Raw genomic sequence first — 288,358 nt, forward strand, 5'->3', positions numbered from 1 at the left:
GAATGTGGTATAAAGTGAAATGGTCTGGGAAGAGTCCTACGTTTGAACAGTTCAAAATAGACGTAAAGGGGTATTTACGGACTCTTTCGAAATGTAAGAACAAGCTGTGCGGACCTTATCTTTATTTACGTCGTGTAAACGTTTTTCATAAAGTGTAATTGTATTATAGCATGTGCCACTGACGATTTTCTTGATACGTTATATGTGCTCTTGTTTGTATTGTATGTAGTTTTGTTGTTCAAATAAAACGTAAAAGACACAACTTTCCGGATGCGGCTGCTGTAAAAATAAAATGACATCAAGGGCGCTGTACGCAGACGTGTGAAGCCTGTTTCATAGAAGAACTATATCCAGAGGTCGAGATCTCACTACGAGAATGGCAGCATCTCAAAAAAAGCAGGTGCAGTTCGTTACACAGTCGTAATGCTACTAAGTCGGACCAGAAGAGCGAAAGCCATCTGGCTTTCTCTGAGCAAGTAATGCGACAAAGAGACACAGTACAGTGGTAACTGTGGTTGAACAGTGGAAAGTGCTGGATTAAGGCTCCAGCCCCTTCAGGGGCTTGGGTTTGAATCTCACCTTGTTAGGTGCTTCTGTTGAGACCCCTTCCAACTGACTTCAAACGAAAGGGAGGGAGCTGCTTTTTGGCAGTCTCTCGAGAAACTAAGCAAAGTGTTTAAAGATACTTTGTCAGCTTGACATCAAGGCAGAAAACAAAAACTTTCTTGCGTCCACTCAAACCAAATGCGGTTTGCCACCTTTTGCGTTATGCAGGGAATGACGTCTGCCGATCACTTTTGAGTCAATGCAAATCGTAGTGTGCCCTCCATTTTAATGTTGGTTGTGCTAGCATGCTGCTTCTGTCTGTGAAACTTTATGCAATCAAGGCATTTAATGTTTTTTTTAATAATTGGAAAAAAAAATGTGCTATTTTTTTTCTTAAATATTGATGGTTTAAAAACTTATTTAATGTGAAACAGGCATTGTGATTGTAAAACGGTCAAAATGTTAGTGAAGAAATCAGTAATGTGAGGAAAGGTGAATTGTGGGAGCCTCTTGACTCCCTGTGTTGTGTTTCTCTCTCATTCTACTTGGAGTGGTGCCGTCGCTTCTGGATAGTCTGTCTTGGGTCATTCCAGACAAGTCACGTATGACTGTGCTTCACCACAAGAAGAGACACCTCACTTGCAAGGATCCCAACAGTATATTTCCCCTTTCAGAGCCCATGGGAGTGAATTTCATACACAATTAAAAAAGTGACCTGAAACGCCTTAGCTTTCAGGTTTGCTAGAACCTGTAATAATAAAGTGGTCTCAAACTTTCATTGTCTGATGTAGCTGTCTCTAAAGTTGGACATGATGTTTTGGAGATGCTGAGATATTGAGAAGAACTCAACTACATGGTGAGAATTCTAGGTTCAGCACCAGCAGATGGTGAAAAACTCTTAGCTGACCCCAACCTAATTTGAACACACAACTTTCTGAGCTAGAATCAACTACACTACCACTGTGCCACATCCTTTAGTCTTCTTTAGCTCCCCAAAGGAGAAAAATCAGTGTCCCAAAAAAAGTGCTTCCCGAAATGTCTTTAACAGTGTAGCGGCGAGGCTTAATAATAAGGCAGAATTAAGTGTTCTGAGCCTTCCCAAATGAGGCCCCATTTCTCTGTTCATCTCTGTGGTGCAGCCACAGAGAAACCATTCATGCAAGATGTTTTCTTTTGATAAGGACAGCTCCCAAAGAGGGATGCACTTAGCTAAGCCTGGCTATCATGATCAATGGTCATCCATTGGCGCCTATCTGTCTAGGGAGTGCCAGTTGGACGTCTGGACTGCATTACTAAGTGTCAGGACTAAGTGACTCATATCTCACCTTGATCAACCAATCAGGGACTGGTAGGGCCGAGTAACCCACGTGGGACTCTGATGCCCATGGAACTTTCAGCCAATCAATGAGCTGAAGTTCCTCCAGGTAAAAACAGGCAGCACAGAGAGCCTGAGAGATTCAGATTCAGATTCAGATTCAACAATTCTAAAGGGAATTCAAAGGAGAATTCCAGGGCAGGACGGCCCAGGAGCAGAAGGGTCCCAAGGGCAGGACATTCTCGCAGCGCACCTCCTGACCATCCTGAGACTCAGCCCGGACAACCACGGAACGGCCAGTGTGTCCGGGTGCCAGAACTTTCCTTTGTTCTAAGAGTCTAGAGTGGAGGTTGCCAGAGAGTAACCAGCAGCAGGCCTCGTGAACAGGTCGGAACTGTGGACAGCTGAATCACTATTCAGAACTAGCTCTTCATCAGGAACGAACCGGTCCTCTTCCTGACTTGCTGGGACCCACAGTCATCTTTTCTCCTGCGCACAAACTTTGCTAGTTAAAGCCAACAGTGAGCATCAGCAGCGCACCGTCGCAAGCCACACAGCACAGCCTGGCACGGAGCCAGAGAGCGCGGATTGGACAGCAACAGCCTGCAACTGTTTCTTTGTGCCCGCAGGAGATCTGAATCCCCAAAGATTGGATGAGTATTCAACTTCAATGCATTACAGCTCGAGAATTCAATTGTTATCCCAACCAGTTGATATCAATTTAATTCCTAAGAGTTATGTACTTGTTTGAGTATCTAATGTAGAAGTTGTAACCAAGTTCACTTTACGAAACGGTCTTAATGAATGATATACTGAACGTATGTCCTCTTGATATATGTAACTCTTTGTAACTGACCGAATATACCTTTTGTATTCTGATAACCCTCTTGATAAGATCTGTTAGGTTTATATGCATATTCTATGTATTAATAAATGTATCCTCGTGTATTAGTACCTGTGTGTGCGCGTTGTTTGAGTTATGTCGCATGGTTGGATTCTAAAGCCATCAAAAGAATCAACTTTGTGATTTACTGCTACAATTAATAATTGTCTCAGTAAATGCCCAAACCCTACAGAACTGGTGCCTTCAGAGAGCCACTATGATTACATATTTGGCGTCCCTGAACCAGTTTTCCCTACATTATTTGGCGTCCCTGGCACGGGCGTGGCAAGACTGAAATGAGTCAACCAAGCGGAATAATTCAATATAAAACGCCGCGGGTTTCATACACGACAATACAGTGTGCTGAAAGCCGAAAGAAAAAGTTCCCCTTGCTCTTTAAGCAGTGCTTGATTGTCTTGTGATCTTTTGCAATCTACCGGGTTGATTGCATACTTGATCTTGTGGTTTTCTGTGGTAAAACTGTGATTTCGTACTTAAAAGTAATACTCTTTAAGTTAACGATGGTTGCTAAAAGGTCTGAATTCGAGTCGCTATTAAGCACTCTCTCTAGCAGCGACAGGTCTGACCACGATCTCTTCCATATCTCCGTCAGTGGAGAAGCTAGTAGAATAAATCTCCATTCTCTGAGAGAGCTAGCGAAGATTTGACCCCGCAGTGTCAGAGAATAATATCGAGAGTTATATTCAAGACCTCAGGTATACCCTGCAGTACCTGCCAAACGCCACAGAACAGGAGAAAGTGTTTCTGGTCAGGAAAACTACCAGCAGAGCTGTACATGAGTGGATGGCTAGGCAGATGAAAGAAGTCTGTAATGATTTTGAGCAGCTTTGTCAAGCACTTATCGAAGAATACAGTGCGTTTATTGACCCGACTGCTGCGATAGACGCCGCTCATAACATTAAGCACGAGAGAGCAGAGTCCCCTCGCGAATATTACGAGAGACTTAGACGAACTTATTTTGCAGTGCGAAATGATGAGGGTTGCGAAGAGAACACACATTTCAAGGGTTTATTCATTGCGAATCTCCACCCATCAGTCAGAAAGATGATCTTAATGCATACAGATGCACAGACCATGAAAATGACTGATATTAAGAGATTCGTGCAGAAAGCCTGGGAGTATGATGACCAAAAGCGCTCTGAGCAAAAAGCTGTTAAAGCGTCTGTGTTCGCCGTCAGAGCCAGGAGGGTTAACTCCCCCCTGCTCGAAGGAGCACAGGCTCCTGAGCTGGCTAAGCCCCGTTCCAAAGCACTCACACAGGACCGCACCCAGCGTCCTAAGTGCCATGAGAACACCGGGGGAGGGAAAGGGCTAGAAAAGGCTGAACAAAAGGATTCAGTAGCCTCCCGCCTGGCCAGGCTTGAACAAGCTTTATTAGGACAGGGACAACCGCTCCCCAAGGCTGCCGGAAGCATGAATGAGCTGATACTCTTCACTGGAGGAGGCGGAGACCCGCCCCCTCTCCCTCCCTCAGTCTATCTGATTGAGCGGAAGGGTTTCTGCCTGGATTAATTCAGCCACTCCCAAGTGAGTGCTGACTCCACCCCTGAAGTCACAGAGCAGGCAGTAAAACACAGAGGAAAAGCAGGAAGCTTTTACCTCGAGGCTGCCATGGGAGATGTCTTACCCAGTGAGACACTGATTGACACTGAGGTTAAAAGGTGTTTGATGTCACACGGCAAGCTCAAACGGGTAGAAAAAGAAAAGGGCATGCGACTCAGAGAGGAACCTTTGGTGGATCACCAGAAAGGCAAGGTGTGGAAACAGGTCAAGGCTCCTAAGCCTTCTGTACAGAAGGAAAGGGGGGCCAAGAGGCAGACTGTGCTCACACAGTGCCCACCGAACACAAAAGCCCATGCGGAGATTCCTTCTGTTCCCTCTGGACAAGAAATAAAAATATTTTCTTGTTCCCCGAATATACAGGGAAGTCGTGCCCCGGCCAAGGTCCCAACAGCCTCCATGCCACAGGAGCGGTGCTCCGAGCAGCCGCCTGATCAACCAGATAAAGCACACACCTTTTACATCCCTAAAGAGGAGCAGATCTCCCCACCTGGCGATGAAAAGGAGCTTTCCCTGTGCACCCTGGCACCCAAGAGGGGTCAGGACCACCACCCTGTAGTGGTGGAAGGAATCCAGATGGCAGGAGAGCAGGTTGGTGATGTAGCCCTCACCCTTAGCCCTGAGAGGTCCTCTATTAGTGAGGATCTGCTTGAGCAGCTGTCACAGGGCCACCGCCAGGTGCCTCTGGTGCAACATTCACAGGTTAGACAGGAGGTCCAGCTGGACGCTGAGACTACTGCACTGTGGACACACCTGATCCCAGATGCTGATTCCCTCTGCTGTGACCCAGGGAACCTTCAGTCAGGTAACATTATTTCTCACAACTACCAGGTACTGAGTGAGACTGACTTGATTGTTCCTGCCTCAACGGCAGGGTTGCCAACACACCCAGTCCCCCAGAAGGGACAGGGAATGAAAGCCGAGCCGGTTTTCTTACAGCCGCCAGCTTAGTCTGTCAGTCTGAGTCTGACCAACAGTGGTTCAGCCAGACTGGAGAGGGATGGTCAAGCCACCCGCCTGCCAGTGCAGGACATCGCAAAGAGGGGTGTCAGAACCCCAGCCTGCACTGACATGGGCCTGGTGAGTGATAGTAAGTTCAAAGACAGTGAACTAGCTATCCCAGTGCTGGGGCAGCTCCCTGAACCCCTAGCGAGGGAAGGGGGGAGCGAGCAGGTGTCCTACACCTACCCCCAGCGAACGATTGTAAACATGCCGATAGAGGGATTCCTCAATCAGGAAGTGTGCAGGGTGGACCTGAACAGTGAGAATGGGGTAACAATCCCAGATCACTCAGGTGCTCCAGATGACCACTCAGCCGAGGGTCAGGCATGCTCCACCGCTGCACCGCCCCCTGCAGGGTTCCTAGAGCACAGGCATGGACAAATCAAAAAAGCAGATGCCCTGGAAAAGGAGGAGCAGCATCAGCAGCTTTGTCAGATCTCCCCAGATTTCCAGGATGTTGGTGCCCAAGATGCCACAGGGCATACTGAGGAAGACACCATGTACATGCTGCGCCAGCTTAGAAAGGCAACAGTCACTCAGAAGGAGATGACTGGGATCAGCCACCCGAAAAGACTTTTGGGAGGACTGATTGCTGCCGCCACTGTTGCACGTTTGCTTTTTTTGGTAGGTTTGTGTGCTACTGGCACTCTCCCCCTGACTGCCCCAAGAAGGCAGGTGTCAGAGATGCCAGAGGGTAGTGACAGACTGTATCAACAGCAGCAAAAGTTGAAAGCTTAGGGAAAACCCTACAGGCAACTTCCTATGCAACAGGGTTAAACCTTATTCCCCAACCAGTGGACATGATTGCCAGTGTTATACAGTGGGTTTATGCTTGTGTGCAACAGGCCAGAATGTTGACACAAGACCTGTTAAGGGAGTTTAGTGCCTCTGTAACCAATCTAACCACGGCACAAATCCCAACCCATTTGATTCCACTCTTCTCAGTAGAGGAGTATGTGACATTAACCCCATCGCTCATAGCTCACCCAGAAGGCAATCCAAGATTGAATTCGGTTCCAAATCTTGAGATGGGTATGGCTACCAAAGCTATCCATTGGCTGTGTCTAAACGATTCACCAATAAAGGGTTTAAAGCTACTAACAAGCAGAGGGAGGTTAATGAACCCCATGAAGAGCAGGTGGGAAGTAAATGGCTGGTCAGCACACCACATTTAACAGACACTGTGACTTGTGACAGGTATGATACAGCTACCACAATGCAGCTACCTAACCAATAGTTTTCCTGTAAGTTCACGAGGAGGCCATAGTACAGCTTGGTGACTTAATACTGTACGGTCTGGAACCAGACAACATAAGACCAAACTTGAGGTCATAGATGCCTTCAGGTGCCACACTATTGAATTGGATAGAAATCCAAGAAACAGTAAGCCCTGAAGAGGTACAGGTAGTTAGTTTGCTTTAATGGAACAAACCTCCAAACCACCCTAGCAGACACCCAACACAGGTGTTGTGGTTTATCGGGGGCTGGGAACAGGAACTGTTGTTATTGTAACACTACTACCAGGTAGCTGGATCATGACTGACAGTGTACTCTGAATGATGTATTCTCACATCAAGATGTACTCCGGGTAGCACGAATGAGTCAAAGGTAGCATGTCAAAAGAAAGGAAGTGACTTCCCCCCAAATATCTACTACAGAGGTATCAGATATTGACAGTGAACTTCCTGATGTGTAATTCCTAGACTGAGATAATGTCTCCTACCATGTTTATACATACTCCAGATGTTATTCATCCTGTTTGTTCCCAATGCTGGTTCCGTTATGAATTCTCGAGGAGTAATGTAGACATTTAAGATTAATGTTCTAATGGCAAGGGACATCACTTAACTCTGTTTTGTTTTGAAGGCAACAATGCTTCGGGACCTCGTGACCTTCAAAAAGGGGGGATATGTAGCGGCGAGGCTTATTAATAAGAAAGAATTAAGTGTTCTGAGCCTTCCCAAATAAGGCCCCATTTCTCTGTTCATCTCTGTGGTGCAGCCACAGAGAAACTATTCATGCAGGCTGATTTAAGATGTTTTCTTTTGATAAGAAACAAGCTCCCAAAGGGGGATGCACTTAGCTAAGCCTGGCTATCATGATCAATGGTCATCTATTTGCGCCTATCTGTCTAGGGAGTGCCAGATGGACATCTGGACTGCATTCCTAAGTCTCAGGAGTAAGTGACTCATATCTCACCTTGATCAACCAATCAGGGACTGGTAGGGCCGAGTAACCCACGTGGGACTCTGATGCCCATGGAACTTTCAGCCAATCAATGAGCTGAAGTTCCTCCAGGTAAAAACAGGCAACACAGAGAGCCTGGGAGATTCAGGGAGATTCAGTAAGATTCAGATATTCTGTGGACTTTCCTAAAGGGAATTCAAAGGAGAATTCCAGGGCAGGACGGCCCAGGAGCAGAAAGCTCCCAAGGGCAGGACATTCTCGCAGCGCGCCTCCTGACCATCCTGAGACTCAGCCCGGACAACCACGGAACGGCCAGTGTGTCCGAGTGCCAGAACTTTCCTTTGTTCTAAGAGTCTAGAGTGGAGGTTGCCAGAGAGTAACCAGCAGCAGGCCTCGTGAACAGGTCAGAACTGTGGACAGCTGAATCACTATTCAGAACTAGCTCTTCATCAGGAACGAACCGGTCCTCTTCCTGACTTGCTGGGACCCACAGTCATCTTTTCTCCTGTGCACAAACTGTGCTAGTTAAAGCCAACACTAACTAGCCAGTCAGTGAGCATCAGCAGCGCACCGTCGCAAGCCGCACAGCACAGCCTGGCACCGAGCCAGAGAGCGCGGATTGGACAGCAACAAGCCTGCAACTGTTTCTTTGTGACCGTAGATCTGAATCCCCAGAAATTGGATGAGTATTCAATTTCAATGCATTAGAGCTCGAGAATTTAATTGTTATCCCAAACAGTTGATATCAATTTAATTCCTAAGAGTTATGTACTTGTTTTGAGTATCTAATGTAGAAGTTGTAACCAAGTTCATTTACGAAACGATCTTAATGAATGATATACTGAACGTATGTCCTCTTGATATATGTAACTCTTTGTAACTGACTGAATATAAACCTTTTGTATTCTGATAACCCTCTCGATAAGATCTGTTAGTTTTACATGCATATTCTATGTATTAATAAATGTATCCTCGTGTATTAGTACCTGTGTGTGTGCGTTGGTTGAGTTATGTCGCATGGTTGGACTCTAAAGCCATCAAAAGAATCAACTTTGTGATTTACTGCTACAATTAATAATTGTCTCAGTAAATGCCCAAACCCTACAGAACTGGTGCCTTCAGAGAGCCACTACATTACATTTTGGCGTCCCTGTGCCGGTTTTCTTACAATAGTATAATAAAGTCTGTGCATGCATTACCTGTAATACAGCTACTAATACAGATAACATTAAACTTCATTATTAAGATATTACACTTTTATTAATAAAATATGTATTGATAAAATTCCTTGTGAATAATTGTAGTGTCTGGAAAGCAATTGTTCATTACTTAATGACGATATTATTTCCACTACATTCAGGACAGTTCCAATGTAATCTATTGTTCTGCTTAGTCTCCTACTTTAGTAATGTCTAATGGGCAGCAGCTGTTATTTTAGGTTTGTTGCAATTGAGAACAGGTTTGCTACAGAGCTGCTGACAAATTTCAGCAGCCAGTTTTTTGCAACTGACCCGTTGTAGCTACCAATCAGCAGCAAGGAGAAACAAACATTAGTTTTGCCTTTTTTTTTAAAAAAAAAAGGAAAACAGAGTAGTAGTTTATGTGGTAATTTCAGGTACAATGTATGAACTAAAGTTAACTAGACCCACAGTAATGCGTGGGATCCTATCAACAGAAAAAAAAATAGTTGTAACCCGAAAAAACAACAAACACAAAACGAGAAGTCTCCCGGGAACCTAGGTAAATCCCTGTAGTAATCTAGCAACTATAAAAAAACAACCAAACGCAACAACTGTGGAGCCTTATTTGATTGTGACTCGAAGTAAACCTTTACTTCTTCATTTGATGTTAATTTATCTCCATCAGATACCTGATAGTATCTAAACTTGACAGTTGGTTTCAGTAGCTAAAGACACTGCTCCAGGTGAAGAACAAACTCACAGCCTCGGTATAACTCCGCTGTGCACTGTTGTATAAGTACCGCGTGCTGACCAATTGCACCACTGGAGCTGTGCAAGGTGTGCAGAAACATAGGGTGAAAACGGTTTCGGTTGTGGATCCATCTATACATGGGGAACACTAAAATAGCAAGGAAAATACAAGAAAAGAAACTGAAAGAATTGTGCTAACAGCAAAGGGGGACGGAGGGAGGTGGTCGGATAAGTAAATCAGCCTTGCAGATTATTTGTATCGACATTTTTTGAGTCAATCAGCAAACAGATTTCTCTTCATGTGCCTTAAACTGTGCAGTTTGTATCTTCGTTGTAGATAGGTTTCTTCAGAAGTCCAGTAAACTGACAATAATGGAGAACTAGCTGACGCACCCCGTCGTGAAGACCCTCTGTAAGGTGATTACACGTTTCATTTTCAAGTCGCCTCCTTTACACGCAATTGCAGCTCGGACACTGAGAGAAAGCATGAGAAATGGCTTCAATTTCAATGTGAAAGCGCAGTACAGGCTCGATGGCTTCACATCTCCCATCAATCAAATAAAATTGCAGTAAAGCGATCTATATATGACTCTGAAGTACTGGGAAAGATGATTATTTTGAGCGTGCCTCCCAGGGTCTGCTACGAGGCTGAAGTTACAGTAGCTTCTTATTCACCAGCTTCTTATGCGTGTTTTTCGTTCCACCTTAAATGCTGCTGCTGTGATGTTATGTCGCTTTTCGCCTGTAGATGGCTCTCTTCGATCAGTACTAATCCGGCTGGAATACTGTAGACATCTTCACTGAAAGGGAATATCCAAATAGCGACTGTCCAAATTATATTTTTGTATGGAATATATTTCAGAAAATCGCAAACCAATTTTAAAAACTCACCACAACATAACACGGACAACACTGGGAAAAGGTGATTGCACTTTCTGCTTATTGCTACAGCCTTCCCTCCGATTATGAAAATGTCTCACAGTTCTGACACCAACGTTTGAAAGACAATGTAACAGACTATCAAAATCCTGAAGTACAAGAAATTTTAATGCACCAGTTTTTTAAATATGACCCTCTGATCCTGGCATGTCAGAATACATTTCGAAAAAGTGTGGCACGAATTGCACGAATTGCAATGGCACAAATTGTTGAGAATATCACTGACCTTGCCGAAATTTGCAGGGGATACGAATGTTTTGCACATGTTGAACTACAACAAGTAAAAATTGAGCTCCTTAGTCAATATCACCGGGAATGTCCAATAATGACGAACATCAGTAGCTTCAAGGAAACTTAGACTCGCACATGGAGTTTTATCTTCGAATGGAGGGTGGGAGAATTCATTTATACTCTCGTTGCTCATTAGCTAAAATATTTTAAAAATATGACACAGATTTGTTCGAGAAACTTGTAATCGCCTTAAAGAGAGTCTTCTTGGAGATGTGCACCAGCTAGCTCTCCACTGTCAATTGACAGGAAGAACATGTTCTCATACAACCAACATACAAATTACACATCTTAAGGAACATGAAGAGAAATCCATGTACTAAATAACATAAAACTGTCGCTGCAACTTATCACCAAGCTATTTTATGTGTCTGACCACCTCTTTGCTACTTTGCAGCGAGCACAAATCTTTGTTTCTTCATCGCTATTTTACTGTCTCCTTCCCCTATGTGGAGATGGATCCACAGCCGAAACTTTAGGTCAGTTCCTGTTACTCTGTCCGATTGAAAGAGCTGTATTAAAGGCACTCCCATCTCTGCAGGAAAGTTATTGCTGCTCTCAACACAATATACTGCAGCCAAATATAGCGATACTGTCACTGCCTGTGGGCCACGTGTTCCTGCTGTCAGTCTATAATGTCATGTTCATCCACACCCAGAAACATTACTGCTGTAGCACAAGAGTTATATAGGCGCAGTCCATAGAGCAAAAATCTCTTAATCTCAGAACTGTGGGTTCAGTCCCCCACATTGATTAAAGCTTAAAACTACAGCAGCAGGAGTAACAATAATGGCAACAACATGTTTGGAGTTTGGCATTTCATTTATTCTGCGGAAACATCTTATCGGAATGAATGAATTGCCCGAGATAAAAGAGTAATTTTGGCTTCAGATCATTTTTACAGAGCATTGCGTTGTTCTGTTCATGCTGACTACACGCTTTAAATTTGTCGTTTACTGCAAGCGTTGCTTTTCCAGGTTTTTCTGAAATTCCTCGCATTTGAGCCAGCACTAAAATATTTCATTCCCGTCGCTGAATACATCGTGGAAACGGTATTTGCAACAGAATGCTGTCACACATGAAACCTTTTCGTTATTCGGTTCTGAAGTTTGAAAATGAAAATAAAACGGGGGTCACTTCATAGGCTTGAAAGAAGTCCAAGCAGCATAAAAATTCTCACAAAGGCTGCACCTTTCTTCTGCTGCTGTTATAAATCAGCCTTAAACATTTGAATGCATACCTTACTGCTGCTAATCACATTCACGTGTTTACGAAGCTTTTTTTCTGTCCGTTATGTTTTTGCTAAGCAGTTTCTCCGTTTTCCTCGTACTGTGATTGTCAGCGAGCACAACAAGACTGAAACAGTGTAAAGGCAGGTAAAAAAGACAGGGTAAAACGCCTGATTGTCGGGAGTGGGATTTGAACCCGTGCCTCTATTTGGAGAGTGAAACACAAAGCTTAAAAGACACGAAGTTGTGAATTTGCTGTTTTAAACCGCTCGACTATCCTGAAGAAATAGGTGCTGACTGCACCTGAAAAAATGTGTGCCGATGTGTGCCGATTGCACCAGTCGCATCCGATTTTCCGTAATTTTAGGACGATTTATACGACTGGACTAACACAATTTGTGGCGTTTAGTATGACATGGAAAACGGTACCGGAGAATTCGGGTCCGGACTACTATTAAACTCCCAGCCTCTCTCGCTCACTCCTAACAGGTTATGTGCAAAAACATGCAAAAACATGCATCAAAAGAATGAAATAAAGGGATAGAAATGATGGGGAGTGAGCTTTTGACATGTATGGTAGAGGTAGATTTTCAATGTGTGTTTGGGTTTTTGGTAAGAAAGAAGGCACTGTGAGGTTCAGATCACAGGTGAGAGGTGAGGAGAGAGTGAGAGAGGCTGGGAGTTTAATAGTTTGATAGTGCGGGGGTAAAAACTGTTTCTGAGTCTGGTAGTCCGGACCCGAATTCTCCGGTACCGTTTTCCATGTCATGCTAAACGCCACAAATTGTGTTCGTCCAGTTGTTTCAATCGTCCTAAAGTTACGGAAAATCGGATGCGACTGGTGCAATCGGCACACATTTTTTCAGGATAGTCGAGCGGTTTTAAACAGCAAATTCACAGCTTCGTGTCTTTTAAGCTTTGTGTTTCGCTCTCCAAATAGAGGCACGGGTTCAAATCCCACTCCCGACAATCAGGCGTTTTACCCTGTCTTTTTTTACCTGCCTTTACACTGTTTCAGTCTTGTTGTGCTCGCTGACAATCACAGTACGAGGAAAACGGAGAAACTGCTTAGCAAAAACATAACAGACAGAAAAAAGCTTCGTAAATACGTGAATGTGATTAGCAGCAGTAAGGTATGCATTCAGGTGTTTAAGGCTGATTTATAACAGCAGCAGAAGAAAGGTGCAGCACAATGCAATTTCTGTGAATTCGCGGGTTTTTATGCTGCTTGGACTTCTTTCAAGCCTATGAAGTGAACCCCGTTTTATTTTCATTTTCAAACTTCAGAACCGAATAACAAAAAGGTTTCATGTGTGACAGCATTCCGTTGCAAATACCGTTTCCACGATGTATTCAGCGACGGGAATGAAATATTTTAGAGCTGGCTCAAAAACGAGGAATTTCAGAAAAACCTGGAAAAGCAACGCTTGCAGTAAATGACATATCTAAAGCGTGTAGTCAGCATGAACAGAACAACGCAATGCTCTGTAAAAACGATCTGAAGCCGCAATTACTCTTTTATTTCGGGCAGTTCATTCCGATACGATGTTTCCGCAGAATAAATGAAATGCCGAACTCCAAACATGTTGTTGTCATTATTGTTACTCCTGCTGCTGTAGTTTTAAGCTTTAATCAGTGGGTATGTAATGTTGTAAAGGGGCTGGACTACTATGTTCAGTCCAAATTCCATTATGTGAATTTATGCTTTTTTAATATAAGCATTAACAATACAATGCGTGCTCAAAAACCGTTACTTATAAGCTTAAGAAGCGGCAGTGTTTTGACAAAGTGTGGTATTCGAACAGAAAATGCTGAAGTGTTTAATACTTGCTTGTGAGCAGATCTCCCTCGATTTAGACAAACTCTTGTTCGGCCGATGATTTCAGATCTAAATCTGAATCAAGTGGAAAGAAAGCTGAATTACGCTGGGTATCACTGTTACGCCATCAGGTCATGCTAGGAGGATTGGGGGGATGAAATTGACACAGAGGGACCCAATGTGGGGGCTGAACCCACAGTTCTGAGATTAAGAGATTCTTGGTCTATGGACTGCGCCTATATAACTCTTGTGCTACAGCAGTAATGTTTCTGGGTGTGGATGAACATGACATAATAGGCTGACAGCAGGAACACGTGGCCCACAGGCAGTGACAGTATCGCTATCACATTTGGCTGCAGTATATTGTGTTGAGAGCAGCAATAACTTTCCTGCAGAGATGGGAGTGCCTTTAATACAGCTCTTTCAATCGGACAGAGTAACAGGAACTGACCTAAAGTTTCAGGTGTGGATCCATCTCCACATGGGGGAAAGAGACAGTAAAATAGCGATGAAGAAACAGAAAGCTTTGTGCTCGCTGCAAAGTAGGAAAGAGGTGGTCAGACACATAAAACAGCTTGGTGATAATTTGCAGCGACAGTTTTATGTTATTTAGTACACGGATTTGTTCCTTAAGATGTGTAATTTGTATGTTGGTTGTATGAGAACAGTTTCTTCTAAAGTCCTGTCAATTGACAGTGGAGAGCTAGCTGGTGCACATCTTCAAGAAGACTGTCTTTTTAAGGCGATTACAAGTTTCTCGAACAAATCTGTGTTATATTTTTAAAATAGTTTAGCTAATGAGCAACGAGAGTACAAATAAATTCTCCCACCCTCCATTTGAAGATAAAACTCCATGTGCGAGTCTAAGGTTCCTTGAAGCTACTGATGTTCGTCATTATTGGACATTCCCAGTGATATTGACTAAGAAGCTAAATTTTTAAATGTTGTAGTTCAACATGTGCAAAACATTCGTATCCCCTGCAAATATCGGCAAGGTCAGTGATATTCTCAACAATTTGTGCCATTGCAATTCGTGCAATTGGTGCCATACTTTTTTTAAATGTATTCTGACATGCCAGGATCAGAGGGTCATATTTAAAAAACTGGTGCATTAAAATTTCTTGTACTTCAGGATTTTGATAGTCTGTTACATTGTCTTTCACACGGCGGTGTCAGAACTGTGAGACATTTTCATAATCGGGGGGAAGGCCGTAGCAATAAGCAGAAAGTGCAGTCACCTTTTCCCAGTGTAAGTCTGTGTTGTGGTGAGTTTTTAAAATTGGTTTGCGATTTTCTGAAATATTTCCATACAAAAATATAATTTGGACAGTCGCTATTTGGATATTCCCTTTCAGTGAAGACGTCTACAGTATTCCAGCCGGATTAGTACTGATTGAAGAGAGCCATCTACAGGCGAAAGGTGACATAACATCACAGCAGCACCATTTAAGGTGGAACGAAAAACACGCATAAGAAGCTGGTGAATAAGAAGCTACTGTAACTTCAGCCTCGTAGCAGACCCTGGGAGGCACGCTCAAAATAATCATCTTTCCCAGTACTTCAGAGTCATATTTAGATCGCTTTACTGCAATTTTATTTGATTGATGGGAGATGTGAAGCCATCGAGCCTGTACTGTGCTTTCACGTTGAAATTGAAGCCATTTCTCCTGCTTTCTCTCAGTGTCCGGGCTGCAATTGCGTGTAAAGGAGGCGACTTGAAAATGAAACGTGTAATCACCTTACAGAGGGTCTTCACGACGGGGTGCGTCAGCTAGTTCTCCATTATTGTCAGTTTACTGGACTTCTGAAGAAACCTATCTACAACGAAGATACAAACTGCACAGTTTAAGGCACATGAAGAGAAATCTGTTTGCTGATTGACTCAAAAAATGACGATACAAATAATCTGCCAGGCTGATTTACTTGTCCGACCACCTCCCTCCGTCCCCCTTTGCTGTTAGCACAATTCTTTCAGTTTCTTTTCTTGTATTTTCCTTGCTATTTTAGTGTTCCCCATGTATAGATGGATCCACAACCGAAACCGGTTTCACCCTGTGTTTCTGCATACCTTGCACAGCTCCAGTGGCGCAATCGGTCTGTGTTTGGTACTTATACAGTAGTGTACAGCGGAGTCATGCCGAGGTTGTGAGTTCAAGCCTCACCTAGAGTTTTAGCTACTGAAAGCAACTGTTAAGTTTAGATACTATCAGGTATCTGATGAAGATAAATTAACATCAAACGAAGAAGTAAAGGTTTACTTCGAGTCACAATCAAATAAGGCTCCACAGCTGAAACATTGTGTTTCCTTCTCTTTTCAGCATGGAATAAACCTTGACTTTTTCCTTTGAAGCCCATGCATGCTGACGCAGCTCCCTACTTAAATTACCATCAGCTGTGTATCTCCAGCTGACCTGTACACAAATATATGAGAAAGGTCTACTGAGACGAGAGGAGCACTGAAGACTTGAAAAAGCTCTCGCATTAGACTCTGTGTTTTTGTTGTTCCCCAGATTTGTTTTTAATGTTCTTTTTCTTTTGAAGTTGTTGCGTTTGGTTTTTTTTTTCGTAGTTGTTAGACAACTACATACCATTCAAAGTGTTCTGCTGCTATTCCTGATGGTCCAGTTGCTTTGCCCACTTTCATCTCTTTGATAGCTTCTGTCACTTCCTTTACTGAAATTTCTTGGATTGGTCCACACACTACGTCTGCCTCCACTAGGTTCTCCCTCTCATTTTCTACATTTAACAGATTTTTGAAGTACTCCAGCCATCTTTGCTTGATCTGTTCTTGTTTAATCAAGACTCTGCCTTCTCCATCCTTGAGTACCGCCACCCGGATAATATCTTTTTTCTGTCTCGCTCTATGTTTAGCAATCTTGTAGATTTGGTCCTCTCCTTCCTTTGTTTCAAGTTTCTCATACCATTCTTTCCAGGCTCTTTCCTTTGCTCTTGCTACACTTCTTTTTGCTACCTTCTTTAGTCTCTTATATTCTTGTAATTCTCCAGTGCCATCTTTCAGTGCCTTGTATGCTTTTTTCTTTTCCTTCAGTGTTTCCTGAACTTCCATATCCCACCACCACTCTTCATTTTCCCTCGGTCTGCCTCCTCTTGTCTTTCCACAAACCCTGGTAGCAGCCTCTTCTAGGATGTGGCTCATCTCAGTCCACTCTTCTTCAACTGAAGGCTCCTCTGTTTCCTCTGTGTTGTTTTTCATTTCTTTCACCAGCCTGTTGAAATCTACTTTGTTTTCTCTCAGTTTCCACACTTTTGTTCGTGCTGGGTGTTTCCTCTGCCTTATTCTTCGCTCCTTCAATATTGTGATGTCCATCACCAGTAGCCTGTGTTGTCTGGTAACAGCCTCATAGGGCAGGACTTTAGCATCTTGGACTTTCGCTCTATCAATTCTTCTCACTAATATGTAATCTATTTGGGTATCATGGCCTCCACTCCTGTATGTCACCTTTTGCTCATAATTCTTCGTGAACCCTGTGTTCACTGCAAACAATTCAAGAGCTTGGAGTGTTTCTAGTAGCCTTCCTCCTTCTTCATTTCTCTCTCCTAGCCCTCTCTGACCATGTTCATCTGGATAATCTGGGCATTTCTCTCCTAAATGTGCATTGAAGTCTCCTCCAATTACCACCATTTCATTTCCTGGGATTCTGCTAACCACTTCTTCGAGATCTTCCAAAAAGCTATCCTTTTCCTCCTGTGGTCTTCCTACCTGTGGTGCATATACAGAGATGATATTCCATAACCCACTCTCAAAAGCCACCTGTACATTGATAATCCTGTCTGAGTGTCTAACCACCCTCACTATCTTGTCTGCTAGGTCTTTGCACACTATCACACCCACTCCATTCATTTTGGTACTCTTTCCAGCATATAGAATCTTGTATCCCTCTCCTAGGTGTCTTGAGCTGTTTCCTTTCCACTTGGTTTCTTGCACACACAAGATCTCCACTTTTCTCCTTGCCATAGTTTCAACCAATTCTCTCCCTCTCCCTGTCATGGTGCCAACATTCCAACTCCCCACTCTCATTGACTTAACATTCCTTCCAGGCCCCTTCACCTTGTTTCTTTTCTGTAGACCCCACTCTACAGTTTTCCCCACAGTAGCATAATTTCCATTAGTACCCTGTTGGGACACAGCACTAATGGCGGACGTTGTTAACCCGGGCCCCGGCCGATCCGGTATGTGCTTTGTGTTCTTTGCAACCATGGTTTTGGCAAGATGGTTTTACGTCGGATGCCCTTCCTGACACAACCCTTTTAGTCGCCTCTTACGACAGGCAGGGATACTCAGTAAAGGAAGTGACAGAAGCTATCAAAGAGATGAAAGTGGGCAAAGCAACTGGACCATCAGGAATAGCAGCAGAACACTTTAAGAACCTCGATGAAGAGGGGATTCAGTGGCTGACGAGATTGCTAAACAATATTGCAAAGGAAGAGAGAATTCCAGAAGAATGGACAAAAAGCAGTATGGTTACCATCTACAAGGAGAAAGGAGACCCAATGGAGTGTAAAAACTATAGAGGAATAAAACTTCTGGAACATGGATTGAAAATCCTGGAAAAAATTCTGGACAAGAGACTCAGGAAGATAATCAGGATCCACAACTCACAATTTGGATTCTCAGCGGGGAAAAGCACAACAGATGCCATTTTTGTGATGAGACAGTTACAGGAGAAGACACTAGAGAAAGGGAAAAAGCTGTATGTGGCCTTTCTGGACTTGGAGAAGGCATATGACCGTGTGCCCAGAGAGGTGGTGTATTGGTGCTTGAGGAAGAAAGGAGTACCAGAAAGCATGGTGAAGTTAGTCCAAGCAACCTATAGAGATACAACTACAAAGATGATAACACAACAGGGAGAGACAAAAGAGTTTGAAATCACAGTTGGAGTACACCAAGGATCAGCACTAAGTCCTTTCCTTTTCATAAACATTATTGACACACTGACAGAGGAGGTAAGAACAGAAGTGCCTTGGGAACTCATCTTTGCTGATGATGTGGCACTGATGGCAGACTCAGAAGTAGAACTACAGGAGAAAGTGTTCAAATGGCAGAGGAGTCTGGAAAAGGGTGGACTGAAAATGAATGCAGAAAAATCTGAAATAATGGTAATGGAGAGAAGAGGAGATACTATGACCAATGTTGAGGAGACAAATGGAGGAAAACTGAAACAAGTTGATGACTTTAAATACCTTGGATCAAAACTGGTAAAGGGAGGAGAAACACTGGAGGCAGTAAAACAAAGAGTGAAAGCTGGATGGAACAAGTGGAGAGAAATAACTGGAATAATCTGTGACAGGAAAATTCCCAGAAAGTTAAAGTGCAAAATGTACAAGACTGTGATTAGACCTGTATTACTATATGGAGCTGAATGCTTGGCAGTTGGAAAGAGGGAAGAGAACTTGATGAGAAGAACTGAAATGAGGATGTTGAGATGGATTCTGCAGATTTCAATGAAGGATAAGATCAGAAATGAAGAAATCCGTAGACGATGTAGGGTGGTGGATGTGGTTGAGAAGATGCGAGAAGCGAGGTTACGGTGGTATGGACATATCATGAGGAGGGACGTTGAGGAAGTAACAAAGAGGGTAATGGAATTTGAGGTGGAAGGTAACAGAGGAAGAGGCAGGCCTAGAAAGAGATGGATAGATTGTGTGAGAAAAGATATGGAGGTATGTGAAGTGAGTGAGGAAGATGTGCTCGACAGAGACAAATGGAGAAGAGCAACCAAAGCAGCTGACCCCAGGACAGTCTGGGACTAAGGCTGTGAAAAAGAAGAAGAAGAAGAAGAAGAAGTTGTTAGACAACTACCGGGATTTACCTAGGTTCCTGGAAGACTTCTTGTTTTGTGTTTGTTGTATTTTCGGGTTACAACAATTGTTTTTTTCTATTGATAGGACCCCACGCATTACTATGGGAGTAGTTAACATTAGTTCTTACATTGTACAGTACCTGAAATTACCACATAAACTACTGTTTTTTTCTATTGATAGGACCCCACGCATTACTATGGGAGTAGTTAACATTAGTTCTTACATTGTACAGTACCTGAAATTACCACATAAACTACTACTCTGTTTCCTTTTTTTTGACAGGCACAAGTGAAGTTTGTTTTTCCTTGCTGCTGATTGGTAGCTACAATGGGTCAATTGCAATAAACTTATATTCAATAAACTCCGTTGAAATTTGTCAGCAACTCTGTACTAAACCTGTTCTCAATTGCAACAAACCTAAAATAACAGCTGCTGCCCGTTAGATGTTACTGCATTAGGAGTCTAGCTTAAACCACCTCTTCATAGGTTTTAAGCAACTCAGTAGCGGACTAAGCAGAACAATTGATCACATTAGAACTGTCTTGAATGTAATGGAAATAATGTACTCATTAAGTAACAAGGTTATGCACCACTTGCTTGAAAATTATTATTATATTTAACTAAAATTGCTTTCCAGACACCACAAATATTCACAATGAATGTTATCATTACACGTATTTATTAATAAAAGTGTTATTTATTAATAATTAAGTTCCATGTATATCTTTATTAGTCGCTGTATTACAAGTAATGCATATACAGTCTTTATTATAGTTAGTTTTCAGTTATCCTGGGGAGGGAAGAGAATGCAAATCAAGGAAATAAAAATTTAAAGGGCTTTTAAGTCTTCAATGTGTTCTGTCATAGCTGTGTGTTGTCATATCTGGGTGTTAATTTAGTATATTTGTTGTATTATTTATTGTGATTTGACACTACACTTGTGTTTCTCAGGAGAAAGCAGTAATATTTTTTTTAGTTTTTTGAGGGTACAGAAAATTGTATTGTACGGCCAAATGTAAGGTTACATTAAGAAACCCTTATTGTTACCTTTTGCAACGTTATTTATTTAAGACGGTTCTTCAGAATAGTGTCCCTTACGTATCTGTGACTGTGGTCCAACAATAACGGTGCTGAAATAGCCGGAATGTGTGGGAAGAAGATGGAGATGGAACAGGAGGCTTATTCAGTTGATAGAAAGGTTGTGTAGGACTGAACACACTACGGTTATGGTACTGGGTTTAAGAGCATTACGATCCTACAGTCTCCTGATCCGTAATCAGATGCATTATCCAATGCACCACTGGCCCTTGTACCGCATTCCTCAAGTGCACCACTGTGAGCTTGCGCCGCTACAATAATAAATCGCCCCAGTCCAAATTTTCTCAATTAGGTGCACGCTTTCTATGTGTATTTAGTTAAACAGTCTTTCATTTTGTCTGTTTTAAAAATTGCATCTCTTTAAAACAGACAAACGAGTTTATGTGTCGCGCTGAAATTCACACATGAGGGAATTCAAACGAAAGAAATCACAGAAAAGATATCGCGCTTAAAAAGAAATCCAGAGTGGAGATGCTGGTGATAGAAAACGATGCATGAGATGCTTTACCTCTGAACTAAACTCGGCTCTTTAATTGTGTTAGGAAGAGTGAATAGCCAACAGTGTACATTTTAAAAATCAAAGCAAGACAATGAGACACGAAGAGAATTCAGAACACGAGCCTCTCCTTCATTGTTTAATGAGCTTTTAATGAACGCCTAAGTGAAAGACAAATTCACTATTTTCACTTTGTGATTAAAAAACACTTTTATCACATGTTAAGCACTCCTGATGGTGTCGAATAGTTCTCTTTTCTACCCTCATCATTTGAGGATCCCCAGCTAAAATATATTTTTAAACTACAACAAAATTGCAATATTTTGAATACTATTTAAGTTTACATAGTCACATTCCCGTTATATTGACTTAGGCGCTCAACTATTAACTTCTTGTAGTTTGACTAGTGCCAAAAGTTTGAAATCACTGCAACAATCAGGATGCTTAAGGATATACAAAGAAACCACATCACATTTAGGGGAGACGGTGTTGAGGTTGGATTAATTTGGAACATGTGGCCCACAAACAGTGACAATATCAGAGGTGTCTGCAGTGTGTTGGTTTGTGAGCAATGATAAAATAACTTGACATGGATGCAGGTGTGCCTGCATTAATACAGCTCCATTGAGAGGAAAAGGTAACACAAGAACCAACTCAAATTCAACAGCACGTTTCTGCAGCTGAAAACGGAACCTACTCCACGTGATGATTGAGCTCACAACCTTGGTATGACTCCACTACAAAAGCACCACAACCTGACCAATTGCGCTACTGGAGCAGCACAGCACAGTAGCACATTTTCCTCAGTGCACTCGAACAGTGCTTCTTCCCTAGCCTACCAGCTTCAAGACTTTTTTAAATCGATCAAAGATTCATTGGAAAAGGTTTGTCGATGGGTCAGGTGGGAATCACACCCGGATTTGAACACGACAAGAGAAAGGGCACACTACACATCCGTGAAACATCACGTCCGACTTTAGAGACAGTTACATCACAGAATGGAAGTTTCAGGCCCCTTTTTCATTACAGGTTCAAACTAACCTGAAAGTTACAGAGTTTTAGGTCACTTTTGTATTAAAAAGTGTCTGAAGCCTGTAAATATAATTTGCCCTTTTTTAAATTGTGGATGAAATCCAATCCCATGTACCAAGACCTTACAGTATATTCATGTTAATTAAAATGACTAACGCTATTGGACATTAGCTGGTGCTTTTTGTAACGATTTGCTATTTCATGCTGGAAAGAAGGAAACCCGACCAACGTTTGCTTTCAGGTGCGGTTCATTCACATAATGGACATCTATTTCTGAGTAGCCTGATTAAAAAACACACGAACCCGGTAGAAGTCGAACCTACAATCTCATGATGCAAAATCAGACGCGTTATCCATTAAACCACTGGCCAATCATGTAACTGAATTGCACCATGGTAAGTTCAGCGCTGCAACTAGTAATACACCATCCCATCTAAAATTTCTAAGTGAGAAACGTGTTTTCTACATTTTTATCAGTTTTAAAATATCATCTCTTTAATACAGACAAAGGGTTTGTGTGTCACTTTGAAATTCTGATTGATTTAGAATTCAAAGAAAAAGATGTTTTCTTGAACAACGCAGTGAAATTATGACATCTTTCACTCTACTTCTCTCTTGTAGTAAAGCAGACCTTGCAGTGTGAGCATTTACTCCAGTAAATTAGGTCATGTATCATGTTAAATCACTTTTTCATGTTAAACAAAACATTTCCTGGTGCACGTTTTCTCCATGAAAAAAAATACATTTTTCCCTTACATGATTTCTCGTTTTTTTTTTCCATCAGAGTACAGAAAGAAGAAAAAAGGGAAAAGCAGTGTCGCAAAAAAACTCCATCGCCCTCGGGAGATGTCAAGCTCATCGGATATGAAAAGTGCCCAATAAAAGCAATTTCTCTTCATTTATCTTAGCTTCAGGGCTGCTATTGTGTGTAGAGGAGGCAACTTGCTCAGCCAGCAGACTCAGCGCTTACTGAATACAGGTATGTTTTGAGTGTCATGCTGATCGTCTTATAAATGCAAAAGAAACTTTTAAAGCTGATAAAGTAATTTGCATGTGGCTACAACATCCCTGGAAGAGAGATTTTATCAGTTGCACATAATCGATATTTTTTACTTTTTGTTCAGCACTGGAAATCAATTTTTTTAAGTTTTCTTAAGAAGATCTCATGAAGTATTGCCAGGACCTACCTTTAGCACTCAATAGCGATATTAATGGAGTAGAAATGTAAGATAAATTGATGATCTGAACGAAAATAGTCCTTACGCGCCTCCTGTAACAGTGTTCGTATTCATAGCAAGTAATATTCTTTTTCAACCCCAAACGTTGCTATTGCATTAAGCTTTGTGCGACCATTGGAGGTTTCGGTAGCTTCTGGAGAGCGCACTTTTCCAAACTGAAACCTATAAGAACATTATTCAAGGTACACCATGTCCCAGAATCGTTCATCGGGACTAGGATTGATATCAATGGAAAGTACTTCAAGATTTAACTGAAATATTAAAAGAGTAGGAAAGCATTTAAAATAGAAAAAATCAGTTCAGATGATATTTAATTTTTGAGAAATGGGCACATACTGTACATCAGCTCAGTGAGCAGTGCGAGGTGCTCTCCTGGAGATGATGTTAAATTAGTTAAAATCATGTGATAGTTGAAAAAGCTTAATACTTAGTGAAACAGCCAGCACAGATGGTTGCGTTTGTGATTATGTCACTTCTCTACTACAGCAGCATCGGTAAAAGACCCTCTGAAAGCAGTAAAGCTCTGCACAACTGAATTCATTGCTATTTGGAGAAATCCACAAATTCGTGTTTTTTATGTGCTTTAAAAGACAGCCATACTCACCGACAAAATAAAGACACTGCTGCTGATTTTTTCCGAAGCACAGTTGACCTTTCTGAGCCAATTGATGAAGCTCACCCAATGAATACTATAGCAGAAGGTGGAGGAAAGTGCAACTTTGTAACTATCGCAACCACAGGAACAACTGCAAGAAGCAGAATCAATTTCCCATCGAATGGTGGTGTTGTCTGAGGTACGAGATGTGAACGTGTGCAGAGAATCCCACAATCTCTTCAAAACTTGGACAAAGTATTTCTGATGGAGCGCTGTGCGCAAAGATTGAATAAGCTTTGCTTAACATGCCTTGATGTTAATGAGGCTTTTTTATGCCTTGATGTCCTGCCAATGATTCTGCGTGAAAAAGCACAGCATTCAAGTTTCACAGACAAATGCACCATGCCTAAAGAACCAATTTTAAAAACAATTGCGGCACACTACGATTCACACTGACTCAAAAGTGATCACGGAAGATGTTGTTCCCTGCATAATGCTGAAGGGACCAAAGAGCATTGCTGTTGGGAACACAAAATGAGGCTTTTTTATGCCTTGATGTTAAGCTGACAAAGACTATCTTGAAACACCTAGTTCAGTCTCTCGACAGACTGTCAAGCAAAGCTTTTACCCATTGAAGTTGCAATAGAAGGAAGGTCTTAACCCACCAACACTTAGCAGCGGCAAGATTCAAACCTAACCCAGCAAAGAAAATGGAGCACAAACCCAGCACTTAGACCACCCAGCCACACTCCCAACACCTTACTCTTTTGGAGAACGTCGGGTGGGTTCAGCTATTGTTGTGCGACGCGTGGAAATTACTGTATCTTCGTTTTCCGAGATGTTTCCTATCACATCTTTGTCAGCTCTGAATATAGTGCTTCTTTGGAGCAGGCTTCAGACCTTTTATTTTATTTATAAAGGAGGGCGCATTCAGAAACATGTAATTCCTGTTTTAGAAATGCTTTGGGCGGAGTGTTTTATATAATGCACAAACAGTATTCTGATTGTATACTGTAGACCGGTGTAGCAATCATACTGGACGTGACTGGGATTCTGAAATGTTTCTTGAAAAGGTATTAAGGGCTGCTTGAATCTATAATAAAAAAGTGACCCGAAACTTCCAACCTTCCAATCACTGATGTCGCTCTCCCTAAACCTGTACGTGATGTTTTGCTGATGTGCAATGTGCCTTTACTCCTGTATTAAAAACGACCTCTGTTGTTGGGCGGAGTTGAAGGAGAACTAACTGCACAGAAAAAGTACGTAACGATAAAATATTTCTGTGCGTGAAACACATCAATCGTTCAGCATTTCTAAAATGTTTAATTGATTTGACAAAGAAATCCTCTCCTTAAACTTCGAAAAGGATTATCTGTTGAGCCAGCAGGCGTAACACTGCAGTTGCCCGTTTCTCACAGGTGTTTGAAGTTGTGGATAACATATAGCAGGTTTGGCACCGTGGCTTAGCTGGTTAAGACGCCTCACTAAAAACCAGGAGACCCTGGGTGTGAATCCCAGTGGTATCTATTCGTAGACAACAGGCCACTCATTTTCAATATTTATGGAGCTTAATTTAAAGACAACGGGAGAAGCATGAGTTACAGCTTTCTGTAGCTGATTTATATAACTACTGTACGTATCGGTTGGCTCTGTGGCGCAATGGAGAGCGCATTGGACTTCTAGGCTTTGATAGAATTAAGTCATTCAAAGGTTGTGGGTTGGAGTCCCACCAGAGTCATGTATCATTTTGATTCAACCTTTCAAAATCCTCTAGGGATTAGTGTTGATCAAGTCAAATAAAGGACTTCTTAAGAGTATACAGTTGAAAATGAACCAGCAGCCACAAGAAGGAAATTAGCACTGGATTGTGATCACATTACTCCTGTCTTGGACTCCTTGCACTGGCTTCCTGTCATCTTCAAAATCCTCATGCTCACCTATAAGGCTCTCCATGGCTTGGCACCTCAGTACCTGTCTGGGTTATCGCCCTACTCCCCACCTCACAACCTTGGCTCTTCTAATTCTGGTCTCCTATCTGTCCCCCAGTCCATCTACACTCTATGGGTGACAGGGCCTTCTCCTATTTTGCCCCAAAGCTCTGGATCTTTATTCCCAAGGATATCAGAGAGTCACCTTCTCTAAACTCCTTCAAATCCAGACTCAAAACCCTCTTCTTTAGAAGAGCCTTTAATGAACTATTCTTTACCCCTCTGTTCCTACTGTATTTAATACCACCATCTATTGTCTCCTCTAACTGTGTATTCTCATCCTGCTTATCTTGTGTATTTTTTTAACTTTATTGGTTTCATTCTGTAAAGCACTTTGAAAAGCCACCTTTAAAGGCACTATATAATGTAAAGATTATTATTATTATTAATAATAATAATGAACAGTGCATTTAACACTGAGCACATGCGGTCCTTCTTTGCAAAGGATTGCAAAGGTTGGGAATTAGCCTTTCACTTGTGTTGTTGAAGACCGTATCCTGGCTTTGTTGCAGGAAATGCCTGGATGCCATCACCGGATCAAGGAGAGGATCAGGGTTTTGGGAAGTCTTTTTGATGTCTGACACTATGTGTTTCCTGGTTGTAACGGGTGTCATTCTGGACCTAAACAACAGAGAACACCGTTGAAATCGCTGAACTGCATAGCGGACAATTTGTCGCCTTCTTCTGACCTGTATTTAATGCGATTCTCTGAAAACTTGGCACGTTATATCTGTGCTACCTTAATGGAGGGCACACTCATAAGAATCATAGATTCGATCACAAGCATCTAAAAATGAGCATGAGAAAATGACATCACGCTTATAGCTTATTCAGCATTTGTGGGCTGAATGGCACAAATTCTCCTGTTACTTCTGCAGCGAATGTGTGTTTTTTGCTTCTTAACACTGAGCTAGTTGGAGATATTTGGCACCAGTGGGATTCCAACTCACACCCCCAAAGAGACTAGAGCTTTAATCCAGCTCTAAATTAAAAACTGGGTGACTTGTAAGGGCTGGTAGGAGAGGAAAGGTATAAATGCTTCTTTTTTGGACAAAGTCTTTATCTTTACTAAAAGAAGGAAAGAAATATTTGATTATTATTTTTTCACCAGTTGTTTTGATCAAATTATTGTAACGCAGTGCCATATTAAAGTATAATATGTACATGAACGTCATGTCTGAGTCGATGATGGCAGCTGAGTATCACTGGAGGACAGTTCATCATGAGTGGGTAAGCCTGCATAATGAGGGAGAAGAGATCAGCCTCTCTGACGCAGTGTCCAGTGACACTAACCTTCTGTCCTACTGTTCTCTGCTAATGTAGAGGGTGAATGTTTATTTAGGTGAATGTAAGGTTTCATTCTTGTAAAATATTTCCGAGCACTTTTTGTTGCTGAAAATTAATCCTGTGCATTTGAATGAATTCCGATATTGTCACCTACTTCCATACATTGTTTCATCAAACTAGAACATTTAGAGGAGCTCAGTTGCATTTATGAATTGCATAGTGATAGTATTTCTTTCCATTTAAATACTTCAGTCAAAAATGTGGAGAAGGTGCTCCTGTTTTCACCATTATAAGAACTGTGGTGCACCAGTAAAATTTACTCTCATAAATGTATTGTAATTGTATTGTTCTGTTCTGTAACAATCTTGAGTGACACAAACCTTCTGTTTTACTGCACTACACTTCTCCAGAGGCCAGTTCAGCACACAAGGATCCTCAGTCAAACAAACACTGCAATCGCTTGATAAACGCCATTTCTCATCCTTTCTCTTAGTGTCGGTGCTTCTATTGTATGCAAAGGAGGCGACTTGACAATTAAATCTTAAAGAGAGTCTTCATGAAGGTATGTGTCGGCAAGCTCTCCTCTGGCAATTGACTGGGCTTGTGAAGAAATCAATCTCATTCAACAACCATACAAATTGCTCAGCTTAAGGCACATGAAGCGAAATCTGTGAGCTGATTGACACAAAACAATGTCACTTCACATTATCTGCAAAGTTGTATTGCTTGTCTGACCACCTCTTCCTACATTACAGTGAGCACATATATTTCAGTTTCTTTCCCCCATGTGGAGATGTATCCACTGCCAAAACTGCTGTCTGATTATTTAAATTATCTGTAAAACTGTTACATGACTTCATCTAATTGTAAATTTATAAGACGGTCTGTGAGACATTTGTGAGAATAGCTGAATCCCAGGGCTGGTATGGAATCACACACAGACAGGTCTTCTGTGTGATCTGAGTCCCACTGCTCAGAGCTACAGACTGGTCAAATGGTCACTATTGTAGACACGACCATCGGGCCATCGGCTACAAATAATCAATATACTGATCATAGTGTCACTACTGGTGTTTATTACATAAATACTATATATAAATAATAAGATAATTCCACACTCATGTGTGTTATAAAACATTTATAAACATTTTGGGAGGCTGACATACAGTAAAGAAAGTAATACTGAAGGGCTGGAAGTCCTGAAAAGGGTTAACAGAACCTTCTTGCTTTCGACCTGGAACAGAGCCCACAGCTGCCAGATCAGTGACCCCTGAGCCCAGTTCACAGAGAGGAGAACCAGGAGCTCTTCTCTGTCTCTAAGTGGCTGTAGGATAAAAGGGGGGAATGTGACATGAGTATAGGCTGTTCTGTCTGATATTGTTCATGTAGCAGCACTGATTGTCTGAATATCTTCTGGTTCTGGATTGTGAGGATAGAGAGCAGTACGGAGTTGAGATCCTGTCTGAGTGTGAGTCTGAGCTGTGAATCTGACTGAGAAGAGAATAATGATTTTTTATTCTGCCTGAGAATTTTCCTGAGAATTTTTCTTCTTTTCCAAGTGGTGTTACATCCCCTTCAGATACTCTGCACAGACTGCCAGAGTGAGAGAAGAGGAGAGAGAGATGGACAGCTGCAAAAAAATGCCAGTGATTTTTTCTCCTTTTAACGAAAAGTGGAGAAAAACAACAGCAGTGCATCTCCGTCGGCTTGATTTAGCTTAATACAAGTATTCACTTCCTTTTCTGTAGATTACAGCCTGCGAAAGATGAAATGAAGTTCTTGGTTACTCTTGGTCAGTGCAGAAGAAGTACTGCCAGCTGGCAGGAAAATGACAGTATTTTATTTTCTTTAACTACAAACATGTGGGTTGTGAAAAGCAACAGGAATGTGTCCCTGTGCAGCTGTTAAACAAAGGGCTGCTGGGTCAAATGCACACATATGATACAGTTACTATCTCGTAATTAGGAGATCATTTGGTATTTCTTATTTACGATAACTGAGGATTTTTTTCCTTGGTGGCAACAATACGCTTTTGCAATACAGTAAATCATAGACTCTGCTTTCAAAATAGCTGCACCAGGCATTCGGATACAGATAAACACAGGGATTTAAAATTCAGGAATATGAATGGCCAATTGCTTACAGCTAGGGTTTTTACGTTTTCTTATTTAGCGATTTGTGTATCAATCTTTTAACAATTCATTAAAATGCTAACAATATGTAAAATCAAAACAACAGCACCGTTAAATGCTGGGGAGACAGGTAGTTGTTTTTTTCAATCAGATGCCAATCTCTAATGCTGTGTGTGAGAGCTTACGTACCTTTCCTTTTCTCACATTTTCTGACAACTATTCCAAAGGGGCACCCTGTCAGCTCCTAATACTTTTTAAAAATCTGCCTGCATGTTTGATTATTGTCATTTTATCTAGAAAAAGTTCAATATTGATCATAACTAAAGAAAATTAGGATCACGAATAAAAAAAGGCTGAAGATGCGAGTCGCGCTTCAGAGCTGGGCGACACGGGCTTCTGTTCTGATATGATTGTACGAGAAGCAGGAGGAATCTCTTCTCTCCTATGGAGCATGAGCTGAATCAGGAGTGAGACATTTCGTATGCTCGTGCATATGTTAACACATGACCTACATCGTAAAACTAAATTAAAAACTAACATTAAGTTGTCAAAGACATTCATTTATATACAAACAAGAGACAGACAGTAATGATTCTACATTAACTTGTCCCGCACTGATCAGACTAATTGAAATGTATGAAAGCCTGTTTCCGCCAGGGAGTTACAAAAAAACGCGCTATGGTATCGCAGAATTCCGACTAAGTAACTCAGAATTGCGACTTAGTAACTCACAACTCCGACTTTATATCTCACATTTGCAACTTCGAAATAACCCATATTTAATTGTCTGTCATTTCGTTATTGTGACGGATTCGGGTTCTAGGGCTTATACCCTCGCTGCTCCCACTCTAGTCCATGCCTCACTGCATTGGCTCGAACCCAGGTCTTGCCAGCTGAGCTAAAGAACACTTTCTTTAGTCCCGGCGGCCAGCATCCCTGTTATGCGCAGGGGAGGGTGGTGCCGTCATCACTGCAACCAGATCGTACAAATTGTATGTCGCAAAGGAACAAGTAATAGGTTTATTCCATGCTAAAAAAAGAAGAAAGAAAACACAACGTTTCAGCCGAAACGTGTTTTCTTTCTTCTTTTTTTCAGCATGGAATAAACCTATTACTTGTTCATTTGCAGCCTACGCATGCTGACGCAGCTTCCCACCTGAACTACAAATCGTATGTCGGCCGTTCCGTTACACTATATTGTTGAATCGTACAAGATCATAGGATCTATAGGCCTGAAAACTTGTCTTGTACAGTGCCCGGATAAAAATCAAATTAATTACACTAATTTTTATGGAATCCCATTTCCGCTAGTGAGGCTTCCATAGTACCCGGATGGAACTGTGCACGGTGGGCTTTAAATTTTTTTTTTAATTTAAACACCAGAAATACAGAAACGGAGACAGAATATGAAATAAGATACAGAAATAGACACTTCACATCCAGAAGAATTCACAATTATAAAAGCTGAAACTGATACTTTTTACAATTTTTCCATTGTATGTCCTTTTTTATTTAATAAATCCTTAGCTCAGCTGGCAAGACCTGGGCTTGAGCCAATGCAGTGAGGCACGAACTAGGGTGGGAGCGGCGAGGGGCACAAGCCCTGGAACCCGAATCCGTTACGATAACAAAAGGACAGACAATGAAATATGGGTTATTTCCAAGTTGCAAATGTGAGATATAAAGTCGCTATTAAGAGATATAAAGTCGGAATTCTGAGTTTTTAAGTTGCAATTCTCAGTTACTAAGTCGGAATTCTGAGATACCATAGCACGTTTTTATTTTTACTCCCTGTCGGAAACGGGCTTCCATAGAAATGGTCAGATTCAGAGCCATTGCAGTTCGTGTTAATTAGAACAACGCCAGTACTGAACCCCATCTAAAATTTCTAAGTGAGAAACGTGTTTTCTACATTTTTATCAGTTTTAAAATATCATCTCTTTAAAACAGACAAAGGGTTTGTGTGTCACTCTGAAATTCTGATTGATTTAGAATTCAAAGAAAAAAATGTTTTCGCAGTGAAATTATGACATCTTTCACTCTACTTCTCTCTTGTAGTAAAGCAGACCTTGCAGTGTGAGCATTCCAGTCCCTCTTGGAAGAGGGAATAATATCAGCATAAAGGTATTTTAGAGCTTTTTTTACTAATAATTGATGCCCTTGCAATTTCGTACCCTTACTTCCTTGAAGTGGAAGTGGTCTGAGTTTTTTCCCTGTGAAGTGATTGGGAAAAAAAAAGAAGAAATGGGCATGAAACTGGAGCTGTCAGGTCAGTGTGGTGACTTGTATGAAGCCAGTGTGTGTGTGTTTAAAACCAGTCTCTTTAACTTCCTCACTGGTGAGAATATAGTGGAGAGATGAAGAGTGAACTGGGAAAGACTTGGGTGATGTAGTAACGGGATTCTTTACTGGAATCTGAACTGTTGTTGTCTGGTTTTAGAGCTGAAAACATCTGTAATACAGTAACAGTAACAGGACTGAAATTACTGTATTGTTGTCACCATACCTTCTGACCTTTCCCTTTCACAGGATGAGTGATCCCTCCTCAGCAAAGGGCTCAGTTTTGTACCAGTTCCCAGGAAGCTGGACATCCCCCAGACCAATGTCGACCTTAACCGCTTTTACCGCAGGATCCGTCTCAGAGCACATTCTGCCGACGATTCCTCTTCACAGGCAGCTGATAACAACCCGGTTATTGATGTCATTAACAACATTAATCCCAAACAGAGCTGTTGGACTCCCCCTCTGGCCGTTTTCCACCAGTTGATTATTTCATCAACCAATGCACTAATCAAGCTCCCAAGGCACTCTCTATACCCAGTAAACTCAGGTCTAACCTCACCCAAGGAGAAAATCAGGCGCTCCAGTCTCTCCGCAACAGGGATGATATCGTCATCAAACCAGCGGACAAAGGAAGCGCTTGTCACGCCCTCTGCAGCCAGAGGGCGCTCCTTCTCTGTCCTGTCCCTAGTTTCCGGTCTGCTGTCCTTCCTGTCCCTCTCTTCCTTGGGCTATATATTTCTGGGTCTTGCACTCTGTCCTGGCTCAGCACTGACGTTCGGATGTCCTGAGACCCGCTTAGCACCAGGGCGCCCCACGTCCGCTCCCTGAGGGCATAGGTTTCTATACGGCATTCCTGAACTCTTTGCACTAATGAGCCCGGGCCTTTTTCCCGTCTCGCCGCTACGCATATGGGTCTTTTTCTGCTCTCCTGCTCCCCACGGTTAGTCCCTTTGGACGTCCGTGACAGCGCTGTTGTGGTGTGGCATAAGGATCTATATATCTTTGAAGCCTCTAGACAACTAACTGCCTACCTCCCTCTCCAACAGAACCCTACCACTGACTACCAAAAGGAAGTGGTATCCACCATTTCTCTTCTTATCAGCAGTAATGACCTCCCCCAGGAGGCGAACCGGCTCATCATGGAACATCCGCAGGTATCTAAATTTTACCTCCTCCCCAAAATCCACAAACCGGACACCCCTGGACGCCCCATCGTATCAGCATGTAACTGTCCAACTACTTACATCTCAGCCTTTCTCGACAGCCTCATGAGACCGCTGGTTGAAGATCTTCCCTCATACATCAAAGACACCAACCACGCGCTCCAACATCTCTGTACACCGTCATTTCCCATAATGACGGCCTTACAGCCCTTAAGCACACGCTGGACAAACGCACAGTGCTTGATCCACCCACCCACACCCTGGTACGCCTTGCAGAATTGGTCCTCACACTGAACGCATTCTCTTTCAATAATCTTTTTTACCAACAGGTCAGTGGAGTTGCCATGGGCACCAGAATGGGACCCAGCTATGCCAATATTTTTGTCGGCTGGGTAGAAGAACGCTTCTTCACTTCCTACACTGGCTATGTCCCTGACCTCTACAAACGATATATTGATGACTGCGTCGGTGCCGCCACATGCTCCAACGATCAGCTTGAGTTCTTCCTGCACCATTTCACCAACTTCCACCCATCCCTCAAATATACGGTTAACATATCTTCTACTACTCTTCCGTTTCTAGACATCAACGTCTCCATCAACTACCCCCGACTGTCCACTTCAGTTTATTATAAACCCACGGATTCACACAGCTACCTCCTGTACAGCTCATTTCACCCCAACCACACTAAAAACTCTCTTCCTTTTTCACAGTTCCTTAGGCTACGAGACTTGGAGAGCGCTTCAGGGAACACGTCAGGGCTATGAAGATTAAAGATCTCACCAAGCCCATTGTTTCTCATTTCACCTCTGATCGCCATGACAACTCTAATCTCTCCATCTGTCTTCTCAAAGATGGTTTTCCAAACTCATACATCAGAAAGACTACCGAAACCAAACTTCTCCTGCAGCCCATTGTTTCTCATTTCACCTCTGATGGCCATGACAACTCTAATCTCTCCATCTGTGTTCTCAAAGATGGTTTTCCAAACTCATACATCAGAAAGACTACCGAAACCAAACTTATCCTGCAGCTAGGATCGCACCTTCCCCCTTCTCTTAACGACAGACTACTATTCTTCTAAATTTTTTCTATTCATTGGAAGTTTCATATCACACATCTTGACACCTATTTTGACTTCACACCTCTTGATTGGCCTCTCTTTCTGTCCCCTGCTCCTGCCTCTAACCCCTCCTCCCTCCCAGCCTTTGTTCTCCCACTACATTACCTTTGCCTACTGCCTTGTCTCTCCCACACCTGAAGAAGGCTCCACGGCCGAAATGTTGTGTTTTCTCTCTTCTTTTTTTCAGCATGCAACAAACCTATTACTTGTTCCTTTGACGTCTATGTTAACCCCTTTAGAGCTATAAATGCCACGTGTTTCTTTTAATTGTAGATTAACACTCCCAAGTAACGATTTGCTTACTCTGCTGTAATATAATATAAAGTATGTAAACTTGGACAAAGTATTTCTGATGGAGCGCTGTGTGCAAAGTTTGAATAAGCTTTGCTCCTACTGACGATTCGGCATGAAAAAGCAGAGCATTAAATTTTATTAAACAGACAAATACAGCACGCCAAAAAAAACAATTTTAAAAACAACTACAGCACACTACGATTCGCACTGACTCAAAAGTGATCACGGCAGATGTTGTTCCCTGCATAACGTCTTTTGGGACGACAAAACGTGGCTATTTTCTGCCTTGATGTTAAGTCTTGAAACACCTAGCGCAGTCTCTTGACAAACAAATCTTTTGCCCATTTAGCTCACAACAGAAGGGAAGTCGCCCCCTCAGAAATGCTTGGCGGCGGGGAGATTCGAAAGTACACCACCGAAGAAACTAAAGCATAAATCCAGTGTCTAACACCGCTCGGCCACGATGCCATTGCCAGCATCTTCCTTCCTCACATTACTTATTGGAGAACGCCGGGTAGCTTCAGCTCCTCTTGTCCGACACGTGGAAACGACTGTACCTTCGTTTTCTGAGATGCTTCCTGTCACTTGGTGAAATCTCGACTTCTTTGGCAGCTCTGGATATAGTTCTTCTTTGGAGCAGGCTTCAGACCTTTTATTTAATTAATGTATTTATAAATAATATAAATATTAATTTATTTAATTTATAAAGGAGGGCGCATTCCGAAACATGTAATTTCTGTTTTAGAAATGCTCTGGGCAGTGTGTTTTATATAAAGCACAAACAGTATTCTAATTGTATATTAGAGATCAGTGCAGCAATCTTACTGGATTTGGCTGGGATTCTTAATTTTTTCTTGAAAAGGTATTCAGGGTTGCTTAAAACTAGAATAAAAAAGTGATCAGAAACTACCTACCTTCCAATCTCTGACGTTGCTGTAACTAAACTCGGATGTGATCTTCTGCAGATGTGCAGTGTGTCTTTACTCTTGTCGTATTAAAAACTACCTCTGTTGTCGGGCGGAGTTAAAGGGGAACAAACTGTATAGAAAATAACAGAATGATAAAATGTTTCTACGCTTCAAAATGTCCCTTTAAAACCCTCCTCATACATGTCGGTGTGGGGAGCGGGCAGGTAGAGAGGTTTTACAGGTGCTCATGATGTTCCACAGGGGCTGTTACCTGTTGTAGTATCTCTCTCTCAAGTGTGAGGTAACATTTTAAACAGCCTTACAAAACAATAAATGAAATAAATGAAAATTAACCGGGAAATTGAACAGTGCAGGAATCAGTGCAGTATACAGTAGGAAGCAATTAAACAAAATGATTAGCAAAAATTGTAGTTGAGTAGATTGGAGTAAGAAGTTAATTCTTCTTGTAAGCAAACAAGAGCCCGTGCTATGCATGAATCACACCAATCTTTCAGCATTTCTGAAACGTTTGATTGAATTGACAAAAAAATCCTCTCCCGATCTTCATCTTTAAAAGGATAACCTTTTGAGCCAGCAGGCGTAACACTGCTAAATTGCCTGTTTCTCACAGGTGTTTGAAGTTGTGGATAACATTACACAGGAAAGGTGCCATGGCTTAGCTGGTTAATGTGCCTCACTAAAAAACAAGTGATCCTGGGTGTGAATCCGATTGGTATCTATTCATAGACACCAGGCCATTCACTACCAATATTTATGAAGCTCAATTTAAGGATGAAAGGATAACCATGTGTTACAGATTTCTGCAGCTGTTTTATATTGGATCATATCTATTGGCTCTGTGGTGCAATGGAGAGCGTGTGGGATTTCTAGGTGTTGATAGAATGAAGTCATTTGAAGGTTGTGGGTTTGAGTCCCACTGGAATCATTTGTCATTTTGATTCAGCCTTTCGAAATTCTCTAGGGATTGGTGTTGATCAAGTCAAATAGAGGACTTCTTCTGAGTCTACAGTCGAAAATGAACTAGCGGCCATGAGGGAGAAATTAGCACTGGACCTGGTCAGTGATCACATTATTCCTATCCTGTAGTCCTTGCACTGGCTTCTGTCAAGATTCGTGTTGACTTCATAATCCTTATGCTCACCTATAAGGCTCTCCATGGCTTGGCACCTCAGTACCTGTCTTGCCCTACTCCACACCTCACAACCTTGGCTCTTCTAATTCTGGTCTCCTATCTGGCCCCCAAGCCCATCTACACTCTATGGGTGACAGGGCCTTCTCCGGTTATTCCCCCAAGCTCTGGATCTCTATCCCCAAAGATATCAGAGAGTCACCTTCTCTAAACTCCTTCAAATCCAGACTCAGAACCTCCTTCTTTAGAAGAGTCTTTACTGATCTGATCCCATTCTTCACCTCTCTGCTTTTCTTAGTACCACCATCCACAGTCTCCTCTAACTGTGTATTCTCATCCTGCTTATTTTGTGTATTTTTTATTTTATTGATGTCATTCTGCAAAGTGCTTTCTGTCAGGAACAGTTCTTTCCGGGCCCTATGCGGACAACACGATCCGGAAGGTGAAGAAACAATAGGGAAAAATATCATGCAGGAGTCAGTCAGGAGACAGGAGGGCGTGTCCGAAGTGAGCAGGTGTCCAGGGGAAGTGAGTCCGGGGCAAACCATCCAAGAATAAATCCAAAAGGGAAATCCAAAATGGGAGGCAGAGTCCAAGACCAGGGGATCCATCCAAAGTAATTAAAACCAGAACCAGGTTGGGACCGGCGGGACAGGGAATCAGGAACAGGAAACTAAAACCATAACGGAGCCAGACGCGGCAGGACCCCGGGCTCTCAAGAAACGGGATTCAATGAGAAGCCCCGGGCAAACGCCTGCGTCTGGCTTTAAAGGTGGAACTAAAGAGGGGTTGGAATAAGGAACAGGTGTGGGGAATGGGACAGAACGAGGAAGGGCTGGAGTGCCCTTAAGAGGAGGAGTAACGATCGTGACACTTTCAGAAGCCACCTTTAAAGGCGCTATATAAAGTAGAGTTTATCATTATTTTTTATTTATTATTATTATTATTATTTATTATTTTCATTATGCATTTAACACTGAGCACACACAGTCCTTCTTTGAGAAGGATTGCAGGGGTAGGGAACAAGCTTTTAACTTGTGTTGTTGACCGTATCATGGCTTTGTTGCAGGAAATGTCTGAATGCCATTATTGGAGCAAGGAGAGGATTAGGGTTTTTGGGAAGTCTTTTTGACACCTGAAACTGTGAGTTTCCTGGTTGTAACGGCTGGCACTCTACACCTAAACAACAGAGAACACCCTTGACATCACTGAACTGCCTAGCGGACATTTTGTCGCCTTCTTCTGACCTGTATTTAACGCGATTATATCTAATGTTAACATTATATCTGTGCTGCCTTTATGGAGGGTGAGCGCACTCATAAGGATCATAGATTTGATGACAAGCATCTAAAAATGAGCATGATAAAATGACATCACGCTATAAGGTTGAATGGCAAGAGTTCTCCTGTTCCCTCCGCAGAAAATGTGTGTTTTAAAGGAGGTGTCATGTTATTTTTTTGCCAGACAATGCCATGCTGTAAGAACAGCATGGTTGTTTAAATTAATTGGTCTGAAATTGGTTTAAACCGCAGGGAAATAACAACAAAAAAACAAGTGCTTCTTAACACAGAGATAGTTGGAGATATTTGGCAGCAGTGGGATTCTAACTCACACCCCCAAAGAGACTGGAGATTTAATCCAACTCTTTAGAGTGTTCAGCTGTGTTAGCCTCGACTGCCTCATACAGATGCAGCCACTCAAAATGGGTGGGGTATTTTGCGGTATACCCCCGTGTCGCAGTATCACTCAGTATCACGGGGTAAATCACGCCATTTGACGTCATGCAGGAAAGTATCCGGCATCACCTTGTAAAAACGCCAGGAGGAGCCAATAAAGCTTAACCTCTCATGTACAGCATTTGAGCTTTTAAATTTAAACTGTGTATTACAGTGTATTATCAGTCATTAAAAAGTTGGTATATTTTATGAAAGCAAGATTGCTCAGTTGGACAAAAGTACACAACCTACCTTTATCAGAAATATTTATGCATCAAAGCCTTTACCGAAGATATTACTAATAGTATTAATAATGAATGACTTTAGACAAGCTGTAAACTCAAAGTATAATTTCTTTAGCACATTTGTACAAGCACTTCGAATCTGTCCAAGCCATACTTTGTCAGGCATTTTCTTTTACTGCAACGGACATAAAAACTCCCTTGCTTTTAACAGAGCGTTTCATAATTTCTAACTAGGAAAATTATTTAAACTGCGACACTTATCATTCAACCAGAGCTCAAAATATCACAAGGATCCTCAAGAGCACAGCAAAGACTGTATTAAAAGATAATTGTATCAGATACATGAGAATCCAGGCTTTTTTTATCAACGCTTTCTTTTCCGTATACCAGATATTATGGAACCACTTCAGAAGGGTGTCAGCCAGTCAGATTCCAGGAATCGGTACTTTAAAGAAAAAATACACATGTAAAATACACATCTTTAACTAACGTGAAATAGCGTGTAAAAAAGTGGTAGTTATAAGCTTTTCTGCTAATATAATATGGAATCGCGTATCTAAAGAAAACATTTTTATTGATTTAAATCGCGTTTTGATTTAAATCACAAATGCGTGTTTAATTATATGTGTTTTTTTAATTGTAATCAGACAAATGCAACATAAATTGATACAGTATCTTTGTCTTCTAGGTATCTTAATAAACTTTCAGCATAGCTTTCTCCCCGTTTAGATTTATTTTTCTTGGGATTTTGGGATCAAACGTGGAAGGATTAGATTGTAATCGTTTTTATTTTTTAAATATGTTTTAGAAAAGTGTAATCTATGCTAAAAAGCTGTACACCACCTGCTATACAGATACATATTGTAATACTTTCGGGTTTGGATAGGACGGACACAAGAACTCAGACTTGCAGAGCTAAAGCAAGTTAAAGCCATTATTTGTCTTCTCCGTCACCACCTGCTAGCCTGGCTCTCCCGCGCCCCCGTCCGCCAACAGCGTGAGCCAACACACTGCCCGCGCACCTGAGAGAGAGAGAAAAGAGAGAGAGAGTAAGACCTCACACTGGCTCAGAGAAAACTGGGTGACTTGTAAAGGCTGGTAGGAGAGGAAAGGAATAAATGCTTCTTTTTTGGACAAAGTCTTTAACTACTTAAAGAAAGAGATAAATATTTGATTATTGTTTGTTCATCAGTTGTTTTGATCAAATAATTGTAATGCAGTGCCAGGTACAATTAAGGTATATGTACATGAATGTCATGTCTGAGTCAGTGATGGCAGGAAACTACCGCTGGAGGACAAATTCATCATGAGTGGGTAAGCCTGCATAATGAGGGAGAAGAGATCAGCCTCTGTGATGCAGTGTCCAGTGACACTAACTATCTGTCCTACTGTTCTCTGCTAACGTAGAGGGTGAATGTTTATGTAGGTGAATGTAAGGTTTCTTTCTTGTAAAATATTTTCAAGCGCATTTTTGTAGCTGAAAATTAATCTTGTGCATTTGAATGGATTCCGATATTGTCACCTAATTCTATACATTGTTTCATCAGACTAGAACATTTAGAGGACCTCAATTGCATTAATGAATTGCATAGTGATAGTATTTCTTGCCGTTTAAATACTTTAGTCAAAAATGTGGAGAAGGTGCTCCTGTTTTAACCATTATAAGAACTGTGATGTACCAGTAATATTTACTCTCATAAAAGTATTGTAATTGTATTGTTCTGTGCTGTTGCAGTCTTGAGTGACACAGACCTTCTCTTTTACTGCACTACACTTCTCCAGAGGCCAGTTCAGCACACAAGGATCCTCAGTCAAACAAACACTGCAATCAGTTGATAAAAGTCATTTCTCATCCTTTCTCTTAGTGTTGGTGCTACTATTGTATGCAAAGGAGGTGACTTGACTACGAAAGGTGTGATCATCTTAAAGAGAGTCTTCATGAAGGAGTGCGTCAGAAAGCTCTCCACTGGCAATTGACCGGGCTTGTGAAGAAACCAATCTCATTCAACAACCATACAAATTGCACAGCTTAAGGCACATGAAGATAAATGCATGTGCTGATTGACACAAAACAGTCGCTTCACACTATCCACAACTTTTGCTATTTTGCTTGTCTGACCACCTCTTCCTTCTTTGCTGTGAGCACATATATCTCAGTTTCTTCTCTTGTATTTTCCTTATTATTTTACTGTCCCTTTCCCCCATGTGGAGATGGATCCACAGCCAAAACCCCATGTTTCACCCTCGTTTGTGCTAGTTTTACAATCTGTGTAGGGGCTTACCTTACAGAGAGCCAGTGGTACAATTGGTCAGTGTGCAGTATTTACACAGCTGTGTACAGTAGAGTCATGATGAGGTTGTGATTTAAAGCCTCCTGTGGAGCCATTAAGCCTTTTGAACATTTTCCACCCATAAAAAGTTAATTCGCCATAGCAGTTTCATTGTGACTTTGCAGGTAAAATATTCATGTTTTCATATGTGATAAATAACCAAAAAAGAAAATATTGGAAAGAAATGGTTTGTTGCACTTATTGCAACAGGCACTCAAATGTCCTGTCACTAAAGAAAATCCGTGAAGAGGAAGAGTGACATTATTCCAAAGGCGATATTTTCTGATGGCTGTTTTGGTTAATAATGATTCACGTGGGAATTACTACTGTCATTACTACTGATAGTGATAAAAACAGAGGACTCACAGCTCACTGGATGTGGTCTGGACTCTAGAAAGTGTTACTATTCACAAGCTGCTCTGGACTTCAACACCTGTTGATGGGTCACTACTGTCAGATACACCAGTGGAGCCCAAGCTCACCTACACACACTTTCACACACACTGACAGATATACACTTACACACTCACACACATTTACACTCACAGACACTCAATCAGACTCTCACAGATACACACCCACACACTTACTCATACACATTCACAGACACACACATAGACACTATATACATACATAGACACCGCATAGACTCTTAGGTACAGATACACTATAACTAACACTAATGCAGATACTGCTAATATTACAACAGTAACACTATCACCAAACATACACTATCATTGTTACTAACACTGACACAAACTACTACTAGATTAATAAAACTTATGGTAACAGTAATACTGTCATGAAAACTAACATGATGATGAGTGTTAATACTCTGACACTAACAGTATAATTATCAGTAATATTAATATGAATACAAGCATTAATACTAAAACTATCAGTAACACTATCTTCATTAAATACTCACATAGACACATAGACACTACACACACTAACAGACATACCCACACATACACTTTCAAATATACAACTACACAATGACAGACACCATACACTCACAGACACACACATTTACAGGCATGCATTCACAGAAACAAGTAGACACTACACATACTCACAGACACAGATTTACAGACACCACACACTCAGAGACCCCACATGCTTACACACTAACAGACACAACAGGCTCACAGACACACATCCACACACTCACAGACACACACCCACAAAATGACAGATATCACACACTTACAGACACACACCCACACATGCACAGACACCACATACACATTTAACTACAGATACACGATAACTAACACTAACACAAATACTACTCATGTTACTTACAACAGTAACATCACTAACACTGACACAAACTATTAATAATAAAAGTAATGCTATCACTAAAACTAACACTACTACTACTGTTAATACTCTAACAGTAACAAGATAGTTATAATTAATATTAACATGAATATGAACATTAAAACTAAAACTATCAGTAGCGCTATTGCCATTAATACTCACATGAACAGTAGCATTAAAACTACCAGTTGTACTCTCACTAATATTAACATGAATACACTAGTAGTAGTCGCTACCCATGACGTCACATCGCTCTTTGTGACGAAGGCTAGACACCTAGACGCGCACAGTGACGTGCCACTATATATATACTTATGGTTTATAAACACTGGAAAAATGCAATTAACTGTTACTACATACATTTATCAACTTGGAATATAATTTTCTAGATCTCGGATACAGTTATCTAAATAATAATATGAATAATCATTGTTTACTTTCAGATTGAACATTATTAACATTAAACGCACTATAGTAATTGATCGATACAGTCTTTATTGACTGTTTCCTAGATATTTAAACAGGGTCAAGAAAAGAATCAGTACTCACCAATCAGTGAAGTTAATCGATTATTCTATGGTCCTTCAGTTGAATTAATTGGTTGTCGATACATAAGTGATCAATAATTCTCCCCCCGTTCCCTCCCGTGGTCTCGCTCTCTGATCCCGGCGCTCTGGCTGGTGTCTGTGATGTCACAGCGGTCTTTCTGACAGAGCAGAGCGCGTCTCCGCTGGAGGAGACTCCTGTCCGGATCCCGGGGGGCTTTTCTTACAGATATAACATCTCTAAAACACAACGGGCTGTGAAGAGAAGCGAATCATACAGTTGGAGAAGGAGAGCGACAAACCGAGAAATGAAATTCATTTAACCAAAAAAATAGTTTACTTCACAGACTAATGTGTTGTATAGTTTACTCCCGTAGAGCAGAAGAGAAAGGGCACAAGTCCCTGTAATAATCACTTTTAAGCGTTTTACACGAATCTCCACAGAATAGAAGCAAGGAGGATCAGACTCCTGATCCTGGAGGTTGATAAGCATCTCCTGGTTTTATTTCCACTCAAGCTGTCAGTTTGATTATTTATTTAACTGTTTAACTGTTATCAGACTCTCTTTAACTGTATATTTATACAGTTACTCCGTGAGAGACATGTGGGAGACGCTGAATCCCAGGGCTGGTGTGGAATCACACACAGACAGGTCTTCTGTGTGATCTGAGTCTCACTGCTCAGAGGTACAGACTGGTCAACTACTCACTATTGTAGACAAGACCATCAGTCTGCTGCTGCTGCTAATCATATTACATTTATAAGAGAAGCAATACTGCTGTTCATTAAATCAGTAAAAATAATAATAAGAGATAATCACATATTGCTCAATTTTCAGTAAAACACTTCTGACAGAGGGATGGAGGCTGACTTACAGTAAAGACAATGAATCAGGGCAGTAATACTGAAGGGCTGGAGGTCCTGGAAAGGGTTAATAGAAGCTTCTTGCTCCTGACCTGGAACAGAGCTCACAGCTGCCAGATCAGTGACCCCTGAGCCCAGTTCACAGAGAGGAGAACCAGGCGCTCTTCTCTGTCTCTAAGAGGCTGTGAGGAAGGAGTAAAGGGGGAGATGTGACCTGAGTCCAGGCTGTTCTGTCTGATATTGTTCATGTAGCAGCACTGATTGTCACAATGTCCTCTGGTTCTTGATTGTCAGGATAGAGAACAGTATGGAGATGAGCTTCTGTCTGCTCAGGAGGTAGGAGTTTGTGTAAAGTACTGAGGGTCCCAGAGCTCTGTGTGTGAGTCTGAGCTGTGAATCTGACTGAGAGGAGATAAAGCTTTTTTTATTATTCTGCCTCTGAGAAGTCTTTTTCTTTGCCAAGCAATGTAACATCCCCTTCAGATACTTTGCACAGACTGTCAGACTGAGAGAAGAGGAGAGAGAGATGGACAGATAAGAGCATGCACAGCGAGAGAGACAGGAAAGGGGAGAGAGAAGAGAAGGAGCAGGAAGACAGCGCAGGTGTTCAACCACACTGTGACCTCAGGAGACAGGAGGCTTTTCTCAGCTGCTGAGGAGCTCAGGGCTCATGGCCACTCAGGCTCAGAGGCTCTGGCAGGAGTCAGGTCTGAGAGCTTCTCCTCATACTGACACTGGGCTGTGAGAGTCAGCCTCCATTCTGGTACTACTGCTACCACAACTGCTGCTGCCACTGATACTACTGCTACTACTAATATTTTACTGCTGCTCCTACTGCTACTACTACCTATATAATAAGGAAGAGGATGTGAGCTGTGCCCTCACACTGTTCAGACTGGGGTGTATCAGGGTATCAGTATCAGTTCAGCTCCACTGTGCTGTTAGAGAGTCTCAGTCATGCAGTCGGCTCCACACAGAGAGACACTGGGGTCACAGCTGGAGGGGCTGGAACATCTGTGTGGACTGGAGCTGCGCAGGGACAGACTCAGGGTCTGAGGGACTCAACTGGAAGAGCTGCTGTCCAACAGGCTCAGTACATAGGGGACAATCACTGCTGAGCTTTCCTTTCTTTTTCATTTAAATTATTGATCACAGTCACAGGACAGCCAGTTCTTATTCAGTCCACCTTGACTCCGGATTCCTGTGCTGACCTGAATGATCTCACTGCCACCTTGAGCACAGGCTCTCCTCACACTGCCCTTGAAGAGGACCAGAAGACATGTACTGTCTGGAGACACAACAACTCTGTGAGTCACTGCAGGACACCAGTCATTGGACACTGCCTGACACAGACAGCAAGGCACACAGGACTATATTCAGGACACCAGTCACTGGACACTGCCTGACACAGACAGCAAAGCACAAAGGACCACATTCTGGACATCAGTCACTAGACACTTCCTGATACAGACAGCAGGAATTACAGGACCATATATGCATAATTAATTATCTTGATACTGATTTAAAAATATAATACTTGTCTACAATTTTTTCTTAGTTTAATATCTGATCTCTTCCTGCCCCTGCAGCACCTGCAGCCCTGCTGTCTGTATCTGTATCTGTGTTTCCTCCAGTGAGACACAGAGCTGCTCCTGTCTCTCCTCTCCTCCGCGCTGCTGGGAGTGTCTTCAGGGAGAGGAAACAGTGATGTGTCTCTGATATATATGGAGAAGACTGAAAGGGCCCTGTATGATTGGCCGTCCCGCCTGTGTGAGAGGTTCCTGCTGTCAGTCTGAAAAGGCAGTGCTGTGTGTGATTGGCGGGGTGGGGGGCTGTGTTGTTACTGGGGGTCTGGGGTGCGGAGGAGCAGCTCAGTTGCCCTGTGGGCTCAGGGGTGAAGACAGGGGTCTCAGCTGCACTCTGTCCTGATGACAACGGAGAGCTGCCTGTCCATCTTCTCTCTTGCTAGTAAGTGTTCCACTATTATTTGACCTCTGAGCTTGGTCAGAAGGAGGCACTGATTCTGTTTCAGACAGGCAGTCAGGATGATAAGCTCCAGAGGTTGTGTCAAAGGTGGTTGGTGTTCCATTTTTAAGGATACATTTGATGTATTACTGTCTGTGTGCTTTTGGGTAAAGCCTCTTAAATTATTGAAGTAAAATTAAATAGAGAATCAGGGTGAACGTCCACATTATTTGAAACAGTGACAGTAGATAAGACAGATACTTTGTTTATTTCCATTTTAATTTTCTGAGTGTGACTCTAAAAGTCATTTTAGAGACACAAAACAAATACAAAAAGAATCAGAAGAGCTCAAAATAATAGAAGAATATTGCTAGTTTTAGGAAACTCTGATGTTCTACTCGCTATTCTTTCAATTAAAGATACTACTACAGTTAATGTAGAATTTGATCTTTGTGTAGAGTTCTGGGTTTAAATTAAGGCAGACAATGATTTAATATATTCAAATGTGTACAGTTTCAGTAAATTGTCTGTGAAATGATTTGTGTGTTGCAGCTCTACAAGAACTCTATAAGAGGTGTTAAATTTCAACTGCACTACGTAAAGATAATACAGATTTAACTTAATAGCAAGATATCAAAATATTACACAACATGCAACTATACATTTTATATTGACAAATGTATTTCATTTGACTTTATGTGTTATATATAAAATAATAATTCAACATTGCTTTATTGTGTTCTAGCTCTTTGCTCTTTTCACAGTATTTTGTAGCTATTGCTGATAATACTAATTATATACAATTAGCAACTATATATATATGAACTAAATGTATATCAGTTATTATAACATTATTTATATTACTATTAGGAGCTATCCAGACAGTTTTTTTTTCCTTAAAACACAAGAGAACAGTTTACAATGAAGTCCTGGAAGGCAAAACAAAGTTTTCACACAAAGAATATTTCAACATTCTTTCTTATTATAGCCCAGTGCAAACACAGTTCAGACAACCACTCCTTGCTATAAAATACAAAAAAATTTATACCATTCAATTTACGCCATGTTTTTGCTTTTAATTATTGTTTCAGTTTAGCTACTCTTTTGATTATAAAACAAGCTGTGGTATGAAAAGGCAGACTGATACCTTTGTTCACATTTAAAAAAGTAAACCAGACCTTGTAGTAAAGATTTAAAGGTTAAAATCCACTGATAGACTTGTGTTGGATGTCAGTAGAAATGCGCTACATGTAAAACATGGTAAACTGCACAGTTAATTAATCGGCATTAAAGATAAGTAGGCATAGGAGAAAAGCAGTAAGAGGAAAACAGATCTTGTCAAATTTTGACATGTAATTCTTATTCATGGCATGGTGTCCACTCTTGTCATTTTTAAGAAACTGCCTCATCTTAGTTTTAAATGCGATACACACACCCTTGGGTTTATGTGTCATTGTTTGTTGTGAAGAAATTGTCTGAGTTGACTGCCTCTATGTTTTTGAGGTTCTAATATACTCATATACGATCTACTTGTTGTATTCTGTGTCCCAGACTAAAGTGATTCAGTGTCTTTAGGCTGCCAGTGAACAATATTCCTTAAGACAGAGATTCAGTTCCTTTAGCATGTCATTATACAGATGCAGCCATTCAAAACGAGTGGTACAATGCGGGGTATGGTGTGGTACAATGAGGTGGGTTTGTCACATCTAAATACGTTTCAGGTTATACCGCATCATACTGTATGCAAATTAGATTATGTTAATAGTATCTGGAATCACCTTGTAAAACTGCCAGGTGGAGCTAATAAAGCTTAACCTCTCATAAACAGCATTTGAGCTGTCACCAGAAAACACCCAGTTTTGAATCCCGATCACTGCTGAGGGATAATATTTATTCAATTAAGAATTTAAGTTGTATACTCTTTAGACTTTTAAATTTAAACTGTGTGTTACAGCATGTTAATCATTATACATGAAAAAAGTTGGTATATTTTATGAAAGCAAGATTGCTCAGTTGGACACAAGTACACAACCTACCTCCTTTATCATAAATATTTTAATTACGCAGAAATATTGTATGCATCAAAGTCTTTACCAAAGATATTACTAATAGTATTAATAATGAATGACCTTGGACAAGCTGTAAACTGAAAGTATTACCCTGGTCCACATTCTTTGCAACCGTCTTTGTAAACGAAAATACTTTATTTTTTCATTGACAAAAAGTAACACCACAGCATTTCACATTTGTTCCCAATCATGCAAAGTAATTCTTGAGAATCTCAGACTCACCATTCCTTTCACATACTCATAAAAGATATTAATTTAGGAACATAAACATATTATTGTATGTAAACTGTACTGTAGATGGCTGGTCTTGGTAGTTTAAAGAAAAAATAAACACCAGTATTTCATTTCTCCCTAAACATTTTAAGCATCAGAGTCTTATATGTGGTTATTTCGGAAATGGTTTTACGTGCTCCTTCTGACCATATTACTGTACGTTTATATACTTTGTGAAAAGTGATCATTTTAACCTTTTCTGCAAATATGCTCATTATCGGAGTAGACAAAAGCATACTTTTAGAATTTGATTAATAGGAAATATAATATGGAATTGCGTATCTAAATAAATTAATAATGATATAATTATATTCATGTACTGTTGCACAAAAAGTAGTATAAGACTTTCTATTGATATGTGTACTGCTGTGTCAGTGTGTAAAACATCACTACATCAGTGGCATGATGGTTTAAGTGACTGACTTATACCCCTGAGGTCAGGTGTTCAAATCCAGTTATTGCCATGAGTTTTCTTTTAACAAATAAACATTTCTTTGAAAAACGAAAATAGCAAATATTATGGACACTGTATTGACATTTTTTATATTTCTAAATATCACAACATGTTCGTACTGTATGTACATTGTGGTACCGCAGGGTGTAGGGCGCAAACCCACTTGATCCCAGAAGCGCTACATCATTAATACAGTAATATCTTCCATGTTGCATTAACAAGTTTAAGGAGGAGACACTTTACACTTTAACTCTTCAGTTCACAGAAAAATTTCACCAGAGCCTCACAACATTGTCCAATAATACTCTTCTTGTGTCTAATTTTTAGTTTCAAGCAGGATTTCATTTGAAAGGCAGTGACATCACCACACTGGCAAGTCCAAGTTTAACCCATTCAGAGCCTACATTACACTTTAGCTTTTCATTTTGAGCTGAAGACCCTCACACTATTGACCCTCGCACTTTGAATGGCTGCATCTGTAGACACAGAGAGACCTAACTGTCCAGGTCCAGAGAACACAGGCTTAGTGACCACAGTCTGTGCATATAAATGAAATAGACAGATCTGGCTATCCAGAAAGGAAAACCTCAGGGACCACTGTCTGGACATTGAAACTGGACACAGACAGACCTTTCCATCCAGAGAGGACAACCTCAATGACCACAGTATGGAAATTGAACCTGGACACAGGCAGACCTAACTGTCCAGAGAGGAGAAGATCAAATATCACAGCCTGGACATAGAAACTGGACACAGACTGAATGGCTGTTTAGACAGGACAAACTCAGTGACCACAGCCTGGATATAAAAACTGGACATAGACAGTCCTTTCCATCCAGAGAGGACAAGTTCACTGACCACAGTCAGGCTCAGTGACAACAGCCTACAAATAGACACAGACAGAACTGACTGTCCAGAAAGTTTAAGTTCCGTGATCAATGCCCGTGTTTAGAAACTGGAAACACAGACAGACATGGTTGTGCAGAGAGGACAAGATCAGTGGCCTCAGCCTGGACATAGAAACTGTTTACAGACAAACTTGACTGTCCAGAAAGGACAAGCTCAGTGACCACAGCCTGATTTTAGAAACTGGACACAGACCGGAGAAGTTAGGCAGCCCTGACTGTCCAGAGAGTTCAAACACAGTGACAACAGCCTGGATATAGAAACTGTCTAATAATGTGACTTAACAATACATAAGACAAAATATGCCATTAATTAAAATGTATATGTGATTTATTACAAAACCACTCATTTAAATACAGCTCATGCATATTTATAAGACTCGCAATATTAGGTGATAAACATTGCATTTATATTCGCCATTGTATTAACAGTTACAACAAATACAAACTTAAAAACAAATCTGAAATCTTTTAAAACCCTATGGAATACGTATTGTATCATATCGTATGATATGATATTGCATCATATCGTATAACGGTGTGCCCAGCAGGTGTTTTATTTTTTAGTATACTGATGCCACGCCCCGCACTCGCCCTTGCAAACGCCATTACATTCCCAAACCCACTGTTTCACACTCTCATTCCTAACTGAGCCCATCACATTCTCACAGGCACCAGATTCCACAGATTCTCACTCCTGAACCAATTATCCAACCACGTCCCTCCCTTTTCACTATTTAAAGTTCCCTCACACACTAGTTTTCTAGTGAGTGTTCTTTTCTTGTTGGATTTCCCTGTTTTTGGGCTTAACTTTTCCCTTTTGATCTTGTCTCTTGGATTTTGCCTTTTGGATTGTCTTCTCGGTTTGTCTCAGCTCTTTTTTGTTAAGTGATCTCTAGCTTCTCCTATCGACCTTGCTTCAGAATTACGATTTTGGATTGTTTGCCTCTGCATTCTGTAAAATTCATGGCACAGGATCCCTGGAGAACTACCTGCCGGATCCCTGACAACTGAGTGTAGAGTCAATCACACCAGCCACAATGGGCTTAAGAAATCGTGAATGTACAATGAATATTCAACATATTGTGATATATAAATTATTTAATTTTTCAATATAGTATGCATATGAAGTATTTTTTCTTATATATTTTTTTAAGATTTTAATTATAAAAAGAATATATTAGACATTTCAATTTGAAAATCAGATATTTGCTATAGTTTATATGTAACCTACTGTATAAGAGTATAGTAGACTTTTTAATGTATTTTCCAGCAGTCAGGGAAGATGCAAATACATTTTTAGCTTCATAATATCAATAATCTTAAATTTGTTGTTTATTACCTTTTTAATAACACTTGATTGCTTTCAAGTTTTGCGTTTATAATACAAATGTAAAGATTTGTAGAATGGAATTTTCAGGTACACTGTGGAGTGGGTGTTTATTTCATGTTTATTTCTTTAAGGATATTATAAAACCAGGCAGCTGTGCAGATATTCCCAGGGCCATTATTTACATTTAAGAAATGCTTTGACAGGAATTAAACACTGTGCTTTCCCCAGACACATAATATTTTACTTCAAAACAATTATAAACAGTGCAAGAACAAGGTATAAGACATTTTTCATACAATTTATACATTGCAACAGGCTATAAGCTAAGCAATTTTATTATTTTCTGAAGATAAAATAGTACTACAATCCATGTAGATAATACTGTAAATATTATATATACATATATGATATTATATATATATACAGTATACTATGAGTATTATATATAGTATACTATAAGGAATTTGTGACAACATTTTCAATTTTCCTAAGAACACTAAAGAAGATTCAAAGAAGGTGTAACTTCTCATAGCTGGAAGTTTTTATAGTCTGAGTACAGCTGGTCACCTCTGTTATTACAATGAGTGGGTGTTTGAAAGTGACCATTACATAGCATTGGAACTATACTAGATTCTTCCTCATATTACACAATGGCTATTTCTGATAATGTCATCCCCGCATTCCAGAGCACTACTCATTATTTCAGGATTTTAGCATTTTGTTTTATTTTTGCCTTTCATACTCGGAAATCAAAGATTCCTGAGTAACCCCTATGTAAAGTGAAACATGCAGGAAATAGAAAATAATACTGTTTGCATGATGCACTGTACGCCCACAAAATATTCTTTGACATGAAAAATTCATTACCAATAATAATTTATCACTGTATGTGCCTTGAAGATGTGAAAACTGAGTTAATGCAGCTATCTAATTACTGCACAAATAAACTCACCCTGCAAAAAGCCAGACATAGTTTTAGTTGTTTTACTTTTATCCAATCAGTCCTTTAGTACAGTATCTTAACAAAACTCGGTTCCTTCCATTGTTAAATGTCTTTACTAGGTCTCGTTTGCTTGCACTTTTATAACACTATAAACCTCCATTCTCAGGTTGCCTTCAAGTGTTTGTGACAGCAGGTGGACAGCAGCTCTGAGTGATAGCAGTGTCTGTTGGCTATCAGCATAATCTCCAGTAATGACAGAACACAAATGCACTTAATCTGTGTAAACCAAGAGAGAAGTAGGTTTCGATTCTGAGGTCACAATGTTAATGTTTTTCTCTCATTCTATGTTTTTGATATATTTGTTCCTCTATACATTTCCAGACTGGAAATCCAGAAGCATGGAGAAGAGTGTGTTTCTCATCCTACTGTTCTCAGGTCAGTGTCTTCTGCTACAAATCTTGATCTTTGTTACCAGTTTCTTCACTGTAGTTTGTAGCTTTTTACAAATTTGCTACTGTCCTCCCTTTCACAGTGTTTTTGCTAAATAATATGAATAATATTATACATAATACCATTAGGGTCACATGATTAGAACCAGCTAACTCTGTTAATGACCAATCATCTGCAGTTGGTAAGAATGATTTGGTAAAGGTGCACTCAAAGTTGTTTTTATAGACAAATGGGATAGCTGTGAGTAACAAATTGCACAAACTGATTGTCCAAAACATCGAATATCAAAATTCTTTTTCATGTGGAAGTTACTTTGACATCACACAGTATGAGACAAGTGGAAATGTTGATTCCCACCCTAAACTAACCTCATCGACTGATGTTACCCTAACTTATGTGTGGTTGCAGTGCTTGACTGAAACCTCTTGTGGGTTGTGTTGTGTATTTCCAGGACTCTGCAAACTCTCTTTGTGTCGCACACATCAGTATCACTTTGTGAGCACTCCGCTGAATTGGACCGATGCTCAGCGTTACTGCAGAGAAAAGTATATTGACCTGGCCTCCATCCACAGCAGGGAACAGCTAGACAGGCTTCTCAGCAATGCAGAGAAGACATTCTATGCCTGGATAGGACTTTATGTAGAATGGCAGTGGTCCCTGACAGGCAGTGATTTCTACAGGGAGGGTGAGACTCTTTTCCGCAATTGGCATAGTGGGGAGCCAAACAATAGTGGGAATATGAATGAAGACTGTGCAGCGATGGATAGTCAGGGTACTTGGCATGATATGCCCTGCAGTTTCACCAGATACTTCATCTGCTATCAAGGTAACCATCCCTGCCATTGTTAAGTTTATTATTAAGTACCCTTAAAAGGACTGACACCGCTATGCTCATGGTTGACTCTTCTATTTTGTCACACAATATTTCATTAGAAGCCACAATGAATGACATACATATTCAGTCCAGGTAACCTGTCTCAGAGAGCTGAAGTATTCCTGGCTATGTCTACATGTTCCCACTCCTCTGGGATAATTAATAGACCAGCTAGAAGGAGAAAGGCATCAGTCCGCACCTTGGCTCTAGGCTGGCAGGAGAATGAGGGCAAGGGCTCATTAGGAATGGATCTGCGTGACTAAGTCAAGGAGGCATTAGGAAGGTGTTTGTACCTGAAGGAGCTAAGCTTTGTATATCAGTGGGAGATCATACTTTCCCCTCATAGACGAGAGAGAAGTGTAGATGACACAGGTTGAATGTTCTTGACAATAGCACACAGTGAGGAGATCTCAGAGTGTGAGGGAGAAAACAATAAACTGGCTGTTTTTTTGTCCAGGACACAAGTTTTGATTCTAGAGTAGTATCCCAAACTAGATGAGCTTCATTAGATAAGGACTAGACATGTTACTAGCTGTTAATGATCTAGTGCTGGGTGAAGTGTAAGAGCAAAGAGCTGACTTGATTTAAGAAATTATTTTTTTAACCCACCTCCAACCCCCAACTTTGGATGACTTCTTTATTTTTATTTTGTTTCACTCTCTTGTTTTTGTTCTATTTAGACAATAACAAAAAAATCTTAAATTCACAAAACAATATTAATTCAAAAACTTCCTACTAATATTCTTAACATCCGGTGCCATTAAAGTACATCTCTAATGGGCCCCAGACATTCCTATACTCATTAAGTTTACCCTGTAAATTATATTAAATAATTTCTAATTTAACTTGTAATACAGCTTCTTTAATCTGTTCTTTGTACGAGGATCCTGTACTGTCCACCCATTTTTCCAATATTATTTTTTTAGCAATAATACAGAGTCAAAAAAGTATTTTTATATTGAATTACTTCTTTAACCTTTGATAAATCACCAAGGATACATGTAATGGGAGTAAGTGGAATTGAGATATTTATGTGCCTGAGAGCTTTCCCCTCTGTGGAGGTCCTGACAATACCATAATAAGTACAATAGTGATACTTTATGTGTGTTACATTTGGAACACATTCCTGTATTATGCCACTTCATTTTTAAAAAAATTTCTTGGGTATAAAAGAGTTATACTTATTGAAACATTTGTACTGAAGCGGTTTGTTATGTATAGCTCTAAATCGATAACTAATATTATGCCAAACAGTATCCCAGGTCCTCTTACCCTACACATACAGTAGATCAACTGTCTACTGAGATGCACAACTATCAAAAGACTTGCCTGATCTTGCATTGAGAAGGTTGTAAAATGTCTGAGCCTTCACCTGTATGTTAGTCTGCAATAGTTTATTGCTGTAATTATCCAGTTCTTGTTTTAATCCACTTAACGGAAAGGTTTAAGACAGTAAACTTTTAAGTTTTGAGTAATTTAAAAATTATTTTGCTGGAAGAGATGTTTGATGAGATAATTCAGAAAAGGACAACAATTTGTTATCTCTAATCATATGACCCAATTTACTAACACCTACTTGAATCCATACTGACCAATTAATTGGTCTTGACAGTATAGTTAGTCTTGGTGATAGAGGACACCCTTGTTTGGTGCCTTTATATAAACAAAAAGGTTTGGATATACAGCTGTTAGTCACTATAGATGCCTGTGGACTACTGTATAAGATTCCAACCCATTTAATAAAATATGGGCCATAACCAAACAATTTTAGCACATTAAATAAGTACTTCCATTCAACTCCGTCAAGGGCCTTCTCAGCATCCAGTGTGCATATAGCTGGTGTTGATTTACTATGTTAAGTGTGATAAATCACATTAAACAGCATTCTTGTATTATCTGAAGAATATCTATTTTTCATAAATCGGGATGTTTGATCGGGATGTAGGATTTTTGACAGCACCTTACCTAACTGATTAGCGAGTACTTTAGCTAGAATCTTATTGTCCAAGTTCATTCAGCTTATTGGGCAGTAACTACTGCAAAATGATGGTCTTTGCCTTTCTTATACTGTATACAGATGCAGCCATTCAAAACGACCTAGGTATGCTGCGGTAAAATGTGGTGGGTGTGTTGCATCATAACACATCATACTGCATTTTACCGCAGTCATGGTATTATTATCCGGAATCATTGCCAGATGGAGCTAATAAAGCTTAGCCTCTCATGTACAGCATTTGAGCTGTCGCCAGAAAACACCAGGTTTCAAATCCTGTTCACTGCTGAGGGAAAATCTTTATCCAATTAAGAATTTAAGTTGTATACTCTTTAGACTTTTAATTTTAAACTGTGTATTACAGCACGTTAATCATTATACATTAAAAAGTAGGTATATTTTATAAAAGCAAGATTGCTCAGTTGGACAAAAGTACACAACCTTCCACCTTCATCATAAATATTTTATGTATCAAAGTCTTTAACTTAGTAATTTACATGGGTTCTGGCTTTAACGTGCCTCTGTTCTATTCCTGGTATGTAGAACAGATCAGCAAGTCTTTTTTTCCCCAATTGCTTTTCCCCCCTCTATTTATCATATTGGCTAGCTAATGCCCTCTATTTGCTAGCAAATGTTACTTGTGGCTGTGTTTCTGCGTTGTGTTGCAACGAGGGACTATCGTGTTGGGCCTAACAACACCTTTTAACTGTGGCACAGGCCTCGAGTGCCTTATTGCTTAAATAATTAAATTCTGAAAAGTTTCTTTTACTGTGATAACGAGTGAAAGTATTCATGGAAAATGATAATCACTTAACTTTGAACATTTTGTGATATTTAGAAATACCAACAAATTCAATATAGTGACGATAATATTTATTATCAGTAATAACGACAGTAGTAGCAGCTTCAAATTATTTGTTGTTAATAATAAATGAGGTAGCTTCGAACAGTTGTGATATTTAGAAATATAAAAAATGTCAATATACAGTTGTGTCCATAACATTTGCTATTTTAGTTTTTCAAAGAAATGTTTATTTGTTAAGAAAAGTGATGGTGACAGTAGGACTTGTCCCGAGGACCTCAGGCTTACAATGCACACACTAAAGCCTTCACATCACAGACATAGTTACATGGTAAATAGTGAAACTGAAGCACACATAGAAAGTGTATTATACTACTAGTTGAGCTACTGTCTAAGAATATAATTATATTGTTATTAATTTCTTTAGATACACAATTCCATATTATATTCCCTATTAATCAAATTCTAAAAGTATGCTTTTGTTTACTCCGATAACGAGCGTATTCGCAGAAAAGGTTAAAACATTAGCACTTTTCACAAAGTATATAAACTTAATATGGTCAGAAGGAGCACGTAAAAAGGTTTCCAAAATAACCACATGTAAGACTTTGATGCTTAAAATGTTTAGGGAGAAAGTGGAATACCGGTGTGTATTTTTTCTTTAAAATACCAACACCAGCCATATACAGTTTACACAATATGTTTATGTTCCTAAATTAATATCGTTTATGATCATCAGATGCGTTATGCTCCTCTTCTTTTTATGCTCAGCTACTAAAATTTCCCTTTAGTTGTAAAATTCCATATAAATATTCAATACTAAACAGATTAAAAAAATGCATAGTAAAGAGTGTAAGTTATTAAATCTTTTCACTACCAACCAATGCACCACAAGTATCCCTGTCGGTCACTTTGGCCAGCCAATCACGTACCGCGGTATAACGTGAGTAGTTGTGTGCGTTACAGGTTTGTACCGTGCATTTTGAATGGCTGCATCTGTACAAGAGTTATTAAAGAGGTCTTGTCTGTTAACCACATATTATTAAATATTTGCAGTAAGATTGGACTAATTATGGACTGAAATGTCTGGTAGAACTCAGCTGTAAATCCATTGGGTCCAGGTGATTTATTGTGAGAAAAGGAAGCAATGGCTTCTTTAACTTCTGATAGAGTGAGAGATGACTCAAGAATATTTCTTTCTTCTGTACTAAATTTTGGGAGCTCTGTATCTGCAAGAAAGAACTGCATATCTTCCACTGTGCTAGAGGCTTCAGATGACTATACATTTTTCAAAGAAACTAACAAAGGTTTAATTTCTTTCTTTCTGATCTTGGGTAATTGACCCATCCTTTTTCTTGATGCTGCTAGTAGTATTGTGTACAGCTCTTTTTTAACCTGGCTGCAAGCATTTTCCCTGCTTTTTCCCCCTCTTCACAGAAGTTAAGTTGAGCTCTACTTAATGTAAAACTCTGTTTTTATCCTTAATAACGCATTATATTGTAGCTGTACTTGTATCAGATTACCTCAGTCTGAGCTGTTAGCCTTCATTATGATGAGTAGGCAACCTTCTTTTGACTCCCTTTGCTTTTTATGAAAAGTAGCAATTCTAATGAATTCTCCCCTTAAACAACACTTAAGTGATTCTCAAATAATATTAGGGTCAGAGACAGAATTTAGATTGGTTTCCATAAAATTTTGAATAAACTACTCTACTTGCCTTTAAAATCAGCCTCTTGTAGTAGGGAGTTATTAATTTTCCATCTTCCTAATGGTGTTATTACGTCAGGTAGTGAAAGTATTAACTGTATAGGACTATGATCAGTGATGGTTCTAGGATGAATAACTGCATCCCTGGTGTGTTGCATGATATTTTGAGAAATAAAGAAATAATCAATTACGGAAAAGGATTTGTGTCTATCAGAGAAGAAAGTATAGTCTCTTTCTGAGACTATTTCTTTCTTCTATCTTATCTTATTATATTATCTTTCTTCTATCTTTGTAATAAATATTGGGTCATCTAAATTAGGACCATGCACATGTCACTAACAAAAGTCACTAACCAGGAGTTCCATTTACCAATTAAACAAATAAATCTACCATTCTGATCCTCTATTTTACTTTTGAGTAAAAAGGGAGCAGGTTTATGAATAAGAATGGCAACCCCACTGTTTTTGATGAAACTCTAGATCCATTAGCCTGTCCAGCCGAATATCTACACGTGATGCACATCCTCAGTTTTCAATTGAATTTCTTTGTTTTTAACCTCATCAAACTATTTAATATCTTATTGTGTTTGGTTATACTATTTTAACCTTTAACATTCCATGTCACAAGGTTAAGACAATTATCCATTAAGCATAAAAAATACAGTGTAAGAGTAAGAGAGTAGATTAAAATGTTGTATATCCAGACCACCAAAGTGTTGCCTCCAAAATGCTGTCTCTAGCTCCCACCCCCCTCCCTCCATTCCCCTTCCTTCAACCTTCCCTTCCCCCCTCCCCCACCTTTCCCTTACTGATCATGAAGCTGAAAAAAAAAACCTTGCTTTTTACTCACCGAAGGTAATTATTATACCAGTATCTAAATCTAACCGTTATTAATATAGCTTCACAGCTTCAAAAAGTAATGTTCATAAAAAAGCACAAGAGTGATTTTGTAGACATTGTTACATTTCATATCTTGAAACATATTGTACTCTGAGGGCAAGGCTATCTTCCCAAATTTCAATCCCAATTGATTTTAGGACAAAATGAGACTAGCCAGAGACCCCAGAGCAGTTTAATGTAGTCTAGATTACAGGCAGTTTTATTTAAATTGATTAACTTAACCATGCCTATGTTTACAAGAGTCCATTTATCAAAAAAATAAAAGAAAAAACGTTGATTATGGTCTTTTACTACTTACAGCCATGTAGTAATTTTTGGATCTTTAAAAAGCTTGTCATCCATATAATTTATCTAGAATGAGACGTACTTTAACACCTCGTTGCCGGTTACTTTTCATAATGGGGTACAGTACAGCCTTTTCCTTCTGGCCACACTTTCTGGTGGGAATTGATGGTTAATCAATGATTATTTTTTAACTCTCTTCCTCTTTCCATTAATATCAACTTCATTTTGTAGCTCGAAAACCGGGCCACTACAGGCCAGGGTTTGGTTAATACAGGGCTTCTTCCCAGTTTCCTCCTACCGACACAATGCACCCATTCAAAGCTCACTCCTTCCACCTCTTCCTTTGTTAATTTCGGTTCTTCCCACATGAAAGTTTTCACAGAAATAGTTTTTTTAAAGATTATTTAACTGGTTTATTTAGCTGATTAGTGAACTGCTGATTAACCTTTGTTCAACACAGAATTAATTAGATTGAATACTCCATTGTCTGATGATTAATGGAGACAGAGATTGAAGAGCATGTTTGAAAATCAAGTGACCTGTGTGAGTAGAACCAAGTTAAGAAAAACCTAGGAAGAAAAGCTCCAATCCAAGAAAGGATCCAAAGACTAGGACAGACCACTTCAAACATTAAACACTGGTGTGACACTCTGGCAGTGTTGGAATTAAGGTGATATTTGTGTCATCAATTGTCACAGACTTTTGAGATGATCCCTCCTGGTGGCAGAGGACACAAATTTAGAAACCTGTAGCAAGAAGCTTTGACATATTACAATCTGACAATAACATGAAAGATGAAGAGTTAACCATGACAGTATTTCAATTTGTAAACATTAAAGACATGAATTTAAGGATCCTTGAAAACAAAATTATAGAATAATAAAAATTATGTATTGATTTTTCATATATTTTACAAAAATAGTTAACATATTCACACACTCTTTGTCTATTCAGATAAAACAGTCAATGGGCTGACATACGTTCTGATCTGGGAACAAAAAAGCTGGCCAGAAGCTCAGAGATTCTGTAGAGAGAGGCACACAGACCTGGTCAGTGTGAGGAACCAGAGGGAGAATGAGAAGATCAAAGAGACAGCGAAGGGGAATGAAGTGTGGATCGGTCTCTACAGGGGGGACTGGAAATGGTCAGACCAGGAGAGCTTGTCATTCCAGAACTGGGCTAGAGGTGAACCCAACAATGCTGGTGGAACTGAAGACTGTGCTACTGTGTTCTTAGACGACAGTAATAGGGGAAAATGGAATGATAATTTTTGCACTGTCCTTTCCCCTTTCATCTGCTATGATGGTGAGTTGAACACATCTCTGCTGAGAGATTCACTTCAAATTGATAACACAATGATAAAACTCAGCTAATAATATACCAACACACCTCACTTCTCACACACCAACACACCTCACCATACAAACCAGCACACTTCACCTCCGCAAACAGCAACTTTTGTCTTACTCACAGAACCAATATGTCTCAATTTATTTTTTTGTGACAGGTCAGCCATTCAGGTCACCATTTTCTTCAAATTATTTTACAACTTGGATTGTAGCACTGAACTGGATCTCAGGTGTTAAGCATATATAGTAAACTTTATTATACATTATACAGTATCAATGCACATGAGCCTTTGTATGTAAAATCCCTCCTTTACAAATCATCACTTTCTACAAGGTGATGGAAATAAAAAGTTTATAAATTATTAAACCAATGAATAATGAATGATACTAAATTTTTGCTGTCCCTTTTTGTGTTCATTGAATAAATTCAGTCAGTTTTCTTTCCGCTCAGTGATGCCACTGTTTCATAACTTCTCATATCAACACACACTATCAGATCTTACTTCATGACACACCAACACACCTCACTTCTCACACACCAACACACCTCACCATACAAGCCAGCACACTTCACCTCTGCATTAAACAACTTTTATCTTACTCACAGAACCAATGTCTCACAGCTTATTTTTTGTGACAGCTTTTTATCTCCATATTTACTTAATCTTATTTTAACTCCCTTCAGTTTTATAGTGTTCATGGCAGATCTGTTTCTACTTTTAAATATAGATCTTTACAGAGTGAGGCTGGTGAATGGCAGTCATCCCTGCTCTGGGCGTGTCGAGATCATGCCTGATCTGACCTGGGGCTCAGTGTGTGACACTGACCTTGACTGGAAGGATGCAGCAGTCATTTGTAGGCAAGAGCATTGTGGGATTCCTAAAGCCATATTTGGTGGAACTAACTTTGGAGAGGGGCAGGGTCCTGTCTGGCCCGAAGAGATCCAATGCCAGGGCAATGAAACCCATCTGACCTTCTGTCAAACCTCCACCACACAGCACCAGAACTGCACACACAAAAATGATGTGAGCATTGTTTGTTCAGGTGAGAGCATCAATTTGCCTTGAGTACTTTATAAGGCCATATCAAGACTACAAGATTTTGTGCTTGCCAGAAGTTTTTCTATTATAACCTATGATTTAGCTCCATAGCTTCTGATGGTTCTTGCTTGGAGATCGGTGGAGAAACACAAGAATTAGAGCACAGGGTTACTGCTGAGGCTCAGGCCTTGATAGGTAAAATCTGAAGCTGTTTTTGCAAAAGTAAAACATCTCTCACAACAAATTCACACTTTGGGACAGTAACAGCTAAGAAGATACCTGCTCACCCTTTTTTAACAGACATTTTAGGCTGACAATGCAGTTGACTATGTCAAGGCATGGCTAGTTTTCTCTGCTGTGTCTAACTGCAGTGTGGTTTGTTACTAGTTTGAAAACTTATTTTCTCTTATTGACTGTTGTCATACAGAGAATTAGTTTCAGGTTCTGTAAACTATACAGTGTTTTGTATGTAAAATAGGGGAAAGAGGCAAAATGGCAGCTTCCATTTCCAATTTTTGCTTCCACCATAATTTAATTATGTATTAATTCTGTATGCAACTTCACTTGTCCAGTCATGTCTTAGTTTTTGTATGTTTTCAATTGTACCCAGTTATAGTCTGGGGGCATGTGTTTTCTGTGTGGATACTGTAAGTGTGTGGTCAGCATAGGAGAGGGCAGGCAGTTTATCAGCTGCTGCCCTGTGTAGAGCTGAGCAATTCAACACTTCTCAGTAAGCTAAATCATATGATTCAGTACAATTCAGGGAATCAATTGACATCAGGACCCAACCTGTACCTCCCCACACCTCCAGACAGCCCTGGTCCACCTGGACAGTCCTGTTACTCAGCAGCTCACTTTAACCCCATTAAGCCTGGAAAACAAATTACCATATAGCTCATCTGTCCAGCACCTGTGATGTAGTTGAAGTTATATCTTCTCAAGCCCTACTGAGTCCACTAGCCTGTAAAACACCCAATCAGTTTCTAATGAAAACTACTCACTCTCCCTCCTTTCCAACTATAGCCCAAACACAGAAACCCTTTTCCTCCTGGCTGTTCATATAGACCGGTAACTGAGCCCAGAAGAGTGGCCAGTTCCACACACACACCTCTTTTCCCTCACAAGGAGTCTCACTTCTCCTCTTGTTGTTTCTCCTGTGCAGGATACACAGGGTTCAGGCTGATGAATGGCTCGGACTCCTGCTCTGGGCGAGTGGAGTTACAGTGGCTCTACAGGGAGTGGGGCACAGTGTGTGATCTCTACTGGGACCTGAGAGATGCCACTGTTCTCTGCCAGCAGCTGGGCTGTGGGGAGGCTGTAGCAGTGCCAGGGCAGGCCTGGTTTGGACAGGGCAGTGGACCAGTAAGGGCAGATGTGTTTGAGTGCCAGGGCAATGAGAGCCATCTCTCACACTGCGCTGTTTCCTCATGGGGGAGAGCAGTGTGCTCTCATGGACAGGACGCAGGAGTCATCTGCTCTGGTGAGAATTGGGTGTTTAAAACACAGTGACACCCTCTTTGCTTACACACAGCAGCACACTGTCTTCATGGTTTACTGAATACCTGCTCTGTTACATGCTGCCAGCAAAAATATATTCCTTAAAGCGTGTGAGTATAATTTAATCTTGTCATATATAACTCAAACATTACCTAAAGGGGTAATCATTTTCATAGTCATTTTCTTTCAGATGATTAGGTACAAAAATTTACTGTGGACAAAACTCTTTTTTATATTTATATTGAGATCACGGTCCTAAAAATGAAAGAAAGTCTTGGATCTCAGAATCCTGTAATTAACACCTGAACTGTTTAATTAGTTTAATTAATAGAGCCCTATTAAACAGGAGGCTGAAAAAGTGAGTCTCAGAAAGTCAATGATTACAGATGTTATGTACAGTTCAACCCCACACACAGCTGACACTGCACTGGTGAACCATCACTCCTGTGGACTGAAATGAGCTAATTTCTTCTTTTACAGAATCAAATATGACCAGAGATTCACCTGCAGCAGGTAAAGAGAGAATGAAGACTGTCTATCCGTTTCAATTGTAGTTTAATGAATGGTGTTAAATTGCTCCTCTCACACACAGCTCACAGTCTGATTTCTCTCTCTGTGTGTTTGAAAGGTTTCCCTTCTTCAGCTGTTCCTCTTTCAGAAACACCAGGTATGAATTAGCCCCTGTTCTGTATCTACAGGGCTCTCATGTGTTGACCTCTTTTGCTCAGTTCAATCCCTGATGAATCTGCGCATTTGTGTGTGTTTATAGTTTGCTCTGTGTCTCACACACACAGTCTGGGTCTTTGGGACCTACAGCAAACACATCTACCTGAATACAGCAGTTTGTCACCTGTAAAGCTATTGACTCTGTGCTCAACATTGGATCACAACAGTAACAAATCTGGTATAGTGCTGATGATCAACACGGAGTCTGTTACAAGTACTAGATATATTAAATTAATCAAAAGTCAAGAACCACTGTACTTGTACTGTATCTGCTTTGCCTAGTGGGCTGAGCTGATCTTTAACTTGTACTGTAACAGCAGGTCATGGTGATCTCTTAGTACTGCACTGATCTCTGACCCCTGACCTCTAATTCTCTGCTCCTAGACCAGCTGTCCCTCAGGCTGGTTGGGGCAGGAGGTGACTGTGCTGGGAGGCTGGAGGTTTATCACAGGGGCTCCTGGGGGACAGTCTGCGATGACTCCTGGGACCTGGCAGACTCTCAGGTGGTGTGCAGCCAGCTCCAGTGTGGGATGCCCCTCAGTGCCCCAGTGCTGGCCTCCTTCAGCCAGGGAACTGGACCCATCTGGCTGGATGAGGTAGGCTGTCTGGGGAACGAGTCATCTCTGTGGGAATGTCCCTCAGCAGGGTGGGGACAGCACGACTGTGGACACAAGGAGGACGTGATAATCCTGTGTTCAGGTAAGACAGCTATTTTATATGTTTGAAATCTGTGCAAAGGTGTAAAAGAATAAATTGAAAAAGAGGCTGGAATGGGAGGAAATGTCTATGAGTCAAAAAATATCCCTGTTCCTCAACATAGGGAGTTTGGATATAATTCAAAAACCCATCTCAAATCCCATAAGAGATTTACAAAAAAAACTGATTGAGCATACACAAAATGCAGCAAAAGGTGTGGAGGTTAGATGACACTAAATGTGGACATTTGATCTAAATACAAAGCACAGATCCAACATACCCCAGTAAACACTACCAACCAGTCAAGCATGGCAGTGTTGCGTCTCTTCAGCAGGGGCTAGGAAATCATTAAGACCTTAGGAAAAATGGACAGAGCCAAGTACAACAAATACTAGAGGAAAACATGTTTCCATCTGCTGAAGATTTAAAACTGGGGGAAAAATTCTAATTTCATTTAGACCTCAGAAAAACATACTGAAGCTTCTGGGGCTGAAGAGGTGGAGAGTAATGTGTGAAAGTGGACTCTTGGTCAATGTGGAGCCTACAGTGCTGACAGGAGTGAGTGGGGAGAGAAAGAATATCAGATAATGGAGGCAATCTTGGCACAGACGCACTCTGGAGATCATTTATATTTTGTGTCAGTGCTACGTGACATATATATTTATATGTTTTGTAATGGATATCAACATTTGATTGTGCAACTTCATGAAATAAATCACGAACATGTAGACTTTGAGAACTTAAAATATTATATTATTATATTTGCCATTATTTTCACAGGTGTGGAAATGTTGATCCATAAAAGTTTTGTGACTCTGAGGGCTCTATGTTGAAATAAATGCTTCAGATCAGACCTAAATATGAAATATATTGTAGAGCAATATTGTTTTTGAGAATTTTAACTGTTGTATTAAAATAAGGTTAAGCTGTTTATGTAAGAGTGATTTCTTTCTCTGTTTCTCACTTTCTTCCCAGAGCACAAGCAGCTGAGGCTGTCTGCAGGCTGTTCAGGACAGGTAGAGGTTTACTACAATGGCACCTGGGGCAGTGTGTGTCAGAACGCCATGACGGACATTACAGCTGCAGTGATCTGTAAACAGCTGGGCTGTGGAGACAAGGGCACCATCAGAGAGACAAACTCTAGGCTGAGCCCGGATCCCAAATGGCTGGACTTTGTCTCCTGTCGCAAACATGACTCCACCCTGTGGCAGTGTCCCTCCTCCCCCTGGGGTCAGAATGACTGCTCAGACCGGGAAGTGGCTAACATCACCTGCTCAGGTAAAAAGATCTCATGCTTTTCTCTGTCATAAAAGAAGTCCGTATTGATTCTTCCATGCTAGAACGTATATGAACTGTGTGGAATGAGAGACTAATGAAGGAGTGAAATAGAGGCTTTGCAATTCAAAGAACATGTTAAGAATTTAATAAACAGTTTTGCCTTCAGCTTTAACAATTCATCAAAGCAGACTTCAATAAATCATCTCTCCATCCATCCATTTTCTAATCACTTCTTCCAATTTATAGTCACACAGGAGCTGTAGCCTATCCAGGGTCAAGAAATCATGATGAACAAATTAACCACAAAGAAGAATTAACCACATAGAAGTCATATGCCATATTGCATAGTAATATGTTGTCTCCCTGTGGTCTTCATGTGATCTTATATGGTGTGTTTTGTACTGCTTATTGACAATCATTAACCCGTGACTTAATTACATAGGTATACCAAGTTAAAATTTGAAATTATTATTAATCAGGGGATCCTCCACATCTCAGCTAGAAATGTTAACTCTGCCAGATATCACAAAGTCTATCTAAAAAAGAGACACTTCCTAGTCACCTATAGCTGTAGCAAACCTTTCAGTCAGCAGCATTTTAACCCTCATTCATTCTTGTACATGTTGCTATTGTAATGTATTGTAATGTAATGTAGTACAGCAGTAATAACTGAAGTGTTATGTTATTGTTTTTCAGCCTCCAGCAACCACAGGTCCTGTTCTGAGGACCCCACTCAGCAGCACTGCACAGGTTAGTTTACAGCTGCTGTGACCCCAGAAGCGGAATCATTTCAGCATGGGATGATTCAATCAAATGTTGCAAAGCAAACACTCCCCATGATTATCCAACAGGCACCGCTCCTTTAAAGTCTGCATCCAATCAATCAGAGGTTCTTACATTGTTCTGGTTTTTCATCATCAGAGGCTCTGCGCCTGGCTGGAGGCACTAACTGCTCTGGCCGGGTGGAGCTGCGGTACGAGGGCTCCTGGGGGACAGTCTGTGACGACTCCTGGGACCTGCAGGATGCCCAGGTGGTCTGCAGACAGCTGGGCTGTGGGGACGCAGTGAGTGCAGCAATAGAGGCCTCATTCGGACCAGGGAGTGGTGCCATCTGGCTGGACGAAGTGAACTGCAGGGGCAGTGAGCTTCTCCTGTGGGACTGCTGTCACTCTGGACTGAATCAGAGTGACTGTCAGCACAAGGAGGATGCAGGGGTTACTTGTACGGGTAAGATTGGAGGGATGGAGGATTTTCAATACATTACAAACAGGGATTCTTATCTCTGCAGGAGTTTCATATTCTGCCATGTCATTTCCTTTATTTCATGATCATTCTAAGCAGGGGCAACATTCAGCTCTTGTTAAGCCAGTTAATTTAGTTGCAGGAAGTGATTCAAGCCCAGGCCTATCTAGGTTATCCTGCTCTGATCTCCATTTGTGAATTCTCTTGACTTCTCTGACAAATGTAAAGGGATTTAAATCTGGACAGACAGCAAGACCACATGCTTGATTTCTCTAAAACAAACTTTTCTTTTCTCTTCCCCAGGTTTGACAACTACAACAGTTACAACAGCTACTCCAGCAGCAGCAACAAGTAAATTACAAAGCTTTCCTGTTCCAAATAATCCTTATTCTCCATACTTATGCGTCTTCACATATGCAGTGCAGAAACCTTTTCTCTCTCTTCTTGGCATGACACTAACAGTTTTACTGGTCTGGTGGAGGGGGTTGGTTGACCTTCTGTTGGGTTCATCTGATTTAAGCTTCAAGGGTTTGTATTCAACCAACACTACATCTCCCCTTCTGAGTTCTTCTCCTTTCCTGGCTTTACCAGGGGTCACTAAATCACCCAGACAGCCAAAGCAGGAGGCAGGAGGCTGGACTGTCCCGGCTGTGGTCTTCTTCCCGTTGGGAGCTCTGGTCTTTGTGCTGATGGTCCTGCTAGTCGGGCAGCTGCTGCAGAACAGGAAACTGCGTAAAGGTAAGGAGTGAGTCCAACTGTGAAAACCTGAGATGGTGTTTGTGTTTATTACACATGTAAAAGTAACTGTATGTCACGATTATTGTCCCTCCCCCTTAAGGGTGCTCAAGCCCTTTCACTTCAGACTTAATTCTGTGCACCTGACCCCTTTTCCCAGCCCACCTTAAAAGCCAGGCGCTGCCGTTCAGCCTGGCTCTGCATCTGGTTTCCGCACCGTGCGAGTCCGGGACCTGGAAGCGCCTGGTCCCGTTAAAGTTTTAACCTCTGTTCCTGTTACTTGTCCGCCGGTTCCGACCCGGTTCGTGTTTTTAATTCCTTGTTTGGATGGATCACCTGGCTATGGACTTTCTTGCGTTTTTGGATTCCCTCTATGGATTACTTTTGGATTGTTTGCCTCGGCCACACCTTCCCCGTGCACCAGCGCACTTTGGACACGCCCCCCCCCCCCCCCTGTTTTCAGCCCCGTATTCCTGCATGACTTTTTCCTAGTGTTTCCCCACTTCTTCGGATTGTGTCGTCCGCATAGGGTCCGGAAAGAACTGTTCCTTACACTGTATATGCAAGTTTATGTTCAACTGTATATCTTAATAATCAAAGGATACTCAACCTCAATGAGAAAGAATCTATTCACATTTCATTTCAAACTAAATATCACCCTAACAAGTTGAGGGAATCTTCCCAGGTCATAGACTCCAAACTAGGTGTACACACCTGTGCAGCAGCAACAGGTTTACATTGATCTGTTCAGACTTTCACAAAAGACATTTAGTCAAGCTCTGGGATGTGTGCTGTCTTTCACAGAGCTTTTACTTGACAATAAATTATGATCCAGGGATTCTTGGTGGGATTTCAGTTTGGGGAGATCACAGGCCAAGGTTCCGGGACTTTGGGTTTTGTTTCAGTGTGGGGTTCTTCTACAGTTCACTTCATTCTGTTCTGCTCTACTGTGTTGCTCTTGGGTGTTCTTGTGTGTTCATTTGTTTACAGATGCAGCCATTCAAAATGGGTGAGGTATTTCGCGGCATACCCCGGTGGGCGTGTCACAGTATCACGCGGTATCACGCATTTCACGTGTGTCACGTGACTAACTATCCGGCGTCGCCTTGTAAAACCGCCAGGGGGAGCTTAACCTCTCATGTACAGCATTTGAGCCTTTAATTTTGAACTGTGTATTACAGCATGTTAATCATCAGTCATTAAAATGTTGGTATATATTATGAAAGCAAGATTGCTCAGTTGGACAGAAGTACACAACCTACCTTTATCAGAAATATTTATGCATCAAAGCCTTTACTGAAGATATTACTAATAGTATTAATAATGGATGACTTTGGACAAGCTGTATACTCAAAGTATAATTTCTTTAGCACATTTGTACAAGCACTTGGAATCTGTCCAAGCCATACTTTGTCAGGCATTTTGTTTTACTTCAACGGGGCATAAAAACTTCCTTGCTTTTAACAGGGCGTTTCATAATTTCTAGCTACGAAAATGATTTAAAATGCGACACCTATCATTCAACTAGAGCTTAAAATATCACAAGGAAAAATACACACCGGTATTCCATTTCTCCCTAAACATTGTAAGCTTCGAAGTCTTTAACTAACGTGATACCGGAGTCAACAAGCATACTTTTAGAATTTGATTAAAAGGGAATATAATATGGAATCGCGTATCTAAAGAATTTAATAATGGTATGATTATATCCGTGTACTGCGGCAGGACTGTGTAAGGCTGTTTCGCCTACCTGAACATGCGAGCTGTCTTGTAGCCTACTGGTCTAGGTGCGTGACTTCCAACTGGTAGGTTGTGTGTTCGAATCCAGCTGGTGCTGGACTTTTATTTTAACAAACATTTCTTCGAAAAAATAGGTAAGCGATATTATGGACAATCAATTGACTTTTATATTTCAAAATATCGCAACATGATCGATATTTGCGATATTTTGAATATATCTTCCCTTCTGACAGTGGTTCCTGCTTCTATTGTGTGTGTGTGTGCAACAGTAAATTTTTATAGAGAAATGGAGGCGGGACAGTATGCGTTACAATATAAACATTTATATTGATTTAAATCGTGTTCTGATTTAAATCGCAAACGCGTGTTTAATTATGTGTTTTTTAATCATGATCAGGCTAATGCATTTCTACATTTTCTGTATGAACCAGCTTAGAGGTTCATACAGAAAGACAGCTTGTGTTTAAATTGAGTGTAAGGTAATTTATGCTTCTAAAGTCATGGTCAGTATTGTTGTACTGTGCTGTACTGTGTCACATTATTTTATAGCGTTTTTATTGCGTTATTAAATCCGGTGGCGCTGTGTTAGTTTCCTGACTCACATTATTTAAACTGCGACACTGATCATTCATCTCTAAATAAACTTTATTTTATATAGCATTTTAAGCGAATAGGTAATTAGATTGCTCATAAACCTAATCACTTTTTCTACATAAACACAGCGTGATTGCTCTCTGAAAATGCTTTTCCTTTATTTTTAAAGTAGGCTCAGATTTCAACTATAGATCGTATTATTATAAACTTTCTTGGAAAAATGTATTTTATGTAAACCATGTTTGCTATTAATTCATTTAGGGCTAAAATACGTTCATTGTCTTCTAATCGAGTCGAGTTGACATTGGAAGCCTGCCACACCCGGACCGTTAACGCATTAGCACGTCAAAGCCCATTGAGCCAGTATTGGCTTTAGTATCCCCCCCTTCTCCCCTCAATTCAATTCAATTCAAGGTGTTTTATTTACATGACAGATGGGTACAAGCAGTGTTGGGTACTGTATGTATATTGTAACGCTTACGGCAGACAGGCACTGTGTAGGAGCCGACGCACCAGAGCAGCGCCTGCAATTTTTATATTTATAACTTAGTTTTTAAAATTAGTCAAGCAATACGAAGCATCTCCTTTTACTTAGTGCCTGAGCATACTGCAACGCGTGTGAAGCCCATAAACGATATTAATTTTGGAACTTAAACATACAGTATATGGCTGGTCTCGGTACTTTAAAGAAAACATACACACCAGTATTCCATTTCTCCCTAAACATTTTAAGCATCGAAGTCTTTAACTAACGCGATACCGGAGTCAACAAGCATACTTTTAGAATTTGATTAAAAGGGAATATAATATGGAATCGCGTATCTACAGAATTTAAAGACCAGACAATCGCAAACTCGTTTTCAATAAAATTATTTTATTCATTCAGCAGTTTGTGAGAGGGACATCCAGCAGGGAGAGACACACACACCGGTTTTCATTGACAACATTGTTTTTTTTTTCAATTCCTCTTGTCTAACAGGAATGTTTTGTTTGTGGACAGACTGTTAGACAAGAGGAAAAGACTGCCTCCTCCTACGAAGCATTTCGTTGATCCGATCACGAATTCTTTTCCAGTCGTACGCAGCAAGGGTTGAGAATCTCCGATTCACCATCGTACTAATGGTTTCCCGGAGATTGGGTTAAAAAAAAACAAAAAACATACTAACAACTGTGCCATCCTACTCCTTAGTTAATACATTTTATTATTCATAAACAGTTAACATTGTTAGCAAAATATTTTGAATTATATTTAACCCTATTTTTTCTTTAGTTTTGTATTTAACTTATTATATGATAGTCAGACTTAATGTATATTTGAACAATGAAAATATATTTTTACAAGATTTTACATTAAGCACTTAAAATTAATATGGTTAATAATAGTAAACTGTAACATGCTGTAACAAGATCGGTTACAAGAAGAAAATGCTTTCAGAGAAAATGTTTCAACCAAACTTGTTCCCACACACCCCGCCCCCACTACCATCAGAATATACACAAACATTTTAGCGTTTCATTCTGAGCAGAAGACCCTCACACCTGAAGAGTGCTGGCTGTGACGAATTAAACCGGTTTTACAGGTTTCAATCACAGACCATGTGACATGGGACTCAGTAAACTACAGTAACACCGTATTTGATAACGCTTTAAAAACGCTATAAAATAATGTGACTTGGCACAGAACAAGTTTACAACACAGTACAAAGATAAATGCTGACCATGACTTTAGAAGCATAAATTGCCTTACACTCAATTTAAACACAAGCTGTCTTTAGCCCTCTAAGCTGGTTCATACAGAAATGTAGAGATCTAGGATCAGAACACACAGCTTCATTAGCGAATACATATGCAGGACAACTAGAGAAGACGTTTTACAGAGGGTGGATTTTTAGAAACATCCCATCAGACATCCCATCATATTCACAACGTGAAATCTAGAAAATAATATTACGTAACCAAAATCCGCAATATGGAAACAGAACCTGTGTAATTGTTGATAGATGATGTACTCGTAACATTTTTTCAAGACGAACTACAACATTTAAAAAATGACTTGTATGTACTTGATATCTCTAATCAATCCACGGGTCCCAGCACAAAACGAAAGTAAAACGCATACCGTTTCTCGCTTCTTATTGCTCAAAAGTAATTTGACCGTATGAAATGCATAATATAAACCTAGAAACATATACGTGAGCAGTACTTAAGCACTGTAGTATCGGTGTTAAGACATACCTCTCAAATACTGTAAATCAAGTTAAAAATATCTCAAGACCGATTCTGGTCGTAATGAAACCATGCAAGGGAGTTTTTATGTCCGTTGCAGTTCTTTTGCAACATGAATATAATTATATCGTTATTAATTTCTTGAGATACGCGATTCCATATTATATTCCCTTTTAATCAAATTCTAAAAGTATGCTTGTTGACTCCGGTATCACGTTAGTTAAAGACTTCGAAGCTTACAATGTTTAGGGAGAAATGGAATACCGGTGTGTATTTTTTTCTTTAAAGTACCGAGACCAGCCATATACTGTATGTTTATGTTAAGATTTCCCTTCAGTGGTAAAATTAGATATGAATATTCAATACTTAAACGGGCACAGTTAAGACATTAAATATACATGTACATATTGTATACAGTACAGTTTGCATACGGTAATATGTTTATGTTACGCGATTAAAAAATAAATAAATAAAACTGGAAGGTCCAGCACCACCATTATGTTTATATGGTTGTTTTTGTTGGTTGGTTGTTATTATGGTTATTAATAATTCGATCTATAGTTGTAATCTGAGCCTAAATAAAAAGAAAAAGCAAGTGATTAGGTTTATGAGCAATCTAATTACTTATTCGTTTAAAACGCTATATAAAATAAAGTTTATTATTAATTTGCTGGACAGAGCGGTGAACATTATTATGCATAAGACAAAGATAACGATCCTGATCAGTTTAGAAATCTGTGTACGCTGTAAGGTTTTTACTTCTTAAACTTTTAAAATACACGTTTTGAATAGAAAGAAATCCTCTTCCTGGTAGTGTGTATAGCACGCCAGCACGTCTTTTTTCTCCAATCAGAGGGGTGTCAGATAGTGTCAGCCAATCACCATTCTGCGTTGGGTAGCAACGGGTGACTGTTCTCAGGCGGAAGATGTAAACAGCTTAATGTTCGTGTTAAATATTTTTTTTTTAATTCAATTAAACGGGCACAGTTAAGACATCAAATATACATATACATACTGTATACAGTACAGTTTGCATACGGTAATATGTTTATGTTACGCGATTAAAAAATAAATAAATAAAAATGAAAAGTCCAGCACCAGCTGGATTCGAACACACAGCCTACCAGCTGGTAGTCACGCACCTAGACCAGTAGGCTACAGGAGAGCTCGCATGATCAGGCAGGCGAAACAGCCCTACATAGCTCTGCCGCAGTACACGGATATAATCATACCGTTATTAAATTCTTTAGATACGCGATTCCATATTATATTCCCTTTTAATCAAATTCTAAAAGTATGCTTGTTGACTCCGGTATCACATTAGTTAAAGACTTCGAAGCTTACAATGTTTAGGGAGAAATGGAATACTGGTGTGTATTTTTTTCTTTAAAGTACCAAGACCAGCCATATACTGTATGTTTACGTTCCAAAATTAATATCGTTTATGGCCTTCACACGCGTTACAGTATGCTCCTATTCTTTTTATGCTCAGCTACTAAGATTTCCCTTCAGTGGTAAAATTCAATATCTACAACGGGCACAGTAAAGACGTTTACAGTACAGTAAGTCTTTCTACGACAGACCAACGGACCACGAGTGCCCCTGTCGGTCAACCAATCACGCACCGCGGTATCGCGTGTCATCATACCTGCGGTATCTGTACTGCGGTGTCTGTACCGCGCACTTTGAATGGCTGCATCTGTAAGTGTTATGTTAGGTCCCATTTATTGGTCAGAGCCTTCTATGTGTGCTCACTATGTACACATTGAAAAGTTCTTCACCTTACCAAATTAGGACAACTAATGGTGTCCTCTTTTCCCTTTGTTTCTGAAATGGCTACTTAATTGCTTGGCTATGGATTAGACTGCTTTCTTGTATTCACATCGTGATCCTTGAGAATATTCTCTTCTGCCCTATATACAATGTGTAAAGTGCATGATACATAAGTAAGAATTTATTGTATCTTAATTTCAATAAGATACAATAAGAAGGAACTTAACCTCACAAATATTGCCTGATGTTGCTGAAAGCTGTGTCTCACAGGAGTTCTGTATTTTCCAGAGGCTGAAGGAACTAAGGAAGGTGAACAGGAACTAGAGAAGACAGAAACAGGCAGGGAAAGCAGCCACTGCAACAGTGCTGGGCAGTTTAGCCTCAGGTCTTGGACCTCAGGTTTCGGGGTTCACTGCTAGCATGTCTCTAGTAGCAGCTCAGTTATCTCAATGACAGAGCACCTTTCCAGTGGATTTTATACAAAATGCCATGTTTGATCAATGGGAAGACTGAGTGGCTGATTGATAGGATGACAGACTTATTAACAAATGGCCAGAGTGTATTTGAATAGGAGCCTCAGAAGAAATGTGATCATTCATGGTAATGCTATGGTGTCCCGGGATAGCAGTAGTTTCTGAGCTGCTGTCGGTTTGGTTGCAACATTGTGCAGTTATGCAGTGACAAGTGGTTTTGTCTTCCCTCTGTTAAAAACACCCATAAGAAAATATAACAAAAAATTAAATATTTTTAAGATATCCATTAAGCTGTGTGTCCCCTTGTCTGTTCTTTCCAAAGCTTTAGCTGAAGCAGAATTCGAACCCATGAATGTCTACCAAGAAATTCCATTCAAACAGACTGTAGAGGGGGCCCACCGCACCGCCAGGAGAGGTGAGTGGACACACACACTGGCAATGACAGCACCCCCTCTTGTACAGGAGACAGGAGATCACACTGTTGACCACTCAATACTTAAGTCTCAACAAGTGAACAAACACACTGACACAGAATGTGTTCACAGGTTGTCATTACCGGCACTGGATGTGCTTTCTCAGTGAGCAATGGATGCACAGCAATCTTCTACACAAAACATTTCAATTTCACACCTCAGAGCAATAGTGAAGTTACTCTTAGGGACACTGTACCTGGGGAAAGATAAAGACTTATCATTGTTGTCACGCCCTCTGCAGCCAGAGGGCGTTCCTACCCTTTCCTGTCCCTAGTTTCCTGTGCTTTGCTTTCCTTCTGGTGTCTCTATCTCTGGGGCTATATATTTCCAGGTCTCTCATTCACCTTCACTCAGCATTGACATTCAGATGGCCTGAGACCTGCCTAGCACCAGGTCGCCCCAAGTCCGCTGCCTGAGGGCATTGGTTTCTATACGACTCCAGAAGTGCTGAGCCGGGCTAATCTCCCATTCCGCCGCTACGAATAAGATCTTTTCTGCTCTCCTGCCATTCCACAGTTTGTCCCTTCCGACATCCTTAACAGAATGCTGAGCCTCCTACGGACCCCGCGAGTGGCGCATTTTTGTTTTTCCCGCAGGTTTTTTTTTTCTCCCTGGGCTTTTTTTTCTCTCAGCTCTCCTATTCTAATAATGGGATGCTCTTTCCGACTGTGAGCGGGCTGCGGCCTGGCTTTCTTCGGGTTGTCATTCCGGCATCTGTGATTGAATGTTGAGCTGGCCCTCCTATCCTCATTGCTGGATATCACTCAGGTCATCCGTACCTGTGAGCGGGCCGTGTGCCTGGCTTTCCTCGGGTTGTCCACTCCGATATCAGCGATAGGGTGGTGAGACTTTTTATCTCTCCCATTCTCATTGCTGGATATCACCTTCCTGACATGCGTGCCGGTGAGCCGGTCTAGTGCCTGGCTTTCCTCGGGTTGTCTTCCGCCGATATCAGCGATAGATTGGTGAGCCTTTTTGCCGTTCTTCTATTCTTATTGCTGGATATCACTCCAGACATCCGTGCCTGTAAGAGGGCTGCGGCCTGGCTTTCCTCGGGTTGTCCACTCTGATATCAGTGATAGAATGTGAACGTGCCTATTGCGCAGTTGGCGGTATTTTTCCGGGGTTTTTGTGTTTTGATTTTTAGTTTTTGCTTGGTGTTTTGATTTTTTCACTTCCTGTTTTCCCCTTCTCTCTGGTGCCCCTTCCCCATGTGTCTCGGAACTTTTGGTTCCTATCTGTTTTTTGTGGTTTGTTTCCCTAGTCTCCCATGTTTATCTTTGTTGTGGTTTGTGCTTGTGTACTTTGTTTTAAGTTTCTGGAGCTCTACCTGACCCCCCCTTCCTGTACCCAATAAAGGTTTATACCCTGGAGGAGGGGGCAGCTCTCAGCCGTGGACTCCCGGAGGTTTCCTTTCAGTTAAATTAGGTTTTTCCTCCCCCCAGTGCTGTGCAGCTCATTTATTTGTATGGGCGTTAGGAGCCGCCAATAAAGGGAGGGGGGGTACTGTCATGCCCTCTGCAGCCAGAGGGCACTCCTACCCTTTCCTGTCCCTAGTTTCCTGTGCTTTGCTGTCCTTCTCTCTCTCTCTCTCTGGGGCTATATATTTCCGGGTCTCTCATTCACCTTCGCTCAGCCGCTATGCATAGGTTCTTTATCTCCTGCCATTCCACGGTTCGTCCCTTCCAACATCTGTGACACTTGGCCCATCCGACATCTGTGACAGTTGTTTAGCTAAATAGAAAGAATTCAATGCAGTATTCACCCGGTCTCTTCTTAGAAACACAAACTCTGTGTTACTGTTCACATCCTGGCTTCTCTCCTAGTGGGAACAGCCAGTAGAGGACAGGGAGGCTGCTGTCTGACTGCAGGTATTACTGGTCTGTCCTCCTGTTCACAGGGAGATTCCTCTCTGATGAGCTGACTTCTGAATATGACAATCTGGAGGATAGTAAGGAGCACCCTGTCCCAGGTAAACATTGCCCACTTACACATGTGTACTCTATCAAGATTTGGATAAACTCAATTTTGTTGTTTTGCAAACCTCAGTAAATCAATTTAGCCCGTGTTTGTAGGAAAAATGCAAGAAGCTCATTGACTTATTTTTAACATGCTTTTTGGTATTATGATGATGTTGGACATGTTAATGCCCACTCCGATCTTGAGTTAACTTTTTAAGTCTTAAATCATCAGACTGTTATCTTGTCTTACAGGGATATGTGTCCACATCAGTCCTGTGGCCAATATACACTGTCCTCCAAAATTTTCCTCTGTTCTTTATCTACAACAGTATTTTCTTGATTTGCTATTACAACTTATTACTTTGAAGTTGTTAGGAGTAATTAAAGAAATTAGAATAGAAAATCTAAACAAATTCACAAGTAATAAGAAGCAGCAGAAGAAAATAGCAGTGTGTTTGTAAAATTAATTTACTAGGTGAAACACATACTGTATTTAATTGATCTCTTGTTCCCAGGAAAACTCCTCTGTGATGAGCTGCAGTCTGAATACGATGATGTTGAGAACAATGAGAATGAGCCCATCTCAGGTGAGGGCTGTGGTAGTCAGGGGAGCTCACATTGGGGGTGGGAGGTTAAGCAGGTTACATAGAGTGGGTTTTACTCAATCCCTGGAGTGCCAGCTGGAATCCCTACTCAGAAACGTTACATGAAGTCCTGACTAAAAAACACATCTATTAGTCTATTAGTATATTCTATTAATATATTCTGTTTTCTACAGATTTTAAATTGGAAGAAAGTTTAGATCCCAATCCCATTTACTGTTCTCCTATATTTAAATTGAAAGCAAAAAGGATGTTGGGACAGGCTATACATTTACAGTAATGTATGTATGGTATGTGGCATTACTTGGGGGTGTGTTCAGTGTGGAGGCGGAGCCCTGGATAAAGGGTGGCGCGTTGCCCTAGCAACCACAGCTGTGTGACTGCTTAAGGACCACAGCATTTGAGACCACGTTTTTCCTCTGTTTTACTTTCTTTTTTCTTTTCGCCTGTCCCGCCGTGTATCTCCTACTGGGACAGGTTGAGTTCTTTTTTGTTTTGGCCTCGCTCTTCTTTTCTTCCATACTGGATCCCACTAAATAGGAATAGTCCAGTCTGGATGCCACTGTCCCAAGCGATCTTTCTTTTCCCCCAGGGTGGACCCCTGCTAAGAGTGATAGTCCAGCCTTTTTTTTGGTTTTCGCTATCCTCACACTGATGCCTCTGCCCCATCAGATGGGGCGTCGAACTTAAAGGTGGTCGCCGTGGTTCCTCCCACTCCCACATTGTTGCAAATAATATAAACAATATAACATTTTTAGAATTTTTAAGGAAGACACATTATCTAATTAATCTGTTTTTGATGTTTCTTGTTTCTATTTTATTGGGGATATGAATATCTGTTTACAAAGTACATATTTTGTAATTTTAAAGTTTTCTACTGTGTCTTTTTTGTGGAACTTTGTCAGATTTGTGGAACTTTTTATATAGAGCCATTGTTGAAGATGATACCCTGGCTTTTTTTCAAGAACTACCTGGTTAATATCCTGGATCAATTAGTTACTGGGAACCACTAGTTACTACTGATTTTCTTGAAAATAACCTTTGTATGGTTGTATATGCTATAAACAAAGGTGAAAACAGCTACCATTTTCTATATATCCTTTGATTAAACAATTAATAGGTATTATATTCTGACATTAACTTATTTCACTCACATTTCACATTTTCAAATTGTGGGAAGAATGCCAATTGTAAACTTCTCAGCATTGATCGCCACATGTATCTTGACAGATGCTTCGGTTAATTTATATCTTTTCTACAAGCTTGTTTCTTTGACTAACTTTTCAGCCATTGTAGGCCTAAGTGACTAAACACATATATGTGCTTTCAGCACTACACTTTTCATTACTAAAAACACTTTTCTTTAAATATATCACATATTAAACTCCAATATTCTCTAAACACCACCATTAAGTTTGTTTTCACAGTAGCAAAACTATTGTGTAATAAACAAAACAATAGTATAATGCTGACAACAGCACTTCAGACAGAAACTGCTATTTCTAAATAGCAAAATAAACTAATATTTCTAATAGGAAAAACAAGAACAGCAGCACAGACTACATGTCACAAGACACAAGGCAAGCCAAGCTTTTCAACAGTGTGTTTCATAACCAGGTACCAAATAATAAAGCAAATTAATCTTTTTATAGGTATATTTATGTTGTGTTTCAGTTAAGAGAAACTCCAAACTCCATCCATAATTCGCAATTCTCAAAAACAACATCACAAAAGCAAATATTTGCCAAAATATATATGAAATATGCCAAATATAGTAAACAAAAAAAAGAAATGGCTGCCGGAGAACCTATTATGTTTTCAAATAGACCGGGCTATGGAAAACATTGATTTAATAGTTAGAAATAGCTCCCATAGCTCCTAGCTGTTCATCACATTGCCTTGTGTTTTTTATCCATTTTTTTCTGTCAGTGAAGATCCCATTTCCTCTTGTCAGGCTGAATCTATTTGCTGGGGCCTGTCTTCCTCTTGTGCTGACTGTGTTTCTCTGGTAGGTGTCTCTCCTATTGCCCCTGGAGTGCGGAGTCTCCTGGCCAAAGAGCCCTCAGAAGACGAAACTTCCTCTGTTGACAGCACTGACTATGATGATGTCAGAGTCTAAGCAGCTGTGTGAGCCTGACTGTGTTAGATTATAGCTTGGGACTGAGTAAAACCAATATAATGCACCTTTTGTTCCTGCACTGCCACTGTTAAAATACTATTTTTTCTCTCCCTTAATGTTTTCAGTTCTATAGCTTATGAGGATTATGAAGATCCACAGAATTATAAGGTTAGGGCAGTGTACAGTAATTACAAAGTCACTGGCCTAGTGAGACCATGTTAATGTGTCTCCTGCTGTTTCTGCCAGGCTGTGAGACTGACCTACACATTTACTGTATACCTTTAAATTGAGAGACATTGCATTGCCACAGAAGGTCTAATGTCCAGCAATTCTGAGATCAGCACTGAACATTGTGATCGTGGTTACCTGTTAACTGCTGCTGACAGACAGATGTGTCTTATTTCCAGCACATGTAGATAAAAGAATGATCAATCAATCGGGCCTGATTTCATCTAGCAATTTCCAAAAACACTGCCTTCACAGAGCACTGAACAACAAAAACAATGTGTATACATCAGGGGAAATACAGAGATAGATACAAGCAAACAGAACAAGCAGCAGAATTGTTCAAATGATAAAAACATCTCACACGTAGACAAAAATGACTAAAATAATCCTTACTACATTAATCCCAGGCAACTGCAGCAAGGCTCAAACTCTAGACTCGTCAGTCAGAACTGATGAGTCATCTTTTCACATTAGGTTTTGGAAGACTGAATGTAACCCGAATGCTTTTAGAAGAATAATTATTTTTGTTTTGAAGTACTCCAGGATGGTTGGGTATGAACTTTGCAAAATAAACATGTTGTCTAATAAACATGTCTGGATGAGTGTTGCCGCAGACATCTGAACACACAGATTGGAAGTCACGTTCCTGCTCAGTGGCTTTTTTGGCTTTGATATAGTCTAGCTTTTTATACTTACATAAGTCATTTTTAATATGTTTGTAATATGCTTTATGTACTGTAAATTGAATGTATCACTTTGGGCTAAATTTTTAAATAAAGCTTTACTTTTCACAGACCTGGTGAAAGTCTTTTTCCTGGTTAATAATATAATATTGAAAGTGACAGTAGGGTTAAGAACTACAACCATATACAGTACATATGGTTCAGCCACAGAACCAGGAGATCATATCTCCTTCTTCTAATAATATTATTGTGGTTTTGTTTTTGTTACAGAGAGATCTTGGTACATAATATATATATAAAACAATTTTTTGTTGTAATTCAAGGTTCTGGATCGTAAAAAAAAATATTTTTCCTTGCTGAAAGTCTAACACACAAGAGAGAATGGTGATATACATAGAAAAATTGGTACCAGATGATAATTTATAGCGGCTTCCTGAATATTTGCCCTGTAAGAGGCACTTTTTTGTGGAAACTATCAGGTTTTGTTGTACTACCGTGTGAACTCTTGCTCTTAAGATGGTAAGAGATTGCATTTGGTATTGCATGTAATTAAATGGCAATTCTTTTATTTGCTCTGTTTCCTACAGTATATCAGGAAAATAAAATATATGCTCAGTAGAGGGGCAAAGGTTTTGAGTAGTGTTGTAGGAAGTTTCTCTAAACACTTAAATAAAAAAGCAGAAAGAGATTCTTCTTCAAATAGCGAATATGATGCCTTTTTGGGGCCGAATATTAGACAGAGTCATCGTGCAGAGTTTATTCCTCCTCTACCGCAGTCTCTGCCTTGGACCCACCCCTCTTGGTACATCAATTTTCTGTATAGAACACCGAATATCTTGAGGAAGTCTTGCAAGCGAGGACAGCTGGATTATTGAGGTACAAACATTGGTTCAAAATCAACATCCTCTGCTATTGCCGTTGCTTCTTTGATAGTTTCTTCAAATTCTTCATCTGACCTTCAATATCGATGGATATTTATCATAATACTATACAAATAAACAAGCCTTTTTTACAGATATTTTAGATGGTTGGCAAGGTGTAATCCTCAGCTAAAATATTTTAAAAGTACAACAAAATAACATAATATTGAACAGCACTTACAGTAGGTTAACATTTAGAATTCAAATTAAGGTAAATATACGAAAATATTAAAGTACAACTCCGGTCGACCTGTTGTTTTGGCTTGTCAAGTTCTTAAACAATTTTGCGTTGTATTTTAAATTACTTAAGTTGAACATGCTCACACAAGCTCACACCTGAAGAAGGCTTCACAGCCGAAACGTTGTTTTCTCTCTTCTCTGTTCAGCATTAAATAAACCTATTACTTGTTCCCCTGCAGACTACGCATACTGATGCAGCTACCCACCTGAACTACTTTTATTAATAAAGCCGTTTATTGATGAAATTCATTCTGAATAGTTGTGGTGTCTGGAAAGGAATTTTATTTAAAATAACAATAATCTTCAATCGAGTGGTAAATAAGTTCATTACTTAGTGTCTATATTATTTCCACTACATTGAGGGCAGTTCCAATTGAGGTCAGCTGCAACAATCATGGCTGCTGAAATTTGTCAGCAGCTCTGTACAAAACCTATTCTCAATTGCAACAAACGTAAAATAACAACTGCTGCCCATTAGATGTTACTGAAGTAGGAGACTAACAAACCACCTCTTCACAGGTTAAAGCAACTCAGTAGGGGACTAAGCAGAACATTACATTTGTCCTGAATGTAGTGGAAATAATATAGTCACTAAATAACGAGCTTATGCACCACTCTCTTGAAAATTATTATTATTATATTTAATTACAATTGTTTTCCAGACACCACAACTATTCACGATCAATCTTATGAATACACGTCTTTTATTAATAAAAGTGTTATTTATTAATAATTGTGTTATACGTGTATTTAGATACTATGTCGTTCAGTTTGTCTGTTTGAGCGTCGTCCTGAAATTCACACACGAGGGAAGTCACACGAAAGAAATCACAGAAAAGATATACAGTATCGTAGAAAGAAATCCAGAGTGGAGACACCGACAATTGAAAACGGCTTCAGACACGCGATGCATGTGGTCTACCACTGAACTTAACTCCACACTGCTCCTTTCGCTTGCGGTTCTTTAATTGTGTTAGGAAGAGTGGGAGTCGACTGAACATTTTAAAGGTCGAAGCAAGACACCGGGGTAAAGTTAGCTTGAAGTTCGAAAACGATTTTGGCACGCCTGTAGCGTTTACACGAAACCTCTTAGAGTTGCGAGAATACTTCCTTTGTGTATAAAATATATTGTGAATGCTTTCTCAGCATTTACTTTTAGTTTTTATGACATTTGTTTGACCAAGCACGAATATTCTTTTGTCGATATCTTCGCAATGGAAGCACAGAATGCCTTCAAACCAAATGCATTTTAAAGACCACGACTTGTGGATATCTCCACAGCCTTTACATCAAACTATCAGTGAGCTAATTATCTTTTTTAAAACCTCCGTTTTTTCATTGATGCTTAATTACGCACTATCTGGAACCCGGGGGACCGCTGTGTACAGACGTTCACAACGCGAGAAATACTGTTCAATACGGCTTTGTGTGAAAAACCCGTATATGACCATAGGAAGCAGAACAGCCCTGTCTCCAATTACCCAGACTGTAAGCACGGGAATAAAGCTTTGTTTGATTTCTGAAACCCTTTCTTTATGTCCTGTTTTCATTCAGGTAAGGGTCAACTATATTGACAATACTACTGACAGCAGGAAGATTAAAATATTCTTTACTCAGCAGCTTATTAAAACAGCTCCCATGACGTTCAAACCGACTTTTTTCACAGAACACTGACACAGCTTTGTGTTCTGAATCTCTTTTCTCGTGCTTTTATTTAATGTGGCACAATGCACTGAGATAGCGTGCCAAAACTGTTTTCGAACTTCAACGTAACTTTACCCCGGTGGAGGACGCTTGCTCAGCCAGCAGACTCAGCGCTTACAGAACGCAGATGGCTCAGAGCGGTGTGTCCAAGCGGCTGTAAAAGAGGAGAATTCTGCCGGCGCCGTAGCTTAGTTGCTTTAAGTACCTGTCTCGTTAACTGGAGATCCTGGCTCCACATCCCAGCTGAGCCTTTCTTCCTGTCTTTTTGTGCAGAAAGTACCATTTTGGACAACCGCGTAGGGCTTGATTTAGTTTAATGCATGAATGCATTTCCTTTCTGCAACAACTTGTTTTTCAAGACATTAATACAGCTTGTGAAAAATGAAATTTAATTCTTGCCTATCAGAGCAGAAGGAATATTGCCGACAGGCAAGAAAATGCAAGCAATGTTTATTTTTTGACCGGAAAAGTGCGAATGGAGTAGAGCCTCTCTCGTCAGTCTCTGTGGCGCAATCGGTGAGCGCTTTCAGTTGTTAACTGAAAGGTTGGTGGTTCAAGCCCACCCAGGGACGATCTTCTTATTATTGTCAATGTAAACACTGCCTCCGCTAAAGCCGAAACCTTAAACCTCTTTATATTTGCCGAAAATGCAAGTCTTTTGCCCGTGTCCAACAACAACACTTGAGACCGGGGAAGTCCAATAGTGATCAACACCGCAACTCCCCAGACAACCATATTCACCCATGGAAAAGTATCTTTGAAGGGCTGGCGGGAGATATCATTTACACTCCTGTTGCGTCCTCTGCTAAAATAGTTTAGAAATATTTTGATATATTTACCTTCATTTTAACATAAATATAAACATAAATGCTGTATAATCTACGCTGTACAGTCAAACACAGGTATATTTTGAGTCTCGTGCTGATCGTCCTGTGGATCCAAAAGAAAATGTTAAAGCTGATACATTTTCGATTGCATCTAGCTATAACGTCCCTGGAAAAGAGATTTTATTAGTTGCGTGCAATCGGTATCTTTTACTTTACGTATGGTAGTGGAAATAGTTTTAAAAATGTTTTCTAAAGAAGATTGTATTGCCAGGACCTGCCTTTAGCGCTCAGTAGCGATGACGCTGTTGATATAGATGGAGAAGAAATGTAAGATGAATTGATGATCTAAGCTAAAATATCCCTAACACGCCTCCTGTAACAGTGTTTGTATTCATAGCAAGTAATATTCTTTTTCAAACCCGAACGTTGCTTTTGCATTAAGTGCTATGTAACCATTAGCAGTTTGGTAGCTTCTGAAGAGCGCACTTTTCCAAACTGAAGCCTATAAGAACATTATTCAAGATGCACCATGGCCCAGAATCGTGCATCGGGACAAGGATCAACATCAATTGAAAGTACTCCCAAATAAAAGATTTGACCGAAAAATTGAAAGAGTAGGCAAGTATTAAAACAACACTATAACTTCTTGACTTCCAAACTCTTTCCTGGTTCAGGCCATGTAAAATGACATCATCAGTGGAGTCATGCCGAGGTTGTGAGTTTAAGCCTCACCTGGAGCAGCCTGGTTTTCTGTCTTGACAGGTAAACAGTGTTTTGTGTTATTTGCTAAATGGAGAGAGGATTCTGTGTTAATTGTGCTCCTCCTGGGAGAGGTCAAGATGAGAAGTTCACGAGGCTGGTGGTAAATATCCTGTCCAGGAATATCGGGGCTGTAGGGGGTCAGATCTATAGATGTAGTAAACACATTAGTGGAGACGGTGTGTCTGCTCTCCGTGAGAGAGCCGGGCGGAAAGAATAATCTGTGGTCTGGGAAGAAGAGACCCTCGTTGGAAGAGCGGAGCTCCTCACAGGAGAGAATGAAAAAAATATTTTTCAGGGACGCTGATTGTTCTCTTTGGGGGAATTAAAAGCACATGTGGCGAGTGACCTCGTGGTGCAACGGTAGCGCGTCTGACTCCTGATCAGAAGGTTGTGTGTTCAAATCATGTCGAGGTCAGCTGATGTGTTTGCAGGTGCTGCTGGTACCAAACCTGGAAATTACACCATGCAGTTGGGTTTTATCTGTCCACCACATAAATAATCTGAATGAAATAACAGTGCAGTACAGAACACCCAGTCAGGAGCGTATGCAGCAAATCATCTTGAACACGACAAGAGAAAAGGCACACTGCACATGTGCGAAACATCACGTCCGACTTTAGAGACAGTAACATCAGAGAATGGAAGTTTCAGACCTTCTTTCTGTTACAGGTTCAAGCAAACCTGAAAGTTAGGGAGTGTTTGGTCACTTTTGTATGAAAAAGTGTCTGAAGCCTGTAATTATAATTTGCCCTTTTTTAATTGTGGTTGAAATCAACTCCCATGTACCAAGACCTTACAGTATATTCATGTTTACTTAAATGACTAACGCTATTGAACATTAGTTGGTGTTTTGTTTTTGTAACGATTTGCTATTTCATGCAGGAAAGAAAGGAACCCAGACCCAACGTTTGCTTTCAGGTGCGGTTCATTTACATAACGGACATCTATTTCTGAGGAGCCTGATTTAAATCACACAACCCCGGTAGAAGTCGAATCGACAATCTAATAAACGAAATCAGACGCGTTATCCATTAAACCACTAGCCCGTCACGTAAATGAATTGCACCACGGTGAGTTCAGCGCCGCTACTAGTAATACCCCACCCCCATCTTAAATTTCTAAATGAGAAACGTGTTTTCTACATTTTTATCAGTTTTAAAAAATCATCACTTTTAAGCAGACAAAGCCTTTATTTGTCGCTCTGAATTTCTAATTGATTTAGAATTCCAAGAAAAAAGCATTTTGTTCCACAGCGGCGTGAAAAATTCATGTCTTTCACTCTACTTCTCTCTAGTAGTAAAGCAGATCTTGCTAGGTGAGCATTTGCTCCGGTAAATTAGGTCACTTTTCATGTTAACTCACTTCTTCTAAACACAACATTTCCTGGTGCATGTTTTCTCCATGAAAAAAAGACATTTTCCCTTACATGATTTCTCGTTTTGTTTCATCAAAGAGTACAGAAAGAAGAAAGAAAGGAAAAGTGTCGTAAATGAACTCTGTCATCCTTGGGAGATGTCAAGAGCATTGGACATGAAAAGTGCCCGATAAAAGCCATTTCTGTACGTTTCTCTTAGCAACATGCTCAGCCAGCCGACTCAGCGCTTACTGAACGCAGGTGTCTCAGAGTGGTGTGTCCAAGCGGCAGTAAAAGAGGAGAATTCTGCCGGTGCCGTGGCTTAGTTGGTTAAAGCACCTGTCTACTTAACGGGAAATCCTGGCTCCAAATCCCAGCAGTCCATCGCCTGTGTTGCACTAGACACCCTGTAGATAATCGAAAGCATATTGAGCTCCCTGTTAATGAAATTGGCGGATAAAAGCCATTTCACATCCTTTCTCAACTTGCTCAGTGAGCAGGCTCACCGCACACCGAACGAAGATATAACAGAGCAGTGTGTCCAACTGGCTGAAAAAGGGCAGTGCTTTGCCGGCGCTGTGGCTTAGTTGGTTAAAGCGCCTTTCTAGTAATCAGGAGATCCTGGGTTCAAATCCCAGCAGTGCCTTACTTCCTGTCTTTGCCCACCGTTTATTGTTACAGACAATATGCTTCTGCATTATGTTTAAATGAAGTGTTCATTTCGTTTTTGGCACAACTTGTTTTTCAAGAAATCCACACATTGCGAAAGATAAAATGCTCATCTTTCTTATCAGTGCAAAAGAATTACTGCCAGCTGGCAAGAAAATGACAACGATTTTTTTTTTTTTTACTTTAGCCAAAAATCTGTGAATGTAGAAAAATATGACATGTGTCAGTTTCTATGGCACACTCAGTCGGGGTGTGCTTCAGTTAAACACAACGTTGGTAGATCAAACGCACCCAGAGACACACTTCGAATTAATCTGATCTAAACATTACCTTCTCTAAATGTGATTGAGTTTCTTTCCACGTCCTTAGCCATCTAGATGTTTGCAGAGATATTCAACTTTTGACACGAGTCAAACTACAAGTAAATAGTGGAGTACCTAAGTCAATATCACCGGGAATGTGAATATAAATGTAAACATCAATATTTCTGCTGTCTCCCGAGAAACACAAGTAAAGAGTCAAAACACAATAAATAATACCAAAAAAACTATTCAGTTAACACCCAGATGTGACAAAACACATTTAAGACTTGCATCCCCTTTAAATATGTATTTCCTTAATATCAGTTCTCTTCCCTCTCCAGGATACCTGCAAATTCACTATCGCATATTAAAAGCTGTGTGTAAGTCTTACATGTGCTCTGTCACATCTGGGTGTTAAATTAATAGATGTGTTGTGTACTTTAATATGATTTGGCTCTACGCTTGTGTTTCTCAGGAGACAGCAGAAATATTGGGGATTTGCGGCTTCAGGAAATAATGTGAACTTTACAGGCAAATGTAAGGTTACGTTAAAGAAACAAAAACTTATTTTCACCTTTTTCAACGTGATTTTTTAAGACATTTGTTCGGAATAGTATATCTTCTCGTGTCTTTGGCTGTTATCCTACAATAACGGTGTTGAAATAGCAGGAATGTGCGGAAAGAATCGGAGATGGAACAGAAGATTCACCCAGTCGATAGTAAGGTTGTGTATGACCGCACACACTACGGTACCAGTGTTGAGTAGCTTGGTTTAAACCAGAAAAGAGTAGAAATCTAAGGTCTTCGGATCCGTAGTCAGACACGTTATCCATTGCGCCACTGGCATTCCTATAGCATTTCCATACAGCACCACATTGAGCTCAGAGCCGCTATTAGTAATACATCGCTCCGGTCAACATTTTCTCAATTAGATTCACGTGTTTTGTACGTGTGTCTAATTACTAAGTCTTTCATTATGTCTGGATTAAAATAATGTCTCTTTTAAATTGACAAAGGTTTTATGAGTCTCCCCGAAATTCACACACGAAGAATAAAAGATATCGCGTTTAAAAAGAATCCAGAGACGCCGGCAATAGAAACGGAGCGTCTTAAGTGCGGGCTATCACTGAACTAAACTCCCGATCGGTAAGTTTGTCGGCGGCTTTTTAATTGTGTTAGGAAGAGCAAACAGTCCACAGTGTACATTTTAAAGGTCTAAGCAAAACAATCAGACGTGAGGAATTATTCAGAAAAGGAGCCTCTCCTTTGTATACTGAGCTTTCGGGTGAACGTCAAAGTGAAAGACAAATTCGCAATTTTCACTTTTTGATTAAGGAACAAGAAAACACCATCCTTCAAACTGGATTCAGACCAGGGACATAAGAAATACTCGCTGCTTTTTCTACAGTCTTAAGAGCTAGCAACTGAGCTATCGAGAGGTCGGAAAATAAACGTTTAATCACACGCCCAGTCTAGCCCAGTCTAGTGTAGTGTTCCTCTTTATTTAAATCCCAGTTCGACATCAAAATACTCACATCCATAGTCTCGTTTAGTAGAAGAAATGGACCAGGCTTCTACTCTATAAACGTCCAGAGTTCTTATAAAACATTTAAAGGGATATCAGTGCAGGCGGAAATTGACTCTTTTTCTAATGGGATCAGGATCACATAAAACCTTTCGTTTGGATTGAGAAGAGGATCATGGTGACACTCAAAACATACAGATGCAGCCATTCAAAATGCGCGGGCGATACCGCATTAATTTCCGGTACGCTGTACGCAGTCTACCGCAACCTACCGGTAAATACCGCGAGTTACCGTAAATTCTCCTATAATACGACAAGCAAAATAATAGTATCCGGAATTTCCGCAAGGTGGAGCTAATAAAGCTCAACCTCTCATGTTTGAGCTGTGGCCATCAGTCTTTAACGAAGATATTACTAATAGTATTAATAATGAATGACCTTGGACAAGCTGTAAGTGTAAACTCAAAGTATTGCCCTGATCAACATTCTTTTTTTCATTGACCGTCTTTGTAAAAGTAACACCCACAGGATTTCGCAATCACACATTTGTTTCCAATCATGCAAAGTACAGTGATTCACCATGCCTTTCACATGCTCATAAAAGAGATTGATTTAGGAACATAAACATATTACCGTATGCAAACTGTACTGTATACAGTATGTATATGTATATTTAATGTCTTAACTGTGCCCGTTTAAGTATTGAATATTCATATCTAATTTTACCACTGAAGGGAAATCTTAGTAGCTGAGCATAAAAAGAATAGGAGCATACTGCAACGCGTGTGAAGGCCATAAACGATATTAATTTTGGAACATAAACATACAGTATATAGCTGGTCTTGGTACTTTAAAGAAAAAAAGACACACCAGTATTCCATTTCTCCCTAAACATTTTAAGTCTTTAACTAACATGATACCGGAGTCAACAAGCATACTTTTAGAATTTGATTAAAAGGGAATATAATATGGAATCGCGTATCTAAAGAATTTAATAACGGTATGATTATATTCGTGTACTGCGACAGGGCTGTGTAAGGCTGTTTCGCCTCCCTGTTCATGCGAGTTGTCTTGTAGCCTACTGGTCTATGTGTGTGACTAACAAAGCACAAGTTGTGTGTTTGAATCCAGCTGGTGCTGGACCTTTCCTTTAACAAACATTTCTTCGAAAAAATAGAATAGCGATATTATGGACAATCAATTGACTTTTATATTTCAAAATATCGCAACATGATCGATTCTAAGTCATTTTTGATAACAATGAATAGTCACCTTCTTCCCTTCTGACAACGGTTCCTGCTTCTATTGTGTGTGTGTGTGCAACAGAATACATTTTTATAGAGAACTGGAGGCTGGACAGTATGCGTTACAATATAAACATTTATATTGATTTAAATCGTGTTCTGATTTAAATCACAAACGCGTGTTTAATTATGTGTTTTTTAATCATAATCAGGCTAATGCATTTCTACATTTTCTGTATGAACCAGCTTAGAGGTTCATACAGAAAGACAGCTTGTGTTTAAATTGAGTGTAAGGTAATTTATGCTTCTAAAGTCATGGTCAGCATTTATTATTGTACTGTGCTGTAAACTTTTTCTGTGCCTAGTCACATTATTTTATAGCGTTTTTGTTGTGTTATTAAATCCGGTGGCGCTGTGTGTTAGTTTCCTGACTCCCATGTCACATGGTCTGTGATTGTATCCCATGGAACTATGACTTTATTTTTTAACAAACATTTCTTTGAAAAAATGAAACGTTTCCCTTGGTCAGAGATTAAATAAAACCTCACTCACACCAAACAAATTTATATTTCAAAATATCACGACATGATCGAATTTAAGTCTTTTTAATAACAATGAATAGTCACCTATGCGTTACAAAATATACATTTATATTGATTTGAATCGCGTTTTGATTTAAATCGTGAACGCGTGTTTAAATATATGTGTTTAAAGGCGATATACTGTATAAAAGCGCTGATTCCTATGGAGTGTGTTCCGCCGGGGATTCAAAAAAATTATTTTAAATAGGCTGATAAAGCTTAGACTACTGTAACTGTATTCTAGCCTGTAATACAACAGAACATTGGACAATGCAACGTAAATTGCAAAAATGCACTTGGAATCTGTCCAAGCCCTCCTACAAAAATTATTTAAACTGCGACACTGATCATTCATCTCTAAATAAACTTTATTTTAGCGTTTTAAGCGAATAGGTAATTAGATTGCTCATAAACCTAATCGCTTTTTCTACATGAACACAGTGTGATTGCTCTCTGAAAATGCTTTTCCTTTATATTTACAGTAGGCTCAGATTTCAACTATAGATCATATTATTATAAACTTTCTTGGAAAAATGTATTTTATGTAAACCATGTTTGCTATTAATTCATTTAGGGCTAAAATACGTTCATTGTCTTCCAATCGAGTCGAGTTGACATTGGAAGCCTGCCACACCCGGACTGTTAAACCAATGCATTAGCATGTCAAAGCCCATTGAGGGTATTGAGCCAGTATTGGCTTTAGTATTCCCCCCCTCTCCCCTCAATTCAATTCAAGGTGTTTTATTTGCATGACAGATGGGTACAAGCAGTGTTGGGTATGTATATTGTAACGCTTACGGCCGACAGGCACTGTGTAAGAGCCGGTATACCAGAGCAGCGCACCGAGGGAGCGTCTGCATTTATAACTTAGTTTTTAAAATTAGTCAAGCAATATGAAGCATCTCCTTTTACTTTTAAGTCCTTTAAATACATTGAGCACAGCTTTCTCACCACTTAAGATTGCTTTTGATTCCATCCTTACACAAAGCAGAAGGGAAATCTTAGTGCCTGACCATAAAAAGAATAGGAGCATACTGCAACGCGTGTGAAGTCCATAAATGATATTAATTTTGGAACTTAAACATACAGTATATGGCTGGTCTTGGTACTTTAAAGAAAACATACACACCAGTATTCCATTTCTCCCTAAACATTTTAAGCATCGAAGTCTTTAACAAACGTGATACCAGAGTCAACAAGCATACTTTTAGAATTTGATTAAAAGGGACTATAATATGGAATCGCGTATCTCAAGAAATTAATAACGATAAAATTATATTCATGTTGCAAAAGAACTGCAACGGACATAAAAACTCCCTTGCTTTTAACAGAGCGTTCCATAATTTCTAACTACGAAAATGATTTAAACTGCGACACTTATCATTCAACCAGAGCTCGAAATATCACAAGGATCCTCTAGAGCACAGCAAAGACTGTATTAAAAGAATCGCATATCTCAAGAAATTAATAAGATATAATTACATTTGTGTAATTCGTAATTAATGCAAATTCAGCACTGTGTGGATGGAACTATACACAGTGTTATAGTGCTGTTTCTGGTGCGATCTTTTGCTGCTGACATTTCACTGTTTTAAACGAACAAGAAATTAGATTGCTCATAAATCAGTTATTCTATATAAACACAGCGTAATTGCCCTCCGAAAATCCTCTTTTTCTTGTTCGTTTTAGAGACCTTGATCGAAACTGATTTTAGATGTCAGAAAGGATTTATTTTCTCTGCATTTCCTACATTGCTTTGTCGAGATTTTAACCTTATATCTAACTTTATATCTAGGCTCAGATTTCAACTATAAATCGTACAGTAATTAATAGCAGTAAATACTGATGTTTTGCGCCCTCTTACCACAAAAATATATGTTTTGTAGTTGGGATTAACTTTATTTCGTACGCGTAGCTACTCCGATTCGGACACCGAACAGTTAAAGATGGCGGCAAATCAGACACCCAGAGAGGTGGGGGCGTCTTCTCGCCTCCATAACTAAAATGCCAAATAGGAGTGGCTTAAGCGACATACACAGTCTTGTAACTGACAGTTTGAGGTAGCCTATCGTGTAAATTTCGCTTTGTTGCTGATAGGTTAAGCTTTCGAAACTCTGCCCCAAAGTCATGTGACTGATTTTTCGCCCTGTTTTGTTGGTTAAATGCAATGATCACAAGCACCACCATGGTAACTGGGATGTGTAGTTTTTAATTCCGTTTGAATTATAACTGTACGTACTGTCTTCATATTTGGCCAGGGCTTTAAAGAGAAGGCGCGCCAAAAAATTTCGGTGCCATCGTCTCCGCTTTAAAGGTACCCCCGTGCTGGAAGAATTTGACCTCGGAACGTTTGCCCAGCGTAGTTATAGTGGACATAAAAACAAGAGTTCGCTGGCATTATATCCTAGAAGACACAGACAGGCGCCAGACCGGTAAATGCTTGATGAACTAGGGATTGGACAGTTTCCAAGTGCTTGTACAATCGATGGAAATGTTAAAATAAACGTGCAAAAGAAATAAACAAAATAATCATTTATTTCTTTATCATATTGGCTAGCTAATGTCCTCTCTTTGCTAGTTAGTGGCTATGTTTCTGCGTTGGGTAGCAACGGGTGACTGTTCTCAGGCGGAAGATGTAAACAGCTTAATTTTCGTGTTAAATAATTTTTAAAAATTAAAATTCATTCTATACAGCAATCACATATTTGGGGACCGTTTCATAAAACTTTCATGCTTAAAATGTTTAGGGAGAAATGGAAGACTGGTGTGTATTTTTTCCTTAAACTATCAAGACCAGCCATACACAGTACAGTTTATGTACATACAGTAATGTTTATGTTCCTAAATTAATATCGTTTATGACCTTCATATGCGTTATGCTCCTCTTCTTTTTATGCTCAGCTACTAAAATTTCCCTTTAGTGGTAAAATTCCACATAAATATTCAAAACTAAACGGATTGAAACGTGCACAGTAAAGACATTAAATGATTAAATCTTTTCACTACCAACCAATGCACCACGAGTGCCCCTGTCAGTCATTTTGGCCAGCCAGTCACTTACCGCGGTGCCCTACGGTGCCCTGCGGGTTGGTTACTGTACCGCGGGTTTTCAACGCTCATTTTGAATGGCTGCATCTCTATTTCACTTCGGCCTTTCACTCTTGCTTCCTTCCAATGAGGACAGAGCTTCGAGAGAAAGGGCGCTATAGAGGATCGCTGTGGAGAGCTGCTGCTGTGCTTTGACATCTGAGCTCTGTGGAAAACAATCTCAATACAATTCTGAAAAATGCGACTCCCAGAACGCCAGCCGAACAAGTCTCCACAGCCGAAGCGCTGTGTCTCTTTTCAGCTGGCGATTAACCTTTCCTCGATCCTTTGCGGACTTGTAAAACTGTTCATGATCAGAATAAAAACGCTCACGCTGATACACAAGCACCCGTGTCTCGCCAAAGCTGACAAATAAACAGACGGAAAAGCCGCACTGCACGTGTGAACAGGGCAGTGAGCGAGCGAGCAGGGATAGGGCGCCTCCTGCGCTTAAAAGCTTACAGCACCTGGTATTCCCAGGCAGTCTCCCATCCAAGAACTAAACAGGCCCATCCCTGTTCAGCTTCCGAGATCAGACATGCTCAAGGGGGTGTGGCTGTAAGCGAGAGCAGGGCTCACTGGCACCCTTCTTATAGAGAGGACAGCTCCGTCACCTCTTTTATGACGCTGCTGTTTTTCCCTTGCGTTTTTCTCTTCTTCCCACGTTCTCTCTCTTCACTGCCTTCGTCCCCGCTCTATTTCACTTCAGCCTTTCACTTGTAGTGGCAATGGTTGTTAATAAGACAGAATTAAGTGTTGCTGTGCTTTTTCAAATGAGGCCCCATCTCTCTGTTCATCTCTGTGGTGCAGCCACAGAGAAACTATTCATGCAGGCTGATTTAAAGATGTTTTCTTTTGATAAGGGACAGCTCCCAAATGGGGATGCACTTAGCTAAGCCTAGCTATCATGATCAATGGTCATCCATTTTCACCTATCTGTCTAGGGAGTGCCAGATGGACATCTGGACTGCATTCCTAAGTGTCAGGAGTAAGTGACTCACATCTCACCTTGATCAACCAATCAGGGACTGGTAGGGCCGAGTAACCCACGTGGGACTCTGATGCCCATGGAACTTTCAGCCAATGAACGAGCTGAAGTTCCTCCAGGTAAAAACAGGCAACACAGAGGGCCTGAGAGACTATTTCCTGGACTTTTCTAAAGGGAATTCAAAGGAGAATCCCAAGGGCAGGACATTCTCGCAGCGCGCCTCCTGACCATCCTAAGACTCAGCCCGGACAACCACGGAACGGCCAGTGTGTCCGAGTGCCAGAACTTTCTTTTGTTCTAAGAGTCTAGAGCGGAGGTTGCCAGAGAGTAACCAGAGGATCCACCTGAGGTAAGCACCAGCAGCAAGCCTTGTGAACAGGTCGGAACTGTGGACAGCTGAATCACTATTCAGAACTAGCTCTTCATCAGGAACGAACCGGTCCTCTTCCTGACTTGCTGGGACCCACAGTCATCTTTTCTCCTGTGCACAAACTTTGCTACTTAAAGCCAACACTAAGTAGCCGGTCAGTTAGCATCTGCAGCGCACCGTCGCAAACTGCACAGCACAGCCTGGCACCTAGCCAGAGAGCGTGGATTGGACAGCAACAACCCTGCAACTGTTTCTTTGAGTCCGCAGGACCAGTGTGAGCGAGCGGGGATAGGGTGCCTCCTGCGCTTAAAAGCTTACAGCACCTGGTATTCCCAGGAGATCTCCCATCCAAGTACTAACTAATCCCACCCCTGCTTAGCTTCCAAGATCAGACGAGATCAGGCGTGCTCAAGGGGGTGTGGCCGCAAGCGAGAGCAGGGCTCACTGGCACCCTTCTTATAGAGAGGACAGCTCCGTCACCTCTTTTATGACGCTGCTGTTTTTCCCTTGCGTTTTTCTCTTCTTCCCACGTTCTCTCTCTTAACTGCCTTCGTCCCCGCTCTATTTCACTTCAGCCTTTCACTCTTGCTTCCTTCCAATGAGGACGGAGCTGCGGGAGAAAGGGCGCTATAGAGGACCGCTGTGGAGAGCTGCTGCTGTGCTTTGACATCTGAGCTCTGTGGAAAACGATCTCAATAAAATTCTGAAAAACTCGACTCCCCGAACGCCAGCCGAACAAGTCTTGAAGTGGAAATCTAATAAGTAAATTGGTTCTTAAAATGTAGAGAGCTTTGCAAAAAAATATATTGGGGCTTTTAGATAATATATTTCAAGGATGTAATTGCTGTGCTACAGTACGTGCAGAATTTTAGAAAACAGTGCGTCAACAAAGTACACTGTTTAGGTTACTTTAGAAGAGAATGTACCAAAACAATATATGCTGTCTGGGTCGTTAGAATTAGCTGAAAGTAACTGATAAGCTTTGAATAACATATCTAGCGCTTCTTCTTTCGCTTTTTGATGTAATCTGTTTTCTCTTAGGGAAAGGGGAAGTTTTAGAAGGGACAAAGCGCTGAGCTTTTTAACAACGCAACGTCTTATAAAAACCCTGTACTGCTTGTAACAAATTGAGTCTCTGGTTGCACTTTGCGAAGTGGCACCAGGGCTCCCAATATTGCAATATTGAAATAAAGACCTTACTCAGGTGAGAACTCTCTCTTGTGGCTTCCTTGATAGTTATATTTCCATGACACCGGTTTTATTGTCTGTAGATTGTATCTTATTTTTATTTTTTGTGTTGTTTCATGTTCATATTATGTGTTTTCACCCAGTTGACTCCAGTTAATAACAGTTCACCCAGTTAATAGCCACTTTTTATGCGCGAAAAACGGCTGATCTTTCTATCTCGTGATCAGCTTAGTATCTTTCAGTAAGTGTTTTTCTTCTTAATTAAACGTTTAAAATACATGAATTTCATAAAGACAACACATGTTTCGAACAGAAAAAAATCATATCCTGTTCTCTTCCTGGTATGTATAACAGATCAGCAGGTCTTATTTTCCCAATTGCTTTTTTCCACTGTATTTATCATATTGGCTAGCCAATGTCCTCTCTTAGCTAGGTAATGTTACTTGTGAATGTGCTTCTGCGTTGTGTAGAAGCACATGTATCCATAGAAAGTGTATTATACTACTATTAGAGCTAAAGTACATAAAAATAATTATATCGTTATTAATTTCTTTAGGTACGTGATTCCATATTATATTCCCTATTAATCAAATTCTAAAAGTATGCTTTTGTTTACTCCGATAACGAGCACATTCACAGAAAATGTTAATATCTTATGACTTTTCACAAAGTATATAAACTTAAGATGGTCAGAAGGAGCATGTAAAAACGTTTCCGAAACGTGGTAAAATCTTACTACATGTAAGACTTTGATGCTTAAAATGTTTAGGAAGAAAGTGGAATACTGGTGTGTATTTTTTCTTTAAACTACCAATACGAGCCATATACAGTTTACACTATATGTTTATGTTCCTAAATTAATATAGTTTATGGTGGTGTATCGTGGTTGTAGAGGTTTGATGGGTTTACTGAGACAATTATTAATTGTAGCAGTAATCACGAGGTTGTTCGTTGTGGCTTTTAGAAAATCAATCGTCAGAACAACTAACAAGGCACACACACGGGTTCAATACACGAGATACATTTATTCATATAAATTGTGCACCAAACATATACTAGTCTGCCTGGATACGAGCGGCAGACCTTACTGTGAGGGTTATCAATATAAAAGGTATATAATCTCGAAGAGATGCCAACACAAAGAGATACACAACAGAGAATATATGTCAATATATATCGTTCGGTTACCAAATCGCTAATCAGTGTTTTTACCCACTGTTACTCTAAACTCGGAAGTCAATACATTACTCATGAATTAAATTGATAACAACTTGTGTTGAGGTACAATTGAATTCTCGAGACACAATGTGGAACATGGGGTTTACTTATCCACTGTGTATGGATTTGGAATTTCCCGGCACGAACACCAAACCAGCTGACAGGCTCTGTTGCAGCCTCTGTTCCAGCGGTCACACCTCTTGCAGGAGCAACAGCAACCTGAGCTTTTCCGGTGGGAATCTCCCATCCGGGTGCCGGCTAGGCTCACACCTGCTGGGCTGCCGTGGGTGAGCCCAGTCGAGAGTCGCAGGGTGAGATCTAGTCACCGGGGAGAAACGATACAAGCGAAGGATTACTCGACTCCCAGCACTTGAAAAGACAGACAAATGACTCGTTCCCGCCGGAGCTGAATGTACCTGCATGCGTCGTGTCGTCTTCTTCCCCCGCCCCGCTGTGTTTGCTGTATTGTCTTTGAAGCTGGCACCCGAGACGAGACGGGCTGTTCCTGTGCCCCAATTAACACTTTACAGGTGCCATTCCCCAGCATTGTGGCCATTGTCGGTGGTCACACGCGATAAGATAAGGTGGAGGAGAGCGGGGCATGCCCAGCGCCAGACTTTCAAGGAGGGGGCTGTGCGAGGTGAGGTGCGACATGCCGGAGCCCCGACGCTGCTAATGCGGAGCACTTGTTGAACTGGCATTGAAAGGAAGTGTGCGCACGGAGCGAGCCTTCCCTGCGGCGGAGCGTGGAAACTTTCTCCCCGCGCTGCAGGAGTTGTGTGCGCTGCAGCGGTGCCGAGAGAACAGCACAGAAGGCAGCAGGCTCTGGAGAGCGGGTAAGAGACGGAGCCTTGTGGGCAGGCGAGCAGGCCCGTTTTTTGGAAATTGCTGAAAAGGCTCCGGTGTTTGTTCGGTGTGTGGCAGGCGCACGACGCGAGCTTGCGTAGCGATCTGCTGGTCTGGTGTTATGCAAATGAGGCCGAATTGCATCCTGGGACATGCTGCGAATGCGCATTGGCGACTGCAGATGTGTAGGAAACGGCGCGCTCGTTTTCTCGTTTTGCCCACACTTTTGAGTGTGAGTGTGGCGTGTGAGTGTGCGAAAGAGTGGGCCCAGCAGGAGGCGGTGTCGTGCGGGGCGAGGAGCTGGCCTAGACTGCGCGCTTTGTGCTGTGGGTGCGGGCCGCTTGCAGCTGCTTGTACAGCTCATACTTACTTGGCAGGGGAGATACCTTGATCAAGAAGGAGGTTCACCCAGAGCGAAACTCGGCCATTGCAATCCGGCTGTGCTGACCCCTGCGAATTCCCCAAATGTGGGAATCTCGACTGCATAATTTCTGGTAGTGGGGGACAGCGTTCGCGCTCTCCCCTGATGTGCTTGGTCCAATATCTGATACGGAAGAGTTTCGACACAACGAGCTGCGAAAGGATCCCAGTTCGAAAGGAGTCAATGCCACTGCTGGTTCCCGGTTTCTTTTAGTTTGAGGTCCGGAGAAGCATTTTAAGCTGGTTACACTACTCCTTCCGGACATTAATTCCCTTTTCAAAGTCAGTCATTGTGCTGTAGTCTGCATTATTTAGGCTGATTATCGAGGTTAGCCTTTATTTGGTCATGGGGGCCTTGGTACTGTATGCTAATTCTCAAGACAGTTTCACCCGGTTTCTGATTGCTAGTGTTGAAACAGAAGAAATAAGGTTCTTGATCCCGAGATGAAGTAAAACAGATGAGTTTATTGCATGCAAGGAACAATAAAGCCGAAGTCTTGTTTCCCGCAAGAAACAACAAAACCGAAGTATTGTTCCCCGTACTGTTACAAACTTTTGGGTTATATAGTGTCTTCTTCTCCGTTTCTGACGTCACTCGGTCTGATGGTAAAGAGGGGGGTTCATGGTATTTGGCCAGTTTACGATGTTCTGGACAAATGGTCAGTTTAAGATTACACCCAGGGAGGTTCCTAGCTTGCATCTGCAATCCTTATCAGTTAACCCCCTTTCCTGCCATAAACCCCAGCTTGTGACTTAGAAGTCTAAACCCCCTACAGAAAGGATTAAATTCAAACCCCCGTCTTCACATCTTTCTTCATTCCCCCCTTATAAAATATGGCATACGTCAGTGTAGCCTATTTTTATACATACAATGTCAGGGCAGATCTTTCCTTTCTTGGCGAACAGGTATGTATTGCCATGACATTGTACGTTCCACGGTTATAGCAAGATGTGATACATGTTTTTGTGCACATGATGATTACAATTATACATATAAACAATACTATTCCTACAAATAAACACTGTAAAAAGGTTCCACCCCAGGCCCCAAAGTCGAGGCCTTTTGAATTAACTCTCGACTCAGAAAGTTCATGCCAGCTTGTGGAAATATTATACCTAAATAATATTCCCAGTCAGCCAATTTTCTTTGTGGTCTGTGGTTAGGTCAGAAGGGACTGTGGGTTTGAACATGGATATGAGGAACCACATATCCTAAATAACATGAGGCAGACCACTGGGCTGGCAACCATGGGTAGGCTTGTTTTCCACAAATGAAATATGTTCCGTTTGGCGCTCCCCATGCCTCTGAAAATAAGAAGCTTATACTGAATTGTGGGGTGTGCCGATCCCATCCTGGAATTTGGAAGGTAGAGGTGGATATATTTGCAGCGATGGTAAGGTTGCAACGACTCCATCCAACCAAGTGCAGACCATTAGTGTGCTGAAAACATATGTTTCCCTCACGTTCCTTATTTAGAGTCAGGTATGGTGGTGTATGGCTTCTGTTATATTTAGGAGCGTAAGAGCTTGTGAAACTCGTGGGCTCTAAGCCTCGCTCCTGTAGATATTGTAATGTTGTGCAGGTTAAAGTCGTGTTATGGCAACCCCCATAGTTTGTCATATTAAAATCTCCTAAATTATCCCTCCAAATGATCATGCCTATGACTTCCTCGAGACGCCAAGGAATGGCTCCCATAGGAAGTCCTCCCTGTACATATTTGGGTAATGCAGACACTTTGGTTGGTTTTCTTAGCTGTCAGATAGGAGAGGCCTAAAAGGGAATTAATTCCATGTTCTCCTTTGTGGGAGAGATGATCATTAATCCCTGCGGAACATAGTCCTACAGCAATAATTATCGTTATTAACAGAAATGATTTCATTCTGAGTCTGCAACTGGGGATGAGGCTCGTCGGCAGTGTGACGCGTGGATCCAGCGATCTTTTCCTTCCACTCGAACCGCAGACTCGGTTGTCAACAGTATCTGGTAGGGTCTGTCCCACCTGGGCTGGAGAACCTGTGAAGGAAATTTCCTGATCCACACCCACTCTCCTGGGATGAGGTCGTGCCCTCCTTCAGGTGGTGGTCCCCACGCCTCCAGGACCTGCTCGCAAGCTCCTTTGGTGGCCTCTGTCAGCAACTTGCAATAATACAAAGGAATGGTTGACCCCAGTCTCAGCACCTGTAAGAGAGCTTGTTTCAAATTATTACAGGCGGCTTTTGCTGCGGGAACCAAGGCAATCTTGTCCTTGTACTGCACTCCCCCCTTAAGCAGATCTGTTAAGAGTTGTGCTCACCCCGTAAAAACATTGCACCCAGGCCCTGTTAAAATTTCACAATGCTAGACACAAAAGGGCCTTATCATAACTGCTTCTATTAGACACTCTAAAGCTGAAGCAACTCAGACTTTGTGGGTTTCCTCGTCAGGGGAAGCACTCAGAATACCATCAACATACTGAGTGATCACAGTCAGTTGAAGCCACGTGATACCCTGTTCTGGATAGTCATTCTTTGTACTGCATAATATTCCAACCCAATAGATCTGGAATAAAACCACCCATTAAAATTTGGTACTCGGCAAGTAAAACTTGCTGTCCCAATACTCCTGTGGCCTCCTGCCGTCTTCCCATATACATTACTCTATAGCACACTGTTGAACAGAGGACTGAAACAAGCATGACAGTAGTGCTTCGGTATCCCCTAACAGAGAAACCAACACTCCATTAACAGTACATTTTTAACCACTGGACTGGGACAGACTTAGGGAGGCTACAAGGGATTTACAGGATCTAATCGTTAGGTAAACAGATCTTCTCACAAGACGTTATTCTCCCCAGTCTCGATTCTAAACCTACAGCGTTTCAGCATGTCTGGTTTCGAGACATTCGAATAAAACCAAATTGTTTCCACTATTGCAACTAATTGTATAAAAAATACAAAAACTGTTTAACTACTTTTACGTCCACCTGTACTGTACTTATACGTTTCAGACGCTCTTATATTTTCCAATCTCCTTAAGTTGATTTTCGTCAAGTCTCTTTAGTTACGTCTCTAGCCAGTCCCGCTGGCTAAACACACTCACACCGTCCTTTAGTAGACCAAAACTCACAGTTACACACATACATGCTGGCACACATATTCATAAAACACATACACATCGAGAATATATTTTTCTCTTCGTACTACAATGTGCTGTATTCTTGTTTTACTTCTACATTAATCCTTTTAATTCCTGAAGCGCACTCCAGGTTCGCTGCATTTCTAATTTCGGGTGCGGTACTTTAGCCCACCGGTCAATATCTTCCGGTTTTGGATTTGATCGTATGGGGGAATCAGGGAAGGTAGGTGCGAGTGCGGACCCCCCTCGACGGGGTGCTAGACACTTAGAGTGACGCTGTCATCAACAGCGCCAGCCCCCACTACATCAGGCCCTCTCCCACTTAGGATGAGAATACAGGTCTGCGGGCGCCCTCTGTTTAAGGGAGTTCCTGTTCCGTCTCTATCACACTCGTACCAGGTGTCATCCCACTCAGACCCCCCGTCTCCATATGGTCACTGTGGGAATTGATCCCAATTATTTTCATTTCCTGCCTGTCTGTTCCCCTATGGGAGAGCAAGATATAACACATTAACTAGTGCAGTGCGACCAGGAACTAATTCTTCTTTTAGTTTCTGATTCTCCTGCACTGCCTTTTCGCTTTTTGTTTATACTCTTTCGTAGCGAGTAAAGTATCTTTTCTTCCGGGTTTTTGTTTTCCCCGTAAACCCACTTTTAAGTCACATCCCAATTTCTTTTTTTTTTTTCCTCATGTATCTGCCACCACTGGTGCCGGCCGTGCACCAGGGTGGGAGCTACATGCTTGTGCTTTTGCCAATCAATACTCATATGCTTTCTTTACAGGCGTCTTCGCCCCAGACTCCCTCTGACAATCTCAACTTTTCGCATATTTTTCTCCTTTTTTTTTGTCAACTTACACTTTTCCGATATATAAACAGACCCTTCCAACACTTTCTCAAACCATCAGTTAGCACACATGTTCGGTCTCCTTTACTTTTGTCGTGTGTGAGGTAACAGCTCATACAGTAAGGGGATGCTTTCACTTGAAAAACCTGTGCATTCCTGCACTCATTCAGCCAAGGGCGTCTGTTACCTCCAGATCTAAATGCCTCTCAGAGACTTTAGAGGACTTACACCACACTGTTCACAGGTAAGGAATGAGACCTCGAAAACCCCCTTTCTTGATCAGTAATTCACCATCCCCAAAACGCCAGCATCGCTGCTTTTGCCCAGGGGTGGACTTACGCACTGAGCTCAATCAGGGCGATTCTCGGATCTCAACGTCCTTTAAATCCTGCTACTTAATGCTTTGCTCTTTTATTATGAGGTGTGTTTATGTTAGTGTCGTGCGTGTGTATATGTATTTCACAAACAAGGAAAACACCAAAACATACATATATATATCTCTTCTACTCCTGTTTCCTTTAAAACAAAAAACCACGCCACGCCAATCCATGCATGATCAAGGCGTAGCTAATCTCAGGACCCCGGGCGCAATTAAGGCCCACACCAATCCTGGATTATACGTGCATTTAATGCACCACTCAGCTCCAGAACCCCAGGCGCAATTAAGGCCCACACCGATCCTGAGCCACAGAACTCCGGGTGCAATTAAGGCCCAAACCAGTTCTGACCTTCAGAACTCCGGGCGCAATTAAGGCCCACACCAGTCCTAAACTACGTGCATTTAATGCACCACTTGCTCTAGAACCCCGGGCGCAATTAAGGCAATCACCGATCCTGAGCTCCAGAACTCAGGGCGCAATTAAGGCCCAAACCAGTTCTGACCTTCAGAACTCCGGGCGCAATTAAGGCCCACACCAGTCCTGAACTTCACGGTAAGGGTCCAAAACCCGTTCAAAAACTCCACGCGCAATTAAGGCATACACCAGCTTCGAACGCCTGTACACAATACCGCGGAACCCCTGCCAGACCAAATTCTGGGCTTACAGCAAACAACCCATTACATACACCGGTGTCTTCCCCGGGCCAGAGGAATTCAGAAACTCACGTTTACTCCGTCATCTCGGGCGATTCTTGCAGGGAGCAGAGACTTCCCAATCGGTCAGAGAGAGTCGGGACTTTTTTTTAAAAAGAGGAGTCCTTACCTCTTAGTAATGTGAGCGCTGACCGTCTCTCCTGCCGATGGGAAGTTCTGCGCCTTCTGGAGCATCCTGTCGACTACGCCAAATTTGTTGTAACAGAAGAAATAAGGTTCCTGATCCCGAGATGAAGTAAAACAGATGAGTTTATTGCATGCAAGGAACAATAAAGCCGAAGTCTTGTTTCCCGCAAGAAACAACAAAACCGAAGTATTGTTCGCCGTACTGTTACAAACTTTTGGGTTATATAGTGTTTTCTTCTCCGTTTCTGACGTCACTCGGTCTGATGGTAAAGAGGGGGGTTCATGGTATTTGGCCAGTTTACGATGTTCTGGACAAATGGTCAGTTTAAGATTACACCCAGGGGGGTTCCTAGCTTGCATCTGCAATCCTTATCAGTTAACCCCCTTTCCTGCCATAAACCCCAGCTTGTGACTTGGAAGTCTAAACCCCCTACAGAAAGGATTAAATTCAAACCCCCGTCTTCACATCTTTCTTCACCAGAGACTGAGTGAACATTTATTATTATATTGTCACTGTTTCTGTGTTTGTTGAGCTTCCTGAGGGGGGGCGACAGTGTACCTGTTAAGTGTAAGGAGCTTTACTTTGATAAAATGGGGATATGGAATCAATACTTTATCAGTCAGCCACAAATAATAATCAGAGCTCATGTTGGGATTGTATTGCTATAAAAGATGCTCATGGGAGTAATCCCCTTTGATAGAGGTGATTATTTAGGTTTACTGGCATGGGAAAATAGCCCTGCTTTTAGTCTGAGTGTAACTCAGATGTATTAGAATGGAAATAACTGTATGCTCCTCGCTATAATCACAGTTTTAGGCCATTCTCTATTAGGGTGATAGACAGCTGTTTAGGTGAGCAAAGACTAAACAGTACTTGTATTCTAGACAATTATTAGCAAATTAATGACTTAGCAAAGCACATCTATGATGAAGAAAAATATATATCATAATTAGAATCCAGATGATTGGGGCATTGGTGCATGGCTACAGTCTGTGCTAGGAACCTGGAAAGGGTCTCTGGTTCAATACATATTTGTGTGTCTGGTATTATTCGTTATAATCATACTGTTAATATCCTGCTTGAAAAATATGTGGACTAAAGCTGCTGCTTCTGTGCTAATTGTACACCCTGACGGGATCATGAAGGTCAAAAAATGATTTCATGGGAAAGGTTCTCTTATCTAGTGGCAGAACCTAATGGGTAGAACAATATAGTTTTAAGGGGGGTTACCCTTGGGAGTGATTCCCATAGATGCACATTATTATTATGGTTTGTTTGTTCATAATAAGATGTTTTGCAGGAACGGACCAAAGAGAAATTTTACAACTTCAGCTAGAATTGTTCTGCAAAACGGCACAGCTGAGTCAGTGGAACAATGTGTAGATTTTTCTAAGAGTTATTACCCAGCTGTTGACCAATCTTGTAAAAAAAAAAACCCTAAGAAAAATGCTGGGCTCCAGCCCACAGGGATTTACCTGTGCTGTAAGAACTAATGCGTGAATAAGGAGACTGGATTCTGGTGAAAGACTTCAGGAAAAAGAAATGGTGTTCACTCAGGTGGAAGGGGCCGTACCAAGGCTGCTGACCACTGCGACTGCTGTGAACGTCACGGAAAGGGTGCCCTGGATTCATGCTTCCCACTGTAAAAAGGTCACAAACGAACTGAGCAAAGCGCAGGAGTGATGTCTCCACAGGGATAGATGGGGATCACATGCTTGGGACTGATGTGCACAGTCTTTTTCCTTTTTATGTGGAAGCCTGTCACCACCCAGAAAGAGGAAGAATCTAAACGCGAAGCTTCTTTGTATACAAACTGGCTGAATGAAACTGATAATGAGGGGGATATGAGTAATTTGTGGTATAAACTTATAAATCATACTGTAAAGTTAAAGAAATGTAATGCATCTTGTTATGTATGTGCTTTAATGCCTCATTCTACAGCCTCACCCATTTCTCTCCTGGTTAGAATCACTGTTTGGGCCAGGGGGAATGTTTTTCTTTAAGTTACTAACACCGATTATAGTAGCTGTGATACTTGTCTTCCTGCTTTTGTGTTGCTGTACGAAATATATTATTCCAATGCTTTGAAATATGGTAATGAATATGTTTGCGCATCAGTATGTTCTGATAAGAACGCAAGAATCCGAAGTATGGGAGCCTCCTGGGAGTCCATATGAAGAATCTTAACTTTTAATCATTTTCAAGAATAAAAAGGAGGGAATTGAAGTGGAAATCTAATAAGTAAATTGATTCTTAAAAATGTAGAGAGCTTTGAAAAAAATATATTGGTGCTTTTAGATAATATATTTCAAGGATGTAACTGCTGTGCTACAGTACGTGCAGAATTTTAGAAAACAGTTCGTCAACATAGTACACTGTTTAGGTTAGTTTAGAAGACAATGTACCAAAACAATATATGCTGTCTGGGTCATTAGAATTAGCTGAAAGTAACTGATAAGCTTTGAATAACAAATCTAGTTTTTCTTCTCTCGCTCTATGATGTAATCTGTTTTCTCTTAGAGAAAGGGGAAGTTTTAGAAGGGACCAAGTGCTGAACTTTTTTACAGCGCAACGTCTTATAAAAACCCTGTACTGCTTGTAACAAATTGAGTCTCTGGTTGCACTTTGCAGGGCTCCCAATATTGCAATATTGAAATAAAGACCTTACTCAGGTGAGAACTCTCTCTTGTGGCTTCCTTGATAGTTATATTTCCATGACAATTTGGGGGCTCGTCCGGGATCACAAACCTGAGCGCGAACGGCTGCTGAAACTCCATCCGGACCCGGACAATTTTAGCAAATTGGACAAACCTCGGAGGAAAAACTGTTTATCCTTCCAGAGACGCGTCTGGAGAATTGGCAGCTGTCTGACGTCAGTAAGTGATCCTTTAAAATTAATAGTTATATTTCCATGACAAGAGAAAAACCATCAACACCCCTACCACCTCCACCAATCCTAACCTTGTTTTTACTATACCCTCTGACCTTTCCCTTTCACCCCTTTGCATCCTCAGCTAACATATTTTAAAATTACAATAGACTGTATAGTATTTATGTTTAAAATTAAGGTAAATATGTCAAAATATCAAAATCCAACTGCACAGTGCTATTGTAAGAATGCTTGTCAAGTTCTCAAACAAACCTGCATTGTATTTTTAAAATATTTCAGCAGAGGATTCAACTGGAGTATAAATGAAGATTCGACGATAATTTTTTTTTGAGTGAATATGGTTTTCTGGGGCGTTGCAATGTTGGGCATTATTGGACATTTCCCGGTGACCCTGACACGTGTTAAACACTCGCATTTCCTGCAAATATTAAAATGGTTAAGGTTTCGCTGAGAAATCCAATCGACTGAAGACAATGTTTATATCGCAGAAGAACCCCGTCCCTGGGTGGACTCGAACCACCAACCTTTCGGTTAACAGCCGAACGCGCTAACCGATTGCGCCACAGAGACTGACTGGTAAGGTAATTTCTCGAATCACAAGTTTTCGGTTAAAAAAAAATCTCTTCCCGTTTATTTTGCCTCCTGTAATATTTCTTCTGCACTGATAACCAAGAATTGAATTTCATTTTTCGCAAGCTGTGTGAATTTCATCAAAAACAAGTTTTCCAGAAAGGAAATGAACACATGCATTTAACGAAATCAAGCCCTTTGTGATTGCCCGAAATGATACGTTCTGTACTACAAGATAGGAAGAAAGACACGGCTGGGATTTGAATCTCGGTTCTTTTGTTTAATAGAGAAGTGCTTTAACCAACTAGGCTACGGTGACAGGACAGCCTTCACCTTTTACAGCCGCTTGGACACACCGCTCTGAGACATCTGCGTTCAGTAAGCGCTGAACCTGCGCTCAGAGCAAATTGCCTCTTTTACATAGCAGCCCCGACACTGAGAAACGAAGAGAACTGGCTTTTATCTGCCATTTTCATGTCCAATGCGTTTGACATCTCCCAAGGGCGACAGAGTTCTTTTGCGACACTATTTCTTCTTCTTTTTTATTTCTGTACGCTTTGATAAAAAAGGAGAAATCGTGCAACGGAAAAATGTCTTTTTTTCATAGAGAAAACGTGCACCAGGAAATGTTGTGTTGAGAAGAAATGATTTAACATGATACGTGACCTAATTTATCGGAGCAATTGCTCGACCAGCAAGATCTGGAGAGGTTGGAGAGTCTGGTGGATGTGATAATTATACGGTGTTGTGGAAGAAAACAGTCTTTCTTTGAATTCTCAGTCAATCGGAATTTCAGTGCTAAACATAAACCCCTTGTCTGTATTTAAAGAGATTATATTTTAAAACTCATAAAAAATCAGAAAACACATGTTTCTCACTTTGAAATTTTAGACGGAGCGGTGCATTACTAGTAGCGGCGCTGAGCACACTATGGGGGAATTCAGGTCATGTGAAATGCCAGCGGTTTAATAAACAACGCGTCTGATTTCGGATCATAAGATTCTAGGTTCGACTTCTACCTGGCTCGTGTAAATTTAATTCAAGCTCCTCAGTAATAGATGTATATTATGTAATGAACCGCACCTGAAAGCAAACGTTGGGTCTGTTTCCTTTGTTTTCCAGCATGAAATAGCAAATCGTTACAAAAAGCACCTGCTAATGTCCAATAGCGGGTTTTGTTTTCAAATTACATTTTCAGGCTTCAGACACTTTTTAATAAAACAAAAGTGTCCGGAAACTCATTAACTTTCAGGTTTGCTTGAACCTGTATTAAAAAAAGTTATCTGAAACTTCCGGGATTCCATTATCTGATGTAGCTGTCTCTAAAGTTGGACGTGATGTTAAGCAGATGTGAACTGTGCCTTTTCTCTTTAAAAAAAAGTTCTTTTTTCCCCTCCACTCCAATGCTGGAGACTGTAAGCCTGTGTGAGCTCCACACTGCGTGTCCTGTACTGCTCTATTTTGTTTTGATTATCTATGTGGTGTACAGATAGAACTCAACTGCATGGGGTGAATTCCGTGTTCAGGACCAGCAGAACCTGAAAAAGTAACAGCTGACCTCGACATGATTTGAACACGCAGCCTTCTGATCTGGAGTCAGGCGCGCTACCGTTGCGCCATGAAGTCACGGTTGTCAGTGCTGTTGAATTTCCCAAAGGAGACAAATCAGCTTCACAAAAAAAAAATCTGTGAAGAGCGCAGCTCTGCGAAGAGAGTCTCTTCTTCCCAGACCACATTTTATTCTTCCTGCGCAGCTCTTGTGCAGGTGTTGTTCTCAATTACAGTTCCAGGAACACTGATTTTTTTTCTATTTTTTTTTAATTAAGTACCCCATGGTGCAACGGTAGCACGTCTGACTCTAAATCCCCAAGTTCATTTTCAAAGTATATCGGAGTCAACTGATATTGATCAGGTTCTGCTGCTACTGAACCCCCAGTCTTCACCTTAAGGTTCAATTCCTCAAGCCTTTTGACCTTATATGTCCATCCCTTCTCGTCAAAACTCGTATTTTCACAGAGTACCCTTCAGAAATCGCAGTATAGAATGAAAAAACTCCAGTAGATCTCGGCCGCTGTTGGTGATTTTCCTTTAAAAATAAATGAATCTCTGGAAATTTTACGGAGTGTATCACTTTCACTGAGACCGAGAAGTGTTAAGCTGTACATGAGTCTTTGTGGTTCGGTTGTTAACCAAAAGGATGGTGGTTTGAGCCCTCCCAGGGACACTATGAGCCTTTTAATGTACACACCCGTCTCACTTTATCTCCACGGCCGGTCTTGTACCGCAATCAAATACAGAGCCCGTAGGAGGCAGTAAGCTCGCATATATAGCTCACTGTGTATATAATGAAGAAGCAGAGGTTAGTTTCTCATCTGCGCGTTACAGAGCCTTACGCAACTCGTACTGTACCAACAGCTAGGGTTTGATCCCTGCACGGGCTATTAGTTGAAAAGCCATTGTAAATGACGTGTAAGAGATTTATAGATACTGTAGATCAGTGGTTCTCAAACTGTGGTACGCGTACCGGCAGTGGTACGTGGAGTGGCACCAGGTGGTACGCCAAATGACCCTGGAACTGTGTAGTGTGCACTGAAAAATCGGGATGGGTTTTCATATTTTGTATTTTCATACGTGTCGAATACGCAGCCTACATACTACGATACAGTGCGTGCTAATACTTCAGTGGACACAAGAGATACTCTGTAATTCTATACCACTCTATAGGAATGCGTGCTACGGATGCAAGTGACCAATTGTATTTAAAAAAAGCTATTGTATCTCCAGCAAATAGGGAGAAAGGAGAATGTGCGTGATTTTGGAACAATGCCAACATTGTAAACACAGGAATGCATAGAAATACGTGCTACGAACGCAGGCAATCTTGTGAGCACACGAAAGCGTGATAGAAAAATATTTAAGAACTGTTCGAATTTGAGAAAAATACACCGAGCGTCTCTGTGTTTCGCTCCCATGCGCATGAAATAAAAACTTTAAATAAATACGGAAATAAAAACGGAAATGCGGAAAAAGCTTGCGGATTGCTAAAGCAGGTAAGCTACACTATTTTTGAAGAACCTTATTTACCGTTGGCAAAAGAGCTGACACGTATTATGTGTGGAAAAAAAGCTGCTAAACAGCTCGACCTGCTGCCCCCCTCCCCCTGAAAGACACAGTCATTCATAGAATTATTGAAATGAAGGATTATATCAAACGTACACTGATAGAGCGCGTTAAGATGAGCAGATGTTTTTCACTGCAATTAGATGAGTCTGTAGTTGATTTGGCCAATTTGCTCGTTTACGTTAGATACGAGTTTGAGGGTATGTCCCATGAAGACTTTCTGTTCTGTAAACCGCTACCAACAGGAACTACAGGAGAGCACATATTTCAGCTTCTGAATGAATTTATCGAAGAGAATGACCTCGACTTGATAAAATGCGTCTGAGTTTGTACAGACGGTGCTAGAGCAATGACAAGCCGACATAACGGTGCAGTTGCACGAATTAGAGAGGTTGCTCCAGAAATTAATGTACGCATTACAACATCCACCGCGAGACCTTTGCCGTCAAGAAAATGCCTGACGATTTAATATCTGTTAGACTCTGTTGTGAATTGTATCAAGGCTCGAAAAATTAATTCACATCTCCTTTGCTCAACTAAATAGGCTCACTCCTCTCACTGAAATGGTGCTTTTTTATTAGTTGTTGTTAATGTTTTTTTTTCTGTAAAATACTTTGAGAAGCCACCTTTAAAGGCGCTATATCAAATAAAGTTCATTATTATAATATTTATTATATGTATGTGTGAGTATGTGCATGTACACTCATGTTGGTCATTGAGAATTTCTGGGGTTCCTATGAGATGATGACTTGTAGGTGGTACTTGGATGCTTTGGTTGGATTAGGGATGGTACTTGGTCCAAAAAGTTTGAGAACCACTGCTGTAGATACTTTATTGATCCCATGAGGGAAATTAATAAAGCTTATCCAGCTGGCTTTTATGTTTCACACTAAATTGCGATCTTGAAACCAAAATAATTAGAAATATGGAACACAACCATTGTTCTCCAAGAAGGAAAGCTGTTTAACACTGACGTCACTCCTTTTTATTTAACCCAGATTGTGAAGACAACTCCACCCTATCAAAGGAAAATGTTGCACAAAAGTTGGAAAGGACACTCTGAATCCATCTGTACTCTATATTTGATTTCCGCGATCCGTTCAAGGCTGCTTGGTGCTTCGCAAGCAAGTCATGTTCAGGGAAGAAACTCAGCTTAGAGAACTACTGGTGCATTTTCACTCATTGAATTTGATCTTTGTACTCTCTTTTCATTCTCAGCTATAATATTTCAAAATTACAGTTTGGATTTGTTGGAAAACTTCACAGGCATTATTAAGTTAGGACTGTACAATTGTATTTTAATATCTTGGTATATTAACCTTCATTTTAATATGGATGTAACCATAAATGTTGTACTTTTGTCGTACATTTTAACTGAGGACGCACGACGACTATTATACCTTGTGATACATGCAAGACATCTGTAAACGAAGATGTAATTAGTCAAATTGGCAATTAACAGAAAACCACAATTGTATAATATTATTTCTCTATGTCGATGATCAGTTGAAGGATTTGAAGAAACTATATATTATTCCTCGATATCGATGATCAGTTGAAGGATTTGAAGAAACAGCAGCGATAGCAGGTGATTTTGGTTTTGAACCCATCTTTACACCTCAATAATCCATTTGTCCTCGAAAAAAGAAAAGACAGGCATGTTTTGAGTCTCATAATGATCATCTTCTCGATCCAAAGAAACATATAAATTTGATTCCTTCCGTAGTATTTTGGATTTTCTTACGAAGATCTCACGAAGTATTGCCAGGATCTATATTTAGCGTTCGGTAGTGATAACACTGCTGATATTGATTGAGTAGAAATCTATGATGTATTGACAACTTTATCTGAAGCGAGAAGTCCTAGAACGCTGTCTATGAAGTGTTAGGATTCATACCAAGATATACTTTTTGTTTTCAACCCAAAATGCTGCTATTGCATTAATCATTATATGAACTATACCCGTTTTGGTAGCTTCTCTGCATGATTTTTCAAAACTGAAACTAATTACAAAATTATTTAAGATCAACCATGACAAAAAATTATAAATCAGGACTAATATTAATATCAACTGATGTTACTACAGAAAAAAAGATTTAACTGAAATATTAATAAGACTATTTGTGATTATGTCACTTCTCTGCTTCAGCAAGGTCAATATAAGACTCTGAAAGTAGTAAAGCAAAACTGAACTCAAAATCATATTAGGAATTCTGAGTGATATCTCCATACAGGTAATCCAACAGAACATTGAAATATTTGAATATCATCTCTCTGTATATTGCGCTGCTTTTAACCTAGAGTAAAACTATTGGATTGAAGGAATGCTAACCGCTGGGTTGAAATGTATAGTTGTTATTTGGAGAAATCTGTAAACTCGTGATCTTATATGTTTTAAAAGACAGCACAGGAAAAAACAGTGCTGATTATTTTCCGGAGACGGAGCACTGATGACCTATCCGAGCTTATCGATAAAACCCACCCAGTGGATACTCTAGCAGAACGTCAAAGAACATTCACCTTTGTATCCAAAGAAACCACAGGAACAACATCAGGTAGCACAATCAATTCCCCTTTTAAATCTTTCCTGTAAGGTATGCTATGTGAATTCATGAAGTTAATCCTCTGATCTCTTTTGATCACGAACAAAGTATTTCTGATGGAGCGCTATGTTCAAAGATTTAATAAGCTTTACCCCTGCCAACGATTCGGCGTGAAGAATTAAAAGTTTCACAGACAAAAGCAGCTCACCACCACAGCCAATATTAAATTTACTTGCTGGTACACTATCATGTGCACTGCCTCAAAAGTGATCTCGGCAGATGTTGTTCCCTACATAAAGCTGAACGTGCCAAAAATAATTTTTGTTGAGAAAACAAAATATTTTTTCTGCCTTGATGTTAAGCCTGTCTTTTAGAAAGTCTATCTCTAAACACCTCCCGCAGCCTAACAAAAAGTGGTTTTACTGATCGTATTGCAGGTCTTAAAACACTAACATTTGGCAGCGGTGGGATTCGAACCCACGCCCCCAGAGAGACTGGAGCCTAAATCCAGCGCCTTAGACTGCTCGGCCACGCTACCTTCCTCCATGCCCATCTTCCTCACATTCCTGGCTTGGAAAATGCCGGGGGCTTCAGCTCTTGTCGTCGGATCTAATGATATCATGACATGTGGAAGTGACTGCACCTTCATCTTCCGAGATGCTTTCAATAGCACAAATGCTACTTTCACCGGCACAAACATAGCAATAACGAAAGAGGTGGGTTTCATCCTTTGTGCTGTTTGTAGGGGTGCAACTCTACATCGATCTACTGACTTGAAGAGCAAAAATCAAAATCCTCTGCTATTACTGTTGCTTTTTTCATAGTTTCTTTAAATCCTTCATTTGAACATAGATTTTGAAGGATATTGCTGATAATACCACATAAATTGTGGTTTTCTTGTGATCGCCAATTTTTTTCAAATACCAGCCTTTTTTACAGTTCCTTGCGTGTTTCACAAGGTATAATAGCCCCCCTCGCATCCTCAGCTAACATATTTTAAAATTACAATAGATTATACAGCATGCATGTTTACATTTATATTAAAATTAAAGTAAATATACCAGAATACATACAGTGCTAACCCAATAATTCTTGTCAGGTTCTCCAACAAATCTGCGTTGTTATTTTAACATGTTTCAGCTGAGGGTGCAACAGGAGTATAAATGAATTTTCCCGCCAGCCGTTCAAAGACCAAATTCCATGAGTGAACATTATTTTCTCAGAAGCTGCCGGTATTGGACTTTGCCGGTGGTAATGAATTATGTCCACAACTGTTGTAGTAGTTCCTTCTTGAAATTCGACACGTGCAAAGCACTTGTAATATCATAGGTGTTAAAGTTCGCTGAGTCTATTCGAGTCATGGTGTGTATCCCTGCCTATCATTGGGAGACGGGTAGCTTTTTTACACTCAGATTCCAATCTTCAATGCTTTGTGTCAGAGCTTACATAACTTTCATTTTCTCACATTTTCTGACGACTGTTCCAAAGGGGCACCCTGTCAATTCTGAATACTTTTAAAAAATCTGCCTGCATGTTTGATTATTGTCATTTCATTTCGAAAAAGTTCAATATTGATCATAACTAAAGAAAATAATGATCACGAACAAAAAAGGGATAAAGATGCGAGTCGATCTTGAATCACAGCTGGGTGACACGGTCTTCTGTTCTGATATGGTTGTACGAGAAACAGGAGGAATCGCCAATCTCCTATAGAACATAAGTTGAATCAGGAGTGAGACATTTCGTATACTCGTGCATATGTCAACACCTGACCTACATCGTAAAACTAACATTAAGTTGTCAGAGACATTCATTTATATACAAACAAGAGACAGACCAAGTAATAATTCTACATTAGTTCAGGTGGGTAAACCTGAACTAACTAACTAATAAACCTATTAATAATTCTACATTAACGTGTCCTACACTGATCAGACTAATTGACATGGTCTGATTCAGAGCCTGTGCAGTTCGTGCTAATTACAACAAGGACAGTTCTGAACCCTCATCACCGAACTGAGCACAAGTTCAGCTGTTCTCCAGTTTTGTTACGCATGGTTTTTCATTGCAATTGAGTTCAGAGCTGGAGCTGAACTCCAGACAGTACAGTGTTTTGGGTAAGTTGTCGAAATTCGCATGAGGCTGCAGACAACTTACCTAAAGTGTGTTCTATAGCTTTCAGGTGGAGTTCATTTATATAAAAGAATGTAAGTGGTATAAACGAAACAAGCCAGACGGCAGTCCAACCTACAGTATAATTTTCTGATGGAAGTCCTGACACGTTATTCATTACGCCACTGACCCTGCTATTGTAGTGCTAAAATAAAACACGTTTTCTACATTTATGTCTGTTTAAAAATTACTATCTAAAAAAGACAAAGGGTTTGTGTGTCGCGCTAAAATTCCGCTTCATTTCGAATGCAAATAAAAACCATTTTGTTCCAAGAAATCATAAATTTGTCACATCCTTCATACTACTGATAAGTATACGAATAAATACTCGGAAGAAGCCGCTCAGGTATTAGAGAGATTTAAAATCGGATCGGAGGATTTAGAGTCCAGACTGCAAACCAACAGCTGACACAGGTCTTTTATAGAACCGTTTTGATTTCCTCTACTTTGTCCCCGTGACGTCACTGTCCTGCTCACAGCCGAGCCCGACACACGTCTGGTTTCTGTCGCTGGGCGCTCACCCTGCAGTCCATGCGGGTCCTGATACCCCAGTACAATGACGGGGACACTAAACTGTAATCAGGTGCCGTCCTTCAGCTGAGACGTAAAACCGAGGTCCTGAATCTCTGTGCTCATTCAGGAGAATGGTGGTGGTGGAGGGGAGTCCCCATTACCTGTAAAGCGCATTGAGTGGAGTATCCAGAACAGCGCTATATAAGTGTAAGCAATAATGATGATGATGATAATTATTATTATTATAATGTAAAATGCAATAAAAAAATCAAACTTTGATTCAAAATAGATTAATGTAAAAACTGATAAAGCTAATGCTTTTTTCAGGGCTATATCTACTTTTTTTTTTAAAAAGCGAAGTCTGTCGCGATTGTGAGAGTTAGAGAATGTGTTCCAGCGGGTGCCTTCATATCATGAGCGTCAGTCTCGCCCGTAGCTGCGAGAAGGTTAAAAGCGCACAAGTGATCTGTAGACGATGTTCGGGGAAGAAATAATTCTGTTTTCCGCACAGGGAGTGAGAATGAGCTCAGCCCGGCTCCCAGCAGAATGCATTCTGGTTTGGTTACTGTTAGACTGTGCGTCTGAGGCTCTTTGGATCGCAACGTAAAAAAAACAATTGCTCACATCGTGTGACTTCCACGACAGGAAGGAAAGATATCACTTTAAAAAATCAGAACTGAAGATTTGGATCCTGGGCCTCAACTTCGAACCCCTCCAATCTGGCTTCCGTCAACTTCACAGCACAGAAACCGCCCTAGTCAAAGTCACCAACGATCTCCTAATAGCTTCTGATTCTGGTTCTCTTTCCATACTCATCCTTCTTGATCTCAGTGCTGCCTTTGACACTGTTGACCATAACACCTTGCTTTCTCGTCTTGAGACTGTGTTTGGAGTCTCTGACACTGCCCTCAAATGGTTTAAGTCTTACCTCACTGATCGCTGTCACTTTGTCTCTCTCAATGGGTACAGGTCTGAAATCGTTCTTGTCAAGTCTGGTGTCCCCCAGGGCTCAATACTGGGCCCCTTGCTCTTCAGCATTTACATGTTCCCACTTGGTCAGCTTTTAAGATCACATGGCCTCAGCTTTCATTTTTACGCTGACGATACTCAAATATACATCCATACCAAACCCGACACTGACGTGGCTGTCTCTATTCTATCTAAATTCATCTCTGACATAAAAATTTGGATGACTCAAAACTTCCTTCATCTTAACTGTGACAAGACTGAAGTCATGCTTATTGGTACCCCCCATCAACTTCGTAAAGCCAGTCCTGTAACCCTGTCTGTAGATGGCTCTGTACTAGAGCTTCAATCAAAATTGAAAAACCTTGGGGTTATATTCGATTCTGGCTTAACATTCGACCCACATGTACAGCATACTGTCAAAACATCTTTTTTTCACCTTAGAAATATCGCAAGACTACGCCCTATGCTATCATTAACTGTGGCTGAAAAGCTGATCAACATATTTGTATTCTCCCGAATTGACTACTGCAATGCTCTGCTCCCTGGTGTATCTAAATCTACTCTGAACAAGCTGCAGTATGTCCAAAATTCAGCAGCCAGAATCCTGACCAGGTCTAGTACAAGTGTTCACATTACTCCTATCCTGGAGTCCTTGCACTGGCTTCCGGTCAAATTCCGCGTAGACTTTAAAATCCTCATGCTCACCTACAAGGCTTTACATGGCTTGGCACCTCAATACCTGTCTGAACTTTTATCGCCCTACTCCCCACCTCGCAACCTCCGCTCTTCAAATTCTGCCCTCCTTACTGTCCCCCAAGCCCGTCTACATTGTATGGGCGACAGGGCCTTCTCCTGCTATGCCCCCAAGCTCTGGAACTCTTTGCCCAAGGATATTAGAGAGACACCTTCTCTAAACTCCTTCAAATCCAGACTCAAAACCTTCTTCTTCAGAAAAGCCTTTACTTAACTGGTTCCATTCTTCACCCCTCTGCTCTTCTTAATACCATCTTCCACGGTCTCCTCTATTTTTATTGTTGTATTGTTGTAATTATAATTGTGTCCTGTCTTGTGAAATTTTCTTATTTATTGTTGTAGTCTTCTTATTTATTGTTATTGTCATCCTGTAAAGCGCTTTGAGAAGCCACCTTTAAAGGCGCTATATAAAATAAAGTTTATTATTATTATTATTATTATCAACTTAAAAATAAACAGAGTTTAACGACAGGAAATTGATTCCAGTTGTCAGATCACGTATACGCATACCTTAGCTTTGTGCAACAACCTGAAACTTTCAGGTACCATAAATAATATTATTGCTAAACATATGCCATTCTAATCTGCAATCTGCATTCTAAAAATGCATTAAGTCCTGTTCTACACCTGCATGCTTTGGAAGCGCTGGCCTACCTGTATCAAAATATCAGATTGTGTTTCTGCAACATTTCGTGCATAGTACGCCATCTTATCTAAAACAGTCACAACAAGGGCTTTACATGCAGTCTGGGGTATTTTCCCCTTTTATATTTTTGCCACTTTATATCGAACCTGTTATACTCCCAGAAGTGCACAGTAGCTTGTACTTAATAAAAATGTACAATTCACCGCTGGTATAAACAGATGTGTGCCGTGTTTGCCTTTGTAAGCATTTGTTTAAAAAATAAGTTCACAATACAATAAAAACACAGAAAGCACAAACTTTATAATACAACGATACAAAATCAATACCAAATCATTATGCCAATGAAGTAACTATCCTTTGAAAACAGAGAACACCTTTATATCTACAAAAAACTTGACATTTGTATGTATTTTTGAATTACAAAGCAGACAGTCTAGTCCCTTAATTCAAAGATCAGATCTTGGCCAAAACAAGACAATCAGACGTGGGCTGAATTCGGAACAGGAGCCTTTGCTTAGTCGATTATTGAGCTTTTGATCAATGTCTGAATAAAACGTTTTTAACTCTTTGATTAAATTACACAAAAAGCACCTTCCTTCGAGCCGGAATCGAACCAGCGACCTAAGGATTCCTTGTTGACTCCACTACAGTCCTCCGCTCTACCAACTGAGCTATCGAAGGGATGCTGTGGCATTGCTTTCAGGCACATACTGCCCAATGAAGTAAAATGTGAAATGGGTGATTTAAATCCCACTTCGACATCAAGTTTCCAACTCGTTTCCTTAGTCTCATTTACCTTGAATTTAAGCCACGAACCAGAATTCTACTGTATAAACTTCCAGGGATATTACAAAATGTTTGATGGGGCATCAATCATTACAGGCGGAAATTGATTCCTTTTTTTTCTCGAGGGATCATATTAAACATTTCATTAGTCTCGAGAGGAGGATCACCATGAGACACAAAACAAACAGTTTCTTTCTGTCTTTATTAGAAAGTAGCGTTTGTGCTACATTAATAATATTTTCGTGAAAATAAAGAAGTTGTAAATTTTAAAAATTTATATCTGAATCGAAATGTGGTTTTGAGTTAAATATTAGCGTGTTCATGTAATTAGTTTGTGTTTGTCATTAATATATATATATATATTGCCATGTTACTAGAATTTTTAACTGAAGTTTACTAGTTGTGTTTTTTATAATGATTAGACATTTGAATACAATATTGTATATAATGTATAATTTGAACTACATATTGTTAAGGTGTGAATAATTGTATATTTTAAGAATACATTTCTAAAACAAATCATTGGCTTTATTTACTAGTTTCTACACCTATAAAAATCTTTCTTTGATGTCTAATAGACATCAAAGAAAGATGTCTATTATACATCAAAGATGAGCAGTGTGTGTCGTGTTCACAGCTGATAACTAGAAGATGTCTGGAAGAGGCAAAGGCGGAAAGGGACTCGGGAAAGGAGGCGCTAAGCGTCACCATAAGGTTCTCTGTGACAACATCCAGGGAATCACCAAGCCCGCCATCCGCCGCCTGGCTCGCCGTGGGGGAGTGAAGCGGATCTCCGGGCTGATCTACGAGGAGACCCGCGGGGTGCTGAAGGTGTTCCTGGAGAACGTCATCCGCGACGCCGTCACCTACACCGAGCATGCCAAGAGAGAGACCGTCACCGCCATGGACGTGGTGTACGCGCTGAAGCGCCAGGGCCGCACCCTGTACGGCTTCGGAGGCTAAACAGGAGCGGAGCTTCACTACCGGACCCCGACGTATAAACCCAAGTGACCCAGTGACATTTGTCACTGCTGAGGTTGCTTTATGGGTCTATTTTCTATGCTGATCTGTGCTGATCAATTGGAAATCAAATGCAAAAAAGACCCGTTCCCACACCTAAGGTCAAATATTAGGAATCAAAACTGCTCGAGTGTATGGAAGCACACAGCTTTATCAAGATTTCCAAGTGCAAGATCTTTTTATTCATAAAAGACCCTATTTATGTTGTATGAGCAATATTAATATTAATACAGAATCTTTTTTCACCAAATAAATGGGCTTCCTGACTTCAGAAAGCCTTCTAGACAAATACTAAAAGAGCAAAAATTCAATTTGGTAAATGAAATGAAAACACATTCCCTACCAAACCTTGAGTACAGGCCATTCAGGATGATAATACAAAACCATTTATAATTCAACAAATAAAACCTGTCAACTGGTAATCACCACTTATCATAAAAAAATAAGTAGCAATACACAGTAGGGGACTCTTGGGTGCAAGTTAAATCCATGCAAGAAGGGGGTTTAGTGTTATATTTCCAAATCAGATATGCAAATGAGAGATCTGGCCCAGCCAATCTCAAAGCTCCCTTGGTCTAGAATGGAGCTGCTCCCCTCTTCTAGTTATTCACACTGGAGTTAGGTTACATATTAGCACATTTTATCTAACAGTTGCTCCAGAAACAAAAACGTAAACAAATCACCTGGAATGTGACCACACCTATTAGAATGTAGTTCAACAGATAACTTGTAAACCTTGTCATAAGATTTTTTTTGTTCTACAAATTATACTTTATTCTGCAAAAAAAACATCTCAAAAGGAACATCTCACACATATTAGCACTCCATGTAATAAAAAACAACAGCGGAACGGAGATTGATTGTTCGTTATCAATCTTTGCAAGTGGGGGCGGATTTGCGCAACTAAGAGAGTCCCTCCAAACCTACCACTTGCTATTGTCCTTTAATCCCTGTATAGGGCCCAAAGTCCTTTCCAGCACTCCCTCGCCGTGGGGAAACCCCATTTGGTGACGTGGTGCTTCGTCCTCCTCCTGAGGTCCGCCAGGATCCTCTCTTCCAGCTCCCTCGCCCCCCACTTTATGTTGTGCCGGATGAGAGTGTTCCTCGCCTTCCACAGTCCTTGTTTTGTGAGGGACAGCAGCAGCCTCCGCAGGTCCTGTGTCCCCTTGTCCAGTCCGGTGGGTGCCAGCCCCCAGCAGAATGTACTGGTAACTGAGCACTGCATCCGTTCCCAGGAGTTGCATAATGTTGTCCATTCTGCCCCACACCGCCTTGGCGAAGAGGCAGCTCCAGAACACGTGCTCCTGAGTCTCCTCGACAAAACACGTGTCCCGGGGGCAATGCGGATTCCTGGTTAGCGAGTGTCTGTAGAGAACCTCTCTGGTAGCCAGTCTCTTGTGTACAGCCATCCAGTTGAGGTCCTTCAGTTGGTTGTCAAGTTCTTTGGGCTGTGTCCTTTCCCAGACTTGTCTGGGAACCTGCAGCCTTTCGTCAGCGACCAAATGCCCCCTCACCTCTTTGTACAGGGCTCTGTGGTTGGTGCAGAGCTCTGGCTGTCTCGTGGCCTCGTACCTCCTGCTCCACTTGACAGCGTGGGTGTAGAACTTCGGTCGCCTCTCTGCCTTGGGCCCAGTGTTTGACCACTGGACCAAGTGCCTCATCGGGACAGAGAGCCACAGCCTGACAAAGTACTGGTACTTGTGGCCAATGGGCTCCTGCAGCGCCCGACAGAGGTTGCAGTAGAAGATGCAGTCGAGTTTCAGGGGGAAATGTGGGACATCTCGAACCCCTTCCTCGACCGGCTGACACATCCGGTTTCTCGTGATGTACTCGTACTTGCCACCCCAGACGAAGCCGAAGATCATCCCTTGCGGCGCTCGTCTGAGTCTGGCCGGCAGCGGGTACACCACCGCCAGGTAAACCAAAGCCGGCAGGATGTCTGCTTTCAACACCATCACTTTCCCTGTGTAGGACAGCGACCGTGTTTTCCACAGACCCAGCTTCGCATTCACCTTGGCGATCATCTTGGTCCAGTTGTTGGTCTCGTTGTCCTGGCTCTGGAAGGAAACCCCCAGTATTTTGAGGGGCTCCGTGCAGAGCTCGAGACCCTCCGGCGCTGTCGTCCTGTGCTTCCAGGGCCCGAAGAACTTCAGTTTGCTCTTTCGGCCTCGCCCCCCACTTTCGACCATGAGGCTCTGGAGTATTGCTCCATGACCTGCAGGGCCCTCCTTAACCCCCTGTCCGACCTCAGGAACAGCGTCGTGTCGTCGGCGTACTGGGAGATTTTCAGGGTTTCCCCCGCGCCTCCCGGTATCTCCAGGCCGTCGATGACAGGGTCCCATCTCACCGTCTCTGCTAAGGGCTCTTGAAGAGGAGATGATGCCCTCCCTCATGGTGTCTCCGATTTTCCCCCGGCGGAAGATCTTCTGCGCCACTTCCACCAGATCTGCCGCCAGGGTGTCCCAGAAGCAGGTGTAGAATTCCTTGGGGAGTCCGTCCGGCCCTGGCACCTTGCCATTCTCCATGGACAAGTACGCCGCCTTCAGCTCCTCGGCCGCGATCGGACCCTCCAAGTCCTCCCTCACCTCCTCCGGTACTCGTGCCTTCAGCTCCTCCAGAAAAGCATCGCCTGCCTCCACCTCCGTCTGCTTTTCTGAAAACAGCTCCGTGTAGAAAGCGGTGGCCGCTTCTACCTTGTCGCTTTCGTCCAGCACTTCCTCTCCATCTCCCCGTCTCAGGCCGTGGATCACCCTCTTTTTCTGGGCTCCTCGGACCTGATTGAGTTTGCGGAGCCTCTCCTTCAGGTCCCGTGCCCGGCTGAATTGAAGGCTCCTCCCCCGTTAGCCGAGCTGTACTCCTCCTATAGTTGTCTCTGGAGTCGTGCAGCTTCCTTCCTCTCCCTGGCCGCCTTCCGTCTGCAGTACGTCTGCGCCAGGGTTCGGGTCCTGTCCTTCACCGACTCCCACCATTCCACCATGGAGCTGTAGCCGTCTCTCAGATTGACCCAGCTCGCGTAGTCTTTACGGAACAGTGCCTTGAAGTCGTCTTCCTGCAGTATCTCCCGGTTCAGCTTCCAGTACCCACGACCGAATCCCGGCAGGTTGGTGTTAGCCACCACCGTCAAGCGCTCGTGGCTGGAATACCACTCCGGGGACACCGTCGCCGATTCCAGGGAGCAGGTCGTGTGCAGAAAGATGTAGTCCATGCGGCTGCACACTCCCCGGGAGTTTTTCCATGTCGTTCCGGCGTCGTTAGGGCGGCACCGTCTGAAACCGTCTACCAGGGAGAACTGCTTGAGTAGCGACTCCAGCTCTGCCGAGCTAGCGTTGCTCCCCTTCTCCCGGTCAATGTTGAAGTCCCCGCCAAGCACCACCTGTCTGTAGGTGGTGCAGCAGCTGGCCAGGTCAGCAAACACTTCCTTCCGGATAGAGGGTTCCGTCGGAGCATAGACATTAATTGCTCTCAACTTCTGCCCCCTCCAGTCGATGTCTGCGACCAGGATCCGGCCCTGCACCACCGAGAAGGAGGAAACCAGCGTCATCTCTGGGTTTCTGAGGAGGATTCTCATTCCGGAAGAGTGGACCCCTCCTACGCTCCAGCATGATTCTCCCTTCGTCCATTCCCTGGTGAATGTCAGCTTGTCCCTTTCATCTTTCAGGTGGACCTCCTGTAAGAAACAAACTGAGAAAGACTTTGAGACCAGATCATGAAAGACTCCCCATCTTTTCACCGGGTCTCTTAGCCCTCTCACGTTAGTTGTTAGAAAGGTAAGTTTCACAATCATGATTAAACAAGTGAAAGTTGAACCTCCTCTCTTTGTGCTTACAGTGGAAAACTTGGGAGTCTACATCTGGGCACTGTTTAGCCTAGATGTAACTCCTCTCGTTCGGGTCCTGGGGGGAATATGCTGGGCTCCCTCCAGGTCTCGCTGGGGACTGAAAGGTAAACATGCTGGACAGGTCCAGCCCTACCATCAGTCCCAGCTCCAGGGCGGCTTCAAAGTAATCTTGTCTTCCTCGAGGATACTCTCCGCCACCGCTTCGGGAAGGCTTTTTTCTTCCCTTTCTCCAGGAGTTTCGGGGACCTCCAGTTGCTCCTGGGCCTTGGGGGAGGGGGGCTCCACTTCCTGGGCTGCCTCTTCCTGTTGTTCCTGGGCCTCAGGGGAGGGGGTTCCGACTTCCTGGGCTGCCTCTTCCTGTTGTCCCTGGGCCTCGGGGGAGGGGGTAACCTCTTCCTGGGCTGCCTCCTCCTGTTGTCCGTGGGACTCGGAGGAGGGGGGTTCCGTTTCCTGGGCTGTCACTTCCTGTCATCTTTGGGCCTCGGGGGGGGGGGTTTCCATTTCCTGGGCTGCCTCCTCCGGTTGTTCCTGGGCCTCGGGGGAAGAAAGTTCCGTTTCCTCTAGGACGAGGAAACGGTTCTCCCTTACCACTGTAGGAAAACCGGCTCAGGGACGCCAAATATGTAAGAAAACTGGCTCAGGGACGCCAAATATGTAATCATAGTGGCTCTCTGAAGGCACCAGTTCTGTAGGGTTTGGGCATTTACTGAGACAATTATTAATTGTAGCAGTAAATCACAAAGTTGATTCTTTTGATGGCTTTAGAATCCAACCATGCGACATAACTCAAACAACGCGCACACACAGGTACTAATACACGAGGATACATTTATTAATACATAGAATATGCATATAAACCTAACAGATCTTATCGAGAGGGTTATCAGAATACAAAAGGTATATATTCAATCAGTTACAAAGTGTTACACATATCAAAAGGACATACGTTCAATATATCATTCATTTAGACCGTTTCGTAAATGAACTTGGTTATAACTTCTACATTAGATACTCAAAACAAGTACATAACTCTTAGGAATTAAATTGATATCAACTGGTTGGGATTACAATTGAATTCTCGAGCAGTAATGCAGTGAAGTTGAATACTCATCCAATCTCTGGGGATTCAGATCTCCTGCGGGCACAAAGAAACAGTTGCAGGCTGTTGCTGTCCAATCTGCGCTCTCTGGCTCGGTGCCAGGCTGTGCTGTGCGGCTTGCGATGGTGCGCTGCAGATGCTCACTGACCGGCTAGTTAGTGTTGGCTTTAACTAGCAAAGTTTGTGCACAGGAGAAAAGATGACTGTGGGTCCCAGCAAGTCAGGAAGAGGACTGGTTCGTTCCTGATGAAGAGCTAGTTCTGAATAGTGATTCAGCTGTCCACAGTTCCGACCTGTTCACGAGGCCTGCTGCTGGTTTCTCTCTGGCAACCTCCACTCTAGACTCTTAGAACAAAGGAAGGTTCTGGCACTCGGAAACTCTGGCCGTTCCGTGGTTGTCCGGGCTGAGTCTCAGGATGGTCAGGAGGCGCTCTGCGAGAATGTCCTGCCCTTGGGAGCCTTCTGCTCCTGGGCCGTCCTGCCCTGGAATTCTCCTTTGAATTCCCTTTAGAACAGTCCACAGAATCCTCTCCAGAATCTTACTGAATCTTACTGAATCTTACTGAATCTCGTGTTGCCTGTTTTTACCTGGAGGAACTTCAGCTCATTGATTGGCTGAAAGTTCCATGGGCACCAGAGTCCCACGTGGGTTACTCGGCCCTACCAGTCCCTGATTGGTTGATCAAGGTGAGATATGAGTCACTTACTCCCGACACTTAGGAATGCAGTCCAGATGTCCAACTGGCACTCCCTAGACAGATAGGCGCCAATGGGTGACCATTGATCATGATAGCCAGGCTTAGCTAAGTGCATCCCCCTTTGGGAGCTGTCCTTATCAAAAGAAAACATCTTAAATCAGCCTGCATGAATAGTTTCTCTGTGGCTGCACCACAGAGATGAACAGAGAAATGGGGCCTTAATTCTGCCTTATTATTAAGCCTCGCCGCTACACCACTCTTTTCTTTTGTCCTTCCGAAGGTGGATCCTCTTTCCCTTCTTGCTGGGAGTTATCCAGGGCCCTTCCTCCGGTCAGCCATTTTGTCCGTCGTCCTGGCGATCATCTTGAGGCACTGGTGCGCTGGGGTGTGGCCTCGGCAGTTTCGGTTCTCTGCGGGGGAGGTGCGGGTTCTTTGTTCTCACCTCTCTCCCTTTGTCTTGAGACCGGTTTCTGCTGGTCGGCTTCCACCACCTGCGCAAACGAAGGTTTGCTTACCTTGCATTAGTGAAGGAGGTGTCCCTCGGCGCCGCATCCATCGCACTTTTTGGCTGCCCGGCAGGTTTTTGCCAGGTGCCCCTCTTTGTTACAGTTGTGACATCTGACGATGTCACACGTGTTCTCCTTGTGGCCGGACTGTCTGCACTTCTTGCAGAAATCTGGCATCCTGGGGTAGTAAAGGTACCCCCTGTCGGCTCCGATGTTGAAGCGGGCCAGGGGGTGCTGGAAACCGTCGACGCCCTCTAGGTCCTCTTTCAGGAGGACTCGGTACTGGCCTTTGCCGTACCAGACGCCGCAACTGTCCCTGATCTCCGTCGGTTTGCCCACCACAGTTACATACCTCCCTAGGTACGCTGTTACCAGTGCCATTGGTACGTAGGGGTTGTACGTGAGGATTGTGATGGTCCTCTGGTTTGTCTTCCTCATAGGCTCCGGCCTGAAATCAGAGAAACGGGGGTGCTTACCTTTTTCTCTGATCATTTTCGTTGCCTTTTCATATGAGGCGTCCGTGGCTATGTAGGCCTCCATGTATCTCTCTGCCTTGTTGTCTTGCAGGCAGTAGAGATCTCCGGCCACCAACTGCAGGATCCCTCTCAGGAAGGTAATGAAAAAGGATTTCACAGTTGGCATCGTCTCTGTTTTCTTGGTCCAGTGGAACCGGATCAGTGTCTTCTTGTCTGCCATCTGGAAAGGAGAAAAAAGAAAAAAGGAGAGAAAGAGAGAGAGCAAGGTCCTGTGGAGAGGACGGTTTAGCTGCTAAAGGAGCAGCGAGTGAGCCCTGGACTTTGTCCTTGTGGGCAAAGCCCAGCTAGGTGCAAGCGCAGGAGGAGAGAGAGAGAGGGAGCGGATAGCGCTTCTGAGTCTCGAGGAAGAAAGCAAGCACCGCGGGCAGGCCACGAGTACCTACTCCCAGCCAAGAGGCCAAGGAGGTGGAGCAAGAGAAAGGGGGAGGGGAGAGGAGAGAGCAGAGAGAGAGAACGTTGCTGCCGGATCCCAACCAGCTCAGCTGCTGATTGGCCTTAACCCCCTAGGCTCAACCTAGGGCGATACCAGCTCAAGCACTCTTCAGGATCTTCGATCGCCTTCTAGAACTTTGGAAAGACAAGAACTGCGGGCATGCCACTTGAACTTGATCTTAGCCAAAAGGCCGATAAAATTGGATTCCAGCTCACTGGCCCTGCAAAACTTAGTTCGAGACTTTAAACTCTCAGACACATATAGATGTATATATCCCACAACAGCAGGATATACATGGTCAGGGAGGAATAGCAGCTCCAGAATTGACTATTGCTTTGTCTCAGAGAGAGTGAAAGTTGTTGGGGTCACTCTTCACCCTGTCTTCTTCTCAGATCATCAGGCTTTAGGGTGTAGAGTGGAACTCCAGGGCGGGACTGTCTTTGGCCCAGGCCTCTGGAAACTCAACACAAAGCTGCTAGAGAACGAGGGGGTAGTATCCCGCTACAAGGAGAAACTATCACAGTGGCTGTCCTTGCAGTGTCTGTACGGGTCAGTAAGAGAGTGGTGGGAGGAGGTGAAGGTGAGGACAAAGGCCTTTTTCATGGCTGAGGGAAGGAAGGCTGCTGCCAGACGGAGAGGAGTGCTAGCAAGGAAACAGAGGCAGCTGCAGCGTCTCTACACGATGCTGCACAGTGGCTTCGATGTGCTTGAGGATATCACCCTTTTAAAAAAGGACATCCGGAGCATAGCCGAAGAAAGCAGTCGAGGAGTGCTGTTAAGAAGCAGAGTGCAGTTCTTGGAAGAAAATGAGAAGTGTACCTGCTTCTTTTTCAGGAAAGTGGTAGGCTCCAAGTCTGTCATGGAAAGTGTAGTTGATGAGGAGGGAAGAGAGAGAACAGAGCTGAGTGCTATCCTCTCCTGCATCGAGGCCTTCTTGTCACGGACGTCCAAAGGGACTAACTGTGGGGAGCAGGAGTGCGGAAAAAGACCCATATGCGTAGCGGCGAGACGGGAAAAAGGCCCGGGCTCATTAGTGCAAAGAGTTCAGGAATGCCGTATAGAAACCTGTGCCCTCAGGGAGCGGACGTGGGGCGCCCTGGTGCTAGGCGGGTCTCAGGACATCCGAACGTCAGTGCTGAGCGAGGACAGAGTGCAAGACCCGGAAATATATAGCCCAAGGGAAAGAGAGGGAAAGGAAGGACAGCAGACCAGGAACTAGGGACAGGACAGAGAAGGACCGCCCTCTGGCTGCAGAGCGCGTGACACTTCTACTCAAGACTGTACAGCTCTACAGAGGTAAAGGATGAAGAAATTCATTTTTTTACCTCAAAGCTAGAAAACGTTTTGAGTGAAGAAGATAGGGAAGTACTTGAGGGGGATTTGACAGTAGAAGAGCTGAGAGGCTATGGAGAGCTTACAGAAGGGGAAAACTCCGGGTGCTGACAGGCTCCCTAAAGGGGCGTCTGCTTTTACTACTTGCATGAATGAAGGCAAAAAAAAGCCAATCCATGTGAACGAACGGCGCTTTACAGAGGAGTACTGCCTGACTGGATCGTTGATGAACGACAGAGGTCACTCCGACCTCTTCTCGGTTTTCTTCAATGACTTACTAAGGATCTTCTTCACATTCGCCCATGCAGGGGAAGCCAGTTACACCAAAGCAAACGCAGGAAAGTGCAATTCAAGCAGAGACCAGGAGAGACTTGTTTACACCGAGAGTGGGCGGAGAATGGAACAATGCGCCCAGCCCTGTTGCTGGAGCCGATTCTTGATGAGATCTTGGGCTCACTAAGAAGCCCCCGCTGGATGCTAATCTTTCTGTTGTTCTTGCAGGTCCTGCACTGCATTTGAGCCAACAGAGCTCGTCCTGGTCTGTCGGCACAGCCCAATTGCGAATGATCTGCTCCGTGTACAGAAGGAACGTGCGTTTGGTACAAGAGTGCATGAAGGCACCGGAAATACATTGGCAACAAATGACCGGTCGCTCAAGACCTCTGTGAAGTACAGGAGCGTGCAAAACGATGCTGTTTCCGCCCAGTCTCGAACCGGGGACTTTTCAGGTTTCAGCGTCACTTTAGGAAGGGGGTGCTGCAGAGAGGAACAGAGGGCTCCATGAAACAAAACGCTGAAACGAGAAAGGGAAGCGTCACTTTAGGAAGGGGGTGCTGCAGAGAGGAACAGAGGGCTCCATGAAACAAAACGCTGAAACCCGGGATCGAACCAGGGACCTTTAAATCTTCAGTCTAACACTCTCCACACCCACCTGCTCCAGCCTTCCTGTGTTGCGGCATGAGCGCACCAAGAGGAGCGGGAGAGTGTTGCAGGAACGTCACTCAGAAGGAAAGCCACCCAGGTGCGCCCTCTGAGCTCTGTCCAGCGCATGTTCCTCGCATGGACTCCTGCCTGCGACGGGCAGGAAACAATTAGCAAGAACAGAACGACACCCCATGGGTGTCTCATGACCGCACCTTAGGTTGTGACACGTGCAGGTGTGAGGGGTTGCCGGGCTACTTTGGAGCAGAGCTTGGGCGGAGGGGGGGCGGGAAAGCAGACAAAGAGGTGACACTTCAAGGTCTGCACGATCACAGCTCTCCGCCGCCCCAGGCTTCCGCTCGATAAGCTACTGGACACACCCGCCCCTCCTCACACAGACCGTGGAAAAGCCCCCGAGTGGGAGGGCTCTCTCTTCCTCCCAGGAGCTCTTGGACACGACGCCCAGACAGGGCGCGGGGAGCCGCCGCCTGCAAACACGGCTCCAGGCAGGACTCCACTCCGCAGGAGCCGCAGAGCAGAGGAGATGAGGGCAGCTTAGCTCCTGTGCAGAGACCTGAGCTGTTGTTGCTGTGGATGCTGTCTTTTCTGCACTCGGGGTAGGAGTGAATGTTGAGTTGCCCTTAGAAATGAAGCAGAGCACTTCAACGGCACGGGTGTGTGTGTGTGCGCCCTGGTGATTCTGGGAGACAGATCGAACCTGGGCTAAAAGAGAGGGGGCTTAGCCCTCTTCCATTTGCTAGTTCAAAGTTGTACAACCCCTTTGTATCTGCTAGGCGGCGCAGTCGTCGTGCACAAAGAACACTTTGAAAAGCGTCAAAGGCAAGTCATTCCGAGTTGGTCGTTTGTGTTTTCCGTTCAGACGCGAAATGCTGACATGATCTCTCGGCTCCTCGGTTGTCATTTCTGCTCCGTAAAGGGATCACAGCACGCGTCGGCTTCCAGCATGCTGGGTCGGGACACGATGCCGGGGGTTGGAGAGAGCGACGTCTTCCTCGTTAGTATAGTGGCAAGTATCCCCGCCTGTCACGCGGGAGACCGGGGTTCGATTCCCCGACGGGGAGTAGCTTTTCTTTCACCTCCTTAGAGAAATGACTGCCTTTCACTTCTCTGTTTTCTTTCACAGCGTCGTGCACCTTTTCATTGCTCTCGCTTTCAGAGCCTCCGCACGGCAGTCGACTCGACATCAGGAAGCACATTGAAGTGAAAGCAGGAAGCGCTGCGACATGCACTGTGCAGATCCCGCCACACTAAGAGGTGAGTGGGTCTGTTCGATGCACAAAGAACGCTTTGAGAAGCGTCAAAGGCAAGTCATTCCGAGTTGGTCGTTTGTGTGTTCCGTTCAGACGCGAAATGCTGACATGATCTCTCGGCTCCTCGGTTGTCATTTCTGCTCCGTAAAGGAATCACAGCACGCGTCGGCTTCCAGCACGGTGGGTCGGGACACGATGCCGGGGGTCGGAGAGAGCGATGTCTTCCTCGTTAGTATAGGACCTGTCACCTGTCCCCACCTGTCACGCGGGAGACTGGGGTGCATCAGGACGCGCCTTGAAGTGAAAGCAGGATGCGCTGTGACATGCACTGTGCAGATCCCGCCACACTAAGAGGTGGGTCCAGTGGGTCTGTTCGATCACAGCGCTAGGCGAATCCCCAATCCCCTTTTGTGCCTGGCGACAAAAGATGTCTGTTTCCGCCCGGTTTCGAACCGGGGACCTTTCGCGTGTGAGGCGAACGTGATAACCACTACACTACGGAAACGGTGGTAAGATGTGCCCAGCGGCCCAGCCCTGAGTTTCGCCAATGCGATTCAGCTGCTTCCAGTGCCTTTATTGGAGTGCGCTGATGGACCGTGCTCTCTCTCCAGAGACCAGCACGCCTGTCATGGACGGAGCAGGAAAGGCGGCGCCACATTCTACAGCCCTCTCCACGCAATTGACGAAATCGGGCTACTGAAGTGGAGAAAATCGCCTCTCCAGAAAGTGCAAATATCATCTTGGAGACTATAAATCCTATTGCCGAAGGTCAGCCCTGTCTACCAGAGTAACCCTCCCACAGCGATGATCAGCTCGTCTCACACGCGAGAAGTTTCGGTTGGAAACAAGCGCCCCCTCTTCTCGCACGTTCGAGTAGTTTTAATGCGGCTCTTTCGTACACGGTGCTTATCTTTTGGAAAGCAGGAGGCAAAACCGAGTCGAACCGCCTGGGTGAAAACCAGGAACCCTAACCGCTAGACTATATGGCAGCGAACAACCATGCTGTTCACGGCATCAAGCAAGCAAACTACATAAATATGAGAAAACACGGAAGAGAGTTGTCACTCAGAGTGTCGAAGGGTCGATGTATACTGGGGCTCAGTTGAAATGCAACGTCAGGACTTTTCCGAATTATGTCACACGAAGAGAGCACAGCCCTTTCCGCCCTGCCGCGTGTGTCTCGGTAACTCGCTGTGATCGTATAGTGGTCAGTACTTTGCGTTGTGGCCGCAACAACCCCGGTTCGAATCCGGGTCACGGCAGAATAGGGGCGTCTGCTTTTACTACTCGCACGAATGAAGGCAAAAAAAAGCCAATCGACGTGAACGAACGGCGCTTTACAGAGGAGTACTGCCTGACTGGATCGTTGATGAACGACAGAGGCCACTCCGACCTCTTCTCGGTTTTCTTTAATGACTTACTAAGGATCTTCTTCACATTCGCCCATTCAGGGGAAGCCAGTTACACCAAAGCAAACGCAGGAAAGTGCATTTCAAGCAGAGACCAGGAGGGACTTGTTTACACCGAGAGTGGGCGGAGAATGGAACAATGCGCCCAGCCCTGTTGCTGGAGCCGATTCTTGATGAGCTCTTGGGCTCACTAAGAGGCCCCCGCTGGATCCTAATCTTTCTGTTGTTCTTGCAGGTCCTGCGCTGCTTTTGAGCCGACAGAGCTCACAGCTCAGCCCAATTGCAAATGATCAGCTCCGCGTACAGAAGGAACGTGCGTTTGGTACAAGAGTGCACGAAGGCACCGGAAATACATTGGGAACAAATGACCGGTCGCTCAAGACCTCTGTGAAGTACAGGAGCGTGCAAAACGAGGCTGTTTCCGCCCGGTCTCGAACCGGGGACCTTTCGCGTGTTAGGCGAACGTGATAGCCGCTACACTACGGAAACCTGAAGGGACCGTTGCTGGTGTCTCGCTTGCGTTTCGGGCTGAGAAAGGGACGCGTCACTTTAGGCAGGGGGCGCTGGAGAGAGGAACAAAGGGCGCGATGAAACAAAATACCGAAACCCGGGATCTTTAGATCTTCAGTCGAACGCTCTCCCAACTGAGCTATTTCGGCGGTGCGCAAAGCCCACAGCTACCTGCTCCAGCCTTCCTGTGTTGTGGCATGAGCGCACCAAGAGTAGCGGGAGAGTGTTGCAGGAACGTCACTCAGAAGGAAAGCCACCCAGCTGCGCCCTCTGAGCTCTGTCCAGCGCATCTTCCTCGCATGGACTCCTGCCTGCGACGGGCAGGAAACAATTAGCAAGAACAGAACGACACCCCATGGGTGTCTCATGACCGCACCTTAGGTTGTGACAAGTGCAGGTGTGAGGGGTTGCCGGGCTACTTTGGAGCAGAGCTTGGGCGGAGGGGGGGCGGGAAAGCAGACAAAGAGGTGACACCTCAAGGTCTGCACGATCACAGCTCTCCGCCGCCCCAGGCTTCCGCTCGATAAGCTACTGGACACACCCGCCCCTCCTCACACAGACCGTGGAAAAGCCCCCGAGTGGGAGGGCTCTCTCTTCCTCCCAGGAGCTCTTGGACACGACGCACAGACAGGGCGCGGGGAGCCGCAGCCTGCAAACACGGCTCCAGGCAGGACTCCACTCCGCAGGAGCCGCAGAGCAGAGGAGATGAGGGCAGCTTAGCTCCTGTGCAGAGACCTGAGCTGTTGTTGCTGTGGATGCTGTCTTTTCTGCACTCGGGGTAGGATATCAGGAAGCACATTGAAGCGCTGCGACATGCACTGTACAGATCCCGCCACTACTGGGCCCGATTTCCCCGGATCGAAACCGGGCGGAAACAGGCCCGTTTCGTTTGTTGCCACGCACACTGTTTAGGGATTCACTTAGCGCTGTGATCGAACAGACCCACTCACCTCTTAGTGTGGCGGGTCTGCACAGTGGATGTCGCTGCGCATCCTGCTTTCACTTCAATGCATGTCCTGATGAACCCTGGTCTCCCGCGTGACAGGTGGGGGTACTTGCCACTATACTAACGAGGAAGACATCGCTCTCTGCTTAGTGTGCAAAACACTTACTTGCAGCATTGTGGGTGCTGTGGTTTAAATGCTATTGGTTTGTGAACAGAATACCCCTATCCCAGTACATTGTGCCACATTAAATAAACACACGAGAAAAAGAGATTCAGAACGCAAAGCTGTGTCAGTGTTCTGTGTAAAAAATCGGTTTGAACATCATGGGAGCTGTGTTTAATAAGCTGCTGAGTAAAGAATATTTTAATCTTCTTGCTGTCAGTAGTATTTTGCATATAGTTGACTCTTACCTGAATGAAAACAGGACGTAAAGGAAGGGCTTCAGAATTCAGACAAAGCTTTATTCCCGTGCTTACAGTCTGGGTAATTGGAGACTGCACAGTTATGCTTCCTATGGTCATATACGGGTTTTTCGCATGAAGCCGTATTGAACAGTATTTCTCGCTTGTGTATACAGCGGTCCCCCGGGTTCCAGTTAGTGCGTAATTACTCATCGATGAAAAACCGGAGGTTTAAAAAAAGATAATTAGCTCACTGATACTTTGATGTAGAGGCTGTGGAAATATCCACGTCGTGGTCTTTAAAATGCATTTGGTTTGAAGGCGTTCTGTGCTTCCGTTGCGAAGATATGGACAAAAGAATATTCGTGCTTGGTCCAAAAAAATGTAATATAAACGAAAAAGTAAAGGCTGAGAAAGCATTCACAATGTATTTTATGCACAAAGCAAGTATTCTCGCGATTCTAAGAGGTTTCGTGTAAACGCTACAGGCGTGCCAAAATCGTTTTCGAACTTCAAGCTAACTTTACCCCGGTCTGGTACCATAGGTCACGTACAGTAGCTTAAAATCCCAATCATGTTTTTTTTCCTATCTTGTGGTACATAACGTACCATTTCGGACTATCACAAAGGGCTTGATTTCGTTAAATGCATGTATTCATTTCCTTTCTGGAAAACTTGTATTTCAAGAAATTCACACAGCTTGCGAGAAATTAAATTCAATTCTTGATTATAAGTGCAGAAGAAATATTGCCAGCTGGCAAAAAAATATTTTTTTTTAACCGGAAAGTTGTGATGTGAGACACGAACCCACCATTCAGTCTGTGTGGCGCATTCGGTTGTTAACTGAAAAGTTGGTGGTTTGAGTTCACCAAAGGACGGGTTTCTGTTGCGATGTAAACATTGTCTTCGCAAAGGTCGATTGGATTTCTCAGCGAAACCTTTACCATTTTAATATTTGCAGGAAATGCGAGTGCTTAACACGTGTCAGAATCACCGGGAAATGTCCAGTTACTGTATGCCCAACATCGCAACTCCCCAGAAAACCATATTCACCCAAGAAAAGAGTTGAAGGATCTGATGAGGTTAGTTATGAAAGTTATGAAAGGAAGTTGATGTGGAGCTGTTAGCCGTAAAAACTCCTTAATGTCCTTAATGTCTTTGATGTTGTCATCAGCGATAAACTGCATTCAGCAAAGATAAAAAGAAAATTATCTTTGCTTACTGCCCTGTCTTTCTCACACCTGAAGAAGGCTCCACAGCCGAAACATTGTGATTCTTTTCTTCTCTTTTCAGCTGGAATAGTCCTTTACTTGTTCCTTTGCAGCCTACGCATGCTGACGCAGCTACCCACCCGATATCTAACATTCTATAATCACAACTATGAATGTCCACTTTGGGTATTTTTTCCATGATTATTTATTATTATTATTTATTCTGTCATTGAAGCATATTTTATGTCATACTGAAGTGTCATAATCACTGAAAAAATATTTTTTTCATTTAGAAAGTAAGAAAATGATAAATCACTAGGAATTGCATTTAGCCTGTTCTGATCTAGATTTTCTATATACTTTAACATGCCATGTTCACAATGTCACAACTCATAAATGAAACAGTGAAGTGTTGTAATTACAAATGTACATAGTGCCGGGACATTGAGATGTTTTGGTAATGAGGAAGGAGGGACATGCAATGTCAAATTTATAAAACGCTACAGTAAAATTTCTTGTATTTCGGGATTATGAGAGCCTGTTACATTGTGTCTCACACCTCAGTGTCAGAATTTTGAGACATTTTTATAACCAGGGGTAGGTTCATAGCAATAAGCAGAAAGTGCGATCATCCTTTGCTCATCCTCGGTTAACCATATATTCTCATATGCCATGTTCTGAATGTCCCATTTAAAACTGCTATATTAAAATTAAGACTTTTTATGATCAGAAGGCAAGGTTGTGGTAAATATGCATAAAGTGAAAGTGAACTTATGTTTTGCCTTTGTCTTGTTATTGTGAGTTTTGAAAATTGGTTTTCAATTTTCTGAAATGTGTTTCACACAAAAATGCAATTTGGATAGTCACTACTTATATATTCCCCTTTACTGAGGATATGTACAGTAATCCATCCCGATTAGTACTTTTAAAAATTACTGTAGAGAGCCATCAGAAAGGGAATGAAAACTTGCATTAAACAAAATCAAGCTGCATGTAATCATCCATAGTGATACATTTTGTAAGACAAGACAGGAAGAAAGACACTGCTGGGATTTGAGCGCAGAATCTCCTGTTTAATAGGAAAACACTTTAACCAAATCAGCCAAGATGCTGTCAGAGTATTAACATCATGTCTGCATCAGTGATTACAGCTGACTATCGCTGGAGGACAGTGAAGTCAGCCTGCATAATGAGGGGGAAGAGACTGACCTCTGTGATGCACTATAGAGTTACACTAACCTTCTATCCAACTGTTCTATGCTGCATTCTATCCTAGTGGTAAATATTGGTTTCCGTGCGTGTAATATTGTGAGAATGTGTAGAATGTTGTGATCCTTTTCCCCCAGTGTCACCCAAATTGATACACTGTGCTTTGGCAATTCTTCAGGCGATATTGTTTAGAGGAGCTCAGTTGAATTAGTTTGCGTATATAAAGTATTTATTTTCCCTTTAATCCTTTAAAACATATTACATTTTCAAAACATTGTATGTTTCTTTCTACTAATTGTAGCGGCAATGCTTGTTAATAAGACAGAATAAAGTGTTGCTGTGCTTTCCCAAATGAGGCCCCATCTCTCTCTTCATCTCTGTGGTGCAGCCACAGAGAAGCTATTCAGGCAGGCTGATTTAAAGATGTTTTCTTTTGATAAGGGACAGCTCCCAAATGGGGATGCATTTAGCTAAGCCTGGCTATCATGATCAATGGGCATCCATTGGCGCCTATCTGTCTAGGGAGTGCCAGATGGACATCTGGACTGCATTCCTAAGTGTCAGGAGTAAGTGACTCATATCTCACCTTGATCAACCAATCAGGGACTGGTAGGGCAGAGTAACCCACGTGGGTCTCTGATGCCCATGAAACTTTCATCCAATGAACAAGCTGAAGTTCCTCCAGGTAAAAACAGGCAACACAGAGCTCCAAGACTATTCTAAAGGGAATTCAAAGGAGAATTCCAGGGCTGTGAGATAATTCCAGGGCGGGACGGCCCAGGAACAGAAAGGCTCCCAAGGGCAGAACATTCTCGCAGCGCGCCTCCTGACCATCCTGAGACTCAGCCTGGACCACCACGGAACGGCCAGTGTGTCCAAGTGCCAGAACTTTCCTTTGTTCTAAGAGTCGAGAGCGGAGGTTGCCAGAGAGTAACCAGAGGATCCACCCGAGGTTAGCACCAGCAGCAGGCCTGGTGAAAAGGTCAGAACTGTGGACAGCTGAATCACTATTCAGAACTAGCGCTTCATCAGGAACGAACTGGTCTTCTTCCTGACCTGCTGGGACTCACAGTCATCTTTTCTCCTGTGCACAAACTTCGCTAGTTTCAGCCAAAACTAACTAGCCAGTATTCAGAGAGCATCAGCAGCGCACCGTCACAAGCCGCACAGCACAGCCTGGCACGGAGCCAGAGAGTGCGGATTGGACAGCAACAAGCCTGCAACTGTTTCTTTGTGCCCGCAGGAGATCTGAATCCCCAGAGATCGGATGAGTATTCAACTTCACTGCATTACTGCTCCAGAATTCTATTGTTATCCCAACCAGTTGATATCAATGTAATTCCTAAGAGTTATGTACTTGTTTTGAGTATCTAATGCAGAAGTTGTAACCAAGTTAAATTACGAAACGGTCTAAATGAATGATATACCGAACGTATGTCCTCTTGATATGTGTAACTCTTTGTAACTGAATGAATATATATCTTTTGTATTCTGATAACCCTTACGATAAGATCTGTTTGGTTTACATGCATATTATATATATTAATGAATGTATCCTCGTGTATTAGTACCTGTGTGTGCGTTGTTTGAGTTATCTCGCATGGTTGGATTCTGAGACCATTAAAAGAATCAATTTTGTGATTAACTGCCACAATTAATAATTGTCCCAGTAAATGCCCAAACCCCTACAGAACTGGTGCCTCGTGAGAGCACACTACAACAGTGTGTGATCTCCTGTCCCAGCCTGAGGAGCAGACACCGAACCTGTCTCTCAATAATAATAATACAGTGTGTGATCTCCTCTCCCAGCATGAGGGACAGACACCGAGCCTGTCTCTCAATTATAATAATACAGTGCGTGATCTCCTATCCCAGCCTGAAGAACAGACAGTGACCCTGTCTCTCAATAATAATAATACAGTGTGTGATCTCCTGTCCCAGCCTGAGGAGCAGACAGCGAGCCTGTTTCTCAATAATAATAGAACAGTGTGTGATCTCCAGTCCCAGCCTGAGGAACAAACAGTGAGCCTGTCTCTCAATAATAATAATAAAGTGTGTGATCTCCTGTCCCAGCCTGGGGAACACTGAGCCTGTCTCTCAATAATAATAGTACAGTGTGTGATCTCCTGTCCCAGCCTGAGGAACAGACAACGAGCCTGTCTCTCAATAATAATAATAATACAGTGTGTGACCTCCTGTCCCAGCTTGGGGAACAGGGAGCCAGACTCTCAATAATAATAACAGTTAGGAACAGTGAGTTTATCTGTCAATAATAATAATACAATGTGATCTCCTGTCCCAGCCTGAGGAACAGTGAGCTTGTCTCTCAATAATAATAATACAGTGTGTGATCTCCTGTCCCAGCCTGAGGAACAGACAGTGAACCTGTCTCTCAATAATAATAATACAGTGTGTGATCTCCTGTCCCAGCCTGAGGAACAGACAGTAAACCTATCTCTCAATAATAATAATCCAGTGTGGAATGTCCTGTCCCAGTCTGGGGAACAAACAGTGAGCATGTCTCTCACTAATAATAGAACAGTGTGTGATCTCCAGTCCCAGCCTGAGGAAAAGTGAGCTTGTCTCTCAATAATAAAAATACAGTGTGTGATCTCGTGTCCCAGTCTGAGGAACAGACAGTGAGCCTGTATCTCAGTAATAATAATAATACAGTGTGTTACCTCCTGTCCCAGCCTGAGGAAGAGACAGTGAGCCTGCCTCTCAATATTAATAATACAGTGTGTGATCTCCTGTCCCAGCCTGGGGAACAGACAGTGATACTGTCTCTCAATAATAATAATCCAGTGTGGGATGTCCTGTCCCAGTCTGAGGAACAAAAAGTGTGCTTGTCTCTCAATAATAATAGATCAGTGTGTGATCTCCTGACCCAGCCTGGGGAGCACTGAGGCTGTATCTCAATAATAATAATACAGTGTGTCATCTCCTGTTCCAGCCTGAGGAACAGTGAGCTTGTCTCTCAAAAATAATAATACAATGTGATCTCCTGCCCCAGCCTGAAGAACAGACAGTGAGCCTGTCTCTCAGTAATAATAATACAGTGTGTGATCTCCTGTCCCAGCCTGAGGAACAGACGGTGAACCTGTCTCTCAATAATAATAATAATACAGCGTGAGACCTCCTTTCCCAGCCTTAGGAAGAGACAGTGAGCCTGTCTCTCAATAATAATGATACAGTGTGGGATCTCCTGCCCCAGCCTGGGGAACAGACAGTGATCCTGTCTCTCAATAATAATACTCCAGTGTGGAATGTCCTATCCCAGTGTAGCGGCAATGCTTGTTAATAAGACAGAATTAAGTGTTTCAGTGCTTTCCCAAATGAGGCCTCATCTCTCTGTTCATCTCTGTGGTGCAGCCACAGAGAAACTATTCATGCAGGCTGATTTAAAGATGTTTTCTTTTGATAAGGGACAGCTCCCAAAGGGGGGTGCACTTAGCTAAGCCTGGCTATCATGATCAATTGGCATCCATTGGCGCCTATCTGTCTAGGGAGTGCCAGATGGACATCTGGATTGCATTCCTAAGTGTCAGGAGTAAGTGACTCATATCTCACCTTGATCAACCAATCAGGGACTGGTAGGGCCGAGTAACCCACGTGGGACTCTGATGCCCATGGAACTTTCAGCCAATCAACGAGCTGAAGTTCTTCCAGGTAAAAACAGGCAACACAGAGAGCCTTAAGTGTAGAATTCTGTGGACTTTTCTAAAGGGAATTCAAAGGAGAATTCCAGGGCAGGACGGCCCAGGAGCAGAAGGCTCCCAAGGGCAGGACATTCTCGCAGCGCGCCTCCTGACCATCCTGAGACTCAGCCCGGACAACCACGGAATGGCCAGTGTGTCCGAGTGCCAGAACTTTCCTTTGTTCTAAGAGTCGAGAGCGGAGGTTGCCAGAGAGTAACCAGAGGATCCACTTGAGGTTAGCACCAGCAGCAGGCCTCGTGAACAGGTCGGAACTGTGGACAGCTGAATCACTATTCAGAACTAGCTCTTCATCAGGAACGAACCGGTCCTCTTCCTGACTTGCTGGGACTCACAGTCATCTTTTCTCCTGTGTGCAAACTTTGCTAGTTAAAGCCAACACTAACTAGCCGGTCAGTGAGCATCAGCAGCGCACCGTCGCAAGCCACACAGCACAGCCTGGCACCGAGCCAGAGAGCGCGGATTGGACAGCAACAGCCTGCAACTGTTTCTTTGTGCCCGCAGGAGATCTGAATCCCCAGAGATTGGATGAGTATTCAACTTCACTGCATTACTGCTCGAGAATTCAATTGTTATCCCAACAAGAGTTATGTACTTGTTTTGAGTATCTAATGTAGAAGTTATAACCAAGTTCAATTACGAAACGGTCTAAATGAATGATATACTGAATGTATGTCCTCTTGATATATGTAACTCTTTGTAACTGACTGAATATATACCTTTTGTATTCTGATAACCCTCTCGATAAGATCTGTTTATATGCATATTCTATGTATTAATAAATGTATCCTCGTGTATTAGTACCTGTGTGTGTGCGTTGTTTGAGTTATATTGCATGGTTGGATTCTAAAGCCATCAAATGAATCAATTTTGTGATTTACTGCTACAATTAATAATTGTCCAAGTAAATAACCAAACCCTACAGAAGCATGCAAGAAAATGTGATCATTACCTATGGAATTTCCCACCAGCGTGGAGTTTGAATTCACAACCATGAGACTCAGTGTTCAAGAGTCACAGAAGAGGTCAGCCTGGTCTTCAGTTTGCCAACGATAAGCTCCGGAAGTGCTCCTCTGTAAAGCAGATTGTTCGGATCGGTTATGTGGGACGGCACTTCGATACTAAGATCGTTTGCAGCACACGCATGGTTTCCCCCTTCACGCAAGAAACATAGACGAAGGAAACTCTCTTGTCTTGGGCTGCTGACTCCCGGATTTAAAGCGCTCTGGGTGCCAGCTATGTCTCTAACAAGCACACTATAAAGACAGGAATAACACTTTGCTCACATCACGCATGGAATGGCGAGGCTACTTGATCCAATATTATCTAGTCTCACCTCATATGGTGCCGATTCCTGGTTTTCATTTAAGAAAGAGCACTGCAAACACCGTAAAGAGTGCAAAACGTGTGATGAAAGAAGTCTTTTCCCCCCTTTGTCTAAAGCAGAACACAGCGGAGTCATGCCGAGGGTTGTGAGATCAAGATTTCAGTGGAGCACTGTCGTCTACGTCTTTAGCTACATGAGTTGGACATCCTCTTGTACAGGGAAAGCAGATTGAGATCCTCTGACATGAAAAGTGACAGATAAAAGCCATTTCTCATCCTTTCTCTTAGTGGTGGAACTATCGCATGTAAATGAGGCAACTTGCAAGGCGAGCAGGCTCGGTGCACACCGAACGCAGATGTCTCAGAGCAGTTGAGACGTGTCCAAGTGGCTGTCAAAGGACAGCACTTTGCCGGCGCCGTGGCTTAGTTGGCTAAAGCGCCTGTCTAGTAAACAGGAGATCCTGGGTCCGATTCCCAGCGGTGCCTTTCTTCCTGTCTTACTGTACAGAATTTATCCTTATGGGCAAATCCCATGCCTTTTAATTCAGGTGAATGCAAGTGTTCGTTTCCTTTCTGGAACAACTTGTTTTGAAAGAAATCTATACAGCTTGCGAAAGATGAAACACAAATCTTGCTTATCAGTGAAGAAGAGGTACTCCCAGCAGGCCAGCTAATACCAGCAAAGTTTTTTTTTCACCCTAACCCAGAGAATGGAGAAAAGCGAGGCGCCTGTGGCTCTGCAGTGTAATCAGTTCGCGAGTTCGGCGGTTAGCTGAAAGAGTGGTAAATGGAGCTCGCCCCAGCCCGTCCTTATTCTTTTAATGAGGATAAAAAATTAACTTCGCCGCCATTACTACCAGCTTTAAAAGACTGCCATGGGCACGGAAAAAAACATGCTACAGATGACATTTCTGGAACCGAAGCAGAGATTCCTTTACAAACCAACTGATGAAGCTCAGCCAGTGAATACTGTTAACAGAATGTGAAAGCACGATCAACTTTGTAACTGCACCCACAGGAAAAACAGCAAGAAGCAGGCTCCATTCCCCATTTAAATCTGTCGTGCGAGGCATGCTTTTTGCACGCATGAAGTAAATCCCACGATTGCTTTTGAACTTGGACAAAGTACTTCCAAAGGAGCGCTATGCGCAAAGATTTAACAAGCTCAACCCCCGCCGAAGATTTGGTGTGAAGAAGCAGAACATTCAAGTTTCACAGACAGAAGCAGCACGCCAGCACAGCCAACATTAAAACGGAGGGCACACTACGATTTGCATTGACACAAAAGTGATCTGGGCAGACGTCGTTCCCTGCATAACGCAAAAAGTGACAAAGCGCTTTTGGGTTGAGAGGACGCAAGAAGGTTTTTGTTTTGTGCCTTGATGTCAAGCTGAGAAAGTATCTTTAAACACTTTGCTTAGTTTCTCGAGAGACCGCCAAAAAGCAGTTTTCTTCGTCTGAAGCCAGCTGAAAGGGGGACTCAACAGAAGCACCTGGCAGCAGTGGGATTTGAACCCACGCCCCCAAAGAGACTGGAGCCTTAATCCAGCGCCTTAGACCGCTCGGCCACGCTACCCGCTGTGCACTGTCTCTTTGTCTCATTACTTGCCCGGAGGAAGCCGGGTGGGTTTTGCTCTTGTCGCCCGAATTAGTGGCGTTATGACCGTGGAACCGACTGCACCTGCTTTTTCTGAGATGCTTCCCCTCTCATGGCGAGATCTCTACTTCTTCAACACCTCTGGATAAAGATCTTCTGTGGAGCAGGTTTCAGACCTCTGCGTACAGCACCCTTGATGTCATTTTATTTTTACAGCAGCCGCATCCGGAAAGTTGTGTCTTTTACGTTTTATTTGAACAACAAAACTACATACAATACAAACAAGAGCACATATAACGTATCAAGAAAATCATTAAGGGCACATGCTATAATACAATGACACTTTATGAAAAACGATTACACAAAGGTATTCGGGTTTGCTTGAACCTTTAAAAAAAAGTGATCTGAAACTACCCAGCTTACAATCTCTGAGGTAGTTGTCACTAAACTCGGACGTGATGTGCCACACATGTGCCATGTGCCTTTACTTTTGTAAAAAACTGGTATCGGGAAAATTAAAGTCGAAACCCAAAACAGTAACATATTTAAGAGTAAATGCCTCCTAATAGCTAGCAAGCGCTCCTAGTTAGTAAAGTTGTTTGTGTCCCAGCCTGTCACGCGGGAAACCGGGGTTTGATTACCGACGGGGAGACAGCTAGTTTTTTTATGATCAGATTCCAGTCTTTAATGCTGTGTGTGAGAGTTTACGTAACTTTCCTTTTCTCACATTTTCTGACGACTATTCCGAAGGAGCGCCCTATCAACTCCTAATACTTTTCAAAAATCTGCCTGCATGTTTGATTAGTTTTGTTTTACTTAGAAAAAGTTCAATATTGATCATAACTAAAGAAAATTATGATCAGAAACAAAAACAAAATGTTGAAGATGCAACTCGATCTTGAATCAGAGCTGGGTGATATGGGCTTCTGTTCTGATATGGTTGTACGAGAAACAGGAGGAATCTCTTCTCTCCTATGGAATATGAGCTGAATCAGGAATGAGACATGTCATATATCAACGCATGACCTACATCGTAAAACTAAAATAAAAACTAACATTAAGTTATCAGAGACATCCATTTATATACAAACAAGAGACAGACAAAGCAATAATTCTACATTAACTTGTCCTGCACTGATCAGACTAATTGAAATGGTCTGATTCAGAGCCTGTGCAGCTCGTGTTAATACAACAACGACAGTATTGAACCCTCAGCACCATACTGACTACTGAGCACAAGTTCAGCTGCTCTCCAGCTTTGTTACGCACGTTTTTTTATTGCAAATGGAGCTGATCTCCAGACAGTACAGTGTTAGTCAGCAGCCTCTACTAGTAATACATCGCCCCTGTCCAAAATCTCTAGGTAAAAAAAACACATTTTATACATTTATCTGTTTAAAGATATAATCTCTTTAAAAAAGACAAAGGGTTTGTGTGTCAATTGTTTCGAATTAATTTCGAACGCAAAGAAAAGTAGTTTTCTTCCAAGAAATCACACATTTGTCGCATCCTCCATACTATACTTCTCTCTTGTAGTAGTAAAGCATTTTGATTTAAACTGAACAATACTGTATATTAAATGTTTCATCTATACACTTACGATTAACATAGGCAGCCTTGAACGGATTGCGGAAATCAAATATACAGATGGATTCAGAGTGTGCTTTCCAACTTTTGTGTAACATTTTCCTTTGATAGGTCGGAGTTGTTTTTAAAATCTGGATTAAATAAAAAGGAGTGACGTCAGTGTAAAACAGCTTTCCTTCATGGGGAACAACGGTTGTGTTCCATATTTCTAATTATTTTGGTTTCAAGATAGCAATTTAGTATGAAACATAAAAGCCAGCTGGATAAATCTGTTACACGTCATTTACAATGGTCTTTCAACTAATAGCCCGTGCAGGGATCAAACCCCAACTGTTGGTATGAGTTGCGTAAGGCTCTGCAACATGCAGATGAGAAACTAACCTCCGCTTCTTCATTATATACACAGTGAGCTATATATGCGGGCTTACTGCCCCCTACGGGCTCTGTATTTGATTGCGGTACAAGACCGGCCATGGAGAAATGAAGTGAAGAGGGTGTGTTCATTAAAAGGCTCATAGCGTCCCAGGGAGGTCTCAAACCACCACCCTTTTGGTTAACAACCGAGCCACAAAGACTCATGTACAGCTTAACACTTCTCGGTCTCAGTGAAAGTGATACACTCCATCTTAAAGGAAAATCGCCAACAGTGGCCGATATCTATTGGAGTTTTTTTCATTCTATACTGCAAAGGGATGGACATATAAGGTCAGCAGGCTTGGGGAATTGGACCTTATGGTGAAGGCTGCGGGCTCAGCATCAGCAGAACCTGATCAGTATCGGTTGACTCCGATATACTTTGACAACTTAACTTCTGGATTTAGAGACATTTACCTTAGTGTCGGTATACTAAGATGTTTTGGTAACGAGGAAGGAGGGACAAAGCAAATTCGCAGAATGTGTGCTATTTTTAGTCCTCACATGCCAGAGGGTCAATATTAAAAAAAAATGTAACAGTATAATCTCTTGTACTTCACAATTTAATAGTGTCTGTTACATTGTGTCTCACACCTCAGTGTCAGAATTGTGAGACGAGTTTGTAATCAGGAGGGAGGGCCATAGCAATTCAGCAGAAATTGCATTCATCTTTTCCCAATTCATTCTCACATGCCATTTTCTCACATGCCATGCTCAGAGGGTCATATTTTTAAAATGGTATCATAAAATGTCCTGAAGTTCAGGATTTTGACAGTCTGTTATATTGTGTCTCACACCTTGATGTCAGAAATATGAGACGATTTTAAAATCAGGAGGGAGGGCCCTAGAAATATAGCAAACATTGCATTTACCATTTGACAATGTATTCTCTCATGCCATGTTCAGAGGGTTGTATTTAAAAAACGGTACAGTACAATGTCCTGAAGTTCAGGATTTTGATAGTCTTTTCCATTGTCTCTCACACATCTGTGTCAGAAGTTTTAGACATTTTTATAACCAGGAGGTAGGTTCGATCACCTTCTGCTCATCCTCAGTTAACCATATAGTCTCATATACCATGTTCTAAATGTCCCATTTAAAACTGCTATATTAAAATTTCTTGTAAAATGCAAGAGTTTGAGTCTTTTTATGATCAGAAGGCAAGGTCGTGGAAAATATGCAGAAAGTGCCAGTGAATTTACGTTTTGCCTTTGTCTTATTTACTCGTGGTATAACATGCCAGTTTGTTTTATTGTGAGTTGTGTTTCTGAAATGTGTTTCATACAAAAATGCAATTTGGACAGTCTCTACTTACATATTCCCCTTTACTGAGGAAATGTACAGTAATACATCCGGATAAGTATTTTTAAAAATGACTGTAGAGAGCCATCTACAGGCGAAAGACGACATAACATCACAGCAGTAGCATTTAAGATGGAACGAAAAACACAAAGCAGCAGCTGGCGAATAAGAAGCCAACTTTAGCCTCGTTAATGCAATAGCATTAGGTGAGGTGGAAAAATATTTCTTGCTCTGAATCTTAACATTTTTATAGGAGGTGTTCTAGGACCTCTTGCCTCAGAAAAAAAAACTGCCAGTACATCACTTATTTCTACTCCATCAATAGCAGCAGTGTTATCAGTACTGAGCCCTAAATGTAGGTCCTATCATCGTATAAAAAGTCGAAAGTATCGACTGCATTCAACTGATAAAATGTATCTTCTATGAGAGTTATATCTTTATCCAAAATACATCAGAAACAAATTTGCACGTTTTTTGGGGGGGATCCTGAAGACTGAGACTCAAAACTTTTTTTTTCCTTCTTTCCAGGAGGAAGGATTATTCAGATGCAAACATTGTCCCAAAATCGATGTACTTTTCAATGATATTCAAATCCTCAAATTCTTCATCTGAATGTCGATATTGAAATATGATATCGTACAAATTGTGGTTTTCTTTTTAAAGCAAATTTTATGCTTTAAATTAAATAAATTGTATTTATTATGAATGTGCCGGAATTTTTTCAGTACTTTAGAGGGTTCTGCCATTTTAGATGTTATGCTGTTCCTGTCTGATTTATCAAATGTGTCATTTAAATCTCCCGTCATTTCTATATCAGCATGAAGGCCTTGAAGTAAAGATTGCAATTCATCCAAAAATGCAATTCATCCAAAAAAAGTTTCCCACTGATGATACATACAAGGAAATGAATGTACATTTTCCCCCCAAATCAACAAATTTAAAATCAAATACCTCCCTCATCTGCAGGTGGAGAGAATAATGTCAGAATAAATACAGGTTTAAAAGTCAGAAGCATTGATAGTGCTATTTTAAAATGACACTAAAATGCTCACAATATATTAAAAAGCTCTGTAAAATAATAAAAAAAAATAAAACAAGGTAAAAAGAAATAATACACAGTTATAAAGCTCAGGAATTATCAATGGGAAGTTACAATGGGTTGATATGATTTAAAAAATAAAATGTTTGAAAAAATCCACTTACAATATGCTAAAAATGGCAAGAATGCTTAAAACAGGTGTGTAAAATTTTAAAAAAATAAATAAAACAAGTTAAAAATAAATACTAAATGGGTTTAAAATTCAGGAATGTGATTGGTCAGATGGTTACAATGAGTGTTGCTGGTGTTTCGTGTGATTTACTGAAATGAAAAAAATATTCAATTTAAAAACGGCAAGAGCTCATATGAAAAAAAAGATCTTAAGTATCTTTGTTGTAACAGCTGCGCCAGAACTAGTGTATTCATATACATCAGAAAAGTAGCTGAACTTGACTGGTTTATATTCAGTTATATGCATTGGGGACGAAAAGGAGACTTACATGGATTTTATTAGGTTTGAGGAATCAGAAAATTAATTTTTACATGTTTATGCCTACGAGCAGAAATAACTTCCTGCTTTCAGCACTTTTATTGTTTCTGCTTGTAACCTCGAACAGAGAAACCCAGTACTGACTCATAGAAACGCCCCGGAGTTTCTGTGTTTCTGGGATTTAAGAGGGATGTACTGTATGAAGACAGTAAAGGGAGTTTTTTTTTCCCGCTGTAGAGTATGAAGGCGGTTTGATGAGTCTGGAGGGAGGAGACACGCATTCCGCACGGGGAGCGCAGAACAACGAGTTTCACCTGCAGCTCGCCGAGTCCTGTCCTATATAACCGCTGAGCCTGGGACACACTGAGTCTCTAACCAGTGTTCGAGATGTAAAGGGTTGAACCCAGAAGTCGAGAGTGGAGTTTTTGTATAAGTGGGAATAAGGTTTTGGTGGGTTTGGTTAAGGGAATAGGGTTTTGGTGGGTTTGGTGCACAGATGAGGTTTCGGTTTAGGTTTAGTTTGCTTTTGACACATTTGTAACGGCCATGGCGGCCTGTAGAGTCGGCATGCGCTGTTACTTTTGCGCACGTTTGGTGTATAAGGGTGGTGAGGTTTCGGCTCACTCGGGTGATATTTCATGGTTGGACTTTTCAAGGAAGGTGTTACAGAAAGGATTAAGGCATTCGATGTCAAATGCTTAATCACTTTGCTGAAGGGAATGGGTTTTGACATTAGTTTCAATCGGCGAAGTTACTGGAAGAGTTTTGGATGAAAATAGAGGAGGAAAATAGAGGAGGAAAAAAAGATGTGGGCCTGATTAGAATGTTTGAATGGCAGAAGCTGATGGATCTTTCTAATGTGGTGTGAGCCTGGTCAGTACCTGGATGGGAGACCTCCTGGGAAAAACCAAGGTTGCTGCTGGAAGAGGTGTTAGTGGGGCCAGCAGGGGGCGCTCACCCTGTGGTCTGTGTGGGTCCTAATGCCCCAGTATAGTGACGGGGAAACTATACTGTAAACAGGCGCCGTCCTTTGGATGAGACTTAAAACCGAGGTCCTGACTCGCTGTGGTCATTAAAAATCCCAGGGCGTTTCTCGAAAAGAATAGGGGTGTAACCCCGGCATCCTAGCCAAATTTCCCATTGGCCCTTACCAATCACGGCCTCCTAATAATCCCCCTCTATGAATTGGCTACATTACTCTGCTCTCCTCCCCACTGAAAGCTGATGTGTGGTGAGCGTTCTGGTGCAGTATGGCTGCCATCACATCATCCAGGTGGATGCTGCACACTGGTGGTGGTGGAGGGGAGTCCCCATTACCTGTAAAGCGCTTTGAGTGGAGTGTCCAGAAAAGCGCTATATAAGTGTAAGCAATTATTATTAATTAATAGGACTGTGATTGTTCGCATGTTTAATGAGATGGTGATGAAGGAAGATGTTGTGACATGGTTGTCTAAGTATTGTTTAGTGAAAGGTGAGCTTCAGAAAGTCTTAGATGATAATGGCATCTGGAACTGTGCATGGAGAGTACCTGTTTCATTGCATGAAGACAAAAAATGGTTATGGTGGATTTAAACACATTCCTTCTTTGATTGGATTAGGTGAAAATAGAGGCCTTGTGTTCTACCAAGGGCAGCCAAAACCGTGCAGGAGATGTGGGGAGCTGGGTTACTTTGTGGATGCCTGTACAAAGGTGGTGTGTGGTATGTGCAAGGAAATTGGACATGCATATACTGAATGTACAAGCGTGAGGAAATGTAATCTCTGTGAGTGTGAAGGTCATGTGTTTAAAGACTGTCCAAATTCCTTTGCAAATAGAACAAAACTGGGAAGACCAATGACAAAACAGGAAGAGTTTGAAGAGGCTTTTAGGGCTGGAGCAGTGGTTATGGATCAGGAACTGGATGTGGTTGATGTTGAAGAAAGTGGTGAAAAAGAGAGCGAGGGTTCAGAATGGAGTGAAGGGGATGAGGGGGAGGTAAAAGAGAATGATGATGTTGCAAAAAGTGAGGTGGAATCTGAATTGATTGGTAGCATCTCTTCCAATAGCCTGCCACCTGTGGAGACTGAAAGTGCTCAAATGAAATGTACAGAACAGAGGGTGCAGTCTGAAAGAGACATTGGATTTAGAAAATGATTTAACTCCGAGCAGTAGAGTGAGGGAAGATCATTTTCCGAGTCCTCAGGTAGGTTCTCCCATGGGTTTAGATGTCTCCAATATATGTGATCTTACTGACCAAGCTTTAGAACCAGAGACTCAAGGAGGGCAGGTGGAGAAATATCCTATGGATTGTGGGGGTGGTGGAGGAGAAGACAATTAAAGCAAAAGGGGGGGGAGGCCTGTATAGTAGGTGTCACCTACTGAACGATTCTAGCCAGAGCTTTTAGTCTCCCCAGGTCCTACTTCAAGTATGGCTCTTAATATTGTGTCAATAAATGTGAGAAGCATTCGCTCCAAGTTAAGGGCAAGGAATATACTATCATTTGTGAGGAAGGTAAATGCTGATATTGTGTTGTTACAGGAGTGGGGGTTACCCTTTAAAAACTGCTAAAGGATATGGATGAACTGTGGACATTGGGCCCATCAATCTGGAGTGGGTCCAAAGAAAATAAATCTGATGGTATAGCTGTTCTAACTAAAAATAAGATGGTAGAGGTACGTCAGCACCTTGTAGTGAAACCAGGGAGAGCACTGGTGGTGTATCTGGGTTTCATGAATGTCTAATTTAAACTCTTAAATATATATTGTCTGAGTTGCTCCCATGACAGACATGTCCTAATTCAGGAACTGAGTATATTTATTGGGATGGGAACCAGTGGTTTTAGCTGGGGATTTTAATTCTCTTTTAGAAAGAGAAGGCAGAATGAGGGGCGAGAGACGGGTCTAATTTGATAAATCATCAATATTATTGCAAACATTATGTAAAGATTTTAAACTGAAAGATGGCTTCAAACTTCATAGTCAGGGGAGGGCAGGTTTCACATGGCACTAGTCTAATGGGAACCAAGCCTCACGCATTTTGTTTTGATACGTGATTTTACTTGCACGACCGCAGGCCTAACCCCTGTTTTTTTTTCTCTGACCATTGTCTGCTGTCATGTACAATTTCTATTCCAACAGCTGTTACTGTGGGGAAGGGTGTGTGGAAGCTCGATATTTTGCTTCTGGAAGGTGAGGAAGTGACGCACAGGTTCAGGGAAAGATATAAGGAATGGCGGTCTTTGTATGACCTGTTTGACACAAGAGCACAGTGGCCGACCCTGCGCTCTGACCCCCAGCTTCTCTCCCTGTCTGTGTGTCTCATGGAGTTAGAAAGACTACAAGCTGTGCAAACTTCCAAATCTTTAACATCATTTCAAGGGTGTATGATAGATCATTCACAAGATCAAATGGCTGTTTATTATTGTAAGAACTGTAGTTCACTACTGTTCTTTTGACTCTTGAGCTTGCATTATACAGCCGTTGAGTGCATTTAGAACCTAAGAGATATCCAACTGATTCAACCTGTCTGATGAATGTTAAATGGGTTGTGACTTTTGGCAAAGTTTTTTGCAACATTATTTGTTTCATGAATACCATTCATCTCTATAACAATTTTCCTGTACCCTGAACATATGTTTTAAATTGCTTGATCCCATTTGGTGCAACCTTTCCGTTGTACTCTTAATGTGTTGTTTGCATTAGGAGTGTGTTAAATAAGCAGAAAAGAAGCCCATTTCTTCTACTGCTTCTGATCTTATACAGTGGTCAGAATCTCTCATCCAAAAGCTGATGAGTGGGAGGGGGGGGGAATTAGTGCAATTAAATTAGATCAATTAAAGGACAACAACCAGAAACACTGGTTCTCAGACTGAACGCATTCTCCTTCAATAATCTTTTTTACCAACAGGTGAGTGGAGTTGCCATGGGCACCAGAATGGGACCCAGCTATGCCAATATCTTTGTTGGCTGGGTAGAAGAACGCTTCTTCGCTTCCTACACTGGCTATGTCCCTGACCTCTACAAGCGATATATTGATGACTGCGTCAGTGCCGCCACATGCTCCAACGATCAGCTTAAGTGCTTCCTGCACCATTTCACCAACTTCCACCTGTCCCTCAAATATATGGTTAACATATCTTCCACTACTCTTCCGTTTCTGGACATCAACTTCTCCATCAACTACCCCAGACTCTCCACTTCTGTTTATTACAAACCCACGGATTCACACAGCTATCTCTTGTTTTCACCCCAAACATACTAAAAATTCTCTCCCTTTTTCACAGTTCCTTCGGCTACAACAAGTATGCAGTGACGACATCGACTTCCAGAATCAAACCCTCAAAATCTACTCCTTTTTCATCAACAGAGGATACCCCAGCAGTGTTATTGACAGGGCCCTTGCCCGAGCCAAAAACACCCCTCGGACCATCAACCCAATCAGGAACTCCCACCATAACAACCGCATTCCTTTGGTGCTTCCCTAACACACTTCCTATCCCCAGGACTGTTAACGACAACTTTTCCATCCTACAGGATGATCCCTCCATTGGGGCCCTCTTTTCTGACCGCCCCATCATCTCATATCGGCAATCACCTAATCTGCGCAACCTTCGTGTTCACAGCTCCCTTGACCGCTCTCAGCAACCATCCACACCAGGTACTTTCCCCTGCAACAGAGCTCGCTGTATTGCCTGCAAGTACACATCCAACACCACACTCATTCAAGGCCCCTCAGGACAATTCTGGATCACCCAGATGGCATCTTGTACCTCCAGCAACCTTATTTACTGTATCTCTTGCAGTAAATGCCCAGTTTCTCTCTATATTGGAGAAACAGGAAGGAGACTTGGAGACCGCTTCAGAGAACATGTCAGGGCTGTGAAGATTGAAGATCTCTCCAAAAACCACTGTTTCTCATTTCACCTCTGATGGCCATGACCACTCTAATCTCTATGTCTGTGTTCTCAAAGATGGTTTTCTGAACTGATAAATTAGTAAGACTACTGAAACCAAACTTATCCTGCAGCTAGGATCACACCTTCCCCCTTCTCTAAACGACAGACTACTATTCTACTAAGTTTTTCTCCATTCATTGGAAGTTTCATTTCACACCTCTCAACACCTTTTCTGACTTCACACCTCTTGATTGGCCTCTCTTTCTGTCCCCTGCTCCCGCCTCTCACCCCTCCTCCCTCCCAGCCTTTGTTCTCCCACTACATTACCTTTGCCTACTGCCTTCTCTCTCTCACACCTGAAGAATGCTCCACGGCCGAAACATTGTTTTCTCTCTTCTTTTTTTCAGCATGGAATAAACCTATTACTTGTTCCTTAACAACCGGAAACAATATCTTCGGTCTTTCCAGAGCTGTAAGTAGTCATTCCAAGTTTATTAACTTGTCTCTGTGCTTGTATGTACTCTTCAATAGCCACTGATGTTATTTACAACAGCTATTTAAAAAAAGTAAATTTGCATTCTTTTGGACTTCTTTCTAAAGAATTGGCACATTTGGCAGCGCGGTGGCTCTGTGGCTAAGGATCTGCACCTGTGGCTGGAAGGTTGCTGGTTTACATCCCACGGTCGGCAGAGGAATCCTACTCCATTGGGCTCCTGAACAAGGCCCTTAACCCCAACTGCTCCAGGGGTGCCGTATAAATGGCTGACCCTGCGCTCTGACCCCCAGCTACTCTCCCTGTATGTGTATCTCAAGGAGAGCAAGCTGGGGTATGCAAAATAGGAATTCCTAATGCAAGAAATTGTATATGGTCAAAACAGTGATCATATCTTATTGGCACATGGTAATCTCCAAGGAACGAGTAATAGGTTTATTCCATGCTGAAAAGAGAAGAAGAAAACACAATGTTTTGACCATGGAGACTTCTTCAGTTATGATTTGATTTTTTACAATCATACCCACACAAACTTTGGAATTTTTAAAAATCTTGCAAACACAACCCAGATATGTTGACTTTTAAAAAACAAAAACAATTTGGGGGTATTTTTTTTAAAGAAACACATACTTCTTTTCTAGTTTTTTTTATGTGGCTTTGACTGCCAGAAATCCTCAGTGAAAAGGTATGCAGATCCTATGCAGATGCAGGAGCAAGTAGTTATTGAGACAGGTGAACAATCCAGAACGTCAGGTGAGATTGTTAGGTGAAAGGTAGATCGAAATACTTGAAGTACAGAGAGAAGCAAACAATCCAAATCGGAAGGTGAGGTCTAAGGTCCAGAGGCAAAAGGGAGTTCAGTAACCAGTAAGCGAGATTCAGAGTAAACGCGAGGTAGAGCTCTCAAAGAGAAGACTCAATACCGAGTAGCGGGAAGCGGGTTTGGATGGTTAAAAGAGTGCTGCTTGCCGCACAGTAGAGCATGTGCTGGTGGATTAACACATGTTATTATTAACCCGCTGCTGGTACTGGTTAGTTATTTTGTGAGTTGATCTCCCCGGGTTGGTGGTCGTGACATTGACAGAATGCTGTTTTGTGATTGATGCTATATCAAAATAAAGGGTCCCTCAAAAATTAAACACAGAAATAAAAACATTTAATGGACTTGTACATCTGTTGGGTATTGAATTTCAATTATGTTTCCACTTCATTCAGATGTGTTCCCTATTTTTCAGATTGTTGGCAATGCCACATGTTAAAGGAGGACAGAGAAGTAGGAGGCCAGAGCTGTGGTCAAGGGCTGGTGGAGTAGGGAGTGAGATCAAAGAATTTCTGAAGTTTTCTAAGATAGAAAAAAAAATTAGGTGGCATGACAATACAGTATGTGGTCAACACTGTCAAACAGAGTCCTTGGAGAGGATTACTCCAGCAACAGGAAATGGTTATCAGTGATTTGGCATGAAGATAGAAAAAAAGTAAGAATCCAAGTGCTTAGGGCGCAGAAGGGGGTGAGTATTGGTAAGGATTCAAAACCAGATGACAGTACACAATCTATAGTCCATATTTCAAGTCAAAGTGAGGGACATAGTTTGGAAGGCAACACAGAGCTCAGAAGTTCATCAGAAGATACAGAAGATGCATGGGCAGCACACGGCAGCACAGACAGTGGTGACATGTTAGAGGGAGAAAAAATCTGTGTAGAATCAGAAAAAAATCCTGAAGAGCACAGTGAATATTCCCAGGGGGCAAGCTCGTCTGGGACGTCACCTCAGGATAAAAGGGGATTAAGAAAGATTATGTCTGTGCCTAAAACTTTCCAAGTATGTTTAAAGGCTGAACAATGGAGAAAAATAGCACCTCTAAAAGGTACATCTAAACTAAGACGACCATGGACCCAGATCTTATATAACGAGTTCAGGAAGATAAATCCTTGTTGCCCAATAGCCTTCAAATACCAATACATCAGGAAAGAGAACAGCAGAAAAAAAAAAAACTTTCTGATGATAAAAGCAGTCTGTACCTTCAGGTCCTGCAATGTAAAATACATTATGACAACAAGACAAACCAATGGGCAATGATGACATCACAATTGATGTTGTACGAGCAGGGCAAATACAGCACAGTAAAAGGGAAACAAAATTTCGACAAGCACGTCAGCCTTATCGTCGAAAGATTGCCCGTGCCCTCACAAAAGGAATCAGCAATGTGTACTACAGGAACCTGAGCAGAACACCGCTTGCTGAAATTGCAGCAGGCAATTTATCTAAACCACTAACACAGAATGTCCTGAAAGTCATTTCATCAGAGTTCAGGAACAGTAAACGCATTCACTATGATCCAGTGTTTGAATTACATATGGCACAAAAATATATGAAAGCATGCGACTTCGACATTGTCCATTTCCCAGGATATATACAGATTTTGCAGTTAGACACATTTGCTGCCTATCTTTACACAGAACAGAGTATGCGAATTCTTATTGCCCATCTAAAGATGAAGGAGAAAGTCAGCCTTTACCTGGATGCAACAGGAGGGGTAGTCAGAAAAATTCCATCGGAGAACAAAAGAATTTTGTACTACAGTCTTACGTTACCTGGAGGTGGAAAAAGAAAGCCTCCATTACCAGTGTCTGAAATGTTGACAACTGACCACACCATTGTCAGTATAGAACGTTGGCTACGGAAATTCATGTTTGACATCTCAACATGTACTACCAAGAGAGTGCAGCATGTAGAAACTGACTACAGCTGGGCCCTGATTCACAGTGTTCTTTTTGCCTTCAATGGGGACACCATCCATGCATACTTAAATCGTGCAATGAAAGTCTGCCAAGGCAAACTTAAGTACACAGAACTTCAGATGTTCACTGTTCTGCACCTTTGCTCTGCCCATGTCATAAAGGCTGTCTCTCAAGCAATTAGTAAAAAAACAACAGACAAAGGACTGCGAGACTTTGCAACATTTTCCTTTGCCATCCTGCAAAACAGCACAACTTTGAGTGTCGCCAGAAATGTTTTCAAACACATGTGTATTGTACTCTCAAGCAGGAGGTTCACAAATGAAGTCCAATCTAGTGTCTGCCTCCTTAACGCTTACATTTCTCAAACAACCACACCAGACCAGATGGAAAAGGAAGCAGAAGTCAAAGACACAGATGAGGTACTGTACCCAAAAATGAGAGGCAGCCTGGGCCGCTCTCCTTTCGCTGTGGAGTTCAAAGGTATTTATGAAGACAGCATATCAGCTCAAGGACATGATGACTATGGGACACAACACAATGTGAACCCCTATTTCTGTGAAGACATAATAAGATTTCTGTTGCAAAGATACATGGCACTATTTCCACTGTGGAGTGGAATTTTGTTGGGTGACCTGGCAAGATATGCTTCAGACAGCAAAAAAGACATATCAATGTCAGAGGTAGCACAAACAAGAGCCACTAATTGTCATGTTGACACCTGGTTTGGCATTGTCAAGCATTCAATACTTCAGCACAGGAGGAAACTGAGGCCAGCAGAGTTTATTACGATAATGAGACAATCCCTCCAAGGCCGGTACAGAGAACATATAATCCAAAATGCTCTCCCCAAAAAGGTTTTGACGGCTCCATTGATCACCACTAAGACACGTCATGAACATGCACAGGAACAATGGGCAAAGAGAGCACCAGGTGTAGGCAAAGAAACAAAAAATAAATTCTACAGCGCACCACAGAAAATTCCAATCCCCAAAAAAATGAGAACACAGGAAAAAAAAGTTAGCAATAGAAATATTGAAACAAATGAAAAATCGCCAGATGACAGCAACGGCCTGCAAGTACAGCAGGGGAAAGCAGGAACCACAGAATATAAAGAATGGCAGCACAAAGAAGAAAGGAAAGTGTCACCCAAGCAAGCTGCCGTGGGCATGGCTGAAGTGATCACACCACACTGTGATGCACGCCCCATCTCAAAACTTATAAAAGAGAAAACAGATTTCAAAAAGAAGGTAGGATTTGTATTTCAAATATTTCTTTGTGTGGACATTCACTTCTTTTTCAGAGCTTATGAATGTCATCTTCTACTACTGTAGGTGTTCTTTGTCGTTTCTCTCTAACTTGTTATACTTGTTGACATACTTGTGTTATACTTGTGGTGTGTAATCTCAATTTTCATTATGTAAGGTCCAGTGATCTCTTGTGTATGCTTTTGGCTTGGTAAATCTTTTTTAGGTACACGCCCTTTGGAACATCAATCCGAGTGAATTAGTGGTTGCAGTTTTGCCATCCATGCACAGTGCAGACACATATATTCTCAGACACTCGGAGTTTGTGTCTCTGAAACCAGATGAGTGGCTCATAGGCGAGGTAAGATGAAAGTGTTTGATTGCATGCATTTGTTAAGGTTTCTGAGCTTTTGTGTAATCAAATGTGTGTGAGTGTGTGAAATCACATCTTCTTCAATTGTGTTTGCTTTTTCCATAAGACCATTGAGTGTTACTTTCAAGTAGCGAAAGAATCCATGGACTTGGGGAAGAAGGTTTTCCTAATGAACCACTACACAACTGGTGTAATCATGAGTGGGAATAGAGAGCGCATGGCTAGACAACGTTTGTCCAAGGTAAGGACATCAAACACAAATGTTGATGGATTACATTAGTGAGGGGCAAACATGGTTTTTCACTAACTGATGATTGTTTTATCAATAGAGAAACAAGGAGAGCTACAAGCAATCAAAACAGGTCACAACTGTGCCCATGGTGCTGCCTAAAGAAACTACCTTTATAGTCAGAAATCAAAATTCAAAGGTAGCACACCATCCCTGTGAGGCAGCCTGTTGTACTAATCTTGTCATTCTTTTCATTACAGGTCAACTTTGAAAACTATGAAGCCATTATTAGCTTTTTTAACACTGGTGTCCACTGGAAATTGTTGGTAAGTGTGGTGCAGGTAATCCAAAACAGCGTAGGTTTATAATTACACCTGGAACCATTACAGTTCAAGTGATTATCCTTGTTGCATCTAAAAAAATTACAAAGTCACAATGTATGTGTTCCTCTCCTGTTAAAAAAGGTGGACATTGATAGTGAGTGTCCAAGGCAATGGTGATAGTGCACTTTTCCTAAATTATTATTGTGAATACTGCTGTGTAATGAACAGACAACCAAACAAGTCAAAGTGTCATGTAGGAAAAAAAGTACTGTTAGGTCATTTCCTGACTGTCTTTGCCGAGGTTTGCAAAATATTAAATGTTAAATAATATATAAATATAAATATTATATATATAAAATATTCAAATATTAAAAACCTTTGTTTAAACAACATAAAACTCCTGAAACTGCCTGTGTGTCTGGCCCCACATTAAATGCAACTTCATGTCTGATGATGGGCCCTTTGTTTCTTGCAGTATCTGTATGCTCCATCCCAGAAAGTCTTTGTGGTCGACCCTATGGGGAGTGATGAGATGGGAGACTCCACTGCAGCGGCAAAAAGGTTCAGGTAAGAAATCAAGCATTAGTTTCGTGGTGAAATTCTGCAGGGGCACACATACATTTCAGGTTCAAGTTCAGCATGACAAATATTTCCTCATTTATCAATAACCTATTGTTTTGATTCACAGGGACTTTTTTAAGATGCGCAGGAATGTCCTAGGAAAAGAAGACTGGTTGAATATCAACTGGCACCCAAGCGTGATTGGTCACACCAGGCAAGCAGATGCCTCAAGCTGTTGGGTCTTTGTGATGCAGGTCAGCATAACCTTTCCACGCCGAAATTTTGGACTTAAAACTATTGTATGAGAGATTTTTAGGGAAATAATTGCAACAAACTTTTGTCTGTTAGATGGGCGCAGACATCATTAACAATTTCCCGGATATTCCAACATATATCGAAATAAACAGCAGTGCCAAAGAAATGAGAAAGTTGCGGGAAGACCTGTCAATCAGAATTCTTGAGGCTTCAGGTATTGTACCATTTGATCCTCATTGCCTACTTTTCTTGGTGTATATTATTTTCCTGAAGCATGTTCTCTCTCTGTAACAAGTCTGGATGAAAAAGATTCTCAATTTATTTATATGCAGAAGTCATTTGGGTATTCTTTTTGTACTATATAACACAGTGATGAAAAGTTAATTAAATCACATTTCACACAGTTAAAATTCAATGACACTTTGGCCTTCGTCGTGGTTGACACAACCATTGTCTGGGAAAAGTGCGGGTCTAAATTGCCCATAGTGAAGCAAAGCAAACTGAAACATGATAGCTGTGTTATCATGTGCCCCCTTAAAATCATAGCAACACACGCTGACGCAAAAAAGGGTCACAGGTGTTGACAGGAGTATTCTGAGACATGACAATGTGCGGTTTAAGAAGCAGTAGAACACCTAATCAGGAAAGTGCATACGAAAAGGTCTCTATCAAACTGTCTTCAATTATGCAACAATGATCTGTAGATAACATTGGAAAAATCAGTCTATTTGGCATGTTTATTATAGCTCCTCTCCAGGACATGTGCCTGATGTGTGGAGAAACACCAGTGCGGCAGACAAACTGGGTAAGTGAACATCATCTCTATCTGTATGTGTAATGTATGCACATAATAACAAAACATGCCAGTGAAATGTGATAGCTGAACTGATATAAGGTTTACTGTCCGTGTAGATTCAGTGTGACAGTTGTGAAAACTGGTTCCATGAATTGTGCATCTCAAAAGAAGAGTATGAAAGCGCAAAGAATGAAGTAACATGGATATGTACATTTTGCCAACCCCAGTTTGGTGAGTATGCTCTGCATGCAAACTATCACTATGAAAGGGTTTTTTAAGCAGGACATGTAGTTTTAGATTCAGCAGAAACATACAGTAGGATGACATATTTCAGTGGACGTTATAATTGTTTGTTATTGTTAAGAAGTTTGGATTGCAGGCTTGTCTTCTGGCATTAATGGTTCTATAAATTAGAGATAACTTTTCAAAAAACACACCAAAGAAGGCACACATAAAAGATTACTGATAATCTGTGCAATTTATTACATGACACAGGCATCTCAAAGATAGAATTACTGTGTCAGATTAATGATTAGACATGGATGCATCAAATCACTTTCTAGGTTTCTTTCCAATAGTATAGAAACAAAGACACAACCATGAACACCTAAAAGAGCTTGCCATTTAGCACAGAAACAATATAACGTCTTGCTGTAAAAACACAAAGTAAGAAAAAAGGAGTTTGATTAAGAGAGATCTGGCAAATTGTGCAAATACCTAGATCTTGATTTGTGACCCATTTATACTCCTTGGATCCTTTGCAGTTCGTAACCCTTCTTACGGTTTTATATTTCAGGCACTGTTGATGAGTGAGCATCCACCCCCTACTCCCGAGCATTACATAAAAGACATGCTGGAAACTCAAGAAGACTGTCAACGTGTTCTCAGCAGAATTCACCTCCAAAAGACACGTAAGTACAAGTTTCAATATCCCCCCAAAAATTTATCTTGGGTAAGAGTAAACTTTCGTACACTTTGCCAAACAATAATGAAAAACACTAGAACACAAAATCACTAGAAACCATTTGTTATCTATTGCCAGAAACCAAACAAAGTCTGTATGAAAACAGTAAAAAAGTTAATCATGACACAACACAGTCCCTTTTAAATATGATCACTACACTACACTGTTAACATCACTGTAGTAGTGCAAAGAAATGTAAAACGACAGTATGTCACCATGACATGATTTATGTGAAAGATTTCCAGATAAAATTGTATCCATCCTAGTAAGATAGATTAATCAAGAAATTCCACTCCGTTGTGAGAAAGATCAAAGAAAAATGGCTTCTATCAAATAGAAGTGTATCTAGGGTGATTCCTTTTTATTAGGTTTCCAAAACAGTACTCTATCTACCTTCAGACAGGGCACAGTGCTAAAAGGATTCTAACCGGAACAATAAAACACAATTGCATCATCGAAGTCCGAACCCCACTGGCTTTCAATATCGTACCATGTACATCTCCAGGAGTGGAGACTCATGAAAAAGAACAGCCTAGACACCAAAGTGATACTTTTCTTACAGTAAGGTTAAGGTAGTTGTAGGATGCTGTCTAGATCAATGAACAGATTATGTTAACAATAGCAAGCACGTAGCAGAGCATTTAGGCACACAGCCCCTAAATTGTGGAAATATATGTCAGACCTTTTTAAGGATGCCCCATACCTACAAGCATATTTAACAATGCTGTAGTCTTCTACATCGTCTCTGTAGTCTTCTTTATCCCAAGTGATCTAATTCTTTAGGAGGTGCAGAAACATAGATATCAAGTGGGTAAGTAGACAACCACGTTGCAATTGTTTTTTCTGTGTCTAACCCTTTTTTTTTCTCCACACCATGCCTGCCACTGTTCTCTCTTCGGTGCCTTTGGTTGATATTGAGCTCCGTCCCCCATGACAAGGGATCCTCCTGGATTTCTGAAGCAAGGAACCCAGCCTACAAAACTCAAGATCCTGTACTGCTCAACCCAGTGGATGGGACACACTCAACATTAACATCTAGTCTCACATAATATATGAAATAGAATTCACCGTGTCAATCTGCATGGTTGTGCATGTGAACTGTTTCTAGTAACTACTTGTCATACACAACCAGGACCTGGAGGGGAGGTCAACCATCAGGCCTTGGACCCCCAGAGATTTTTTTTCTCCTTTGGAGTTTTTTGTTTTTCTCTCCTTCGTGCCTGATGGTTACACAGTCACATCATCAAGACTGCATACCACACCTTCATTGTGATTACAGATATAGCTTATTTAAAATGTGAAATTAGGAAAAAACTAAACGAAACATGGGAAATAAAAAGAATGTAAAATCTAAAATTTTCAGATGTTGTGATGAAGCTTTTGACTCATGAATAGCACCCCCCTATCCCAGTGAATTACCTGTAGTGTTATCTTCAGAAACTCATTACAAAATAAAGAAAGGGGCCACAGCCACAGCAAGGTTGTATGAGGTTCGGGGGCCTGTCTGGTGTGTAAACACTTGGTTTCAGCAGTGGGGGTGCTGTATTTGAAATGCTATTGAGCCATGAAGACGACCCACCTGTCCCAGTGTATTACCTGTAGTGTAATCTTCAGAAAATCATAAAAAATTAAAGAAAGGGGCCACAGCCACAGTAAGGTTGTATGAGGTTCGGGGGCCTGTCTGGTGTGTAAAACACTTGGTTTCAGCAGTGTGGGTGCTGTATTTGAAATGCTATTGAGCCATGAAGACAACCCACCCATCCCACCTGTAGTGTTATCTTCAGAAAATCATAAAAAAATAAAGGTTCCATAACCCAAAACAAAGCTGGGAATAGTCAGATGACCTGCTTAGTGTGCAAAACACTTGCAGCATTGTGGGTGCTGTGGTTTAAATGCTATTGGTTTGTGAACAGAATACCCCTATCCCAGTGCATTGTGCCATATTAAATAAAAGCATGAGAAAAAGAGATTCAGAATGCAAAGCTGTGTCAGTGTTCTGTGTAAAAAATCGGTTTGAACATCATGGGAGCTGTTTTTAACAAGCTGCTGAGTAAAGAATATTTTAATCTTCCTGCTGTCAGTAGTATTTTCAATATAGTTGACCCTTACCTGAATGAAAACAGGGCGTAAAGGAAGGGTTTCAGAAATCAAACAAAGCTTTATTCCCGTGCTTACAGTCTGGGTAATGGAAGACTGCGCTGTTCTGCTTCCTATGGTCATATACGGGTTTTTCGCACGAAGCCGTATTGAACAGTATTTCTCGCGTTGTGAACGTGTGCACACAGCGGTCCCCCGGGTTCCAGTTCGTGCGTAATTACGCATCGATGAAAAACCGGAGGTTTAAAAAAAGATAATTAGCTCACTGATAGTTTGATGTAAAGAGTGTGGAAATATCCACAAGTCGTGGTCTTTAAAATGCATTTGGTTTGACGGCGTTCTGTGCTTCCATTGCGAAGATATGGACAAAAGAATATTCGTGCTTGGTCAAAAAAATGTCATAAAAACGAAAAAGTAAAGGCTGAGAAAGCATCCACAATGTATTTTATACACAAAACAAGCATTCTCGCAACTCTAAGAGGTTTCGTGAAAGCGCTACAAGCGTGCCAAAATCGTTTTCGAACTTCGAGCTAACTTTACCCCGGGGTAAAGTTAACAACGCGAGAAATACTGTTCAATACGGCTTCGTGCGAAAAACCTGTATATGACCATAGGAAGCAGAACAGCGCAGCCTCCCATTACCCAGACTGTAAGCACGGGAATAAAGCTTTGTTTGATTTCTGAAACCCTTCCTTTACGCCCTGTTTTCATTCAGGTAAGGGTCAACTATATTCACAATACTACTGACAGCAGGAAGATTAAAATATTCTTTTCTCAGCAGCTTATTAAAAACAGCTCCCATGATGTTCAAACCGATTTTTTACACAGAACACTGACACAGCTTTGTGTTCTGAATCTCTTTTTCTCTTGCTTTTATTTAATGTGGCACAATGCACTGGGATAGGGGTATTCTGTTCACAAACCAATAGCATTTAAACCACAGCACCCACAATGCTGCAGGTAAGTGTTTTGCACACTAAGCAGGTCATCTGACTATTCCCAGCTTTGTTTTGGGTTATGGAACCTTTATTTTTTTATGATTTTCTGAAGATAACACTACAGGTGGGATGGGTGGGTTGTCTTCATGGCTCAATAGCATTTCAAATACAGCACCCACACTGCTGAAACCAAGTGTTATACACACCAGACAGGCCCCCGAACCTCATACAACCTTACTGTGGCTGTGGCCCCTTTCTTTATTTTTTAATGAGTTTCTGAAGATAACACTACAGGTAATACACTGGGACGGGTGGGTCGTCTTCATGGCTCAATAGCATTTCAAATACAGCACCCACTCTGCTGAAACCAAGTGTTTTACACACCAGACAGGCCCCCAAACCTCATACAACCTTCCTGTGGCTGTGGCCCCTTTCTTTATTTTTTAATGAGTTTCTGAAGATAACACTACAGGTAATACACTGGGACGGGTGGGTCGTCTTCATGGCTCAATAGCATTTCAAATACAGCACCCACTCTGCTGAAACCAAGTGTTTTACACACCAGACAGGCCCCCGGACCTCGTACAACCTTGCTGTGGCTGTGGCCCCTTTCTTTAATTTTTTATGAGTTTCTGAAGATAACACTACAGGTAATACACTGGGACGGGTGGGTCGTCTTCATGGCTCAATAGCATTTCAAATACAGCACCCACTCTGCTGAAACCAAGTGTTTTACACATCAGACAGGCCCCCGGACCTCGTACAACCTTGCTGTGGCTGTGGCCCCTTTCTTTAATTTTTTATGAGTTTCTGAAGATAACACTACAGGTAATACACTGGGACGGGTGGGTCGTCTTCATGGCTCAATAGCATTTCAAATACAGCACCCACTCTGCTGAAACCAAGTGTTTTACACACCAGACAGGCTCCCTAACTTTATATAACCTTGCTGTGGCTGTGGCCCCTTTCTTTAATTTTTTATGATTTTTTGAAGATAACACTACAGGTAATACACTGGGATAGGTGGGTCGTCTTCATGGCTCAATTGCATTTCAAATACAACAGCCACACTGCTGAAACCAGGTGTTTTACACACCAGACAGCCCCCAGAACCTTATACAACCTTGCTGTGGTTGTGGCCCCTTTCTTTATTTTTTTATGAGTTTTTCAATATGGCACCATTAGACAGGCAGTACATGGGGATAGTACATCGTGCTCTTCACGAGTCAATAGCTCTTCAAGCACAACAGCCACAGTGCTGCAACCAGGTGTTTTACACACCAGACAGCTCCCCTAACCTTATACAACCTCGCTTTGAGTTGTTTAACATTTCTTTCAAATCACTTGGGTTCATCAATCATTTGATCATTTTTCAGCGTGGAATAAACCTATTACTTGTTCCTTGGAGATTACCATCTGCTGATAAGATATGATCGCTATATTGACCATATACAATTTCTTGCATAAGGAATTCATATTTTGCATACACCGATCCCCCCGGAGTCCCAAGTGATGTTGGTTTTGGAAAGCTAAAGGACAATGAGCTTCACGATACCAGGGGGACAGTGGGTGGTCAAGTCTCCCCTAAACAATGGATCTTGTCAGATTATGATGTCAGTGCATTTAATAAATGTTGTTGAACTCTCTTTAGCCCAAATACAGAGGAGCCCAGACCCAGAATGTTACACATACTGACAGAGAGTGATCTCATTATGTGTGTTTGGATTTTAACAACTATTTTTATTGTTTGCTAGAACCAAAACAATCTATGTTAGACATTTTCATCTTCAGCCAAAAATACAAACCTGTGTACGTAGTGTGGTGCAGGTTCTTGTCCCATCCTGCTCTTGGTCCAGGTTGGAGGGTTGCACCGATTCTGAATCTTGTTAGCTGGTATGGATGGGTTTGGGGGTGTTGATACCAGAGTGGTCCAGGAGGGGGATTCAGGTGTCTCAGGGGCATTCTTGTTTTTCTATGAGTTCAGGTTGATTCTGTTGGTTCTGTCATGAATCTCCCTCACGCAGGCAAGCGCTCCCGCATTCCCTCGAGCTCTCCCCATACCAAACGTGCACATGTCAATCAGTCCTCTACTTAAACCCTCATCTGTCCCCCGGTCATTGCTCACGATTGAGATTCTCTCCCGGAGCTTACCTACTAACTACGCATTTGCCTTACTATGACTTCTCCCCTGGACCTTGACCCCGCTTTTCCGACAACTGCTTTAGCCACTCGATTTTGTACCTTCGCCTGTTTTACGCTTTCTCGGATCCTGACCCCAGCCTGTCTCTTCATTTACGCCTCTGCCTACCGACGCAACTTCTACGCCTTCCCGGACTCGGGCCCCTGCCTGTTTACTCCGACTACGCCTGCGTCTCGCGCCAACCCTACCAAGGGCACCGCATTGGATCCCTATCCTCAGCAGTCAGCCCCTGCGTGACAGGTTCTGAGTGTCTTGGTTACATCCGTTTGTGTGTATAGATGAAAAAGCTATTGAAGAGCACCCCCACACCCCCCACCCATCTCGGTGGAAGTTGCCATGTTCAAAAAATCCTAAAAAGATAATTAAAGTTGCACACAACAAAGCATGACTGTGAAAGGTCAGGAGGCCTGCCTAGTGAGCACAACACTTGATTACAGTCAAAAAAAACATTAAAAAATAAAGAAATGTTCCACAACTCAAAGCGAGGTTGTATAAGGTTAGGGGAAATGTCTGGTGTAAAACACCTGGTTGCAGCACTGTGGCTGTTGTGCTTGAAGAGCTATTGACTCATGAATAGCACCCCCCAATCCCCATGTACCGCCTGTCTAATGGTGCCATATTGAAAAACTAAAATTCTTATTAAAAAAATAAATAAAGGGGCCACAACCACAGAAAGGTTGTATAAGGTTAGGGGACCTGTGTGGTGTGTAAAACACTTGGTTTCAGCAGTGTGGTTGTTGTATTTGAAATGCTATTGAGCCATGAAGACTACCCACCTATCGCACTGTGTTACCTGTAGTGTTATCTTCAGAAAATCATAAAAAAATAAAGAAAGGGGCCACAGCCACAGCAAGGTTGTACGAGGTTCTGGGGCCTGTCTGGTGTGTAAAACACTTGGTTTCAGCAGTGTGGGTGCTGTATTTGAAATGCTAATGAGCCATGAAGATGACCCACCTGTCCCAGTGTATTACCTGTAGTGTTATCTTCAGAAACTCATTACGAAATAAAGAAAGGAGCATCAGCCACAGTAAGGTTGTACGAGGTTCTGGGGCCTGTCTGGTGTGTAAAACACTTGGTTTCAGCAGTGTGGGTGCTGTATTTGAAATGCTATTGAGCCATGAAGATGACCCACCTGTCCCAGTGTATTACCTGTAGTGTTATATTCAGAAACTCATTACAAAATAAAGAAAGGAGCATCAGCCACAGTAAGGTTGTACGAGGTTCTGGGGCCTGTCTGGTGTGTAAAACACTTGGTTTCAGCAGTGTGGGTGCTGTATTTGAAATGCTATTGAGCCATGAAGACGACCCACCTATCCCAGTGTATTACCTGTAGTGTTATCATCAAAAAATCATAAAAAATTAAAGAAAGGGGCCACAGCCACAGCAAGGTTGTACGAGGTCCGGGGGCCTGTCTGGTGTGTAAAACACTTGGTTTCAGCAGTGTGGGTGCTGTATTTGAAATGCTATTGAGCCATGAAGACGACCCACCTATCCCAGTGTATTACCTGTAGTGTTATCTTCAAAAAATCATAAAAAATTAAAGAAAGGGGCCAAAGCCACAGCAAGGTTATATAAAGTTAGGGGGCCTGTCTGGTGTGTAAAACACTTGGTTTCAACAGTGTGGGTGCTGTATTTGAAATGCTATTGAGCCATGAAGATGACCCACCTATCCCAGTGTATTACCTGTAGTGTTATCTTCAGAAAATCCTAAAAAATATAAAGAAAGGTTCCACAACCCAAAACAAAGCTGGGAAAAGTCAGAAGACCTGCTTAGTGTGCAAAACACTTGCTGCATTGTGGGTGCTGTGGTTTAAATGCTATTGGTTTGTGAACAGAATACCCCTATCCCAGTGCATTGTGCCATATTAAATAAAAGCATGAGAAAAAGAGATTCAGAATGCAAAGCTGTGTCAGTGTTCTGTGTAAAAAATCGGTTTGAACATCATGGGAGCTGTTTTTAATAAGCTGCTGAGAAAAGAATATTTTAATCTTCTTGCTCTCAGTAGTATTGTGAATATAGTTGACCCTTACCTGAATGAAAACAGGGCGTAAAGGAAGGGTTTCAGAAATCAAACAAAGCTTTATTCCCGTGCTTACAGTCTGGGTAATGGGAGACTGCGCTGTTCTGCTTCCTATGGTCATATACGGGTTTTTCGCATGAAGCCGTATTGAACAGTATTTCTCGCGTTGTGAACGTGTGCACACAGCGGTCCCCCGGTTTCCAGTTCGTGCGTAATTACGCATCGATGAAAAACCGGAGGTTTAAAAAAAGATAATTAGCTCACTGATAGTTTGATGTAAAGGCTGTGGAAATATCCACAAGTCGTGGTCTTTAAAATGCATTTGGTTTGACGGCGTTCTGTGCTTCCATTGCGAAGATATGAACAAAAGAATATTCGTGCTTGGTCAAACAAATGTCATAAAATCGAAAAAGTAAAGGCTGAGAAAGCATCCACAATGTATTTTATACACAAAACAAGCATTCTCGCAACTCTAAGAGGTTTCGTGAAAGCGCTACAGGCGTGCCAAAATCGTTTTCGAACTTCGAGCTAACTTTACCCCGGGGTAAAGTTAGCTTGAAGTTCGAAAACGATTTTGGCACGCCTGTAGCGCTTTCACGAAATCTCTTAGAGTTACAAAAACACCTGCTTTGTGTATAAAATACATTGTGGATGATTTCTCAGCCTTTACTTTTTCGTTTTTATGACATTTTTTTGACCAAGCACGAATATGCTTTTGTCCATATCTCCGCAATGGAAGCACAGAACGCCTTCAAACCAAAAGCATTTTAAAGACCACGACTTGTGGATATTTCCACAGCCTTAACATCAATCTATCGGTGAGCTAATTATCTTTTTTTAAACCTCCGGATTTTCATCGATGCGTAATTACGCACGAACTGGAACCCGGGGGACCGCTGTGTGCACACGTTCACAAAGCGAGAAATACTGTTCAATACGGCTTCATGCGAAAAACCCGTATATGACCATAGGAAGCAGAACAGCGCGGTCTCCAATTAACCAGACTGTAAGCACGGGAATAAAGCTTTGTTTGATTTCTGAAACCCTTCCTTTACGTCCTGTTTTCATTCAGGTAAGGGTCAACTATATTGAAAATACTACTGACAGCAGGAAGATTAAAATATTCTTTACTCAGCAGCTTATTAAAAACAGCTCCCATGATGTTCAAACCGATTTTTTACACAGAACACTGACACAGCTTTGTGTTCTGAATCTCTTTTTCTCTTGCTTTTATTTAATGTGGCACAATGCACTGGGATAGGGGTATTCTGTTCACAAACCAATAGCATTTAAACCACAGCACCCACAATGCTGCAGGTAAGTGTTTTGCACACTAAGCAGGTCATCTGACTATTCCCAGCTTTGTTTTGGGTTATGGAACCTTTATTTTTTTATGATTTTCTGAAGATAACACTACAGGTGGGATGGGTGGGTTGTCTTCATGGCTCAATAGCATTTCAAATACAGCACCCACACTGCTGAAACCAAGTGTTTTACACACCAGACAGCCCCCAGAACCTTATACAACCTTGCTGTGGCTGTGGCCCCTTTCTTTAATTTTTTATGATTTTCTGAAGATTACACTACAGGTAATACACTGGGACAGATGGGTCGTCTTCATGGCTCAATAGCATTTCAAATACAGCACCCACTCTGCTGAAACCAAGTGTTTTACACACCAGACAGGCCCCCGAACCTCGTACAACCTTGCTGTGGCTGTGGCCCCTTTCTTTATTTTGTAATGATTTTCTGAAGATAGCACTACAGGTAATACACTGGGACAGGTGGGTCGTCTTCATGGCTCAATAGCATTTCAAATACAGCACCCACACTGCTGAAACCAAGTGTTTTACACACCAGACAGCCCCCAGAACCTTATACAACCTTGCTGTGGTTGTGGCCCCTTTCTTTATTTTTTTATGAGTTTTTCAATATGGCACCATTAGACAGGCGGTACATGGGGATAGTACATCGTGCTCTTCACGAGTCAATAGCTCTTCAAGCACAACAGCCACAGTGCTGCAACCAGGTGTTTTACACCAGACATTTCCCCTAACCTTATACAACCTCGCTTTGAGTTGTTTAACATTTCTTTCAAATCACTTGGGTTCATCAATCATTTGATCATTTTTCAGCGTGGAATAAACCTATTACTTGTTCCTTGGAGATTACCATCTGCTGATAAGATATGATCGCTATATTGACCATATACAATTTCTTGCATAAGGAATTCATATTTTGCATACACCGATCCCCCCGGAGTCCCAAGTGATTCTGGTTTTGGAAAGCTAAAGGACAATGAGCTTCACGATACCAGGGGGACAGTGGGTTGTCAAGTCTCCCCTAAACAATGGATCTTGTCAGATTATGATGTCAGTGCATTTAATAAATGTTGTTGAACTCTCTTTAGCCCAAATACAGAGGAGCCCAGACCCAGAATGTTACACATACTGACAGAGAGTGATCTCATTATGTGTGTTTGGATTTTAACAACTATTTTTATTGTTTGCTAGAACCAAAACAATCTATGTTAGACATTTTCATCTTCAGCCAAAAATACAAACTTGTGTACGTAGTGTGGTGCAGATTCTTGTCCCATCCTGCTCTTGGTCCAGGTTGGAGGGTTGCACCGATTCTGAATCTTGTAAGCTGGTATGGATGGGTTTGGGGGTGTTGATACCAGAGTGGTCCAGGAGGGGGATTCAGGTGTCTCGGGGGCATTCTTGTTTTTCTATGAGTTCAGGTTGATTCTGTTGGTTCTGTCATGAATCTCCCTCACGCAGGCAAGCGCTCCCGCATTCCCTCGAGCTCTCCCCATACCAAACGTGCACATGTCAATCAGTCCTCTACTTAAACCCTCATCTGTCCCCCGGTCATTGCTCACGATTTAGATTCTCTCCCGGAGCTTACCTACTAACTACGCCTTTGCCTTACTATGACTTCTCCCCTGGACCTCGACCCCGCTTTTCCGACAACTGCTTTAGCCACTCGATTTTGTACCTTCGCCTGTTTTACGCTTTCTCGGATCCTGATCCCAGCCTGTCTCTTCATTTACGCCTCTGCCTACCGACGCAACTTCTACGCCTTCCCGGACTCCGACCCCTGCCAGTCCCTCGACTACGCCTTCGCCTGTCGATTCTGTGCCTACGCCTGTACTACGCCTTCCCGGACTCGGGCCCCTGCCTGTTTACTCCGACTACGCCTGCGTCTCGCGCCAACCCTACCAAGGGCACCGCATTGGATCCCTATCCTCAGCAGTCAGCCCCTGCGTGACAGGTTCTGAGTGTATTGGTTACATCCGTTTGTGTGTATAGATGAAAAAGCTATTGAAGAGCACCCCCACACCCCCCACCCGTCTCGGTGGAAGTTGCCATGTTCAAAAAATCCTAAAAAGATAATTAAAGTTGCACACAACAAAGCATGACTGTGAAAGGTCAGGAGGCCTGCCTAGTGAGCACAACACTTGATTACAGTCAAAAAAACAATTAAAAAATAAATAAATGTTCCACAACTCAAAGCGAGGTTGTATAAGGTTAGGGGAAATGTCTGGTGTAAAACACCTGGTTGCAGCACTGTGGCTGTTGTGCTTGAAGAGCTATTGACTCATGAATAGCACCCCCCAATCCCCATGTACCGCCTGTCTAATGGTGCCATATTGAAAAACTAAAATTCTTATTCAAAAAATAAAGAAAGGGGCCACAACCACAGGAAGGTTGTATAAGGTTCTGGGGGCTGTCTGGTGTGTAAAACACTTGGTTTCAGCAGTGTGGGTGCTGTATTTGAAATGCTATTGAGCCATGAAGACGACCCACCTATCCCAGTGTATTACCTGTAGTGTTATCTTCAGAAAATCCTAAAAAATATAAAGAAAGGTTCCACAACCCAAAACAAAGCTGGGAAAAGTCAGAGGACCTGCTTAGTGTGCAAAACACTTGCAGCATTGTGGGTGCTGTGGTTTAAATGCTATTGGTTTGTGAACAGAATACCCCTATCCCAGTGCATTGTGCCATATTAAATAAAAGCATGAGAAAAAGAGATTCAGAATGCAAAGCTGTGTCAGTGTTCTGTGTAAAAAATCGGTTTGAACATCATGGGAGCTGTTTTTAATAAGCTGCTGAGTAAAGAATATTTTAATCTTCCTGCTGTCAGTAGTATTTTCAATATAGTTGACCCTTACCTGAATGAAAACAGGGCGTAAAGGGAAGGGTTTCAGAAATCAAACAAAGCTTTATTCCCGTGCTTACAGTCTGGGTAATGGGAGACTGCGCTATTCTGCTTCCTATGGTCATATACGGGTTTTTCGCACGAAGCCGTATTGAACAGTATTTCTCGCGTTGTGAACGTGTGCACACAGCGGTCCCCCGGGTTCCAGTTCGTGCGTAATTACGCATCGATGAAAAACCGGAGGTTTAAAAAAAGATAATTAGCTCACTGATAGTTTGATGTAAAGAGTGTGGAAATATCCACAAGTCGTGGTCTTTAAAATGCATTTGGTTTGACGGCGTTCTGTGCTTCCATTGCGAAGATATGGACAAAAGAATATTCGTGCTTGGTCAAAAAAATGTCATAAAAACGAAAAAGTAAAGGCTGAGAAAGCATCCACAATGTATTTTATACACAAAACAAGCATTCTCGCAATTCTAAGAGGTTTCGTGAAAGCGCTACAGGCGTGCCAAAATCGTTTTCGAACTTCGAGCTAACTTTACCCCGGTGGCACCGTGTCCCGACCCAGCATGCTGGAAGCCGACGCGTGCTGTGATCCCTTTACGGAGCAGAAATGACAACCGAGGAGCCGAGAGATCATGTCAGCATTTCGCGTCTGAACGGAAAACACAAACGACCAACTCGGAATGACTTGCCTTTGACGCTTTTCAAAGTGTTCTTTGTGCACGACGACTGCGCCGCCTAGCAGATACAAAGGGGTTGTACAACTTTGAACTAGCAAATGGAAGAGGGCTAAGCCCCCTCTCTTTTAGCCCAGGTTCGATCTGTCTCCCAGAATCACCAGGGCGCACACACACACACACCCGTGCCGTTGAAGTGCTCTGCTTCATTTCTAAGTGCAACTCAACATTCACTCCTACCCCGAGTGCAGAAAAGACAGCATCCACAGCAACAACAGCTCAGGTCTCTGCACAGGAGCTAAGCTGCCCTCATCTCCTCTGCTCTGCGGCTCCTGCGGAGTGGAGTCCTGCCTGGAGCCGTGTTTGCAGGCGGCGGCTCCCCGCGCCCTGTCTGGGCGTTGTGTCCAAGAGCTCCTGGGAGGAAGAGCGAGCCCTCCCACTCGGGGGCTTTTCCACGGTCTGTGTGAGGAGGGGCGGGTGTGTCCAGTAGCTTATCGAGCGGAAGCCTGGGGCGGCGGAGAGCTGTGATCGTGCAGACCTTGAGGTGTCACCTCTTTGTCTGCTTTCCCGCCCCCCTTCCGCCCAAGCTCTGCTCCAAAGTAGCCCGGCAACCCCTCACACCTGCACGTGTCACAACCTAAGGTGCGGTCATGAGACACCCATGGGGTGTCGTTCTGTTCTTGCTAATTGTTTCCTGCCCGTCGCAGGCAGGAGTCCATGCGAGGAAGATGCGCTGGACAGAGCTCAGAGGGCGCAGGTGGGTGGCTTTCCTTCTGAGTGACGTTCCTGCAACACTCTCCCGCTACTCTTGGTGCGCTCATGCCACAACACAGGAAGGCTGGAGCAGGTGGCTGTGGGCTTTGCGCACTGCCGAAATAGCTCAGTTGGGAGAGCGTTAGACTGAAGATCTAAAGGTCCCTGGTTCGATCCCGGGTTTCGGCATTTTGTTTCATCGCGCCCTTTGTTCCTCTCTCCAGCGCCACCTGCCTAAAGTGACGCGTCCCTTTCTCAGCCCGAAACGCAAGCGAGACACCAGCAGCAGTCCCTACAGGTTTCCGTAGTGTAGCGGCTATCACGTTCGCCTAACACGCGAAAGGTCCTCGGTTCGAAACCTCGTTTTGCACGCTCCTGTACTTCACAGAGGTCTTGAGCGACCGGTCATTTGTTCCCAATGTATTTCCGGTGCCTTCGTGCACTCTTGTACCAAACGCACGTTCCTTCTGTACGCGGAGCCGATCATTTGCAATTGGGCTGTGCCGACAGACCAGGACGAGCTCTGTCGGCTCAAAAGGAGCGCAGGACCTGCAAGAACAACAGAAAGATTAGCATCCAGCGGGGGCCTCTTAGTGAGCCCAAGAGCTCATCAAGAATCGGCTCCAGCAACAGGGCTGGGCGCATTGTTCCATTCTCCGCCCACTCTCGGTGTAAACAAGTCCCTCCTGGTCTCTGCTTGAAATGCACTTTCCTGCGTTTGCTTTGGTGTAACTGGCTTCCCCTGCATGGGCGAATGTGAAGAAGATCCTTAGTAAGTCATTGAAGAAAACCGAGAAGAGGTCGGAGTGGCCTCTGTCGTTCATCAACGATCCAGTCAGGCAGTACTCCTCTGTAAAGCGCCGTTCGTTCACGTCGATTGGCTTTTTTTTGCCTTCATTCGTGCGAGTAGTAAAAGCAGACGCCCCTATTCTGCCGTGACCCGGATTCGAACCGGGGTTGTTGCGGCCACAACGCAAAGTACTGACCACTATACGATCACAGCGAGTTACCGAGACACACGCGGCAGGGCGGAAAGGGCTGTGCTCTCTTCGTGTGACATAATTCGGAAAAGTCCTGACGTTGCATTTCAACTGAGCCCCAGTATACATCGACCCTTCGACACTCTGAGTGACAACTCTCTTGCGTGTTTTCTCATATTTATGTAGTTTGCTTGCATGATTCCGGGAACAGCATGGTTGTTCGCTGCCATATAGTCTAGCGGTTAGGGTTCCCGGTTTTCACCCAGGCGGTTCGACTCGGTTTTGCCTCCTGCTTTCCAAAAGATCAGCACCGTGTACGAAAGAACAGCATTAAAACTACTCGAACGTGCAAAACGTGCGAGAAGAGGGGGCGCTTGTTTCCAACCGAAACTTCTCGCGTGTGAGACGAGCTGATCATCGCTGTGGGAGGGTTACTCTGGTAGACAGGGCTGACCTTCGGCAATAGGATTTATAGTCTCCAAGATGATATTTGCACTTTCTGGAGAGGCGATTTTCTCCACTTCAGTAGCCCGATTTCGTCGATTGCGTGGAGAGGGCTGTAGAATGTGGCGCAGCCTTTCCTGCTCCGTCCATGACAGGCGTGCTGGTCTCTGGAGAGAGAGCACGGTCCATCAGCGCACTCCAATAAAGGCACTGGAAGCAGCTGAATCGCATTGGCGAAGCTCAGGGCTGGGCCGCTGGGCACGTCTTACCACCGTTTCCGTAGTGTAGTGGTTATCACGTTCGCCTCACACGCGAAAGGTCCCCGGTTCGAAACCGGGCGGAAACAGACGTCTTTTGTCGCCAGGCACAAAAGGGGATTGGGGATTCGCCTAGCGCTGTGATCGAACAGACCCACTGGACCCACCTCTTAGTGTGGCGGGATCTGCACAGTGCATGTCACAGCGCATCCTGCTTTCACTTCAAGGCGCGTCCTGATGCACCCCAGTCTCCCGCGTGACAGGTGGGGACAGGTGACAGGTCCTATACTAACGAGGAAGACATCGCTCTCTCCGACCCCCGGCATCGTGTCCCGACCCACCTTGCTGGAAGCCGACGCGTGCTGTGATTCCTTTACGGAGCAGAAATGACAACCGAGGAGCCGAGAGATCATTTCAGCATTTCGCGTCTGAACGGAAAACACAAACGACCAACTCGGAATGACTTGCCTTTGACGCTTCTCAAAGCATTCTTTGTGCATCGAACAGACCCACTCACCTCTTAGTGTGGCGGGATCTGCACAGTGCATGTCGCAGCGCTTCCTGCTTTCACTTCAATGTGCTTCCTGATGTCGAGTCGACTGCCGTGCGGAGGCTCTGAAAGCGAGAGCAATGAAAAGGTGCACGACGCTGTGAAAGAAAACAGAGAAGTGAAAGGCAGTCATTTCTCTAAGGAGGTGAAAGAAAAGCTACTCCCCGTCGGGGAATCGAACCCCGGTCTCCCGCGTGACAGGCGGGGATACTTGCCACTATACTAACGAGGAATACATCGCTCTCTCCAACCCCCGGCATCGTGTCCCGACCCAGCATGCTGGAAGCCGACGCGTGCTGTGATCCCTTTACGGAGCAGAAATGACAACCGTGGAGCCGAGAGATCATGTCAGCATTTCGCGTCTGAACGGAAAACACAAACGACCAACTCGGAATGACTTGCCTTTGACGCTTTTCAAAGTGTTCTTTGTGCACGACGACTGCGCCGCCTAGCAGATACAAAGGGGTTGTACAACTTTGAACTAGCAAATGGAAGAGGGCTTAGCCCCCTCTCTTTTAGCCCAGTGGGCATTGATTCGTCGAATATACGTATATTTACGGCGAAATTACGTCTATACGTATATATACGTCGCCTAGACGTATAATCAACGTCGAATTGCAACCGTAAAATCGACGACATGAATAAACGCATATATAACGTCGAAAACACATCTAACACAGTGCCTGAGGCTTTTTATTGTAAATTACGAAGTAAATTATTTTGGCAGTAATTAATTTACACGTGTATAATACATATAGTAAATATAATAAATTAATTACTGCCAAAATAATTTACTTCATGCACTGTGCAGAGTGCCGTATACTCCTAGTTGCGGCACACACGATACATACAGTAAAAAGCCTCAGGCACTGTGTTAGATGTGTTTTCGACGTTATATATGCGTTTATTCATGTCGTCGATTTTACGGTTGCAATTCGACGTTGATTATACGTCGAGGCGATGTATATATACGTATAGACGTAATTTCGCCGTAAATATACGTATATTCGACGAATCAATGCCCACAGCTTGGCATACAAGGGTTTTGCTGAGGGGGTCTTGCCACCTGCCTGAAAAAAAAACAGTAAAATGTTTGAGTGCCTATAGAGTTTCTATTTTTATTTTCTTGACAAAAGTTGATACCATTTCCTGGACACCCCGTCCCCCATCAGTGCGCGGTGCCCGGGGAAAAATCTGTAGGGGGGCGTCTGAAATTCTGAGGGGGGAGTGATATTTCGGTTGAAACGGAGCTGTACGGTGCAGCTACCCAAATGAAATCTCGCAGCTATGCCATTGATTAGTGCTTCATGATAGAAGATAACGACTAGCAATCTGGTATTTGCGATGAAGTTCAGTTTCACATTTTTCGTCACTCTCACGGTTTGTATTGCCTGGAGCGAAAAGTACCATAAGCGTTCATTTTTGCAGCTACATGGACGTTCTGAATCGTTAATAAAAAAATGTTGTAAAACCAACAGAAAGCACAGACTGCTATAACTAGTCCTAGTTATATAACGATTTTAAGTATAATGATAAACTACTGCAAGGAATCGGTCTACCTGAGCAAACAGGATCGTAATGTTGACACTCAATAACGACACTGATATGTGCAGTTCCTGGACGGATAGCCCTCCTGCCCATCAAACAGACTGAATGACTGTTCGTGTCATTTAGTGTTGTCTGACCGTTGACAAAGTACAACTATTTTTAGGGCACAAATTAAGTTAGGTAAATCTTTTTGCCCAAAACTGAAGGGGCGACATTCCCCCCTCCCCCCGTGTTGCCAGGCCTGTCCCCATCCTATTCCATAATGTCATTATATATAATACCATACAACAGTGACCGATCCTTACTAACTGCATGCGTTAAAATTGCACATCAGCTCATAGCAGGGGGCACATAGCCGCGATGTATTATCAATGTTAAATTTCAACCATAATATCGACAACATTGATAAACGCATACGAAAATATCGAACCCAGCATATTTTCCGGTTATATACCACAATGCATTGCTAGTATTCGTTGGTCACCATTTTGGACACGTTTTTCAAATGTAGAAGTATATCAGCAAATATCTCAGCAATCCTTTTTTGACGAGTAAGTATGAACAATAATAATACTATCTGAATACATACAGATCTTTCTTAATATTATTTTGATTAAAATAGTACGTGAATAAGCAAAAAAATGGCACATAAAATAGTGTGAATGGGGAAGATGACACAAAATCGTTTTGCCGTTTCTCTTATTCTTATTCTATGTTGTCCTTTCAAACTTTAGGTACTCTGTAATTAGGACAGACTTTATTGCTCAACTGCTATGATGCAAGCCAAATTTTATACATTTATTTCAGCTTTGAGCTTAGTAAACCGTTCATTTTTTAGATTATACTAAAGAAGATATTAATCATCATTTATTTGGGAAGTAATATTATATAATTTTCTCCTAGCTGCGGTGCTGAAGTCCCACCCTACATCAACAGAAAAAGAAATAAAGGAGCACGCAATGTGTTACTTGAAGAATGCATATGCAAGGCAGGGGGCCAGGAGATCTGGACTCTGAAAATAATAGGTTTTTGGTTCTAACTGTTAGGACAATTAGACAGGGTTTGCAAATAGTGGACAAAAATCGTCTTAACTTCCATTGTAATATTTTTTTTTCTTGGAAATATAGAAGTTGTACATTTTAAAATGTATATTTGAATCAAAATGTGGTTTTGAGTTAGTGTGTTAATGTAATTAGTTTTGTGTTTGTCATTACTATACTGTATATTGCCATGTTACCAGAATTTGTAGCTGAAGTTTAAGACTAGTTGTGTTTTTTATGATTATTGCCCATATGTTGATTGTTGATTGATTGTATACAATGTATAATTTGAAATACGTATGTTTCAGGTGTGAATGTGTATTTTAAGAATAAATTTCTAAACCTAATCATTGGCTTGGTTTACTTGTTTCTACACCTATAAAATCTATCTTTGATGTATAATAGACCTCTACCCATATACGTATAATAGACCTCTAATGTTATCCGTATAATAGACGTCTAACCATATACGTATAATAGACGTCTAAAGTTATACGTATAATAGACCTCTAAACATATACGTATAATATTCCTCTAAAGTTATCCGTATAATAGACCTCTAAAGTTATCCGGAACTCCAACCATATATGTATAATAGTCCTCTAAATGTATCCGTATAATAGAACTCCAACCATTTATGTATAATGAACGTCTAAACATAGACGTATAATTGACGTATAACTTTAGACGTATATTAGAATTTCATTCTAGACGAATTGTAGACCACATTTAGACGTCTAAGGTATACGTTTAATAGACGTATATTATACGTCTTTTGCCCACCGGGGGAGGGCTCTCACTTCCTCCCAGGAGCTCTTGGACACGACGCACAGACAGGGCGTGGGGAGCCGCCGCCTGCAAACACGGCTCCAGGCAGGACTCCGTTCCGCAGGAGCTGCAGAGCAGAGGAGATGAGGGCAGCTTAGCTCCTGTGCAGAGACCTGAGCTGTTGTTGCTGTGGATGCTGTCTTTTCTGCACTCGGGGTAGGAGTGAATGTTGAGTTGCCCTTAGAAATGAAGCAGAGCACTTCAACGCCACGGGTGTGTGTGTGTGTGTGCGCGCCCTGGTGATTCTGGGAGACAGATCGAACCTGGGCTAAAAGAGAGGGGGCTTAGCCCTCTTCCATTTGCTAGTTCAAAGTTGTACAACCCATTTGTATCTGCTAGGCGGCGCAGTCGTCGTGCACAAAACGCTTTGAAAAGCGTCAAAGGCAAGTCATTCCGAGTTGGTCGTTTGTGTTTTCCGTTCAGACGCGAAATGCTGAAATGATCTCTCGGCTCCTCGGTTGTCATTTCTGCTCCGTAAAGGGATCACAGCACGCGTCGGCTTCCAGCATGCTGGGTCGGGACACAATGCCGGGGGTTGGAGAGAGCGATGTCTTCCTCGTTAGTATAGTGGCAAGTATCCCCGCCTGTCACACGGGAGACCGGGGTTTGATTCCCTGATGGGGAGTAGCTTTTCTTTCACCTCCTTAGAGAAAGGACTGCCTTTCACTTCTCTGTTTTCTTTCACAGCGTCGTGCACCTTTTCATTGCTCTCGCTTTCAGAGCCTCCGCACGGCACACGACTTGACATCAGGAAGCACATTGAAGTGAAAGCAGGAAGCGCTGTGACATGCACTGTGCAGATCCCGCCACACTAAGAGGTGAGTGGGTCTGTTCGAAGAAGGATCTTCTTCACATTCGCCCATGCAGGGGAAGCCAGTTACACCAAAGCAAACGCAGGAAAGTGCATTTCAAGCAGAGACCAGGAGGGACTTGTTTACACCGAGAGTGGGCGGAGAATGGAACAATGCGCCTAGCCCTGTTGCTGGAGCCGATTCTTGATGAGCTCTTGGGCTCACTAAGAAGCCCCCGCTGGATGCTAATCTTTCTGTTGTTCTTGCAGGTCCTGCGCTGCTTTTGAGCCGACAGAGCTCGTCCTGGTCTGTCGGCACAGCCCAATTGCAAATGATCGGCTCCGCGTACAGAAGGAACGTGCGTTTGGTACAAGAGTGCACGAAGGCACCGGAAATACATTGGGAACAAATGACCGGTCGCTCAAGACCTCTGTGAAGTACAGGAGCGTGCAAAACGAGGCTGTTTCCGCCCGGTCTCGAACCGGGGACCTTTCGCGGGGTATGCGAACGTGATAGCCGCTACACTACGGAAACCTGCAGGGACCGCTGCTGGTGTCTCGCTTGCGTTTCGGGCTGAGAAAGGGACGCGTCACTTTAGGCAGGTGGCGCTGGAGAGAGGAACAAAGGGCGCGATGAAACAAAATGCCGAAACCCGGAATCGAACCAGGGACCTTTAGATCTTCAGTCTAACGCTCTCCCAACTGAGCTATTTCGGCGGTGCGCAAAGCCCACAGCCACCTGCTCCAGCCTTCTTGTGTTGTGGCATGAGCGCACCAAGAGTAGCGGGAGAGTGTTGCAGGAACGTCACTCAGAAGGAAAGCCACCCAGCTGCGCCCTCTGAGCTCTGTCCAGCGCATCTTCCTCGCATGGACTCCTGCCTGCGACGGGCAGGAAACAATTAGCAAGAACAGAACGACACCCCATGGGTGTCTCATGACCGCACCTTAGGTTGTGACACGTGCAGGTGTGAGGGGTTGCCGGGCTACTTTGGAGCAGAGCTTGGGCGGAGGGGGGGCGGGAAAGCAGACAAAGAGGTGACACCTCAAGGTCTGCACGATCACAGCTCTCCGCCGCCCCAGGCTTCCGCTCGATAAGCTACTGGACACACCCGCCCCTCCTCACACAGACTGTGGAAAAGCCCCCGAGTGGGAGGGCTCTCTCTTCCTCCCAGGAGCTCTTGGACACGACGCACAGACAGGGCGCGGGGAGCCGCCGCCTGCAAACACGGCTCCAGGCAGGACTCCACTCCGCAGGAGCCGCAGAGCAGAGGAGATGAGGGCAGCTTAGCTCCTGTGCAGAGACCTGAGCTGTTGTTGCTGTGGATGCTGTCTTTTCTGCACTCGGGGTAGGAGTGAATGTTGAGTTGCCCTTAGAAATGAAGCAGAGCACTTCAACGGCACGGGTGTGTGTGTGTGCGCCCTGGTGATTCTGGGAGACAGATCGAACCTGGGCTAAAAGAGAGGGGGCTTAGCCCTCTTCCATTTGCTAGTTCAAAGTTGTACAACCCATTTGTATCTGCTAGGCGGCGCAGTCGTCGTGCACAAAGAACGCTTTGAAAAGCGTCAAAGGCAAGTCATTCCGAGTTGGTCGTTTGTGTTTTCCGTTCAGACGCGAAATGCTGAAATGATCTCTCGGCTCCTCGGTTGTCATTTCTGCTCCGTAAAGGGATCACAGCACGCGTCGGCTTCCAGCACGCTGGGTCGGGACACGATGCCGGGGGTCGGAGAGAGCGATGTCTTCCTCGTTAGTATAGTGGCAAGTATCCCCGCCTGTCACGCGGGAGACCGGGGTTCGATTCCCCGACGAGGAGTAGCTTTTCTTTCACCTCCTTAGAGAAATGACTGCCTTTCACTTCTCTGTTTTCTTTCACAGCGTCGTGCACCTTTTCATTGCTCTCGCTTTCAGAGCCTCCGCACGGCACACGACTCGACATCAGGAAGCATATTGAAGTGAAAGCAGGAAGCGCTGCGACATGCACTGTGCAGATCCCGCCACAATAAGAGGTGAGTGGGTCTGTTCGATGCACAAAGAACGCTTTGAGAAGCGTCAAAGGCAAGTCATTCCGAGTTGGTCGTTTGTGTTTTCCGTTCAGACGCGAAATGCTGAAATGATCTCTCGGCTCCTCGGTTGTCATTTCTGCTCCGTAAAGGAATCACAGCACGCGTCGGCTTCCAGCACGGGACACGATGCCGGGGGTCGGAGAGAGCGATGTCTTCCTCATTAGTATAGGACCTGTCACCTGTCCCCACCTGTCACGCGGGAGACTGGGGTACATCAGGACGCGCCTTGAAGTGAAAGCAGGATGCGCTGTGACATGCACTGTGCAGATCCCGCCACACTAAGAGGTGGGTCCAGTGGGTCTGTTCGATCACAGCGCTAGGCGAATCCCCAATCCCCTTTTGTGCCTGGCGACAAAAGATGTCTGTTTCCGCCCGGTTTCGAACTGGGGACCTTTCGCGTGTGAGGCGAACGTGATAACCACTACACTACGGAAACGGTGGTAAGATGTGCCCAGCGGCCCAGCGCTGAGCTTCGCCAATGCGATTCAGCTGCTTCCAGTGCCTTTATTGGAGTGCGCTGATGGACCGTGCTCTCTCTCCAGAGACCAGCACGCCTGTCATGGACGGAGCAGGAAAGGCGGCGCCACATTCTACAGCCCTCTCCACACAATCGACGAAATCGGGCTACTGAAGTGGAGAAAATCGCCTCTCCAGAAAGTGCAAATATCATCTTGGAGACTATAAATCCTATTGCCGAAGGTCAGCCCTGTCTACCAGAGTAACCCTCCCACAGCGATGATCCGCTCGTCTCACGCGAGAAGTTTCGGTTGGAAACAAGCACCCCCTCTTCTCGCACGTTTTGCACGTTCGAGTAGTTTTAATGCGGCTCTTTCGTACACGGTGCTGATCTTTTGGAAAGCAGGAGGCAAAACCGAGTCGAACCGCCTGGGTGAAAACCAGGAACCCTAACCGCTAGACTATATGGCAGCGAACAACCATGCTGTTCCCGGCATCATGCAAGCAAACTACATAAATATGAGAAAACACGCAAGAGAGCTGTCACTCAGAGTGTCGAAGGGTCGATGTATACTGGGGCTCAGTTGAAATGCAACGTCAGGACTTTTCCGAATTATGTCACACGAGGAGAGCACAGCCCTTTCCGCCCTGCCGCGCGTGTTTCGGTAACTCGCTGTGATCGCATAGTGGTCAGTACTTTGCGTTGTGGCGGCAACAACCCCGGTTCGAATCCGGGTCACGGCAGAATAGGGGCGTCTGCTTTTACTACTCGCACGAATGAAGGCAAAAAAAAGCCAATCGATGTGAACGAACGGCGCTTTACAGAGGAGTACTGCCTGACTGGATCGTTGATGAACGACAGAGGCCACTCCGACCTCTTCTCGGTTTTCTTCAATGACTTACTAAGGATCTTCTTCACATTCGCCCATGCAGGGGAAGCCAGTTACACCAAAGCAAACGCAGGAAAGTGCATTTCAAGCAGAGACCAGGAGGGACTTGTTTACACCGAGAGTGGGCGGAGAATGGAACAATGCGCCCAGCCCTGTTGCTGGAGCCGATTCTTGATGAGCTCTTGGGCTCACTAAGAGGCCCCCGCTGGATGCTAATCTTTCTGTTGTTCTTGCAGGTCCTGCGCTGCTTTTGAGCCGACAGAGCTCGTCCTGGTCTGTCGGCACAGCCCAATTGCAAATGATCGGCTCCGCGTACAGAAGGAACGTGCGTTTGGTACAAGAGTGCACGAAGGCACCGGAAATACATTGGGAACAAATGACCGGTCGCTCAAGGAAACCTGCAGGGACCGCTGCTGGTGTCTCGCTTGCGTTTCGGGCTGAGAAAGGGACGCGTCACTTTAGGCAGGGGGCGCTGGAGAGAGGAACAAAGGGCGCGATGAAACAAAATGCCGAAACCCGGGATCTTTAGATCTTCAGTCTAACGCTCTCCCAACTGAGCTATTTCGGCGGTGCGCAAAGCCCACAGCCACCTGCTCCAGCCTTGCTGTGTTGTGGCGTGAGCGCACCAAGAGTAGCGGGAGAGTGTTGCAGGAACGTCACTCAGAAGGAAAGCCACCCAGCTGCGCCCTCTGAGCTCTGTCCAGCGCATCTTCCTCGCATGGACTCCTGCCTGCGACGGGCAGGAAACAATTAGCAAGAACAGAACGACACCCCATGGGTGTCTCATGACCGCACCTTAGGTTGTGACACGTGCAGGTGTGAGGGGTTGCCGGGCTACTTTGGAGCAGAGCTTGGGCGGAGGGGGGGCGGGAAAGCAGACAAAGAGGTGACACCTCAAGGTCTGCACGATCACAGCTCTCCGCCGCCCCAGGCTTCCGCTCGATAAGCTACTGGATACAACCGCCCCTCCTCACACAGACCGTGGAAAAGCCCCCGAGTGGGAGGGCTCTCTCTTCCTCCCAGGAGCTCTTGGACACGACGCACAGACAGGGCGCGGGGAGCCGCCGCCTGCAAACACGGCTCCAGGCAGGACTCCACTCCGCAGGAGCCGCAGAGCAGAGGAGATGAGGGCAGCTTAGCTCCTGTGCAGAGACCTGAGCTGTTGTTGCTGTGGATGCTGTCTTTTCTGCACTCGGGATAGGAGTGAATGCTGAGTTGCCCTTAGAAATGAAGCAGAGCACTTCAACGGCACGGGTGTGTGTGTGTGCGCCCTGGTGTTTCTGGGAGACAGATCGAACCTGGGCTAAAAGAGAGGGGGCTTAGCCCTCTTCCATTTGCTAGTTCAAAGTTGTACAACCCATTTGTATCTGCTAGGCGGCGCAGTCGTCGTGCGCAAAGAACGCTTTGAAAAGCGTCAAAGGCAAGTCATTCCGAGTTGGTCGTTTGTGTTTTCCGTTCAGACGCGAAATGCTGAAATGATCTCTCGGCTCCTCGGTTGTCATTTCTTCTCCGTAAAGGAATCACAGCACGCGTCGGCTTCCAGCACGGTGGGTCGGGACACGATGCCGGGGGTCGGAGAGAGCGATGTCTTCCTCGTTAGTATAGGACCTGTCACCTGTCCCCAGCTGTCACGCGGGAGACTGGGGTACATCAGGACGCGCATTGAAGTGAAAGCAGGATGCGCTGTGACATGCACTGTGCAGATCCCGCCACACTAAGAGGTGATTGGGTCTGTTCGATCACAGCGCTAGGCGAATCCCCAATCCCCTTTTGTGCCTGGCGATAAAAGGATGTCTGTTTCCACCCGGTTTCGAACCAGGGGACTTCTCACGTGTGAGGCGAACGTGATAACCACTACACTACGGAAACGGTGATATGACGTGCCCAGCGGCCCAGTGCTGAGCTTCGCCAATGCGATTCAGCTGCTTCCAGTGCCTTTATTGGAGTGCGCTGATGGACCGTGCTCTCTCTCCAGAGACCAGCACGCCTGTCATGGACGGAGCAGGAAAGGCGGTGCCACATTCTACAGCCCTCTCCACGCAATCGACGAAACCGGGCTACTGAAGTGGAGAAAATCGCCTCTCCAGAAAGTGCAAATATCATCTTGGAGACTATAAATCCTATTGCCGAAGGTCAGCCCTGTCTACCAGAGTAACCCTCCCACAGCGATGATCAGCTCGTCTCACACGCGAAAAGTTTCGGTTGGAAACAAGCGCCCCCTCTTCTCGCACGTTTTGCACGTTCGAGTAGTTTTAATGCGGCTCTTTCGTACACGGTGCTGATCTTTTGGAAAGCAGGAGGCAAAACCGAGTCGAACCGCCTGGGTGAAAACCAGGAACCCTAACCGCTAGACTATATGGCAGCGAACAACCATGCTGTTCCCGGCATCATGCAAGCAAACTACATAAATATGAGAAAACACGCAAGAGAGTTGTCACTCAGAGTGTCGACGGGTCGATGTATACTGGGGCTCAGTTGAAATGCAACGTCAGGACTTTTCCGAATTATGTCACACGAAGAGAGCACAGCCCTTTCCGCCCTGCCGCGTGTGTCTCGGTAATTCGCTGTGATCGTATAGTGGTCAGTGCTTTGCGTTGTGGCCGCAACAGCCCCGGTTTGAATCCGGGTCACGGCAGAATAGGGGCGTCTGCTTTTACTACTCGCATGAATGAAGGCAAAAAAAAGCCAATCGATGTGAACGAACGGCGCTTTACAGAGGAGTACTGCCTGACTGGATCGTTGATGAACGACAGAGGCCACTCCGACCTCTTCTCGGTTTTCTTCAATGACTTACTAAGGATCTTCTTCACATTCGCCCATGCAGGGGAAGCCAGTTACACCAAAGCAAACGCAGGAAAGTGCATTTCAAGCAGAGACCAGGAGGGACTTGTTTACACCGAGAGTGGGCGGAGAATGGAACAATGCGCCCAGCCCTGTTGCTGGAGCCGATTCTTGATGAGCTCTTGGGCTCACTAAGAGGCCCCCGCTGGATGCTAATCTTTCTGTTGTTCTTGCAGGTCCTGCGCTCCTTTTGAGCCGACAGAGCTCGTCCTGGTCTGTCGGCACAGCCCAATTGCAAATGATCGGCTCCGCGTACAGAAGGAACGTGCGTTTGGTACAAGAGTGCACGAAGGCACCGGAAATACATTGGGAACAAATGACCGGTCGCTCAAGACCTCTGTGAAGTACAGGAGCGTGCAAAACGAGGTTTCGAACCGAGGACCTTTCGCGTGTTAGGCGAACGTGATAGCCGCTACACTACGGAAACCTGCAGGGACCGCTGCTGGTGTCTCGCTTGCGTTTCGGGCTGAGAAAGGGACGTGTCACTTTAGGAAGGGGGCGCTGGAGAGAGGAACAAAGGGCGCGATGAAACAAAATGCCGAAACCCGGAATCGAACCAGGGACCTTTAGATCTTCAGTCTAACGCTCTCCCAACTGAGCTATTTCGGCGGTGCGCAAAGCCCACAGCCACCTGCTCCAGCCTTCCTCTGTTGTGGCATGAGCGCACCAAGAGTAGCGGGAGAGTGTTGCAGGAACGTCACTCAGAAGGAAAGCCACCCAGCTGCGCCCTCTGAGCTCTGTCCAGCGCATCTTCCTCGCATGGACTCCTGCCTGCGACGGGAAGGAAACAATTAGCAAGAACAGAACGACACCCCATGGGTGTCTCATGACCGCACCTTAGGTTGTGACACGTGCAGGTGTGAGGGGTTGCCAGGCTACATTGGAGCAGATCTTGGGCGGAGGGGGGGCGGGAAAGCAGACAAAGAGGTGACACCTCAAGGTCTGCACGATCACAGCTCTCCGCCGCCCCAGGCTTCAGCTCGATAAGCTACTGGACACACCCGCCCCTCCTCACACAGACCGTGGAAAAGCCCCCGAGTGGGAGGGCTCGCTCTTCCTCCCAGGAGCTCTTGGACACGACGCCCAGACAGGGCGCGGGGAGCCGCCGCCTGCAAACACGGCTCCAGGCAGGACTCCACTCCGCAGGAGCCGCAGAGCAGAGGAGATGAGGGCAGCTTAGCTCCTGTGCAGAGACCTTAGCTGTTGTTGCTGCGGACGCTGTCTTTTCTGCACTCGGGGTAGGAGTGAATGTTGAGTTGCCCTTAGAAATGAAGCAGAGCACTTCAACGGCACGGGTGTGTGTGTGTGTGGGCGCCCTGGTGATTCTGGGAGACAGATCGAACCTGGGCTAAAAGAGAGGGGGCTTAGCCCTCTTCCATTTGCTAGTTCAAAGTTGTACAACCCATTTGTATCTGCTAGGCGGCGCAGTCGTCGTGCACAAAGAACGCTTTGAAAAGCGTCAAATGCAAGTCATTCCGAGTTGGTCGTTTGTGTTTTCCGTTCAGACGCGAAATGCTGAAATGATCTCTTGGCTCCTCCGTTGTCATTTCTGCTCCGTAAAGGGATCACAGCACGCGTCGGGTTCCAGCACGCTGGGTCGGGACACGATGCCGGGGGTTTGGGAGAGCGATGTCTTCCTCGTTAGTATAGTGGCAAGTATCCCCGCCTGTCACGCGGGAGACCGGGGTTCAATTCCCCGACGGGGAGTAGCTTTTCTTTCACCTCCTTAGAGAAATGACTGCCTTTCACTTCTCTGTTTTCTTTCACAGCGTCGTGCACCTTTTCATTGCTCTCGCTTTCAGAGCCTCCGCACGGCACACGACTCGACATCAGGAAGCACATTGAAGTGAAAGCAGGAAGCGCTGCGACATGCACTGTGCAGATCCCGCCACACTAAGAGGTGAGTGGGTCTGTTCGATGCACAAAGAACGCTTTGAGAAGCGTCAAAGGCAAGTCATTCCGAGTTGGTCGTTTGTGTTTTCCGTTCAGAAATGCTGAAATGATCTCTCGGCTCCTCGGTTGTCATTTCTGCTCCGTAAAGGGATCACAGCACGCGTCGGCTTCCAGCACGGTGGGTCGGGACACGATGCCGGGGGTCGGAGAGAGCGATGTCTTCCTCGTTATTATAGGACCTGTCACCCGTCCCCAGCTGTCACGCGGGAGACTGGGGTACATCAGGACGCGCATTGAAGTGAAAGCAGGATGCGCTGTGACATGCACTGTGCAGATCCCGCCACACTAAGAGGTGAGTGGGTCTGTTCGATCACAGCGCTAGGCGAATCCCCAATCCCCTTTTGTGCCTGGCGACAAAAGATGTCTGTTTCCGCCCGGTTTCGAACCGGGGACTTGTCGCGTGTGAGGCGAACGTGATAACCACTACACTACGGAAACGGTGGTAAGACGTGCCCAGCGGCCCAGCGCTGAGCTTCGCCAATGCGATTCAGCTGCTTCCAGTGCCTTTATTGGAGTGCGCTGATGGACCGTGCTCTCTCTCCAGAGACCAGCACGCCTGTCATGGACGGAGCAGGAAAGGCGGCGCCACATTCTACAGCCCTCTCCACGCAATCGACGAAATCGGGCTACTGAAGTGGAGAAAATCGCCTCTCCAGAAAGTGCAAATATCATCTTGGAGACTATAAATCCTATTGCCGAAGGTCAGCCCTGTCTACCAGAGTAACCCTCCCACAGCGATGATCAGCTCGTCTCACACGCGAGAAGTTTCGGTTGGAAACAAGCGCCCCCTCTGCTTGCACGTTTTGCACGTTCGAGTAGTTTTAATGCGGCTCTTTCGTACACGGTGCTGATCTTTTGGAAAGCAGGAGGCAAAACCGAGTCGAACCGCCTGGGTGAAAACCAGGAACCCTAACCGCTAGACTATATGGCAGCGAACAACCATGCTGTTCCCGGCATCATGCAAGCAAACTACATAAATATGAGAAAACACGCAAGAGAGTTGTCACTCAGAGTGTCGAAGGGTCGATGTATACTGGGGCTCAGTTGAAATGTAACGTCAGAACTTTTCCGAATTATGTCACACGAAGAGAGCACAGCCCTTTCCGCCCTGCCGCGTGTGTTTCGGTAACTCGCTGTGATCGTATAGTGGTCAGTACTTTGCGTTGTGGCCGCAACAACCCCGGTTCGAATCCGGGTCACGGCAGAATAGGGGCGTCTGCTTTTACTACTCGCACGAATGAAGGCAAAAAAAAAGCCAATCGATGTGAACGAACGGCGCTTTACAGAGGAGTACTGCCTGACTGGATCGTTGATGAACGACAGAGGCCACTCCGACCTCTTCTCGGTTTTCTTCAATGACTTACTAAGGATCTTCTTCACATTCGCCCATGCAGGGGAAGCCAGTTACACCAAAGCAAACGCAGGAAAGTGCATTTCAAGCAGAGACCAGGAGGGACTTGTTTACACCGAGAGTGGGCGGAGAATGGAACAATGTGCCCAGCCCTGTTGCTGGAGCCGATTCTTGATGAGCTCTTGGGCTCACTAAGAGGCCCCCGCTGGATGCTAATCTTTCTGTTGTTCTTGCAGGTCCTGCGCTGCATTTCAGCCGACAGAGCTCGTCCTGGTCTGTCGGCACAGCCCAATTGCAAATGATCGGCTCCCCGTACAGAAGGAACGTGCGTTTTGTACAAGAGTGCACGAAGGCACCGGAAATACATTGGGAACAAATGACCGGTCGCTCAAGACCTCTGTGAAGTACAGGAGCGTGCAAAACGAGGCTGTTTATGCCCGGTTTCGAACCGGGGACCTTTCGCGTGTTAGGTGAACGTGATAGCCGCTACACTACGGAAACCTGCAGGGACCGCTGCTGGTGTCTCGCTTGCGTTTCGGGCTGAGAAAGGGAAGCGACACTTTAACCAGGGGGCGCTGGAGAGAGGAACAAAGGGCGCGATGAAACAAAATGCCGAAATCCGGGATCGAATGAGGGACCTTTAGATCTTCAGTCTAACGCTCTCCCAACTGAGCTATTTCAGCGGTGCGCAAATCCCACAGCCACCTGCTCCAGCCTTCCTGTGTTGTGGCATGAGCGCACCAAGAGTAGCGGGATAGTGTTGCAGGAACGTCACTCAGAAGGAAAGTCACCCAGCTGCACCCTCTGAGCTCTGTCCAGCGCATCTTCCTCGCATTGGTTGTTTGTGTTTTCGAAATGCTGAATTGCTGCGAAATTCTGAAATGATCTCACGGCTCCTCGGATGTCATTTCTGCTCTGTAAAGGAATCACAGCAAGCGTCGCCTTCCAGCACGGTGGGTCGGGACACGATGCTGGGTGTCGGAGAGTGCGATGTCTTCCTCATTAGTATAGTGGTGTTGTAACAGAAAGAATAAGGTTCTTGATCCCGAGATGAAGTGAAACAGATGAGTTTATTGCATGCAAGGAACAATAAAGCCGAAGTCTTGTTTCCCGCAAGAAACAACAAAACCGAAGTATTGTTCCCTGTATCGGTACAAACTTTTGGGTTATATAGTATCTTCTTCTCCGTTTCTGACGTCACTCGGTCTGATGGTAAAGAGGGGGGTTCATGGTATTTGGCTTGTTTACGAGGTCCTGGCCAAATGGTCAGTTTAAGATGTAGCGGCGAGGCTTATTAATAAGGCAGAATCAAGTGTTTCTGAGCTTTCCCAAATTAGGCCTCATTTCTCTGTTCATCTCTGTGGTGCAGCCACAGAGAAACCATTCAGGCTGATTTAGGGTTCCTTTGATAAAAGACAGCTCCCAAAGGGGGATGCACTTAGCTAAGCCTGGCTATCATGATCAATGGTCATCTATTGGCGCCTATCTGTCTAGGGAGTGCCAGTTGGACATCCGGACTGCATTACTAAGTGTCAGGAGTAAGTGACTCATATCTCACCTTGATCAACCAATCAGAGACTGGTAGGGCCGAGTAACCCACATGGGACTCTGATGCCCATGGAACTTTCAGCCAATCAATGAGCTGAAGTTCCTCCAGGTAAAAACAGGCAACACAGAGAGCCTGTGAGATTCAGATTCAGTAAGATTCTGAGGAGAATTCTAAAGGGAATTCAAAGGAGAATTCCAGGGCAGGACGGCCCAGGAGCAGAAGACTCCCAAGGGCAGGACATTCTCGCAGTGCACCTCCTGACCATCCTGAGACTCAGCCCGGACAACCACGGAACGGCCAGTGTGTCCGAGTGCCAGAACTTTCCTTTGTTCTAAGAGTCTAGAGTGGAGGTTGCCAGAGAGTAACCAGCAGCAGGCCTCGTGAACAGGTCGGAACTGTGGACAGCTGAATCACTATTCAGAACTAGCTCTTCATCAGGAACGAACCGGTCCTCTTCCTGACTTGCTGGGACACACAGTCATCTTTTCTCCTTTGCACAAACTTTGCTAGTTAAAGCCAACACTAACTAGCCGGTCAGTGAGCAACAGCAGCACACCGTCGCAAGCCGCACAGCACAGCCTGGCACCGAGCCAGAGAGCTCGGATTGGACAGCAACAAGCCTGCAACTGTTTCTTTGTGCTGCAGGAGATCTGAATCCCCAGAAATTGGATGAGTATTCAACTTCACTGCATTACAGCTCGAGAATTCAATTGTTATCCAAACCAGTTGATATCAATTTAATTCCTAAGAGTTATGTACTTGTTTTGAGTATCTAATGTAGAAGTTGTAACCAAGTTCACTTTACGAAACGGTCTTAATGAATGATATACTGAACGTATGTCCTCTTGATATGTGTAACTCTTTGTAACTGACCGAATATACCTTTTGTATTCTGATAACCCTCTCGATAAGATCTGTTAGGTTTACATGCATATTCTATGTATTAATAAATGTATCCTCGTGTATTAGTACCTGTGTGTGCGCGTTGTTTGAGTTATGTCGCATGGTTGAACTCTAAAGCCATCAAAAGAATCAACTTTGTGATTTACTGCTACAATTAATAATTGTCTCAGTAAATGCCCAAACCCTACAGAACTGGTGCCTTCAGAGAGCCACTACATTACATTTTGGCTATGGCAACGTTACATATTTGGCGTCCCTGTGCCGGTTTTCTTACAATAGTATAATAAAGTCTGTGCATGCATTACCTGTAATACAGCTACTAATACAGATAACATTAAACTTCATTATTAAGATATTACACTTTTATTAATAAAAAATGTATTGATAAAATTCCTTGTGAATAATTGTAGTGTCTGGAAAGCAATTGTTCATTACTTAATGACAATATTATTTCCACTACATTCAGGACAGTTCCAATGTAATCTATTGTTCCGCTTAGTCTGCTTAGTCTCCTACTTTAGTAATGTCTAATGGGCAGCAGCTGTTATTTTAGGTTTGTTGCAATTGAGAACAGGTTTGCTACAGAGCTGCTGACAAATTTCAGCAGCCAGTTTGTTGCAACTGACCCGTTGTAGCTACCAATCAGCAGCAAGGAGAAACAAACATTAGTTTTGCCTTTTTTTTTTAAAAAAAAAAGGAAAACAGAGTAGTAGTTTATGTGGTAATTTCAGGTACAATGTATGAACTAAAGTTAACTAGTCCCACAGTAATGCGTGGGATCCTATCAACAGAAAAAAAAATAGTTGTAACCCGAAAAAACAACAAACACAAAACGAGAAGTCTCCCGGGAACCTAGGTAAATCCCTGTAGTAATCTAGCAACTATAAAAAAACAACCAAACGCAACAACTTTAAAAGAAAAAGAACATTAAAAATAAATCTGGAGAACAACAAAAACACAGTCTAATGCGAGAGCTTTTTCAAGTCTTCAGTGCTCCTCTCGTCTCAGTAGACCTCTCTCATATATTTGTGTACAGGTCAGCTGGAGGTACACAGCTGATGGTAATTTAAGTAGGGAGCAGGGTCAGCATGCATGGGCTTCAAAGGAAAAAGTCAAGGTTTATTCCATGCTGAAAAGAGAAGGAAACACAATGTTTCAGCTGTGGAGCCTTATTTGATTGTGACTCGAAGTCCTTTACTTCTTCATTTGATGTTAATTTATCTCCATCAAATACCTGATAGTATCTAAACTTGACAGTTGCTTTCAGTAGCTAAAGACACTGCTCTAGGTGAAGCACAAACTCACAGCCTCGGTATAACTCCGCTGTGCACTGTTGTATAAGTACCGCGTGCTGACCAATTGCACCACTGGAGCTGTGCAAGGTGTGCAGAAACATAGGGTGAAAACGGTTTCGGTTGTGGATCCATCTATACATGGGGAACACTAAAATAGCAAGGAAAATACAAGAAAAGAAACTGAAAGAATTGTGCTAACAGCAAAGGGGGACGGGGGGAGGTGGTCGGATAAGTAAATCAGCCTCGCAGATTATTTGTATCGACATTTTTTGAGTCAATCAGTAGCAGATTTCTCTTCATGTGCCTTAAACTGTGCAGTTTGTATCTTCGTTGTAGATAGGTTTCTTCAGAAGTCCAGTAAACTGACAATAATGGAGAACTAGCTGACGCACCCCGTCGTGAAGACCCTCTGTAAGGTGATTAAGTCGCCTCCTTTACACGCAATTGCAGCCCGGACACTGAGAGAAAGCATGAGAAATGGCTTCAATTTCAATGTGAAAGTGCAGTACAGGCTCGATGGCTTCACATCTCCCATCAATCACATAAAATTGCAGTAAAGCGATCTATATATGACTCTGAAGTACTTGGAAAGATGATTATTTTGAGCGTGCCTCCCAGGGTCTGCTACGAGGCTTAAGTTGGCTTCTTATTCGCCAGCTTCTTATGCGTGTTTTTCGTTCCACCTTAAATGGTGCTGCTGTGATGTTATGTCGCCTTTCGCCTGTAGATGGCTCTCTTCGATCAGTACTAATCCGGCTGGAATACTGTAGACATCTTCACTGAACGGGAATATCCAAATAAATAGCGACTGTCCAAATTATATTTTTGTATGGAATATATTTCAGAAAATCGCAAACCAATTTTAAAAACTCACCACAACACGGACTTACACTGGGAAAAGGTGATTGCACTTTCTGCTTATTGCTACAGCCTTCCCCCCGATTATGAAAATGTCTCACAGTTCTGACACCGCCGTGTGAAAGACAATGTAACAGACTATCAAAATCCTGGAGTACAAGAAATTTTAATGCACCAGTTTTTTAAATTTGACCCTCTGATCCTGGCATGTCAGAATACATTTCGAAAAAGTATGGCACCAATCGCACGAATTGCAATGGCACAAATTGTTAAGAATATCACTGACCTTGCCGATATTTGCAGGGGATACGAATGTTTTGCACATGTTGAACTACAACACGTAAAAATTGAGCTTCTTAGTCAATATCATCGGGAATGTCCAATAATGACGAACATCAGTAGCTTCAAGGAAACTTTGACTCGCACATGGAGTTTTATCTTCAAATGGAGGGTGGGAGAATTTATTTGTACTCTCGTTGTTCATTAGCTAAACTATTTTAAAAATATGACACAGATTTGTTCGAGAAACTTGTAATCGCCTTAAAGAGAGTCTTCTTGAAGATGTGCACCAGCTAGCTCTCCACTATCAATTGACAGGACTTTAGGAGAAACTGTTCTCATACAACCAACATACAAATTACACATCTTAAGGAACATGAAGAGAAATCCGTGTACTAAATAACATAAAATTGTCGCTGCAAATTATCACCAAGCTGTTTCATGTGTCTGACCACCTCTTTCCTACTTTGCAGCGTGCACAAATCTTTCTGTTTCTTCATCGCAATTTTACTGTCTCTTTCCCCCATGTGGAGATGGATCCACAGCTGAAACTTTAGGTCAGTTCCTGTTACTCTGTCCGATTGAAAGAGCTGTATTAAAGGCACTCCCATCTCTGCAGGAAAGTTATTGCTGCTCTCAACACAATATACTGCAGCCAAATATAGCGATACTGTCACTGCCTGTGGGCCACGTGTTCCTGCTGGCAGTCTATTATGTCATGTTCATCCACACCCAGAAACATTACTTCATCGCTATTTTACTGTCCCCCATGTGGAGATGGATCCACAGCCGAAACTTTAGGTCAGTTCCTGTTATTCTGTCCGATTGAAAGAGATGTATTAAAGGCACTCCCATCTCTGCAGGAAAGTTATTGCTGCTCTCAACACAATATACTGCAGCCAAATATAGCGATACTGTCACTGCCTGTGGGCCACGTGTTCCTGCTGGCAGTCTATTATGTCATGTTCATCCACACCCAGAAACATTACTTCATCGCTATTTTACTGTCCCCCATGTGGAGATGGATCCACAGCCGAAACTTTAGGTCAGTTCCTGTTACTCTGTCCGATTGAAAGAGCTGTATTAAAGGCACTCCCATCTCTGCAGGAAAGTAAATGCTGCTCTCAACACAATATGTCATGTTCATCCACACCCAGAAACATTACTGCTGGAGCACAAGAGTTATATAGGCGCAGTCCATAGAGCAAGAATCTCTTAATCTCAGAACTGTGGGTTCAGCCCCCACATTGGGTCCCTCTGTGTCAATTTGATCCCCCCAATCCTCCTAGCATGACCTGATGGCGTAACAGTGATACCCAGTACCCAGCGTAATTCAGCTTTCTTTCCACTTGATTCAGATTTTGATCTGAAATCATCGGCCGAACAAGAGTTTGTCTAAATCGAGGGAGATCTGCTCACAAGCAAGTATTAAACACTTCAGCATTTTCTGTTCGAATACCACACTTTGTCAAAACACTGCCGCTTCTTAAGCTAATAAGTAACGGTTTTTGAGCACGCATTGTATTGTTAATGCTTATATTAAAAAAGCATAAATTCACATAGTGGAATTTGGACTGAACAAAGTAGTCCAGCCCCTTTACAACATTACATACCCACTGATTAAAGCTTAAAACTACAGCAGCAAGAGTAACAATAATGACAACAACATGTTTGGAGTTCGGCATTTCATTTATTCTGCGGAAACATCGTATCGGAATGAACTGCCCGAGATAAAAGAGTAATTGTGGCTTCAGATCGTTTTTACAGAGCATTGCGTTGTTCTGTTCATGCTGACTACACGCTTTAAATTTGTCGTTTACTGAAAGCGTTGCTTTTCCAGGTTTTTCTGAAATTCCTCGCATTTGAGCCAGCACTAAAATATTTCATTCCCGTCGCTGAATACATCGTGGAAACGGTATTTGCAACGGAATGCTGTCACACATGAAACCTTTTTGTTATTCGGTTCTGAAGTTTGAAAATGAAAATAAAACGGGGGTCACTTCATAGGCTTGAAAGAAGTCCAAGCAGCATAAAAACCCGCGAATTCTCACAAAGGCTGCACCTTTCTTCTGCTGCTTTTATAAATCTGCCTTAAACATTTGAATGCATACCTTACTGCTGCTAATCACATTCACGTGTTTAAGAAGATTTTTTCTGTCCGTTATGTTTTTGCTAAGCAGTTTCTCCGTTTTCCTCGTACTGTGATTGTCAGCGAGCACAACAAGACTGAAACAGTGTAAAGGCAGGTAAAAAAGACAGGGTAAAACGCCTGATTGTCGGGAGTGGGATTTGAACCCGTGCGTCTATTTGGAGAGTGAAACACAAAGCTTAAAAGACACGAAGCTGTGAATTTGCTGTTTTAAACTGCTCGACTATCCTGAAAAAAATGTGTGCTGATTGCTTCTTTCTTACCAAAAACCCAAACACACATTGAAAATCTACCTCTCCCATACATGTCAAAAGCTCACTCCCCATCATTTCTATCCCTTTATTTCATTCTTTTGATGCGTGTTTTTGCACATAACCTGTTACCTTTTTGTTGTTTTGCACACTGCCTGTTGTTGTTTTGCACATCGGCTGTTGTCTCTGTCTTTCTTTTGTTATACAATTGTATTGTTGTTGTGTTTTTTTCTTTGTACTACTTATGTCCGAGAGCTAGCTAAATAGCATTTCGTTATACCTTTTACCTGTGTATGAGTATAATGACAATAAACTTGAACTTGAACTTGACATAGTCTTGCAGGCAGTATATTATTTTATCGTTTACTCGTTTAAAAAAACACGGTCTTCTCGTTCCTAAGTCAGATTTTTAGTGCTTTCGAATGTTACTTCCAACCTGGACTGACAGCTCACCCGATCTGTTTGTGATCAGACCATGGAGTCGGGGGCTGTATCAAGCGCACGTTCCTTCCCAATGCTGAGGCGATCATTCAGAAGATGGGTGTGAAGAGAGACAAGCTTTGTCGACTAAAAAACAAGGCAGGATATGCACGGATACTAATCACTGGCGATAGTTATGTTCTCTTACTATTGAGACTCCTACATTGCAAGTGTTTTTGAAGACTTCGAAACAGGCACGGGTGGGGTTTGATAAAACGTTGGTCGATTTACGAGACTGACGCATTACCACTTGGCCACCGCACCTTCGAAAAAATGTGGGAATAATGTTGTTCAAATTATTTTTTTTCTGAATCTGGTTTACATCGCCTGGAGGTAGCAACAACAATAAAAGGGATACTTAACAAGGCGATACACTGTAGCAGTGTGACTCCAACAGATGCTCCTGAAGAGGCTGGAGGTTTAAGCCAGCTCCTTAGAGCGCTCGGCCGTGTTACTCTCAACAGCGGCTCTTCAGCTCTTGTTGTTTGACCTAGTGGTTTTATGAGGCGTGGAAATGACCGCAACTTCGTTTTCTGAGATGCCTTCTCTCACGTGGTGAAATCTCGACCTCTTTGGCATCTCTGGCTATAGTTCTTCTGTAGAGCACCTCTGCTTATAGTGCTCTTGAAGTCATTTTATTTTTACAGGAAGACGCATTCCCTAACAATCTCTCCTGTTTTAGAAATGCTTCATAAGGCGTGTTTGATTCAACGGACAAACAGTATACTAATTGTACAATGCAGATCTATGCAGCATTCGTACTGGATTTGACTGGGATTCTGAAATACTTCTTGAAAAGGTATTCAGATTTGAGAACCTATAATAAAAACACAGACCTGAAACTCCCTAGCTTCCAATCCTTTACTCTTCCTTTACTCTCGTAGTTTTCAAAACGACCTCCGTTGTCGGGCGCAGTTAAAGTGGAACTGGCCTGACTGCACAGGAAAGTACGGAATGCTAAAATGTTTCTACGGCTCAAAATGTCCCTTTAGACCCTCGTCATGTCTCTGTGAGGAACGGGTAGGTAGAGAGGTTTAATAGATGCTCATGATGTTTCACACGGGGTGTTACCTGTTGTAGTGTTTCAAAAGATGTGTTAGCGGACCACAGATTATCTTGAAAAGATTTGGGTTTGCACTGGCTGGGATTAAAAAACTGACTCAATTATTTGGAAGGCGCCTGTACCACCAACGCACTCCCGAGAAGCACCTGCAAATTATCACAATCCTCTCTCTCACCTACAAAGTTATGGAGACACAGACATCCAATGAAAGCTCAAGGCTCCACTCAAGGCTTTATTCACTCAAGGCTCCACTCTTTTGTTGTGATGTCATTTTAATAAATATTAGCTTTGACAAGGTGTCATTTTTGCCTCTTAAAGTTAAAGTCTGCTCCTTTCTTCCTGGTATAGAAAGAACTAAAAGTAAATTATTCAGCTCTACCGCCTGTGTGCATTGACAAGACATCTCAAAAGGACATATTAAATAAGAACACGATCCTTCCTGTTACCATTCCTGTGGTTGGGGCCTTGTTTCACCCTTTTACGTTAAATCATCAGTACTGCTGTTTTTCTATGCATAGTTTAATCAAGAGCACTTAAAAGATGCAAATAGCTTTCAAATAAAATAGAATTGAAGGACAGTCGAGTAAGGAGGTAGAAAAAAAAAGCACTCCCCCGTCTGGGAATCAACCACCGTCGCCCATGTAACTGGATGCAAAAATAACAGATTAATTTGTGCCCAGCCTCTTGAAGCTTCGATGCGATTATTTTTCCTTCCTTATTTTTTCATTCCTATGAATTTACTCTGTAGTAGAAGAAACGCGAAAGTGGGAAACTGCAGGCATTCTTCGTGAGTGGTGTGATCAGTGAGCATTTGCACATCTCTAAGTCTGTTCCACAAACTTTTTCATCGGGGATGTAGCTCAGTGGTAGAGCGCATGCTTCGCATGTATGAGGTCCTGGGTTCAATCCCTGGCATCTCCAGGTGCTTTATATTACAGTACTCGCAATCTTCTGTTGAGTGAGAACTCTTTGCTCGTGTTCAGAGAGCCAGGTTTACACAATTAAATGCAGGCACACTCGACGTGCTACAGAGTTGCGCTGCTGTTTTAAATGTACCTCATTTAGTTCTGTTAAATCCTAAATTATTTGAACTAATTTAGTTAAGGAAAATGCAAAAGAGCATGACAAGTATTGATCGTATAAAATATCCATGGCACAACTCGAGAAAGTACTGAAGAACTACACATCGACTTTTGATGATTACAAGAGATTCAAGAAACACAACCGTCCGCACCTGGGTTTGGATCCTGAACGCTAGAGTTAAAAGAACATAAGCGACGTTTATGACCTATAAACTTTCTAAATTATCTTATAGTTTATGAAATAAAACAATTTCTTAATAATTATTAATTATTGTTCCAAAAAATGTTCCATTTGTTTTCTTTTTAATGTTGTTAATTAAAAGATTTTATTGAATGAGAAAAAAATCTGAATGTGAAAAAAGGTCCAAATGCTATTGAAAAAAATCAGTAATGTGAGGAAAGATGGATTGTGGGAGCCCCTTAACTACCCATGTCATGCTGTATTTCTCACTCATTCTACTGGGAGTGGTGCCGTCGCTTCATGATAAAGTCTGTCAGTGGTCATTCCAGACGCGTCAGGTATGACTGCTCTTCGGAACAAGAGACACGTGACTTGCGAGGATACCGACAGTGTCGATTTTCTTTCAGAGCCCGGATAGCTCAGTCGGTAGAGCATCAGACTTTTAATCTGAGGGCCCAGGGTTCAAGTCCCTGTTCGGGCGGATGTGCTGTTCTTAAATCTATTGTGAATGTCATTCTAAATAGTCTTTTATCTTTCACTGTTCTAGCTGTACTGTGGTTATTTTAAATGTCCATTACTTGTATTTACAGTAGTGTATTTAGTGTTTCATTTCACAAACCGAAAATGTTCAAGTAGATCTTGTCACTCTACTCCACGTAATCATCTAAATTAAATCACAGTAGAGTACAGAACACGCAGTGAGGAGCTCACACAGTGAGTACTCTTGAATACGACAAGAGGAAAGGCACACTGCAAGTCTGCAGAGTTTACAGTGACAGCAGAGGTTGGAAGCGACGTAGTTTTTTAATACTCGCTCGCTGAAGATCTCTCAAGAAACCTCTGTGGAGATTTAACGGGTGTCTAATAATCACGTTCAAAAAGATGACGATACGTTTTTTTTTTAACTAGGTAGCCTTAATGGCAACACGGTGTGAGTAGATCCTAAAGCAGCTGCAGAGTACCCGTAATGGCAACACAGTGCTTTGAGTTCGGCTTTTCTTATTTCTTCTGCAGAACCAGTGGAATCGGAATATACTGATCCGCATAAGAAGCGCTTTCGGTTTCTGATCATTTTTATTGAGCGCTGCTCTTAGTACCACAGGCAAGATGGCTGGTGGTCTAAGGCGTTGCGTTCAGGTCGCAGTTAACCCTGGAGACGTTTGTTAAAATCTCACTTCTAATAAAGAGGTCTTTCTCGTTAGAGTAGAAACAATAGAAGCCTTAAGCGGGGAAAAAATCACAACATCTCGCATTTCACGTGTTTTATGTTAACTGTCTCAGTAGTTGCCTCGGTGATTGATGGCTCTTCTCCCTCGCAGGGTGACGGCAAACGTCTTCAGAGAGGGAGTCTCCCACGCACGGCTTTTCTTTATCAAGAGCTGAGACAACAGAAACAGACTTCCAACTGACATGAATTACTTCTTGAGCGTTTATGACTGTCTTTAATAATAATAATAATAATAATAATAAACTTTATTTTATATAGCGCCTTTAAAGGTGGCTTCTCAAAGCGCTTTACAGGATGACAATAACAATAAATAAGAAGACTACAACAATAAATAAGAAAAATTTCACAAGACAGGACACAATTATAATTACAGCAATACAACAATAACAATAGAGGAGACCGTGGAAGATGGTATTAAGAAGAGCAGAGGGGTGAAGAATGGAACCAGTTAAGTAAAGGCTTTTCTGAAAAGGAGGGTTTTGAGTCTGGATTTGAAGGAGTTTAGAGAAGGTGACTCTCTAATATCCTTGGGCAAGGAGTTCCAGAGCTTGGGGGCATAGCAGGAGAAGGCCCTGTCGCCCATACAATGTAGACGGGCTTGGGGGACAGTAAGGAGGGCAGAATTTGAAGAGCGGAGGTTGCGAGGTGGGGAGTAGGGCGATAAAAGTTCAGACAGGTATTGAGGTGCCAAGCCATGTAAAGCCTTGTAGGTGAGCATGAGGATTTTAAAGTCTACGCGGAATTTGACCGGAAGCCAGTGCAAGGACTCCAGGATAGGAGTAATGTGAACACTTGCACTAGATCTGGTCAGGATTCTGGCTGCTGAATTTTGGACATACTGCAGCTTGTTCAGAGTAGATTTAGATACCCCAGGGAGCAGAGCATTGCAGTAGTCAATTCGAGAGAATACAAATATGTTGATCAGCTTTTCAGCCACAGTTAATGATAGCATAGGGCGTAGTCTTGCGATATTTCTAAGGTGAAAAAAAGATGTTTTGACAGTATGCTGTACATGTGGGTCGAATGTTAAGCCAGAATCGAATATAACCCCAAGGTTTTTCAATTTTGATTGGAGCTCAAGTACAGAGCCATCTACAGACAGGGTTACAGGACTGGCTTTGCGAAGTTGATGGGGGGTACCAATAAGCATGACTTCAGTCTTGTCACAGTTAAGATGAAGGAAGTTTTGAGTCATCCAAATTTTTATGTCAGAGATGCAATTAGATAGAATAGAGACAGCCACATCAGTGTCGGGTTTGGTATGGATGTATATTTGAGTATCGTCAGCGTAAAAATGAAAGCTGAGGCCATGTGATCTTAAAAGCTGACCAAGTGGGAACATGTAAATGCTGAAGAGCAAGGGGCCCAGTATTGAGCCCTGAGGGACACCAGACTTGACAAGACCAATTTCAGACCTGTACCCATTGAGAGAGACAAAGTGACAGCGATCAGTGAGGTAAGACTTAAACCATTTGAGGGCAGTGTCAGAGACTCCAAACACAGTCTCGAGACGAGAAAGCAAGATGTTATGGTCAACAGTGTCAAAGGCAGCACTGAGATCAAGAAGGATGAGTATGGAAAGAGAACCAGAATCAGAAGCTATTAGGAGATCGTTGGTGACTTTGACTAGGGCGGTTTCTGTGCTGTGAAGTTGACGGAAGCCAGATTGGAGGGGTTCGAAAAGGTTGTTTGTCATGAGGTGGTTATGTAACTGAAGTGTGACAGCACGTTCTAGAATTTTAGAGAGAAAGGGTAAGTTGGAGATGGGGCGAAAGTTGTTAAGATTGTCGAGAGCCATGTTAGGCTTCTTTGGCACTGGGGTAATAGCAGCAGTTTTGAGGACCGTTGGTACAATGCCGGTGCTCAAGGATTCATGTATTATATTGAGGACAATGGGACAGAGAGAAGAGAAACAGGACTGGAATAAAGTGGTGGGAATGGGATCTAAAATAGATGTGGTGGGTTTCATGCGCGTAACTAGTTTGTTTAGGGATGCTGAGTCAAGAAGAGAGAAGCTGGAGAGACGGGAACCAGAGAAGTTGGATGAGGAGGGAGGAGGTGTGGAAATTATATCCGTAGTGGAGAGAATGTGATGCCGGATGTTGTCAATCTTAGAACTAAAGAAATCTAAGAATGTGTTGCAAAGTTGTGATGAGGCAGGTAATGTGGTGGGGCAGTTTGGCTTGAGCAGTCTGTTGATGGTGGAGAAAAGATGTCTGGGATTGTTTTGGTGATTTTCAATGATGTGAGAGAAGTAGGTGGATCTAGCAGACTCTATAGTAACCTTATAATCAGATAAGTAATCTCTCCAGGCCTGATAATGTACATTTAGGCCGGAAAGACGCCACCTACGCTCAAGTTTGCGAGAGGCTGCCTTCATGAAACGCAGATGGTCATTGTACCAGGGGGCAGGGCGAGAGAAGGAGATGGTTCGAGTTTTTAAAGGAGCAAAGGTGTCGAGGGTAGATAAAAGAGCATTGTCAAGTAACTGTATTTTGTCCTCTAGAGGGTCAGAGGAAGAGAAACAGGATAAGGAGGACAGAACAGAATTTGCAAACCTTGGGTGATCAATTGATCGCCAGTTGCGGAAATTTACAGAGCGTGAGGGGGAAGTGTTAGAAACAGGTAATTCCAGATTGAAGAGAATGGCTAAGTGGTCAGAGAGGCCTAGATCAAGGGGGGAGCAGTGGGAGACAAAGGAGTCATTTGCAATAATTAGATCTAAGGTGTGTCCTTTGTTATGTGTAGGGGTACAAACAAACTGAGCAAGGTCAAAGCATCCCAAAAGAGAAAGGAAGTCTTTAGCCAGACTGGAGGAAGTTGAATCAATGTGTATATTAAAGTCCCCTAGAATAAGGATCCTTTTAAATGTAAGGGATAAGAATGAGAGAAAATCAGCAAACTCACCTAAGAAGACTCCACTGGGTTTGGGTGGTCTGTAAACTGTGGCAATAATAGTAGATTGGGGGATAGAAACATTTAAAACTGATCTCAGCTTTAAAAGCTGAGATCAGGTGAAAAAGTCTTTGGAAATGAGGCAATGACTGCTGACAGTAAACAGAGCTGACGCTCAGCTGCAGACAAGCGCTCCTCGTTAGCATAGTGCTGAGTACCCCGCTTGTTGCGCGGGAGACTGGGGTACGTTTCTGTGACAGGGCGCTGGTTTAATTTTTTAACAACCTGACTTCACTTAAAAAAGTATGTACTGTGTACTACGTTTCGGACTAGATAGTGCAGTAGAATATGGAGATCATCTCCAGCTTTGAGCTCAACTGCAACAAGAAGTCATGCTAAATGTAGTATAGTGAGTAGACATCGCCAGACAACAGAACGAGAGAGTAGAAGGCAGGAATATATGGTGTAAGGGCGTGATCTGTGTAGTTAATAAAATAGTTAAAATAATATAAAAACGTCTCTTTATTAAGATACACAACATTGAAGGCGACGAGAGATGAGTGCTTGACGGACTCAAAGCGAGTGCAGTGCAGATTTTAGTTCTCTTGCTGTTAGAAACGAACTTCTGAATTTTCGGACTTTTCGTTTAGCTTGCGCCATGGAAGATATGGTAGCCGCGCCGAGAAGCTTTGCTTATGCCCAGCTTTTTCCACCGCTTCTACTGAACCTCGGAGCCCCGGATTTGTATACGGAATACAAGATATGGATGGAGTCGTACAGATTTTTTTTTTAAATAGCCAGTGGATCTACAGAAGCTCAGGATGCCGTGAGACGTGCTACATTACTGCACTGTATCAGGGCTCCCGTGCAGCGGATTTTCGCCAACCTCCCTGGAGAAAAAGACTGTAGCTGCCTTAGACGCTTCCTTTACACCGCGGAGAAATGTGGTTTTGGAACGGCATGAATTTAGGCAGAGAACTTAGTCTCAGGACGAATCTGTTGATGCTTTTGTGACTGCACTAAGAGAACTGGCTAAATCTTGTGACTTTGGAGTATTGGAAACTGACATGTTAAGAGATCAACTTGTGGAAAAATGTGCACATAAGAGACTATAAATTGCTGCAGGAGGAAGGGCTGACTTTAAAAAGAGCTCTTACAGTCGCTAGAATTCATGAAGCAGCTCAAGCAGAATCAAGAATGCTTTCTGACCACAGTGACAAAGTGACACTGAACGGGGCGCTCGCTCAAACTTTACAAACAAAAGCCGAGCAGCAGGACGCAGTCATGCTAGAGATATAGAAGAACAGAGGACGGCTGACATTACGTTACAGGTGCGGACTAACAATGCACAAAGCAGATGAATGCGGAGCGTGAACAGCAAAATGTCTACACTGCAAGAAAACAGGACATTGTGGACATGTCTGCAGAACATCACGTCCGAGTTTAAGGACAAGTATCCCTTTTATTGTTGTTGCTGCCTCCGGTTTACATTTGGCGATGTAAACCAGATTCATAAAAAAATAATTTGAACAACCTTATTCCCCTGCTTACTTGAAGGGCGCTTTGGCCAAGTGGTAAGGCGTCGGTCTCGTAAACCGAAGAGCGTGGGTTCAAACCCCACCCGTGCCTGTTTCATTTGTCACCGCTTTCCTTTAGTTTCAAAGTCTTAAAAAAACTCGCAATGTAGGGATCTCAATAGTAAGAGAGCATAACTGTCGCCAGTGATTAGTATTCTTGCATATCCTGCCTTGTTTTTTAGTCGACAAAGCTTGTTTCTCTTCACACCCATCTTCCGAATGATCGCCTCAGCATTGGGAAGGAACATGCGCTTGGTACAGCCCCCGACTCCATGGTCTGATCACAAACAGATCTGGTGAGCTGTCAGTCCAGGTTGGAAGTAACGTTCGAAAGCACTAAAAATCTGACTTTGGAACGAGAAGACCGTTTTTTTTTAAACAAGTAAACGATAAAATAATATACTGCCTGCAAGACTATGTCAAGTTCAAGTTCAAGTTTAAAGTTCAAGTTTATTGTCATTATACTCATACACAGGTATATGGTATAACGAAATGCTATTTAGCTAGCTCTCGGACATAAGTAGTACAAAGAAAAAAACACAACAACAATACAATTGCATAACAAAAGAAAGACAGAGACAACAGCCGATGTGCAAAAAACAACAACAGGTAGTGTGCAAAACAACAAAAAGGTAACAGGTTATGTGCAAAAACATGCATCAAAAGAATGAAATAAAGGGATAGAAATGATGGGGAGTGAGCTTTTGACATGTATGGTAGAGGTAGATTTTCAATGTGTGTTTGGGTTTTTGGTAAGAAAGAAGGCACTGTGAGGTTCAGATCATAGGTGAGAGGTGAGGAGTGAGCGAGAGAGGCTGGGAGTTTCATAGTTTGATAGTGCGGGGGTAAAAACTGTTTCTGAGTCTAGTAGTCCGGACCCGAATGCTCCGGTACCGTTTTCCATGTCATACTAAACGCCACAAATTGTGTTAGTCCAGTCGTATAAATCGTCCTAAAATTACGCAAAATCGGATGCGACTGGTGCAGTCAGCACCTATTTCTTCAGGATAGTCGAGCGGTTTAAAACAGCAAATTCACAACTTCGTGTCTTTTAAGCTTTGTGTTTCACTCTCCAAATAGAGGTACGGGTTCAAATCCCACTCCCGACAATCAGGCGTTTTACCCTGTCTTTTTTACCTGCCTTTACACTGTTTCAGTCTTGTTGTGCTCGCTGACAATCACAGTACGAGGAAAACGGAGAAACTGCTTAGCAAAAACATAACGGACAGAAAAAAAGCTTCGTAAACACGTGAATGTGATTAGCAACAGTAAGGTATGCATTCAAATGTTTAAGGCTGATTTATAACAGCAGCAGAAGAAAGGTGCAGCCTTTGTGAGATTTTTTATGCTGCTTGGACTTCTTTCAAGCCTATGAAGTGACCCCCGTTTTATTTTCATTTTCAAACTTCAGAACCGAATAACAAAAAGGTTTCATGTGTGACAGCATTCTGTTGCAAATACCGTTTCCACGATGTATTCAGCGACGGGAATGAAATATTTTAGTGCTGGCTCAAATGCGAGGAATTTAAGAAAAACCTGGAAAAGCAACGCTTGCAGTAAACGACAAATTTAAAGCGTGTAGTCAGCATGAACAGAACAACGCAATGCTCTGTAAAAATGATCTGAAGCCAAAATTACTCTTTTATCTCGGGCAATTCATTCATTCCGATAAGATGTTTCCGCAGAATAAATGAAATGCCAAACTCCAAACATGTTGTTGACATTATTGTTACTCCTGCTGCTGTAGTTTTAAGCTTTAATCAATGTGGGGGACTGAACCCACAGTTCTGAGATTAAGAGATTTTTGCTCTATGGACTGCGTCTATATAACTCTTGTGCTACAGCAGTAATGTTTCTGGGTGTGGATGAACATGACATTATAGACTGACAGCAGGAACACGTGGCCCACAGGCAGTGACAGTATCGCTATATTTGGCTGCAGTATATTGTGTTGAGAGCAGCAATAACTTTCCTGCAGAGATGGGAGTGCCTTTAATACAGCTCTTTCAATCGGACAGAGTAACAGGAACTGACCTAAAGTTTCGGCTGTGGATCCATCTCCACATAGGGGAAGGAGACAGTAAAATAGCGATGAAGAAACAGAAAGATTTGTGCTCGCTGCAAAGTAGCAAAGAGGTGGTCAGACACATAAAATAGCTTGGTGATAAGTTGCAGCGACAGTTTTATGTTATTTAGTACATGGATTTCTCTTCATGTTCCTTAAGATGTGTAATTTGTATGTTGGTTGTATGAGAACATGTTCTTCCTGTCAATTGACAGTGGAGAGCTAGCTGGTGCACATCTCCAAGAAGACTCTCTTTAAGGCGATTACAAGTTTCTCGAACAAATCTGTGTCATATTTTTAAAATATTTTAGCTAATGAGCAACGAGAGTATAACTGAATTCTCCCACCCTCCATTCGAAGATAAAACTCCATGTGCGAGTCTAAGTTTCCTTGAAGCTACTGATGTTCGTCATTATTGGACATTCCCGGTGATATTGACTAAGGAGCTCAATTTTTACTTGTTGTAGTTCAACATGTGCAAAACATTCGTATCCCCTGCAAATATCGGCAAGGTCAGTGATATTCTCAACAATTTGTGCCATTGCAATTCGTGCCACACTTTTTCGAAATGTATTCTAACACGCCAGGATCAGAGGGTCATATTTAAAAAACTGGTCCATTAAAATTTCTTGTACTTCAGGATGTTGATAGTCTGTTACATTGTAATTCAAACGTTGGTGTCAGAACTGTGAGACATTTTCATAATCGGAGGGAAGGCTGTAGCAATAAGCAGAAAGTGCAATCACCTTTTCCCAGTGTTGTCCGTGTTGTGTTGTGGTGAGTTTTTAAAATTGGTTTGCGACTTTCTGAAATATATTCCATACAAAAATATAATTTGGACAGTCGCTATTTGGATATTCCCTTTCAGTGAAGATGTCTACAGTATTCCAGCCGGATTAGTACTGATCGAAGAGAGCCATCTACAGGCGAAAAGCGACATAACATCACAGCAGCAGCATTTAAGGTGGAACGAAAAACACGCATAAGAAGCTGGTGAATAAGAAGCTACTGTAACTTCAGCCTCGTAGCAGACCCTGGGAGGCACGCTCAAAATAATCATCTTTCCCAGTACTTCAGAGTCATATATAGATCGCTTTACTGCAATTTTATTTGATTGATGGGAGATGTGAAGCCATCGAGCCTGTACTGCGCTTTCACATTGAAATTGAAGCCATTTCTCATGCTTTCTCTCAGTGTCGGACTGCAATTGCGTGTAAAGGAGGCGACTTGAAAATGAAACGTGTAATCACCTTACAGAGGGTCTTCACGACGGGGTGCGTCAGCTAGTTCTCCATTATTGTCAGTTTACTGGACTTCTGAAGAAACCTATCTACAACGAAGATACAAACTGCACAGTTTAAGGCACATGAAGAGAAATCTGTTTGCTGATTGACTCAAAAAATGTCGATACAAATAATCTGCAAGGCTGATTTACTTATCCGACCACCTCCCTCCGTCCCCCTTTGCTGTTAGCACAATTCTTTCAGTTTCTTTCCTTGTATTTTCCTTGCTATTTTAGTGTTCCCCATGAATAGATGGATCCACAACCGAAACCGTTTTCACCCTATGTTTCTCCACACCTTGCACAGCTCCAGTGGTGCAATTGGTCAGCATGCGGTACTTATACAACAGTGCACAGCGGAGTTATACCGTGTCTGTAGCTACTGAAACCAACTGTCAAGTTTAGATACTATCAGGTATCTGATGGAGATAAATTAACATCAAATGAAGAAGTAAAGGTTTACTTCGAGTCACAATCAAATAAGGCTCCACAGCTGAAACATTGTGTTTCCTTCTCTTTTCAGCATGGAATAAACCTTGACTTTTTCCTTTGAAGCCCATGCATGCTGACCCAGCTCCCTACTTAAATTACCATCAGCTGTGTACCTCCAGCTGACCTGTACACAAATATATGAGAGAGGTCTACTGAGACGAGAGGAGCACTGAAGACTTGAAAAAGCTCTCGCATTAGACTCTGTGTTTTTGTTGTTCCCCATATTTGTTTTTAATGTTCTTTTTCTTTTAAAGTTGTTGCGTTTGGTTGTTTTTTTATAGTTGCTAGATTACTACAGGGATTTACCTAGGTTCCCGGGAGACTTCTCGTTTTGTGTTTGTTGTTTTTTCGGGTTACAACTATTTTTTTTTCTGTTGATAGGATCCCACGCATTACTGTGGGACTAGTTAACTTTAGTTCATACATTGTACCTGAAATTACCACATAAACTACTACTCTGTTTTCCTTTTTTTTTTAAAAAAAAAGGCAAAACTAATGTTTGTTTCTCCTTGCTGCTGATTGGTAGCTACAACGGGTCAGTTGCAACAAACTGGCTGCTGAAATTTGTCAGCAGCTCTGTAGCAAACCTGTTCTCAATTGCAACAAACCTAAAATAACAGCTGCTGCCCATTAGACATTACTAAAGTAGGAGACTAAGCAGAACAATAGATTACATTGGAACTGTCCTGAATGTAGTGGAAATAATATCGTCATTAAGTAATGAACAATTGCTTTCCAGACACTACAATTATTCACAAGGAATTTTATCAATACATATTTTATTAATAAAAGTGTAATATCTTAATAATGAAGTTTAATGTTATCTGTATTAGTAGCTGTATTACAGGTAATGCATGCACAGACTTTATTATACTATTGTAAGAAAACCGGCACAGGGACGCCAAAATGTAATGTAGTGGCTCTCTGAAGGCACCAGTTCTGTAGGGTTTGGGCATTTACTGAGACAATTATTAATTGTAGCAGTAAATCACAAAGTTGATTCTTTTGATGGCTTTAGAGTCCAACCATGCGACATAACTCAACCAACGCACACACACAGGTACTAATACACGAGGATACATTTATTAATACATAGAATATGCATGTAAAACTAACAGATCTTATCGAGAGGGTTATCAGAATACAAAAGGTTTATATTCAGTCAGTTACAAAGAGTTACATATATCAAGAGGACATACGTTCAGTATATCATTCATTAAGATCGTTTCGTAAATGAACTTGGTTATAACTTCTACATTAGATACTCAAAACAAGTACATAAATCAACTGGTTGGGATAACAATTAAATTCTCGAGCTCTAATGCATTGAAGTTGAATACTCATCCAATTTCTGGGGATTCAGATCTCCTGCGGGCACAAAGAAACAGTTGCAGGCTGTTGCTGTCCAATCCGCGCTCTCTGGCTCCGTGCCAGGCTGTGCTGTGCGGCTTGCGACGGTGCGCTGCTGATGCTCACTAACTGGCTAGTTAGTGTTGGCTTTAACTAGCACAGTTTGTGCACAGGAGAAAAGATGACTGTGGGTCCCAGCAAGTCAGGAAGAGGACAGGTTCGTTCCTGATGAAGAGTTAGTTCTGAATAGTGATTCAGCTGTCCACAGTTCCGACCTGTTCACGAGGCCTGCTGCTGGTTACTCTCTGGCAACCTCCACTCTAGACTCTTAGAACAAAGGAAAGTTCTGGCACTCAGAAACACTGGCCGTTCCGTGGTTGTCCGGGCTGAGTCTCAGGATGGTCAGGAGGCGCGCTGCGAGAATGTCCTGCCCTTGGGAGCTTTCTGCTCCTGGGCCGTCCTGCCCTGGAATTCTCCTTTGAATTCCCTTTAGGAAAGTCCACAGAATATCTGAATCTTACTGAATCTCCCTGAATCTCCCAGGCTCTCTGTGCTGCCTGTTTTTACCTGGAGGAACTTCAGCTCATTGATTGGCTGAAAGTTCCATGGGCATCAGAGTCCCACGTGGGTTACTCGGCCCTACCAGTCCCTGATTGGTTGATCAAGGTGAGATATGAGTCACTTAGTCCTGACACTTAGTAATGCAGTCCAGACGTCCAACTGGCACTCCCTAGACAGATAGGCGCCAATGGATGATCATTGATCACGATAGCCAGGCTTAGCTAAGTGCATCCCCCTTTGGGAGCTGTCCTTATCAAAAGAAAACATCTTGCATGAATGGTTTCTCTGTGGCTGCACCACAGAGATGAACAGAGAAATGGGGCCTCATTTGGGAAGGCTCAGAACACTTAATTCTGCCTTATTATTAAGCCTCGCCGCTACACTGTTAAAGACATTTCGGGAAGCACTTTTTTTGGGACACTGATTTTTCTCCTTTGGGGAGCTAAAGAAGACTATAGGGTGTGGCACAGTGGTAGTGTAGTTGATTCTAGCTCAGAAAGTTGCGTGTTCAAATTAGGTTGGGGTCAGCTAAGAGTTTTTCACCATCTGCTGGTGCTGAACCTAGAATTCTCACCATGTAGTTGAGTTCTTCTCAATATCTCAGCATCTCCAAAACATCATGTCCAACTTTAGAGACAGCTACATCAGACAATGAAAGTTTGAGACCACTCTATTATTACAGGTTCTAGCAAACCTGAAAGCTAAGGCGTTTCAGGTCACTTTTTTAATTAAAAAAGTGTCTGAAGCCTCTAAATAAAATTAGGCTTTTTTAATTGTGTATGACATTCACTCCCATGGGCTCTGAAAGGGGAAATATACTGTTGGGATCCTCGCAAGTGAGGTGTCTCTTCTTGTGGTGAAGCACAGTCATACGTGACTTGTCCGGAATGACCCAAGACAGACTATCCAGAAGCGACGGCACCACTCCAAGTAGAATGAGAGAGAAACACAACACAGGGAGTCAAGAGGCTCCCACAATTCACCTTTCCTCACATTACTGATTTCTTCACTAACATTTTGACCGTTTTACAATCACAATGCCTGTTTCACATTAAATAAGTTTTTAAACCATCAATATTTAAGAAAAAAAATAGTACATTTTTTTTTCCAATTATTAAAAAAAACATTAAATGCCTTGATTGCATAAAGTTTCACAGACAGAAGCAGCACGCTAGCACAACCAACATTAAAATGGAGGGCACACTACGATTTGCATTGACTCAAAAGTGATCGGCAGACGTCATTCCCTGCATAACGCAAAAGGCGGCAAACCGCATTTGGTTTGAGTGGACGCAAGAAAGTTTTTGTTTTCTGTCTTGATGTCAAGCTGACAAAGTATCTTTAAACACTTTGCTTAGTTTCTCGAGAGACTGCCAAAAAGCAGCTCCCTCCCTTTCGTTTGAAGTCAGTTGGAAGGGGTCTCAACAGAAGCACCTAACAAGGTGAGATTCAAACCCAAGCCCCTGAAGGGCCTGGAGCCTTAATCCAGCGCTTTCCACTGTTCAACCACAGTTACCACTGTACTGTGTCTCTTTGTCGCATTACTTGCTCAGAGAAAGCCAGATGGCTTTCGCTCTTCTGGTCCGACTTAGTAGCATTACGACTGTGTAACGAACTGCACCTGCTTTTTTTGAGATGCTGCCATTCTCGTAGTGAGATCTCAACCTCTGGATATAGTTCTTCTATGAAACAGGCTTCACACGTCTGCGTACAGCGCCCTTGATGTCATTTTATTTTTACAGCAGCCACATCCGGAAAGTTGTGTCTTTTACGTTTTATTTGAACAACAAAACTACATACAATACAAACAAGAGCACATATAACGTATCAAGAAAATCGTCAGTGGCACATGCTATAATACAATTACACTTTATGAAAAACGTTTACACGATGTAAATAAAGATAAGGTCCGCACAGCTCGTTCTTACATTTCGAAAGAGTCCGTAAATACCCCTTTACGTCTATTTTGAACTGTTCAAACGTAGGACTCTTCCCAGACCATTTCACTTTATACCACATTCCTAAACGAGGATGCATCTCCTGTTTTAGAACTATTTTGGGCGGTATGGCTTATACAACACACCCACAGTATTCTAATGGTGGACTGCAGATCTGTGCTATAGTTCAGTCGAATTCGAAGGATCCAGCAATCGTACTGGATTGGACTGGGATTCTGAAATGTCTCTTGCAAAAGTATTCGGGTTTGCTTGAACCTTTGATAAAAAAAGTGATCTAATCTGAAACTACCCAGTTTACAATCTCTGAGGTAGTTGTCACTAAACTCGGAAGTGATGTGGCACACATGTGCCGTGTGCCTTTACTTTTGTAAAAAACTGGTATCGGGAAAAGTTTCTTAATATTTCTTTTGATTAGCATGCAAGAAAATGTGATCATTACCTATGGAGCCTGCCTTTTAGAAGTTCTCCCTCTAAACACCTTGTGCAGCCTCCCGACAGACTAACAAAAAGCGCCTTTTCACCAACTCAATTTATAATACGCCCCTCAAAACTCACAACCGAATAACAATCCATCCGTATATTTGATTTCCAAGATCCATTCAAGGCAACTTGGCTCTTCGCAAGCAAATCATTTCAGGGAAGAAACTCAGTTTAGTCAACTACTGGTGCATTCAGCACACCACTTGCTCTCGCTTGTCAGGGTGGCCGAGTGGTCTAAGGCGTCAGACTCAAGGACGTGTGTCTTTCCAGCTGGCTTGGGTGTTCTGGTCTCCAAATGGAGGTGTGGGTTCAAATCCCACTCCTGACAGCTTCTGCTTTTACCTCTCTTGAATTGTTCCAGTGCTACAGTGAATGACTGAAATATAAAAGCAGCAGAAGAAAGCAAGCAACTCAGTGCAATTTGTGAGTATTCTGCACTGTTAAAATGCACAGGTTTTCATACTTTTTGGAATTCGTAGCTCAAGAAGTGACTCCTGTTTCATTTTCTATTCACCAACTCAATTTGCATTCCGCCCCTCACACCTCACAACAGAATAACAAACGGCTTCATGTGCCACAGCATTCCCCTGTAGATTCGGTTTGCACTATGAATTAGGCGACCCCGAATGAAATATTTTAGTGTTGGCTCAAATGTGAGGAATTTCATGAACCCTCAAAAAGGAACGCTTGCAGAAAATGCCAGCAATTCAAAGCGTGTAGGCAGCATGAACAGACCAATTCTGCAATTTCTTTTATCGCGGGCTGTGCTTTCCGAGTCGATGGCTCTGCATTAGAAATGAGAAGTGCTGAACTCTAAACACGTTCTTGCCATAACTGCTACTACTGCTGCTACTCCTTCGTCCTCGAAAAAAGAAAAGACAGGCATGTTTTGAGTCTCAAAATGATCATCTGGATCCACAAGAAACATGTAAATTTGATTGATTCCGCAGTATTTTGGATGTACTGTACTTATAACTTCCATCGAAGAGAGATTTCATCAGTTGCATGAAATTGAAACTTTCGACTTTTTGTCTGGTATTGAAAATATGTAAAAAAAAACCATAAACAATTCTCTAACAAACAACTCATTAATTATTGCCAGGATCTATATTTAGCGTTCGGTAGTGATAACACTGCTGATATTGATTGAGTAGAAATCTATGATGTATTGACAGCTTTATCTGAAGTGAGAAGTCCTAGAACGCCATCTATGAAGTTTTAGGATTCATACCAAGAAATGCCTTTTGTTTCCCACCCCAACTGCTGCTTTTGCATTACACATTATGTGAACGTTACCAGTTTTGGTAGCTTCTGGGCACGATTAAACTGAAACTGAAACTTATTACAAAATTCTTAAATCAGGACTAATTTTAATATCAAATGAAATTACTACAGAAGAAAAGGTTTAACTGAAATAAGAATAAGACTATGCAAGCCTGAAAAATAGAACAATTCAATTTATAGAACTTATTTTTTTATTTTTTGAGAGATGGGCTCACACACCGGAAGAAACTAACGTTTTTCTTCGTTAGAGTTTGTGAATAACAGTTTAACCCCAAATGTTTGTAATTGTGATTCTGTTCAAATTTAAAAAAGCATCTATAATTGTAAGAAATTATTAAGAAAGTAAGAAATTGTGTTATTTCATAAACTGTAAGACATGAAGACATTTACAGGTTATATCTTTAGCTTTGTCTTTTAACGCAAGCGGTCAGGATCCAAACCCATCTGCGGACGGTTGTGTTTCTTGAATCTCTTGTAATCATCAAAAGTTGTTGTTTTGTGCTTCAGTTTTTTCTCGAGTTGTACCATGGATATTTTATGTGATCAATACTTTACATGCTTTTTTGCATTTTCCTTCACATACAGAAAAAATTCAAGGTGTTCATGTCACTGTGCTGCACATTTACGCTGGACCACCTGTAACAGTACAGGACACGCAGTGAGGAATTCGTGAAGCTTTCATCTCAGTGCGGATTCCAGAGGGAGGACTCGCTCACTGAATGATCTCTCAGGAAATCCCGGGTGAGATTCAAAAGGTAAACCTGGCTCTCTATGAACACGAGCAAAGAGTTCTCACTCAACAGAAGATTGCGATGTGAGTACAGTAATATAAAACACCTGAAGATGACAGGGATTGAACCCCAGTCCTGTGGAGCAGTAAGTGACTTGTAGCGCTGATATAATAGATACTTACATAAAGTGCTTTTACTGACCATATTACAAATCTCAGGAAGTAAGGTCTTAAAACATTGGGCAGTAGTGGGATTTAAACCCACGCCCCTGAGAGAGTGGAGCCTAAAATCCAGCATATTAGACCATTCAGCCACACTACCTCTGGCCCCTTCTCCTTTCCTCTAGTTGCTGAGTATAGGTGCCTTCATCCAATTGCGCCATGTTTGAGTCCCAGCCAATGCATCTCCAAATCTTTTCAAATGAATCTGTGATCTTGTAGCACATCCTCTGAAACCAGCAATCGAAATTGGAAACGTCTTCTTCAACACTGAAAAGCTCAATTAGGACGAAGCAGTTGTACACAGGACAGCAGTACCATATGTTCTTGATTGATTCAGACTCGTTCTCAGTGGTTCTTGCTCACCAAAAATCTTAAAAGCTGAGGAAGAACGCTATGAAAAATACTAATCAAAATACAAAATAATAATCATTATTAACCAGAAACAGCAGAAAAACTGGTCACAATTGTGATTATGTCGCTTCTCTGCTTCAGCAAGGTCAATAAAGGACTCTCTGAAAGTAGTAAAGCACTAAAGCACTGCAAAACTGAATTCAAAATCATATTAGGAATTCTGAGTGGTGCCTGCTTACATGCAATCCAATACGGATGTTGTCTTTAAATAAGAATTCCCTATGTTTCCCTGCCTTTTCCCTGGAGTGAAACTATTGGATTGAAGGAATTCTTATGACAGGTTTACAAGGTGCTGTTGATATTTGGATAAATCTATGAACTCATGATTTTTATATACTTTAAAAAACGGCCATACGCACAGAATAAAATTACTGATGATTTTTCCTGAGACGAAGCACAGCTTATCTTTCCAAGACAGCTGATAAAGGCAAGCCAGTGGATACTCTAGCAGAACATGGAAAAACGTTCAGCTTTGTAACCAACAAATTCCCCATTTAGATCTGACATAGTGAGGTATGCTTTGTGATTGCTTGAAGTGAAACCCACAATCTTTTTTGAACTTAGACAAGTTATTTCTGATGGAGCGCTATGCGGAAAGACTTAATCAGCTCTACCCCTGAGGATGACTCGACTTGAAAATGCAGAACATTAACGTTTCATAGATAAAAGGAGCACAACCGACATTAAAATTGAGGGCGCACTGTGATTTGCACTGACTCAAAAGTGATCTTGGTAGACAAACTCCCCTGCTGAAGGTGGAAACAAGAATTTGTGTTGAGAAGAAGAAACACTTTTTTCTCTCTGCGTTGATGTTAACCTGATAAAGTAGCTTTTAGCACATTGCTCCACTTGGTGGTTGTAACACAAAAACTCTTAGCAGCAGTGGGATTCAAACACACACCTCCAACGAGACTGGAGCCTTAATCCAGCACCTTAGACCACTCAGCCACACTAACCACTGTGTCCTGTCTCTTTGTCTCATAACTTGCCTGGAGGAAGCCGGGTGGCTTTTGCTCTTGTCCGACAGTGGCGTTATGACTATGGAACCGATTGCACCTGCTTTTTCTGAGATGCTTCCCCTCTCATGGTGAGATCTCGAATTCTTAAAACACCTCTGGATAAAGGTCTTCTGTGGAGCAGGCTACAGACCTCTGCGTACAGCACCCTTGATGTCGTTTTATTTCTATAGCAGCACCCATCCGGAATTTTTTTTTTTTTACTTTTTATTTGAACAACAAAATAGATTCAATATAAACAAGAGCACATATAACGTATTAATAGATTCGTGAGGGGCACATAAATAATACAATTAGACTTTATGGAAAAAAAGATTAAACAAAGTAAATAAAAACAAGGTCCACACTGCTTTCATGTTCCTACATTTCGAAAGAGTCTGTAAATACCCATTTACGTCTATTTAGAACTATTCAAACATAGAACTCTTTGCTGATTTAGGTGGTGTATTTCCTCAATTACAGGACAGCACAAACAGTTCTTAATGCAGAAATGGAAGCCTGTCTAAATTTTCCTTTCTGTTAGAGACATTTTGGGAAGCACTTTTTTTGGGACACTGATTTTTCTCCTTTGGGGAGCTAAAGAAGACTATAGGGTCTGGCACAGTGGTAGTGTAGCTGATTCTAGCTCAGAAAGTTGTGAGTTCAAATTAGGTTGGGGTCAGCTAAGAGTTCTTCACCATCTGCTGGTGCTGAACCCAGACTTCTCACCATGTAGTTGAGTTCTTCTCAGCATCTCCAAAACATCATGTCCAACTTTAGAAACAGCTACATCAGACAATGAAAGCTTGAGACCACTTTATTATTACAGGTTCTAGCAAACCTGAAAGCTAAGGCGTTTCAGGTCACTTTTTTAATTAAAAAAGTGTCTGAAGCCTCTAAATAAAATTAGGCTTTTTTAATTGTGTATGAAATTCACTCCCATGGGCTCTGAAAGGGGAAATATACTGTTGGGATCCTCACAAGTGAGGTGTCTCTTCTTGTGGTGAAGCACAGTCATACCTGACTTGTCCGGAATGACCCAAGACAGACTTTATCCAGAAGTGATGGCACCACTCCAAGTAGAATGAGAGAGAAACACAGCACGACATGGGGAGTCAAGAGGCTCCCACAATTCACCTTTCCTCACATTACTGATTTCTTCACTAACATTTTGACCGTTTTACAATCACAATGACCGTTTCACATTAAATAAGTTTAATATCAATATTTAAGAAAAAAAATAGTACATTTTTTTTCAATTATTAAAAAAAAACATTAAATGCCTTGATTGCATAAAGTTTCACAGACAGAAGCAGCACGCCAGCACAACCAACATTAAAATGGAGGGCACACTACGATTTGCATTGACTCAAAAGTGATCTCGGCAGACGTCATTCCCTGCATAACGCAAAAGGTGGCAAACCGCATTTGGTTTGAGTGGACGGAGGAAAGTTTTTGTTTTCTGCCTTGATGTCAAGCTGACAAAGTGTCTTTAAACACTTTGCTTAGTTTCTCGAGAGACTGCCAAAAAGCAGCTCCCTCCCTTTTGAAGTCAGTTGGAAGAGGGTCGGTTACCACTGTACTGTGTCTCTTTGTCACGTTACTTGCTCAGAGAAAGCCAGGTGGCTTTCGCTCTTCTGGTCCGACTTAGTGGCATTACGACTGTGTAACGAACTGCACCTGCTTTTTTTGAGATACTGCCATTCTCGTAGTGAGATCTCGACTTCTTTAACACCTCTGGATATAGTTCTTATATGAAACAGGCTTCAAACCTCTGCGTGCCCTTGATGTCATTTTATTTTTACAGCAGCCGCATCCGGAAAGTTGTGTCTTTTACGTTTTATTTGAACAACAAAACTACATACAATACAAACAAGAGCACATATAACGTATCAAGAAAATCGTCAGGGGCACATGCTATAATACAATTACACTTTATAAAAAACGATTACACAAGGTAATTAAAGATAAGGTCCGCACAGCTTGTTCTTACATTTCGAAAGAGTCCGTAAATGCCCCTTTACGTCTATTTTGAACTGTTCAAATGTAGGATTCTTCCCAGACCATTTCACTTTATACCACATTCCTAAACGAGGATGCATCTCCCGTTTTAGAACTATTTTGGGCGGTATGGCTTATACAACACACCCACAGTATTCTAATGGTGGACTGCAGATCTGTGCTATAGTTCAGTCGAATTCGAAGGATCCAGCAATCGTACTGGATTTGACTGGGATTCTGAAATGTCTCTTGCAAAAGTATTCGGGTTTGCTTGAACCTTTGATAAAAAAAAGTGATCTAATCTGAAACTACCCAGCTTACAATCTCCGAGGTAGTTGTCACTAAACTCGGACGTGATGTGGCACACATGTGCCGTGTGCCTTTACTTTTGTAAAAAACTGGTATCGGGAAAAGTTTCTTAATATTTCTTTTGATTAACATGCAAGAAAATGTGATCATTACCTATGGAATTTCCCGCCAGCGTGGAGCTTGAATTCACAACCTTGAGATTTAGTGTTCAAGAGTCACAGAAGAGGTCGGCCTGGTCTTCAGTTTGCCAACGATAAGCTCCGGCAATGCTCCTCTGTAAAGCAGCTTGTTTGGATCGGTTATGTGGGACGGCACTTCGATACTAAGATCATTTGCAGTGCACTCAAAAAACATAGATGAAGAAGGTGTCACAGTAAGGTGAACCCAAGGGCGAGGGATGTTCCTGCTTCGTGTACATCTACACCACCTACCAGTACAAACGGGGTGCTAGGGCCCCTCTACATTACCACAGGTTCTGTTTGTCTCCCAGAATCACCAATGCACACACAGACCAGCGACAAGCATTTGTATTGTATAAGTGCCCTTTTTATTTTCCAACTACATTCACATTCACTGTCACCCAAAAACACAACGAAAACAGAATTCACAGCAGCAAGAGGTCCTTCCCAGGGTCAAAATGAATACAGAGGGGCAGCAGTCTTTCCTGTAAAATACATAAGAGAGGTCACTCGATCGTCTCTACTTAGTACCTGTAGCCTCTGATGCCCCACTTTGAGGAGAGGGGTATCGCCCAGTCCTATTTCCCCAGTCTCTGTTCAGGTAACAATAGAAATCCTCTGCGACTATATTAGATTCCTCTCAGTTTGAATCGGCTAACTGTGCCAGTTTCCTTGTTCCTCACCTTCAGGTGTTAAAAGTCTCTGTACAGTACCTCTGTTCCAATGCCAATGTCTCCCGTTGTCGTCAGTTACTGAACCAGTAGTTCCTAGCCTCCAGGTATTAGAAGTCTCTGCACAGTTCCTCCCTGGTCTCACACTCTGCAGCTTCCCTTCTGCTACCTGTGTCGTCTCCAGGGTCCAGTGGGAATCGGGAGCCCCCTCTGTTCTGTCTCAGGTCTTTTTATCCCTCTCCTTAGCCAATCCCTTTCAGGGGGGTTTCCACTGTCCCTGTCAGAATCGGGTTTGCCCAGTATTTTTCCAGGAGGAAGCTTGTGTTGTTTGAGGGGTGTGGGAGTGCTGAGCTAGGTGTCATGGAACCTTATCAGTTCACCCCTTGGTCTGGCTAAAACTGGCTCAGCAACTCCTCACACCTCCAAGTCTCGATACCTAATTGCTCCCTGAACGACTTGGGTGTGACTGTTGTTACTGACTGTTCCTGTATTAATTGGGACAACTGCAGTCACCCCCTTGAGTGAGAGGCAACATTGACACCATCCTGGAAATCAACATAACCTAATCAATCACAGCCTGTTACTGCCTCAATGACCCACACTCTGTAACACAAATCAACATAACCCAATCAATCCCAGACCGTGACTGCCTCAATGACACACATCCTGCGACACAAGCTTCACCTGGAGCACAATGGCTGTGTTTTCAGCTACGGAAACTTCCTGTTGACAAGTCGGTGTTTGTGTTGCTTTTTCTGCTCAATGGAGCTGTATTAATGCAGGCACACGTGCTTCCACGGCAAGTTATTTTATTAGTGCTCACAAACCAACACACTGCAGACACCTCTGATACTATCACTGCTTGTGGGCCCTGTCTTCCTGCCGTCAGCCTACTATACCATGTTCATGCACATCTAGAAATATTACTGCTGTAGTACAGGAGCAAAAGACGAAACGAAAGCACACCCAGTTTAAAAAGGCACATTTGTCAACTGCTGAACTTCACAAGGATGGGATTCACACCCACATGTGCAGAGCACAATGGATTAGTAGTCCATCGCCTTACCACTCCACCACCTCATCCCAGAAGTTAGCCTCCTGACATGAGTTAGTGCTCAAGATGGTCGTCTTTCCTCTACTCAAGGATCATTTTCCTCTTCCACCTGCGATTTCACCATTTTCCTTGAAGATGTCAAACATAAAAAGCATATTGAGCTCCTTGGACTTGAAATTACCAGATAAAAGCCATTTCTCATCACTTGCTCAGCGAGCAGGCTCAGCGCACACAGAACGCAGGTATCTCAGAGCGGTGTGTCTAAGAGGCTATAAAAGGAGAGTGCTCTGTCGGTGCTGTGGCTTAGCTGGTTAACGTGCATGTCTAGTAAATAAGCTTCTGGGTTCAAATCACCACAGTGCTTTTCTTCCTCTCTTGCCATGCAGAGTTGGTCGTTGTGGACAGCAACAGGTGTCTGCCTCAACTTTAATGGAAGTGTTCATTTCTGGAACAACTTTTTTAAAAACAAATTCCACACATATTGCGATAGATAAAATACTAATCTTCCCTGTTGGTGTCGAATAATTAGTGCCAGCTGGCATGAAAACGACAACAATTTTTTTTTGTCTTTAGCGTAAAACCTGTGAATGTAGAAGAAAAGATGACGAGTGATAAATAATCATGCTCCCTTAGACCTCTCATCTAAGAAGATATCTCTCATCTATCTGTGTAGAGATCAGGTGGGGGTCCACAGCTGATGGGAATTTAAGTAGTGACCTGCGTCAGCTGCAAAGGAAAAAGTATAGGTTTATTCGATGCTGAAAGGAGAAGGAAACACAACATGGAACCTTCTTCGGGTGTGACGTGGAATAAACCTTTACCTGTTCCTTTGATGTTAATTTAGACCGGATTTCCAGCAAATACCTAACAGGCTACAATCCCGTTAGATAAAGTGTGAAGGACGACCTATAAGTAGCAGTATCTAAAGTGGACAGTTGCTTTCAGTAGCTAAAGACAAGACACGCTGCTCCAGGTGAGGCTTGAACTCACAACCTCGGCATGACTCCGCTGTGCACTGCTGTATAAGTACCGCGCGCTGACCGATTGCGCCACTGGAGCCGCTGCGACTGCTTTCCCTTCACACACTGACGTTGCACAAACACAGGGTGAAAACGATTTCGGCACGTTTTCCGTCTCTCCGTGGGAGAAAGGGACAGCAAAAGAGCGAGGAAACTACAAGGGAAGAAAATGAAAAAATAGTGTTCACTGCAAAAGAGGGAGGAGAGAGATGGTCAGACACGTAAATCAGCCCGGCGGATTTACACTACAAATTTGTCATTTGTAGTGACATTTATGAGTCTTCATTTGTCTGAAACTGTCCAGTTTGTATTTTCGTTTAAAAAATCTAGTAAACTTGAATAAGACAAGAAGGCACACACTGCACATCTGCGGAACATCACGTCCGATGTTTACAGTGACATCAGAGATTGAAAGCGAAGTCGTTTTTTATTAAAAGTTCAAGGAAACCTGAATATGTTTGCTAGACGTATTTCAGAATCACAGTGAAATGTAGTACGATTGCTGCACAGATCTGCAGTCTGCAATTAGAATACGGTTTGTGCGTTTTCTAAAACTGCAGAAATACATTTCGGAATGCGTCTTCGTGTAAAAATTAAATATCTATTTTATTTGACGGGCGCTATAAGCAGAGTCTGAAGCCAGCTCCACAGAAGAACTATATTCAGTGGTCCAAAAAAGTGAGTATTTCACTAAGTGAACAATTACTGTACATCATAATCATATTTGTTTTACTTCTCCTGCCATTGCAATTTGTGCACAGATTTTTTTTTTTCAAAATGTATTAGCCTTGATGGGGAAAAAAATAAACTGTGTGCGCGGTGGCCAAGTGGTAAGGCATCGGTCTCCTAATCCGAAGAGCGCGGGTTCAAACCCTCTCCGTGCCTGGTTTGCCTACCACGATGTACCTTTATCTAAATCGTCAATTGTCTTGCAATGTAGAAATCTCTGTAATAATAAGTAAAGAAAAGTAGTTAATAATCCTTTAACAAAGCAACGGGCATCCTCCACTGCTTGTCAGGATGGCTGAGTGGTCTTAGGTGCCAGCCTCAAGATCTCAATCGTGTGTAGTGACAGTTGTTATTCACAACCGGGATTTCTATGGAAGCCCGTTTCCGCCAGTAAGTAAAAAAAAACGGCTATGGTATCTCAGAACTCCGACTTAGCAACTCAGAATTGCGATTTAGTAACTCAGAATTCCGACTTTATATCTCACATTTGCGACTTCGAAATAGCCCATATTTCAATGTCTGTCCTTCTGTTATTGTAATGGATTCGGGTTCTAGGGCTTGTGCCCTCGCAGCTCCCACCCTAGTTCGTGCCTCACTGCATTGGCTCGAACCCAGGCCTTGCCAGCTGAGCTAAAGAAGACCTTTTTTAAGAAAAAAGGACATACAATGAGATACCATAGCGCGTTTTTTTTACTCCCTGGCGGAAACGGGCTTCCATAGATTTCCCTTCATGGTCATTAAGATGTGTAATTTGAATGTTGCTTATATAAGAACAGTTTCTTCAAAAGTTCTGTCAATTAACAGTGGAGAGCTAGCCGATGTACGTTTTCATGAAAACTCTCTTTAAGGCGATTCCAAGTATCTTGAGCAAATCTGCGTCATATTTTTTTAAAAAAAGTTTAGCTCAAGATGCAACAGGAGTATAAATGAATTCTCCCGCCCTACATTCCAAGATATGGAATCTTATTTTTCTTGAAGTGTCTGATGTTGGTCGTTATTGGAAATTGCCTGGTGATATCGACTCAGGTACTCAGTTGTTACGTGCTGTAATTCGATACATGCAAAGCATTTATATTCCCTCAAATTATTAATAAGGCCAATAATGTATTAAACATTACATGCCACTTTTTCTCTAGATGATATTGACGATGGAACAGTGAGAAAGGCATGCCTAGATGTGCTTGAACCAGCACCTTACTATCGTTTTAGTCCCGACCTGACCGCACTGAGCAATGGTACGACAGAGACTCCAACGGGTCGGTTTTCTCCTTCTACAGTTTTTGGGAAAAAAATAATCTGCACTTTTAAGCAAGTATTTTATTTCAAATTTTGCAAAGTGTAAGTTTTTCTTGGAAAACGTTGTTTCAGAAAGAAACTGAGTTGATGGGAATAGCCCTGTCAGTAGAATATCTAACTTTTCATCTCAGCTAGTTCTTCTGTGGAACAGGCTTCAGAACTCTACGTACAACTCCTTTGATGTCATTTTATTTTTACAGCAGACGCATCCGGAATGTTTTTTTTTTACTTTTTATATGAACAACAAAATAGATTCAATATAAACAAGAGCACTTATAACATCAGTAGAATCGTCAAGGGTACATAAAATAATACAATTACACTTTCTGAAAACGATTAAACTAGGTAAATCAAGATAATGTCCGCACAGCTTTAATGTTCTTAGATTTCAATAGAGTCTGTAATTCCCCTTTTTCGTCTATTTTAAACTATTCAAACTTAGGACTCGTACCAGACCATTTCACTCTACGTACAGTATATCTCTTTTCGTAACGAAAATGTATTTCCTGTCTTAGAAATGCTCTGGGCGGTATGTCTTACACAACGTGGACTGCAGATCTGTGATATTGCCGAATTTGAGGGATCCAGCAATCATACTGGATTTGACTGGGATTCTGAAATGTCTCTTGCAAAGGTATTTGGGTTTGCTTGAACATTTAATAAAAAAGTGATCTGAGACTTCCTAGCTTCCAGTCTATAATCTCACTGTAACTAAACTAGGAGGTGATGTTTCGCAGATGTGCAGTGTGCCTTTACGCTTGGCATGTTCAAGACTACTCGTTGCGTGAGCTCCTCACTGCGTGTCCTGTACTGTATTGTGATTTCGTTGAGATTATCTACGAGGAGTACAGCGACTAGAACGCCTTGAACCTTTTTTTCGGTATATAAAACAAAACGCTAAAGCACATACACAGTAACTAACATTTCCTATATGTAGGTTTTCTGATTATGTCTCTACTTCACTTAAATTCCTTAGTGACAGGCGATTTCTTTCCGATATTTGTTCTGGCGCGGTTATTGATCCCATACTAAAGATTATTTTTATAAAGAACATGTCACCTGCAAACTGGTATCGAGAAAGTTTTATAATATTACTTTTTATTTAAAAAAGTAAATTTATCATAACCTATATGATTTCTTACCAGCGTGGAGCTCGAATTCACAACCCCGAGATTAAGTGTTTGGTACTAGTTGCGCCACAGAAAAAAATGAAATCTCTTATTTACATTAAATACTGCGGCTCCTGACCTTTTCTTCTCGTCAGAGAAGAGGTCGGTCTGGTCTCCAGATTATCAACTATAAGATCAGACCGTGCTCCTTTGTAAAGCAGTGTTGGTTCACATTGCTTATATGGGTCAACACATCAACTCGATGATCGCTCGCTGTACACGCATACCCCCCTTCACTGAAATAACATAGACGAAGGAAACTCTCTTGTCTTGGGCTGCTGTCACCCGGATTCAAAGCGCGGGTAGTGCGGTCACAGCACAACGTACTGACCACTATACCATCGCGGCGAGCTGGGACAGACTATCCTAAATTTTATTCAAATGCTCACAGTGTCTTTAATCTGATGGATTCATATACCGTGCTCATGAGAAAGTCACAAACCTGTCATCTACACACTGTTCCCAGAGCTGGATAAATTAATCCAGATTCTACAGCTCTCTAGCAATAGTGGAAATCAGGCTACAGAAATGGAGAAATTCTCTTCAAAATGTGGAAATATATTCCCGAGACGAGTCCTTTCTCAAAGGTCAACTCTGCTTGTAAATCACCCCTCCCCACATCGCACGGTGTAGCGGTTATAACCTTCTATTAACACACCAAAGGGCTTCAGTGAGAAAGCGGGCAGAAACAAAGCGATCTCTTTCATTTTTACGTTTTGCACGCCTGACGGGGTTTTACCGTGCTCTTTTCTACACTGAACTGATCATTTGGACATCGTAAGCGAAGAGAGACACATTTCTATGTAATCAGGAAACCAGGAATCCTAACCGTTAGCCCGTTAGTGCCACAGAGAAAAAAAAACGTTTCAACGAGATAAAATTGCAGGATAAACACATTTTTTTTCTTTTTCGTAGCGTTTGTGTTTTGTTTGATTTAGCGAATTTTATACACTTTATTTCTGACACATGAGTTAAAAGGCTGGTAGAGTATATTTAATACAAGAGCGCTGAACAACAATTTTCATCTACCGTATTGTAATGTTTTTTAAAAAAAAACAAGTTAAATGGATATATAGTAAATGTTTTTTTTCATATAATAGTGTTTATGGTCTGAAAAACATCATTCATTATTTAACGGACATTTGGTATAATTAAAAAAAAAATACTCATTCACGAATGTTAACATTTTTTACAATAACGTGTTCTATTGTGATCTTGCGCCCCGTGCAGCAATATCACCAGACAGTTTAATTGTCTTAGTTCAGGTGGGTAGCTGCGCCAGCATGCGTAGGCTGCAAAGGAACAAGTAAAAGGTTTATTCCATGCTGAAAAAAAAAGAAGAAAGAGAACACAACGTTTCGGCCACAACGTGAGAGAGACAGGGCAGTAGGCAAAGGTAAAGTAGCGGGAGAACAAAGGTTGGGAGGGAGGAGGAGTGAGAGGCGGGAGCAGGGGACAGAAAGAGAGGCCAATCAAGAGGTGTGAAGTCAGAATTGGTGCAGAGAGGTGTGAAATGAAACTTCCAATGAATGGAGAAAATTTGAAAAGAACAGTAGTCTGTCGTTAAGGGAAGGGAGAATGTGTGATCCTAGCTGCAGAATAATTTTAGTTTCGGTGGTCTTTCCGATGTATGAGTTTGGAAAACCGTCTTTGCTACCACTGGTGCCCGGCTAGCTCAGTCAGTAGAGAATGCGTATCTTTAGCTCAGGGGTGTGGGTTTAAGCCCCATGTTGGGCGGTGTCCATCTCCTTATTAACAAAGTTTCCTGCTCATCCTTGACCCTCTTACACCTCGATGATACTGAGCACGGTTTTCCAAACTCATACATCAGAAAGACCACTGAAACTAAAATTATTCTGCAGCTAGGATCACACATTCTCCCTTCACTTAATGACAGACTACTATTCTTTTAAATTTTCTCCATTCATTGGAAGTGAAGAGAACAGAACTTAAGCTATTATTTATATAAATGTAGCGTGAGGCTTTAATGTGTTCTATAAAATCGAGGAGTCAACTGGATAGATTTGTTAAATATTTTAGTGATGGGTCTCCGTATTTGTGGTTATTGGAGGAAAGCAGGGATGAGGAGGAAATAGGTGGCACCCAAGTATGTTAAAGGAAAAAACTCAGCATCTTAAGTGATTTATGATGGTTTACAGTCCCTTTTCTGTCCTGTGGCTGTGATCCAATGACTGTGTTGAAACAGCCAGGGTTGTGCTAGCTCTTGATGGACTGGTATGCAAACCAAATGACAGACAAGCAAAGCGTTGTTTTACAATTCTGAAAGCTCTTTCAATGTGGCTTCTTGTGTTTTTATGACCCCTTTTATAGTGCTGGTCTTGTAATGTTGTTGGATTGTGCGCAGGTGTCAGAAGATACCGTCATAAAGGATAGGCACGACTTGGCAAAACAACATGCCAGCAAGCACTTCCCCACTTTGAAAGGAAGATGTTGGAACTGATTAAAGAGCTTAATCTGAACTGACACAGGAGAGAGAGAGAAAATCAAAGTTCTGAAAAGTAAGCACAAGGCACACCCTGCTAAAGAAATGTATTGCCTTAAAAAAATGCTTAGAAGGTCAGAGGAACAATTGTTGTGTTGGTTTTTTTTGCTCAAGTATTTTTATAAGTTTAATTTCCAGTTCTGTTAAAAATAAAACTTAACTTTACTGATTATTAGTCGGTGTCTTTTGTAACGATTTAGCTGTAATGATGTCTGCTTATTCATCTGGAGTGTTAAACAAAATTAATTCTGCAATAATACAGTAGTGTTTAATTTCAAATGCACAGCTGCTGTTCTCATTTGTTTCATGACTAATTATAATTGGGTATCTCATTAATAACTATGTAGCCTCATCAGGTGAATTGTCGACTAAATGCAATTCTTAAATTAAAAACTAACTGATTTGTCAGGAAATTTAGTTTGAATATAAATGAGAAACAGAAAAGTAATTGTATATTAATGTGGCCTACATATTATTCTACTAATCTGAAGTGTTCTGATGTACAGTCCTCTCCAGTTCGGGCTAATTAGTACAACAATGCCGAGCCCTTGGAACCGGATTAAGCACAAGTTGAGCTGAGCTCCAACTTTGTTCCACATGTTTTTTGCTGCAATTGAACTTGGAGCGGGAGATGATCTCCAGAATGTACCATACTAACTTAGTACGCGGCTGTGTTTTAACTCGGGAAGTCCATTGCATTTTACCCTATGGGTTTATATACATGGGTTTCTCTGCATACACTACCATAAGGGAGGAATTGTCACGACCACCAGCCAGCGGAGATCAACACGTAAGCGAGCCAATCAGCACCAGCAGCGGATTACTTCTAACAAGCGCCGCCGCACGAGTTAACACACCTGCAATTGCTCTACCGTGCGGCACGCCGGGTTATTTATACCATTCGTACCTGATTCCCGTTGCTCGGTATTGAGTTCTCTTCTTGTTGCTCAGCCTAGCGTTCTCACCCCTCTTTTGCCTTCCTGGAATTCTGCCTGCACCTTTTGCCTTCGGACTTCGGATCTCGTCTCGCCCTTTGGATTGTTTGCTTTCATTGCCTGTTTTGGATTTGACCCTGTAGCTCTCTTTTCGACTACGATTCTGTCTCACGTTTTGGATTGTTCGCCACCAGTGCCTTTACCGGATCTCGACTTACCTTCGCCTTCGGACTACGGCTCAGCTCCTGGATTTGCTCGGTACGTTTACTTACCTCCCTGCGACTCCTGCATCTGCATCGGATCCTTTTCACCTCTACAGAGCATCGTTACAGAATACCGAGCCTGATTATGGATCCCGCAGACGCACAGACCCTTCGTTCCCTTCTCCCGCAGCAATCCCAGACCATCGCCCAGCTTCAATCTTCTCTCCAACTGCTCACTAACCAAGTCGCCTGGCTTTTTTCTTCCCCTGTTTCGCCAGCTCCCGCACCGATTCCTACAACGCGGCCCCGCCCACCACTCCCTCAACTTTACCATTTGTTCTCCCGGAGAAGTATGACGGCAATCCTGCAGGCTGCAGGGGCTTTATTGCCCAGTGCTCCCTGGCTTTTCAGCTGCAGCCTGAGCGTTTTTCTACTTCTCGACAGAGGATCGGATTCGCACTTTCCTTGCTCACAGGCAAAGCATTGGATTGGGCTGCAGTATTGCTTGCTAGAGGAGAGCAGCTGTTCTCTGACTTTCAGCTTTTTGCTGACCGTCTCCAGGCGCGTTTTTCTCAAAGCAACCCGGATTTGACTTGCCTTCGGCTTTCCTCTCTTCGCCAGGGCGACAGACCACTGCAAGATTATGTGGCTGAATTCCAAGCCCTCGCCACGGAGTCTGCCTGGAACCCGGAAGCTTTGGTTTGCCTCTTCGCTAAGGGTCTCTCGGAGGATCTAAAGGACCACCTGGTGCTCATGTCCTTACCAACCTGGTCTCTAGAGGCGGCTATCGCTGCGGTAGTTGAATTGGACACTCGCATTCGGCTGCGGAGAGCGGAGAGACACCCAGGAAGCAGACTCGTGGCGCCCACCCTGCCACATGCACCCCTGTCCTTGGAGGAAAAGGAAAGGCGCCGTCAGGAGGGGCTGTGTCTGTACTGCTCTGCGTCGGGTCACCTGCTCGCTACTTGTCCTTTGAGACCCCCACATCCACCTCGAGCTCCCCCACTGCCTACTGTTAGTGTCAGTAGTGCTGTTTTTTCACAATCCTCTTCAGGGCCTTTATTCCCAGCTGAGATTTCCTGGATGGACACGCACCTTCCCCTTTCGGTTTTGGTGGATTCAGGGGCAGCTGGGAATTTTATGGATGCCTCTTTTGCTAAGAAGTGGGATATTTCACCCCCTATCTGCATTCAAACGTTGGATGGGTCACCGATCGCTCCTGGATGTATTTCCTGGCAGACCATTCCCCTATCCCTTACTGTTGGTGCCACTCAAGTGGAGGACATTTCACTCCTTCTCCTGGACTCCCCTGCTTACCCTGTGATCCTGGGCCTTCCCTGGCTCAAAAAGCATGATCCCCACATCTCCTGGGCCAAGAATGAGATCATTGCCTGGAGCCAGGCCTGTCGTGACAACTGTTGTCGTCCTCCACTCAAGGTTGCTGCTTCAGTAAACCTCTTGGAAGAACACTCTATTATTCCCCCCCAATATGCACATTTGAAGCAAGCCTTTGACAAACAGAAAGCTCTATCGCTCCCCCCTCACCGCACCTATGACTGTGCAATAGATTTGCTTCCAGGAGCACTCCCACCCAAAGGACGGATCTACCCGCTCACTCAGACGGAGAATGAAGCCCTGCAGGATTATATCAAGGAGGCCCTGAATTCTGGTTTTATTCGTCCCTCCTCGTCCCCAGCCTGTGCTGGGTTCTTCTTCATAGGGAAGAAGGACGGCTCCTTGAGGCCGTGTATTGATTACAGAGGCCTGAACTCCATTACAGTCAAACATCCCTACCCCTTGCCTTTAATCCCAGCCGCTCTGGAGTCCCTACGTGGAGCCTCCATTTTCTCAAAACTAGATCTACGAGGGGCTTATAATTTAATCAGGATCCGTGAAGGGGATGAGTGGAAGATAGCCTTTATGACCACGCACGGCCACTATGAATATCAGGTGATGCCTTTTGGACTCACTAATGCCCCGGCAGTCTTCCAATCCTTCATAAATGACATCTTCAGGGACATTATTGGAAAATTTGTCTTGGTATACTTGGATGACATCCTCATTTTTTCCACCGACCCTCAGGAACATGTCCATCACGTCCAGGAGGTCTTGTCCAGACTCATCGACAACCAGCTCTACGCCAAGCTTGAGAAATGCATTTTTCATGCTTCTAAGATTCACTTTCTGGGCTACATTATTTCTCCTCTTGGAGTCGAGATGGACTCAGCCAAGGTGGCAGCTATCAATGATTGGCCTGTGCCACGTAATTTGAAGCAAATCCAACGCTTTCTAGGTTTTGCCAACTTCTACAGGCGATTCATCCGGAACTTTAGCTCCGTGGTGGCGCCCATTACGGCTCTGACCCGCAACCGTCCTAGTCGGGGTAAATGGAATCCGGAGGTTAACCAGGCATTCCTGCGCTTGAAACGTCTCTTCAGCTCCGCTCCTCTCCTACGGCATCCGGATCCCTCCCGGCCTTTCATTGTTGAAGTTGACGCCTCTGCCCATGGGGTTGGTGCAGTCCTCTCCCAGCGCCTCGAAGAGGATCGCCTCCCTCATCCATGTGCTTTCTTTTCCAAGAAGCTCTCTCCTGCTGAGGTTAACTATGATGTGGGCAATCGGGAACTCCTAGCTATCAAGCTGGCCCTCGAGGAATGGAGACACTGGCTGGAGGGGGCTCAGCACCCCTTTGTCATTATTACGGACCATAAGAACCTGTCCTATATTCAATCTGCCAAGCGCCTCAACTCGCGTCAGGCCCGTTGGTCACTTTTCTTTTCTCGTTTCAATTTTATTATCACTTACACTCCTGGCTCGAAGAATGGGAGGGCTGATGCACTCTCTCGGCTCCATGACCCCCAGACCTGGACGACACACCTGAACCAATCATCTCTCCTAATAGAATCGTGGCAGCGATTCATTGCTCCATTGAAGATCAGGTCAGGCGTGCCCTCAACGGAACTACAGTTCCTCTGTGCTGCCCCCCGGATAAGCTTTTCGTCCCGAACAACTTACGTTCTGCGGTTTTGCAGTGGGGACATGATTCCCGGTTTGCCGGCCACCCGGGATGCAGACGCACTCTGGACCTCCTCACCAGGGACTTTTGGTGGCCTTCCATGCGATCTGATGCAGCAGAGTACGTCCGGGCTTGCCCGGTCTGTGCCAGGAGCAAGACTCCGCGCTCTAGGAAGGCTGGCCTCCTTCACCCCCTTCCAATCCCACACCGCCCTTGGTCCCACATAGCTGTTAACTTCATTACGGACCTTCCTAACAGTCAGGGTCATACGGTAATCATGGTGGTCTCCGATCGTTTTTCCAAAGCAGCCCATTTTGTCCCCCTCCCAGCATTGCCCACAGCCCAGGAAATGGCATCTTTGTTTGTACAACAGGTCTTTAGGATACATGGTTTGCCTGATGACGTTGTCTCGGACAGGGGACCGCAATTTATCTCGGCCTTTTGGAAGGCTTTCTGTCAAACTCTAGGGACTCATGTATCTTTGACTTCTGGTTATCATCCTGAGGCCAATGGTCAGGTGGAAAGGACCAATCAAAGCCTCCTGACCTTTTTGAGAGCCTTCACCTCCAGCTCACAGGATGATTGGTCATCACTACTTCCCTGGGCAGAATATGCCCACAATTCTCTTACCTCCTCCTCCACAGGTCTCTCTCCCTTCCTTTGTTCTTTAGGTTATCAGCCCACTCTCATCCCCGTCACACCTCCACTCACGGCAGTGCCGTCCGTGCAACAATATATTGCCAAACTGCGAAGGACCTGGAAAATGGCGAGGACAGCTCTTATTAAGTCAACCCAGCGCCACGCCAAATTCGCCAACCGACTACGCAGACCAGCCCCTTGTTTTCGGAAAGGACAGTTTGTTTGGTTATCTACACGGAACCTACCTATACATCAGCCTTCCAAAAAGCTTGGGCCTAGATATATTGGTCCCTTCCGGATTCGTTCCCGGATCACCCCGGTTACCTTCCGTCTTGCTCTCCCCCCTACCCTCAGAATCCACACCACATTTCATGTCTCCCTCCTGAAACCTGTTTACCGCTCGCCCCTTGCGGCTCCCCAACATCGCCCGCCACCTCCTCGTCGCATTCAGGGGCGCCCGGCTTATACGGTCCACAAGATCATTGACTCCAGATGGAACCGCGGTACCCTGCAGTATTTAGTCGACTGGGAAGGTTTTGGTGCCGAGGAGAGATCTTGGGTTCCAGAGAAGGATATTTTGGACCCTACACTAATCAGTGACTTTCACAGGGACTATCCTAATCGGCCGTCTCGGGCATCGGGAGCCGCCCGTGAAGGGGGGGGTACTGTCACGACCACCAGCCAGCGGAGATCAACACGTAAGCGAGCCAATCAGCACCAGCAGCGGATTACTTCTAACAAGCGCCGCCGCACGAGTTAACACACCTGCAATTGCTCTACCGTGCGGCACGCCGGGTTATTTATACCATTCGTACCTGATTCCCGTTGCTCGGTATTGAGTTCTCTTCTTGTTGCTCAGCCTAGCATTCTCACCCCTCTTTTGCCTTCCTGGAATTCTGCCTGCACCTTTTGCCTTCGGACTTCGGATCTCGTCTCGCCCTTTGGATTGTTTGCTATCATTGCCTGTTTTGGATTTGACCCTGTAGCTCTCTTTTCGACTACGATTCTGTCTCACGTTTTGGATTGTTCGCCACCAGTGCCTTTACCGGATCTTGACTTACCTTCGCCTTCGGACTACGGCTCAGCTCCTGGATTTGCTCGGTACGTTTACTTACCTCCCTGCGACTCCTGCATCTGCATCGGATCCTTTTCACCTCTACAGAGCATCGTTACAGGAATGGTGAGTTAGAGGGAGGGCACCAGTTTGGTTTATCAAGAATTCACCAAACTGAGTAGAACTACAGATCCAACCATTAAAAATGTGCAAGGTATGCTGCAGTAAATCGTAGTGCTCGTTCCGCAGAGAACTGCAGGATACAGCATGATGTATCGAAGTAGGGTGGAATATCTTGTAAAACCACCAGGTGGAGCTATGAAAGCTCTCATGTGCAGCATTTGGGCTGTTGCCAGAAAACACAACTGGTTTTGAATCCCTGTCAATGCTGAGGGACAATCTTTTGTCTATTACAGAATTTAACAGTCTAAATGGCATATACAATTTAATAAGTTTAAGCTTTGTATTACATTGTTAAACATTAAACTGATTAAACAGTACACTGAAGTGTTATAGAGGACACAAATTGTGTATTTCCTCTTACATTAAAAAAAACATTCATTTTAATGTTATATGAAAGATTAATAATGAATAACATTGGATAGGCTGTAAGCTCAAAATATTACTGTAGTCCACTTTCTTTCTAAACATCTGCATCAATTTGTCTCATTCACCCATGATTACTTAAACATTCTGCCTGCCCTTTTCAGCTATAGCTTTGTTTGAACCCAGCTCCTGGCATGAGTTTTCCTTTAACAAAAACATTTCTTTGAAAAACTAAAATAGTAAATTATATTGATTTGTTGCTATTTCTAAATATCACAACATGTTCAAAGTTAAGTGATTTATTAATAACAACTAATAATTTCAAACTGCTTGTATTCTAAAATTGTATTTTGTTTGGGGTGATTTGTCACTGTTTTCACAATCTTGAATTTATTCAACATCTGAGATATGGTGTTCTATACCTCTGTTTACTTTCTGAAACTCCATCGATATTTCCTGTTTTCACACAGATAAGAACAAACTGCACGTGCAAATCTTTTCACAAGTGTAAAGATGTTCTGTGCTCAATAGCTCTTTAACACAGTGCACATTATGTCATATCTTTAAACATCAGTTGAAGCATTCTGAAGTCTGACAATTGTAAAAAGTTACCAAATAGTATTGGTGAAACTGTTACCTGTCCTGGATAAAGCGATTAGAAAATAGTTGGATTTACACTTGTAAGAAACTTTCTGATTTTAATGGGATATGGAAGATATTAATAATAAATGATTGGATGGTCTAAATGGAAGATGTATAGAGGAGACATGTTGAGTCTTTTCTTTTCAGCTTGAAATTAACTTTTGCCTACTATGTATATTCCATTGCAGCCATTTTAATGCAACGCAGCTCCATACTTCTCACAAAGTCTAGGCTAGGTGTTACACCCCACTGTGTTTATGTAGATTAGACAGTTCTACTTGGGGAGGGGAAGGAACTTTTAGTTTTCTGGTGTCATTGTTGGCCTTTAACATAAGGCAATCAGCAATCAAATGTCCTGTTTTTTCTTAACTTGAACAAAAACATGCCACATGCATATGGTGTGATATTGTATACTTTTAAAGCTACTACAGTATAGCTTGTGGGAAATACATTTGTCCTGTATTAAAGTTTAACTTGTTCAGAGCACCCTACATTACAAACTGAGTGAATTCAACAGTATCGACGGCTAAAAGCAACATGTCAAAATGTTCCCAAAATAACAAAAAGAGAACGAGTTGAGGATTCGATAATAGAGTAATCATAACAATAACTCGCGAGTTGTTTAATGCAATCCAAACTAAAGAAGGACACTTAAATAAACATGAAAAGATTATTTTTTCATTGACGAAAAGTAATGACACACTCTCTCTTGTTTAATTGGGATAACAATTGGATTCTCGAGCTGTAATGCATTGAATTTGAATACTCATCCAATTTCTGGGGATTCAGATCTCCTGCGGGCACAAAGAAACAGTTGCAGGCTGTTGCTGTCCAATCCGCGCTCTCTGGCTCGGTGCCAGGCTGTGCTGTGCGGTTTGCGACGGTGCGCTGCTGATGCTCACTGACCGGCTAGTTAGTGTTGGCTTTAACTAGCAAAGTTTGTGCACAGGAGAAAAGATGACTGTAGGTCCCAGCAAGTCAGGAAGAGGACCGGTTCGTTCCTGATGAAGAGCTAGTTCTGAATAGTGATTCAGCTGTCCACAGTTCCGACCTGTTCACGAGGCCTGCTGCTGGTTACTCTCTGGCAACCTCCACTCTAGACTCTTAGAACAAAGGAAAGTTCTGGCACTCGGACACACTGTCCGTTCCGTGGTTGTCCGGGCTGAGTCTCAGGATGGTCAGGAGGCACGCTGCAAGAATGTCCTGCCCTTGGGAGCCTTCTGCTCCTAGGCTGTCCTGCCCTGGAATTCTCCTTTGAATTCCCTTTAGAACAGTCCACAGAATTCTCCGAATCTTACTGAATCTCACTGAATCTCTCAGGCCCTCTGTGTTGCCTGTTTTTACCTGGAGGAACTTCAGCTCGTTGATTGGCTGAAAGTTCCATGGGCATCAGAGTCCCACGTGGGTTACTCGGCCCTACCAGTCCCTGATTGGTAGATCAAGGTGAGATATGAGTCACTTACTCCTGACACTTAGGAATGCAGTCCAGATGTCCATCTGGCACTCCCTAGACAGATAGGCGCCAATGGATGACCATTGATCATGATAGCCAGGCTTAGCTAAGTGCATCCCCCTTTGGGAGCTGTCCTTGGACCTTAAATCACCTTGCATAAATGGTTTCTCTGTGGCTGAACCACAGAGATGAACAGAGAAATGGGGCCTCATTTGGGCTCAGAACACTTAATTCTTTCTTATTAATAAGCCTCGCCGCTACACCACTGAAGGGAAATCTTAGTGCCTGAGCATAAAAAGAATAGGAGCAGACTGCAACGAGTGTGAAGGCCATAAACGATATTAATTTTGGAACTTAAACATACAGTATATGGCTGGTCTCGGTACTTTAAAGAAAACATACACACCAGTATTCCATTTCTCACTAAACATTTTAAGCAACGAAGTCTTTAACTAACGTGATACCGGAGTCAACAAGCATACTTTTAATTTGATTAAAAGGGAATATAATATGGAATCGCGTATCTCAAGAAATTAATAACGATATGATTATAGTCGTGTACTGCGACAGGGCTGTGTAGGGCTGTTTCGCCTCTCTTTTCATGCGACTTCCCTTGTAGCCCACTGGTCTACGTGCCTGATTACCAACTCACGTGTTGTGTGTTCAAATCCAGCTGGTGCTGGACTCTTCTTTTAACAAACATTTCTTCGAAAAAATAGAATAGCAATATTATGGACAATCAATTGACTTTTATATTTCAAAATATCACAACAGGATCGTCATTTTTGATAACAATGAATAGTCACCTTCTTCCCTTCTGACAACGGTCCCTGCTTCTGCTTCCTGCTTCTATTGTGTGTGTGTGTGTAATAGAGTAAATTTTTATAGAGAAATGGAGGCTGGACAGTATGCGTTACAATATAAACATTTATATTGATTTAAATCGTGTTTTGATTTAAATTGCAAACGCGTGTTTAATTATATGTGTTTTTTTAATCATAATCAGACTAATGCAACATAAATTGATACAGTATTTTTGTCTTCTAAGTATCTTAATAAACTTTCAGCATAGCTTTCTACCCGTTTAGGTCCAGAGGCAAAAGTGCCTTGCCTTGCAATCTCCGGGAAACCATTAGTAGCATGGTGAATCGGAGATTCTCAACCCTTACTGCGTGCAACTGGAAAAGAATTAGTGATCGGATCAACGAAATGCTTCATAGAAGGAGGCGCTCTTTTCCTCTAGTCTAACAGTCTGTCCACAACAAAACATTCCTGTTAGACAAGAGGAATTGAAAAAAAACAATTTTGTCAATGGAAACCGGTGTGTGTGTCTCTCCCTGCTGGATGTCCCTCTCACTCTCTGCTGAATGAATAAAAGCATTTTATTAAAAACACGTTTGTGTTTGTCTGGTATTTACTTTGGTCCCTTTTAACTGTTTTTCCCATCTACTTTTTTGCTTTGAGATGCCACTTTTAAAGGTGATATGTAAAATAAAGTTTTTTATTATTGTTATAGAGAAACATGATCAGATTTTCCCTGGTTCAGAAAAAAATATCTAAAGTGCTACATCTAACTTTCTTAATTCGATGTATTTAAAGCAGTGAACTACTGTAGGTGTAACATAACATTCAGAAATACAATCTCATATTTGAAAAATAAAAACGATTACAATCTAATCGTTTGATCCCAAAATCCCAAGAAATATAAATCTAAACGGGTAGAAAGGTATGCTGAAAGTTTATTAAGATTCTTTGAAGACAAAGATACTGTATCAATTTATGTTGCATTAGCCTGAATATGATTAAAAAACACATATAATTAAACTCGCATTTGCGATTTAAATCAGAAAACGATTTAAATCAATATAAATGTTTATATTGTAACGCATACTGTCCAGCCTGCATTTCTCTATAAAAATTTACTCTATTGCACACACACACACTAGAAGCAGGAAGCAGAAACAGGGACCATTGTCAGAAGGGAAGAAGGTGACTATTAATTGTTATCAAAAATGACTTAGAATCGATCATGTTGTGATATTTTGAAATATAAAAGTCAATTGATTGTCCATAATATCGCTATTCTTTCAAAGAAATGTTTGCACAAGCTGGAGTTGAACACACAACCCGTGAGTTGATAGTTGGGCACGTAGACCAGTAGGCTACAAGGGAAGTTGCATGAAGAGAGAGGCGAAACAGCCCTACACAGCCCTGTCGCAGTACACGAATATAATCATATCGTTATTAAATTCTTTAGATACGCGATTCCATATTATATTAGCAGAAAAGCTTAAAACTACCACTTTTTCACACGCTATTTCACATGCTAGTTATATACTTCGATGCTTAAAATCGTTAGGGAGAAATGGAATACCGGCGTGTATTTTTCCTTTAAAGTACCAATTCCTGGAATCTGACTGGCTGACACCCCTCTGAAGTGGTTCCATAAAATCTGGTATACGGAAAAGAAAGCGTTGCTACATACAAGTATCTTTTAATACAGTCTTTGCTGTGCTCTTGAGGATCCTTGTGATATTTTGAGCTCTAGTTGAATGATAAGTGTCGCATTTTAAATCATTTTCGTAGTTAGAAATTATGAAACGCCCTGTTAAAAGCAAGGAAGTTTTTATGCCCGTTGAAGTAAAACAAAATGCCTGACAAAGTATGGCTTGAAAAATTCCAAGTGCTTGTACAAATGTGCTAAAGAAATTATACTTTGAGTATACAGCTTGTCCAAGGTCATCCATTATTAATACTATTAGTAATATCTTCGGTAAAGGCTTTGATGCATAAATATTTCTGATAAAGGTAGGTTGTGTACTTTTGTCCAACTGAGCAATCTTGCTTTCATAAAATATACCAACATTTTAATGACTGATGATTAACATGCTGTAATACACAGTTCAAAATTAAAAGCTCAAATGCTGTACATGAGAGGTTAAGCTCCCCCTGGCGGTTTTACAAGGTGACGCCAGATAGTTTCCGGGATGACGTCAAATGACGCGATTAACCGCGTGATACTGCGTGACACTGCGACACACCCACCGGGGTATGCCGCGAAATACCCCACCCATTTTGAATTGCTGCATCTGTAATACCTTGTGATACATGCAAGACATCTGTAAACGAAGATGTAATTACAATAAAATTGGCAATTCACAGAAAACCACAATTTGTATAATATTATTCCTCGATATCAATGATCAATTAAAGGATTTGAAGAAACAGCAGCAATAGCAGATGATTTTGGTTTTGAACCCATCTTTACACCTCAATAATCCATTTGTCCTCGAAAAAAGAAAAGACAGGCATATTTTGAGTCTCATAATTATATGTGAATATGTGAATAACAGTTTAACCCCAAATGTCTGTAATTGTGATTCTGTTAAAATTCAAAAAAGCATCTATCAATAGTAAGAAATTATTAAGAAAGGAAGAAATTGTAAGACATGAAGACATTTACAGGTTATATCCTTTGCTTTGTCTTTTAACACAAGTGTTCAGGATCAAACCCATATTAGGACGGTTGTGTTTCTCTTGTAATCATCAAATGTCATTGTTTTGTCCGTCAGTTCTTTCTCGAGTTGTACCATGGATATTTTATACCATCAATACTTTTCATGCTCTTTTGCATTTTCTTTCACATACAGAAAAAAACTCAAGGCGTTCTTGTCACTGTGCTACACAGTACAGGACACGCAGGGAGGAATTCGCGCAGCTTTCAGCTCAGTGCAGAGTCCAGAGGGAGGACTCACTCAGTGAATGATCTCTCAGGAAATCCCGGGTGAGATTCAACATCCCGGGTGAGGTTTTTCTGCAACAGCCACGACAAGTGTGAAGATGTTCTCTGGATTTCCTGAATGTGGCTTTAAATTAGTTCACATTCTTTGGTAGTTAACAGAACTAAATAATTTGGAGGTACATTTAAAACTTCAGAGAACACTGTAGCACTTCAAGTTTAATTGTGTAAACCTGGCTCTCTATGAACACGAGCAAAGAGTTCTCACTCAACAGAAGACTGCGATGTGAGCACAGTAACATAAAGCACTTGGAGAAACCAGGGATTGAACCCAGAACCTCATACATTTAAGACAAGCACTATACCACTGAGCTACATCCCCAACATAAACACGTGTGGAAGTGACTTAGAGATGTGCAGGTGCTCACAGAACACAATCCATCTTTTGCATCTTTTAAGTGCTCTTGATTAAACTATGCATAGTAAAACAGCAGTACTGATGATTTTCATGGACTGATGCACACTTGTTCTGTACAACTCCAGTGATAAAACCTTGTCTGTAAATATTGTAGAACGTAAAAGGGTGAAACAACGCTCCAACTGCAGGAATGGTAACAGAAAGGACCATTTTCTTATTTAATATGTCCTTTTGAGATGCCTTGTCAATGCACACAGACGTTAGAGCTGAACAAATATTTTGTACACAAGACGGCAGTGCGATATTAGAATTCCTGTCTTCTTGATGGATTCAGACTCCTTCTCAGAGGTCCATGCTCGCCAAATAAGTTTACAGCTGTAGCGGCAATTCTTGTTAATAAGACAGAATTAAGCGTTGCTGTGCTTTCCTAAATGAGGCCCCATCTCACTCTCCCTCTCTGTGGTCCAACCACAGAGAAAGTATTCATGCAGGCTGATTTAAGATGTTTTCTTTTCATAAGGGACAGCTCCCAAACGGAGATGCACTTAGCTAAGCCTGGCTATCATGATCAATGGTCATCCATTGGCGCCTATCTTTCTAGGGAGTGCCGATTGGACATCTGGACTGCATTCCTAAGCGTCAGGAGTAAGTGACTCATATCTCACTTTGATCAACCAATCAGGGATTGGCAGGGCGTGGTAACACCACGTGGGTCTCCAATGCCCGCCAAAATCTCAACCAATCAGCACACATCTGTGTCTTGGTCAAAAACGGAGCGCAAGCTCAGATCGGGGCTCTCCTTGGCCATTTTCGCGCATCCTCAGAGACAATCACGTGACAACTGCTGTTGACTGCACTGGGACTTGGACTTTGTTCTAAGCACGAGACCGAGGATCCCGTACGTACTCAGAATTCTACCAACGTGAATGCTCCGCTTGATCAACGGCAGCCTACAGTTGGACCCTTGTCGACAACCTGAATAGCTTATTCAGAAGCAGCGCTGGTCCGAGAACGAACCAGCTTCTTCCCGGGCAAAAGAGTGACTTGTGAGGACTCGCAGTCACACTCTGTGCATAGAGACTTTCTACTAGCCAGCCGGACTGCTGGTAGATCCCCTCGGAGCAACGACTGCCCTGCGCGCCGCAGTCAGATTCCTCCGCCCGTCCAACTCTGAGCTGCACCTCGACTGGTTGGTCGGTAGCCAGAGGACGCCGGGACAATGCCCATTGGACAACCGCTGGAACCGAGGCTGCAACAGAGCCTGTCAGCTGGTTTGGTGTTCGTGCCGGGAAATTCCAAATCCATACACAGTGGATAAGTAAACCCCATGTTCTACATTGCGTCTCGAGAATTCAATTGTACCTCAACACAAGTTGTTATCAATTTAATTCATGAGTATTGCATTTACTTCCGAGTTTAGAGTAACAGTGGGTAATAACACTGATTAGCGATTTGCTAACCGAACGATATATATTGACATATATTCTCTGTTGTGTATCTCTTTGTGTTTGCATCTCTTCGAGATTATATACCTTGTATATTGATAACCCTCACAGTAAGGTCTGCCGCTTGTATCCAGGCAGACTGGTATATGTTTGGTGCACAATTTATATTAATAACTGTATCTCGTGTATTGAACCCGTGTGTGTGCGTTGTTAGTTGTTCTGACAATTGATTTTCTAAAAGCCACAACGAATCACCTCGTGATTGCTGCTGCAATGAATAATTGTCTCAGTAAACCCATCAAACCTCTACACAGCTAAGGAAGAGTAGCTCGGAAAATACCCAACTCAACAAGCGAGCGCATTGGTTGCTCTTGATCTTATTGCAAGGAGCTTTTTTTTTCGCATTAATGATTATTAACCAGAAACAGCTGCACAACTGGTTGCATTTGTGATTATGTCACTTCTCTGCTTCAGCAAGGTCAATAAAAGACTCTGAAAGTAGTAGAGAAAAACTGAATTAAAATCATATTAGCAATTCTGAGCGATATCTGCATACAGGCAATCCAATAAGAACGTTGAAATCTTTGAATGTCATCTCTCTATATATTGCGCTGCTTTTTACTTGGAGTAAAACTATTGGATTAAAGGGTTAAAATGTATTGTTGTTATTTGGAGAAATCAATGAACTCGTGATTTTATATGTTTTAAAAGACGGTCATGCGCACAGAAAAAAGACAGTGCTGATTATTTTTCTGGAGACGGAGCACTGATGACCTATCCGAGCCAATTGATAAAGTCCACCCAGTGGATACTCTAGCAGAACGTGGAAGAACGTTCACCATTGTAACCAAGGCAACCACAGGAACAACATCAAGAAGCACAATCAATTCCCCATTTAAATCTTTCGTGTAAGGTATGCCATGTGAAAGCATGAAGTAAATCCCCTGATCTCTTTTGAACATGGACAAGGTATTTCTGATGGAGTGCTATGAGCAAAGATTTAATAAGCTACACCTGCTGATGATTCAGCTTAAAGAAGTAAAAGCTTCACAAACAAAAGCAGCTCGCTACCACAGCCAATATTAAATATACTTGGTGGCACATTACCATTTGCACTGGCTCAAAAGTGGTCTCTGCAGACGTTGTTCCCTACGTAAAGCTGAAAGCGCCAAAGAGCATTTCCATTGAGAAAAAAAAAAATCTTTCTTGATGTTAAACATAGAGAGCCTGCCTTTTAGAAGTTCTCCCTCTAAACACCTTGTGCAGCCTCCCGACAGACTAACAAAAAGCGCCTTTTCACCAACTCAATTTATAATACGCCCCTCAAAACTCACAACCGAATAACAATCCATCCGTATATTTGATTTCCAAGATCCATTCAAGGCAACTTGGCTCTTCGCAAGCAAATAATTTCAGGGAAGAAACTCAGTTTAGTCAACTACTGGTGCATTCAGCACACCACTTGCTTTCGCTTGTCAGGGTGGCCGAGTGGTCTAAGGCGCCAGACTCAAGGACGTGTGTCTTTCCAGCTGGCTTGGGTGTTCTGGTCTCCAAATGGAGGCGTGGGTTCAAATCCCACTCCTGACAGCTTCTGCTTTTACCTCTCTTGAATTGTTCCAGTGCTACAGTGAATGACTGAAATATAAAAGCAGCAGAAGAAAGCAAGCAACTCAGTGCAATTTGTAAGTATTCTGCACTGTTAAAATGCACAGGTTTTCATACTTTTTGGAATTCGTAGCTCAAGAAGTGACTCCTGTTTCATTTTCTATTCACCAACTCGATTTGCATTCCGCCCCTCACACCTCACAACAGAATAACAAACGGCTTCATGTGCCACAGCATTCCCCTGTAGATTCGGTTTGCACTATGAATTAGGCGACCCCGAATGAAATATTTTAGTGTTGGCTCAAATGTGAGGAATTTCATGAACCCTCAAAAAGGAACGCTTGCAGAAAATGCCAGCAATTCAAAGCCTGTAGGCAGCATGAACAGACCAATTCTGCAATTTCTTTTATCGCGGGCGGTGCTTTCCGAGTCGACGGTATTGCATTAGAAATGAGAAGTCCTGAACTCTAAACACGTTCTTGCCATAACTGCTACTCCTGCTGCTACTCCTTCGTCCTCGAAAAAAGAAAAGACAGGCATGTTTTGAGTCTCAAAATGATCTTCTGGATCCACAAGAAACATGTAAATTTGATTGATTCCGCAGTATTTTGGATGTACTGTACTTATAACTTCCATCGAAGAGAGATTTCATCAGTTGCATGAAATTGAAACTTTCGACTTTTTGTCTGGTATTGAAAATATGTTTAAAAAAACCATAAATAATTTTCTAACAAACAACTCATGAATTATTGCCAGGATCTATATTTAGTGTTCGGTAGTGATAACACTGCTGTTATTGGTTGAGTAGAAATCTATGATGTATTGACAGCTTTATCTGAAGCGAGAAGTCCTAGAAAGCCATCTATGAAGTTTAAGGATTCATACCAAGAAATGCCTTTTGTTTCCCACCCCAACTGCTGCTTTGGCATTACACATTATGTGAACATTACCAGTTTTGGTAGCTTCTGGGCACGATTTTCCTAAACTGAAACTTATTACAAAATTCTTTAAGATGAACCATGTCCAAAAATTGTAAATCAGGACTAATTTTAATATCAAATGAAATTACTACCGAGGAAACGGCTTAACTGAAATATGAATAAGACTATGCAAGCCTGAAAAATAGAACAATTCAATTTATAGAACTTATTTTTTTATTTTTTGAGAGATGGGCTCACACACCGGAAGACACTAACGTTTCTCTTCGTTAGAGTATGTGAATAACAGTTTAACCCCATTTGTTTGTAATTGTGATTCTGTTAAAATTTAAAAAAGCATCTATCAATAGTAAGAAATTATCAAGAAAGTAAGAAATTGTGTTATTTCATAAACTGTAAGACATGAAGACATTTACAGGTTATATCCTTTGCTTTGTCTTTTAACGCAAGCGGTCAGGATCCAATCCCATGTTCGGACGGTTGTGTTTCTCTTGTAATCATCAAATGTCATTGTTTTGTCCTTCAGTTCTTTCTCAAGTTGTACCATGGATATTTTATACCATCGATACTTTTCATGCTCTTTTGCATTTTCCTTCACATACGGAAAAAAACTCAAGGCGTTCTAGTCACTGTGCTACACAGTACAGGACACGCAGTGAGTAATTCGCGCAGCTTTCAGAGGAATCCAGAGGGAGGACTCTTAATGCAAGGAGCTGTTTTTTTTTGCATTAATCATTATTAACCAGAAACAGCTGCACAACTGGTTGCATTTGTGATTATGTCACTTCTCTGCTTCAGCAAGGTCAATAAAAGACTCTGAAAGTAGTAGAGAAAAACTGAATTAAAATCATATTAGCAATTCTGAGCGATATCTGCATACAGGCAATCCAATAAGAACGTTGAAATCTTTGAATGTCAACTCTCTATATATTGCGCTGCTTTTTACTTGGAGTAAAACTATTGGATTGAAGGGTTAAAATGTAACCCTTGTTACATCTTGTAAATCAGGACTAATTTTAATATCAAATGAAATTACTACAGAAGAAAAGGCTTAACTGAAATATGAATAAGACTATGCAAGCCTAAAAAGTAGAACAATTCAATTTCTGTAACTTATTTTTTAATGTTTTGAGAAATTGGCTCACACACTGGAAGACACTAACGTTTCTCTTTGTTAGAGTATGTGAATAACAGTTTAACCCCAAATATTTGTAATTGTGATTCTGTTAAAATTCAATAAATCGTCTATCAACAGTAAGAAATTATAAAGAAAGTAAAAAATTGTTTTATTACAGAAACTATAAGACAATGAAGTGAGTTTACTTCGCTTTTGTTCTTTTGACTTAAGCGTTCAGGATCCGAACCCATCTGCGGACGGTTGTGTTTCTTGAATCTCTTGTAATCATCAAAAGTCGCTGTTTTGTGCTTCAGTTTTTTCTCGAGTTGTACTATGGATATTTTATATGATCAATACTTTACATGCTCTTTTGCATTTTCCTTCACATACAGAAAAAGTTCAAGTTGTTCATATCACTGTGCTGCACATTTACGCTGGACCACCTGTAACAGTACAGGACACACAGTGAGGAATTCGTGCAGCTTTCAGCTCAGTGCGGAGTCCAGAGGGAGGTCTCGCTCGCTGAATGATCTCTCAGGAAATCCCGGGTGAGATTCAAAAGGTAAACCTGGCTCTCTATGAACACGAGCAAAGAGTTCTCACTCAACAGAAGATTTCGATGTGAGTACAGTTATATAAAACACCTGAAGATGCCAGGGATTGAACCCTGGTCCTGTGGAGCAGTAAGTGACTTGTAGTGCTGACATAAGAGATACTTACATAAAGTGCTTTTACTGACCATATTACAAATCACAGGAAGTAAGGTCTTGAAACATTGGGCAGTAGTGGGATTTAAACCCACGCCCCTGAGAGAGTGGAGCCTAAAATCCAGCATATTAGACCATTCAGCCACACTACCTCTGGCCCCTTCTCCTTTCCTCTCGTTGCTGAGTATAAGTGCCTTCATGCAATTGAGCCAGGTTTGAATCCCAGCCAATGCATCTCCAAATCTTTTCAAATGAATCTGTGATCTTGTAGCACATCCTCTGAAACCAGCAATCGAAATTGGAAACGTCTTCTTCAACACTGAAAAGCTCAATTAGGATGAAGCAGTAATACACAGGACAGCAGTACCATATGTGTTCTTGATTGATTCAGACTCGTTCTCAGTGGTTCTTGCTCACCAAATAACTAAAAAGCTGAGGAAGAACGCTACGAAAAATACTAATCAAAATACAAAATAATAATCAGTATTAACCAGAAACAGCAGAAAAACTGGTCACAATTGTGATTATGTCGCTTCTCTGCTTCAGCAAGGTCAATAAAGGACTCTCTGAAAGTAGTAAAGCACTAAAGCACTGCAAAACTGAATTCAAAATCATATTAGGAATTCTGAGTGGTGCCTGCTTACATGCAATCCAATACGGATGTTGTCTTTAAATAAGAATTCTCTATGTTTCCCTGCCTTTTCCCTGGAGTGAAACTATTGGATTGAAGGAATTCTTATGACAGGTTTACAAGGTGCTGTTGATATTTGGATGTCTATGAACTCGTGATTTTTATATACTTTAAATAACGGCCATACACACAGAATAAAATGACAGTACTGATGATTTTTCCTGAGATGAAGCACAGCTTATCTTTCCAAGACTGCTTATAAAGGCAAGCCAGTGGATACTTTAGCAGAACATGGAAAAACGTTCAGCTTCGTAACCAACAAATTCCCCATTTAGATCTGACATGTGAGGTATGCTTTGTGATTGCTTGAAGTGAAACCCACAATCTCTTTTGAACTTAGACAAGTTATTTCTGATGGAGCGCTATGCGGAAAGACATAATCAGCTCTACCCCTGAGGATGACTCGACTTGAAAATGCAGAACATTAACGTTTCACAGAAAAAAGGAGCACAACCGACATTAAAATTGAGGGCGCACTGTGATTTGCACTGACTCAAAAGTGATCTTGGTAGACAAACTTCCCTGCTGAAGGTGGAAACGATAATTTGTGTTGAGAAGAAGAAACACTTTTTTTTCCCTGCTTTGATGTTAAGCTGATAAAGTAGCTTTTAACACATTGCTCCATTTGGTGGTTGTAACACAAAAACTCCTAGCAGCAGTGGGATTCAAGCCCACACCCCAAAAGAGACTGGAGCCTTAATCCAGCGCCTTAGACCGCTCAGCCACGCTACCCGCTGTGCACTGTCTCTTTGTCTCATTACTTGCCCGGAGGAAGCCGGGTGGGTTTTGCTCTTGTCGCCCGAATTAGTGGCGTTATAACCGTGGAACCGACTGCACCTGCTTTTTCTGAGATGCTTCCCCTCTCATGGCGAGATCTCTACTTCTTTAACACCTCTTGATAAAGATCTTCTGTTGAACAGGTTTCAGACCTCTGCGTACAGCACCCTTGATGTCATTTTATTTTTACAGCAGCCGCATCCGGAAAGTTGTGTCTTTTAGGTTTTATTTGAACAACAAAACTACACACAATACAAACAAGAGCACATATAACGTATCAAGAAAATCGTCAGGGGCACATGCTATAATACAATGACACTTTATGAAAAACGATTACACAAGGTAAATAAAGATAAGGTCCGCACAGCTCGTTCTTACATTTCGAAAGAGTCCGTAAATACCCCTTTACGTCTATTTTGAACTGTTCAAACGTAGGACTCTTCCCAGACCATTTCACTTTATACCACATTCCTAAACGAGGATGCTTCTCCTGTTTTAGAACTATTTTGGGCGGTATGGCTTATACAACACACCCACAGTATTCTAATGGTGGACTGCAGATCTGTGCTATAGTTCAGTCGAATTCAAAGGATCCAGCAATCTTACTGGATTTGACTGGGATTCTGAAATGTCTCTTGCAAAAGTATTCGGGTTTGCTTTAACCTTTGATAAAAAAAAGTGATCTGATCTGAAACTACCCAGCTTACAATCTCTGAGGTAGTTGTCACTAAACTCGGACGTGATGTGGCACACATGTGCCGTGTGCCTTTACTTTTGTAAAAAACTGGTATCGGGAAAAGTTTCTTAATATTTCTTTTGATTAGCATGCAAGAAAATGTGATCATTACCTATGGAATTTCCCGCCAGCGTGGAGCTTGAATTCACAACCTTGAGACTCAGTGTTCAAGAGTCACAGAAGAGGTCAGCCTGGTCTTCAGTTTGCAAACGATAAGCTCCGGCAGTGCTCCTCTGTAAAGCAGATTGTTCGGATCGGTTATGTGGGACGGCACTTCGATACTAAGATCGTTTGCAGCACACGCATGGTTTCCCCCTTCACGCAAAAACATAGACGAAGGAAACTCTCTTGTCTTGGGCTGCTGACTCCCGGATTTAAAGCGCTCTGGGTGCCAGCTATGTCTCTAACAAGCACACTATAAAGACAGGAATTACACTTTGCTCACGTCACGCATGGAATGGCGAGGCTACTTGTTCCAATATTATCTAGTCTCACCTCATATGGTGCCGATTCCTGGTTTTCATTTAAGAAAGAGCACTGCAAACACCGTAAACAGTGCAAAACGTGTGATGAAAGAAGTCTTTTCCCCCCTTTGTCTAAAGCAGAACATAGCGGAGTCATGCCGAGGGTTGTGAGATCAAGATTTCAGTGGAGCACTGTCGTCTACGTCTTTAGCTACATGAGTTGGACATCCTCTTGTACAGGGAAAGCAGATTGAGATCCTCTGACATGAAAAGTGACAGATAAAAGCCATTTCTCATCCTTTCTCTTAGTGGTGGAACTATCGCATGTAAATGAGGCAACTTGCAAGGCGAGCAGGCTCGGTGCACACCGAACACAGATGTCTCAGAGCAGTTGAGACGTGTCCAAGTGGCTGTCAAAGGACAGCAGTTTGCCAGGCGCAGTGGCTTAGTTGGCTAAAGCGCCTGTCTAGTAAACAGGAGATCCTGGGTCCGATTCCCAGCGGTGCCTTTCTTCCTGTCTTACTGTACAGAATTTATCCTTATGGGCAAATCCCATGTCTTTTAATTCAGGTGAATGCAAGTGTTCGTTTCCTTTCTGGAACAACATGTTTTGAAAGAAATCTATACAGCTTGTGAAAGATGAAACACAAATCTTGCTTATCAGTGAAGAAAAGGTACTCCCAGCAGGCCAGCTAATACCAGCAAAGTTTTTTTTTCACCCTAACCCAGAGAATGGAGAAAAGCGAGGCGCCTGTGGCTCTGCAGTGTAATCAGTTCGCGAGTTCGGCGGTTAGCTGAAAGAGTGGTAAATGGAGCTCGCCCCAGCCCGTCCTTATTCTTTTAAAGAGGATAAAAAATTAACTTCGCCGCCATTACTACCAGCTTTAAAAGACTGCCATGGGCACGGAAAAAAACACACTACAGATGACTTTTCTGGAACCGAAGCAGAGATTCCTTTACGAACCAACTGATAAAGCTCAGCCAGTGAATACTGTTAACAGAATGTGAAAGCACGATCAACTTTGTAACTGCTACCACAGGAAAAACAGCAAGAAGCAGGCTCCATTCACCATTTAAATCTGTCGTGCGAGGCATGCTTTTTGCACGCATGAAGTAAATCCCACGATTGCTTTTGAACTTGGACAAAGTACTTCCAAAGGAGCGCTATGCGCAAAGATTTAACAAGCTCAACCCCCGCCGACGATTTGGTGTGAAGAAGCAGAACATTCAAGTTTCACAGACAGAAGCAGCACGCCAGCACAGCCAACATTAAAACGGAGGGCACACTACGATTTGCATTGACACAAAAGAGATCTGGGCAGACATCGTTCCCTGCATAACGCAAAAAGTGGCAAAGCGCTTTTGGGTTGAGAGGACGCAAGAATGTTTTTGTTTTGTGCCTTGATGTCAAGCTGAGAAAGTATCTTTAAACACTTTGCTTAGTTTCTCGAGAGACTGCCAAAAAGCAGTTCCCTCCCTTTCGTCTGAAGCCAGCTGAAAGGGGGTCTCGACAGAAGCACCTGGCAGCGGTGGGATTCGAACCCACGCCCCCAAAGAGACTGGAGCCTTAATCCAGCGCCTTAGACCGCTCAGCCACGCTACCCGGTGTGTGTTGTTTCTTTGTCTCATTACTTGCCCGGAGGAAGCCAGGTGGGTTTTGCTCTTGTCGCCCGACTTAGTGGCGTTATGACCGTGGAACCGACTGCACCTGCTTTTTCTGAGATGCTTCCCCTCTCATGGCGAGATCTCGACTTCTTTAACACCTCTGGATAAAGATCTTCTGTGGAGCAGGTTTCAGACCTCTGCGTACAGCACCCTTGATGTCATTTTATTTTTACAGCAGCCGCATCCGGAAAGTTGTGTCTTTTACGTTTTATTTGAACAACAAAACTACATACAATACAAACAAGAGCACATATAACGTATCAAGAAAATCGTCAGGGGCACATGCTATAATACAATTACACTTTATGAAAAACGATTACACAAAGTAAATAAAGATAAGGTCCGCACAGCTTGTTCTTACATTTCGAAAGAGTCCGTAAATACCCCTTGACGTCTATTTTGAACTGTTCAAACGTAGGACTCTTCCCAGACCATTTCACTTTATACCACATTCCTAAACGAGGATGCTTCTCCTGTTTTAGAACTATTTTGGGCGGTATGGCTTATACAGCACACCCACAGTATTCTAATGGTGGACTGCAGATCTGTGCTATAGTTCAGTCGAATTCAAAGGATCCAGCAATCGTACTGGATTTGACTGGGATTCTGAAATGTCTCTTGCAAAAGTATTCGGGTTTGCTTGAACCTTTGATACAAAAAGTGATCTGATCTGAAACTACCCAGCTTACAATCTCTGAGGTAGTTGTCACTAAACTCGGACGTGATGTGGCACACATGTGCCGTGTGCCTTTACTTTTGTAAAAAACTGGTATCGGGAAAAGTTTCTTAATATTTCTTTTGATTAGCATGCAAGAAAATGTGATCATTACCTATGGAATTTCCCGCCAGCGTGGAGCTTGAATTCACAACCTTGAGACTCAGTGTTCAAGAGTCACAGAAGAGGTCAGCCTGGTCTTCAGTTTGCCAACGATAAGCTCCGGCAGTGCTCCTCTGTAAAGCAGATTGTTCGGATCGGTTATGTGGGACGGCACTTCGATACTAAGATCGTTTGCAGCACACGCATGGTTTCCCCCTTCACGCAAAAAACATAGACGAAGGAAGCTCTATTGTCTTGGGCTGCTGACTCCCGGATTTAAAGCGCTCTGGGTGCCAGCTTAGTCTCTAACAAGCACACTCTAAAGACAGGAATTACACTTTGCGCACGTCACGCATGGAATGGCGAGGCTACTTGATCCAATATTATCTAGTCTCACCTCATATGGTGCCGATTCCTGGTTTTCATTTAAGAAAGAGCACTGCAAACACCGTAAACAGTGCAAAACGTGTGATGAAAGAAGTCTTTTCCCCCCTTTGTCTAAAGCAGAACACAGCGGAGTCATGCCGAGGGTTGTGAGATCAAGATTTCAGTGGAGCACTGTCGTCTACGTCTTTAGCTACATGAGTTGGACATCCTCTTGTACACGGAAAGCAGATTGAGATCCTCTGACATGAAAAGTGCCAGATAAAAGCCATTTCTCATCCTTTCTCTTAGTGGTGGAGCTATCGCATGTAAATGAGGAAACTTGCAAGGCGAGCAGGCTCGGTGCACACCGAATGCAGATGTCTCAGAGCAGTTGAGACGTGTCCATGTGGCTGTCAAAGGACAGCACTTTGCCGGCGCCGTGGCTTAGTTGGCTAAAGCGCCTGTCTAGTAAACAGGAGATCCTGGGTCCGATTCCCAGCGGTGCCTTTCTTCCTGTCTTACTGTACAGAATTTATCCTTACGGGCAAATCCCATGCCTTTTAATTCAGGTGAATGCAAGTGTTCGTTTCCTTTCTGGAACAACTTGTTTTGAAAGAAATCTATACAGCTTGAGAAAGATGAAACACAAATCTTGCTTATCAGTGAAGAAGAGGTGCTCCCAGCAGGCCAGCTAATACCAGCAAGTTTTTTTTCACCCTGACCCAGAGAATGGAGAAAAGCGAGGCGCCTGTGGCTCTGCAGTGTAATCAGTTCGGGAGTTCGGCGGTTAGCTGAAAGAGTGGTAAATGGAGCTCGCCCCAGCCCGTCCTTATTCTTTTAAAGAGGATAAAAAATTAACTTCGCCGCCACTACTACCAGCTTTAAAAGACTGCCATGGGCACAGAAAAAAACACACCACAGATGACTTTTCTGGAACCGACGCAGAGATTTCTTTACGAACCAACTGATAAAGCTCAGCCAGTGAATACTGTTAACAGAATGTGAAAGCACGATCAACTTTGTAACTGCAACCACAGGAAAAACAGCAAGAAGCAGGCTCCATTCCCCATTTAAATCTGTCGTGCGAGGCATGCTTTTTGGCACGCATGAAGTAAATCCCACGATCGCTTTTGAACTTGGACAAAGTACTTCCAAAGGAGCGCTATGCGCAAAGATTTAACAAGCTCAACCCCCGCCGATGATTTGGTGTGAAGAAGCAGAACATTCAAGTTTCACAGACAGAAGCAGCACGCCAGCACAGCCAACATTAAAACGGAGGGCACACTACGATTTGCATTGACTCAAAAGTGATCTGGGCAGACATCGTTCCCTGCATAACGCAAAAAGTGGCAAAGCGCTTTTGGGTTGAGAGGACGCAAGAAGGTTTTTGTTTTGTGCCTTGATGTCAAGCTGAGAAAGTATCTTTAAACACTTTGCTTAGTTTCTCGAAAGACTGCCAAAAAGCAGTTCCCTCCCTTTCGTCTGAAGCCAGCTGAAAGGGGGTCTTGACAGAAGCACCTGGCAGCAATGGGATTTGAACCCACACCCCCGAAGAGACTGGAGCCTTAATCCAGCGCCTTAGACTGCTTGGCCACGCTACCCGCTGTGTGTTGTTTCTTTGTCTCATTACTTGCCCGGAGGAAGCCGGGTGGGTTTTGCTCTTGTAGCGGCGAGGCTTAATAATAAGACAGAATTAAGTGTTTCTGAGCTTTCCCAAATTAGGCCTCATTTCTCTGTTCATCTCTGTGGTGCAGCCACAGAGAAACCATTCATGCAAGGTGATTTAAGGTCCAAGGACAGCTCCCAAAGGGGGATGCACTTAGCTAAGCCTGGCTATCATGATCAATGGTCACCCATTGGCGCCTATCTGTCTAGGGAGTGCCAGTTGGACATCTGGACTGCATTACTAAGTGTCAGGAGTAAGTGACTCATATCTCACCTTGATCAACCAATCAGGGACTGGTAGGGCCGAGTAACCCACGTGGGACTCTGATGCCCATGGAACTTTCAGCCAATCAATGAGCTGAAGTTCCTCCAGGTAAAAACAGGCAACACAGAGAGCCTGAGAGATTCAGATTCAGATTTGACAAGATTCAGATTCAGATTCAGATTCAGATTCAACAATTCTAAAGGGAATTCAAAGGAGAACTCCAGGGCAGGACGGCCCAGGAGCAGAAGGCTCCCAAGGGCAGGACATCCTCGCAGCGCGCCTCCTTACCATCCTGAGACTCAGCCCGGACAACCACGGAACGGCCAGTGTGTCCGAGTGCCAGAACTTTCCTTTGTTCTAAGAGTCTAGAGTGGAGGTTGCCAGAGAGTAACCAGCAGCAGGCCTCGTGAACAGGTCGGAACTGTGGACAGCTGAATCACTATTCAGAACTAGCTCTTCATCAGGAACGAACCGGTCCTCTTCCTGACTTGCTGGGACCCACAGTCATCTTTTCTCCTGTGCACAAACTTTGCTAGTTAAAGCCAACAATGAGCATCAGCAGCGCACCGTCGCAAGCCGCACAACACAGCCTGGCACCGAGCCAGAGAGCGCGGATTGGACAGCAACGGCCTGCAACTGTTTCTTTGTGCCCGGAGGAGATCTGAATCCCCAGAGATTGGATGAGTATTCAACTTCAATGCATTACAGCTCGAGAATTCAATTGTTATCCAAACCAGTTGATATCAATTTAATTCCTAAGAGTTATGTACTTGTTTTGAGTATCTAATGTAGAAGTTGTAACCAAGTTCACTTTACGAAACGGTCTTAATGAATGATATACTGAACGTATGTCCTCTTGATATGTATAACTCTTTGTAACTGATTGAATATATATCTTTTGTATTCTGATAACCCTCTCGATAAGATCTGTTAGGTTTATATGCATATTCTATGTATTAATAAATGTATCCTCGTGTATTAGTACCTGTGTGTGCGCGTTGTTTGAGTTATGTCGCATGGTTGGATTCTAAAGCCATCAAAAGAATCAACTTTGTGATTTACTGCTACAATTAATAATTGTCTCAGTAAATGCCCAAACCCTACAGAACTGGTGCCTTCAGAGAGCCACTATGATTACATATTTGGCGTCCCTGAACCGGCATAATCTACAACACCTTTCGGCACATCAAGCTCTAAGCACACACCTGGAGGATGCGGGAATTGATCCTGCTATCTCCCACATGCAAAGCAAGCGCTGTACCATACAAGCCAACCCCCCTCGCTGGGACTTATGCCTCGGCGTCACCTAGTGCCGCTTGTTCCCCTCTTACCGGGCACAGTTCACTGCCCTTCGTCTGCAAGGCAGTCGTGTAATTGCAGCTTTCTTGACTTATTGATGAAGGTCTGACTGGACGAGCGAATGGCGCCTCTCCCCATCCTCAAGCTCGCTGACAGATTGAAATGGAAAGTGCTGCTGTGGCTCGTTGGTCTAGTGGTATGATTCTCGCTTAGGGTGCGAGAGGTCCCGGGTTCAACTCCCGGACGAGCCCTCGTGTGCTCTTTTCCTCCTTCCACAAGACTGGGAACTGATATCCACATCACTTCGCAGCGTCTGCTTATGGCAAACGATGGAATGTGACTAATGACTGAACGAGCCTGGTGAATTCTCATCACGTGGCACAATGAGAGCGTGCAGTCAGCTGTCCAAGGCGGCAACCTCATTGCTCGTTCAAAAGAACACGTACTGAAAACTCATCACCACTGTGTCGTAGATGAGCACCGCGATCGCTTGTTGTCATGCGTCCTTACTTGGGAAATGCAGAAGCAAAAACTGCCCTCTCTCAGCCACCGAAACGTGTGCGGCTCGCCTTGCGCTCTCTGCGCCTCACATATTTGTCGAGCTGTCTGCTCTTCTTTCTGTTGAAGTAATCAAGTTACGGGGCGTCCTGCAGCCTATGATGTTCTCATTGAGAGCTTTCAAGATTTGAAGGAAAACTACGAGCTTGATGGCTCAAGTCGAACGAATGTGATTGTTAAGCAATCGATGATCAAAAGCACGTCTTCTAACAATTCGTGAGAGTATTATCAGCACTGTTTTCACTCGGATATACTTTTCACTTGCTAAGCTGACAAATTGGACGAGAAAATGCCGGAGACGCACTCAGTGCAGACTGAGGTTGGGAAGGAGGTGTGGCCCTTCAACGCTTGACAACTGAAGGACATTCTCTCCGCAACGGAGGAGCACCTGTCAGAAGTCGCAGAAGCTTAACAAGAGAACCGGGCTTCCGGAGATCCAAACTCAGACCTGGAGGATGCGGGCATCGATCCCGCTACCTCTTGCATGCTAAGCAAGCGCTCTACCATTTGAGCTAATCCACCTCGCTTCATGCGTCTCGGCATCATGTCTTACCGCCTCTGCCCCTCTTACCGGGCACCGCCCACTGCCCTTGGTCTGCAAGGCAGTCATTTCAAGTGCGATGACGACGCTGAGACCTTCGTTGCCTATTGTACGAGCTGAACTTTTGTGCTCATCAATTCAACGCTCTTTCCATCCACTCATCTTGTCTTTTGACGCTTCGTGTTTTGCGCTCCTTTGACTATCGGCATATCGGGTGACTGCAAACACTGAAGTTCTTGCTTACGGAGTGTGGAACATTGCTTTCAAGTGATCGCTGTTCTGTCATGTTGACGCCGAGTGAATCTTTCTTTGGCAACATGGGCAGGCTGACAGCAGTGCGAGCGAAAGTAATGGCAAATTTCTTGACTTATTTCTGAATGTGAATGTTCTTTAGAAAAGGGATGCGGCGTTGCTTCTCGCCCGTGTAAAGGTCACGCATTCCAGACGTGGTTATGAGCGAACAGTTGCCGCAAGTGTTTGAAAAGAGCAAGAGAGGAAGCAGCCCTGCCCCGTGTGAGGATCAAACTCAGGCCCTTCAGATGACGAGACTGACGCACTACCAATTACGCCAACAAGCCCAGCTGCAGTACACACACCGGAAAGTTTGCCTCACATGGATTTCAGTCGCCCGTTCCCTAATCTTTAGACGCCCTCTGCTGAATGTTGCATTTGCCTTTTGATCTCACCGATACATTTTTGGTCTGTTTCTGTTGCGAGTCCGTCTTTCAGATCTCACCTAGCACAAGTCTCTGTGGCTGAAGTGGCCTCTCTGCTTCAGCATCGTGCCCTCACTCAGCCATTAAAAATGTCACTCGGACTTCTGACATGCTGACATGAAATGTCAAGAGAGAGGGGCGGAGTGACGCTTAAGCCAGAGAGAAGATGAAAAGGGGGCGTAGCTGCGAAACGCTTGACAGCTGCACGATGCTCTCCATGTAAGGCGGGACCACAGGCTAAAGGACACCTTTCGGCACATCAAGCTCTAAGCACACACCTGGAGGATGCGGGAATTGATCCTGCTATCTCCCACATGCAAAGCAAGCGCTGTACCATACAAGCCAACCCCCCTCACTGGGACTTATGCCTCGGCGTCACCTAGTGCTGCTTGTTCCCCTCTTACCGGGCACAGTTCACTGCCCTTCGTCTGCAAGGCAGTCGTGTAATTGCAGCTTTCTTGACTTATTGATGAAGGTCTGACTGGACGAGCTAATGGCGCCTCTTCCCATCCTCAAGCTCGCTGACAGATTGAAATGGAAAGTGCTGCTGTGGCTCGTTGGTCTAGTGGTATGATTCTCGCTTAGGGTGCGAGAGGTCCCGGGTTCAACTCCTGGACGAGCCCTCGTGTGCTCTTTTCCTCCTCTTCCACAAGACTGGGAACTGATATCCACATCACTTCGCAGCGTCTGCTTATGGCAAACGATGGAATGTGACTAATGACTGAACGAGCCTGGTGAATTCTCATCACGTGGCACAATGAGAGCGTGCAGTCAGCTGTCCAAGGCGGCAACCTCATTGCTCGTTCAAAAGAACACGTACTGAAAACTCATCACCACTGTGTCGTAGATGAGCACCGCGATCGCTTGTTGTCATGCGTCCTTACTTGGGAAATGCAGAAGCAAAAACTGCCCTCTCTCAGCCACCGAAACGTGTGCGGCTCGCCTTGCGCTCTCTGCGCCTCACATATTTGTCGAGCTGTCTGCTCTTCTTTCTGTTGAAGTAATCAAGTTACGGGGCGTCCTGCAGCCTATGATGTTCTCACTGAGAGCTTTCAAGATTTGAAGGAAAACTACGAGCTTGATGGCTCAAGTCGAACGAATGTGATTGTTAAGCAATCGATGATCAAAAGCACGTCTTCTAACAATTCGTGAGAGTATTATCAGCACTGTTTTCATCCGAATATACTTTTCACTTGCTAAGCTGACAAATTGGACGAGAAAATGCCGGAGACGCACTCAGTGCAGACTGAGGTTGGGAAGGAGGTGTGGCCCTTCAACGCTTGACAACTGAAGGACATTCTCTCCGCAACGGAGGAGCACCTGTCAGAAGTCGCAGAAGCTTAACAAGAGCACCGGGCTTCCGGAGATCCAAACTCAGACCTGGAGGATGCGGGCATCAATCCCGCTACCTCTTGCATGCTAAGCGAGCGCTCTACCATTTGAGCTAATCCCCCTCGCTTCATGCGTCTCGGCATCATGTCTTACCGCCTCTGCCCCTCTTACCGGGCACCGCCCACTGCCCTTGGTCTGCAAGGCAGTCCTTTCAAGTGCGATGACGACGCTGAGACCTTCGTTGCCTATTGTACGAGCTGAACTTTTGTGCTCATCAATTCAACGCTCTTTCCATCAACTCATCTTGTCTTTTGACGCTTCGTGTTTTGCGCTCCTTTGACTATCGGCATATCGGGTGACTGCAAACACTGAAGTTCTTGCTTACGGAGTGTGGAACATTGTTTTCAAGTGATCGCTGTTCTGTCATGTTGACGCCGAGTGAATCTTTCTTTGGCAACATGGGCAGGCTGACAGCAGTGCGAGCGAAAGTAATGGCAAATTTCTTGACTTATTTCTGAATGTGAATGTTCTTTAGAAAAGGGATGCGGCGTTGCTTCTCGCCCGTGTAAAGGTCACGCATTCCAGACGTGGTTATGAGCGAACAGTTGCCGCAAGTGTTTGAAAAGAGCAAGAGAGGAAGCAGCCCTGCCCCGTGTGAGGATCAAACTCAGGCCCTTCAGATGACGAGACTGACGCACTACCAATTACGCCAACAAGCCCAGCTACAGTACACACACCGGAAAGTTTGCCTCACATGGATTTCAGTCGCCCGTTCCCTAATCTTTAGACGCCCTCTGCTGAATGTTGCATTTGCCTTTTGATCTCACCGATACATTTTTGGTCTGTTTCTGTTGCGAGTCCGTCTTTCAGATCTCACCTAGCACAAGTCTCTGTGGCTGAAGTGGCCTCTCTGCTTCAGCATCGTGCCCTCACTCAGCCATTAAAAATGTCACTCGGACTTCTGACATGCTGACATGAAATGTCAAGAGAGAGGGGCGGAGTGACGCTTAAGCCAGAGAGAAGATGAAAAGGGGCGTGGCTGCGAAACGCTTGACAGCTGCACGATGCTCTCCATGTAAGGCGGGACCACAGGCTAAAGGACACCTTTCGGCACATCAAGCTCTAAGCACACACCTGGAGGATGCGGGAATTGATCCTGCTATCTCCCAGATGCAAAGCAAGCGCTGTACCATACAAGCCAACCCCCCTCGCTGGGACTAATGCCTCGGCGTCACCTAGTGCCGCTTGTTCCCCTCTTACCGGGCACAGTTCACTGCCCTTCGTCTGCAAGGCAGTCGTGTAATTGCAGCTTTCTTGACTTATTGATGAAGGTCTGACTGGACGAGCGAATGGCGCCTCTCCCCATCCTCAAGCTCGCTGACAGATTGAAATGGAAAGTGCTGCTGTGGCTCGTTGGTCTAGTGGTATGATTCTCGCTTAGGGTGCGAGAGGTCCCGGGTTCAACTCCCGGATGAGCCCTCGTGTGCTCTTTTCCTCCTCTTCCACAAGACTGGGAACTGATATCCACATCACTTCGCAGCGTCTGCTTATGGCAAACGATGGAATGTGACTAATGACTGAACGAGCCTGGTGAATTCTCATCACGTGGCACAATGAGAGCGTGCAGGCAGCTGTCCAAGGCGGCAACCTCATTGCTCGTTCAAAAGAACACGTACTGAAAAGTCATCACCACTGTGTCGTAGATGAGCACCGCGATCGCTTGTTGTCATGCGTCCTTACTTGGGAAATGCAGAAGCAAAAACTGCCTCTCTCAGCCACCGAAACGTGTGCGGCTCGCCTTGCGCTCTCTGTGCCTCACATATTTGTCGAGCTGTCTGCTCTTCTTTCTGTTGAAGTAATCAAGTTACGGGGCGTCCTGCAGCCTATGATGTTCTCACTGAGAGCTTTCAAGATTTGAAGGAAAACTACGAGCTTGATGGCTCAAGTCGAACGAATGTGATTGTTAAGCAATCGATGATCAAAAGCACGTCTTCTAACAATTCGTGAGAGTATTATCAGCACTGTTTTCACTCGGATATACTTTTCACTTGCTAAGCTGACAAATTGGACGATAAAATGCCGGAGACGCACTCAGTGCAGACTGAGGTTGGGAAGGAGGTGTGGCCCTTCAACGCTTGACAACTGAAGGACATTCTCTCCGCAACGGAGGAGCACCTGTCAGAAGTCGCAGAGGCTAAACGAGAGCACCGGGCATGCTAAGCGAGCGCTCTACCATTTGAGCTAATCCCCCTCGCTTCATGCGTCTCGGCATCATGGCTTACCGCCTCTGCCCCTCTTACAGGGCACCGCCCACTGCCCTTGGTCTGCAAGGCAGTCCTTTCATGTGCGATGACGACGCTGGGATCTTCGTTGCCTATTGTACGAGCTGAACTTTTGTGGTCTTTCCATCAACTCATCTTGTCATCTTACAGTCTGGGTAATTGGAGACTGCACTGTTCTGCTTCCTAAGGTCATATACGGGTTTTTCGCATGAAGCCGTATTGAACAGTATTTCTCGCATTGTGAACATGTGCACACAGCGGTCCCCCGGGTTCCAGTTAGTGCGTAATTACGCATCGATGAAAAATGAAATTAGCTCACTGAAAGTTTGATGTAGAGAATGTGGAAATTTCCACAAGTTGTGGTCTTTAAAATGCATTTGGTTTGAAGACGTTCTGTGCTTCCATTGTGAAGATATGGACAAAACAATATTTGAGCGTGGTAAAAAAAAGTCATAAAAATGGCAAAGTGAAGGCTGAGAAAGCATTCATAATGCATTTTATACACAAAGCAAGTGTTTTTGTAACTCTAAGAGATTTCGCGAAAGCACTACAGGTGTGCCAAAATCGTTTTTGAACTTCAAGCTAACTTTACCCCGGTCTTAGAGAAAGGACTGCCTTTCACTTCTCTGTGTTTTCTTTCACAGCGCTGTGCACTTTTTCATTGCTCTCGCTTTCAGAGCCTCTGCACAGCACACGACTCGACATCAGGAAGCACATTGAAGTGAAAGCAGAAAGCGCTGCGACATGCACTGTGCAGATCCCGCCACACTAAGAGGTGAGTGGGTCTGTTCGATCACAGCGCTAGGCGAATCCCCAAACAGTGTGCGTGGCAACAAAAAAAGCTGCTCTGTTTTGAACTGGGGACATTCCACATGTGAGGCTAACGTGATAACCACTACACTCTGGAAACAAGGGAAATTGTGCCCAGTGGCCCAGTGCTGAGCTACGCCAATGCTATTCAGGGGCTATTCAGGGGCCAATGCTATTCGATGTGAATTGAATGCTATTCAACTCGCCAATGCTATTCAGGGGTGGAAAAGGGTGGAGCCGTGTGTGTCTTTTGTTCAAAGACACCCCCATCTCAGAGCCGGAAGTACAGGCCTTCCTCCCGCAGGTCCACAAAGATGTTATTTTTTAAGAAGATCCTGTGAAAGTCGGCCATCCGCCTCTCAGCCCTGCAGTAGGCCAGGCTGAGAGAGAAGCAGTCCTTCACCCTGGCAATGCACAGCCTGACAAGGTCTGGCTTCAGGCCATTGTACATCATGAGGTTCCTCCTCTCCCAGACAGCTGTCCTCGTTAGGCTGAGGAGGAGGTTCACTAAAATGGCGTTAACCCCCCTCTCAGACCCACGGTACCCAAAGAGGAACAGCTCTTTCCAGGGCACCCCGTCAAGACCAGCTCCTCGAACAGAGCGAAACAGGCCATCCAGCAGATCCGTCAAGTACGCCCTGGCTCGAGCTGGGGGAAGATCTTACCCCAGAACACCTCTGAGACCGGCACTCTGAAGCGTTTCGCCACCATCAGCCTGTAGAACATGCTGGTGGTGAACCCCAGGAGGTCCACCCCACGGTCCCCCCACTTCACCCTCAGCTCCGGCCAGGCCGGGCCTGCTGCCCCGTCTTGTAGATGGAGCTTCTCCAGCCAACTGTCCGGGAGACCGAGTTTGAGCTGCTCGTAATCCTGACGGATCTTACTGACAGGCAGCTCGTCGTCGACCTCTCGCACAGCGTCGACAATAGCCTGGGTGGGCAGAAATCCGTCCTTTACTTCATAAAGAAGATCCTTGACCTTGGATATGCCAGCCTCGTAGAGCTGCCTGTTCCATCGAGACACCAGCAGGGGGTCGAGGAACAGAGGCTGTTCCAGAATCTGGGCCCGGGTCTCCGGCGTGTAGGAGACATGCTGGGACATGAACTACCCCCTCGCCAGCAGGACCTCCCTGTAAAAGGAGGGCAGATGTTTTATCAACCCCGGAGTCAGCCTCACCAGGAGAGTCTCCTGCCCCAAGCCCCCGCAAGTCTCGAGGTAGCTTCCCATACCAATCTTCCAAATGCTGACATTATCCAGGTCAAGGAACTTCTTCACTACTTTCAGCCTAAAGCTTTTCAGCTTCAGGCCTACATCACACAGCTTCAGCCAACCCCTCTTCAAGACCTCAAACAGGAAGGAATGCTCCACCCTGTTGAAGGCCTTCTCCTGGTCCAGTTTCAGGACGTATCCACCCCTCGGCTGCTCCCGCATAAGGTCCACAACATCTCTGATGGAGCACACCGTGTCCGCGATGTCTCTCCACTTGACGCAGTAGGTCTGCGAAGGCGACAGGATCCTGGGCAGAACCTTCCCGAGCCTGAGGGAGAGAACACGAGTTCGTATCTTATAGTCTGTGTTCAACAGACTGATCGGGCGAAAGTTTTTCAAAAGGGAGGGATCCCCCTGCTTTTTGTAGACAAGAGAGATCACCCCCCTTCTCATAGATGGGGTCAGAGCGCCGGTCCTGGCAATCTCCTGGAACACCTCCAGAAGGAGGGGCCCCAGGGACTGCTGAAAGTGTCTGTAGAGCTTGGAGGAGAGCCTGTCCCACCCAGGGCTCTTGTTAGGAGACGAGCCCCGAAGTGCTTCAAGCACTTCCTCCAAGCTCAGCGCACTGTCACAGAGCTCACAATCGCTCTGTGACAGGCGGGTACTCACCCAAGCCAGCATGGCCCGGGTCTGCTGCTCATCCACCCCTTCGGACCAGAACAAGGCACTATAAAAAGAAAACACCTCATTCCTAACGGCCTCGGGGGCAGAGAGCCACACACCGTCCTCTCCCACCAGCTCCTCGATGAAGGAGCTGCGCTGCCTCTCCTGCTCCAGGCCGAAAAAGAACCTCGTGCTCTTCTCGCCCTCGGCCAGATACTGGGCTCTGCTGCGCACCCTGGCTCCTCTCCACTTCTCATCCTCCAGGGCTTGCAGCTCACCCCTCAGCTCCAGCAAGAGCTCGCAGCCCCCGCCATGATCTGCCAGGAGCCCGAGCTCTGAGGCGATCCGAGCCCGAAGCTCTCTCTCCCGCCTGGCCTTCTCCCGCCCCTGGGACAGGCCATACGAGATACTGAACTCTTTGATGCCGTACTTGAGATTATCCCACCTGACCAGCTTTTCTGACCTATACAGGGGACACTGCAGCTGCTGCCGGATTAGGTCTTCTATGCCCTGATAGAATTAAGCCTCCCCCAGGAGCGCGTTATTAAAGCACCAGAGGCCGGGGCCCCGGTCCTCCTGTGCCCCTGCTACAGAGAAGTGAAGCACAGCATGGTCGCTCAGGGTCGTGAACACATAGCACATCCGGCTCAGGCACGGGAAGAGACTCATGTGCCCCAGCAACAGGTAGATCCGGCTCTGTCTCAAGACACCTTCAACGACCTGCCGCCGAAAAAAGTCCCTCCGCGCACCATAAGCCTGACACCACGCATCCACGAACCCGTGAGCCTCCGCACTGCGCTCCAGGAAGCTGCGAGCAGCGCTGCTCTTAAAGGTCATCCCAACCGCGACATCGAGCGCACTCAGTGCACAGTTAAAATCTCCGACGACCAGCCCTGGCTGCTGAAAGCAGCTCGCCTCCAGCTGCTTGAAGAAGGCGAGCCGCTCAGCTTCCCCATTGGGGGCGTAGATGTTGCTCAGCAGCACGGACTGTCCCAGAAACCCGAGACAGACCTGCAGGAGCCGGCCGTCCGTGTCGCGGTGCAGGAGCCTTACGCTCTCGTACACTCCCCTCCTCACCAGCACGGCCACCCCCCCTCCTGCACAGGCCGGAGGCGTTGCTGTAAAACAGCTCCCAGTCCCACTGTGCTCTCACCTTCCGGACACACTCCTCGTCCCAGAAGGTCTCCTGGAGGCAGACAACATCCGTCCGCCCCAGCGGAGCCAACACTGCCCTCAGCTTCGCTCTGTCCCTCAGCTTGTTGGCATTTAAAGAGGCGAAAGATGCCATCACGTATATGGCCGGGAAAGAGTGAAGTTAATTCTCCGGCCCGCACAACAGTTTCCCCGCCCTTTCTGCCACATTCTCATTGCCAACACTTGCTGCTTCCTCCCCACCTCCTGTCTCCGCCACCGCAGAGACATCAGGGATGGGTCTGCGGACAACTCTTGAATTGGGCTTGAGGTTGGGCTGAGGCCTGACGTGGTGCCACTGGATCCTGGCCTTCGAGGGCCCAGGCGGTTGTACACCGGCTCGCCCACTTCCCTCCCCCTCCTCCCTGTCCTCCCTCTCCACCCCATCCATCTCCACCACCTCCCCTTCCCCCTCCATCTCCATGCTCTGTAATTCCCCCTCCTCTGTCCCTGCCCCATCCATCTCAAGACACCCATCCTCCATTCCTTCTTCCACCACTTCCCCTACCTCTCCTCCCACGACCATATCCAACTCCCCTTCCTCAGTCTCTGCCAACGGTGCCTGCCAGAGTATTGAAGAGGCTCCCTCACCTGGCAGGGTGTCTTGTGGCCACTGCAGGGCAACCGGGCGCTTCCCCTCAGGCTCCTCTGGGTCCTCGGGCATCTCTTCGTTTGGGCCTATGTCCACCTTGCCAGGGTCTTGTCGCTGTTGCCGCTGCTGCTTGGTCACACGCCTCGCAGCAGCGCCTTTGCTGACCCCAGCAGGCATCTCATCCCCTGGCCCAGAAGAGGGCCCTGCTGGCTCACCGGTAAGCTGGGGAACCGCTGACGGTGATGGTGGAGGTGGTGGTGGTGGTGCCGTCGCCTCCTCCCTCTGCCTCTCTCCCTGCACAGGCTGGGGTGTCATAAGCCCACTGGTACGCTGAGGGGCCGCCTCTGGTGGTGGTGGTGCCCGTAGGATCTCAGCTGCACCACGCTGCACCACCGCCTGTTGTGGAGCAACCTCCCTCCGCTTCTCTTGCGGCACAGAGTGGGACGCAACAGGTTTGTTAGGGCAACGGGGCACCCCCGCTGGTGGAGATGCTGGCTGGTCCCCGGCTCCTTTCTGCTGCGCTGTACCCAGGATTGGAGGGGCCTCCCTCTGCCTCTCCCCCATCACCGGCTGGGGCGTTGCTGGCTCACTGGGGTCCTGGGGCGCCGCTGCTGGCAACTCTCCATGCTCAGCTGCAGCGGCCACTTGTAGTCCATCTTCAACCCCCTCAGCGTTGCGGGCAGCTGCTCCTGTGGCGGCTTGATCTTCCGGCTCCGGCTCGCAGTTGCAGCTCATGAGCGCATGGAGGCAGTCCGGGCACTTCCTGGCACGGTGCAGTTCCTGGCACGGTGGCCGGGCTGTCTGCACTCATAGCAGAGGAACTCGGAGCAGTCCTTGGCGATGTGCCCCGAGTCCAGGCAGACATGACACACCCTTTGTTGCTGGTCGTGGAGGACCCTGAAGTACTGCCCCCCCTCTGCCGTGGCGAAGCGGATGCTGTATGGCAACGAGGCTACATGCTCGGGAAAGCGAATCCGAACAAACCTCGTGCCATCAGCAATGGTGGTCCCAGGGCAGTGGCGCATCCTGATGTCCGAAATCACTCTCACCCCCCAGCTACTCAGCTTCTCCTTGATAGTCTCGTCTGAGATATATGCCGGGAGGTGGAGGAAGGAAACCACTACCTCCTTCTGCTCCAGCCAGCGGCAGGGTCCGCGTGTTCTTTTGAGTACAGAGTCAGTTCAAACTCTTTTGGCGTCTGGGGGCGGCAGGCAAAAAGAGACCCCTCCCCACAGACGCCATGCACCGCTGCGATAATAGCACCCGCAGATGGTTTCTCCACACCGCTCACATCCACCACAACAGTATGCACCCTTGCAAAAACCCGCCGGGGGGGTCGATCCGAATTCCTCATCCTTCTCTTTCCTACACCACTCTCCTCCTCCACTACAATAACATTCTCTGCCTCCATGTTTTTTCCTTCCATTAAAACACAAACAGGACTCAGAAAGCAACAAAAAAGCAACAACAAAGAACCAAAAGTCTCTCCCCTCCCCAAACAGCGCTAGGCTGAAGGGGAGGGCTTCAAAAATCAACCAAAAATTCACAAAAAACCACAAAAATTCACAAAAAACAAAGTCTTACTTGAGACAAACAAATGCTCTATTCCTCTCCTTCTTCCTGCTCTCACGCTGACCACGGCCCCTGTGACGTCAGAGGGCCTGCTCAAGGGGGTGTGGCCGTAAGCGAGAGCAGGGCTCAATGGCACCTTTCTTATAGAGAGGACAGCTCCGTCACCTCTTTTACGACGCTGCTTTTTTCCCTTGAGTTTTTCTCTTCTTCCCACGTTTTCTCTCTTCACTGCCTTCGTCCCCACTCTATTTCACTTCAGTCTTTCACTTGTAGCGGCAATGCTTGTTAATAAGACAGAATTAAGTGTTGCTGTGCTTTCCCAAATGAGGCCCCATCTCTCTGTTCATCTATGTAGTGCAGCCAATGAGAAGCTATTCATTTAAAGATGTTTTCTATTGATAAGAGACAGCTCCCAAATGGGGATGCACTTAGCTAAGACTGGCTATCATGATCAATGGTCATCCATTGGCGCCTATCTGTCTAGGGAGTGCCAGATGGACATCTGGACTGCATTCCTAAGTGTCAGGAGTAAGTGACTCATATCTCACCTTGATCAACCAATCAGGGACTGGTAGGGCCGAGTAACCCACGTGGGTCTCTGATGCCAATGAAACTTTCAGCCAATGAACAAGCTGAAGTTCCTCCAGGTAAAAACAGGCAACACAGAACTATTCAAAGGAGAACTCCAGGGGTGCGAGACAGTTCCAGGGCAGGACAGCCCAGGTGCAGAAAGGCTCCCAAGGGCAGGACATTCTCGCAGCGCGCCTCCTGACCATCCTGAGACTCAGCCCGGACAACCACGGAACGGCCAGTGTGTCAGAGTGCCAGAACTTTCCTCTATTCTAAGAGTCTAGAGCGGAGGTTACCAGAGAGTAACCAGAGGATCCACACGAGGTTAGCACCAGCAGCAAGCCTCGTGAACAGGTCAGAACTGTGGACAGCTGAATCACTATTCAGAACTAGCGCTTCATCAGGAACGAACCGGTATTCTTCCTCACCTGCTGGGACCCACACTCATCTTTTCTCCTGTGCACAAACTTTGCTAGTTAAAGCCAACACTAACTAGCCGGTCAGTGAGCATCAGCAGCGCACCGTCGCAAGCCACACAGCACAGCCTGGCACGGAGCCAGAGAGCCCGCAGGATATCTACATCCCCAGAGATTGGATGAGCATTCAACTGCACTGCATCACAGCTCGAGAATTCAATTGTTATTCCAACCAGTTGATATCAATTTAATTCCTAAGAGTTATGTACTTGTTTTGAGTATCTAATGTAGAAGTTATAACCAAGTTCATTTACGAAACGGTCTAAATGAATGATATACTGAACGTATGTCCTCTTGATATATGTAACTCTTCGTAACTGATTGAATATATACCTTTTGTATTCTGATAACCCTCTCGATAAGATCTGTTAGGTTTACATGCATATTTTATGTATAAATATTTTATGTATAAATATTTTATTAATAAATATTTCCTCGTGTATTAGTACCTGTGTGTATGCGTTGTTTGAGTTATATCGCATGGTTGGATTCTAGCCATTAAAATAATCATTTTATTATTTACTGCTACAATTAATAATTGTCCCAGTAAATGCCCAAACCCTACAGAACTGGTGCCTCGTGAGAGCACACTACAACTGTATTATTATTATTATTATTATTATTATTATTATTATTATTATTATTATTGAGAGACAGGCTCACTGTCTGTTCCTCAGGCTGGGACAGGAGATCACACACTGTATTTTTATTATTGAGAGACAGGCTCACTGTTCCTCAGGGTGGGACAGGAGATGACATACTGAATTATTATTATTGAGAGACAGGCTCACTGTATGTATTTTTATTACTGAGAGAGAGGTTCACTGTCTGTTCCTAATGCTGGGAAAGGAGATCACACACTGCATTATTATTATTGAGAGACAAGCTCAGTGTTCCTCAGGCTGGGACAGGAGATCACACTGTATTATTATTATTGAGAGTCTGACTCACTGTTCCCCAGGCTGGGAGAGGAGGTCACACACTGTATTATTATTATTGAGAGACAGGCTAACTGTCTGTTCCTCAGGCTGGGACAGGAGATCACACACTGTATTTTTATTATTGAGAGACAGGCTCACTGTTCCTCAGGCTGGGACAGGAGATCACACTGTATTATTATTATTGAGAGACAAGCTCACTGTTCCTCTGGCTGGGAGAGGAGGTCACACACTGTATTATTATTATTGAGAGACAGGCTCACTGTCTGTTCCTCAGGCTAGGACAGGAAGTCACACACTGTATTATTATTGAGAGACAGGCTCACTGTCTGTTCCTCAGGCTAGGACAGGAAGTCACACACTGTATTATTATTGAGAGACAGGCTCACTGTCTGTTCCTCACGCTGGGACAGGAGATCACACATTGTATTAATATTATTGAGAGACAGGCTCACTGTTCCTCAGGCTGGGACAGTAGATCACACTGTATTATTATTATTGAGAGACAGGCTCACTGTCTGTTCCTCAGGCTAGGACAGGAAGTCATACACTGTATTATTATTATTGAGAGACAGGTTCACTGTCTGTTCCTCAGGCTGGGACAGGAGATCACACACTGTATTATTATTATCGAGAGACCTGCTCTTTCCTGACTGTTCCTTAGGCTGGGACAGGAGATCATAATCTGCTTTATTATTATTGAGAGACTGGCTCACTCCTGTCTGTTCCTCAGGCTGGGACAGTGGATCACATACTATATTATTATAACTGAGAGACAGGCTCACTTTCTTTTCCCCAGACTGGGACAGAAGATCACACACTATATTATTATTGAGAGACAAGCTCACTGTCTGTTCCTCATGCTGGGACAGGAGATCACACACTGTATTATTTTTATTGAGAGACAGGCTCACTGTCTCTTCCTCAGGCTGGGACAGGAGGTCACACACTGTATTATTATTATTATTGAGAGACAGGTTCACTGTCTGTTCCTCAGGCTGGGACAGGAGATCACACACTGTATTATTATTATTGATAGACAGGCTCACTGTTCCTCAGGCTGGGACAGGAGATCACACTTTATTATTATTATTATTGAGAGACAGGCTCACTGTCTGTTCCTCATGCTGGGACAGGAGATCACACTCTGTATTATTATTATTGAGAGATAGGTTCACTGTCTGTTCCTCCGACTGGGACAGGAGATCACACGGTTTATTAATATTATTGTTGAGAGACATGCTCACTGTCTGTTCCTCTGGCTTTGGCAGGAAATGACACACTGTATTATTAGTAATGAGAGACAGGCTCAGTGTTCCTCATGCTGGGACAGGAGATCAAAAACTGTATTATTATTATTGAGAGACAGGCTCACTGTCTGTTCCTCAGATTTGGATAGGAGATCACACACTGTATTATTATTATCGAGAGACTTGCTCTTTCTTGACTGTTCCTTAGGCTGGGACAGGAGATGATAATCTGCTTTATTATTATTGAGAGACTGGCTCACTCCTGTCTGTTCCTCAAGATGGGACAGTGGATCACACACTATATTATTATTACTGAGAGACAGGCTCACTTTCAATTCCCCAGACTGGGACAGAAGATCACACACTGTATTATTATTACTGAGAGACAGGCTCACTTTCAATTCCCCAGACTGGGACAGAAGATCACACACTGTATTATTATTATTGAGAGACAGGCTCACTGTCTGTTCCCCAGGCTGGGACAGGAGATCACACAATGTATTATTATTATTATTGAGATACAGGCTCACTGTCTGTTCCTCAGACAGGGACAGGAGATCACACAGTTTATTAATATTATTGTTGAGAGACATGATCACTGTCTGTTCCTCAGACTGGGAAAGGATATTCCACACTGGATTATTATTATTGAGAGACAGGATCACTGTCTGTTCCTCTGGCTAAGACAGGAGATCAAAAACTGTTTTATTATTATTGAGAGACAGGCTCACTGTCTGTTCCACAGGCTGGGACAGGAGATCACACAGTTTATTTATATTATTGTTGAGAGACATGTTCACTGTCTGTTCCTCTGGCTGGGGCAGGAAATGACACACTGTATTATTATTATTGAGAGACAGGCTCGCTGTCTGCTCCTCAGGCTGGGACAGGAGATCACACACTGTATTATTATTATTGAGAGACAGGCTCACTGTCTTTTCCTCAGGCTGGGAAAGGAAGTCACACACTGTATTATTATTATTGAGAGACTGGCTCACTCCTGTCTGTTCCTCAGGTTGGGACAGGAGATCACACACCGTATTATTATTATTGAGAGACGGGCTGACTGTCTGTTCCTCAGGCTGGGACAGTGGATCACACGACGTTGCGCTGCTGATGCTCTCTGAAGACCGGCTAGTTAGTTTTGGCTGAAACTAGTGAAGTTTGTGCACAGGAGAAAAGATGACTGTGGGTCCCAGCAGGTCAGGAAGAAGACCAGTTCGTTTCCTGATGAAGCGATAGTTCTGAATAGTGATTCAGCTGTCCACAGTTCCGACCTGTTCACGAGGCCTGCTGCTGGTGCTAACCTCGGGTGGATCGTTTGGTTACTCTCTGGCAACCTCCGCTCTCGACTCTTAGAACAAAGCAAAGTTCTGGCACTCGGACACACTGGCCGTTCCGTGGTTGTCCAGGCTGAGTCTCAGGATGGTCAGGAGGCGCGCTGCGAGAATGTTCTGCCCTTGGGAGCCTTTCTGCTCCTGGGCCGTCCCGCCCTGGAATTGTCTCACAGCCCTGGAATTCTCCTTTGAATTCCCTTTAGAATAGTCTTGGAGCTCTGTGTTGCCTGTTTTTACCTGGAGGAACTTCAGCTCGTTTATTGGATGAAAGTTTCATGGGCATCAGAGACCCACGTGGGTTACTCGGCCCTACCAGTCCCTGATTGGTTGATCAAGGTGAGATATGAGTCACTTACTCCTGACACTTAGGAATGCAGTCCAGATGTCCATCTGGCACTCCCTAGACAGATAGGCGCCAATGGATGCCCATTGATCATGATAGCCAGACTTAGCTAAATGCATCCCCATTTGGGAGCTGTCCCTTATCAAAAGAAAACATCTTTAAATCAGCCTGCCTGAATAGCTTCTCTGTGGCTGCACCACAGAGATGAAGAGAGAGATGGGGCCTCATTTGGGAAAGCACAGCAACACTTAATTCTGTCTTATTAACAAGCATTGCCGCTACAATTAGTAGGAAGAAAGATACAATATTTTGAAAATGTAATATTTTTTAAAGGATTAAAGGGAAAAGAAATACTTTATATACGCAAACTAATTCTACTGAGCTCCTCTAAACAATATCGCCTGAAGAATTGTCAAAGCACAGTGTATCAATTTGGGTGACAGTTGGGGAAAAGGATCACAACATTGAAAACCACAAGGCTTATTTTCAACAACAAAATTTGTGCTTTATAATATTTGACAAAAAAATTAATATTACACGCACGGAAATCAATATTTACCATTAGGGTAGAATGCAGCATAGAACAGTTGGATAGAAGGTTAGTGTAACTCTATAGTGCATCACAGAGGCTGGTCTCTTCCCCTCATTATGCAGGCTGACTTGTTCACAGTGAACTGTCCTCCAGCGATAGTCAGCTGTAATCACTGATGCAGACATGATGTTAATACTCTGACAGCATCTTGGCTGATTTGGTTAAAGTGTTTTCCTATTAAACAGGAGATTCTGCGTTCAAATCCCAGCAGTGTCTTTCTTCCTGTCTTGTCTTACAAAATGTATCACTATGGATGATTACATGCAGCTTGATTTTGTTTAATGCAAGTTTTCATTCCCTTTCTGATGGCTCTCTACAGTAATTTTTAAAAGTACTAATCGGGATGGATTACTGTACATATCCTCAGTAAAGGGGAATATATAAGTAGTGACTATCCAAATTGCATTTTTGTGTGAAACACATTTCAGAAAATTGAAAACCAATTTTCAAAACTCACAATAACAAGACAAAGGCAAAACATAAGTTCACTTTCACTTTATGCATATTTACCACAACCTTGCCTTCTGATCATAAAAAGTCTTAATTTTAATATAGCAGTTTTAAATGGGACATTCAGAACATGGCATATGAGAATATATGGTTAACCGAGGATGAGCAAAGGATGATTGCACTTTCTGCTTATTGCTATGAACCTACCCCTGGTTATAAAAATGTCTCAAAATTCTGACACTGAGGTGTGAGACACAATGTAACAGGCTCTCATAATCCCGAAATACAAGAAATTTTACTGTAGCGTTTTATAAATTTGACCCTGTGAACATTGCATGTCCCTCCTTCCTCATTACCAAAACATCTCAATGCCTCGGCATTATGTACATTTGTTATTACAACACTTCACTGTTTCATTTATGAGTTGTGACATTGTGAACATGGCATGTTAAAGTATATAGAAAATCTAGATCAGAACAGGCTAAATGCAATTCCTAGTGATTTATCATTTTCTTACTTTCTAAATGAAAAAAATATTTTTTTCAGTGATTATGACACTTCAGTATGACATAAAATATGCTTCAATGACAGAATAAATAATAATAATAATAATAATAATAATAATAATAATAATAATAATAATAATAATAATAATAATCATGGAAAAAATACCCAAAGTGGACATTCATAGTTGTGATTATAGGAATGTTAGATATGCGTAGGCTGCAAAGGAACAAGTAAAGGACTATTCCTGCTGAAAAGAGAAGAAAAGAATCACAATGTTTCGGCTGTGGAGCCTTCTTCAGGTGTGAGAAAGACAGGGCAGTAACCAAAGATAATTTTCTTTTTATCTTTGCTGAGTGCAGTTTATCGCTGATGACAACATCAAAGACATTAAGGAGTTTTTACGGCTAACAGCTCCACATCAACTTCCTTTCATAACTAACCTCATCAGATCCTTCAACTCCCAACTCTTCCAGTTTCTCACTTCAGAGAAGAATAAAAAACTCAAAATCCTCTACAGAGAAAAACCATCAACACCCTTATCACCTCCACCAATCCTAACCTTGGACTACACCCTCTGACCTTTCCCTTTCACCCCTTTGCATCCTCAGCTAACATATTTTAATAGTACAACAAAATTACAATAGATTGTACAGTATTTATGTTTAAAATTAAAGTAAATGTGTCAAAATATCGAAGTCCAAATGCACGGTGCTAATGTAACAATGCTTGCAAGTTCCTTAACAAATCTGCATTGTATTTTTAAAATATTTCAGCAGAGGATGCAACGGGGGTATAAATGACGACTCGACTTTTTCTTGGGTGAATATGGTTTTCTGGGGAGTTGCGACGTTGGGCATACAGTAACTGGACATTTCCCGGTGATTCTGACACGTGTTAACCACTCACATTTCCTGCAAATATTAAAATGGTAAAGGTTTCGCTGAGAAATCCAATCGACCTTTGCGAAGACAATGTTTACATCGCAAAAGAAACCTGTCCCTGGGTGGACTGGAACCACCAACCTTTCAGTTAACAACCAAACACGCCACACAGAGGGAATGGTGGGTCCGTGTCTTGCATCACAACTTTCCGGTTAAAAAAAAAACTTTTTTTGCCAGCTGGTAATATTTCTTCTGCACTTATAATCAAGAATTTAATTTCATTTCTCGCAAGCTGTGTGAATTTCTTGAAATACAAGTTTTCCAGAAAGGAAATGAATACATGCATTCAACGAAATCAAGCCCTTTGTGATAGTCTGAAATGGTACGTTATGTACCACAAGATAGGAAAAAAAACATGACTGGGATTTTAACCTACGTGACCTACGGTACCAGACCGGAGTAAAGTTAGCTTGAAGTTCGAAAACGATTTTGGCACGCCTGTAGCGTTTACACGAAACCTCTTAGAATCGCGAGAATACTTGCTTTGTGTATAAAACACATTGTGAATGCTTTCTCAGCCTTTACTTTTTCGTTTATATGACATTTTTTTGACCAATCACGAATATTCTTTTGTCCATATCTTCGCAACGGAAGCACAGAACGCCTTCAAACCAAATACATTTTAAAGACCACGACATGTGGATATTTCCACAGCCTCTACATCAAAGTATCAGTGAGCTAATTATCTTTTTTTAAACCTCCGGTTTTTCATCGATGCGTAATTACGCACTAACTGGAACCTGGGGGACCGCTGTATACACAAGATCACAACGCGAGAAATACTGTTCAATACGGCTTCATGCGAAAAACCCGTATATGACTATAGGCAACAGAATAGTGCAGTCTCCAATTACTCAGACTGTAAGCACGCGAATAAAGCTTTGTCTGAATTCTGAAACCCTTTCTTTACGTCCTGTTTTCATTCAGGTAAGAGTCAACTATATGCACAATACTACTGACAGCAGGAAGATTAAAATATTCTTTACTCAGCAGCTTATTAAAAACAGCTCCCATGATGTTCAAACCGATTTTTTACACAGAACACTGACACAGCTTTGCGTTCTGAATCTCTTTTTCTCGTGCGTTTATTTAATGTGGCACAATGCACTGGGATAGGGGTATTCTGTTCACAAACCAATAGCATTTAAACCACAGCACCCACAATGCTGCAAGTAAGTGTTTTGCACACTAAGCAGAGAGCGATGTCTTCCTCGTTAGTATAGTGGCGAGTATCCCCACCTGTCACGCGGGAGACCGGGGTACATCAGGACGTGCATTGAAGTGAAAGCAGGATGCGCTGCGACATACACTGTGCAGATCCCGCCACACTAAGAGGTGAGTGGGTCTTTTCGATCACAGCGCTAGGCGAATCCCCAAACAGTGTGCGTGGCAACAAACGAAACAGGCCTGTTTCAGCCCGGTTTCAATCCGGGGAAATCGGGCCCAGTAGTGGCGGGATCTGTACAGTGCATGTCGCAGCGCTTCAATGTGCTTCCTGATGTCCTACCCCGAGAACAGAAAAGACAGCGTCCGCAGCAACAACAGCTCAGGTCTCTGCACAGGAGCTAAGCTGCCCCCATCTCCTCTGCTCTGCTCTGCGGCTCCTGCGGAGTGGAGTCCTGCCTGGAGCCCTGTTTGCAGGCGGCAGCTCCCCCCGCCCTTTCTGTGCGTCGTGTCCAAGGGCTCCTGGGAGGAAGAGAGAGCCCTCCCACTCGGGGGCTTTTCCACGGTCTGTGTGAGGAGGGGCGGGTGTGTCTAGTAGCTTATCGAGCGGAAGCCTGGGTCGGCGGAGAGCTGTGATCGTGCAGACCTTGAGGTGTCACCTCTTTGTCTGCTTTCCCGCCCCCCCTCCGCCCAAGCTCTGCTCCAAAGTAGCCCGGCAACCCCTCACACCTGCACGTGTCACAACTTAAGTTGTGGTCATGAGACACCCATGGGGCGTTGTTCTGTTCTTGCTAATTGTTTCCTGCCCGTGGCAGGCAGGAGTCCATGCGAGGAAGATGCGCTGGACAGAGCTCAGAGGGCGCACCTGGGTGGCTTTCCTTCTGAGTGACGTTCCTGCAACACTCTCCCGCTCCTCTTGGTGCGCTCATGCCGCAACACAGGAAGGCTGGAGCAGGTGGGTGTGGAGAGTGTTAGACTGAAGATTTAAAGGTCCCTGGTTCGATCCCGGGTTTCAGCGTTTTGTTTCATGGAGCCCTCTGTTCCTCTCTGCAGCACCCCCTTCCTAAAGTGACGCTTCCCTTTCTCAGCCTGAAATGCAAGCGAGACACCAGCAGCAGTCCCTGCTGGTTTCCGTAGTGTAGAGGCTGTCACGTCAGCCTAACACCTGAAAAGTCCCCGGTTCGAGACTGGGCGGAAACAGCATCGTTTTGCACGCTCCTGTACTTCACAGAGGTCTTGAGCGACTGGTCATTTGTTGCCAATGTATTTCCGGTGCCTTCATGCACTCTTGTACCAAACGCACGTTCCTTCTGTACACGGAGCAGATCATTCGCAATTGGGCTGTGCCGACAGACCAGGACGAGCTCTGTTGGCTCAAATGCAGTGCAGGACCTGCAAGAACAACAGAAAGATTAGCATCCAGCGGGGGCTTCTTAGTGAGCCCAAGATCTCATCAAGAATCGGCTCCAGCAACAGGCCTGGGCGCATTGTTCCATTCTCCGCCCACTCTCGGTGTAAACAAGTCTCTCCTGGTCTCTGCTTGAATTGCACTTTCCTGCGTTTGCTTTGGTGTAACTGGCTTCCCCTGCATGGGCGAATGTGAAGAAGATCCTTAGTAAGTCATTGAAGAAAACCGAGAAGAGGTCGGAGTGACCTCTGTCGTTCATCAACGATCCAGTCAGGCAGTACTCCTCTGTAAAGCGCCGTTCGTTCACATGGATTGGCTTTTTTTTGCCTTCATTCGTGCAAGTTGTAAAAGCAGACGCCCCTTTAGGGAGCCTGTCAGCACCCGGAGTTTTCCCCTTCTGTAAGCTCTCCATAGCCTCTCAGCTCTTCTACTGTCAAATCCCCCTCAAGTACTTCCCTATCTTCTTCACTCAAAACGTTTTCTAGCTTTGAGGTAAAAAAATGAATTTCTTCATCCTTTACCTCTGTAGAGCTGTACAGTCTTGAGTAGAAGTGTCACGCCCTCTGCAGCCAGAGGGCGGTCCTTCTCTGTCCTGTCCCTAGTTCCTGGTCTGCTGTCCTTCCTGTCCCTCTCTATCCCTTGGGCTATATATTTCCGGGTCTTGCACTCTGTCCTCGCTCAGCACTGACGTTCGGATGTCCTGAGACCCGCCTAGCACCAGGGCGCCCTACGTCCGCTCCCTGAGGGCACAGGTTTCTATACGGCATTCCTGAACTCTTTGCACTAATGAGCCCGGGCCTTTTTTCCGTCTCGCCGCTACGCATATGGGTCTTTTTCCGCACTCCTGCTCCCCACAGTTAGTCCCTTTGGACGTCCGTGACAAGAAGGCCTCGATGCAGGAGAGGATAGCACTCAGCTCTGTACTCTCTCTTCCCTCCTCATCAACTACACTTTCCATGACAGACTTGGAGCTTACCACTTTCCTGAAAAAGAAGCGAGTACACTTCTCATTTTCCTCCAAGAACTGCACTCTGCTTCTTAACAGCACTCCTCGACTGCTTTCTTCGGCTATGCTCCGGATGTCCTTTTTTAAAAGGGTGATATCCTCAAGCACATCGAAGCCACTGTGCAGCATCGTGTAGAGACGCTGCAGCTGCCTCTGTTTCCTGGCTAGCACTCCTCTCCGTCTGGCAGCAGCCTTCCTTCCCTCAGCCATGAAAAAGGCCTTTGTCCTCACCTTCACCTCCTCCCACCACTCTCTTACTGACCCGTACAGACACTGCAAGGACAGCCACTGTGATAGTTTCTCCTTGTAGCAGGATACTACCCCCTCGTTCTCTAGCAGCTTTGTGTTGAGTTTCCAGAGGCCTGGGCCAAAGACAGTCCCGCCCTGGAGTTCCACTCTACACCCTAAAGCCTGATGATCTGAGAAGAAGACAGGCTGAAGAGTGACCCCAACAACTTTCACTCTCTCTGAGACAAAGCAATAGTCAATTCTGGAGCTGCTATTCCTCCCTGACCATGTATATCCTGCTGTTGTGGGATATATACATCTATATGTGTCTGAGAGTTTAAAGTCTTGAACTAAGTTTTGCAGGGCCAGTGAGCTGGAATCCAATTTTATCGGCCTTTTGGCTAAGATCAAGTTCAAGTGGCATGCCCGCAGTTCTTGTCTTTCCAAAGTTCTAGAAGGCGATCGAAGATCCTGAAGAGTGCTTGAGCTGGTATCGCCCTAGGTTGAGCCTAGGGGGTTAAGGCCAATCAGCAGCTGAGCTGGTTGGGATCCGGCAGCAACGTTCTCTCTCTCTGCTCTCTCCTCTCCCCTCCCCCTTTCTCTTGCTCCACCTCCTTGGCCTCTTGGCTGGGAGTAGGTACTCGTGGCCTGCCCGCGGTGCTTGCTTTCTTCCTCGAGACTCAGAAGCGCTATCCGCTCCCTCTCTCTCTCTCCTCCTGCGCCTGCACCTAGCTGGGCTTTGCCCACAAGGACAAAGTCCAGGGCTCACTCGCTGCTCCTTTAGCAGCTAAACCGTCCTCTCCACAGGACCTTGCTCTCTCTCTTTCTCTCCTTTTTTCTTTTTTCTCCTAGGACCTAGAGGGCGTTGACGGTTTCCAGCACCCCCCGGCCCGCTTCAACATCGGAGCCGACAGGGGGTACCTTTACTACCCCAGGATGCCGGATTTCTGCAAGAAGTGCAGACAGTCCGGCCACAAGGAGAACACGTGTGACATCGTCAGATGTCACAACTGTAACAAAGAGGGGCACCTGGCAAAAACCTGCCGGGCAGCCAAAAAGTGCGATGGATGCGGCGCCGAGGGACACCTCCTTCACTAATGCAAGGTAAGCAAACCTTCGTTTGCGCAGGTGGTGGAAGCCGACCAGCAGAAACCGGTCTCAAGACAAAGGGAGAGAGGTGAGAACAAAGAACCCGCACCTCCCCCGCAGAGAACCGAAACTGCCGAGGCCACACCCCAGCCGCACCAGTGCCTCAAGATGGCCGCCAGGACGACGGACAAAATGGCTGACCGGAGGAAGGGCCCTGGATAACTCCCAGCAAGAAGGGAAAGAGGATCCACCTTCGGAAGGACAAAAGAAAAGAGTGGTGTAGCGGCGAGGCTTAATAATAAGGCAGAATTAAGTGTTTCTGAGCTTCCCAAATGAGGCCCCATTTCTCTGTTCATCTCTGTGGTGCAGCCACAGAGAAACTATTCATGCAGGCTGATTTAAGATGTTTTCTTTTGATAAGGACAGCTCCCAAAGGGGGATGCACTTAGCTAAGCCTGGCTATCATGATCAATGGTCACCCATTGGCGCCTATCTGTCTAGGGAGTGCCAGTTGGACATCTGGACTGCATTCCTAAGTGTCAGGAGTAAGTGACTCATATCTCACCTTGATCAACCAATCAGGGACTGGTAGGGCCGAGTAACCCACGTGGGACTCTGATGCCCATGGAACTTTCAGCCAATCAATGAGCTGAAGTTCCTCCAGGTAAAAACAGGCAACACGAGATTCAGTAAGATTCAGTAAGATTCTGGAGAGGATTCTGTGGACTGTTCTAAAGGGAATTCAAAGGAGAATTCCAGGGCAGGACGGCCCAGGAGCAGAAGGCTCCCAAGGGCAGGACATTCTCGCAGAGCGCCTCCTGACCATCCTGAGACTCAGCCCGGACAACCACGGAACGGCCAGTGTGTCCGAGTGCCAGAACCTTCCTTTGTTCTAAGAGTCTAGAGTGGAGGTTGCCAGAGAGTAACCAGCAGCAGGCCTCGTGAACAGGTCGGAACTGTGGACAGCTGAATCACTATTCAGAACTAGCTCTTCATCAGAAGTTGTAACCAAGTTCACTTTACGAAACGGTCTTAATGAATGATATACTGAATGTATGTCCTCTTGATATGTGTAACACTTCGTAACTGACTGAATATATATCTTTTGTATTCTGATAACCCTCTCGATAAGATCTGTTAGGTTTACATGCATATTTTATGTATTAATAAATGTATCCTCGTGTATTAGTACCTGTGTGTGTGCGTTGTTTGAGTTATGTCGCATGGTTGGATTCTAAAGCCATCAAAAGAATCAACTTTGTGATTTACTGCTACAATTAATAATTGTCTCAGTAAATGCCCAAACCCTACAGAACTGGTGCCTTCAGAGAGCCACTATGATTACATATTTGGCGTCCCTGAGCCGGTTTTCTTACATATTTGGCGTCCCTGAGCCGGTTTTCCTACAGTGGTAAGGGAGAACCGCTTCCTCGTCCTAGAGGAAACGGAACTTTCTTCCCCCGAGGCCCAGGAACAACCAGAGGAGGCAGCCCAGGAAATGGAATCCCCCCCCCCAAGGCCCAAAGATGACAGGAAGTGACAGCCCAGGAAACGGAACCCCCCTCCCCCGAGTCCCACGGACAACAGGAGGAGGCAGCCCAGGAAGAGGTTACCCCCTCCCCCGAGGCCCAGGGACAACAGGAAGAGGCAGCCCAGGAAGTCGGAACCCCCTCCCCTGAGGCCCAGGAACAACAGGAAGAGGCAGCCCAGGAAGTGGAGCCCCCCTCCCCCAAGGCCCAGGAGCAACTGGAGGTCCCCGAAACTCCTGGAGAAAGGGAAGAAAAAAGCCTTCCCGAAGCGGTGGCGGAGAGTATCCTCGAGGAAGACAAGATTACTTTGAAGCCGCCCTGGAGCTGGGACTGATGGTAGGGCTGGACCTGTCCAGCATGTTTACCTTTCAGTCCCCAGCGAGACCTGGAGGGAGCCCAGCATATTCCCCCCAGGACCCGATTGAGAGGAGTTACATCTAGGCTAAACAGTGCCCAGATGTAGACTCCCAAGTTTTCCACTGTAAGCACAAAGAGAGGAGGTTCAACTTTCACTTGTTTAATCATGATTGTGAAACTTACCTTTCTAACAACTAACGTGAGAGGGCTAAGAGACCCGGTGAAAAGATGGGGAGTCTTTCATGATCTGGTCTCAAAGTCTTTCTCAGTTTGTTTCTTACAGGAGGTCCACCTGAAGGATGAAAGCGACAAGCTGACATTCACCAGGGAATGGACGAAGGGAGAATCATGCTGGAGCGTAGGAGGGGTCCACTCTTCCGGAGTGAGAATCCTCCTCAGAAACCCAGAGATGACGCTGGTTTCCTCCTTCTCGGTGGTGCAGGGCCGGATCCTGGTCGCAGGCATCGACTGGAGGGGGCAGAAGTTGAGAGCAATTAACGTCTATGCTCCGACGGAACCCTCTATCCGGAAGGAAGTGTTTGCTGACCTGGCCAGCTGCTGCACCACCAACAGACAGGTGGTGCTTGGCGGGGACTTCAACGTCGACCGGGAGAAGGGGAGCGACGCTAGCTCGGCAGAGCTGGAGTCGCTACTCAAGCAGTTCTCCCTGGTAGACGGTTTCAGACGGTGCCGCCCTAACGACGCCGGAACGACATGGAAAAACTCCCGGGGAGTGTGCAGCCGCCTGGACTACATCTTTCTGCACACGACCTGCTCCCTGGAGTCGGCGACGGTGTCCCCGGAGTGGTAATCCAGCCACAAGCGCTTGACGGTGGTGGTTAACACCAACCTGCCAGCATTCGGTCGTGGGTACTGGAAGCTGAACCGGGAGATACTGGAGGAAGACGACTTCAAGGCACTGTTCCGTAAAGACTACGCGAGCTGGGTCGATCTGAGAGACGGCTACAGCTTCATGGTGGAATGGTGGGAGTCGGTGAAAGACAGGACCCCAACCCTGGCGCAGACGTACTGTAGATGGAAGGCGGCCAGGGAGAGGAAGGAAGCTGCACGACTCCAGAGACAACTAGAGGAGGAGTACAGCTCGGCTAACGGGGGAGGAGCCTTCAATTCAGCCCGGGCACGGGACCTGAAGGAGAGGCTCCGCAAACTCAATCAGGTCCGAGGAGCTCAGAAAAAGAGGGTGATCCACGGCCTGAGACGGGGAGATGGAGAGGAAGTGCTGGACAAGAGCGACAAGGTAGAAGCGGCCACCGCTTTCTACACAGAGCTCTTTTCAGAAAAGCAGACGGAGGTGGAGGCAGGCGATGCTTTTCTGGAAGAGCTGAAGGCACGAGTACCGGAGGAGGTGAGGGAGGACTTGGAGGGTCCGATCGCGGCCGAGGAGCTGAAGGCGGCGCTCTTGTCCATGGAGAATGGCAAGGTGCCAGGGCCGGACGGACTCCCCAAGGAATTCTACACCTGCTTCTGGGACACCCTGGCGGCAGATCTGGTGGAAGTGGATCTTCCGCCGGGGGAAACTCGGAGACACCATGAGGGAGGGCATCATCTCCTCTTCAAGAGCCCTTAGCAGAGACGGTGAGACGGGACCCTGTCACGGCCTGGAGATACCGGGAGGCGTGGGGGAAACCCTGAAGATCTCCCAGTATGCCGACGACACAACGCTGTTCCTGAGGTCGGACAGGGGGTTGAGGAGGGCCCTGCAGGTCATGGAGCAATACTCCAGAGCCTCGGGGTCGAAACTCAACCGCCGAAAGAGAAAACTGAAGTTCTTCGGGCCCTGGAACCACAGGACGACAGCGCCGGAGGGTCTCAAGCTCTGCACGGAGCCCCTCAAAATACTGGGGGTTTCCTTCCAGAGCCAGGACAACGAGACCAACAACTGGACCAAGAGGATCGCCAAGGTGAATGCGAAGCTGGGTCTGTGGAAAACGCGGTCGCTGTCCTACACAGGGAAAGTGATGGTGTTGAAAGCAGACATCCTGCCGGCTTTGGTTTACCTGGCGGTGGTGTACCCGCTGCCGGCCAGACTCAGACGAGCGCTGCAAGGGATTATCTTCGGCCTCGTCTGGGGCGGCAAGTACGAGTACATCACTCGAAAACCGGATGTGTCAGCCGGTCGAGGAAGGGGTTCGAGATGTCCCACATTTCCCCCTGAAACTCGACTGCATCTTCTACTGCAACCTCTGTCGGGCGCTGCAGGAGCCCATTGGCCACAAGTACCAGTACTTTGTCAGGCTGTGGCTCTCCGTCCCGATGAGGCACTTGGTCCAGTGGTCAAACACTGGGCCCAAGGCAGAGAGGCGACCGAAGTTCTACACCCACGCTGTCAAGTGGAGCAGGAGGCCAACCACAGAGCCCTGTACAAAGAGGTGAGGGGGCATTTGGTCGCTGACGAAAGGCTGCAGGTTCCCAGACAAGTCTGGGAAAGGACACAGCCCAAAGAACTTGACAACCAACTGAAGGACCTCAACTGGATGGCTGTGCACAAGAGACTGGCTACCAGAGAGGTCCTCTACAGACACTTGCTAACCAGGAATCCGCATTGCCCCCGGGACACGTGTTTTGTCGAGGAGACTCAGGAGCACGTGTTCTGGAGCTGCCTCTTCGCCAAGGTGGTGTGGGGCAGAATGGACAACATTATGCAACTCCTGGGAAAGGATGCAGTGCTCAGTTACCAGTACATTCTGCTGGGGGCTGGCACCCACCAGACTGGACAAGGGGACACAGGACCTGTGGGGGCTGCTACTGTCCCTCACAAAACAAGGACTGTGGAAGGCGAGGAACACTCTCATCCGGCACAACATAAAGTGGGGGGCGAGGGAGCTGGAGGAGAGGATCCTGGCGGACCTCAGGAGGAGGACGAAGCACCACGTCGCCAAATGGGGTTTCCCCACGGCGAGGGAGCGCTGGAATGGACTTTGGGCCCTATACAGAGATTAAAGGACAATAGCAAGTGGTAGATTTGGAGGGACTCTCTTAATTGCGCAAATCCGCCCCCACTCGCAAAGATTGATAACGGACAATCAATCTCCGTTCCGCCGTTGTTTTTTATTACATGGAGTGTTAATATGTGTGAGATGTTCCTTTTGAGATGTTTTTTTTGCAGAATAAAGTATATTTTGTAGAACAAAAAACATCTTATGACAAGGTTTACAAGTTATCTGTTGAACTACATTCTCATAGGTGTGGTCACATTCCAGATCATTTGTTTACGTTTTTGTTTCTGGAGCAACTGTTAGATGAAATGTGCTAATATGTAACCTAACTCCAGTGTGAATAACTAGAAGAGGGGAGCAGCTCCATTCCATACCATGGGAGCTTTGAGATTGGCTGGGCCAGATCTCTCATTTGCATATCTGATTTGGAAATATAACACTAAACCCCTTCTTGCATGGATTTAACTTGCACCCAAGAGTCCCCTACTGTGTATTGCTACTTATTTTTTTATGATAAGTGGTGATTACCAGTTGACAGGTTTTATTTGTTGAATTATAAATGGTTTTGTATTATCATCCTGAATGGCCTGTACTCAAGGTTTGGTAGGGTATGTGTTTTCATTTCATTTACCAAATTGAATTTTTGCTCTTTTAGTATTTGTCTAGAAGGCTTTCTGAAGTCAGGAACCCCATTTATTTGGTGAAAAATGATTCTGTATTAATATTAATATTTCTCATACAACATAAATAGGGTCTTTTATGAATAAAAAGATCTTGCACTTGGAAATCTTGATAAAGCTGTGTGCTTCCATACACTCAAGCAGTTTTGATTCCTAATATTTGACCTTAGGTGCGGGAACGGGTCTTTTTTGCCATTTGATTTCCAATTTATCAGCACAGTATAGAAAATAGACCCATAAAGCAACCTCAGCAGTGACAAATATCACTGTGTCACTTGGGTTTATACGTCGGGGTCCGGTAGTGAAGCTCCGCTCCTGTTTAGCCTCCGAAGCCGTACAGGGTGCGGCCCTGGCGCTTCAGCACGTACACCACGTCCATGGCAGTGACGGTCTTCCTCTTGGCGTGCTTGGCGTGCTCTGTGTAGGTGACGTTCTCCAGGAACACCTTCAGCACCCCGCGGGTCTCCTCGTAGATCAGCCTGGAGATCCGCTTCACTCCCTAATGGCGAGCCAGGCTGCGGATTGCGGGCTTGGTGATTCCCTGGATGTTGTCGCAGAGAACCTTACGGTGACGCTTAGCACCTCCTTTCCCGAGTCCCTTTCCGCCTTTGCCTCTTCCAGACATCTTCTAGTTATCAGCTGTGAACACGACACACACTGCTCATCTTTGATGTATAATAGACATCTTTCTTTGATGTCTATTATACATCAAAGAAAGATTTTTATAGGTGTAGAAACTAGTAAATAAAGCCAATGATTTGTTTTAGAAATGTATTATTAAAATATACAATTATTCACACCTGAACAATATGTAGTTCAAATTATACATTATATACAATATTGTATTCAAATGTCTAATCATCATAAAAAACACAACTAGTAAACTTCAGTTACAAATTCTAGTAACATGGCAATATATATAGTAATGACAAACACAAACTAATTACATGAACACGCTAATATTTAACTCAAAACCACATTTCGATTCAAATATAAATTTTTAAAATTTACAACTTCTTTATTTCCACGAAAATATTATGTAGCACAAACGCTACTTTCTAATAAAGACAGAAAGAAACTGTTTGTTTTGTGTCTACTGGTGATCCTCCTCTCGATACTAATGAAATGTTTAATATGATCCCTCGAGAAAAAAAAGGAATCAATTTCCGCCTGGAATGATTGATGCCCCATCAAACATTTTGTAATATCCCTGGAAGTTTATACAGTAGAATCCTGGTTCGTGGCTTAAATTCAAGGTAAATGAGACTAAGGAAACGAGTTGGAAACTTGATGTCGAAGTGGGATTTAAATCACCCATTTCACATTTTACTTCATTGGGCAGTATGTGCCAGAGAGCAATGCCACCGCATCTCTTCGATAGCTCAGTTGGTAGAGCGGAGGACTGTAGTGGAGTCAACAGGGAATCCTTAGGTCGCTGGTTTGATTCCGGCTCGAAGGAAGGTGCTTTTCATGTAATTTAATCAAAGAGTTAAAAAAGCGACTCTGTTTTATTCAGACATTGATCAAAAGCTCAATAATCGACTAAGCAAAGGCTCCTGTTCCGAATTCAGCCCACGTCTGATTGTCTTTTTTTTGCCAAGATCTGATCTTTGAATTAAGGGACTACACTGTCTGCTTTGTAATTCAAAAATACATACAAATGTCAAGTTTTTTGTAGATATAAAGGTGTTCTCTGTTTTCAAAGGATAGTTACTTAATTGGCATAATGATTTGGTATTGATTTTGTATCGTTGTATTATAAAGTTTGTGCTTTCTGTGTTTTTATCGTATTGTGAACTTATTTTTTAAACAAATGCTTACAAAGGCAAACACGGCACACATCTGTTTATACCAGCGGTGAATTGTACATTTTTATTAAGTACTAGCTACTGTGCACTTCTGGGAGTATAACAGGTTCGATTTAAAGTGGCAAAAATATAAAAGGGGAAAATACCCCAGACTGCGTGTAAAGCCCTCGTTGTGACTGTTTTAGATAAAAATGGCGTACTGTGCACGAAATTTTGCAGAAACACAATCTGATATTTTGATAATTATTATTTTAATAATTTTATAAGTATGAGGCCCCGGATCCAAATCTTCAGTTCTGATTTTTTTAAGTGATATCTTTCCTTCCTGTCGTGGAAGTCACACGATGTGAGCAATTGTTTTTTTTTACGTTACGATCCAAAGAGCCTCAGACTCACTGTAACCAAACCAGGATGGATTCTGCTGGGAGCCGGACTGAGCTCATTCTCACTCCCTGTGCTGAAAACAGAATAAGCTCTTCCCCGAACATCGTCTACAGCTGCTGGATTGTGCTCTGCATCTTACTGCTCCGGCAGTTACTTTGACGAAAGACAAATCACTTGTGCGCTTTTAACCTTCTCGCAGCTACGGGCGAGACTGACGCTCACGATATGAAGGCACCCGCTGGTATACCTTCTCTAACTTTCAGTCGCGACAGACTTCGCTTTAAAAAAAAAAATAGTAGATATAGCCCTGAAAAAAGCATTAGCTTTATCAGTTTTATATTAATCTATTTTGAATCAAAGTTTGATATTTTGTTTTATTTTTTATTGCATTTTACATAATAATAATAATCATTATTGCTTACACTTATATAGCGCTGTTCTGGATACTCCACTCAATGCGCTTTACAGGTAATGGGGACTCCCCGCCACCACCACCATTCTCCTGAATGATCACAGAGAGTCAGGACCTTGGTTTTACGTCTCAGCCGAAGGACGGCACCTGTTTACAGTTTAGCGTCCCCGTCATTGTACTGGGGTATCAGGACCCGCATGGACCGCAGGGTATGCGCCCAGCGACAGAAACCAGACGTGTGTCGGGCTCGGCTGCGAGCAGGACAATGACGTCACGGGGACAAAGTAGAGGAAATCAAAACAGTTCTATAAAAGACCTGTGTCAGCTGTTGGTTTGCAGTCTGGACTCTAAATCCTCCGATCCGATTTTAAATCTCTCTAATACCTGAGCTGCGGCTTCTTCCGAGTATTTATTCGTATACTTATTATGTGTAAGTGTATAGATGAAACCTTTCATAGTGTAACGCTTACGGCCGACAGGCACTGTGTAAGAGCCGGTGTACCAGAGCAGGTGACGTCACTGCCCTTCCCTGTGATAGCAGGACCACAGCCCGGGGGTTGTGGGGAGATCTCTCTTCAGCTCACCGGGCTGGGTTGCTGCAGAGAGACAAGGGAGTCCCGGGTTCGAGCCCCCGACGGTGGGGGGCCGACCTAATGCGCCCTTGTTGCGTTACAATATATTGTTCAGTTTAAATCAAAATGCTTTACTAATACAAGAGAGAAGTATAGTATGAAGGATGTGACAAATGTATGATTTCACGGATCAAAACGGTTTTTATTTGCATTCGAAATGAAGCAGAATTTTAGCGCAACATACAAGCCCTTTGTCTTTTTTAGTGATTTTTAAACAGACGTAGAAAACGCGTTTTTTTAACACTATAATAGCAGGGTCAGTGGCGTAATGAATAACGCGTTAGGCCTCGTGTCAGAAAATTATGGGTTCGACTGCCATCTGGCTTGTTGAGTTTATACCACTTACATTCTTTTATATAAATGAACTGCACCTGAAAGCTATAGAAAACACTTTGGGTAAGTTGTCTGCAGCCTCCTGCATCGACAACTTACCCAAAACACTGTACTGTCTGGAGATCAGCTCCAGCTCTGAACTCAATTGCAATGAAAAACCATGCGTAACAAAACTGGAGAACAGCTGAACTTGTGCTCAGTTCGGTGATGAGGGTTCAGAACTGTCGTTGTTGTAATTAGCACGAACTGCACAGGCTCTGAATCAGACCATGTCAATTAGTCTGATCAGTGTAGGACACGTTAATGTAGAATTATTAATAGGTTTATTAGTTAGTTAGTTCAGGTTTACCCACCTGAACTAATGTAGAATTATTACTTGGTCTGTCTCTTGTTTGTATATAAATGAATGTCTCTGACAACTTAATGTTAGTTTTACGATGTAGGTCAGACGTTGACATATGCACGAGTATACGAAATGTCTCACTCCTGATTCAACTCATGTTCTATAGGAGATTGGCGATTCCTCCTGTTTCTCATACAACCATATCAGAACAGAAGCCCGTGTCACCCAGCTGTGATTCAAGATCGACTCGCATCTTTATCCCTTTTTTGTTCATGATCATTATTTTCTTTAGTTATGATCAATATTGAACTTTTTTTAAATGAAATGACAATAATCAAACATGCAGGCAGATTTTTGAAAAGTATTCGGAATTGACAGGGTGCCCCTTTGGAACAGTCGTCAGAAAATGTGAGAAAATGAAAGTTATGTAAGCTCTCACACAAAGCATTGAAGATTGGAATCTGAGTGTAAAAAAGCTACCTGTCTCCCAATGATAGGCAGGGATACACACCATGACTCGAATAGACTCAGCGAACTTTAACACCTATGATATTACGAGTGCTTTGCACGTGTCGAATTTCAAGAAGGAACTACTACAACAGTTTGGACATAATTCAATACCACCGGCAAAGTCCAATGCCGGCAACTTCTGAGAAAATAATGTTCACTCATGGAATTTGGTCTTTGAATGGCTGGCGGGAAAATTCATTTATACTCCTTTTGCACCCTCAGCTGAAACATGTTAAAATAACAACGCAGATTTGTTGGA

The 288,358-nt window shown here is 43.3% G+C and overlaps 2 protein-coding genes, 3 long non-coding RNA genes, 39 other non-coding genes and 1 pseudogene across 44 annotated transcripts; 28 read left to right on the forward strand and 17 right to left on the reverse strand.

Annotated features, from left to right (window-relative positions):
* The first annotated feature begins 25,647 nt into the window (after positions 1 to 25,647).
* Positions 25,648 to 25,740, forward strand: trnar-ucu (transfer RNA arginine (anticodon UCU)). The gene is made up of 2 exons: positions 25,648 to 25,684; positions 25,705 to 25,740. It is a non-coding gene; the product is annotated as a tRNA-Arg (tRNA).
* Positions 25,741 to 45,244: 19,504 nt separating this feature from the next.
* Positions 45,245 to 52,502, forward strand: LOC148666014 (uncharacterized). The gene is made up of 3 exons (XR_015936598.1): positions 45,245 to 45,323; positions 51,679 to 51,732; positions 52,199 to 52,502. It is a non-coding gene; the product is annotated as an uncharacterized LOC148666014 (long non-coding RNA).
* A 7,852-nt stretch (positions 52,503 to 60,354) lies between these two features.
* On the forward strand, positions 60,355 to 79,478 carry LOC148666015 (scavenger receptor cysteine-rich type 1 protein M130-like). Its single transcript, XM_088630966.1, has 12 exons — positions 60,355 to 60,700; positions 61,859 to 62,176; positions 63,304 to 63,618; positions 64,591 to 64,893; positions 65,590 to 65,643; positions 65,815 to 66,120; positions 66,439 to 66,486; positions 66,727 to 66,873; positions 73,999 to 74,091; positions 76,050 to 76,121; positions 76,626 to 76,697; positions 78,725 to 79,478. Exons 1-12 carry the CDS (start codon positions 60,355 to 60,357, stop codon positions 78,829 to 78,831), a joined length of 2,181 nt encoding a protein of 726 aa, XP_088487092.1. The 3' UTR covers positions 78,832 to 79,478.
* Positions 79,479 to 83,104: 3,626 nt separating this feature from the next.
* Positions 83,105 to 83,178, forward strand: trnan-guu (transfer RNA asparagine (anticodon GUU)). The gene has a single exon. It is a non-coding gene; the product is annotated as a tRNA-Asn (tRNA).
* A 1,360-nt stretch (positions 83,179 to 84,538) lies between these two features.
* On the forward strand, positions 84,539 to 84,610 carry trnar-ccu (transfer RNA arginine (anticodon CCU)). The gene has a single exon. It is a non-coding gene; the product is annotated as a tRNA-Arg (tRNA).
* Positions 84,611 to 94,626: 10,016 nt separating this feature from the next.
* LOC148666018 (5S ribosomal RNA) lies at positions 94,627 to 94,745 on the reverse strand (annotated as a pseudogene).
* Positions 94,746 to 97,929: 3,184 nt separating this feature from the next.
* LOC148666019 (U1 spliceosomal RNA) lies at positions 97,930 to 98,093 on the forward strand. The gene has a single exon (XR_015938349.1). It is a non-coding gene; the product is annotated as a U1 spliceosomal RNA (small nuclear RNA).
* An 8,461-nt stretch (positions 98,094 to 106,554) lies between these two features.
* Positions 106,555 to 106,628, reverse strand: trnan-guu (transfer RNA asparagine (anticodon GUU)). Its single transcript has one exon. It is a non-coding gene; the product is annotated as a tRNA-Asn (tRNA).
* Positions 106,629 to 108,182: 1,554 nt separating this feature from the next.
* trnaw-cca (transfer RNA tryptophan (anticodon CCA)) lies at positions 108,183 to 108,254 on the reverse strand. Its single transcript has one exon. It is a non-coding gene; the product is annotated as a tRNA-Trp (tRNA).
* Positions 108,255 to 112,747: 4,493 nt separating this feature from the next.
* Positions 112,748 to 112,829, reverse strand: trnal-uag (transfer RNA leucine (anticodon UAG)). Its single transcript has one exon. It is a non-coding gene; the product is annotated as a tRNA-Leu (tRNA).
* Positions 112,830 to 117,937: 5,108 nt separating this feature from the next.
* On the reverse strand, positions 117,938 to 118,025 carry trnay-gua (transfer RNA tyrosine (anticodon GUA)). Its single transcript is given in 2 exon segments — positions 117,938 to 117,973; positions 117,989 to 118,025. It is a non-coding gene; the product is annotated as a tRNA-Tyr (tRNA).
* A 755-nt stretch (positions 118,026 to 118,780) lies between these two features.
* On the forward strand, positions 118,781 to 119,542 carry LOC148666024 (histone H4-like). The gene has a single exon (XM_088631688.1). The coding sequence runs from the start codon at positions 118,782 to 118,784 to the stop codon at positions 119,091 to 119,093; it is 312 nt and encodes a 103-aa protein (XP_088487814.1). The 5' UTR covers position 118,781; the 3' UTR covers positions 119,094 to 119,542.
* LOC148666025 (U7 small nuclear RNA) lies at positions 119,404 to 119,459 on the reverse strand. The gene has a single exon (XR_015938955.1). It is a non-coding gene; the product is annotated as a U7 small nuclear RNA (small nuclear RNA).
* Positions 119,543 to 129,523: 9,981 nt separating the features above from the next.
* On the forward strand, positions 129,524 to 129,595 carry trnad-guc (transfer RNA aspartic acid (anticodon GUC)). Its single transcript has one exon. It is a non-coding gene; the product is annotated as a tRNA-Asp (tRNA).
* A 621-nt stretch (positions 129,596 to 130,216) lies between these two features.
* On the reverse strand, positions 130,217 to 130,289 carry trnav-cac (transfer RNA valine (anticodon CAC)). The gene has a single exon. It is a non-coding gene; the product is annotated as a tRNA-Val (tRNA).
* Positions 130,290 to 130,974: 685 nt separating this feature from the next.
* On the forward strand, positions 130,975 to 131,046 carry trnah-gug (transfer RNA histidin (anticodon GUG)). Its single transcript has one exon. It is a non-coding gene; the product is annotated as a tRNA-His (tRNA).
* A 563-nt stretch (positions 131,047 to 131,609) lies between these two features.
* On the reverse strand, positions 131,610 to 131,682 carry trnav-aac (transfer RNA valine (anticodon AAC)). Its single transcript has one exon. It is a non-coding gene; the product is annotated as a tRNA-Val (tRNA).
* Positions 131,683 to 140,925: 9,243 nt separating this feature from the next.
* trnat-agu (transfer RNA threonine (anticodon AGU)) lies at positions 140,926 to 140,999 on the forward strand. The gene has a single exon. It is a non-coding gene; the product is annotated as a tRNA-Thr (tRNA).
* Positions 141,000 to 142,007: 1,008 nt separating this feature from the next.
* trnal-aag (transfer RNA leucine (anticodon AAG)) lies at positions 142,008 to 142,089 on the reverse strand. Its single transcript has one exon. It is a non-coding gene; the product is annotated as a tRNA-Leu (tRNA).
* Positions 142,090 to 155,774: 13,685 nt separating this feature from the next.
* On the forward strand, positions 155,775 to 157,911 carry LOC148666032 (uncharacterized). The gene is made up of 5 exons (XR_015936583.1): positions 155,775 to 156,297; positions 156,521 to 156,655; positions 156,774 to 156,908; positions 157,157 to 157,222; positions 157,695 to 157,911. It is a non-coding gene; the product is annotated as an uncharacterized LOC148666032 (long non-coding RNA).
* Positions 157,912 to 158,018: 107 nt separating this feature from the next.
* Positions 158,019 to 159,948, forward strand: LOC148666033 (uncharacterized). Its single transcript, XR_015936580.1, has 5 exons — positions 158,019 to 158,034; positions 158,129 to 158,249; positions 158,782 to 158,840; positions 158,948 to 159,062; positions 159,628 to 159,948. It is a non-coding gene; the product is annotated as an uncharacterized LOC148666033 (long non-coding RNA).
* A 12,816-nt stretch (positions 159,949 to 172,764) lies between these two features.
* Positions 172,765 to 172,837, forward strand: trnaf-gaa (transfer RNA phenylalanine (anticodon GAA)). Its single transcript has one exon. It is a non-coding gene; the product is annotated as a tRNA-Phe (tRNA).
* Positions 172,838 to 173,579: 742 nt separating this feature from the next.
* Positions 173,580 to 173,651, reverse strand: trnah-gug (transfer RNA histidin (anticodon GUG)). Its single transcript has one exon. It is a non-coding gene; the product is annotated as a tRNA-His (tRNA).
* A 694-nt stretch (positions 173,652 to 174,345) lies between these two features.
* On the forward strand, positions 174,346 to 174,418 carry trnav-cac (transfer RNA valine (anticodon CAC)). Its single transcript has one exon. It is a non-coding gene; the product is annotated as a tRNA-Val (tRNA).
* A 621-nt stretch (positions 174,419 to 175,039) lies between these two features.
* trnad-guc (transfer RNA aspartic acid (anticodon GUC)) lies at positions 175,040 to 175,111 on the reverse strand. The gene has a single exon. It is a non-coding gene; the product is annotated as a tRNA-Asp (tRNA).
* Positions 175,112 to 179,547: 4,436 nt separating this feature from the next.
* On the reverse strand, positions 179,548 to 179,620 carry trnag-acc (transfer RNA glycine (anticodon ACC)). The gene has a single exon. It is a non-coding gene; the product is annotated as a tRNA-Gly (tRNA).
* A 109-nt stretch (positions 179,621 to 179,729) lies between these two features.
* On the reverse strand, positions 179,730 to 179,802 carry trnaf-gaa (transfer RNA phenylalanine (anticodon GAA)). The gene has a single exon. It is a non-coding gene; the product is annotated as a tRNA-Phe (tRNA).
* A 1,022-nt stretch (positions 179,803 to 180,824) lies between these two features.
* Positions 180,825 to 180,896, forward strand: trnad-guc (transfer RNA aspartic acid (anticodon GUC)). The gene has a single exon. It is a non-coding gene; the product is annotated as a tRNA-Asp (tRNA).
* Positions 180,897 to 185,869: 4,973 nt separating this feature from the next.
* Positions 185,870 to 185,942, reverse strand: trnaf-gaa (transfer RNA phenylalanine (anticodon GAA)). The gene has a single exon. It is a non-coding gene; the product is annotated as a tRNA-Phe (tRNA).
* Positions 185,943 to 186,968: 1,026 nt separating this feature from the next.
* On the forward strand, positions 186,969 to 187,040 carry trnad-guc (transfer RNA aspartic acid (anticodon GUC)). Its single transcript has one exon. It is a non-coding gene; the product is annotated as a tRNA-Asp (tRNA).
* A 1,378-nt stretch (positions 187,041 to 188,418) lies between these two features.
* On the forward strand, positions 188,419 to 188,490 carry trnah-gug (transfer RNA histidin (anticodon GUG)). Its single transcript has one exon. It is a non-coding gene; the product is annotated as a tRNA-His (tRNA).
* Positions 188,491 to 198,313: 9,823 nt separating this feature from the next.
* Positions 198,314 to 198,385, forward strand: trnaa-cgc (transfer RNA alanine (anticodon CGC)). The gene has a single exon. It is a non-coding gene; the product is annotated as a tRNA-Ala (tRNA).
* A 750-nt stretch (positions 198,386 to 199,135) lies between these two features.
* Positions 199,136 to 199,208, forward strand: trnak-uuu (transfer RNA lysine (anticodon UUU)). The gene has a single exon. It is a non-coding gene; the product is annotated as a tRNA-Lys (tRNA).
* Positions 199,209 to 204,407: 5,199 nt separating this feature from the next.
* trnat-cgu (transfer RNA threonine (anticodon CGU)) lies at positions 204,408 to 204,479 on the forward strand. Its single transcript has one exon. It is a non-coding gene; the product is annotated as a tRNA-Thr (tRNA).
* An 8,351-nt stretch (positions 204,480 to 212,830) lies between these two features.
* trnal-caa (transfer RNA leucine (anticodon CAA)) lies at positions 212,831 to 212,943 on the forward strand. The gene is made up of 2 exons: positions 212,831 to 212,868; positions 212,898 to 212,943. It is a non-coding gene; the product is annotated as a tRNA-Leu (tRNA).
* Positions 212,944 to 221,436: 8,493 nt separating this feature from the next.
* trnai-uau (transfer RNA isoleucine (anticodon UAU)) lies at positions 221,437 to 221,530 on the reverse strand. The gene is made up of 2 exons: positions 221,493 to 221,530; positions 221,437 to 221,472 (listed from the first exon to the last, which is right to left on the reverse strand). It is a non-coding gene; the product is annotated as a tRNA-Ile (tRNA).
* A 21,221-nt stretch (positions 221,531 to 242,751) lies between these two features.
* trnal-caa (transfer RNA leucine (anticodon CAA)) lies at positions 242,752 to 242,864 on the forward strand. The gene is made up of 2 exons: positions 242,752 to 242,789; positions 242,819 to 242,864. It is a non-coding gene; the product is annotated as a tRNA-Leu (tRNA).
* A 6,969-nt stretch (positions 242,865 to 249,833) lies between these two features.
* Positions 249,834 to 249,915, reverse strand: trnal-aag (transfer RNA leucine (anticodon AAG)). Its single transcript has one exon. It is a non-coding gene; the product is annotated as a tRNA-Leu (tRNA).
* A 1,678-nt stretch (positions 249,916 to 251,593) lies between these two features.
* trnat-agu (transfer RNA threonine (anticodon AGU)) lies at positions 251,594 to 251,667 on the forward strand. Its single transcript has one exon. It is a non-coding gene; the product is annotated as a tRNA-Thr (tRNA).
* A 2,901-nt stretch (positions 251,668 to 254,568) lies between these two features.
* On the forward strand, positions 254,569 to 254,640 carry trnap-agg (transfer RNA proline (anticodon AGG)). The gene has a single exon. It is a non-coding gene; the product is annotated as a tRNA-Pro (tRNA).
* Positions 254,641 to 255,396: 756 nt separating this feature from the next.
* trnaa-agc (transfer RNA alanine (anticodon AGC)) lies at positions 255,397 to 255,469 on the reverse strand. Its single transcript has one exon. It is a non-coding gene; the product is annotated as a tRNA-Ala (tRNA).
* Positions 255,470 to 256,755: 1,286 nt separating this feature from the next.
* trnap-agg (transfer RNA proline (anticodon AGG)) lies at positions 256,756 to 256,827 on the forward strand. Its single transcript has one exon. It is a non-coding gene; the product is annotated as a tRNA-Pro (tRNA).
* Positions 256,828 to 258,943: 2,116 nt separating this feature from the next.
* On the forward strand, positions 258,944 to 259,015 carry trnap-agg (transfer RNA proline (anticodon AGG)). Its single transcript has one exon. It is a non-coding gene; the product is annotated as a tRNA-Pro (tRNA).
* Positions 259,016 to 283,634: 24,619 nt separating this feature from the next.
* LOC148666056 (U7 small nuclear RNA) lies at positions 283,635 to 283,690 on the forward strand. The gene has a single exon (XR_015939048.1). It is a non-coding gene; the product is annotated as a U7 small nuclear RNA (small nuclear RNA).
* A 1,358-nt stretch (positions 283,691 to 285,048) lies between these two features.
* Positions 285,049 to 285,137, forward strand: trnay-gua (transfer RNA tyrosine (anticodon GUA)). The gene is given in 2 exon segments: positions 285,049 to 285,085; positions 285,101 to 285,137. It is a non-coding gene; the product is annotated as a tRNA-Tyr (tRNA).
* The last annotated feature ends 3,221 nt before the right edge of the window (positions 285,138 to 288,358 follow it).

The sequence above is a fragment of the Lepisosteus platostomus genome, chromosome 5 (assembly GCF_059453375.1).
Source record: "Lepisosteus platostomus isolate fLepPlt1 chromosome 5, fLepPlt1.hap1, whole genome shotgun sequence".
NCBI classification, from domain to species: domain Eukaryota; kingdom Metazoa; phylum Chordata; class Actinopteri; order Semionotiformes; family Lepisosteidae; genus Lepisosteus; species Lepisosteus platostomus.

Excerpts from the sequence above, each read along its gene's own strand:
- LOC148666024 (XM_088631688.1), top strand. The coding sequence starts at position 118,782 with ATGTCTGGAAGAGGCAAAGGCGGAAAGGGACTCGGGAAAGGAGGCGCT.
- LOC148666015 (XM_088630966.1), top strand. The coding sequence starts at position 60,355 with ATGGCAGATCTGTTTCTACTTTTAAATATAGATCTTTACAGAGTGAGG. Across the intron at positions 65,644-65,814 it reads CACTCAGCAGCACTGCACAG|AGGCTCTGCGCCTGGCTGGA; the intron begins GTTAGTTTACAG and ends TTTCATCATCAG. Across the intron at positions 76,122-76,625 it reads TAAGGAGCACCCTGTCCCAG|GAAAACTCCTCTGTGATGAG; the intron begins GTAAACATTGCC and ends TCTTGTTCCCAG.